Source organism: Urocitellus parryii, chromosome 8, assembly GCF_045843805.1.
Source record: "Urocitellus parryii isolate mUroPar1 chromosome 8, mUroPar1.hap1, whole genome shotgun sequence".
NCBI classification, from domain to species: Eukaryota; Metazoa; Chordata; class Mammalia; order Rodentia; family Sciuridae; genus Urocitellus; species Urocitellus parryii.
The window spans coordinates 97,894,688-98,163,910 of NC_135538.1; the positions used below are offsets into that span (position 1 = coordinate 97,894,688).

At 38.8% G+C, this 269,223-nt stretch overlaps 2 protein-coding genes and 1 non-coding gene across 3 annotated transcripts; 2 read left to right on the forward strand and 1 right to left on the reverse strand.

Moving 5' to 3' along the window:
• Positions 1-18,538: 18,538 nt before the first annotated feature.
• Lrrc1 (leucine rich repeat containing 1) lies at positions 18,539-142,668 on the reverse strand. The gene is made up of 14 exons (XM_026411234.2): positions 142,411-142,668; positions 93,985-94,102; positions 65,779-65,857; positions 61,710-61,799; positions 47,130-47,186; positions 46,787-46,850; positions 46,345-46,419; positions 43,761-43,905; positions 41,501-41,619; positions 39,295-39,378; positions 29,907-30,022; positions 23,266-23,438; positions 21,527-21,663; positions 18,539-19,974 (listed from the first exon to the last, which is right to left on the reverse strand). Exons 1-14 carry the CDS (start codon positions 142,567-142,569, stop codon positions 19,816-19,818), a joined length of 1,575 nt encoding a protein of 524 aa, XP_026267019.2. The 5' UTR covers positions 142,570-142,668; the 3' UTR covers positions 18,539-19,815.
• Positions 142,669-242,090: 99,422 nt separating this feature from the next.
• On the forward strand, positions 242,091-242,980 carry LOC113198513 (small nuclear ribonucleoprotein-associated protein B). Its single transcript, XM_026411236.2, has one exon. The coding sequence runs from the start codon at positions 242,188-242,190 to the stop codon at positions 242,881-242,883; it is 696 nt and encodes a 231-aa protein (XP_026267021.1). The 5' UTR covers positions 242,091-242,187; the 3' UTR covers positions 242,884-242,980.
• Positions 242,981-244,393: 1,413 nt separating this feature from the next.
• LOC113198520 (U6 spliceosomal RNA) lies at positions 244,394-244,500 on the forward strand. The gene has a single exon (XR_003302843.1). It is a non-coding gene; the product is annotated as a U6 spliceosomal RNA (small nuclear RNA).
• Positions 244,501-269,223: the final 24,723 nt, after the last annotated feature.

The window sequence follows — 269,223 nt, forward strand, 5'->3', positions numbered from 1 at the left end:
CCAGGACCCAGAAAAGTGCCCACTGCTAAAAAGTTTCTATTCATTATCTTGGCGATATTTACTAGTACAAGTAAGAAAAAGAAACGTAAGCTGTAAGGACTAGAAATAATGAAATCTTTCAGTTTTTGCTAATAATATGCTTATCTATATAGAAATCCAAATTAATTTATACATAAAAAGCTAAAGTTAATGAATTTAGCAAGTCTGTGGGATATAAGATCAAGGCATAAAAACTATTTGATTTTACAAGCCAGAAGAAGAAATTTAAAAGAAAAGGCAATTTAAAAGAAGATAAAACTGGGACTCTACTTGTGATAATGGAAGATAAGGTGAATTCAATTTGTGCTAACCATCCTACATAGGACAAAAGGAAATCTATCCAAACTATATCATGTTTTATAACTGAGAGGACAATGAAATGAGTCTATCTCTAGATAGTTGAAAGACAGATACAGGAATTTCATAGAGAATAAAATACCTATAATTCCTGAACATTTATCTAACTTTACTAGGTCAGAATATTATTTCACATATGTATTGTGAAATAGTCATATATGCATATGTGTGTACACACACACACACACACACACACACACATAATTTGATACTAGCAGGTTAAGAAAGATGAAAAGTCTAATAGTACCAACAGTAGTCAAAGATACACAGCAATGGGAACTGTTATTCATTGCTAGTGTAACGATGAACTGAAACTACTTAGGAAAAATGTCCCCTAGTAAAGTTGGACATGCACATACTCTTCCACTCAGAAATCCTATGCAAGGATGATAACCAAACAGAAACCCTGGTAGATGAATGGAAGGGTCATCTTCAAGAATGACCACAGGAGCATCATTCATAAAAGAAAAAACCTTGATGCCTTGGTGTCAGCCAAGAGGGGACAAACATACCAGTACTGATGTCTTCACCTCCCAGGACATCAGGCAGGCTGAGAAGGAACACTAGCCACACATATCAGTATGATGAAGCTCAAAAACATCTTATGTGTGAAAGAACAAGGTCCAAAAGAACACAGACTATAATTCCATTATTATAAAGTTCAAAATTAGGCAAAACTAAACAATGTGCTTATTAGCAATAAATGCTTGTGAGGTCGAATTAGAGAATCAAAAAATTGATAAACAAAAATTCTGGAGTGTGGACCCCTCTGGAGCATGGCACAAAGGGACATGACTAGTCAGGGCACACAGAGGAATTCACAAACATGGCAATGTTCTACTTCTTGAGCTGCAATGGTATTTATGTGGGTGCTTATCTTGCTTATATCATTATGCTTTTAAATATGCACATGAACTATTTGTGTGTATTACATATTGATTGATATAAAAACAAGTTTAGAGATAAGAAGTATGCTTTAGAAAGGGGAGATGTTGGCTGGACCGGCAGTCACCTGCTGGAAAGAGAAGTAGCCTTCCACTGCATTCTCAGAAGACGTGGGGAGGTGGTGGTCCCCTGAGGGACAAATTAGGAGCCCTTTCACAAAGCTGCTTCCCTGGCTCACTGCTATTAGGCCTCCCCTCTAAAACCAAGTCCTTGGTCCCTAAAGCCAGGCGTCCCATTTCTAATTCCATAGCAACAGGAGTACTTATTCCACACATACAGTGTTATGAAAGCAAGCCACTTTTCAAATGATCTGTGGCAAAATGAAGGTGAGGCCACAACCACTGACATCATTGTCACTCCCACACCTATGACGCCAGCAAACCTCAACTGGAATATTCCAGAATTCCAAGTTTTCTTCCACTTGACTCCTTTAAGCAGCTCAACTAATTCTGAAGACATATTTTATCCTTTATGGCATTTGGATTTCAAATCAAGACACTTTTCTCAGGAGAACCTGAAATCTAAAGCCAAACTCCTCAGGTTTTGATCTTCACCAGAACGTCTTCTGTTTCCACAGGATTCTCGATGACTGAATCAATTCCCTGATACTTTTCGCTCCCCTCTCCAAAAAGCTGCAGCGGAGGAATGGAAAATAACACATGTTCCTAATCCTGAAATATCTGAAGTGCAAAAGACAGTCAATGAAATACTATTAAAGCATGTGCAAACGTAGTTCACCAGAAAATAAAGACTTAGTTCTTAATTTCCTTGTGTTGTATTTTTTCACTTTAAAACATCCTCAATTCCCAGTTCAACTTAATTTTCAAAATCACATCATTTTGACTTTCAACTCTTTTTTCTTTAATGTTGGCAAAAATCATTGGGAATAACAAACACATCCCTGTTTTCACAAGTTAAAAATACAGGTGAGAAAAATTTGAACTGATTTACCAAATGAGCCCGATGTAGAGAAATGTCATCATAAAACAACATTATGATTTATCCTCTGCTTTCCCCAGGTTCTTGGTGATAGTGCAGGCTTTCCCTGTGGTTTTACTGGTCACTCATTTAATGCAAACATCCTCAACACAGAAATTTGAAACTCCAGGCCCCTATCACAGTCCAAGCAGGCACAGATGTACAGCGGTGCCTTCTCCCCTTGTTCCAGCAAGGCCTGGCCCCGGGCAGGACTCCAGCCCTGCAAGAAAAGGCAGAGTCAGCATCTCCCCTCTTTCACCAGCTGGCATTTGTCCTCGGCCTCTGCCAGGTTGCTCACCTGGTGTGGAACTTCCTCTCCCTCCACTGTTGAAGAGAGAGGGAGGGGAGGGAAGCTGGGAAGGAAGGAACATTCTGCCCTGGTTGGCACTATTGAAAGCTGTTCCCTGCACTCTGGGCCTGCCAATGGCAAAAGGCTGCTGTTTCTTTCCCTGGCACTTGTGTGGAATTCTTGATGATCTCCTTCATCCATGTGGACCTTCCTTGCAGTTCTCTTGACTTATACATACGCATCTCTATTCTAGCTTTTTGCTCAAAGCTTTTAGTAATCTAATCCCATCTTCAGTTTCTCTCTGCTGAGCTATATTAGTTCTTTCAAGTGGCCACCTTGGAGAAGACCTGAGATTACCCCATGCTACATCTTTAAAGTTACCTGGATGTCATCCAGTGGAAGACTCAGGACAAATTCTGAGTGCTCTAGTCCATCCCAAGAACTCTCCTTTATACCACAGCCCAGTCTATCTCCAGATGTTCAGGCTTCTCAGGAGACTGTCCATCTTCAGCCCATGCTGGCCCTATACAGTTAAAGGGCACTTCTCTATCTGTCTGGGGGCCTGTTGAAGCTCCTCTTGTAGGTCTTTAAGACACTCCTCACTCTTCTTCCCTGGGAACTTCTGGTGGGGGAAGGGTACTCACTAGCACTGCAGCTCTTTCCGCACCCTCTCCCACTCTGGCAGCTTGACATTTCATGTCTTCCACATAGGAACGACATTCAGAAGTCCTCAGTCATCTCTGTCCCACTGACTTTTCACAAATCCCACAAAATTATTACGTTCTCTCTTAAGGATCTCAGACACAAGTTTCATTTGATATCCCATCCCACCAGGTAATGAGTGAGGCAGCCAGAGCTTGGCTTGCTCAGGGCAACTGAACAGATAACATAAGAAAAGAAATGATGGAGTGAGTGTTTCTCCAAGCAGGAAGTGGAGAAACACTCACTCTTCTTTCAAAGACGAGCATGGTAGATGCCGAGGCAGAACTGAGTGGACAAGGGGTTTCCATGGTAGATACGGGGAGAAGAAACAGGTTGATTAAAGGGAGAGGGGTCAAAAAATAAAATACTTGGGAATCAACCTAACAAAAGAGGTGAAAGATTTATACAATGAAAATTACAGAACCCTAAAGAAAGACATAGAAGAAGACCTTAGAAGATGGAAAAACATACCCTGCTCATGGATAGGCAGAACTAACATCATCAAAATGGCGATATTACCAAAAGTTCTCTATAAGTTCAATGCAATGCCAATCAAAATCCCAACAGCATATCTTGTAGAAATAGATAAAAGAATCATGAAATTCATATGGAATAATAAAAGACCCAGAATAGCAAAAACAATACTAAGCAGGAAGTGTGAATCAGGTGGTATAGCGATACCAGACTTCAAACTATACTACAGAGCAATAGTAACAAAAACAGCATGGTACTGGTACCAAAACAGGCGGGTGGACCAATGGTACAGAATAGAGGACACAGTAACCAATCCACAAAACTACAACTATCTTATTTTTGATAAAGGGGCTAAAAGCATGCAATGGAGGAAGGATAGCATCTTCAACAAATGGTGCTGGGAAAACTGGAAATCCATTTGCACCAAAATGAATCTGAATCCCTATCTCTCGCCGTGCACAAAAGTTAACTCAAAATGGATCAAGGAGCTTGATATTAAATCAGAGACACGGCATCTGATAGAAGAAAAAGTTGGTTATGATCTACACGCTGTGGGATCAGGCTCCAAATTCCTCAATAGGACACCCATAGCGCTAGAGTTAACAAATAGAATCAACAAATGGGACTTACTCAAACTAAAAAGTTTTTTCTCAGCAAAAGAAACAATAAGAGAGATAAATAGGGAGCCTACATCCTGGGAACAAATCTTTACTCCACACACTTCAGATAGAGCCCTAATAACCAGAATATACAAAGAACTCAAAAAATTAGACAATAAGATAACAAATAACCCAATCAATAAATGGGCCAAGGATCTGAACAGACACTTCTCAGAGGAGGACATACAATCAATCAACAAGTACATGAAAAAATGCTCACCAACGCTAGCAGTCAGAGAAATGCAAATCAAAACTACCCTAAGATACCATCTCACTCCAGTAAGACTGGCAGCCATTAGGAAGTCAAACAACAATAAGTGCTGGAGAGGATGCGGGGAAAAGGGCACTCTTGTTCATTGCTGGTGGGACTGCAAATTGGTGCAGCCAATTTGGAAAGCAGTATGGAGATTTCTCGGAAAGCTGGGAATGGAACCACCATTTGACCCAGCTATTCCCCTTCTCGGTCTATTCCCTAAAGCCCTAACAAGAGCATGCTACAGGGACACTGCTACATCGATGTTCATAGCAGCTCAATTCACGATAGCAAGACTGTGGAACCAGCCTAGATGCCCTTCAATAGATGAATGGATAAAAAAAATGTGGCATTTATACACTATGGAGTATTACTCTGCATTAAAAAATGACAAAATTATAGAATTTGGAGGGAAATGGATGGCATTAGAGCAGATTATGCTAAGTGAAGCTAGTCAATCTTTAAAAAACAAATACCAAATGACTCCTTTGATATAAGGGGTGTAAACAAGGACAGGGTAGGGACGAAGAGCTAGAGAAGAATATTTACAGTAAACAGGGATGAGAGGTGGGAGGGAAAGGGAGTGAGAAGGGAAATTGCATGGAAATGGAAGGCGATCCTCAGGGTTATACAAAATGTCATATAAGAGGTAAGGAGGGGTAAGTCAAGAGAATACAAATGGAAGACATGATTTACAGTAGAAGGGGTAGAGAGAGAAAAGGGGAGGGGAGGGGAGGGGAGGGGAGGGGAGGGGGGATAGTAGACAATAGGACAGACAGCAGAATACATCAGACACTAGAAAGGCAATATGTCAATCAATGGAAGGGTAACTGATGTGATACAGCAATTTGTATACGGGGTAAAAGCGGGAGTTCATAATCCACTTGAATCAAACCGTGTAATATGATGTATTAAGAACTATGTAATGTTATGAACGACCAATAAAAAAATAAATAAATAAATAAATAAATAAAGGGAGAGGGGTAAAATTTCACAGCAGGTGGGATACAAAGATGGGATGAATAACAAGATTAATAAACATTGTGCCATATCTACCTAGTCTGTAGTCCTCCTTTTATCATTCCTCAATGAGGTACTGTATTCTGCTCTCTGATGTTATAATATTACTTCCTCAGTAGAGAGACAAATTTACTTATTAGTAGCAACAGAAGAGAAAGGAGCTACTCATTTATTCAAGCGTGTTCAGAGGTTGCTGTCTGCTAGACCCTGGAGGAATAGAAGCCAACAAGAAGTGGCTCTGCTTACAGGCAGTTCATTTCTTAGATGGGGGAAAACCTCAAGGGTTATCAGAGAAAGAGACCTTGGAAACAGGTTGAGATAGATAATTGAGGTGCACTAGAAGGACCATGTTGGAAAGGCTATTCTAGCCAGAGGAAGCTGCACAAACAAATCCCCTCTGAAGGTAAGTGGTGCCTGTAGCATAAACTGAAGAGGCTGGCATGGGGCAGCTGGAGCAGGGAATCCTATGCCTCCCCAGGAGGTTGCCCCCTATTACCCTTTGGGAATAGTAAACATAGAGCATTTTAATGAATGGAAACAAATGAGGCATGTATTTTGGAAAGACCCATCTGGTTGGCAGGTTAGAAGGGCACATGGGATTTTGAAACTGAAAGCAGGGACACCAGGTGATGACTGCCCGATCCTGAGTACAGTCGAGTCAGGTTCAGTTGGGTCAGTTGTGTATCTGCTTGGAGAGTTAATCTTTGATGAAGGCCACATTCATTAGGATACAGGATAACTCTGCCAAGGAAAACCAAAGTATAGTGACTTAGTAATACAGATGCTTCTGTGTGTGTCACATAATGTCGTCCACACCTGAGGATGGTTGGAGGCAGGGGTCAGTCAACAACAGCCTGGGGCCACCTCCAGACTGCCACTTGTTTTGTGAATAAAGTTTTATAGAAACATAGATATGCACATTAATTTCCCTTATGGCTACACCTGCTTTCCTTCCCTAGGGACAGAGTTGCAACAGAGACTCTATGGCCAGAAAAGTCTAAAATATTTATGTCCTGACCCTTTACTGTATAGCCAACCTGGGTCTTGGGCAAATAGATGTCTCTAAGTCTCAGAGCATCCAGGCCCCCAGGCTAGAATGTCTAGTTCCAATATATTCCTCAGGGACCTTTCACACTGGTCCAGGGAGGCCACTGCCATGGTCTCCATTTTCCAGCCAAGGAAAAGAAGCAGGAGAGAATGTTCACCCACTCTCAGCCTCAGATACCAGACACCACCTCGCCATAGAGGAGGCTGGGAAATGCGGTATCTACCCACTTGGCCGTGGTTCCAGCGGCAGTTCATCACTACCATGCTTTATCTGCTCTAAGATACATATATATTCACTTTCTGACATCTCTGAAACCAGGATTCATCTTATAGTCACTGTCAGCCTAGATTAAAATTGCATGCTTGCATCTACTTCCTCCACTAATCTAGGGGCATTCTCAACAGGATACAACTCTGAATTAAATTCTCTGCTTGAGATTTTGTTCAACTATAATTTGTATAAATTTGAGCCATAAACCAAGTAACAGCCCCTGGTTCAAGTTCTCAAGGGAAATTTCTCTCTTCCCTGTCTCCACCAATGAGGAATGTTTCCTTTCTGACCTTTTTTTTTTTTTTTTTTTTTTTTTTTTTTGTGGGTGGGGTATGTGCTTCTCCTTTCTCTTTCACTGCCCTACAGACTTCAGGTGTCTCACTTTGGGGGTTTCTTCTTCAACTCCTTATTCTTGGCAGTGTTTTTTTTTTCTGCTAGTGGTAAAATAAAACCTGGTGCATCTTGCCAAAATGGCATCTCAGATTCTATGAAATATGGTAAATGAAAAGTGAGAATGCATACCAATGGGTAGGTTGATGAGCTGTTCCAGGTGTTAAAACTTCCTTTAAGAGTTTCATAAGATTGAGAGAATAATATTCACCCAAACTCTTCTAAGGGAGAAGATTAAGTAAAGTTAAAATAAACATTTTGTGAGCTGCTATACACTTAAGTTCCTGAAGGGCATGCTTGAACCATAAACCACCTTCCAAAGTGTGTGTATGTGTGTGCGTGTGTGTGGTCTGAGTTCATTGATGAACGACTGTTGAGCCATGTGAGGTATGGAAGTGGGAGGCAGCACAGAGTTCTCCAGATTTTACAGTAGCCACAGTGCCCGTGGCCCTCCTTCCTACAGCCCCATCTTCTAAAATAATTAAACATAAATGTAAAATATCAGTTTGAATGGTCCTCAAATATTTATGCCCATGTGGCCACATATCACAGCATGGTATCGAGGGAGAAATCACAAGGGCATGAACTAGGAGATGGTGACAGGGAAGTGAGGATGAGAGCTGGGGAGGTAAAGGTGGTAGAATGGAGAGACAGGGACGGTGGGGATCTTGGTGTCTGGTTGGGATTACTCTGTGTATGGCAATGCTATAAAGTAAACAGAAGGGGTGTGCGCACGTGCACACACACACATACAGACTCTGCATTTGGGAAACTGGAAGAAAATTCAACTACTTGGGGATAGACTGTATTTGAGGTCTCTGCACCCTAAACATAATCTAGAAAATAGACCATTCGATAATTAGTTGGGAATGGATGGAGGAAAGGTGAGATCCTGGAAGCTTAGATACAAATAGCATGCCAACGTGAGTTAGCTGAAAACACTCAAAAAACTAGAAATGACTCTAAGGTCTGAGTGTGTTACTTAACACACATTGGTGTTTCCTTCTAAGAACCCTATACAATAAGCACAATCTAATGCAAATGCAGAAATGAGGTTGAGAGCCTTGAAGTAACTTGTCAAGGGCACTTGCCAAGGCCTCACAATTGTCATTGCAGTGTGTAAAAAGGAACTTGGTAAATATTGGTTGACTGATGGACACACTTCAGCCACATAATAAGGTGCTAGGTCCTGATTTGAACCTGAATCAGAGCTCTTTCCACCTGCCAGATGGCTTCACCTGGTGGACCTGTCTCTTCTGTGTGCAGTCTGTCTCCCACCCCTTACACTCTTGTGTCTCTCTTCCTGTCCTTCACTCCTCTGTCTCCCATCTTTCTTCCTTGGTTCTGCAATGTTGCCTTAACCCACATTTTCATTTATAGCTGACCCAAAACCATTTACAAGCCAACAAACCAGCACAGTAAAAAACAAACAAGATAGCAATGAAAACATCAAAAACATGAAGCATCAAAAACAAGGCAGACTTTGAACCAAATATCCATGCACTTCAAAACTCATAGAAGTTTAATTTTTCAAATAGAAAAATTACATTTAGTTAAGTTTAATATAGGAGATGTTTTCCCAGAGAGCAATATACAAAGATTGCAAACTCAGAACCTCATTAGGATGAGACTGATACTACATTGTGGTTGTGATCCTGTCTGGCTATAAAAATTTTTTGCTCATGTGTGAGGCATTATCTCTTTTCCTGCTTTTCCTTCTTGTGTGTCTTCTGAGGAGAGAAGTTTCTCAATTATGGTGGCCATGGTTGACCTTCTTCACAATGTCTTATCATAACTTCTGTTCCAAATTTTGATTTGGGGACCTATTTACTAGCATGATCTCCATTGTGTAGTAAAGGACTGCATAAGGTATGATTTTAGAATATAAAAAGCATTTTAATCCGTTAAATAGGGACAATAGGCAGCAGAATTCCTTGCAGAAATACCAGTGCTCATAAACAACCCTGTGGTTCACATGATTATGCTGAGGAGAGTGGCTATTTCTGTTTACAAGATAACTTTCGCCACAAAATGAAAATAGAAAACAGCACAAACATGTTTACTCATCTAGCCAGCTCTTTTGGTGAGGAGAAGGCCAAGGGGTGATTAAAAATCTTTAAATATTTTAATGTTTAAATATTGGAATTGTTGTGCATAAAGTCAATTTTAATTTTATGACATTGTTTGGCATGCACATAAAATGTAATTGTGTGATTTGTCAAAAATCAAAGGGATCATGCTTCTTTGAACATTTTAGCAGGATGAAAAGGATTATTTCTCTAATTCCCCAGGCATATTTCAAGCACAATGCTAAAGGCACACGTGATTTTTTAATATGATTGTAAGGAGAAGATAGAGAATGTAGGAAATCAAAGAACTATGGGATCTATCAATTATTTTCTCAAAGTAAAAAATAATAAATGAGCAAAGGCTGAGGATGTAGCTCAGTGGTAAAATGCCCCTGGGTTTAATCCCCATACCAAAATAATAGTAATAATGACAATAATAATCATGTATTGCTGTAAGCACTCCCCAGTAAGCCTCCTGCTTACAGACCTCCACCTCTCAGTCTATTTCCCAGAGACTCAACAGTAAAGCAAAATCCAAAAGTAAATAGGTTTTTAGAATAAGTTTTTAAAAGTAATCAGGAAACAATTTCCTTATTTTTTCTTCAAAGATTGTGAAGAAAATTTTTCAGAAAGTGAAAGCTGAGCACCAAGCTACCCAAGGATTTAGAAATAATGCCTGTACATTTGTTCAAACCTCAGAAGAAGGGCTGTGCCGGGAATTTAGAAAGTTCACAGGAAAGTTTATCTCAGCCATAGTACTGGAAAATCCCCAATTGCTTAGTTTGGTTGTATTCCACCTGAATGCTATAACCCGAGAAGCAGGCAGAGGTCTCCAATGTGATGTATAAATTTGGGGACATGTAGTCCAAATACATTGTCAGGTGGTAAAGAGAATGTGGATCTCTACTGAAAACACTCCCAGGTTGGGTGAAACTTATCCCTTGAATTTTTATAGGATGGGGGGGTGGGGAACACACAAGGTTCTTATTCCATAATATTATATTACCTTTCTTCCCCAGAGTGAAAAAGACATTGTGAAACTATATTTCCATTTCAAAAGTTAATTTTCATAATAGGCCTGTCAACTAGGCAAATTTCTTGTCTCTTCTGTTATCATCAACAAGCCCTGTTTACAAACCCAATCTCTCTCTCATCATTGCGCCTTCCTCACTCCAACAACACAAACACCCACTACATCTCACTTTTCCCTTCCTGCCTCCCACCTTGTCATAAGTGAATGAGGTTCCTCCATCACTTCTTACCAATTGCAAAAGATCATAAATGCTAATTGGCGAGAAGCTTCCTAGAAGGATTTGCTACCACTTCCCTTTTATTCAATTTGACTCTTCCCTCCCTCACAGTCAATAGCCAATCTTGGGGGCACAGCTAACTTGGTGGAACCAATTGAGAGTTGGACTAGAGTAGCGTGTACTTCTATGTGTGTCTCTCTACCATTACCACCCCTGATTTAATTTGTTCTGAGAGTTTTGCAAACATTAGGACCAGGGCTACCCCTGGAAGTGGTCATTGGAATCCCTAAACAAACTTGGCTGCGAGCACAAGAGCTGCAACCATGGGAAAGTCCATTCTTCTATTTATGCCTCAGTTTCCTAACCATTCAAATGTGGATAATGTCACCAGCTCACAGCATTGTGAGAATAAAACTGGATAGAGCTAGTATGTGAACTGCATACTGACACATGATAGCTCAGTAAAGAGGAGCTATTGTTTCTTTTTGACAGGTTGGTGATAAAACCAAGAGTCCTTTTGACATGAGAGAGACTCACTAACAAGTAGAGTGCAGAAAGAAAAAAAAATATCATAACCTTGCAGTAGAGACACCTGGTCCTTAGATGCTTGCAGAATGATTTGCTCTGGGCTTAGACCTATGCTGTGTCCTGGATCAGCTCAGGCCTGAGAGTTCCATACTGATGACCACTGCCCACTGACCATTACTCAGCACAGGTCTCTGGGAATTGAATCTGGTATCAACATCATCTTGCCTGCAGGAGCAGAGTGTGGAGGTTCAGGGATGGAGAGAGATTTTGTAGTGGTGCATGAAAGTTGGAAGCAGGAAGAAAAAGAACAGAATAAAAAAGGGAGATGGGTGTGGACAGACTTAAAATCAAGGCTCTTTTGCCTATTTAGGATGGGATTTAAAGATGTTTATAGAAGTAGCTGGCAATATGGGGCAAAGTGGATCATTGTTAGTGCAAGCTCTGAAAGAGAGAGAAAATCAGAGAGTGGCTGGGAGAGCTAATTGTAATGAGGAGTAAGATCTAGAGAGAACAGTGATAAAGCCTGACTTTGTTCTATAATATGAGGATAACATTCAGACAATACCTTAATGGGTTGCTTTAACCATTTTTAAAATATTGCACATCTTCCTACAGGATGCTAAGTATTTTCATACATGGCCCCTACTAGTCATGAAATAATGTTGCTCAGGCAGTCCCATAACAGTCATAGGACCCAGAAATGGTGCCAAGGGTACACTCCAGCTTCTGAATAGTCTGACAAGGGGATAGTCCCTGGTATGTGTCATAGAGTATCCTAATGTTGACAGGGTAGGCTATGCTTTTGGCAGGGTTCAAGGCACAGGCTTTCTGAGGTCAGTTGACATGGTAGCCAAGATCAGGGTGCTTAGATTTGTACCTAGCTATAATAAGCAAGCAGCATGCCCAATGCCCCCTGGTGGCAAAAGTAGCAGGTAATTTGTCTGTAAAGAGACAGTAAATATTTTAGGTTTTGAGGGCTATTGGGTCTCTGTACATTAAAACATGGGTGTGACCAAGTTCAAGGAAACTTTATTTACAAAAAAAATATAGACCAGTCAGTGGTCCACAGTCCCACAGAGCCCTGGGACTTTACTATTCTAGTAGGGGTATCGAAAAAGTTTGATGATGCTCTTGAAGCAAACTGAGGAACAGGGAAGAATATCATCTACAAAGGGACCATCCATTAAACACATACTAAAAATTCACAAATTTGAAATCATGATGTGTTAGATTATCACTACTACTCAGAATTCTTGAAAGGTAGTTTGATGATTTTTCTTTAAACAATAAAAGGGGTAACTTTTAAAACTTATCTATCAGTCCATATCAGGTACCCAATTCTGAGGATGAGATGGGGAATAATGGATTAGGGGAAAGTAAGAAAACTTGGAACAGTTGAATGAGGTGATCTGACTTTGGTTTGCTAAGGCTCCTAATGATTGTCATGTTGCACAAAGAACACAGGTAAGGTTTGGGGACCTGATTTTAGGTGTTTCCAAGTTTGAGATCCATGATTGGGAGATTTTCCCAGGTAGAGGGGCAGGTTGTGGATTTGGAGCTCTTTGGACTGATTGTCAGGCACAGACCCACAAATGAGTAAGACTTGGTTCTTGCTCACTGGGAGACTAGCATGTGAGCTAATATGCCATCAGTCAAGTCAGGAAGTGTGAATATAATCTAACCCCATCTGGCCATTAGCATCCACAACCTTTTGTGTATGCTAACAAGAGCCTAAAAGTCAGCACAAGGCTAAAAATATCAAAATGCTCTTATGCCTACATATGGAGCCACTGTGCATATGCTTCAGGGTAATAAGACCTGTTAACGAGTAAGAACCTTCTACTCTACTTGTCATCTAATTCTCTACAAAGTCTTGGTATTATTTCCACTTTGCAAATGAGTTAACCAAGGCTTGAAGAAATCAAGAAACCCCACCCTACCCCCACCCAGGTCATAGCATTAAATAGGTGCAAGTTTCATTACACTAGAGCAGTGGTTCTCTTAAGTGTATTTCCTGGAGGAGCAACAGCAGCAGCAGCAACAGCATCAACAGCTGGGAACTTGTTAGAAATGCAAATTCCTGGGCTCTACCCCAGATCTACTGAATCAGAGACTCTGGGAACAGGGCTCAGCAATCTGATGCATGCCGAAGTTTGATCATTGCTGTGCAATATTATTGTAAAAAGAGGATACTGTAACAGATGCCAAGTTCTATGTTGATGAGCCAGATAAGCTCAGCCATGCTAAGGAGCTAAAGGTAGAGACATGACAGTGTGGTCCCTCACATTGAGCAATGTAAAACACAGGTAGGAAAGGAACCACACCAGAGCTTCATATTTGTTCTTGACACTATTTTCTTCTAACAAACTACCGACTCTGTGAATTTGCTACACTTGAGGTGTGGAACAGAAGGTTAGGCAATTTGCCCAGAGTCGAATTGCCACAAATGACAAACAATGGGTTTCACTGAACGGCTTCTACATAGGTCCCAGGGCCACACCACTTTTGCCTAACAGGCATCAAAATGAAGACAGGAAGCCATTGTTGGAAGGGATTAGATGTCTCACCTGCTAGTACTTTTTCTACACTGCACACCTTCAGGTGTCCCAGGTGAGAGAAACCAGAATGGATGAGGGTTACTTAATAACTTTCAGCCTCTGCAAAATGCCTCCCCAGGTGCAACTGCCATCGTCGGTGAAAAGGAACGCAGAGCGGGGAGCATGTCAGCTCCCACAGCCATCTATGGCAATGCTCCTGACCCTCAGATGTTCCAAAATGATGGGAACCATAGACAACCCCAACCCAACAGACCCAGCCCACAGCCTGTTCTCGAAACTTCCCAAAGTTACCCCGAAACTCACCCCACCCATTATGCCTCTGGGCCAATGGGCAGGACAACATTCAGGAAGAACTTTCAATGCCTGGACAAGTAAGTGTGTTGTTTTGTTTTTCCAAGCAGTGCTGAGCAAGGTTTAAATAAACAAGCACACACACCTACAGCTGGAGGAGGGGCGGGAAACTGCAGCCAGGTGTGTGAGCAGGAACACAGGACACCGGGGACCCAGACTCCAACAAAAGTCTCCCAGGAGAGTCAATTTCCAATGAATATTTTCTTCAGGTGCTAAGTGAAGTACTGTCCCATGGGTTGCTTGGGCAACTTTTAGTAAGCTGCTTTTTTTAAAGCAGTAAAACATCCTTTATGACTTACCTTGAGAAATCACCTAAAGAGAGTGTTTGTAGACCATACTTATGTGGTATCGGGGGTGTAGGGTATCATGCTGTTACACCCTGGGACAAGCCTGCTTCTTTGCCACGGGAAGACTGCACAAGGCCTCCTCTGATACCAACAGGGCAGTAGAGCCAGTGTCAAATAAAATTATACTGCTTAGTCACACAAGTTTTCTATTTCTTTGATTAAGAGCTAATTCCTAAATTAGAGCAATCATTATTTGTCAAATATTTCACAACAATGCTTTTTTTTAAAGGAGGATTTTAAATAATAAACCATGAGTCAGTCACCTTTCTTATCCCTCCACCCCCAACTGCATGAAGGTTGATCTGCAACACTGTAGATTTCCAAATATTCATTATCTGTCTTTTCTCCAAGGGCAAGCTATTAAAGGTAGTGAGGTTAAAAAAAAAAAAAAAATCATTCCTAACTAATTAGCTCACTCTAGAGCTAACTGCTGATTTTGGGAACATGTCAAAGCTATCTGAGAACAGGTTGCTGAACTGTCACTTCAGTGGATGTTGAAAACGAATATCAGTATTTTTCTGGTCATCCACTAACCATATAAGTTATTTCCAAAGTTTCTTATGATTAACAATGCAATTTGATAAAGCAAAGAACTACTGACATTTCCATAGCTCTTACCTTGGACAACAGGATGGGGTTGGGTGGGAGGTTTGGAGGGTACGAAATCAGAGCATTTGCAAACACAACTAGACACAAATGAAGACCCAGCTCTGCATAAACTTCACTCAGGTTCATGCCAATCTCTGTCTATAACCTAGGCCTAACTCACCAGAACAATCATCACTATGATAAATATGACTCTAAATTAATTACAGGTTTGCAGTATTTTGGCTGGGTGTGGGGGGAGGGCAAAACAAAATAAAGAAGTCATTGGACAAACAGATACTGGTCAACTGAGATGTGAATTTAAATTCAAATTTTGTCATTTATTATTTGATCGTGGGCAAATTATAAATTGAGTCTTAATTTTCGCCCTTGCAAAATGGAAGTGCTACCATCTACCTCACGAGGTTGTCCTGGAAAATTGAGACTGACCATATTCAGTGAGCTGTGTGGGCACCTATAAAGTGCTCATAAATGGGGGCACTTCCTACAACCTGGGCAGCTCATTGGGGTTAGAAGTTAGATGCTGACACCTCAAAAGAGACGAGGATATTCAACCCAATCAGATTCTCGCCCAGTCAGAACTCTGACAGTCCTTGGCTAAGGGCCATGCCTGTCACAGTGACTGCTCACTCTCACAGTTTAAAATTACACCTTGGTTAACTGACAGGCACAAAAAACTCAACTCCAACTCTCCTCACAGCCTGCTGAACAGACGTAACCAGGTCAGGTTCTTCTGGTTGGCTTCCTTGGCCCATCGGCTGTCTGCTCTTAAAAGGAGAAAACACCCCAGGAAGATAGGCATATGCCCCACTCTCCAAGTCAGCGTGTGCTTTTTCTCCATGCATGACCCATGTTTTAAGTCTACTTGTCTCTCTTGATATAGAAAAGCCTCAGAGCTTTTTGCTGTCACACAGCAAGAGGTGAAAAAGGAGAAAGCTATGAAAATCTGGGGTGAAATAAAAAGACAATGAGCACCACAAACCCAAGTCTAGGAAACAGAGGACATGGAAAAGGTGGGGACATTTTGTGAAACACAGAGCCTTTTCTCAACCAGTGTATGATGGCTTCTTGGTAGAAATTAGTTCTACCTTGAGAACTAGTTATTAAGTCCAGTTAAAATGAGGAGGTTTCAGAGACCATTGCTAAACCTACCACTAAATAAGCCCAATGGACAAATTAAGATTCCTTCACACATTACATAACCCAGGGGTCTATAGATAAAAATGGTGGAGGAAAAAAGTTTTCAGGCAAAGTCTTCCTTGTCAGAAGTAGTTGTTCCTGAGAACACTGCCCACCTGATGACATACTGTTAGCTGGCTGACAGGAACCAGAGAGCTGTTAATGTGACACTGTAATAGCAAGATCTGTAATAGCAGCAGCCACCTACTTCCTGAGAGTTTGTTTTATGTATCCATTTAGTTCTCCCTCTAAACCTTTAAGAAGTATTCTGCTCCATTTTAGAGATGAAGGACCTGAGGCTAGAGAGGTCAAACAGTTTATTCCAATCTGTGTGGCAGACCGGGAGTCCAACCTATCTCCATATGCATAGGATTCCAATGGCATGCTGTGTTGACACAAAAATTTTAACTCCAAAGTGCTACTTTAAAGGGCACACTTGCTCTCTGCTCTTAAAAAAATAAAAAAAAAAATTTAAAAAAATCATTGTTCCATCATAACCTCTTACAGATGTATTTTAAAACATAATTTTGTCCCTCTAAAAAGACTCAGTGTTGATCTTCTATTGATAATTTTTGAAGGCAGGTGATGGGTAAATGAAGGTCCACTATGCAAAATTCTGTTCGTTATGTTTTGAATTTTCCATAATAAAAAGATGTTTTGTTTTGCTTAATTGGCTCTTTGGAAAGTTGGAGGAGCTAAGTCAACAATAATTGGTGAAGTGAGATTTCAACTCTCTGAGGATGTCACTGAGCTGCGATATCCCTAACCACCTTCTATTAGTAAGCAGCTCCAGTGCAGTCTCTCTTGAAAAGGTTGAGCAGCCTTACCACACACCCAGTAAGCCTGTGGCAGTGTGCCGGCCAGTTTTATAAGGATGGGCCTGGCTGTTCAGAGTCACTCTCTGACACTGAAAGAATTTCTCCCAGCAGTCACACCATCCATTAAGTGCATCTTCTCAGGCAGGTGTGGTAAATCTCATCACAGATTGCAGGAAGGGCTGCTATCTCTGGGAGGCTGGTGAAAGCAATTCCACTTCCTCCTTCCCTCACAGATAGCCAACTAGTACACTGTTAGATAGTTAGATATATTCCTCCAAACTTTTCAGGAAAAAAAAAGTCTGGCAATTAATTTGCAATTTTTTATTGTCACTCCTTTTATCATCAATGACTTCGATGATTTAATTCCATCTAGTTTCTTTTGACTGTTTTATTTGTCAAGGTGTAAATCCTTGTTAAAAAGAAGGAATAAAGGACTATGAAAAAAAAGTGGGTGAACAGATCATAGTAACTTCCTTTCCTGCTTTTACCTGTCACTCTCACAAAAACAAACTATAAAACAACAACACTCCTCCTCTTCCTAAGGGCCACACAGGAAGGGTGGTAGCTGGCAGTTTTAACACTCTCCAAGAAAAAAACAAAAACTTTTGATACTTAGCCTCAAAGGGAAAGGTATGCTGTCACATAATTCATTTTCCTTTCTTGAAAAATGCTTGGTATGTTCTCAAGTTGGGACTGTTTGGTCAGTGCTAATTTCATTGTGAAGCTTAAGTTGGTTTCAGCATACGAAGTAATGCTCTTTGCATTACAGGGCCACCCAGCATAAAAGATTAAGATGAAACACCAGGTCCCCAAATAAAGCCATTTTGCTTATCTATCATCAGCCCATGCATTAGAGGCATTGCATTTATTTAGGCCTAGACAAAATCAGAACATGCCAAAAACTTAAAACGGAGGAAAGAAAATGGGTACTCAAGGATTAGGGAGCAAAGCATAAAACCAACTAACCAAAAGCCACTTATATGTCATGTACTTTCAGGTCAATAAATAGTTTTAAAAATACATACAACCTAAAAAGCTAAGTGAACCCAGAGTAAATGTAAAAGAAGGTATCATATTTGGTTGGTTAAAAACAGGTTTTCAAGGAGTCCAGTTGGCAGATAGCTACAACCCCAAATTATGAGCCAGCACTCAGGGTAGTCCTGGGCTCTGGCCTGTGTAGAGGGAGGACATATGAAATGTGGGTCCCATCAGAGGCTACTTGAAAATGACTGGAAACATATTTAATGGATGGGAGTGCACTATCAAAGAACTCAGTTACCTGCTATCATATAAACACACAAAGTAGCAATTAATTTTAAAAAGCTATATGGACAATGTCCGGTGAATTTATTTCATGGAGAAGTTCCCCCACCCCACACCCCCCAAAAAAACATGATTTTCCCAGACACAACACAGTGACTGGCACTTTTCAATTATCTTTTATCACAGCATACAAAAAAGAAATCAACAGAAATACACCAAAATAAACCCCATACCCCTTAAATTAGCAGATTTAAAATTAAATCTTGAATCAGTATTTTGTTAGACTTTGATTTAAACTCTATTTACAAATTAAATTGCACTTGTAAAGATAGTGACATTTCTATTATGGTAGTAGTTATTTTATTGTGGTCTTATATCTGGATATAAAACTTTTAAAGCTTCTTCAACAAGAATCATACTTTCTTTTGCAGTACATAGTTTGTTTATCCACTGAATTTCTGAACTGGTTTTTTCTTTTTGTGCTTTTCTGCTCTGTTATACAAATGGCACACACCTTTGGAGTAGGCATAGTCTGACACTGCACTCATTAGAAGAGACTGGTGAAAAACTAAAGTGTAAGAAACAAAATATTAACAGTTTAATCCTTTGGTTCATCTTTTAAAAAAAAAAATCAACCAATACAATTTACAAATCATCGATACTTCATCTTTTTGGTTAAGAACAAATCCACCAGGTAGATTACTGATTAAAATGCAACACTGCTTTAAAAGTACCACGTTCCTATTCTGATCTCACTGCTCGAGGACGCCATTGTTTACAACTGGTTTGACAGGACACAGGATACAGTAAGGCACGAGTGGATGGTACGAATAAAAACAAATACTTTAGGACTGGTTTGTCTTCTGCACAAATACTAAAATATGTACCGTCTTCAGGATAAAATAACAAAAAAGAAATACATATTTTTGTTATGAAATACCTATACAATTTTTTTTTTAATTTACACCATCTGAGCTGCCAAAAAAAGCTTAAAAGAAAAAAAGTATTGATTTTTTTTCTCCCCAGACATAAAACTAGCTCTCATCAGTAGGTCCAAGAGAACTTAGGTTCAAAAGGTCCCAGCACTGTATGGAAAGGAAAAAGATAAAAATTCCCTTCCTGCTCTACCTCTTCCCCACATAAGAGAAAAACAAAGGCCAGATGTTTACAGTAGTGTATTCTACTTATTACAAACCACTGAAATTTAAAAAAAAAAACAACACAACACCAGGCTAGGAGACAGCTGGGCAATGATGGGCAGAGGAAGGAGTAAGGCACTTCCTGGGTGGGAGCAGCATCCCGGACCCTGGCCACAGGAGGCGGCAGGTGACAGCAGGTGCTGGTGAAGACACGGCTCCTCAGAAGCAGACAGGAACACCTTGACAGCAGGGAAGACACGGAGGTAAGACCTGCAGGCGAACGCTACACGGAAGTGGTCACCCGGTCGATGGCGTGATTGACCTCATTTTTGTTTGAATCCAGTCCTTTAGCAGCATTCATATCATTCCGTAAATTCTCTACTGTCTTTTTCATGTTCTTTAACTCCCCTGGGTGTGGAGTGGCTCGCCTTAGAAGTGTTCTCTAAAAACAAACAGTGGAGTAAGAATTTTGGTTTTATTCCATGACTTTTTCAAAACATGCAGCTTCAAGGTGTTAGCGTTCCAAGACAAATCTTACTAGCGTGGGTGGAAAAGCTTTCTTCAGAGTTTTATGCATTATCCACTGCTGACTGGTAGCTAATGGAAGATGAAATGCCTTCATGCAACTTATCTAGTCATGACAGAAGGGTTACTTTTAGAATAAAAACACTTAAAAAGGAGATTAGTATAAAATAAAGGTTTCTAGGAAGAGAAATTTAAAAATTTAAGATGTAATTATGGGGTATAGAGAAAGAAAGGAATAAATTCAAAAGTCCTAAGTTAAAGTCACTTTAATGTTCTATTTACACTCAAAGTAGTTCTGGCTTCCTTCAAACCTTGAGTCATGGGTGTTGAAGAAAGAGGGGAGTAAGAGAAAAGAATTTCATTTCTTACTTTGCTGCTGAGTGTGCTATTTACATGACCTACTGGTGAAAGTTCACATTTTCCTAATAAATGCTATAGCACTGGGAGTTAAGTAACAGGGTACGGATGATTTTTAAAACTGTGTATTATTTAATGTTAGATGCCCTTTGCTCATAAAACAGCATATCATTAAATGGCCTGACCTGGAGTTTCAGGAGCCATGCTAGGTTAACAAAATACTGGAAGTGCATTACAGAGACAGTGAAATAATGACACCTTAACAAGTCTTGTGGCCAGCTTTAATGAGACACTGATGCTGAAGTTGTCTGGTCATCCCTAATCCCCATTTTGCTCTCTACTACTGTAAATGCCCCAAATTCTATCTGGTGACAGCTGGAATAACAAGAACTATAGGCAAGAATTTAAAAACTGCCTTTTGTTTTGGGGGCTGCAGGTACTCCCATGATTATGAAAATCTTAATTAGTACAAGGAGTTTAAAAAGCCAAAGTCAACTGGTAGGAAGATGTCAAGAGCTACTGCAGACTCCTGCAGATGCTGGGTGTCTAAGAAATATTTCAGGTATGAAAGAAAGAAAGGGTGAGCAGTTTTTTCACACCAATTCCTGATTTCTGAATGACAACTTGTTAAGTATTCCAACTATGACCACAAGTAGTCTATAGGAGAGTCAGGTGGCCCAGTTATATAAAGGAGGAAGGGAGGTCTGGTACTAAATTATACTACAGCATAGCCACAAGCCAGAGCGGAGGAAGACACTTCACTGACCAAAAAAAAAAAAAAAAAAAGAGAGAGAGAGAGAGAGAGAGAGAGAAATCCCCATTTTGAGGAAAATTTTAAGGTTGGAAGAAGAAGAAATGATAACAAAGAAAGAAATGCATCATAAATTATTGAAACCACAACAAAACAAAACCCAAAGCTTCATGTGTCTTATTTACATTTTGTAACTTAGTACCTAGAAGTGCCTAGTTTTGTTTGCTAAAAAAAAATCCCTAAATGCTAAAGGCAAAAATCACTGTATGAAAACAAAGAAAATCCTTCTTAGGTGCCACTCTGAATCTCAGAATTATGAATTGTGAATTTCCACAAAGGCAAAGAACTTCTGTTTCCATACCGTCTCATTGTCTTCTTCATCTTTTTCATCCTCCAAAAATCGGATTGCGCTGACTCTGTTTACTGCACGCTCGTTCCAGGCTTCCTCAGAGACGTCGTTGACCAAGTTCTCCAGGGCACCACAGCGGGGCAGATTCTCTGTGGAGACAAATCTCACATCAGCATGGAAGGCTGGTTTGTGTGACTGGCAACAGCCATGTTGCAATTCTATGGCTGAATGGGCAGCATCCACCCAGAGAACCAGAGATATTACATAAGACGGGCAACCACTGTCTCAATTCCAAGTCTTCGCTGTTTCTGTTGTTGTTGTTGTTAAAAAATAAATAAATAAAAAACAACAACAAAAAAGTGCTGGGAAGGGTTGTCCCCTTCTTTTAATGATGCATAATTCTGAGATCATATAAAACACCTGCTAAATGAGTATGAATATGTTTACTATTTCATCATAAGATGTCCATAACTTCAAGAGCTCTTTTTCACAATTCTCGTCAAATTTCTCTGACAGCGATGTGGCTGTACGTGCTGGAACCTGGTTCTTTCTTTAGTGACATTCTATCACATTTCTTCTCTTAGGGTCTTGAAAGCTCACCTACCACAGCTGTGACTCACAAGGTGGTTTTGGGAACACCCTGCATGGGAACTCTGATTCTCCCAGGGTACTCCAGTTCTGTCAGACCCAGTTCTCATAAATGATTTAAAATAGCATTTTGATCCACTTTTGAGTTTCATGCAGGGTGAGAGATAGGGGTTTAATTTCATTTTGCTACATAGGGATTTCCAGTTTTCCCAGAACCATTTGTTGAAGAGGCTATCTTTTCTCCAATATATGTTTTTGGCACCTTTGTCTAGTATGAGATAGCTGTATTTATATCGGTGTGTCTCTGTGTATTCTATTCTGTTCCATTGGTATTCTTGTCAGTTTTGGTGCTAATGCCATATTATTTTTGTTACTATAGCTTTGTAGTATAGTTCAAGGTCTGGTATTATGACGACTCCTGCTTCACTCTTCTTGCTAAGGATTGCTTTGGCTACTCTGGGTTTCTTATTTCTCCAAATAAATTTCAATGATTGCTTTTTCTAATTCTATGAAGAATGTCATTGTGATTTTAATAGGAATTACATTAAATCAGGTACACTGCATGATAATCAGGTAAACCTCTCTTTCTTGGGTACTGCACAATGATGTTTGCCTAGTATTCAAGAAAGCTGAGGTATTTCCTGGAAAGTGTTTGGCAAATCAAATCAGACCTGCAAATAATAAACTTTTCTTAGATAAAATATGCAGAATAAAGTCTATTTATTAGCAAAAAATAAAATCGCATTTTGATACTAGTGTGAATATTTTTTAAAATCACATAATTTACAAAACAAAATACAATGACTCAAAATAACTCAATCCTTTAAGGATAGTGTGCCAGTGGTATTAGCTGCTAATCTTCCAAACTATCAGTTTGGATTTTAAGATCCTGCTACCCCGTTTTGGAGTATTATTTTTCAGCCTTAGCTATAATTCAAAAACCAAAATTTGCTTACAGAATTACAGACATGATAAAAACGTGTGAATAACCCCCTTTCTGCAAGGATGTAGGGGAACCTTCCCAGAGGAGCCGCACAATGACCTCTCCCAGGCTGGCTCTCAGGGCAGATCAGACAAAACAAAACCATACATGGGGATGGGAGGCCTTATGCAAAGACACCAGCTCACTCTCGCAGTCATGTGGACACTGTCCTTAAATTCACCTTGGCAAGGAGGTTCAGAAGGCAGCTGCGGAAGTAAGACACAGGTTAAAATCTTCTCTCCTGTGCTGTGGTCTGTGTCTGTCTGGAACGTGAGCAGAGGCTGGGACTGGTTGTCAGATAACCACAGGGCCTTCAATTTCAAGGCAGTCAGCGATAAAGGCAGATGCAACAACCTGATATCAAACCAAAGGAGATATCACAACCTTAACCTTTGTCAGTAAACCAGCCCTTGTCAGTAAAAGTGTGAAGAAAATAAAAAAGAGTTTCCTGAGATTGGGTTCCAAAGTATAATCAGACATTGTAAGATACTAGATGTGCTCTTCACAAAGCGATTCTTCAGTAGGGTACCACATTTCCCTTCACTGACCCCCAGCTCTCTCATGAGGACCTCTGGGCCACAGGGTAAAGCATGAGGAAATCACAAGTTAATATAAGCTCTTTTGTAATTTAGAAAGAGAGAAAGAGAATAATAAATATAATAATTAAGTAAATAATATAATAATATAAATAATAATAATTAAATAATTTAAAAATAATAAAAACTCAGTCGCATAACTGGAAGTTCTTACTACCTCTAATGTCCCAGGCCTCATTGATAGGGCTGATACGAGGCAGGAGCACCTGGCAAGTCAGAAGGAGAGGAAGGAGCTGCTGAAGTGCCAAAGAGTTTAAGTTGCAGCTAAAATAAAGATTGGGGATCATTTTTCGTTGATTATTTCGCATATTCCATTTTAAACTTGTATCTTTCAGTTTCTAGACACTGCCACTTCCTGGACTTCTAGGTGATAATTAATAGGCACACTGGACTGTTGCTGTTTCAAATGGGGTATTCCCTATGAAAGCACTTTAAATTTGTAACGTGACACCTAAAGATTAGTTTTATACTGATGTTTACACAGATTGGCTGCAACTAGTCAAATGTATTAGATAAAGATTATGGCCAGAAATCACATGTACTTAGTACTTGCAAAAACAAAACAAAACAAAACAAAACAAAAAAAAACCACTTTACTGCACTGGGTTTCAACCAGGAAGATTATTGCTCCAGGGGACATTTGGCAATATCTATCTTTGTTGTCTGAGTGGGGGGTACTAATGGTATCTTCTACTTAGAGCACAGGATAGGAAGATTGTAAATATCCTATGATGCACAGGGAAGAACTCACAACAAGACTTATCTGGCCCCAAATGTCAATGATGCCAAGAGTAAAAACATGCTTTAGTGAAAACCAAAGCCGCATACCCGTTTCACTAAAAACAATAAAACCTCTATTAATACCAGGAATGTAAGGCTTAAGAAATTTAAGGTTATACTTTATAAGATGTTTTCACTCTAAAGATGGCTCCATGTTACTAAATCACAGAAGTGAATTTATAAGAGAGATAATAGACCTATCTCAAACTTACATGGGAAATTTAACTATATCTTACCAATAAATTAATATTGCATGAGACAGTTATACCATTTTGAATTAACAAAAGTTGTAAGAAATACACTACATGTAGATATTGTATTTCAAGATTATAAAATGAATCTGAGTAAAAGGTAGATATAAACTGGTTAAGTTAGTTTAATAATTAAGTAAAAAAAAGTCACTGCATAGAGAATATTAACAACAAATATATTAACAAATTTTTTATACTAACGTGTTTTACAAAACATTTCTAATGCATTAACTTATGAGATAAGAAAATATTTCTTTTCCTTATTAATTGGTGAGGTAAAGAATAGTCCATCCCACATGCAGGTAAAGCTGCAGCACTAAGTACAGTGCTATTGTAACTTAAATGGGAAAGAGGTTCAAAGGGGGTTACACTCTCACATAAGCTACAATAACATTGAAGCTGCATTTGTCAAAGTGCCCTTGAAAAGACTATTTATTGAATGTTATAGTATTTCATTAATAAGGGTCATATTAGTTGAGAAATATGTATTTTTCAATCCTAGACTCTACCCCATACGGTGAGGGCATACCAGAGAATTGAAGACCAAGTAGATTCCCAGCTCTATTGCTCCTAACTCAAGAAGTATTTGTTCTTCAAATGGGACAGAAAGTAAAATCTCATGTGCTTACACAAAAATTATTTCTCTTTCTGCCCAAAGGCTGTGACACAGACATTCAAATGCAAGAAAGCGAAAAACATGTATTTGCCAGGAGTTGAGACAGAGTTTTTATTTTTAGGACTATTCATTATATATTTTGAAAGCATCAAGAACATAAGACTCTTTCATTTTATGGAACAAAAGGGCAGTTTCCTTTGAAAATTTTTCAATATTTCTTTTGAAACAGGAGTTAAGCTAATATCTTCCAAATGTTTAAAGTTTCAAGTTTTGATCAGAAAGCTTCTAGTTAGCATTGCTACCTTTCTTAACCATGATGACAGAAAGAAAAAAAAATCAAGACTTGTAAGCTGGCATGAAACACAGATACTCAAACAGGGTCATTATAATGCCTTAGACTAATAACTGGCTTCCCAGCTGAACGCTGAAGCAAAGGTATAAGTAAAAGGTAAAAGGAGCATCACTAACAGCTTCAAAGAACGACAAACCCAATGATAAAAGCTAAAATAAATTACTAGACTTGACAACAACGGATCAGATTAATGAGTTGTATGAAACACCAGTTTTCTCACAAATAATCCAAGTGCCAGCTTCAATATGAACATAGCTCACCAAGTGCACAACACATCCAAGCTTGTTCTCAACCCACTCACAGGCGTGAGTATTGCCAGTAATGCGAGAGCAAAGCAAGCCCGGTCCCTGCAGTCTGCACACAGGCTGTGCAGGCTGGGCCGAGCTTCGCAGTGACTCACTGTGGCCTGGGGAGAACAGACACACACTCCTCTGTTTCTCTTAGGTGAACCATCCCAGCTACAAATCAGAAAATAGATTAAAAAAAAAAATACACCCAGCTTTTCAGAGGAGTTAAAAATACATGTTTGGTTACTTGTACTTTATGTACACTATAGAATGAATAAAATCAACACAAGAAGCCACAGCTCCATTTGTACACATCTCTATTTTCTAGTTAGGATCACATCCTCCAGAAATAAAAAGCCTGTGGTTACTATTTACATCAGTGCTACAAGGACCAAAGCAAATGAATAACCACACTGTGAGCCTCTGGTCTCCAGGTATATCTGTGACTAGTCCAACCCACAGTGACCTTCCATGCCCCAGAACTACCACAGCAATTGCTTGTTCAAGCTTAGTTAATAACTAAGCAAAGACTTCTGATTAATATAATAGTTACCTATGGTTGAATGCTTCTTAGAATTCAATGTTTCATCTGTTTGTTACCCCCTTCCAGAATTTTTTTTTAGTTTTAAGCAAAGTTTTCAAAAACATTTGAGAACATAATTATTGAAAAAAAATTTAATTGATATAAGAATCTTTAAAATGAAAACCACCCTTACCCTCGAGTCTCTATCCTTCCTCTAGGGAGACTACTATTAACATTTTGGTACACTGCATAGATAAGTTTTTGTTTTGGAAAACAAGAAAGCAAAAATGAGAATGCTATATATATCATTCAACACTTGCTTTTTTGGCTCAGTATCATGGGTCTCCTTCCATGTCACTTCACATAGAAATCTCTTATTTTTAATTCCTTAGCATTCCAGAGTATGTTTATACTGTTGCATTGTCTTTCAATATTTCAATTAATTTTTTATTAGTTTATATATATGTGTGCATACACACACACATATATATACTGCACAAAATTCAAAAGTATAAACTATTTCCTTATTAACAACCACTGTTTCTAGTACTTGGTACTACCAATATTGCAAGGAAGAGCCACAAATACCCAATTCTGTATATTTGGTGGCTATTCCTATGGCGAGAGTCTAAAGGTTAAGGGTAGCTGATGATACCAGACACCTGATTCCTTACTGTCACAGAGCATTTGATATTTAGTTCCTGTTATGGTTTGGATCTGGAATGTCTTCCAAAGGCTTGTATGTTAATAGCTTGGTCCCCAATGCAGCAATGTTCAGAGGTCGGGCTTTTGGGAAGTGCCTGGATCATGAGGGCTCCAACCTCATCAGTGCATTAAAATTATTTGCATTATTTAATGCATCCATTCATTCAAATATTAAAATAATGGCATTATTGGGAGGTGGGAGAAACTATAGTTGAAGGAATGGACCCTTAAGGGTATGCTCTTGAGGACTACATCTTATCTCTGGTCCCTTCCTTTCTTTCTTTTCTTCCTTGCTGGCTGTCATGAGGTGAACAGCTTTCTTCCACCAGGCCCTTCCACCATGATGTGTGCTTCACCTCAGGCCCAAAGCATGGAGCCAGCTGACTGTGGGCTGAAACCTCTGAAACTGTGAAACAGAGTAAATTTCCCCTTCTTTAAGTTGTTCCTGTCTTGATATTTTGGCCATAGTGATGCAAAGGTGACTAATATAGTTCCCAAGTATGCGTTAGAGTCATCCTTGCTATAATTGATCCTATCAGACCTGTAAAAGAAAGTTTCTGCAAATTAGCATGTAGTTTCCCTGCTGGCATGTGCTATTTTTATATTTAAGGAAGAGGCAAAACTTCTGTTGTATTTCCTATGATTTTCTGTGGTATGACATTTCTGGAAGCCATACAGCTGACGTGGCAGCCTTTCTTTCTGGAAAGGCTTTTTAAAAATTATTATTATTAGTTTCAATACTGATACTTTTAAATAAGTAGTGATTAAATATTTTAATAGGCTTAAATTTTGGTTATGAACCTATCTGTGCATGGACTAAATGTCACACTTAAATGACTCAGATGACAGCTACGTTACTCAACTTTTTAATTGGATTTCTCCTCCCCAGCCCAAGCATTGTAAAAATTTAACTTTATTTTCTTCTGAGAACTAGAGAATGAGGCCTCCACTCATGTGAAAAACAATATTTAGAAATCAGACATCAGAACCACCTTTCTGCTCAAGAGTGAACAATGCAAATTCATGTTCACCAGTGTGGTAAGAGCTAGGGAATGTGTGAGTCACTGAGTTTCTCCTGCTGGAGGTGAGAGGTCAGGACAGAATGGCTCTGCTCCAGCTCCAAAGGCTCAACTTCAGTAGAAACTAACCTTGAGTTTCTAGCAACCACTTAATGGTTTTAAGAATTCATCAAGATGTCCTGAAAGCATTAACCTTTAAAAAGGCGAGCATCCTCTGAGGCCATAACTCACCTCCAGATCCCAGCTTATTTAGCCCTGATGTCCATGACCCATTAGCAAGAATGAAAAATGGTGGCTTGCGCCTGACCTGAGTGACCTGCTAATTAACACTTAGGAGATAGTCCTCCAAACACTCTACACACTGTTGGCATTTACTGTGTAAAATCACTGACCAGCTTTCCCTCAATGAACACATTTCCTCCTGTCTAACATCACATTCAAAAGTAATTTTTAAAGTCCTTTTGGCAATGGAGCCTGTGATATAAGACATTCTACAGTGCCAGGCTATTCTCTGTGCAAAACTACTGACATTTTCACTTAGTCATCAGTTCTCACCAGGCCATCTATTATGTGCCAGGCACTATGAAGGGACCAGTGACACAGTGACACAGAAAGCAGAGTATCTACCTTGAGGTTACTTCTAGTGTTGAGGGTGCGGGAGGGGGGAGTTAGACTCATGTAAACAGGGGATTGTCACACAGTGCTGTGAGTGCCACTGTAGGAAACTCCCTGAAAACAGATTCAAGGGAGGGCTTCCTAGAGGAAGGGAAGCTTGGAGATGAAGACTAAAGGTGGGGAGATAGAGAAGAGGACCCAGGGTTAAAGAATGCTTTATATAGGCTCAAGTAGAAGAAAGAACATATGACATTTGGAGTGCTGAAACTAGCTCAGGATGGTTGAAACAAAGTTACATTCTGCAAAGTTAAGGAATAAGTACATTCCAGAAACTGGTAAATGAGCCAGGGTTTGAGAGAAACAGTGCTGTTGTAACTTCAGGGAAAATAATTAGGGTGATTCTTAATCCAAAAAAAAAAAAAAAATTATGAAGCATTTGGACACTCTGACATTAGCTGTGGATATTCTCTCCACAAAATTATATTTACAATTTCAGGGTGTTCAGAGACACTAGCACAGCATATTTCAGAACCCTGGTTAAAAATGAGTTTGGCCAGATGTAATGGCACACCCCTATGGTTGTCTCAGCTCCTCAGGAGGCTGAGGCAGAAGAATGGCCTGAGTCCCAGCTTTCCGAGACCAGCGTGGGCAACATGGAGGGACCCTGTCTCCAACATAATAAAGACAACAACAATAAGAACTCAAAACTGATTTGAGCTCTTTATTATTATTATTTTGCAGATGAGGAAACTGAGGCCCACTCTGAATTACAAATGCTAGTTCTACACAATGTGAGGGGAAATCCTCTCAGGCCAGCACTCTTACCCTTACATTACTATACTGTTGTACTAGGAAGCATTTCTTTAGAAACGTCCACTTAAACTTTAAAACATCCCATGCTCAGATTATCCCCAACTCCACTTGGCTTAATTACTCTGGTCCCCATTTTAAGAACTTGCTGGAGCTTGGGCCATTCAACTAATCAGTACAATATTCTGTAAGACACCGCAAACGTGATCAAGACTGGGGGTATGCACACCTTCTCCTCTCAAGCAATGCAAACTTAAGACTTGCTCACCTGTTCCCTGCCACATCTAGGACATGGAGCTCTGTCGCCTGTGACACCTCTGCAGGTATTCGAGTTAGTCTATTGTCACGCACGCAGAACACAGTGAGGCTGCAGCACCCGCCAATCTACAGTGGGGAAGAAAACACATAGTTTTTTCAATTTTGTGCAGGGACAGGGAGGGTATAGTATCTTGTTTATCAAACAGAATGAAAAAGATGCATGAAAATATACCACGTAACTGTAAGCCTCACTGATGATCAAATATGATTCATTTAAATCATACGAAACATTACACATGTTCTGAATTAAATTTAGAAAATAAACTGTACCATTAAAAAACTTCACTCAGGAAAGGAAGTTATTTTCCACTGCTGATATCTAATCCAACTGCATCTGTTAAATGTATGAACCAAACTACACAAGTCCAGACAAACATTATCTGGTAATATGGGAGTTTAACAATTCTAGTTTCAAAAGTGAGTCCAGAGAGGATACTAATGCATACACATACACAGTTCAAGACCTACCCATTATGTTGACTTCAGGGTTCTTGATTCCCCAGTTTAAGAAAAAACGGGGTGGGGGAGGTCTTATGGACTATACATTAATTTCTACTATACCTCTATTAATAGCATTTGATCATTCACAAATCAATTTGGTCAATTCACTTTTCCTTGAGGAGTGTAAAACCAACAATATCTTAGCAAAAAGTAAAATTGGTAATACACACATTCATCTTCTCAGTTATGATCTGCTGATAAAGCATATAAACTGACATCTTCATCACATCATATTCTTTCTTTTTTTTAAGTAAGCACTTTGAAGGTGACTGAACTTTGTATATAGAGTCTGGTCTTCAAAACAGAGCATGAATACACTTCAATGATTCTCTTTAGCCAATAGACTGTGGTTTTACAGTCAGAAAACCTGGACCAAGAGGGTGAAAAAATAACTCAATTCCAGACACAACATTCTGCAGGACTCCATAAAGTACTACATTCTCCTGGTATTCACCATCCTGAGAGTGATGGCTAGAAAAGGCTTATGAAGGAACCCATTGATGTCTCTCCCACACATGGAAAAATACTATTCTAGGGCCTCCTACTGGAGGAGGAGCAAGAGACTTGAATCCTCAGTGATATCTGAATATATCTTCTGCCCTTTTCTATTTGTATGTGTGTTTAATATGTGTATATAATACTCCAAAAAGCAGAATGCATATTTATAAAAGTGGTGCATTGTTACCCGTATGTATAATGTTTTCATTTCTTAAGAGTTAATATAAATATTTTGAAATAATTTATTTAACCATAGTACTTAACCACAATGGATGTAAAAAGGAAAATAAACATTAAAACACTAAGGACTAACATTGTCTCTAGGCACATAGAAAGCACTCACAGAGTAGAAAGGTTATGAGATTATTCCCTTTCTTTCTCAGTATTCACATATTCACATTTTCTACCTGGTAAACCTGAAACCTGGTTTATTCGATGTCCTCTAAAATACACCTTGTATTTTTGTACTTACTGTTTTGTATATAAATGCTTTATTATTTGTCTTTTTAAATCTTACTAATCATCAACAATCAGCCCAATGTCCTCTAATCCCTCCAAAAAGTCTTTCTAGAACCCTCTGGTCTGCAATATGATAAACTGCTCTGTATATTTCTTTCCTAATTATTGTCTAACACCCTGACAGGACAAAATATCTCCTGAAGATTCTTAAGATCATCTAAGTTCCTGTTAAATCTGTAATGTTTGCATACAATCAGCTACCTGTCAAGTACAGTACCCATCCTATCTACCATGTGTAACCTGTATACCTACCAAATTTTCCATTTAGAAACATGTTTAAAAATTTACTTGCTTGTGAAGGACTATTACTTAGGGTAGCTGTTTCTCTGTGTCGCAACAGAGATAATAAAGCTCTTCTTTGTTCTAGTAAGAATCACACCAGTAGGCTCTCAAGTTTTGTAAATACAGAGCCCCAGTCAAGAAACCCAGAAGACACAGACAACTGGATCTTTCATGTGGTTTGGCATTTCTTTAGTACTTTGAGCAAGGAAATCATCAGTTTTACTCAGAGGCCCAGGAATATGATGAAGGAAAGGAACTGAAATGCTGATCCTTTGAGGACTGACATTATCAGGTTCTCCCTGATAAATTTAGATAGTACTGACAATGATCTCCTCATGGGAAGGGGTTCCCACAGGGAATCTTTTCCCAGCCCCGTGAAAGGGCATCTGCAGGAGGTCAGGTACTGCACGGGCCTGAGTGGAGGAAGGTCTTCCAGGCAAGCACTCAGCTGAGAGTGGAGATTCCTAGAGCCTGCCATCCTTGCCTAACTTTGAAGAGACAGGCCTTATCTACCCGAAGGTGGCAAAGCAAATAATATCAGTGACACATATGATCATCCCAGGGGACAACAAGACTACAGTGATTCTAGGCTGGATGTTTTGTTCGGAAGCTGTTTCCTGTCTTAGTCACCCACAAGATATCTGTTCTGGGGCCCTACAGCTAAAATATGTGAATATTTTCAATTTGTATTATGTGTATATATGCTATATAATAAAAAGAAATAATTAACTAATTAAAGTGGGCTAGAGAGGGCTCTAAAAGTTCAGGACATGCTAATATCCCTTAAGTATTTGAGGAGAAATAGTATTAACTTCCAGTGAGTGTTTATAGTTTCACACCCCCTCCAAACCCCACCTTTTCCTTTCCCACCCATGTGGGATGTCAAGGGGTGGAAAGCAATTGTGTTCAAGCTCCTCTTAGGCTCTCTGGGTTGTCAAAGCAGGCGGTGTGACCTTCTGATCTCCATTGTCTAAGGTGTTTGGAAAACAATGCCAACAAAGAGTACATGTTGTTGCAGAGTGTACTAGGGATGCCATAATAACTCTTAAAAAGCACATGCCATCTCAGGCAAACATTCACACAGAGCTGTCTTTCCAACTCAGCCAGGCAGGGATGGCACAAACCTTTGATTTTTAGAAAAGCTTATTAACTGAGGCAGGAGGATTGCAAGTTCAGGGCCAGCCTCAGCAACTTAGTGAGACCCTAAACAACTTAGTGAGACCCTGTTTCAAAACAAAAAATAAAAAGGGTTAGGGAGGTAGCTCAATGGTACAGCACCCCTGGGTTTGATTCGTATCAAAAAAAGGGAAAAAAAAAAACAGAAAAGATTATCAAGTAGTTGAAACCATAACTCATAAAAGATAAGAGCTCATTACAGATGTCAGAGGGGAATACGGTGCAGTGGGGCCAGCGGATGCTTTAAGGTCAACAGGCTAGGGGTTAGAATTCAGGCTCAGTCACATGTTTGTGGGTTTGGATATATTATTTTCATCAAAAGTAACAATAAGAATTAAATTAAATTAAATTAAACCACATGTGTAACTTTGTATCTATCATAGTACCTATCCTATTGCTGCTGCCAAATAAATGTGGTAGCTATGTTTTTCCAAGAAGTGAAAGTCCTAGATCCACATGATGAGTCCAATCAGCAGCTGGTGGCTACTCTGTTTTGAAACTGTGCTGATGTTGACCATCTCTATGCTGAGCTCACCTACAGAAGACCACCTTTATATCTCTCTGACAATACCTCTCAGTGATGTTTTGTATGAATGTCAATGAAAACTTGACATGAGTGCAGCACTGTATTATGCATATCACTCATAGGTGTTTTTGCTTTCTCTTTTGGATTCAGAAGGCAGCATTTGACAGTTCCATGGTGGTCATCAAGATAGAATGTCCATATCACTTAGGAATTCTGGGAAGCAGAGACACTATTTAAATAACTTATTACCAGTTATGTAGGCAGCTAGTATTTTTAAACTTCCCTTAACCACATAATAGCACCTTCCAAGAATACACGGGGTTGGACTTGGATTCTCTGAAAATTACAGAATGTGGCCGTTCAGCTATTTTGGGCCTCTGTTAATTCAAAATGATACTGTCCTTAACTGTCTGGCACCAATCTAATCCACCTCCGGGTCTGATTAGTGGACCCCTCAGTGAAGTTTCACAGGGTCAGCTTTTACTAAGTGTTACCTGCCCACAGGTCACAGCTGCCCAGGAAGAGGTAATGAGACCCATTCAATTCAAAGCCCAGAATTGCTTTGGCTTACATTCCACTTTGCAAATGCCTACCTTACCTGTAAAGGATTTTTTTTTTTTCTCAGTATCTTCCTTTGAATATTTGTAACAGAATTGAACCTATGTTTTATTAGGGAAAAAAAAAACTTAACAAAAACGTAAAATGCCAGTTGAATAGAATAATATGATGCATAATTTTGGAATCCCATCACCATCTGTGGTATATTATTCAAATGTTTCCTTACTTCATAAATATTTTAGAAACCATGTGGCTTTGGGATTCCCTGAATTGTCAGGCCACTGACATCAAAATATTCACTAATCATATGGCCCTCTATTTACTGATTACTATAAAGGAACTTGTGCTGGCTGGAAAATAATAACCATACACATGTAGAAAAAGCACAATAAAGCAAAATAACTCAAATCTTACCACAAAGGGAAAATCAGCACTAACATCTGAGGTGCACTCTTTCAGTATTCTTGCCACTCATTTGTGATTATACACATACACATTAACAAAATTAGGACCAACACCATGATCTTTAGCATATATGCCACCAAGAACATTTTCCCATGTCATTATGTTTCTAAAAGTATTTTCACTGATAATTATTTCCTCCTAGAGATGTATTGCAGATTACTTAACAAATCATCCATGTTCAATGTTGCTAGTTAGTTCTGCTGCTCCTTTACTATGTGATCTGGGGTAAGTTATTATCCTCTCTCATTCTTAGTTTTACAATCTGTTGGATGTTGGTAACGATTTACCTGCACTTCACAGAACTATTGTGAATATAAGACAAGAGTACGCATGAGAGCACCTGACACAAAGCCTGGCACAGGTTACCCACCCTTGTATACACTTGTCACAGTGCCTGGCCCATGAGCTGTCTGCACATGCTCAGATATCCATGGACTGTTCCTGTGTAAAATGTGACAGATATGTGAGAATCGTAGGGTATACCCATGGATATTGTCTTTAGATAAATTCCTTGAAGTGGAATTGCAAATAAGGTATGTGTATTTTTAAAGTTTTTAATATTACCAAATCTCTTCCTAAGAGATCTTAATGATTTATATTTACATGATAATATGCACATTTGAAAACATTTGGGGTTTTTTTAATCTTGAAAGTTTGATAGGCTAAAATGTTTTAATATTTTTGTGAATACCAATGAGGTTGAAAGTGTTTCATATTATGAGCCATTTCCATTTTTTCTTCTGTGAATCATCTATTTGGTTGTGGTTTTGTCTAGTTTTCTATACTGGATATATCTTTCTTAATGTTGCAAAGGACTTTCTAATTGAGTTAAGGAGAAACCTCCTCATTTGAGATGTGGTAAATGTCTTCCTGCCCCCAGGCTGTCCTTGGGAGATCAGAAATCTAACTTTCAAATAGACATATCCACCAACTGTTTCTTGTATGATTTGTTTTCTCTTTCAAGTTTAGGAATGCCTTCTCCATCTTAAAATTTGAAGGCCAACTATATTTTATTCTAATGTTAGGTTTTATATTATCTTTTATCAATAACCCATTCTAGAATGGAAATTGACTCTAAAATAATGGTAAAGTGCAGTAACAGGCAGAAAGCTATCCACAAAATGAATACTTTATCACCACAGACACCTCTGAATATCAGAATAATATTTATGGGAAATTACAGCTCGCCTGACTTACAAAAATAAAAAAAAAAAGCTTTTATGAATGATCAGCAAGTTCTATGTTCTCATTTGATTGAATGACTGAATACATGTGGTTTAGTTGGGGTCACTTCATTCTGACTGTGGAGACAGAACTGGACTCTAAACTTGTGTATATACTCTATTTCTTCTAGCCAGAAATTTTTTGTGGTCCAGATTGTTTCAAAGTAAGACGTGGCTAGGGAATATTAAGAAATCACTACTCTGGTTCTTCATATCCATGATCATACACGTACCAACTCCCTGCCTATCCATGAATCTCACTTTGTCTTAACTCTTCCACCAAAAACAGGAGTGTTTAAGGGAATCTCCCTTTCCCAGAAGCATATATACTTAAGCATCAGGATGAGAAATAAAAGATACAAGTAAGTGGTTACAAACTCAGAAGCATGCCACAGGGAGCAAATGAAGCACACCTAGCCTTTCCATCGGAGACAGTCATGCCAACAAGCTAAGATTTAGTGAAGGCAGATGAAGTGAGTGATGCCTTTCAGAATTTCTGAAGACCTTAAAGTGTAATTCACAGAAAAGCATTCTTTTGAGAAAGAATAATCTGAACAAATCTGAAAAATACATAACAATGTAAGGTTCTGGCCATGCAGTCATTTAAAAAAAAAATTGAGTATATGTCCAATACGTTACAATGAAGAACACACAAAGCAGTCAGCCAATTTGAATCTTCATGCATTTAATAAGCAAAATGGAAGTTAAAAATGCAGCTGTGGTCTGAACAATACTTACAAGGTAACAAGTTTACCTGACTTTTCTAAATTTCCAAGCAGCTAACAATTAAGAAAACAAGAGACATTCATTGATTTGCAAATGTTTACTACAAATAACAGCACAAAACACAAACAAACTCTATTATTGTGACCCACACAGTACAAACATTTTCCCCTCAATCATTTGGGAAAAACAAACGCAAATAAATGCTGCAGACTAAGGAAATGTGCCATAAAACTGACAATGTACAATACTATCAAATTAAAATTTAAAAAGACAAAATATAGGAAGAACTACGTAGCACACTAAACCAATGCCGATTAACACAATTGTGAATTCTGAGCATATACATATAAGCATTTCCATTTAGATATATGTCATGTATGCAATTTTAAGGGAAAATAATAAATTTAAGAAAAGAACCTGGTCAGGAAAATGCAGGATTTGATCAAATGATATCAAGCATGGAGGCAGAGCTAGCGGGTGCGCGCATGCACGCGCGCGCACACACACACACACACACACACACACACACACAGTCAAAGGCCTATCACACCGCACAAAGACTCATGACAAGAGGGCGCTATCCAGGCCAACGTGACACCAGGCAAGGTCAGGAGGCACTTGGTGGTTTGGCTGCTCAACCCTAATGGTCAGAGACGAGCATGCAAACCATTTCTGCTGGGCTGCCAAACGGACCCACAGCAAAATCAGAGAAAGGTGTTCAATGTGTTTTCTACTCAGGGAACTCGGTGTATGTTAAGTAGGAATGAAGGTACATTAGAAAAGATCCTGCTCCTAAAAATGAAAATGTTTTCTGCTTTATCGGGTAGTTGAAGAAAAATGTATAGACTATTCCTTTATAAAACTCTTAAATACCAGAAGACCAATCATAATTTTCCAGAAAATGGACAGAATGTGATAGCTATACAGCTTTATATTTTTACAATATTTTCACATCATGAAAAGCTATCCTAGTAAATTTAAGTGGACACAGCATCTACTGGGTATAACCCTTTAATCAAAAACACTGAGTGTCAGTTTCATTCTTTTAAAATGAAAAGACGACTCATGCTGAAATGACGGTAATAGTTCATAATAATCAGTTTCTAAAGTTCTTGTATAGAAAGTGTAGCTGTGACAGAAAGAGTCCAACGGAGGTCCAGAGAAGCTAGGGGTGGTGGTGAAACTTACCAGTAATTAACATTAAACTTCTAACAGTGTTCTCCTTCACATTTACCTTGAAAATACTCCTGAATAGCATTTACTTTCTACAAACTCAAGGCAATGTGGCCTTTCTTTCCTGAATGGAGGTCTTGACTTACCTCCAGGTCACATGGATGAAAAAGCTGGGTGGAATCTCTACTACCTGATTGCCTGTTTTTATTGGCCAAAGAGCAGTGTGGCTGGTGACTGACAGGCTCATCTCTGGAGCCTGGTTCTACCATGTCCTAGCTTTATGAGCCCTGTGAAAAAGAGCCACTGGCTTCAGCTTCCTCATTTGCAAAATGAGGATATACATCATCATGACTTCAAAAGTTGTGTGAGGATCCAGGGAGCTAACACACTTGAAAGCACCTGGGACAGTGCATGACACTGAGGAAGAAAATAACAGATCTTTTCTACTCCTGTGTGTGTGTCCGTGTGTCCAGTCCATGCCTCATCTACAAGTGCTATTCATGAAGAGTAAAATTAATGTTCAGAACATCAGCTGTGTTTTGGTTTATTGCTTAGAAACTAGAACCAAAATATTGTGATTTGCAGACTCTCAGTTGTGTCCCAATTTAGCTGAGATACAGACGTAGTCCTTTTGCTGGAGACAGTCTAATTTAGATGCCAGTGCTCATATTAAGGATGTCAGATTACAAATGTGCCACATTTATGATCAATGGCACGTATGTAATCTGTGCATTTGGCCAGGAGAAGACTAGGCACTTGGGCAGAAAACCAAAATGAGAAAAGGAAAGAAGAACCCAGGCCAAGTTTAAACACCCTCAGAAGCAGCCCTATGAAAATAGGTGAGTCTCAAGTTCTAGCTGGTTGTATGGCAGCTTTGAAATCATTCCAAGATGGTGGTTGGAAAGAAATAAAACAAAGAAATATGAAAAAATCCAGCCAGTTATTGTGTCATATAAGGAAATAACCTTTTTACGTGAAGACTCAGCAAATGGGAAATCTCACCAACCACACTTTGGTGGGTGAGAGAAAAGGTGACTTAAACTTGGTTTTAGCCTATGTGGCTAATACAAAATCAAGCTCATTCCCTAGAGAGAATTCAGATGCCTCCAAGTCCACACAGCTACTCTCCACAACGGAGGGTGATGGTCTCTCTTTTTCTGCTTGGAGAACTGACAGGGGAGGACTAGAGGGAGGGAGGTCTTAGAAACCTGGCGTTAGACTCTCCCTGGTCTTCCTCTATGTGTACACCTTTGTGAAGAGTTCACTCATCTCATCCCAGACAGGTACTTGGCTCAGTACAACTTTCTGCCCAGAAACATAAATACCCTTTTATAATCCCAGTGGCTATGGGACAGTTTTATTTCACATGAAATTTAAAATTAATAGTAAAACCCAAAGTCATATACTTCTTCTTGCCAAACTCCAAAATTACCCATTTCTGTCAAGAGTGTCGCCATTCTCTATATGTCAAACCCAAAATGTCCATCTTTCTTCCTTTCAAAATCCAACCCTCTTTAATGTTACTGGTGTTCATTCTTGGGCACAGTATCCCCCTCTCAGCTTTATGCTCACACTTTTAAAAAAATACCTGAAGTCTGTTAAACATTAAAAAATATCTTTGAAATTTTCAGTCCTTTGTGTGTCTTTATTATTTCGTTATAATCATTGTATTATTTTTTAAAAGCACATACCTCTTTTGGTAAAGAGATTAATTTATTTCTGTCTGCATTCAAGTTGCTCAACTTCTTAAGTTTTCCAATGCTCTTAGGTAAAGTCTGTTAAAATAACATTTGTATTATTAATTTACCACATTTTTAACATGCTCAGAGACAAAGAAACATTTGCAAGAACTTATAGAATATACAGCAAGAGAAGCAATAGTTCTTCCTGAATATCAGATATTTGTAATGATCACGTGAGGGAAGTAGAGTACTCTGAATTTTTGTTGATATGATAGTATGTTTCAAAGACATGAAGTCAAAGGCGAAGACATGGGAACATGCAAATTATCTGGTAAAGAGGAAATGAATGCTCTTCAACTCCAGTAAGTGAGAATTTGCACCTTTAAAATTCATCCCTGCCTTGCCTACACTTTTGAGAACCACACTGGGATGGTGGCTTTGATAACAGTCCCAGAGTGCTGGAGTAGGAAATCAGAACCCCAAGTAGATTCTGCAAAGAGGCCAGGGTATAAGGGGGTCCATGGGGACGAGTGAGCAGGCCCAGTGTGGGGATCAGAGCCCTGTGGGGAGCAGAGCCCTGCAGGAAGCAGGCCAGGTCTCTGTGAAGGCTTTCAACACTCTAATGGAATCAGGGGTGAATGTTATTGTTATTAATATTTGTAAGCCTTAAACCACCAACTAGGGCAGAGAGATTTGGTAACTTCCTCCACACCTGCCAAAGGACTGCTATTTGAGCAACCTGAGGAAGGCATTCACTGGGATCTCCCACAAGTCTGAGTCCTTATGCCTCTCCTGTTGTCTTTTTTTGCTCTTTTCATCTAAAGAGCACTACTAATTTTACTAAAAAAAGAAAAGTGCCAGGTTCAGTGGCATAGGCCCATGATCCCGCTACTCAGGAGGCTGAGGCAGGAAGATCCCAAGTTCAAGGCCAGCCTGGAGAGAGACTGTCTCAAAATAAAAATTGTTTTAAAAGGTCTGGGAATGCAGCTCAGTGGTAGATCACTTGCTTAGCATTCATGGGGCCCTGGGCTCAATCTCCAGGATTATTATTATTTACCAAAATAAATAAAAACAAACAAATGAAAAGGAGAAAAGGAAAGCAGAAAGGAGAAAAGAAGAAAGAAGATGTGAAAAGAATAGCATCAAAATGAAGATGAAGAAAAGATAAAGCAATTTCCTTTAAAAAGGAAGGAAAGAGTACTGTAGGAAAACAGACTGAAGAAAAGAATTGTGGCTACAAGACAAGTGAAGGAGGAGGGAAGGCGAGGACAAAGTGCAGCAGGAGGACTGGAGAGGCACAGGATACCATGGAAAGGGAGAGACCTGCAGCCCTGCTGGCCCACCCCCAGGTGGTGCACACTGCCTCTCCCAGGAGGGAGGTGAAGCCTGGTCCCAGCCACCTACACCTGCAGCCACCTTCTTCCCTTTTCCAAGGTAGAAACAACGGAAGCTTAACCAAAGCTCACCAGATACCATACCCTGGCTCCCCTTGAAAAGGTATTCCGCAGCCCTGATCCCACCACGCCTTTCCCTGTTCAACCACAATTTCTTCCCCTGCTCTTCCCTTTTGCTCAAAGAACTCAGGGAAAGACCAGAAGAATCGCTGATCAGCACATCCCCTGGCAGTCTGTGGCTGTCCTGGCAGAGACATCAACACACCCAGGGATACTGGCTCCCACTCCCTGCCTCTCTGGGGGCATCTTTGAGGTGTCAGTTTAGTCTCTATATTGTAAGCAATGCATCCAGGTCACATACTTTGATGGGGGAGCTAAACACCATTTTCTTTCCTTAAGCAGGCTAAAAATTGATCATCTGGTCATGCATTGCTTTGCAAATTCTTTTTTGAGATGTAACATGAGGACATAGGCATTTAATCCATTCAAATTGCAAGTAAGTGGATTCTACCCCAATAAGTCTTTAACCTAAAAAAAAGCATATATATGTGTGTGTGTGTGTGTGTGTGTATGTATGTGTGTGTGTGTATATATATATGTGTGTATATATATATATATATATATATATTTGTCTATACATACACACACACACACACACACACACATATTAGTTGTCAATGAACCTTTATTTTATTTGTTTACATGTGGTGCTGCGAATCGAACCCAGTGCCTTATAACATGTTGAGGTCCTGGGCAAGCACTCCACTACTGAGCCACCAACCCAGGCCCAGGTCTTCATCTTAACATGCAAACCTACTCACCTGGAGCCGATTTTCTGTAAGTACCAACTCCGTGAGACTTTCACAATCCCCAACTGCTTCAGGCAACTGTGTGATTCTGTTCTGATCCACCTTCAAGATTGACAGTTTCTTTAGTTTTCCTGAAAAAGGGTTATTTAAACCATTAGTTACAATTGTTTTCCTAATCATCACTTAGTATTTCCTATCTGCGGTTCTTTTATGTTTTAAACAGTGACTTACTTTTTCCTCACCCATCTTTTCACATTATGAAACTACATCGCTCTCATCTAGATCACTAAAGGTTGAGGGTTAATATAATATGCTCAGAACATCAAAAACAGCAATTAGAAACAAATCATTTTAAAAAGCACAACCTAAAAAGACCATATCAAAGCCAGAAATTTTAAAGAACAAATAGCTGGCTCTTGACACATCTTTAAGAGCAGAGTTGTTCCTGTGTAGAAAGGACCTTTTCTTACCCCAAGAATAATCTATACTAACAATAATCAAGTGTAACTTATTAAATCACCTGTGAATGAAAGTGACTGAGTGAAGATCCCTGCCAAGAAATAGTTCTACATACATAGAACAAGGCAGAATCTGAAAAGTCATATGAAGAACTGATTTTTCTACATCGGGGCACAAAGACTTGACACAATGATGATGCCATCAAAAAGAAGAATGCATCTAATTGCAGCTTCCTCAGAGATCATTCAGATTGAAAACCTAGGTCGTTCAGATTGTGGCTTGCAACTACAAGTTAGGGGACTGAGCCTGCAGAGCTGAGGTCCTTCATTATCTACCAAGAGCCATTAGCATAATGACACTTTCTCCATTAAATCAGAAAACAGCCTCTCTTCAAACACAGACATAAAAAGAGACAAAGCTGGAGAGACAGCAATGCTTACAGCAGTATCTTGCCTTGTGTGCCGCCACAGGGAAAGGAAGGAGTAATTGATTCTTAAGCTCTTTATTTAGCATAATCAATAACCTACTCACACAGCTCCTGAAAGGCTTCCCCCTCCCTTCCTATCAGGCAATGTAAATGTTCTCTGCAGGGTACCTGCACCCTAACCGAGGAGTCTCCTCAACAGGATGCCCTGGCAAGCAGGCATGCAGCCTCTTGTGGAGTACTTCTAGTGATAAGAGTATTCATTTCATCACAAAACAGCACAATCCTAACGTGACAAATACCTTTGTTTCTTTAAGGCTCTTTCTTAAATGGAGATTCACAATATTTTCATTTTGCCCATCTGAACTAGAAGATGTAATAAATCTTTGACAGACAGCCCTGCAAATGCTTGAAGTTAGCTACTCATGCCTGCTTCTTCCCATTCCAAGCAGCAGGCCATGTCCAGTTTCTATATCTGCTTTCAAATGCCATTTATAATCGTCAGTGAACATTTCTATATAGAGTCAAACTCCTAACCAATTTTCCAACCAGCTGTAACCAAAATGCAATGTCTGCATTCCTACTGAGTTGCTGTTATCAGCCAACCATTTTCACTTTGACCAAATACTAGACAGGAAGTGGTCCTCTATCACACAGTTTCTCTAACTATTGAAAATCTTTTAAAGACTTCCTTTGATGTTTTGAGTAAAAGTTAAAGACAAAATCATGACAATTCTGTGCTTAAATATAGTCCTTTTCTTTCTTCCTTTCTTTTTTTTTTTTTTTAAACAAGTTCAAAGTGGCTCTGCTGTGGTGGAACTGCCAATTCACGCCTGTTTATACCCTTTCTGTGTTTATGTCTTATACTGGACTGAGTTCCTTTATGGTAAAGGAAATGGCTGGGATGATCATTTTTAAAGGAAACAGCCTAGAATAGTTAAAAGATTGTTCTCAATGAACTAGAAATGATTCAACTCAATCACAGCACTTCTCATTTAAAATCATCTCCCTAGGTCATACATTAAGTTCCAAATAACTTTCTCATACTGGAATACTGAATTAGAAATATCTTAGTGATTGTGCAGACGCCTTAAACACCTTCTATTATTTTGGCTAATCCTTACTGGAATCATTGAAACCTGATTCGGATAAAGTAGATATGAGTCAACATTTAATACTAACAATACTTTTTTAATTGCTCTCAAACCAGGATGACAGGAATGCTTGCACAGAGAAAAAGTTCCATCTCCAAAAACAAGCAACAAGGAGACTCAAAGAAGCCACATTTCCAGCAGTGAAGAGTGAACTCCAGAAAAGAATCAGGGTGAGCTCCCAATGCTCAGCCAACAGTAGGCAGCACCTTAGCAGTTAGTCCATTTCAATACTTACCAATACCATCTGGGATTGTTTCCAATAAGTTCTGGGAAATAACTAAATCTGTTAATGAAGTCAGGCCACTGATTTCTTCAGGAAGTCTTTCCAACCTGTTTTCGGAGACATCTAAGCACAGCAGATTCTTCAGATTTCCTATTTCCTACATCAATGGCATAAAAAGAGAAGCCCATGTTTCAATCCATCAAGGTACAGAGAAACTTGTTAGTGATTTTTCACAATCAAATTCCAAAATCCTAAGGATGTATCTGTAACATACACCCACTGGGAAGGCAAGAGAAAAAGTCCTAGACCTCCTTCTGATCAATCAAAGACATGGAGCTGGGAGGGAGGCCACGCCTCTACATCGGGCAAGCCAGGAATCATTCTCACTTGAGATGAAGAGAATGGCACCAAGCGAGAACAAATTATTGCAAGATCACAGGATCACGAAAAAACGAGGGAGACTAGAATCCAATTCTCCACGTTCAGAATCAATCTCTCATAAGTAGTTTACAGTTCAGTGCTATCCCGGGATCTTCTCTGGTAAGAAACCATCTACTTAATCTCTCCTTCAGGACGGGTAGTGCTTGTTAACACAAACATCAAAGCAATTGCTCCTCAGTAAAACTGGAACACACAGACCCATCAAGATCTTTAACCTCAGTAGACGAAAAGTACATTGCTTTTAATGAAAGCAATCTATCCAGAATCAGGAACAGCATGATTCATGCTGTTTAAGAGTCACCTTCCCCTTCATTCCCAAAATGCCCATTCAGTGTCACAACTGCCTTCACAATCTGACCCTATTTCCTTACGTTACATTCCTACTCTCTTTATCCTCTTACCTTGACTGTTAGCTCTGCCTCTCGGATTCCATTTTCGACTCCTCCTTTCCAAGTCCATTCTACACACTGGTCTTAATTTCCTTCCTGAAAACATAGCTGGTCTAGTCATACAATCATACCACCCTGCTGTTCAAAAAACACCTAGTGGCTCCCTGATGTCTATGTAAGTACAAATTCCTCAATCTATATTTCACTTGGTCTGACCTATTCTTTCCAGCTTATTTCCTGCATAACATATGCCTCACCACCCTGCCCCTGTATTTCCTGTCTATAGGAAACCAGACTACATTTCTACTAATTTTAGGCCAGACCCCTGAAGTTATTCTGCTTTTCATTAATTCCCTTTAATAATGTCTTTGCATCCTTTTCATTCCATTATCAGTGAAGACAGGAAAATACTTCTGATTGAGAATATAAGATGATCAGTACTAGTTTAACACTAGTCTATGCTACAGGGAATAAAAGCATTTTTACATAACCATTTCTAACATGGGCCACTGGATCTTAAATCTCTGTAGTTAGGATATCACATCTCCCACAGCCATTTACATTCATTTGTACATAAGGACATGCTCTTCCTTTCATATCCCACAGCTGATGTTTTATCACTCTCCTGATAACACCAGGGTATTTTTTTTTCCTATCCTCTAACTCCTAAGTTAACTAGCATTCTCTCCATCGGGATTTTCCATATATTTCCTAGAGAAATTTAAGTATCAGTCAAACTCTGCCCTCTATAGTTGTTAATCTGTCTTCCCAACTGTAGCCAGAATCTCAGAAATCAACTCTACTTAGTTTCTTAGTCCATTAGTCATTAGCAACTTCAGTGCTAAACTACATGAATTAAAAATTTACTTGAGGGCTTTTTTTCTGTTGTCAAACTTATCTGCCTCGTTCTGGTATTCCCCACCCACGACAGGTCCACCATGATAGGTTTACAGAGCCAAGTGGGGAAGCACCCAAACTTCCTCAAAATACGAGCACCTACATCATAAAATCTACATTCTGACCATAAAAAAACTGGCTATATGATACATCAAGAATAAAATTCAGTAATAGCTAGAGAAGAATGAAACAACAAGAAGAAATGGCCTTTGTGGTTGAGGAGGACTTTTCTAGTTTTCTCAGTTTCTCCATCAGAAACTGGGCCTGCTTGCTGGACCCCTCTCAGAAAGGGAGCCTATCTGAGGTCCCCATATGGTTTTCACACTTGAGAGCAGTATTGAATCATGAATGCCATGATATACCAGTTAGACCATGAAGGACATTTTGGGAAAAAAAGCGAAATAAAAGCTTTTAATATTGCCTTCACACCAACTACTACAGAGCAAAATATGGTCAAATTTATTCCAAGCACTTGGCACATCACAAGGAGCAGCAGAAATGTGTAGCTCCAGTATCATGGATCCTGGTAATTTATAAATTTGCTGGGCTTAAAGTAAGTTATACAGGTAACAAGGGTGAAATAAAGTACAGACCTCACAAACTAAAGGATATATTTAGCATCATTAGAAATGGTGGGTTGAGGTTTTCAGCTTTCCTATGGCAATGCAGAATGATGAAAGCTCAATATATTTTTCCAAATGTATTTTTTCAGTCAAGTTTCTGTTTTGGTTTGTTTTTTTGTTTTGTTTTTTTGTTTTTTTGGTTTTTCTTTTTTTTTGAGATCCTTCTTGAGAAAACCTCACACAGAAGCAGGGAACACACAAGGCCTACTTCTACGTTTTGGGGTAGACACTGAAATTCCCACTTACCTGAGGTAATTCTGACAGTTGGTTTCCATCCAACCAGAGATCCTTTAAATGTAAGAGAGAGCCAATAGATTCTGGCTAAAACAAACAAACAAAAATAATGTTATGGTAACAAAGATCCCAGTCTTAGTCTTCCATTAAGGGAGCTAGAACCCTAAATCATCATATAATGACTGGGTATGATAGAGGATGCCTGTCGTCAGTTCTCTAAGATAAGGTTCTCCTCCTCCTAAAATGCCCCAGTTGTTTCCTCACAGGCCCCAACTCCCCAGTCCTGACCCTCCCTAAACCCCAATCACAATTCTGAACCCCTGAGAACTGGGTTCCCAGCCACATCCAAAAAAAACACTGGCTATGTAAGCATCCTTGTAGAACTCCCCAAGATATTTTGTGATCATAACTAAGGACAAAAACAAATTCCCATCTCTCTTTGATACAGACTTACCAAATTATATATTTCATTGTTTCCTAAATCAAGTTCCTCTAGCCTGCGCAGCTGGGTGAGAGAGCTATTTAAAAAAAAAAAAAAAAAACACAAAATAAAGTGCTTAAGAGTGGACTGAGATATGCTGAGGAAGGCAGTACTCCTCAGTCATAGTTTCCAGAAATAGCACACATTTGGATTTTATGGTAGTAGACACTGCACAGGAAGGACTATTATGAGAAGGCTGGCACCTAACTAACTTTACAAAGGACACCGGATCATTTTTTTGAAATAGTCCTTTATATATATACTTCAATTCCCCTAGTCCACACCCGCCCCCTCACCATTCTCCCCAGAGACTCACTCAGGAAGATAGGTCAGAAGATTCTCTCTCAGTTCCAGAGAAGCCAGGTTATAAAGACTAGAAAGGAACAGAAGAAAAAACTATAAGAGACATTCCTGAGATTCTTCCTACTCCCCCTTTGCCACACACACACTTAACTAATAGCAACTGTTAATAAAACCTCGTGTGTCACTTCCCGGGTAAAAATATCTATCAGCACCACCACCATGAAATCAACATCATTTCTACCTCCTAAAGGTTAACATGAGATGATAAAATTAATAAAATTGGAGTGTGTCATGACTACAAGGTACCCTCACTCAAATTTCTCACACATTTTGGTATGTGGAAATAACTTACTAAAAGATAATTACTAAAGATCGCCATTAGAGGATAACTACTCCCTGGACCAAGACAAAAGCCAAACGCAAGCCTTAAATTTCCGTATTTCGGAAAGGTACTGTTAACATAAAAACAGTTACAGCTTGAATCTCAAGGAAGAGCTCGGAGAGCTCATCTTCCAACATGGGCAGGAGACCATTCCTATTTTAAAGTACTGAGTTTTCTGAAAAACCTTTATACCTAAGGTCCCAGACTCACAGCACTGGGGAAATAACTCCTGTTTAAACACATCTGGGATAATGGAGCGATGCACCTTGCATGATGCCTGGGACTCAGGACTGACCTAATAAGTGGCAGCGATAGTGATGTTGCTTTTATCCTCACTAAATCCTAGAAATAGTGCTCTTTGCAGAAGATCCCTGTGCCTCTTAGGTGTAGCTCTGTCTGTTACAGGCGCATGGTAGAACGAGACAGATGTTTTCCCCAGACTGAGTATCTGGGTCAAATCCTGTCACGCAGTGGCAATGCTGTATCACCAGAGACCCTCACACATCAGAGTTATTTGAGCCCTGCATGACACACTGATTCAGAAGAGGAGTGATGGGTCCACTACCACAACAGGCCCCTCAGCTCTACACTACCCCAAACTCATATTTTGCTAATATCACCATAGTGACATCCATATTTGGAAGAATTTAATTTCTGAGCATACAGAAGGAATCAGTTATTATCCCAACATTTTAATCTGCCATAATCCCCCATTCTCCCCCTTCCAACAAAAAAGCAGAAATCCTGTATTCTAACAAAACTGGTTTTGTAACATCAGAAAATGTAACTCTGATTTAAATGAATGCTATACACACAAGCTTAAAACCTATTTGACAGAACATATATCCTAATGGTACTATGAAATGTAAATTCTGTATCTTCTCCAGCATTAGAAAACTGAGTAACAGATTCATCATTAAGGCCAGAACAAACACATTCTTCAAAATGCATGTTTTTAAAAAATATTTTAAGTTGTAGATGGACACGGTACCTTTTTTGTATGTGGTACTGAGAATAGAACAGAATGCTTCTTACGTGCTAGGCCAGTGCTCTACCACTGAGCTATAATCAGTATATGTTTAAAAAAAAAATACAACAAAATTCTTGCTAATAGGTCATCAAGAACTAATGCTTTTCAAATAAAATGTAGCTGGTTGACAAATCACAATTACCTAGTTCTACTTTCTCTTACCCAACTGTGCTTGTGAACAAAATAACGAGGGGAAGTGGAAGGGAAGGCGGTTGAGAGGTACTGATACCCAGTTCCCACTTCCAGAAGCTACTCTAACCCGCAAAGAATGGTGGTAAGCAACGTGTGAAGAGCAAAAGTTTTAAAATGAAGAGTTTTGTTTGCAGTATTAAATATTCATGCAACCCCTAAACAGTCTTACTGGGGGGGACAGTAAGCTCTCAGCCATAATCACATTTGTTTTTTTGAAAATCACAGGTAGGACTGTCATTTTATCTAACCAGCATTCATAACTTTCACATCTGCTTTAACAGACATCTATTGATAAAAGGAGAAAAGTCCTTCTTCACATCAAAAACTACTTGTTGGGCACCAAGAGAAGGGTTTAAAGGCAGTTTCACACAGGAAAAGGCAAAGCCACAGCTCCCACCTGGAGCAAGGCCAGAGCTCCTACCTCATCCCACACTGCCTAAGGCCTCTAGAAGGCTCTCCACTCTCTGGAACTGTTCCGCTTACATTTTTAAAACCACTTCTCAAATTTTGAGTACATGCATAAGTCACCTCCTTAACCATAAAACAACACTGTGATTTTTATCATTTTATGTTATTTTAAAAATATGACACACATTTTAAAATTATCTTTAAATTTGTCTGGAGGGCAAAAGGCATAGGCCATAGTTACTATTAACAACTAACACATATACAAAAATACTGTCGAAATGCCAACAGATCTATGACACAACTCCACACTCATCATGCTAACACTCCCCAATCATATCCTGTTAAGTACAATGATGGTGCTACCAAGACTCTTTGAGGAAAACATAGATAGAGGGGTGCTATAATCAAAGACAGCAAATTTTTGTTTGTTTGTTTTAAGATAGGGTCTCATTATGTGGCCTAAGTTGGCCTCACACTCCTGGACTTGAGCAATCTTCCTGCTTCAGGGTCCTGAGTAGCAGGGACACTGTAAGTATGCACCTCTGAACCCAGAAAAAAAGTCATATTTTTGTAACTTATAAAACCTACATTAACTCTAAAAAGAATGGTCTTCCTCAGATAATGTTTCCCATTATTTTAAAACTATTTAGAATAAAAACATTTATTTTTAGACTAACTTAGACTATATCTATAAACCCACTAATGAAAGCGATTCTAAGTCTGAGAGGCTCAAATCCTGACCTGTCCCTCACTAACAAACTGAATTTGTTTGGCCTGAGGTGCTTTATTACTGGATCTCAACGTCCCCTAAAATAAATATAATCATATCTGTTATGGAAAATAGGGATTAACTATTTTCCCTTCAAGTTCATGGAGCCAGTTTTAAACCTTATCTTCTTGTGACAGCCCTCATCCCTAAGTGTAGGCAGGTACCTTGCCAGTACTTGTGCCAAGTCAAGGTTTTCAGAAAGACTGCTACTAATCACAGAAGTCAGCTCCACCACTGAAGACCTCCTTGAAAGATGGGCCCTGAAGAAAGTGAGCTGCCACCTCTGGCCATTTCTTAACTTAGCATTCACTGTCCATAATTGGCAACCCATGAGACAAGAAGGAATAGAAAGCAAAGAAATGGCTTTGCTACAGACTCTCACCTCCTATATGAGCCCAAACCTCAGGGTATAACCTGGACAAGTCATTCTCAGTTCAGGGCACTAATGACTGATACAGAATCGGACCATGACTTCAGTTCTCATCAACGGCTCACCTTGGAAAATCTTAGACCAAAGTGCAGAACTCTACCAGCCCACTCCAGAATGTGCTTCTCCAAATTGCTGTAGCAGCCACTGACATCACACAAATGCAGAGTGGGACCACTGACACTAATATAAAAAATGTAGGATCTTCTTTCCTGCTCTTTCAGAATACAGTACTTTCAGTAGAGACTTCAGGATAGTATCTGTCCCTGTCAAGGCAACCTATTCAATTCAATTCAAGCACCCTAGATTTCTGTGCTGCTGAGAAGTATTCAGGGTTTGGGCAGATTTAACCTAATTCTGTGTACTTCAGAGCCCAGGGCTCTTAATCACTGGACCAAGAGAGACGAGGAGACTCAAACTGAGCGTGCATTTGTCCACTGTCTTAGTTAAAACCCAACATTAAGGACACATAAGAAAGCATCAGGCATTCCTAATACTTTCACAAATGTACTTAACATGCAGTAGGAGAGTTACTAGTCTTTAACAGTCCTACTATAGAAAATGATATTGGCAATTTATTGTATGATAGATATTGTTATAACTGCTTATCATAATTTTATGGATGAGAAAACTAAGGCAGAGAGGAAACTTCAGGTTTCACACCATTGCAAGTGGGCAAGCCCCTTCACCAAGGTGTCTACACTTCTAACCATGATGCTCTGCTTTCTCTCACTTTTAACTGGTGAAGTCAAAATCAGGACATATTCAAATCCACATATTCAGTAAAAAGCATTCCTTTCACCTCTATCCCCTACCAATCCACCTTCCCACCACCAAGACCATTCTCATGGGAAATGACTTTTTTAAATGTCCTTATATATTCATCCAGAGTTTTCTTTATGCAAAAACAAGCAGGCATGCATAGTCTTATTTTTTCTTCACTAGAAAGGTAGCATCCTATTTACATCTCCCACTTTGTTTTCCTCAATTAAGAGATTGGTGTGTCATTTATTATCTTGTGCACATCAGTTTTTGCAGTTGCACAGTTTCTTGCTGTCTCTATACACCTTAATTCTTTAAACCAGTTCCTTAACAATATTTTACCCTTCGATTTTAATTTCTGATAATTAACTTTATGTGCAATAACATACTCATCCTCCTCTAACAAGAAACCATGATTTTCTCTCCTCCCGCCATTCCTACTACTTCCACTGCCAAGGGAGCTGAGGGGCACGTCCTTGTAAGCTCCTAGGGAGAGAGTGACCGAAGCCCGGCCTCCAAGCACACTGTTTCACACAGTTCATAATAGCAGGCACAAACCTTATACTCTTTTGTAAGTTGGAATGTAGGCCAACTGTATTTTTAGGGTTCTATTTCAGGGACTAGATGAGTGGTTACTTTAAGGAATTTACATCTGTTCTCCGCTATGTTTGAAAAACTCCTTTTAATCCACTTGGATTCCCCCCTGCACACACATTTTGGTGACCAAAATCATTAAGATATTAAAGAGTAAAATAAATTAAGACAGACCAGGCAAACAAATGGCTGTGCACTGTAAAACCACTAAAATGAAAAAAATCTACAAACATTGATGGTTACAATGTTTGACTGTAGAAAATATTGATGGGGGACACGGGGGTTCTTACACTTTCATATTTCTATCTTTCAACAAAAAATTAGTATTGTAGAAATCTCTGGCTACAAATTTCCTATAGTAGCTTTGCTCTGGAATTCATATTGTACTGTATTTTTATAGTAATTTCTAAGTGCCCCCAAAGAGCATTAAATACGATTGTAGGTATCAAAAGATTTTCTCCTCTTAGGCGGCACTCTAACACAACATAGCCACACGGCCCACATGAAGTGGCCATGGGCTCACTGAGGTTAAGCCCACTTAAATTAAGGTCACCATTCTCCAGGGCAGCAGACACAAAACCAGACCCACACTCTAGTTCAATAAGGAAGAGAACCTGAGGCTTACTCACTTGCACTACTTCTAGAGGCAAATTTTCATAATTAAATACTTATTGATAACAACCATTTAGTGGCTGATAGCTATCCTGGGTGCTGTGCTAGTTCACCAGTTAAGTTCTTGCTCCTCTAAGAAAGCTGTTTTTTGAGCACAAAATTTAATTAAACAGGCAGTGGAAATATTTAGTCTAACTTTTTTTAATAATATGAATTTTATGAACATCTAAGAACAAGAACTGTCATAGAGAAAGTTCCACAAGGTAAAGACAAAGCAGCAAGCTCCCCAACCCAGACCCCGACCCACTTCATCTGCTCCTGCAGGGGTTGCTCATGCCCTCCAGCCTGCTCTTCCTCTGTATTAGCCAAGCACTTTGAAGACTGGCCAAGTGCAAGCAACTGGACAAATGACCTCAGCCCATTACTCACAGTTATATTTCCAATAAGAAAAACCAGGGCACCTTCCCAGGTACAGGACCATCTTTCATCAGTAGCCGGCTTCAAGTCTGCCTAAGGTCCATTTTTTTTTCATTGAGATAGAATTCACAAATTATAAAATTTACCTTTTTAAACTGTACAATTGTGTGGGTTTTAGCACTTTATTCACAAGGTATACAACATCACCACTATCTTACTACAGAAAATTTTCACCTCTCCCAAAAGAAGGTTCATACTCATTAGAAGTCATGAAAAGTCATTCCTCACCCTTTCCCTGTCCCACTCTCAGCCTCTAGCAACCACTAATCTATTTTCCATCTGTATAGTTCTGTATTCAGAACTATACAAATGGAATCAGAAAATATGTGACATTCTGTGTCTGGCTTCTTTCACTTAACATGTTTTTTCCAAGTACATCCATGTTGTAACATATAGAAATAACCCCATTCCTTTTTTTTATGGCCAAATAATATTCTACTGAATACATATACGATATTTTGTGATTCTATTTACTCACTGATGAAAATTTGAGTTGCTTCCTTTTTGGCTATGATAAATAAGGCTTCTATGAACATTTGTGAACAAGTTTTTCTATGGGAATATATTTTCAATTGTTTTAGGTATATATAACTAGGAGTGGGGCACATGGGAACTAAGTTCAACTTTTCAAAGGACTCCAATGGAGCTGCACAATTCTACATTCCCAACAACACATAAGGGTTTCAATTTCCCTAAATCCTTAGCAATCCCTGTCATTTATTTTTATTATAATCATCTTAGTGTACATGAAGTGGTATCTCATGGTGGTTTTGATTTGCATTTCCATACCACCCATTTCTGAAAAGTGAAACACACTGTGTGACATGCTTGAGTAGAAATTAACACAACTGATCTTAAAAAAAAACTTTTTATTATTAAAATACTCCTTTGGAAGACAAATTCATTTACACATTAAGGAGAGATCAAATGCTGGTATAAAGAAAAGTATCCTTCCTGACTTTCCCAATGGAATCTTCCATTTGTTTTTAGTAATAATAAATGAAAAGCCATTGTTCACTAGGCATATTGTTTTCAAGGGCATATTTAAAAAAAAAAAATCCTAGAGGAATTTTTTTAAAATCAGATAGTTTTCTTAAGCCTGTGAAAAACTGGAAAGTCTAGGACCTGCACTGGATGCCCTCCACTGTTACCTGGTATCTTCAGTGATATATAAAGTCATATATTGAATTTTACCCTAACTTTTTCTAAAAGGGTCTTAAAAGAACTTCATGAAATAAGGAAGGGCCCTGAAAGCGGGGAAGAAACTAAAGTGCTCATTGTGAAAAGCATGCAGTGAAGAAACTGTGGCATTTTTCAAGAAAGAAATCAAGGGCCAGTGCCAGCTCCACCACCCACCAGCAGTGTACACTTGGGCAGATTACTTATCTCCAGCTTACAAGGACATGGACGACGCGGGAGCTGCCGTAAGGCAGCCTATGTGCCCGGCATAGCACCTGACTCACGGCAGCCTCCAGCAACACCTCTCCCCCACTCCTCAGCTCCCTTCGTCACACACAAGCTAATACAGCTGCTCTCACTGCTCGTTGGAATTAGCTCTAAGCTTCCTGGCAGAAAAGTAAATGTGATAAATGTCAGAATTGTTATTAAAAAGGAAAAAGCTTACCATTCTTTTGGCAAGATATTTTTTTCCTAAAAATAACTTTTTCTCTCCCTAATAGCTCTTTATATCAGAAAAATAAAGCAATGTTAATAGACAATAACCATTCTTCATTAGAAGGTTTTAGAGCAACAGAAGCCATATTTTCATAGTTGTTTCTTTATAACAAATTTTAATAGAAACTGAATATACAGCTTAGGCCAGAAGAGAAGCTGTGCCGAAACAGGCCAATAGGGTCCCAGCTCAAGATTCCAGACTCTAATTTGACTGCCTACAATGCACCATAGGAAGGAAGAGGAGGGAAGGAGGCAACACTGTGAGCCTTGTCACCTGCAGGTGTTGAGGATGAGGAAATGTCAGTATGTGCAGACACAGAGAGTTGACCCACTGTTATGGTTTGGATATGAGGTGTCCCCCAAGAGCTCACGTGTGAGACAAAGCAAGAAGGTTCAGAGGAGAAATGACTGGGTTGTAAGAGTCTTAACCCAATTAGTGAATTCATCCCCTGATAGGGATTAACTGAGTGGTAACTAAAGTAGTAGGGTGTGGCTGGAGGAGGTGGGAATTAGGGTGTGACTTTGGTGTCTATATTTGTTATCTGGAAAGTGGAGACCTTTCTCTCTGCTTCCTGATCATCATGGAGAGCTGCTTCCCTCTGCCACACTCTTCCTCCATGATGTTCACCCTCACCTCAAGCCCTGAGGAATGGAGCTGGCCTTCTATGGACCTCTGAAACCGTGAGCGTCCTAATAAACTTTTCCTCCCCTAAAATTCTTCTGGTCAAGTCTTTCAGTCACAGCAGCCAAAAAGCTGACTAAAACACCGGCCAAGACCCTGCTCTATCACAGTACAAGAAGATCCAGGCACACACCACCACTAATACCTACAACCAAACAGCAATTACAAGACTACAGCTTTTACTCCTCAGTAAAAGGTAGGCCAGAGAACTTATGGGTTTGGGATCTATTTCACCTTTCCAATTGGGTAAGGTGTGACATAAGAGAGGTAGAATTTCAATCATTAACTGAGGAAAAGATTCAGCCCATTTGGAAAAGAGAAGAGGCAGGTAAAAAATTTTAAAGTTCACTTTTATGAAAAGCTTTGAAGTTTGGCTTGAGCAGAGCTTGTAAGGATCTATAGACAGCATGGTAAAAATTTCACCATGTTTGATGCTACAATAAACTACCAAGCGTTTGAAAGTGCAGTTTCCAAGTTTAACTAGAAAAACAATTGTGGCAGATTTTTTAAAGCAAGCATTACAGTCCCAACACAAAAATCTAGCAGGTTAACTGCAGAGTTGCACTGACACAACAGGAAACAAGAGACCCCCAAACCCCAACAAGACCACTGCTTCTCACTCTCCACAAGCCCTGGAGAGATATCAGAGGAACCCCTGGGGGCATGGAAAGTGGATTCTGAGAACCACTGGCACAGAACTGAGCTGACCCCCACACATTCTATTCTAGAATGGTAGTCTTCATACATTTAAGAATATACCTTCATAAACCTTACATTTATTTTTAAAACAGACAAATATATGTGCCAATATATTGTGCATACCACAAAATATACATGAAAACAAGAATTTTATTGAAGATTTAAAAAAACAAAAGAAAAAATTTTATTAAAGAGACAAACATCTTTTCATCTCTTATTAATGAGAGCAATAGGATTGAAATGCTTTATTTTAAAAATCTTTTGTTTTACATTTGGTGACAAAACAACCCATTATAAGTTATTTAACTTATATTTAACTATAAAAGATGAAAAAAGATACCTCACCAAACTACAGTAATTCAAGAAGAATGCACCATCAGCTTCATAAATCAACATACTAATTTTTAAAATTTCTTCTAATTAGGGAAATATCTATTGAGATTCAACTAGTAAGTTACCATCTTCTCTGATGTTACTTGTTCATGAACACTAATCAGAAGACACTTTTGTATTTTTTAACAAAAGGTTTAAAAATCCACTGAATGAGTTTCCCACTTATCAATGAACATTATCTGTGCTCTGAAGGACTGAGCAACATATGGATGTGCTGGAAACTACTTGCTGTTACAGAAAAGGGTCAGCGAATTTGGGATATGCTTATCCTGGTAAATGAGAAATGTGCAATTCTGCATGAAAAAGCCAGTATACCTCCATGTAATTCAAAAGATTCTATGACCCCTCCTCATCTCGTTACAAAGTGTTATACAATTCTACTATAGCCAGGCCTGAAAAGTTCAACTGAAAATTTGTCAACTTTAAAGTGATGCAAAGGTGATATGCAATTTAAAAAAAAAAAAACAATATCTTAGCAAAAGTAAAGAGTCAAATTCCATTTCTCCTAATGATGAGAAAATAAATGCTTTGAGATTTGGAAAGCTAAAAAAAAAAAAAAGGTGATATGCATTCAGTTGAATTCTGATCTTTTTCTGAGCTAGTGATAGTCACTACCATACACTTTATTAAGATGCTGGGTAGTAGCTGTGAGCTGGGACTCCTTCCTATTCAGCCATGTGATCCCGAGGTGCAACACCCAACACTGTAACTGGTACAGGGCTGCCAAACTACGATCTTCACTAGGGTTAGATGCATTAAATGCCTTTTGACTGATGACATTTCCAACTTACAATGGGTTTATGGCAATGTAATTTCCACTGTAAATTGAGAAGCATTTGTATTTTTTTTCAAACCAGACTGATGGTTACCTGTAGTGTAGCCACTAAGCGTTGTACATGACCTGCAACACTTGGCAATGCACTGAAAGCTCACCAACCAACATGGTGCTAAACCCTTTTGCTTGTGGGATATTCAATCTCCTCTCCAGAAGCTCCTCTAGACATAGCCAGCAGTCACATATGACTCAGGGACTGAGTGGATGATTCAATTCTTTGTGGATTGTTTAGATTAAAAGAAAAAAAAAATTCTTCTCACACAGCAAAGAGTGACTCATGCACTCCCCAAGCACTGAAGACAGCAACAACTTACTGCAACCTACACAGACACCCAGGGAAGCAGCAGCAAACCTACAGGGGCACCACATGATACTTTTAATTTGAGAGCAAAATAGGAATATTCAACATCTGTTGAGCTCCTTGTGGACCGTAGTTCAGTTTCAACATTAGGCAGCACTATGTTCCTCTCAAGGGTTTTTAGTGATTACTATGATGAAAAGCAAGTACTAGGTAACAAATCAACGTGGAAAGAGCAATGAGGTGGTGGTTAGGGAAGCTGAGCAGTCCACAATAGGTACTCACGTCCCAAAATAAAGAATTGGGGACACTTGAGAATAAAAGAAAAATATTTCTTCAACTTATTTATACTATTTATACTCCCCTCCACCACCAAAAAAATAGCTATAAGGTTGTTGGGACAAAAATACTTATTAAGTTTTTTGAATCTATTTACTAATTAGAACTGTTAGGTATTTCTAGGAGTACTAAGAAAAACTTACTGAGCCTCCCAGAACCAAGGTCTATGGTGATGGAAAAGTAGGGAAAAAATAGACTGGGACCAAGAGGTCAAATTTTAATTCCAGTTCTGCCATCAACTCCCAAAACCTATTCAACGTAACTGACCCTGGATAAATGAAACACGTGACAGGAGAGATGCTTGCAGAAGCCCAGCTTCAAAGCACTCGCTGAAGTCGGCTTGTCCTAGATATAGCCTATGGCCCTCTCCTCCCAGCCTGGGTGTTCTTGCCCATCCCCAGGAGGTCCAAGTCCTTGAGAAATCCATAGGTCTGCATGTTAATGCCAAGTATTGCATTAGGTGCCAGGAGGAGAAACAGAAGACCTGTCTTCATGGTTGCTCAAAAGGTCAACACTAATGTGGTTTACTCATTTGATTAAATAAGCAGGGTGAATTTTTGCAAAAATTATACTTCCTATTCTATAAAAGTAAGGATCATTCAAATGGCTATTTCATGCCCTTTTCAATTTTTTTGGAAGATTGAATAGGTGTGCCTTCTTCTTTACAAAACCACTCACTCTCTGAGAAATTGTACTGGTTATTTTAAATATTTGGTAATCAAATATGTTAAATGCTGTAAAGAAACCAGTTGAGAATCCTTTGTGAAAATGAAGAATCTCTTCCCTGAGGAAAGTTCCTAAATTTTCCCAAAAACAACATGCATATGTATAATCTGAGACTTCTTCAACAATTCCTTATTTCAACTCCTTCAGTTACTTCTTCATCATGGCCTAGGATCCCAGGGGAGCCCAGTCTTCTCAACGGGTGTTTGTTCTTTTATGTCTTTCTACTAAGTCAGTCTATACTTGGAGGACAGGTTATTACTTGAGCAGAAATCTTAAACTCAACAGGAAAAAAATCACATTTCTTACTTCAGTACCAAACACATTAATAACCAAGAAAGGAAACTCTCTATTTCTTATTTTCAAAAACTGACCTAATAAATGGCTTTTTTTTTTTCCTGGCCTGGGGTTACCAATCAGTATGTGTAATGTTCTAACAGTAAACACAAGCTGAGTAAATCTAAAAACAAAACAAACTACTCCTATTATTGACAGAAATTGTAGATACACAAAAAATTCTAAATAAGCAAGTACAGATATTAACAGAGAATATAATAAGGAATATTATCATTTTTTCTAAAATATTTATTAAACAGTTTCCATTAAAACAGTGCAGTAGAGTTTTTAATCAAACTCTGGTTTAAGAAGAACATATTTTCTCTTAAAGCATTAAATCTTTATAAAAAGACATAAAGCAAAAGGGGAGGGATAGGAATCAGGGGCTAGAAGGGATAACCACTGAGCTAGCAGCAGGCTGGGAATGAGTGGGAGGGAGCATAACAAGAGAATTGAATCTCAGAGACCTTAAGCAGTAGGAGGAGGCAGAGTCATTTAGGATGTTTAGTGGCTTCTATATTTAAGGATTTTTAAATTACAAATAAATGAAATTTTATATAATAAAATTAAAGTGTGAGTGCATGAACTCCACAGTAGAACACTGCTGTTCTTCTGCCATGGATGTTGTGCACTTGGGGTGCACTGGAGGCTTCCAACCTCTTGTCCCTCCTATGAGCAAAGGACACAATGCTTGATCAGCAAGTCAGCTGGCACAAAGTTAAAACACCAGCATGCATCTCAGAAAAACATCGACTTGCTGTCTGAAACAGGATCCCAGAGGTAAAGGAGGGGCAGAGGTGCCTGTTGAAAATGCCTGTGGACCTCTAGAGAGAGAACCTTTGCAGGACACAGTCAGAAGACTAGGCTCAACCCTCCCATTGTGGTTCTCAAAGGGCAGTTTCCATTTTGTCTTAGAACTCAGGCAAGACAGGTAAAAGGCAGGAAATCACTCCAGACAGGACTGGGACCCTTGGTCCCTGATTAAGGTCAGCCAATTGGGCTTTTATTTTAAATCGTTAAAGAAGAACCATTACATCACTACTAGGTCCTAGAGAAAAGAAGAAGGTCTGCTGAGATAATTCAACTAGTTATTTATGGGAGTGTCTAACAGCATTTACTCACCAGCACACATCCCTTCCTCAAAGGATTTGATCTTTTGCCATGCCTACCCTCCCCCACTATTTGTATACCAGCAGCGTGAAAAAGTGCCATCCCCTCAAGGACCCAGGAATTAAACCAGAGACTTTGCGCCTAATGGAAGAAAAAGTAGGCTCATATCTCCATCATGTCAGATTAGGTCCAAACTTCCTTAATAAGACTACTATAAAGCAAGAATTAATATCAAGAGTCAATAAATGGGATGGATTCAAACTAAAAAGCTTCTTCTCAGCAAAAGAAACAATCAGTGAGGTGAATAGAGAGCCTACAGAATGGGAGCAAATCTTTACCACAAGCACATCAGATAGAGTACTAATCGCTAGGATATACAAAGCACTCTAAGAACTTAAAAACAATAAAACAAGTAACCCAGTCAATAAATGGGCCAAGGAACTGAACAGACACTTCTCAGAAGAGGATATACAATCAATCAACAAACATATGAAAAAAATAAAATGTTCAACATCTCTAGCAATTAGAGAAATGCAAATCAAAACTACTCTAATTTCATCTCACTCCAGTCAGAATAGCAGCTATCAAAAATACAAACAACAATAAGTGTTGGCAAGGATGTGGGGAAAAGAAACACTCATCCATTGCTGGTGGGATTGCAAATTGGTCCAGCCAATCTGGAAAGCAGTATGGAGATTCCTTGGAAAACTTGGAATGGAACCACCATTTGACCCAGCTATCCTATTCCTCGGTCAATACCCAAAGGACTTAAAAACAGCATAGTACAGGGACATAGCCATATCAATGTTTATAGCAGCTCAATTTAATAGCTAAATTGTGGAACCAACCTAGATGCCCTTCAGTAGATGAATGGATAGGGAAACTTTGGTATATACACACACAATGGAACATTACTCAGCATTAAAAGAGAATAAACTCATGGCATTTGCAGGTAAATGGATGGAGTTGGAGAATATAATGCCAAGTGAAGTAAGTCAATCCCAAAAAACCAAAGGCCCAATGTTTTCTTTGATATGAGGATGCTGACTCTTAATGGTGATGGGGGCTGGGGATGGGGCAGGAACATGGGAGGAATGGAGGAACTTAAGATAAGGCAAAGGGGAGGGAGGGGAAGGAAGTGGACAAGGGGGTAGGAATGATGGTGGAATGAGTTAGACATCATTACTGTAAGTACATGTATGAAGATACGAATGAGGTGAAAATACTTTGTGTACAATCAGTGACTTGAAAAATTGTGCTCTATATGTGTAATATGAAATGAATTGCATTCTGCCATCGTATATAACAAATTAGAATAAATAAATAATTCGATTTTAAAAAGTGTCACCCAATCCCCACTCACTCCTGTTTTCCAAGCTTGCCATCCATCGTCACTCCCTGTTCTCAGGGCTACAATTCACAAGTGCTGTCAGACCTAGCTGCTGTTTAGGGGCACATTCTTTTAAGTTTACAGTGGAGTCCTTGGTGGGCCCTATTCCCTAATAAGGTTTAAAATTACCATCAGCAGATGATAGTTTCCAGTAGTATTCACTACCTACTAGTAAGTAAATTATTTACTTTGCTTAAGTTAACTACTGCTTTGGAATCCATTAAAGAGAGCTTCCAAACACATTAGGTTTCTTACAAGTAGCAGCATAGTTCAGAACCATTAAGATTTAGGGGCAATTGAATGAAAAAATAAGGAGGCTGGCTATGATCTTTCTTAAAGGTAATAATGAAAAATAGGTAAATGGCTTTTGAAAATAAGAGCTATAAAAGGGGAGGAGGATAGAGCTAGTGATACAGATGTCCTTTCAGTCTGATAATCACAAACTGCACATAAAAACTTACTTGCCAATATTTTCAGGCAGAGACTGTAATGAGATGTCATTTACAGAAAGACATGTTAAATTCTGTAATTCAGGAAAGCTTTCTGGCAACCTATAACAATAAAAACAACAAAAAAATGTTAATTAAAAAGAACAGCAGTATGTAATAAGCATAAATGTGATGGTGACTTCTCTGTGCTAACTGAAACAACCTCTTCAAAATTACATTGTAGGTGACATGTATACCTTGACTTTATACACACACACACACACACACACACACACACATACATACATAACACTTTCAAAGAAAAAAACAAATGTTTCTTCTACCTAATAGAAGTATAGGGGCATGACAGGATACTTATTGATAGAGTAATGCAGAAATAATTAAAGAGAACCAGATAGGCAGGTTCTAAGAATAAAGGGGGAAGTATTGTGGGACTATTGAATACTCCATAAAAAAACAAAACAACTGACAAATTGCCACAGCAGCTGAAAGTGCCTAAGAGTGAAAACACTTTATTGATTAGCAGAAAATAAAGAGAAAATTTCATCCGCCCACAAGATTACAACAAAACACAAGACAGCTGCTCAAAAATGTTTCTTCCTGTAGCTTATAATACCCAGAGCAAAGGATTACTTAGAATTGATCAGCTGACAGCCAATTGCTACTTTCTTAACTTTTTCTTTTAATTCAAAATGTCACTCACTTGAGATAATTATGTGTTTCACTATGTTCTTCTACACAAAAGCAGTTTTTTTGTATGTCCTTAAACTCTGCAGAATAGTAAGGCTTCAAAATAAAATCATTATTTAAAATTTACAAAGAAATTTTACTTTCAGTATTCCTATGGTTACCAGTATGCATGCAGGGATAAATAAAAAAGAAAAAATATCACTAAAGGCAAAAAGATCTCACTGCATCTGAAATAAAACACAATGCATACACACAAATCTGTTAGTATAGACAATAGAACCACAAGTCTGTTACTTTTTCAGCAGGGAGAAATTTCTGACTTTAATGATAGTCTCTAAACTGGAATCTTTTATTTTTCTTCTTCTAGATTCTTTTTTGGAAGGTGAGAATAAAATATGTTACAGTTTGACATTTAACATAGGTTAAGGCCTGACTACAAAATCAAATTCAGGCCCTTAGAATTAGGATATTATCTAGAATGTATATAATTATTGAATTATGTTTTTAGAAGAGTTAGCTTATTACCTATAATTTCAAAAAAAATCAACACATCTGGTTTGCCCAAGTTTTTAACCAGACAGTATATATCATTTTTTTAAAAAATTCTAAAACTAGATGAAATGTCCTTAAACATAAGCAAATGTTCTAAATGTCTGATTTGCATTTTTTACCAGCTGTTAACATTCAGAGCCAAGCTAGTATAAGGTGAGGAAGAAGCAGAGACTTAAGTCCACGGAAGCTGAAGTCTGAGCTTCCCACTCAATAGCTGCACCAACTGAAAGGCCAGCCTTCGTTTCTTTAGTCGTAATATAAGTGGGCAGAGTCAGTAACCAACAAAGGTCCCTTCAACTCACAGCATACCTGCCAAATGGAAATGGATTGCTTTAAGAAATCCACCAAATAGGAGCCCAGGATAAAATATAAGTAAAACCTCATGCAATCTTGGTGTGTTCCAGTGGAGAGCTTTGAGAATGGTGAGGTCAAATGTCAGCCAGCATTAGAGAAGAAAAGCTGAAAAAGGGACTAAGCAACTGATGGTTAAAAAAAGCTGAACAGCGCGGGCTAGGGTCATGGCTCAGTGGTCAAGCGCTTGCCTAGCATGTGTGAGGCACTGAGTTCGATTCACAGCACTACATATACAAAATAAATAAATAAAGGTCCACTAACAACTAAAAAAAAAAAAAAAAAAAAAAAGCTGAACAGCAGCACAAAGAAAATTTGCCCACTTGCCTAACCTGGATCAGTTCAACAAGCATTTATTGAGCACTTACTCCATTCCGGGAACTACAGTTGGGCTGGAAATACAGTAATAAGTTATAGAGAGAAAATAAGTAACTTTCTCAATTCAACTGGGAAGTCGTGGTCAAAAGGATAACTTAGGTGTAAATTTCAAGTGTTATGAAAAATGTACAAAAGAGCATTCTATAAAAGCTCAGAGGAGGGGGCCACGGAGAGTAAGCAGGAAAGGCTTCCTGAAGATGTGCAATGCTCAGGCTGCTTTGTAGGGAGGTGAAAGGGCTGGTTCAGTGAAGAACAGACAGTTCATTTCACAGGTGTGAAATGAAGTACCTGGGGCTACGGGTGTGGCTCAGTGGTAGTGCACTGATCTAGACAGTTTGATCTTCAGCACAAAAAGAAAGAGAATATGAAAAAAAAATGAACTAAGTAGAAGCACTTTATAATAGCACAGAGTGATATCTGACACAGGAAACAGAGGACAATAGGGTGGAGAGACAGGCTAAGCTAAAGTGCAGACAAGGAAAGGCTTGCATAGCACATCTAGAAGTGACTTATCTGACAGGGACATTGTTATGGCTTGCATGTGAGGTATATCCCAAAAGCTTATGTGTGAGTCAATAGAAGAGGGTTGGAGAAGAAATGATTGGGTTATGAGAGCCTTAACCCAATCAGTGAATTAACCCCCTGATGGGGATTAACTGAGTGGTAACTGAAAGTGGGTAGGGCATGGCTGGAGGAGGTGGGTCATGCCTTTGGGGTACATACTTTGTAGCTAGTGAGTGGAGTCTCTCTGCTTCCTGATCATCAAGTGAGTAACTTCCCCCTGCCACACACTCCTTCCCTGGAGTTCTGCCTCACCTTGAGCCCCAAGGAATAAAGCCTACTGTCTATGGACTGAGGCCTCTGAAACCATGAGCCCCCAGATAAACGTTTCCTCCTCTAAAATTGTTCCAGTTGAGTCTTTTAGTCAAAGCAATGAAAAAGCTAACTAAAACAGGGAGTTTCAGATGGTTTTTAGAAGAGAGGCAAACTGAGGGAAGACGGTGAGGAAAGAGGGTAAGTTAACCTGAGGACAGTGATGAGTTAGAGCACTTTCAGGCTACAGCTTACTGGATCACTGTTTTCCAGTTATAAATGGTAAAGGCAACTCTGTCACTGAAATTCAAAAAAGGAAAACCAGAAATATTTTAAAAACACATTTATTTCTTAAAAATAAGGATATGGCCAAAATAAAAGTAAACAGGGTATTTCTCCAGTACTCTAGACTCAAGATGTCCCAAGCAATTCTAAAATAAGTAAGGTGAATTCCAAATTCTACTTCAATCTCAAGGAAGAATACCACACTGCTAAGGCTGCTTACAGAGCTTTTGAGAAATTCTAGAGATGGACCCACCTGGCCCTGATAGAACTCTGGAATAAAATCCCGAGGGATGTCTATAGCCACATGGCACTAACTCAGTTGCCATGGCAACAAAGACACCTGGAGGCCAGCAGTCACGGACTCATGACTTATGTCAAGAGGCAGAAAGAGAGGATCTCAGCAATGCCTCCTCAGTCCTGCTGTGAAATACCAGAAGGGCAGAGCTGGAGTAAGTGGCAAAACAGCAACAGGTGGCTTTGTTTGATGGGATAAACCCAAAGAAATCCCCACAGCTATTGCTAAAGTAAGGAAATCACAGTTTTGAGGGGGGTTTATTTTTTAAAGGCGAGTTACAGGAAAATTGAGATTACAAATGTTTCATTACTGGAGGGGGGAATACAGATCTAATAAGACTTTTCCTTGGTTAACGATAGTATAAACTCTTGGAGAGGTTGGATTTCAGTTGTATCCAATATATCAGGCAGGATCAATGGGGGATGCATGAACTCTACATTTTTTCATATTTCTTCAGAAATTCTCTCCTCACTCCTATTTCATAAACTCTTATGTTCTTCCCCTTTATCCCTACAACATCTTTTCAGTGTTTGTATAGACAGTATGCTTTTCATTGTGCACTATATATAACTAAATATTTAGGTAACTCACCCATCCTTAATAAAGACAAGAATGCATATGGCACCTCCAAAATAGGTAGCCTCACAGTGTCCTCCACCTGGCTTTCAAAAACGATATCCTTAATACTACAGATAGAAGAGTAAGCAGAAAGGTTACCTAGTCAGTGGGTTTCCGCTGAAGTCGGCTATCTGCAGTGCTTTACAGAATGAGATGCTTTCTGGAATCTCAGGAATATCTGTAGGAGTAAAGAAAATTTACCACCATTGTTAATATTTTCATATTTTTCAAGATGGACCACTGTCAAAGGGAATATCCAGGGGCTGGAAGTACATCTCAGTGGCAGAGAACTTGCCTAGCATGTATAAGACCCTGGGTTCCATCTCCAAAACTGGGGTGGAGGGGGGTGGGCAGAATATCTAGAAATCGCTACCTTAATTCGAACATGGCATAGATTTATAAAGGAGTTTTGAACACTTATTCTTGCTTTCCTAATAGAAATACATTCTTAATGGAACAACATTAAAGAAAAATTATTAAAAAGAACCACCATCTGATTACCACCAAGTCCCACCTTATCACAAGTCACTGACAGCATTCGGTCCTAATTTCCATTAGAATTTTTTTCTTATGTTTTCACATGGTTTTATGAGTACAAAGTTTGCCAAAGTAGTACATTTTTAAATTAGGGATTTTCTTCTGATACAAACATAAGAACTTAAAAAATAAAGTATAAAGAAGAAAATTTAAAACAACAACACTCTTATCACCCCAAAATAATATTTTATTCTAAAGCTCTTTCAGTCCACACACACACACACACACACACACACACACACGCATGTATGTAAACAGGCTGTATTTCAAAATACTAGGTTTATTACATTTTTTAAATTTACATTATTTTTACAAACTTTTTTCCTTGATCATTCTTCAAATAGTCTTCCATTCCTAATGGCAGAAAAACACATTGCATATATTTTCAGACTTCATTTAATCAATCCCCCATTGTTGGACATTTAGGTTGTTTCCAAGTTTCTGATGTTATAATTATGCCAAATCCTGATTATTTCCTTAGGCTAAGTTCCCAGAAGTAGAATTACTATGTCCAAGGCATTAACATCTCTTCAGCACTTGATAAATATTGTTAAGTTGCTTTAGAGGGGAGACAGTCTGTACCTATTTATACCTTCATTAGCCTGTCCAAGAGTGCCCAATTCAACATCTCTCTTTTTGTTTACATTTTTTAAACGTCAATTTTGTTGGCTAAATAGTCCAGCAACACTTTATTTTATATTCCTTTTATTACTAATGAGGCTGAATATTTTTATCTTTATTGGCCACTAAATATTTGTGATTTTTAAATGACCAAAAAATGTTATTTTGAATTCCTGGTTCTCTTGGTACAAACCCTAAGATTATAGCTTTTAGGGCTTTAAAAGTTTAGTTCATAGCATTTAATTTCAAGAATACATTTACTTTGGCCATATTAACATGGAGAAGGGCAAAAATAGAAATGGTTCCCCTGGTCCCATGCTGTTTCTTCCACCAGTTTGACAAATGCAGACTGAGCCAAAACACACTTAATATTTCTAAATTGGGGGTTGGAGAGGAAAAGGAAGAAATAAAGGGAGAAATGGATGTCTTGCTCCAACAACCTTGGAGTAATCAAATGCCACGAGTTTTTATTTCAAATTTAAAAGCCTAAAACATTTGAATGTATGATGATGTTTTTCTCACAGTATTATCAGCCTTACATGGTTATGTAATAGTGGGAAAAACCCATTAAGATCCTAATTTCATAAACATGATAGGTATATAGATAGGTAAACAGATAGACAATGTTGTCCACAGCTGGGTCTGGACTGAAATTTTAAAACTCAAAGCATTTGTGGGCCCTGAGATAACAAATATAGCAGCAGCCTCTTGAGAAACATTACCTTATTTATTCCCTTCAAAAATATGTTATTTAGAGAAATGAATTACAGTAGATGGGGTAGAGAGAGAAGATGGGAGGGGAGGGGAGGGGAGGGGGGATAGTAGAGGATAGGAAAGGTAGCAGAATACAACAGTTACTAATATGGCATTATGTAAAAATGTGGATGTGTAACTGATGTGATTCTGCAATCTGTATTTGGAGTAAAAATGGGAGTTCATAACCCACTGGAATCTAATGTATGAAATATGATATGTCAAGAGCTTTGTAATGTTTTGAACAACCAATAAAAAATATGTTATTTTAACTTCCATTGTCCATAATAGGCACTAAGGTTCAAAGAGATTAAGTGATTCGCTGGTCGATACCTATTTCACTGAGAGCTGGCCACAGATGCTGAAGTCCAGCACTGCCACATTTAACAATGAACAGAAACCCTAAATGCAGGACAGGATTAGCACTGCTGCTAAGGCAAGCGAGGCAGCCACACGCTTGCCTAGGCTGAAAAGCACTGGCCAACCTGGACACTACATAAGGTCTCTCTGCCTAAAATACCTTGGGTTCCAGAGAAGAGTCTATATGAGAGAAAAGAGGTGCCCTACAAGTGCTGAGGCAGAATGTCCAGCCACACTTCAAGACACAAATTCTACAGTGGCTATTACCCTATCAAGGAAAAACAGCATCAGCTAAGGGATATCAGTGATGTAGACGTCTGTTACTCAAAGCATCAAAAGCATGAACCTTGTGTATAATATATCAAAATGCACTCTACTGTCATGTATAATTAATTAGAGCAAATTAGAAAAATAAATAAAACATGGTCACAGGAAAACAACGAAAGCATGAACCCAAAAAGATGAGCCAACCAAGGGCTATGTGAATAGCAACTCCAAGAAACTCTGGACAGGGCTGGTTTGGAATCCAAGAATCAAAGGATAATAGCAATGGTGGCCAGAGAACACAGCTGGACCAAATCCAGACAGAGGTGACCCACAGGTCTGGAATGCAGGAAGGCATTCCCTCTGTAGGCTAAAATGTACATACACCACAGCAAAGAGCAAATAGAACCAAATGCCATTTCTGATGTGCTCTGAACCAGTGACAGCAGAGGAGAAGCCCAGACACAAACTTAGGGTTGTGGTAAGGATAAAGAAGGCCAAGCAAACTAAAGAAGAGTAGCATCATTAACAGAGAGAGATGTCAAGGGTTTTTGCTGATTTTTTTTTTAAGAGAGAGAGAGAGAGAGAGAGAGAGAGAGAGAGAGAGAGAGGGAGGGAGGGAGGGAGGGAGGGTGAGTTTTTAAAATATTTATTTGTTTTTTTTTTTTTTTTTTTTTAGTTTTCGGCAGACACAACATCTTTATTTGTACGTGGTGCTGAGGATTGAACCCAGGGCTGTGTGCATGCCAGGTGAGCGTGCTACCACTTGAGCCACATCCCCAGCCCCTTTTCTGATTTTTTAAAAATTATTTAACAAAAATTTTTTATTAAACCCTGAATAGGCATCTACTGACATATAAGTAATAGAAATACTTATTATATATTTAGTATTATTATGTATTTACTAAAGTAATAATGCTTAGTGTTATTAATGAGAAATTAATTATTAATTTTCATCTAATCATTAAGGGATATAACACAATTTCTATTTGCTAATACTCAGCTCAAGCTTCTGTGAAGATAAAAAGAAAAATGTATAAAATCATACTTTATTAATTCATAACTGACCTTATTCCACATAAACCCAAGAATAAAATCATAAAATTTGATATTTACAAAATATCTCAGGTTGACTGTAAAATTAATATTTTCCTTACAAATTTCCTAAGATAACCTTTTTAATTTGGACCCACTTTAATTTAACATTCTGATTAGAATTGTTTTCAATTGGGCTGGGAATGTAACCCAGTGGTAGAGTCTTGCTTAGCCTCTGAGAGGCCCTAGATTCCATCCCCAGCACCCCAGCACCCCAGCACCATAAATAGAAGAATTGCTGTCATTTAATACTGAAAGAGTGAAAGGAAGCTCAGTAGAGTAGAGGAGGGAGAAAAGGGGAAGGGGAGAGAAGGGATTGAAATTAAATTCCATTTATATATATATATAATTTTGTCAAAATGAACCCAAATACTATGTATAATTATAATGCTATAATGAAAAAAGAAACTGTAAAATAAATTAATGAGTTTCTGCAAGTATTTAGAAAGTGATTAGAATTTCACTAACACATTTTCTTTAGTTTTTAAAGAGGAAGAAACAAGGTCAAGAAATACTAAAACCACAAATTGTTTTTTTTGAATTCAGGCAGCATTTCTTAATTGAAAAGGCAATTAACAAGTGAAAAATGTTAATGAGAAACTTTGAAATTATTATTTATAAAAATAAACCATCCTATTCTTTGTTTTACTATCATTTAATATATGTCTTATGCATATATTTAAAAATTGCACTTTTATTTGTTTCAATCTTCAGAAATACTTTATGTAATAAAAAGGCATCACTACCATTATTTTTCAAAAGAAGAATCATTGTCGATTAATAAGATTTAGTTGTATGGGGGGTTCCCCACCATCTGTAGTTTGTCAACATAACTGCTAATTACAGCCATCATACAAGACGTTCACAATTAGTCCTAAGTTCTGTTGGTGCGAAAGGTCTCCTTCAACACCACCAGGCTGACAACAATCCTAGTACCATTTGCCAGAGGACTTGTGAAACAGAATATAGTGTTCACAACAGATACTGTCACTTAAGAAGTGATTGAAAATGGCATTCCCTGCTCTTCCCAGAGGTCGTATTCTTTTCTCAGTGTTCATTTTTAACACAGCAAGCGGAGATTCTACTCCATCCCACCCCAAAAGCAGTGAACACCTAATCTTACTCTATATGCTTAAGAAACCAAGGGATTCCCATATTTATAGGATTTTCAAGATGGACCACAACCTTTTCTGAAAATCTATCACTATCTAAGGGAAACTTCTTGTGATGGAGCCTGGTGACTGAACAATATCTCAGCTTCCCCCATATATGAGAGACTTTTAGCAAGCACCCTGGGTATTTCTTTCATGGAGAAGGTGGACAGCCAGCCTAGTTGTCTATCATATTATAATAAATTCTTATGAATAAATTATTCACAGGAATTTCTTCTTATTCTATACAAATAGTCCCTTTTCTTCTTGGTTCAAGAACTACCTGACATCAGTAATTTATAATGCTAGGTTCTTTCCATTGAGAATTGCATGAATTGCAAAGTGAAACATAAGACTTAAAATATTTTTGAAGCCATTCTCTAAAGATTATATAATTCATATTCATGGCACTTGTAAATAGAAAGTTAAGAGGGACTAAAATTGTTTAAAGATGGAAAATTATTATCTCTGTCAATTAACTGTCTTTGCATAATCACAATAACATTTTAAATCTCAGGACACATCATACGGAAAGTTAGTAAGTTAAAATTTTCTTAAAAGTGAAGCAAGAGCTAAGCAAGTAGCCATCTACATTTACTGCATCAGGACTACCATCCACACAGTAAGGTGGCAAACATCATACCCATTACAAGGTGCTAATAGGGCTAGGGTCTTACAGAAAGAAAAGCAGGTCAGTTTCATTCTCCTGGTTCTAGCCTCACTGCACTTGGGGGGCTCTTTACTAAGCACTGTGATCATAAGCCAGCAGCAACAGCACCTGACTGCACACTTACTGGGTACCAGATACAGTTCTAAACACTGCTTAAATCTTCACAACGACTCCAAAGAAGACGTGTCTTCATCTCCACTGTTAAGGAAGAAAGTAAGGCACCAAAAGGGTAAGCACATTCCCCAAGTGAACGTGGCAAGCAAGTGGGAGAGCCAGGATTTACACTGAGGCTTCCTGCTCCAGAGCCCATGAGTCTCATCACGACATTATCTTGTCTCTAGAAAGACCAAGTGAAGGTCAGAGGGTGAACACCACTTGTGAGTGCCCAGGATGGTGCTACCTGGGACCTCAGCAGCTCAGCCCAAGAGACCAGCCAGGAAGCATATCTTCCAAGCTGTCTTAGGGCAGATATAAATGTTCTCTTTACCTAAATCTTTTGATTTAACAAGCCAAATTAAAATTCATTTTCAAGATACATAATAAAAATACCAAAGTGATAAAGAAGAAACTTTAACATGAAAATTCTACCCTTACTTAATTCTTTGGGATTGTTAAACTTTACAACTTCTTGTCATGACATACTCTTAAAATTAAGCATAGTATTTGATTAAGTACAAAATACTAAAATGTTTCATGATCATTTCTTACTTACTGTACTTACAAAAAAGCAATATAGTCCCTTAAAGTTTCAATTAAATCTTCCACAAATGCCCTCAAATAAAAAGATTAGGCCTCTCATAGTGCCCAATACTTCTTATTTGAACATCTGTTCAACAGTTATTGTCTATAAAAATTTATTCAATAATCCACCCATTGGATATATCATCTTCTAGGTCAGGGACAAGACCTCTTTTGTCCTCTACTGTGTTCCAACCTTTACCAGAGTATGGGCTCATATCAGGTGTTCAATGATACTACTGACTAACCCCCAGATCTGGAACAGACAGCAGATTTCCTGGCAGCATCCTCATTTGATAAAGATAATCTCCACCATTCTGGGCCTCTGCCTCCTCGTGAAAGAGATTTTGGAATCTCTGTCTCATCTACCTCACAGGTCTACTGAGTGGTAAAATGAGATCATGTATATGATAGCTTGGTAAAGTCCACAAATGTAAAGGATGAAAGAAGGGAAAAACGATAATCCCCAAGGAATGGCCCAGGTTGGTTTAAAACGTGGGTAATTTTTTTTATATCAACCAGTGGGGCCCAAGGCATACATTTTCTTACCCTCCTCTTACCCTGGGCATATACTCAGACCAGAGGGGAAAAATATCAAGAAGTCTGCCCATGTAGTAAGAGGTGAGTCTTTAAGGGTTTTGTTATAAGTATTCAATCTTAGATTAAAAAAGAGCAGGGGTTGGTGGCACAAGCCTGTAATCCCAGCCGACTGCAAGTTGAGGCAAGAGGATTGTGAGCCTCAGCAACTTATCAAGGCCCTTAGCAAGCCCCTGTCAAGAATTTAAAGACAGTACCTCAATGCCACATCAATAATGTTAAACAAAAGCAGAGACATACAAAAAAAAGATATGAGATACACAGATGATAGTACCATCACAAATACAGCTACTTCACAAACTGCCTCTTAAAGAGGTCCTCTGGACCTGGCAGAGGCAACCCTGACAGGCATCAGCAACTCCCAAGTCAGCACACGAATACCAGAGGCTGCTAACTTCCCCATCAACATTCTGTAAGTCACCTCAAGGCTCAGTCAAGAGTTTAATTACATTTACATTTTTGGTCTACAAAGAAAAAATATATTAAATGTGAGCTTCAGGTAAACTCAGCTTTCAATCAACTATAACACTGGTACCACGCATCTTCTATATTCAACAATACTAAAATGCTACGGATGGTGCAAAGTAAAACACAACATTATATAACTTGATCCTTTTTCCATTCAACACTGTCCCTTATTATCAGAGGAATTAATTAAGTAGATCAATTTTCTTGCTTGTGCACTGATTTCTCAAAATTCTATTAGCAACTTCCAGTGAGGAAATGTGCACCATTGCCACTATAGCTCCTCCTGGTCAATGCTGAGCTGATGTGCATGCTTCAGCCAGCCATCAGGGGATCAAGGGTGCACACAATGACCTTCTTTCAGCCATATAGACACTTCTTTTTTTGTTTTTTTAGGACAATATCTCTATTTTAGATACAACTTAGAAATTGCTAACTAACTCCCTATTATTGCTTAGAGAAGGCTCCAGTGAAATTAGTCACTTGACAGCTGTTGTCACTGCCATCTTAGATACAAGTGACAAGTCCTAAACATTGGTCAAACAGCAGGAGACAGACCCAGATCAGGTAAAGTGACAGGTATGACTCCAAAAAGAGGAACCATTTTCCTCCAAGTCCACCTGACTATGTTACTACAAAGCAGGACAGCTGCCATTTTTGAGGCCCTGTGAAGTACCAGGCACTGTGACTGATATTTTACATACATCATCTCTAATTCTTACAACAAATTCTGAGACAGACAGTAGCAGTCCCACTGACAGATGCAGAAGGAGGTTCAGAACATTAAATAAATTGTCCAAGGTTACCCAGCTGACACGTGAAAGAGCAGGATTTTAGAATTTCCATTCCTCTCCTGGGAAAGACTGACAAGTATCAGTTGAGATCTGCAAAGTCAGATTCAATCAGCCCCAGACATGCTGTTGGGGTTAGAGATGCCAGAGGAATGCACAAGGAGACAGGGTAACGAAGGAGAAACAAGAGATGCTGTCTGGCAGTCAGCTTATCCAGAAATGGGGGTGGATGAGCAGTATGAGGTAAGAGGAGCAAGAGGGCAGAGTGACCCGGCTGTTGCAGACAAGGAAGAGACACAGACTTCCCTGGAGACTCAGCAGGCAGAGGGGAAGAGAACTGCAGGAGCAGCCACAGAAGTCAAGAGAGCAAAGAGTGTCACCCAGAGTGTGGACCAACAGAGGGATGTGACAGGTGTGAAGGATGTGGGCTGGGCTGTTAGGAATCTGCTATCATCTTTGAGAGGATGTGAGCAGAGAGGTTTGAAGGGAAGCTAGACCTCAAAGGGTGAGGAGCCAGTGGATAAAGAGGAGGAGACATATGAGTGTAAAACAGTAGCTGCCAGATTCTAGTCTGAGACACGATTTTCATAGTTAAAAAATGAGAATAGGGAGACTGTGATAAGCTTTTCTAATCACAAAGGCAAATCTATTTATTTATTTATTTTTATTTGGACTTTCATTTAACTGGGTATTAAAACCTGACTGGCAGGTTGAAATCTGTCTTTTACTAAATGATGGTGATAGTTTTGCTGTTGTTGCCATCCTGTTGGATCCCATTAAAGGGTTTAAGACAAAATCATCATCATCATCATCATCATCATCATCATCATCATAATGTGGGCAGTTTGGCATTCTTTGTACTTAACCTCCTTCCAAAGCCAAAGATTCTGCCATCCTGTTGGATCCCATTAAAGAAATTACACTGCCCCGATTGGCTGGCACCAATTTCAAAGAGGCTGGGGCCAGATTTGTGATCAATTGTGTGAGAATTTTATAGAACTGTCTTCATTTCAGTTTAGGCTAATAGCATAAACTCTAGAGGTGACCTTGTCTAGTTAAGACGGTAATTTGATGACTGCCGTCAGTTACAGTCCAGAAGTGCTTCCCACAGCTGGATACTGAGAAGCCATTAGTGTAGACAGACACACACACCTGTAGATGGTGTGAGAGGTAAGAGAATACTACGCAGATTGAGTGTCTCTTGTCTGCAATGCTTGGGATCCAAAGTATTTATATTTTAGGAATTTTTCAGAGTTCAAAGTACTTGGCATATACGTAATGAGACCCTTTGGGGAGGGGACCCAAGTCAAAACCCAAAATGCATTTATGAATGAATTTCACCTTACACATGAAGTAGGTAATTTTATACAATATTCTTTTTATTTGATTGACACTCATCACATGAGATCAGGTATGGAATTTTTCATTGTGTAGTCATGTCAGAGTTTTATATCTTGGAGCATTTGGGATTTTCAATTTTCTAGTGAGGGATGCTCAACCTGCCTACAGAAATTCCGTCAGTGTCATTATGAAGAGAAGTGGTAGGAGGCTTTTGATGAGGATGAGCACCATTCGTTTGGACATAACATTACACTCCCTAAAGCCTGGCCCATTAGTACATGGTCTCCAGTAACATTTCCTTATAGAATCTAAGATTGTTCTGAAGTTTTTCAAATTCTAAGGCCTTTCCAACAAATCATATGATTCTTATACAAGTTCACCTGTCCCAAGTCTATCTACACATAGAGAATTCAAAAACTCTGTGAGTTCTGTATTCAGCGTTGCTCAACTACCAAGCCTTTGTGCACTGAGCCACTGGCCAGCATGGAGCTAGGAGTCAGTAATGGAGATTCTGTTTTCTTTCCCTTCTATGGATTTCATTTGCATGTCTGCTTCCTGTTCCTCACTCCACATCAAATAGCCATGTGAAGGAAAGAGGTCTGGGAGATGGAACAGACCCTTTACTCATGCCCTGGTGGCAATTCCTGTCTGTTTTGTTCTAACATGACTGGCTCCGCCCCAGCCATGCTTCCCATCAAGTGTTTCATTTACAGAAGTGCCCTAAAGCCCTTCTGCCTCTATCACCAGCCACCCTTGCAGAAAACAGAAAGCTGTTTACTTGCCTCCAACTGCATTACATGGCCAGTGCCTAGGGAAGGGGAACCCAGGAGGGGGAGACTGGACCTAATCTTGCATCTTCCTATTCTCTGTGGTTTGGAGGGACACATTTCCCAGTTTCATTACCTTCTGATTAAGAGTGCAGGTGACTGAATTTACATAAATCATATTTATATTTCTGTATGGCACAGGAATAAAATTTTATTTATATATATATATATATATATATATATATATATATATATATATATATATATTTAAAACCACTGTTCTCTTAAATCTCCAAGCTTGAGAACCTGGGGTAGAGTATTCCTTCAATAATAAGCCAGGCAATTAGGAGAAGAGAGAAGGGGGTTATCCCTAACATCCTGCGCAGGCTATAGAATCAGGATCACTTTGCATGGTTTGGGCTGGTGATGAAAAGACCACACGGACACGGAAGTACTTTTTCACAAAGCTGGGGTTACGGATGACTCTACAACCTCAAGGGTCCTCTTCCATGCTGGAAGGCAAGAAAACCCCTCTATTTATTAGGAAAAAGGCATTCAATAGAATATTCTACCCAAATAAGGCAGGGGACAATGTTTCAAAAAGGGGTTGCCCAATCCCACTGGGTAACACTCAAGTCCAGAGCTGAAGCACTTCCTTGACAAGCGAAGGTAAAGTCTACTTGCTTTACACAGCGCATGCTATGCGATGCCAGTCCAACCCCCCTTTACTCAAGGCTGAGAGTGGGTGCTTGGCTCATGGGCATGGCAGCCCCCCACAGGAAAGAGCAGCAAAGTCAAGGGAAAGTTCATTTTAATGTGTTTGGGTTTGATCCATTTATTTCAAATTTCTGAGCAGTCCGCAGAGCAGCAGACACAAGTCCTTCTCAGAAGGAGACAAGGAGGGCAGCCACACAACATGAGAACAGAACCTGGGCATGAAGACTTCAGAACCCATCTATGTGGAAGAGTCAGAAAGGAAGCCTGGGAGCAGAATGCCACGGTGCAAGGAAACCCCCTAACTTAAGAGAAAGCTCATGGATGAGATCCACAGACCCAGGAGAGGGAAATGACCAAATCCTCTGATCTTTAGGAAATGAGTTGCCACAGTATGAAACCCTTCAGGGCACAGATGCACACTGAGTCTGCTTGGCAAGGCCACATGGTAGGAGAGAAGGAGGAAGGGAGGGAGGGAGGGAGAGAGAGCGCAAGGGAGGGCTACCCTGGCACAAACCCACAGGATTCTATTATGTATAAAAAGCATGAATCAAGACCTGGCCACAGACAGAATTCATAAGTACAAGGAATAAAACAATGAGCAGTGAACAGAACAAGCATGTAAAAAGAGATGCTGACAGGCTGTAGTAAAATACTGAATGTTGTGACTTCGGATACATTCAGTACATCATATTGTTTCATTTAGATTTATTTACTACTAGGATAAAACAAGGTCCTTGTGTGCCAAACAGGCTGGCTGATTATGACAGTCTGAAGGCTGTGCTGAGGGCTGCCTGACTCAATCCTGCTTAAAAATATCTGGGATTGTCAAACAAGACTAAATATGAATGCATGATCCAACTCTGTGTTTGCTGCCACAGCTGTTCTTCTGGGTGTGCAGGGTGAAAAAAAAAAAATGTTAAAAGGAGAACTTTTTCAAATGAATCCCATTTATTTGAAGCACTACAGACTTATCCAGGAGGCAGGTGGCCCTACAAAGGTGTAATTCTAACCAGCAATTCCAGTGCACATGAAGGCTGACTGGTATGGGCTCTGCATGGTACAGGAGGGAGTAGAAGACAAAGAAGGAATGCTTTGCGAAATTTTATTTTTTACAAGTCTTGGTGCTTGTACTGGCAAAAAAAAAAAAAAAAAAAAAAAAACAACCCAGAAGGTTTTCACTTTATTCCAGCCACAATTACCAAAATAACTTTTATACCTTAGCCTCTTCTTTTATGCTGGCTTCAACACAAATGTGTTTGAAACACAAGATGCTGATACCACCCCACTGAAACACATGGTTAACCCAAGGGTGAAAAATAATTCAGAATATTAAATGTTAGGCATCGTATGTAATAATGTGAAGACAAAATAACAATAATAATAATAATTTGGCATTCTTTGTACTTAACCTCCTTCCAAAACCAAGAAAAATATATATGATTCTGATTAATGGTTACTTGCTCTTCAACAAAATAACAACCAAAAATCAAAAACAAATGTTGCATTCATCAGACACTTCATTTTTCACTCAAAATTATAGCTTATTTTAATTATTCTCATTTAATATGGACAAAATTAAAACTTATGGTATTTCTGTATCAAAATTCTTTAGGAAATGAGTCTCCCAATTGATGAAGGCTTTGATGAAGAAAGTCCAACTTCCCCAAGCACTCCCCATCGTCCTCAGACTGTAAGAATCTCTTCCTTCTCTGAGTTCCCCCAGGAACCCCTCTGGCCCAGCCTATGCCCTTGACATGAATCCTATGGTGCCAGTTTCTGTGTTACTTTTTAAAGTATTCCTTATCTCTTCTGCTGGGATAAACATCCCACTAATTCTGTTTGCCTCTTACATCTCTACACCATGCACTATGTCAGTTAACTGAGAGACTCCACTATGAGCTGAATGAGTTGTTCAGACCAAAATATATTCTCTGGGTAACAGAGAGAAAGTGAGAGGGTACAAGACTAGGAATAAACAGCTCTCCAGAAGGACAGGGCCAGATAAACTAGACAGAATGCATTCTCAACAGTTTTGGTTGGGCATGATGGCACAGGGCCATAATCCCAGCAATTTGGGAGACTGGAGTTTGAGGCCAGCCTTACCAACTTAGCAGGAACTTGTTTCAAATTAAAAAATGTAAAAGGGCTGACTGAGTGCAGTGGTAAAGTGTCCCTACGTTCAATCTCCAGTACTTCATGATGGGGGGAGAGTAGGCAATCTCACCAGTTTTTTTCTAAAGCACATCCCCAACCCATATCTAATACAACTGCTGAGTATCCCAGAGGTTGGGGACTCTCAAACTTCAGAACACAAAAAAGAAATCACCTGGCACCATGAAGAAAGGTGTGATCTAGCAGATCTAGGGCCTTGGTAAGAATCTGCATTTTAACCCAGCACTTCAGGAGGTACAGATAGAGGGAGTCATATACCAACCTCTGAAAATATTGGGACATTTAACTTTAGTGGTTTTCAGACATAGCATCTCATAATCCACTGTCACCTGCGAGTTCAAAAAGGCAATTGGGGAGGGATTTGTGCATTGTTAAAAACAAACAAACAAAAAACCTACTTCAGCCCTGGCCATTTTAGTGTGGTATCTGTACTTAAGTCCACTGTTTACTCCTATAAAGCTATTTCTGCTCTTATGCTGAAACAGATCCCACTTTTTTTTGGGGGGGGAGGGGTGAAGGGGGTACTGAGGATTGAACTCAGGGGCACTCGAACACTAAGTCACACTCTCAGCCTATTTTGTATTTTATTCAGACTTTTTTCACTTTTTACTTAGAAACAGGGTCTCACTGAGTTGTTCAACACCTCGTTTTTACTGAGACTGGCTTTGAAGTCATGTTCCTCATGCCTCAGCCTCCAGAACCACTGGGATTACAGGTGTGCGCAACCGCGCCCAGCCAGATCCCACTTTTTAAAACTGTGCTAAAGGATTGATTAGACAATCTCAAATGGGAAATAAAACAGCAGCCCACCAAGGGAAAGCTGTTTTGTTGCTTAGTTAAGGGTGGGAGAAGGAGGTCGGGGAAGAGGATGGGAAGGGGGCAGGTTTGCAACAAATTTAACTTCATTTTCCTCATTTTTAAACACAAATCATTTTTTTAATTCCTCTACCTGTAATACAAGTGCACTTTTTCAAAAGTAGCCCTTAAAAAACAGAGATTAAGGCAAAAAGAGTACAAAATACATTCTGAAAAGAACTCAAAAGCATGTTTAGTTACACAAAGGAATACAGTAGATAAAGAGCTTAAAAGCTTAAAAATTCTAAGTTGTCAACTGACAAATGGAAAGGTGAGATATTTATAATGCATTTAAATTTCTTAAAAAGAAACATTTCAAAAGTTATACAGTGAAATTGGTGTTATCCCTTCACAGTATTCATCGAATGAGGCATGCACATATATTCTTTTGGCACTGTCATTGGTTAAATGTTTCAGAGTGCCTTTTTAGGATTACAATGAGTAGTTCTCAAAAATCAATACTATGAGAAAATTTTGCAGAATTCGATGAATTATAGAAAATTCAAGACTGGGAATCATAATAAAATACATAATATGTTTCAGCTGAATCTCACCTGGAAGATGATGTACTGTGATACAACAGCTCAATTTCCATGTCCTAAAGCAATCCTTCCAAGTACCCCATCTGAATTTAAGGTGAAAATGCAAAGAGAGAGTGAAATATTTGCTTTGTGTGTGTTGGAGGGGTGGTGGTAGGGTCAGGGGTCAGGTCATTATAACAGATATATGAATTTCAAACTGGGCAAAAATTTTCTGTATGAGTTGAATCCACAATATTTTAAACTTCATGTTGACACTCAAAATGTTTAGATTTTGAAGCAATTTAGTTTTCAGAGTTTTGGACTAGGGATGATGGACATGTAGTTAGTTCAGCCATTATTTCACAACTTAGATGAAGAAAGGTCTGGTTAAAATCTTCTACAAATGGCTCTCTGCTCAAATTTAAAGTTGTGTAAATTCTCTTGGATTTAAAATGCAGACTTCTGGAATTTTACCCTGGAAATTCCGATTGCATAGTCCTTGGGTGAGCTGGAAGTATGCAATTTTAATAAGGCCTCGATGTAGGTGGTCCCATAGCCCATCTGGAGAAAAATTGCTCCAAGTAAAGGAAGATGAACCATAATCCAAAGTTTAAATTTCTAAATTTGCTCCCATTATTCCAGAAAGCCCCTTTCTCTGAGGTCTGATGGTTGTTAAGGCCTTCTGATTTGCTGACCTTGAAATATTTTGCTCCGTCTTCCCTTTCAAAGTGACAAATGTGGTTTTGCCAAAATGGTTTGAGAATCTCTGGGAGTGGACTGCATCTCGTCCCCTCTTGGCCAGGATTCTTCCTTCTGCTGTACTGTGACAGCACAGAACCTGATGTGCAAGATGCACAGTGAAAATTTCTAGACTCTACAAATTCATGTAGAAGTCCTGATGTACTTTTTCCTTAAGAACTGAAAATGCATGGTAATTGTCACACTTCCTAATTTTATGAAAGTGCAAAGCCTGTCATCTTTAATCTATGCTCTGCTAGTCATATACCAGACTCTGAATATATTGACTTTATTTACATAATCAAAAAATTCTGTACTCTTGGCTGGATAAAGTGGCTACAAGCCCTATACCCTGGTACTCAGTTCCACCTATATGGTAACTGTTCCTTCAAACTGAATACTAAGTAAAGCAATGCTCTCCACTCCTACCCAGTTTCTCTCTAAAATTACAACAGAAGGTATGGCAACGATGGTCCCAAGGGCAAGGCCTAAGAGATCATCCCCTTCACTCATTTGTTCACTAATCCAATTATTTAAGCAACAAGATTCATGTTAGGCCATGTGGTAGCAGATAGGGAGGCATAGGTGAATAAGAGAGGCACAGTGTTTGCCCACTATGGTTTCATAATACAGTTGGGTAGAGGGTTATCATAAAAATAAGCCTAATATAGAGGGACACCCCACAATGGCAACCTTAGCCACTGTGAGAAGAGTGCAGAAAAGGCAAGTGATTGACCTTGCCTTCACTCAACTGCATTGGCTTTTTATAATGACCATACAATGCTTCTCTAATTCTAAAAACTCTCAAAGTGAAATAAACTTGAAAACACCATGTAATAAATGCAGTTATTAAAGAGTCTTAGAAGGAAGAGGCATTATCTGCCTGTGGTCCACAACACTGAACATGGAATAATGGGCCTAAAATGACCAGAGCCTACCCCATCCTAACCATGTCCAATGACCAGACTCCAAAAAGAGATTACTAGTGACTGCTCACCTCACTCTTTGACTGCAGGGTCTGCCTCACTGTGGGAGCAGCCATGCCTGGATGGCTCCCTCCCATGCCAGACACTCATCAAACATGTTCATGTTATGAGCAGAATGTCAGGAAATCCCTCCATCAATTATATCATCATTAGCTGTCCAAGACACACACCACCATCATAATCACCCACGTCTCTTAGAACTGGCAGATCCAGCAGGAAACAGTGACTGTTGTTATTTCCTCCAGGAAATGGTGATTGCTGATGCTTTTCAAACCTTCCTCTGATCTCCCAAAATGTGAAGGGAAAAGCATTAAACAAGCAGCAATGTGCACTGGGAATGACTTCTGACATTGCTTTTACTGTCACAGATGACCTCTCAAATGCCTAATCCAATGGAAAGTTCTCAGTGCTCATGGATGGACCATTCTACCCCATTTTATACTGTATCCCTTCTGGATGAGGCTCTTGCAATTCTGTCCCTTCCCTGCTCCCTTCTCTCCTTTTTTCCCCCCTTTGTGTATGTGGTGTGTGTGTGGAGGGGGTTGTTTTGTTTTGTATTGGGAATTAGACCCATAGGCACTCCGCCACTGAGCTACATCCCCAGGCCTTTTTATTTTTTGAGACAGAGTCCCACTAAGTTGCTGAGGCTACTTGCTAGGACAGTGCCTCCCAAGGTTCTGTCTTTCCACAGGCTGTATCTCACATTCTCATCTACAGCACCAGCTTTATCTGCAAGCTTTAGCTCTGGCCCATGAGATGCATCACATCTAGATGCTAAACTCAGTGGTCACCACTCTGTTATCCCTTTGATTGGCCTTTTCTAGAGTACTACTCAACACCTCTGACCAATCCTCTGGCCATTTTTCCTCATTTTCTTACAAGGGCTTCCTCTTCCTCTGCTTTCCCTCAAATAGGGGTATTATGCACAATCATCTGTCTTCCCAACTCCATATCCTCTCCCTAAGAGGCTTCATTCATACTGTAGCTCCAACCATCAATGCAGATGGATGATTCTCAAAGCTGTATCTCCTGCCAAAGTCTCCCCCATGAGCCTCAAACCCTTATGTTCAGCTGCCTTCTGAACATCTCAATTTGGAATTCCAAAGGCATTTCACCCTCCACATGCCCACAAATAAACACATCTTTTCCCCTCGGATCTGCTCCTTTCTTCAGTGTCTCCCATCTCTCCCATGGTAGGACACAGGAGTTTATCTCAGAGCCAGGCTGCTCACCTGTCCTCCCCCACCACATCCAGCAAGCTTTTGGCTGGTTACCCTCATGCCTGATGTGGTGCCTTCTACTCCTCTCTTCGCCTCTCCAGTCCCTCTACCTCCACCATGGATTTCTGGCCTCCTGCATCCAGACTGTCTTTAATCAACTTCCTGCTCCTTGCTACTGACAGGAAGGTATGTGAGCTACTTCCCAGAGTGGATCCCCAGGGCCTTGAAGAAAATATTCCTTAGCCAAAACAGGCCTCTGATGATCTTGCTGCTGTCTACCTCTCTAGCTCAGTCTTTGCCATCAGTTTCAGTAGTATCATGCATTTCCTCAAAGTCATCGTGCCATTTCAAACCTTTAAACACACATTCATGCTATTTCATCTGTCCAGGGGAGCCCAACCCACACCTTGTCTCTATCTGCTGCTTGTCCCTCACAGCCTGAGTAAATGCCATCCTTCCAGGAAGTTGCCCTGCTACTCTTTCCTTCCCCAACAATGACACAGACCCTCTCCCTGAACTCCCTCAGGCATACCTCTGAGATAGGGCTTTCTATTCTGTCGTCATCAGGGCTGGACTTGATCTTTCCACTCTTCTACCCTAAATTCCTTGAGGACCACCACTAAACTGACTTGCCTCTATCTTCTAACATAGAAACCAAAGAGCTGGTGCTGGTTAAATACTTAAGAAATAAATAAAACTCATTCTAAACCAGGCATGGTGGCACACGCCAGTAATCCCAGAAGCTTGGGAAGCTGAAGCAGGAGGATCGAAAGTTCATAGCAAGCCTCAGCAAAATCAAGGTGCTAAGCAGCTCAGGGAGACCTTGTCTCTAAATAAAATACAAAATAGGGCTGGGGATGTGGCTCAGTGGTTGAGTGTTTCTGAGTTCAATAATGCCTGGTATTTAAAAAAAAAAAAAAAAAAAAAAAACCTCATTCTAAAAATCTACTCTCTTGCCTCTATGTCTCTCATCTCATTGAAGCAGACTCTGTCTAGCCAAAACATTCGCTGTTGCTTTCTTGTCCTATATTTAATAAAATATATTGCCTTTATTTAGAGCATTGCTTTGAGTTTCCTATTTGAAGCTCTAGGGAAGGACCAAACAGTTGCTGCACAGTAAAGGTTTTCTGGAGACAAGAATAAACTCAACTGGCAGTGGAGAAGAGCTCTAAAAGATGGAGGCTTCTTCTCAAAGAACACCAAAAAGCCACAATGAGGAAACCCTTTACCATACAAGACAAGAGACAAGGAAGTGGCCTTGACCTACAGGAAAAGTAGAAGTAATCTCTTCTCTAATGATCTGCATGCAAAGCTGCTGAACAGAACAAGGACCTAAAAAGGTGGGAGCTTCATAAAGCAAAGGTCCTCACTACAACAGTGATAAAGCACCTCTCTGTGGCATCTGACCGCATTTATGGTACACTTCAAACTGGCACAAACTGGTTCCTAGTCAGCTGAAGGCAGATGGGGATGTGTGCAGTGGGTCCCACGTGAGATGAGGAAGCCAGGATCACAGGTAAGTCACTCCATTCCCTCAGGTGCCTGCTGCCTTGCCCATTCACCTCAGGCCCCAGTGGTGAGAGTTCAGTCCCTGGGACTCTGGTGTCACTGGGGTTTTCTCAAAGCTCCAAGCTATCTGAAGTGCTGAAGGTGTGCCGAGTGCCTGGCACCCAGTCCTGCAGTTTCTTCTAATTTGCTCAGACACGTTGCTCATCTAAACCCTGCACTTGTCAGCCTTGCAGAATGGAAGGCCTATTCCTTAATGTTTTGCAACACCATGGAACAAAGGTTGAACAAGGTTAAATACTTCAAGACATGAACTATTAATGAGTGTAGTATTTCCACCAAGCACTTTCACAAACAAAGTATAAGTTAGATAAACAGAGACCTGATTGCTTCACAGTGTCTTAGAAAAAAACGCTGCACATCTATGCTTAGTCTGTTTCTGTCCACATTCTTTCCCCTTGTACCTCCATAACTACATGGCCCTAGGGGGTAATTGTGCCTCCCTGACTTATTTCAACACAAGAATCCTAAATCAGGTAGAGACTTCTAAACTGCTTACTCACCTCTTTCTTCTGTCTGATTGGCTTTTAATTTACCATATCCTTCTGGAAATTCCCATCCTGTGCATCATGTATCTATCCAACCTACAGCTTCCTACTGGTGTTACAGATCCATTCATATTTTCTCCAATGTGGTGGGCATCAACCAATCTATTCAGGGTCTAAGTAGAACAAAAGGTGGAAGGAGAAAGAAATTGCTCCTTTTTGCTTTCTATCTACCTGCTTGAGCTGGGACTATCAAGTTGTTTTCAACCTTTGGCCTGGAATTTGTACCACTGGCTCCCTGGTTCCCAGGTCTCAGGCTCAGACTGGAATCACATCACCAGTTTTCCTGGATTGACAGCTTATAGAGGGCAGATGTGAGACTTCTCAACCTCCATGATTATATGAGCCAATTCCTCAAAATAAATCTCTTCTCACACACATACACAAGTGCACACCCACACTCTCTCACACACACAAACATCTCTTACTGGTCTTGCTTCTCTAGCATAAAATATACGATACCAGCATTGCATTAAATGTCAGATGTGGCAGATGATCTAGTATTCACCAACAGCCAAGTTTCTCATCTTTCTCTCCTAGCTAACTGCATGTTCTAGCTCTTTTCAGTGAAGTTAGGGATATATATTGGCCAACAGAATGTGAGAGAAATAATGTACACTACTTCTTGTCATCACCCGTAAAACTCTCTCATACATAATCTCTCATTTTATCCCCTCTTATAAAGACTTTGTATCCCACAAATTGAATGAAGATGTAACACAGGCAGAAAGAAGCCTGGAATCCTGGATGACTATGTGGAGCACAGTCTTACACCATCAACTTCCCAATACTACTACTCACACACTAAACGCTAAGTTGAGTAGTAATAAAATTTCTCATTGTGTGGAGCCACTGAGGTTTTTTTTTTCTTTATCAATAGCTAATCTATTCTGACTAATGCACAAAGCTTATTAACATTTTACCTGGCAGAGCAAACAAACCCTTTGTAACACAATAGTCAGCAATCAGGTAAAAAAGAAAAATAATGCCATGGCAACTTGTACAGTTTTAGTTCTTCTTATTATGTACTGGTCCTCCTATGATTTTTTTTTTGGTGCATATTAAAATTTTCAGTGAATAACTAATAGATAAAGCACTGAGATATTTGCAATTTTAATGATATTGTTGATTCCATAAGCCTAGAACAAACATTTGAAATAAATATGTAGAAAATAATAATGGCAATCCTGCCGAGAAATTCATTTACTGATTCCCTGCACATCTGCAACTGAAATGTAAGAATTGTTAAAGATGGCCTGTTTTCAACATCCAACCAAAACTGCCCTATTCTTTCAAGTCTCTTTCAAACCAATTGCTACTGACATCTCCTGCTAACTCCAGTTACTGACATCTTTCTGTATCGTGTGCACTTAGCATTTTATTTATACCATAGTATAACAATTATTCATGTATAGTTCTTTTTATTTGTCTTTATGTTTGCCTGTAGACTTACTTTTTTAAGTGACAGAAGAAATTTAGCATAGAGCTTTATACTAAAGAGGTATTCAATAAATGTTGCTTAAAGATTGTAATAATAATAATAATAATAATAATAATAGGCTATAATTGTTAATGGTAAGCATTTAAAAAAAAAAAACATCAGAATCTAAAGTGTTTTCAAACCAAAAGGAATCCAGGATCATTTTCATTATTGGCTTTGAGTAGACACGTTAGTTAGACTGAGAACTTATTCAACACTTAAAATGTTCATTTAAAAATCAAACTATTTCTATATATAAACCCCAGGTTAAGTTCTTAGTGATGCTTCTTTCTCATCCCTACACTTTCCCTCCTCTTGGCTCCTTAGTCCCTTTCCAAGATTTGTCTTTTCTAGCTTGATGTGCAGAAAGCATAGTGTGTTTAGGGACAGAGAGTGGCACTGTCCCTAAAGGGACAGAGATGTGATCTGCCTTCAACTGCTGGAGGCGCAACACCACTTAGCTCTAGCCAGATGCACATCACATAACAGGTGACCTCAAAATCAAATCGAAGCAAGCTTTGTGGCTGCTCATTCTCATTCACTTTTAGAACTGGAAACCATCACACTGATACTTACAGAAACTGCTGAATTAAAATGGGAACAGAAACTGTCATCCACATATTTGAGTTGTTTTATTTCAGAAGAAACCACTGCAAATGTTTTATTTTAATAACAACTTGCTCAGGATAAATCTACCATTGTCGTAGAAAAATCAGGATATAACAGAACACAGTATATAAAAAGTGAATGAGTGGGTTGAGAGTAGAGGGAGGAAGATAAGAGCTTCTTAAAATAGATAAAACATTTAGAGAACCTGTGACTAAATGAAAAACTTGTTGACCTAAAAAAAAAAAATACAGTCAGGTGTTGTTTTCAGATTCAGATCTATTACAGACTTGCTAATTTAAAAGGAAGAGAGAGAGAGACACCAAACAAAAACGAAAAAGTTAGAAAATACCTACAATTTCTTCAATACAGTCACAACATTCCTGAAAACAGAATATTAACTGTATCAACAGAATGAAGAGTGACAGCAGTTTACTCTGCTTGTAGCATATGTTCTGGCCTAGCATGTGGAAGGCAGGCAACCCAGAGAGATTCTCCTACATAAGAGCAAATAAGGATAGGGGAATGGCAAGGTGGGAGGGGGGGAGAAAAGAAATGTAAGATATGCTCATCAACAGGAATCTACTTGTGGTATATAACACAATGGAATATTATTCAGATTTAAAGAATAAAATTATGGCATTTGCTGGTAAATGGATGGAGCTAGGGAATATTGTGCTAAGCAAAATAAGCCAATCCCCCAAAACTAAAGGCCAAATGTTTTTTCTTATGTGGATGTTAATTCACAATAAGGGGTGGGGCTAGGGTAGAAAAGAGTTACTTTGGATTAGGTAGAAGGGAGTGAAGGGAAGGAGACAGTAGGGGGTAGGTAGGATGGTAGAATGAATCAGACATTATTATCCCATGTACATATATGACTACACAACCAGTGTCATTCTATATCATGTACAACCAGAAGAATGAGAAATTCTACTCCATTTATGTATTATGTGTCAAAATGCATTCTACTCTCATTTATAACTAAAACAAATTTTAAAAAAGAAATCTATTTTTGAAGTTTATACTTTCTTTTGCAGTATTTGAAATGGTTTCTATACATCTTCACATTTAAAACAATGCTCCCTGAAAAATACAATTTGTAGCATAAAATGGTGACTAGAAAATATAACAGTAGTTCAGTTCCTTTCCACTTCAAAAATAATTACTATAATCTGGCATCAAAGTATGTAGTATTTCACTACTAGTGAGTAAAGGCAATAGTTTGTTTTTTCCTATGTGAACCTCTTTTCCTAACTAAAGAGAAGGTAAAATTAAGGCAGAGAGAAGGCTTATAATGGGAAAGCAGAGAGAGCAAGCTCTGGGCCAAAGACTGTCTAGCATGAGCACAGGGAAATGCTTCCCCTTTGCCTGTAACATTTTAACAGTGATGGTGACATGGAATCTCTCCTACTATAATGTATGAAGTCCAGCCACTTGGGCAATGTGCTAAAGAGAGTGTTCAACCTGGGCCCAGATTAGGCTGCAAGAAAGGAGGGAACAATGAGTTTATTGTGGCAAGTTTCAAGTCCATCTGGGTAAAAAATGCCTTCTGCTACACTTCTGATGTGGGTGTTGGTAGTTGTTACAAAGATAAAAAAAAAAAAAAAGGCAAATTGTTCATAACTAAGGAGGAGGACTTCTAGGCACACTAGATTTACTGCTTGCCAGAAAGCTTTTCTTAGTACATACTCAGAAGTAAACACAAGATTGTCTCAGCAGCCCTCATGCCTGGTTTTAGATTTCATTCAACCAGCCAAAAGCTACAGACCACAGACACTGATCAGCATCCCCAGGTTGGACACAGGACAACTACCCCCAAGCATCTAATTAAAGCTAACCTCTAGGAAAGAGCAGGAAATGGCCCTGCTGGTAGGGGTCTGCTTACCTACAGTGTGATCCTGGGACTGCCAATGATTTGTGCCAAAACTATCTTATTTTTAAGTTCTTGTAAACTCAAGTTTGCAAAATAATTAGCCAAGGTATGCATTCTCTGGCCAAGGTTTATCTAAATGCAGTGCTACTTTCCTCATAAGAGAAATAAACTCAACTTCTTTGGTATGGTACACTAATACTAATCAGTGTTTCTTTAATTTAAGCTACCTATCTTCACAATCTGTCATACTGGCCTAGCCCCCTGTATTCCTTGTTATTTGCTTCTTTCTTTAAATTGACTTTAATTTGAATAAGATTTAATTTTAAAGAAAGCAAATTGTTTTAAATCACCAACATGAACACAAAGCTATTATCACTACCAGAAATAGAAGATAAATACAACAAAAATACAATATAGTATTATAAACCTTTATGGAAGGCAACCCAAGAAGAACAGAATTAGGAAAAAAGGATAACTTTCTCACCATGATTCAACATTAAAAATTGCAGTTTTGCAGTACCACTAAAAATCATCTCTAGCTGTGCCAGTGGTATACGCCTTATACTTTAGAGAAAACTAAACTAAATGGATAATGATATAGCACTGTGATGTAAGTCAAATTACAGCATAGACTATAAAATTCAAATTACTAACCCTTAGGGCAGGAATCATGATGCATTAAGAAAGTCTGCACTAGATCCTTGGACAGTAAGATCCCACTAGCGGGTAACATCTTTTCTCAGACAAGCAGAGGTCATTTTGCTTGAATAGTAAAGAATCAGTGAGCAGAGGGAAAACACATAGAGTCTAGGCATTAAAGCACATGTATGTCCCCACAGAAAACAGCTTTCGCCCTTAATTCTAAGCCTGTAAAATTTGGTGGACAAAATTTTAACAACATATTCAGATACCAAATTCATATACTACATTCCAATCTAGTTTCTTTTTATTCCCAAATCATGGTCTGGCCACATCAAGGGCCAGCACTGAGGTCAGAACATAGGGCCCAGCCCCGGTCCTCCCTGCCAAGCTCTCTATCAGGACCTCAGAAACAACCCACATGGCAGCAGAGACCCATAGCTGCCCTCCTTCTCCCAAACTCCACTCTTCTCTTTTCTAACACAGCACATAATTTCCTTGACTTTGTGCCTGAAGTATCAGAAACCAAAGCCACAAAAGTCAGTGTCTAGAGGTCTTGGTAGTTCCCCTTGGCCCAGGAAATAAACCTGTGAAAATTTCACTCTTTCTCATTTACAGACATTTTTTAAAGAAAAAAGAAAAGAAACACAAAATATATCTTTTCTCCCTCACTTAAGCAAGGAAACATCAGGAAAGGTCTAATTCTGCTCCTGGTATCAAAGCAACCTTGGGCTTAAGTCATCTCTGGGATCTCTCCCTTTAACCAGGAATATCCTGAAGATTTCCTACCCTCTGCATGGGAAGGTGCAAGGATCCTAGAAGCAGAGCAAACATGGGCACGTAACCACAAGAAGACTGAAGGATAGTTAGTAGCAGGCTTCTGAGTTGTGGCATCCAAGATCTTGCTAACTCCTGGTGTTTGATGGCAAGCTGGTTTGATACCCATGGGTGCTTCTTAGCAAGGCAGACACTCAACACCTACTTCGGAACTATTGCTAATAAGTGTTTTAACAAAATTCTCAGGGAATCCATTGATGGATCAAGTCTGGCAAGCATTAACCCAATACATTTGAGTGATCTGATACCAAGACCCCTCCTTCCTCCTCCATGGACAAAACATTGATTTTTATTTTTAGAAAATTGGGAATTAATGAAACCTTTGAAGGTCTATCAAGAGGTGGCCAGCCAGGGGGGGGGCTGGGGTTGTGGCTCAGTGGTAGCGCGCTCTCCTACCATGCATGGGTCACTGGGTTCGATCCTTAGCACTACATAAAAATAAAATAAAGATACGGTGTCCACCTAAAACTAAAAAATAAATATTAAAAAAAAAGAGGTGGCCAGCCCTTGTTATGGCCCTACTATAACCCAGAACCCAGGGGCTGGGCAGAAAATCAGCCTCTGATCAGACAGAGGCATCTTTAATTGGGGCAACACAAAACCAGAGGTCAGAGAAGCCTCCGGACACCAGCCCTGGACCCTTACAAATGCCTGCTTTTGCACAGAGTAGGGTTGTCACGTTACTTCTCAGGCTGCAAGCTTCGTGACCTTTATGTACCAATTCAGTTGCCTTGAAAAGTAACATTAATGTGATTTTATCTGCAAATAAACAAACAAAAATAAAATAAAATGGGAAAGGAAGCAGAGTGAAATTTGACTGACCTGGAAACAGCCCAAGACTCATGTTGATTAGGGTAAATGGTGGCCTTGTTCTGCTGTCATCTGTAAGGTTTTTTGTTATTGTTATTTACAACCTCAAAGAAAGCCATACACTCTGCCACCTGCCATGCTGCCTTCCCCACCATCCCAACCAACCACCCCCACACCCACACACCCACCTTTATGCTACTGAGCCAGGTAAAGACTCTGTCAGTAAGGGAAGGGGACAGTTTGCTCCCCTCAAAATTTCCAAGAGCCTGATATGAAGGTACAAGATCTGCAGGATTCTTCACAAAACTCTAACACTTGTGACAATAAGGATTGGAAATGAGGAATTTAAAAGATGTACAGGGTAGGCATCCCAAAGAGAAGAACCACTTTTGTGTTCTAACACTGAATTCCGAGAAGCCTCACTTCTTTTTATCAATATGGTGGAAGGCAAACATGTTTGAAAAGGAAGAGCTAAGAACTGGTGAGACTACTGGCAGCTGACTAGTAACACTTCCCACAGAGCATCCCATTAGAGTTAATAACAGGACTGGGAGCTTACTCCTCTTTCTTAAGTATTTCTGGATCCCTGCTTATTTTTCCTATCTAATGCCAAATTCAAAATTGCCATTTTTATTCCTTCAGTTTTCATGATTTCAGTGATCATTTTACATAGTTGCTGCTTCCTTCTGGAGTTAACAGACAGTCGTTCTTTATAACTGAGGTCACTACTACGACAAGAGAGTCACTTCCATCAAATAGCCCGTACACAGGTACACTTCAAGACTGCCTTAGAGGTCCTTTTGGCCAGGCAAGGCCTCAAATGCCTGCCCCACCCCGACCACTCCAACTCCCATGTAAGTGCTCCCCACCAACTTTGGTGTGAAGGTTAGGGCTTTGCTTTGCACTACTTGCACTTCCCTCCCAAGGCAGCCAGCCTCATGGTGGCCCATGACATTAGCCTGAGTCCTATGGTTGACATATAAAGATAAGCTAACTGTTCCTCACTTAGAAATGTGTTGTTGGCAAATATCACATCAGGGAAAGAAACCAAAAAGTGCAGAACTAAAGAGGTCACAAGACCTTGGTGTGGAGATGCCACTATAAGCCAATTCCAAAAGAATAGGTCAGTGGGGAGGAAAGGACAGAGCACCTACATCAGAAGCTGATGTACTCTAAGACAAAGACTGTGAACCCCTAAGATGATGTCAAATGTGAGCTCAATTGCCAGTGCTTTTAGAGTGCCAGTTCCAGTCCCATCCTTTCCATCACCACCTTACCTAAGCTGATTTGGGTACCCATAACCCCACAAACCACTCTAAAATGAGCCAAAAGAAAAAAACAGGTTTGTTTTTGTTTTTCTATTTTTCCAAATACCTTCAAGGTAAGAAAAGTAAAAGTAGATACCATCACATGGCTTGGCCAGAAGATAGCTGTCAATTTATGGGATCTGATAAAAGACAGCAGTTTAAAAGCGGTTAAAAGGAGGAAAGGATCATTTTTCTTCAATGTGTTTTCAAATACTGATCATCATTGCTGCATTATAACAATGATCCACAGAAGAATATGGTATCTGAGTCCTGGGGTTTCTGTTGAAGACAAAAGATTGTTACTATACAGAAGTAAGGTTCACTGGAAAAAAAGATTACTATAGGGAAGCAAAAGCAAAAAAGGTAGTAATCTGAGAGAAATCATTATCCAGACTATATTTGGACCTATCCTGAGGGAATTTTATGAGAGTCCTTACAAGAATTGAATTCCTTCGGTAGCAAGGACAGCCAGAGCTGCCATCGGGACTTTCTCAATCCTGCATGCCCTAAGAAGTAGGCCTGGAGGCCCATGCAGGGGGCTTTAAAGCACTGACCTGGATTTCAACCAGGTATCTGTTTAAAAATAAAAAGTGTGTGGATATAAATACCTGCTGAATGTTTAATAAGAAGGAAGCAATATAATAGTGAAATCTGAAAATCAAACTAAATTCATAAATATACCACACAAAATCTGGAGGGAGCCACTGAATTTCATTATCACTAAGTCCAAGCTTTTGTAATTTGACAGAACCACCACCAGCCTAATTAGAAATAAATTAAGATAACAGAAGATGCCAGAACAGGTCTGCTCACTGCAGTTAGAACACACTAAGGCACTGAGCCAGAGCCAAGAGAAACCAACCCTCCCCAAGGGCAGACTTTCCCACCTGCAGCAGTACCCAGACATTCACCACCAACCCTCAAGGTCATGTTCAGCACAGTGAACAAGTTAGGTCAAATGACTTCCCAGCCAAAGCTTTACTCCAAGAGTCATATTGAACATACCTTGAAAAATCTGGCAGCTTAATATTATATTATGAAAAAATTTGAGGGTAAATGCTTATAACTATTAAAAATGCACAAATTTCCACAAATAACAAACATATGCATAGCTTTCTCATAACTACCAGGAAAAGCATCTCCATAACATTTATCCACCAATGTAGGCAGATAAATGTATATTAATGTATATTAAAATGTATATATAAATGTATTTTTAAAATGCCTTCAACATCTGAAGAGACAAATGGACAATCCAAATCTAAGCAGAATCTTTTCCTTACCATTTCGGGACACATCAAGTTCCACCAGCTGCATGAAGTTTGCTATTTCTGGAGGGAGCCGCTGAATTTCATTATCACTAAGTCCAAGCTTTCGTAATTTGACTAGCTGGAAAAATTGCTGAAAGACAAAATAGTTTTACATACATTTTATATGTATTTGCAGAAGAAGCTTTTTGGCAAATAGGAAATGTAACACAATGTGTCTTTTAAAACTAAGACTGTATCACTGTCAATTTCCTGATTTGGGTAGCGTACTATAGTCATGTAAAGATATTGTCATTGGCATAGATGGCAGGAAGGACCTCTCAGTAGTATTTTAACAACTCCCAATTAATCTATAACTATTTAAAAATAAAAAGATTTTAAGAATCAATGAGCAACTTAATGAGATTAACAGTCATCCCTTTTAAACTGTTTTATAGCTATGTCTTCTATATATGAAAATTGATGTTAAATCTGTAATGTTAAAAAATGCAGAAATAAGACTAAAATACATTTTAAAGTGCTTTTAAAGAAATGACTGCACACAACAAACTATAATAAATATTCCACAAATACATATAGGAGAGAAATACTTTTGATCAAAATCTAAAGTGTCTGCACTTCCATCAACCAGGACAGAATGAGCATGTGCCGTTTTTCTTCTACAACCTTTTTAAATGAACTAAAATGATACTACAGCCATTTATATAGAGACAGACATAAATATAAAACCATGTAATAATCCCATGAAGACAACTGAAAATGAGAGAGGACAAGAAGCAACAACATGCAACCAAATTCTTGAAGCTTTAAAACAGATGGGTGAATGGTAACTAACAAAAGAACTAAAATGAAGCTGAAATTTAATCCTGTGAGGTAAGAAGCCAACAAGAAATCAGATCCAGGTACCTCTGAAGAACTGCCTGAAATTTTATATTAAAAACAGTTAAACCCTCATATTCTCTTCTCTACCCTGCAGAGCCAGTCAGGAAACTGGAAACTTCCTTCCTAGAAGAATTAACTCCAAGCACAGCTTAGCAAGGCAGAGGGCAAGGATAAAGTAACCCCACTAAAACCAGGGACCCAGTCACAGTCTGATCAGTGAGATCACACCTGCTCTTTTGCCCCCAGGGAGGCCCCAGTCTTGTGCACAGACCTACCCAAACCAGTGTCTTCCAGAGAAGCTCCAGGTCAGCCTCACCCATGTACACACGCACACACACATACCTCCTCACCCCCATCTCCAGCACTTGGAACTTAAATTTAGAGACAGCCTAGATTGTCTGGGCACTTGAGAAATGGCCACGATATGCAAGAAAGAGAGTGAGTACACATACACTCCTCAGACGAAGCAAACATGACACAGGGACAGAGGAAAACTTCATCAACCCAAAAATATAATCGCCATCCTCAGAAAAATCAGATGAAGCAGCAGGAATCCATGTGAAGCATGAATTAGACATAAGTTCTTAGAAATTAAAAAATACAGTAGCATCAACAAAAGAATTTAATAAGGGAGGTTAAAAAATAAAGTTAATAAAATCTCTCAGAAGGACAATAAGAAAGGGAAATGGGAGAAAAAAGACAGAAAAACCAAAGAATCAGTTCACCACATTTACATAACATGTCGTTCAAAGAGAAAACACAGAAACTGCAAAACATGCTTCTGATTCAAAAAGGTACACCACCCAGCTAGGAAAGAAAATGAATGAAAAAAGACACAACCAGGGAATACTGTAAAATACCAGAACTCCAAAAACAAGAAGATTCTAAAAGTTCCCAAAGAAAGCAGAAATAAAGGAAAAGGCCATTAAAAAAAAAAAAAAAAACTGGAAATCAGAATGGCACTGAACTCAACAGCAATGCTGAGTGAGGCACTGCCTTCAAAACCCCAAGAAATCATTATTCCCAGCCCCAAACTGCACACCCAGCCAAGCTGTCAATCAAGTGTGAAGACAAAATAATGGCCTTGCCAGACAGTCAGTCTCGAAAAAAAAATATCTTCCCTGCATTTTTCTCAGGGATTCATCAAAACATGAACCTACATTTAAAAGAAAGAGATAAGATCCAGGAATCAAAGAATCAACAAGACAGAGAAAGACAAAAGAAATGTCCAGGACCATACCATGAAGGGAATTTTAAGATGTCAAAGGAGCCACAAGCCCTGAGAGCAACCTGTGCACACTGGAGCAAAATGTACAGGGTCCTCAAGGGAGTTTCGGAAAACACACACACACACACACACACACACACACACACACACACATTTGAGGGGTTACTTTATGTGTTTGGAAGTATCAAAAGGAGTTTTACAACAATGTCAGAACACTTACTGAAAAACTAGAAACAGGAATAAGGAAAATAAAGCAAGCAAAAAGACATGGGGGTTACTAATCCCTGGAAAAATATGAAACATAAGAAGATATAATCATTTTATTTTATACACATACACAATATGATTTGGTTACAAATACTACTTAACACAGTGATAATATTAACCATATCAATATTGATAAAACCAAGTTGTGCCAATTCTGAAAAGATGGAAAAGAACTGTAAGAGCTAAAGCCTCATCTTCCAGAAAAGGAAATCAATAGATAACTTTTAAGTGAGAAAAAAAAAAATCACACATTACCAAAATGAAGCCATATATTTTCACAAATAGGCAAGAGCTGAGTATTCTCAAAAACCACCAACAGTCAGGAGTGAGAAAACAGAAGCCTCTTGCTGCTGTTCTTCACTGTAGCACTACATAGCTTATTGGATTTTTCTAACTATTTGCATATATTACTTTGCTAAAAATAGAAATTGGATTTACAAAGGGAAAAAGTCTCTACCAGATTACAGGATACTCTAAATGTTAATTCTGAATTACATTTAGTAGGCTTCTTCTCCTTTTTATTGGTAAAAGGCATTGATATTTACATAAACATATAAGAGGGTACTACTGCCTTCTGGAAAGCAACTGGCAATATCTGTTGTAGTAATATAACTGAAAAAAATACAGCCCACATATTAATTATCTGCAAAAATGAAAAAGTACAAAACACATTTCAAATGAGGGAAATGATTAGCATGTTGTTAAATAATTCAATTAATAAAAACGACTATTATAAAGATCACGGAATTTGAAAAAGATTTACAATACAAACAAAACTAAAAAAGACCTCAAAATTTCAGATATGCTATGTATATAAGAAAACACAGGCAAAACACTTGTCTAATACAAGTAAAAAATATACTACATAAATAATTTTCTAATTATTTTGTAAATAGATATTTTAAAATAAAATGGCCTATGAATCTGAGCAAATGACTGCTACCAATTAGCTATACATAATAATGAAGAAATTGCTAAATAAATAAATAAAGGCTGATCCTTTGTATTTCTCTAATCATATAGTTGAGATCTGATTTCTTAAGAGAAGGTATTGAAATGTCTTTATGCTAGCTGTAGTAAAGCATTAGCTAACACAAAAGCCATTCAAAAGAGTCACATATTTGAATAATTGAGCTTATGCCAGTTGTTCAATGAGTCTGACAGTTTCATAATACATCAATGTGTTTACTCAAGCATGAAAAGCTCACTTTGTTTTCCAGCAAAGGCGTTATACCAAAAGTACAAAAAACATCAACAATTCCATACATTCAGGGACCATTCAGAAATAACACAAGAAATCAAGTCAATAAGGTACTTAGATCTGCAGTGAACAGGACGTTAGCTTTATGTCTGTGGAAATGAAAGTCCACAAATCCCCACAGCTGTTACGAGTCATAACAGCAAACAAATTTAAGGTTTTGCTCTGCATGTCAAAGCATCCTCAACTAGAGCCTGCCATGGCTACCACCTCACAGTCAACTTGGGAAAGCGCACCAGATGTTAAAACAACACTATCTGACTTGATCCCCAAATGAAATCAGTTACTCCTCAATTCTTACTTCATTATCCTGATGTGATCTTGATATGGTGTTCAAATACTTTAAATTACCTACTTCTAAAATCGATACGATGCCACTAAATTATGTCAAAACCTCAAATTTTCAATTTCCTCAGATAGTGGGAGAAAAAAACTCAGTAAGCCAAAAACCTTTCTGCCTTGCTTTTGAGATCAGCCAGGGCACACGAAGAACAATTCACGTAGCCATCCTGCCAGGGCGCCTCAGCACAGAGCGGTCATGTGATAGAACACACAGGCCCCATTCTTCAGCTCCACCGTGTTGATTATAGCCTGCTGACCCACTTAGAGCACGTTCTGTGCAATTATATGCAAGGAAACCCACATCGCCTTGGGTTGTTACTCTATGCCAGCCTTCTTGGGGCCACCATTATTTTTAATTGATACAGATTCTTTAATTTGGCTAAACAAAATGCTTCTTTTTCCTAATCTCTGTTTCTGACAAGATTCGTTTTCCTTCTCTTTTTGGTAGTAGCAGTAGCTCCCTTCTACTTTTTAGAAAGAGAAAAAAAAAAATCTCAGTTCCAAAAGAGTGGTGTCCTTTTTTTATTACTCTCTGGCCAAAATCTCCCGCATGTATGTTTTCCGGAATACATGTATAAGAAAGTGCTTGCCAGAATTATTCACAATTGCCCCAAACTGCAAATAATCCAAACAGCTGACAACAGTAGATCTGATACAGTATATTCTTAGAATGAAAATCTACACAGCAATGAAAATGAAAGCTGCTAGTCATAATGTGGACCTATTTCAGAGACAGTTCCCAGCAAAGACGCCAGATACAAAAGAATTATTACTATATTATTCCATTATATAATGTTGAAAAGTACCTAATCCATCTTGTTTATAGATGCACAGAGGGTGTAAAAAACTACAGAGAAAAGCTAAGAAGTAATTACTATTAAATCGGGTTAGTGTCTACCTCTGGATGTAAGGGAGTTGACTCTGATAAGGAGAAGCATGCTGTGGGCTTTTGGAGACCTGGCAATATTCAGTTTCTTAACCTGAGTGGTAGTTACAAATGCTCACTTTATAATTTGCCATAACCCAACTACATACATTTAAGCACTTTTCTATACACATGACTTTATTTCCCAATAAGGAAAAACTTTTACTGCTTTAAACTACTTACTATTAGGAAGGAAATTACCAACTAGCACTGAGGCAGCTTATTGGATTTTTCAAACTGTTTGCAAATTACTTTGCACTACTTTCAAACTATTTGCATATATTACTTATTACCATTATCATTACTTATTACTTATTATCATTTAATTCAACAGAGTGAATGATAATGAAAAGCAATGGCATTGCATCTAGAGAAGGACATGGAGGAGTAAAGTGACCATTATAACCAAACTGTAACACCAGTAATAACAATGATATAACAGTTAGCCTTTACTGCAGGATTCTTTATGCATGGCTAAGAACTTTGCAAATTGCATTCTTTAATCACCTCAAAGGTTGCAAAAATGCTACTAACTACATATAACGGCCTTTGCTGCAAAATGAGCCATCCAAACTTTCTGGCTCAACTTTTAAAAAATTGTTCTCACTAATCCTCACTGCCTCACTCATGTCTGGCAGTTGACACTACCTTTCAGCTGAAACAAACCTTTTCAACTGAAAAGTCTCTGTCCTCCTTTAAGTTGGAGGGGCCTCCTCACATGAGGTTCTCAGAGCAGTATTCAAAAAGGGTAAAGATAAAGGTTGCAAACACTGTTTGGGCCTACACCTTGACATCTGCATAATAGCACTTCTGCCACTTTCTAATGGTCAAGTCACAAAGTCAGCCCAAAATCAGGGGCAGAGAAATAAGTCTCTGCTAGTAGATGGAAGGAACTGTGGAAAGATACATTAAAAAGAGGTATGAGGTTAAAAAAAAAAATGGTAGATTAACTATTGTACCACAGAACAAAGTAGAAATCTCAGCTATTCCACTGAAGAACACATTTAAAAACTAGTTAAATTATGCTACAAAAGTCCATGGTTGATCACAGAGTGATCACTTCTCTAAAAATATAAAAGATAAAATACTGAATAAAATTTAGCTAAGATAATTTTTTATACATGAGAATGATATACACAATGAGAAAGCCCAAGAAATACCAACAGAATACTAAAAGATCCAGTTTGACTAAAGCAGAGACTTCAAATAACTATAACTCATATCCAGAATTTGAGTCAAAAAGAGTTTTAGCAAACACTAAAAAATAAAAACCATTAATTAAATAAGTATTAATAATACTTTTCTCCTTTGTGTTTTGGTGAAGAGCTGTAGGACAGGAATGACCCTGGGGGAAATCACTTGACTCCTCAGGTCTTCTGATTTCTTGTGTTAAAAAAATAAATGTCAAGTGATCAAAAGGTCCTTTTTATTCTACAAATTATAGGACTACATTTCAAAATACCTTCAATATATAACAAGAAAAATAAAAATCTTATCAGCACATAATTTAATATTAAGAATGGCATCGAAATGTATAAAATTACAGAAAGGCGATTAGCAGTTGCCTAGAAAATGGGAAATGATTGCTGATGAGTACGAAGTTTCTTTTGGGGTGGTGAAAATGTTCTAAAAAAGGCTGTGGAGAGGCTGAATAACTGTTACTATATTAAATACCATTAAATATGTGCTTCCCACAGGAAAATTGTATGGTTTGTGAATAATATCTCCATAAATACATCAAAAAATGCATAAAATTGATGAACAACAATGGAAAAGAAACCTATTTTTTAACAAAACACTAAGCTGGAGATATAGAGATATTTTTACTTAATTGAACTCCTATAATCACCAGTGAGATAAGGATGTATATCTCCAATTAACAGATAAAGAAACTGAGGTCCAGCAACATTTAGTGACTTTTTTGACACAGTACACTGATTGACTACATTCTTTTAAAAAAAAATTCAAAATATTACCATGTTAAGAGTATCACAAAGTATAAATTCTCAGGTAGCTACCTAGCTAACAAAAAAAATTGTGAAACTACTTCTAATTAGCCATATAAAATGAAGTCATCTAGGGAGAAAATCTTAAGCTAGGAAAGGAATAACTACTAAAATTATGCCAGTGCTGTGTTCTGTCTTGATTAATGAGTTGCAAAGGAAATAAAGAGCATGCTAATTAATTCTGCATGTGAGAGCACATAAGTGGCATTGCTGTCAATCAATTCAGGCAGAGTAAGTAGACATGAAAGAAATCTAGACAGATAAGCCAGTGAATCAAATTCTAAAGAAGCATGGGTGTGGAGACATAACAAATATCCAGATAAAAAGCCTTGGGCAAGAGTAAGGCTGAAAGAGACAGGGAAAGCAGAAGACAGAATCTGGTACAGGTTATAATATGAAATAGCAAAGGGGCATCTGAAGAAAAATGCCTTGGTCTAATTTTTGAAGGGAAAGGAGGAGGTATTACTGAGTATGTCCTGGATAAACTTGAAAGATAATACTTCCTATTCAACTAGGGATTAGGATATTTCAATAACACTGAACAAATTCCAGAAATACAAAATACAAAATAGAATGACAAATACTGAAAACTTTGATGGAAACCAAGAGAGCAGGGATAGTTACATTAGAGTTTAAGTCAAAAACTATAAAAAGAGATGAAAGGACATTATATAATGATGAAAAGGTAAGTTCATCAAGATTATATAACAACTGTTAAAAAAAAAAAAAAATATATATATATATATATACACATGCATGCAGTCATTATCAGAGCATCTAAGTATATAAAACAAACATTAAAGGATCTGAAGGGATAGATATAATGCAATATAATGATAGCAGGGGAGGTCAATACCCCACTTTCCACAATGAAAAGATCATCCAGACAGAAAATTAATATGGAAACATTGGACTTGAGCAATGCTTTAGACCAAGAACAGAATGTACATTGTCCTAGAATGCACATGGAATAATTCTCCAGGATAGATCACATGTTAAAGAGCAAACCAAGGCTCAGCAAATTTAAGAACTCCCAAATTATATCAAATATCTATTCTAACCATAATGGAATGAGACTAGAAGTCAGTAACAGAAGGAATTTTGGAAAATTCACAAATACATGGAAACTATCATCTTGCTGAACAACTAGGGGATCCATGAAGAAATGAAAAGGAACCTAAAAAAAACCTGAGACAAACAAAAATGGAAACACAACATACCACAATTTAAGGAAGCAGCAAAAGCAATTCTAAGAGGGAAATTCATAGCAATAAACATCTATGTAAAGGAAATAAACAAAAACTTCAAATAAATGCTTAATGTTATTATTCAAGGAAGTAAAAAAGGAAAAATGAACTAGGCCCAAAGTTAACAGAAAGAAGGAAATAATAAAGATCAAAGCAGAAATAAGTGAAATAGAGACTAGAAAAACAATAGAAAAGGTCAATGATACTAAGAGTTGGTTTTTCAAAAACAAAATGACAATCCTTTAGGTAAACTAAGGTTGATAAATGACTCCAAAGCAGAAATGAAAGAGACTTCACAACTGATACAACAAATACAAAGGATCATAAGAGACCACTATGAACAATTATACGCCAACAAACTAAATAATCTATTAGAAATGGATAAACTCCTAAACACGCGCAACCTAAAGACCAAGTCATGAGAAAACAAAAAAAAATCTGGATAGCCAATAATGAATAAAGAAACTGAACCAGAAAAAAAATAGTAATAATTTAAAAAGTCCCCCATCAAAGAAAAGTCCAGCACCTAAAGGTTTCATGGTTGAATTCTACAAACACTTTAAATAACTAATACCAATCCTTCTGAAACGCTTTCAAATAAATTAAAGAGGAAAGAATATTTATAAATTCTTTTTATAAGCAACCTTACCCTGATGCCAAAACCAGACAAGAGTATTACAAAAAAAAAGAAAGAAAGAAAATTACCCATCAATAGTCAATATCCTTGATGAATATATATGCAAAAATCCTTAATAAAAATGCCAGCAAACCAAATTCAACAATCCACTAAAAGAATCATCTACTATTATCAAATGGCATTGATCTCTGGGATACATGGATGAACATCAACATGTTTTCATGAAAAAAAATTTCAACAAATTAGGTATAAAAGGAACATACCTCAATGCAACAAAGACCATATTATCACAGACTCACAGACAACATACACAGTGGGGAAAAGGTAGAAGCTTTCCCTCAAAAGTCATGAAGATAAGCTACCCTCTCTGGCCACTTCTAGTCAACATAGTATTGGAAGCTTCTGCCAGAGCAACTAAGCAAGAGAAAAAAAAGAAAAGGCAGTCAAGGGCTGGGGTATATAGCTCAGTGATACAGCATTTTTGCCTGGCATGTTCAAGGGCCTGGGTTGGATCCCTAGCACTTCAGAGATTGGGGGAGTGGGGGCATGGAGCAGGCAGGAAAACAAAAACAAAAATAAAATAAAAGGTATCCAAATAAGAAAAGAAGTGAAACTGTCACTTTTTCCTAATGACATGCTCTTATAACAAACTCTACAGATTCCACCAAAAAAACCTGTTAGAACTAAGAAACAAATAACATAAAGTTACAGGATACAAATTCAATACATGAACAACAATATCATTTCTATAGACTAAAATGAACAATCTGAAAAAGACATCAGAAGTACAATCCCATTTACAATAGCTTAAAATAAATAACTAAAGACATGAAAGACCTGTACACTTAAAACAATAAAATGTTAATGAAAGAAATTGAAGATGATGAAAGTAAATGCAAAGAAATCCGAAGTTCATGGATTATAAGAATTCACATTATTAAAATGTTCACACTACCCAAAGTAACCTATGAATTCACTGTAATTCCTGTTAAAATTCTTTTTCACTTTCACAGAAACTTACCATAAAATGGAACCACAACAAAAAATTCAAGTAGCCAAGATAATCATAAGAATTAACACACAAAGCTGGAGAAATCACACTACCGGATTTCAATCGATATTACAAAATCTAGTAATTAAAATAGTATAGTACTTTCAAAAAAAGAAAAGAAAAAGACACATCAACCAATGGAACAAAGCAAGAGAGCCCAAAAATGAACCCACATGTGTACAGTCAATTGATTTTCACCAAAGGTGCCAGGAATATGCAATGGGAAAAATGGCAGGCTCTTCAATAAATGGAGCTGAGAAAAGTGGGTATCTACATGTAGAAGAATGAAAGACATCGGGCTCTTATCTCACATTAGACACAAAAATCAATGAAAAATTGATTAAGGACAAAATCTAAGAGCAGAAACTATAAAATTACTAGAAAAAAAAAAACAGGAGAAAAACTACACACCACAGTCTGGTAAATAATATTTTGGATTTGACCCTCAAAACACAAGCAACAAAATAAAAAAAAAAAACAGACAAATAAGATTATGTCAAACTAAAAAAGTTCTGCACAGCAAAGAATAGTATGCAGAGACAATGTACAGACTGGGAGAAAATATTTACAAGCCATGTATCCAATAAAGGGTTAATGCCCAAAATACATTGGAAGCTCAGCAACTCAACAGTTAAAAAAAAATAAAAAATAAAAAAATTTTAAAAATGGACAAGAGACCTGACCTGAACAGACTTTTCAAAAGAAGACATAAAAATGGCCAAGCAACATTAAAAAAAATGCAATATCCTAATCATTAGGAAAATGCCAATTAAAACCATGAGAGATCATCTCTTACCAGGCAGAACAACCACCATCAAAAGATGAAAGATAAGTTTTGATGGACATAGAGAGAAGGTAACCCTTGCACATAGTTGGTAGGAATGTAATTTAGTCCAGCCATTATGGAAAAGAGTATGGAGGTTCCTGAAAAACACTGAAAATAAAACTGCCACAGGATCCAGATCCACTACTGGGCATTTTTCTAAACAATTTAAAACCAGTTGATTGACTCGAAGTCTGCACACCATATTTACGGCAGCATTCTTAACAACAGCCAAGTTATGGAATCAACCAAAGTGCCTGTCAACAATTGAGGAGGTAAAGAAAATGGGGTTTATATACACAATGTCATACTATTCCACCTTATAAAAAAAAAAGGAAATTCTGTCATTTGTGGTAACATGAATGGAACTGGATACTTAGCTAAGTGAAATAAGCGAAGCACACAAAGACTGGATGTTCTCTCTATATGGGATCTAAAACAACTGAACTCATAGAAACAGTAGAACAGTGGGTGCTGAGATGGAGAGAATGAAGAGATGATGGTCAAAGGGTACAAAATCTCAGGGTGTGACACACACACACATGTCATATTGTGTAGTATATAGTGAATACAGTTAATAATAGAGTATTGTACATTTCAAAATTGCTAAGAGAATTTCAAATGTTCTCACCACAAAAAAATGTTAAGTATTAGAGGTGATGGATATGATAACTGGATTGATTTAATGATCCCACAAGGTATTCATAAATCATAAGATTACTTTGTATCCCATAAACTTATGCAATTAATTATAAACTGGCAGTTTACCATAAAAAAAGTTTGAAATACTGATTCATAAAATAGAAAATTTATATCTGTATACCATTGGAAAGGTAATAGATAATAAATATGAAATGAGATAAAAGGTTTAATTTCTCAATAAAACTAACCATTTGTTCTATAATCTGAAATTGGGAGACATTTTTCCTTGCCCATTTTTTCAGAGAATAAATGCTGCTGGGGAAACTGGATATTCACATGTAAATAAATGAAGAAGATCATAGGAAAAAAGCTTCTCTTGCTCTAGAACATAATTTTTAATAGGCTCATGTTTTCAGCAGCACAAGAAACCTTTTCTTTATGCAACAACAACAACAACCACAAAAAGACTGTCAACTCATTTCCTTACATGGCACTTCAGAGAGGTAAATTAGTTTCCCACTGAGTGCTAGCAAGTGTGTACTTCAGCATTGATAACAAAGATGCTCACATTTGTTTTGCTCAAAATAGTTCTCTAATTTTTTCTAAAGCCTGGCCTCCACCAATGTTTTCTATATTCTGGCCTCTCTCATTTGCAGTATATTTTAATACGTTCAAGGTGCTTTTGCACATTATCAAGTGTCACCATTAATGATCCTTAATAAAGATGTAAATGCCTCAAGGCTCCACACCTCCATAATTAAAATAGCCCAGAGGCAAATAAATCACTTTGCTGATCATGAAACCAAGAATGCTTTATTTACTGTACTATGATCAGAAAAGTGGACACGGTTGGTAGTGGTATTTGCAATCATTTGGAAAGAAGAAACTTTAATTAGACACAGTGACACATGCCTATAACTGAGGTAGGAGTAGTGTAAGGTAGAACAACTGCAAGTCAGAGGTCAGCCGGGCAATGTAGCAAGACCTTGTTTCATAATACAAACAAAATAAAAAGGCAGGGAATGTAGCTTCAGTGGTAGAGCACTTGCTCACTGAGACCCTGGATTCAATCCTCAGTATTGTGATTGGAGAGGAAGAGAGATTAGGACAGCATTACTTTACTGAGAACCTTGAATGAGGGGACCAGTTATTGATATTGGAAGACAAGGCTGATGGCACAGATGGAGAACTGACAGGAGCTGCACTGAGCAGGGCTGGCCAGCACAGTGAAAGGTGAACTATGATCAGGGACAAATAGATGTCCACCTCAAATACTAACAATAAAGGAATGAGTAAACACCAGATACCAAATGCAAACAATGAACTATTATAGGGCCATTAAAAATCATGTTCCTAAATAATATTTTGTAATGATAAATATATGTGTTCTAGGGTCAAGAGAAAAAAGAACACACAATTATACACAGCCCTAGTTTATTAAAAAAAAAAAAAGCAACAGGAATTTTACAAGTGTTACCTACTACTGAGAGAAAAAAAAAATTAATCCAAATGATTAAGGATCATTATACTTTTTGGTATTGATGTTTTGAATCACAGAAAACCAAAGACACTATTTATGTGTAAAAAATGATCATTGTCCCTTGACAATTTAGCCAAATATAATCAATTTTGTGCAAATAAAGGAGTTATTGCCGGGTGCAATAGTGCACACCTATAATCTCAGGGACTCAGGAGGCTGAGGCAGGAGGATTGCTAGTTCAAAGCCAACTTCAGCAACTTAGTGAGGACCTAAGCACCTTAGTGAGACTCTGTCTCAAGTAAAAAAATAAAAATAAAAAGGGCTGGGGATATGACTCAGTGATTAAACACCCCTGGGTTCAAAAGGAAGGAAGGAAGGAAGGAAGGAAGGAAGGAAGGAAGGAAGGAAGGAAGGAAGGAAGGAAGGAAGGGAGGGAGGGAGGGAGGGAGGGAGGGAAGGGAGGGAAGGAAGGAAGGAAGAAAGGAAGAAAGAAAGAAAGGAAGAAAGGAAGAAAGAAAGGAAGGAAGGAAGGAGTTACTTCAAAAAGAAGTGAAAGAGGAAGAAGAAATTGTGCTCCATTTGTGTACAATGTGTCAAAATACATTCTACTGTGATGTATGAGTAATTAGAACAGATTTTTTAATTGATTAAAAAAATGATAGCAGAATGCTTTACAATTCTTATTTCACATATATACTACAATTTTTCACATCTCTGTTTGTAATATAAAGTATGTTGACACCCAATTCGTGTCTTCATACATGTACTTTGGATAATGATGTCCATCACATTCCACCATCCTTGCTAATCCCCTGCCCCCTCCTTTCCCTCCCACCCCTCTGCCCTATCTAGAATTCATCTATTCCTCCCATGTTCCCCCTCTCTACCCCACTGTGAATCAGCCTCCTTGTATCAGAGAAAACATTTAGCATTTTGGGGGGGAGGGATTGGCTAATTTCACTTAGCATTATCTTCTCCAATGCCATCCATTTACCTGCCATGAGTTTATTCTCTTTTATTGCTGAGTAAAATTCCATTGTGTATAAATGCCACATTTTTTTAATCCACTCATCCACTGAAGAGCATCTATGTTGGCTCCACAGTTTAGCTATTGTGAATTGTGCTACTATAAACATTGATGTGGCTGTGTCCTTGTAGTATGCTGTTTTTAAGTACTTTGGCTATAGTCCGAGGAGAGGGATAGCTGGGTCAAATGGTGGTTCCATTCCCAGATTTCCAAGGAATCTTCATACTGCTTTCCATATTGGCTGCACCAATTTGCAGTCCCACCAGAAATGTATGGGTGTACCTTTTCCCCTACATCCTCGCCAACATTTATTGTTGTTTGTCTTCATAATAGCTCCCATTCTGACTGGAGTGAGATGATATCTTAGAGTAGTTTTGATTTGCATTTCTCTAATTGCTAGAGATGCTGAGCATTTTTTTCATATATTTGTTGATTGACTGTATGTCCTCTTCTGAGAAGTGTCTGTTCAGATCCTTGGCCCATTTGTTGATTGGGTTATTTGTTTTTTTGGTGCTTAGCTTTTTGAGTTCTTTATATACCCCAGAGATTAGTGCTCTATCTGATGTGTGAGGTGTAAAAAGAAGATGGAAAGATCTACCTTGCTCTTGGATAGGCATAATTAATATTATCAAAATGACCATACTACCAAAAGCACTATACAGATTTAATGCAATTCCAATAAAAATCCCAATGGCATTCCTCATAGAAATAGAAAAAGCAATCATAAAATTCATCTGGAAAAATAAGAGACCCAGAATAGCTAAAACAATCTTTGGCAGGAAGAGTGAAGCAGGTAGCATCACTATACCAGACCTTAAACTATACTACAGAGCAATAGTAACAAAAACAGCATGGTATTGGCACGAAAACAGACTGGTAGACCAATGGTACAGAATAGAGAACACAGAGATTAACCTATAAAATTACAATTATCTTATATTAGATAAAGGTGCCAAAAATATGCACTGGAGAAAAGATAGCCTCTTTAACAAATGCTGCTGGGAAAACTGGAAATCCATATGCAACAAAATAAAATTAAACCCCTATCTCTCACCATGCACAAAACTTAACTCAAAATGGATCCAGGACCAAGGAATTAAACCAGAGAGTCTGTGTCTAATAGAAGAAAAAGTAGGCCCTAATCTTCATCATGTGGCATTAGGCCCCAACTTCCTTAATAAGACTGCTATAGAGCAATAATTAAAACCAAGAATCAAAAAATGGGATGGAATCAAACTAAAAAGTTTCTTCTCAGCAAAAGAAACAATCTGTAATTAGAACAAATTTTTTAAAATTTGCTAATCATTAAAAAAAGTCAAACAAATATTCAACAAAGTTTACTGACATGGTCTTATATTTGGACATAGGATCTTCAATAAGATTGAATTTTTCACACATTGTACACATTTGCATGATTCAAATGAAATAAAACTTTTTTGAGTGGGGATTTTGTCATACATTCTGAACAATTTATCCAGACTAATGGCAATAATAAGCACTCTATGTATCATGTACCTATTTTCTGCAGAGTTTAGAATTAGAGAAGATGTTCAAACAATAGCTCTCAAATCCTAAGGACATCCAGGAGATGTGACACAAGCTACAAGGCAGTAGTAAAAATCATAACAAATGACATACAAGCTCTTATTAAAGGGTAATAAATGTCTCCAATAGCCATAACTACATCTGTTATTCTTCCTCGGGGGAAAAAAAATTAAGCCATTTGATGTTCAATCATGCCACACCAAGAGAATCAAAGATTTCTACCAGGCATCCAATGAGTGAATTCATAGAAACTGTAATAGGAAGATTCTCTCTGATTTTTTTCCCAGTAAATACAACAACCTTCAAGTGAGAACTCTGTCTTCTGAAGTGATAGGCTCAGCAAAGAAAAAAAAAATCATAAGATGAGTCCTTATCCTGCATGAATAGAATCCCTTAGGACCACCACCTAATGTATTTCATCTTCTGAAGCAAAAATTGACACCACCTCAAGCCACAATTTGATCCTTCTGGACAAGCAAGAATTGAAGAATTCAGTTATTGACATATTACCTTAAAAATTAGTCTAAATTAACAAATCGCATTCACTCCAGAACAGCCCATAATCTTCCAACAACGTTTGATGGCACTTTTAGTGCATAAAAATTATATTAAAAGGACTTTGTCTCATATTCTCAGTAATGGTGAAGCAAGCAAACTGCTGTAAACCATTATCAAAAGATCTTGAAGAATGAGGGAGGACCTGACTAACCAGTTGATACAACATATTGCAGCCAAGGATTCATCTCCTAACAAGCTGCAAAATGGATTAAGCCCTGCAATGGTAGCTATGATGTTGCCATATTTATTTTGGAAAGTTGGTTTCAAAGAATTGCCAAAGTACTTTTCCAAAAGCAAAGGGAGGGTATCATCAAGCAACAGAACATAGTAAGCACAAAAAGAACAAATAATCCAAGTATCAGATGCATACACAGGGAAGTCCCACAGAACTCCAAGCAATTTAAATATGGAGCTTGGTTCTTGCACTTACTAAGAAGCCATGAGAACTGGATTAATTGTGCAATGCTGTTTGTTCAGACTGTCAGGCCCTAACTAGATTTCAGGCACTTGGAAATACAATGATCTAATTATAATTACTATAGAATTTACCACTGGAGAAGCGCTTAACTTGCCCCAGAACATTTTCTAATATAGTCTAAATACACATGAGCTACAATATATATTACAACATTTCTATAATTACAATATAAGATTAAAATTGTGTGATTTTAGTACAAGGGTTTCTCTTTACTGATATAGGCTTGCATTCCAAGTCCTATAAGTAGCAGCCTAGTATGTTCAAAATAAATCTTCTCTTCAGTATTTAAATTTCTCACACATACTAAATTCACACTGTTTCCTAATGGTTGACCAAAACAGTTAAGTGAAAACACAAAGTGGAAAAAACTAGAGTATATTCCCTAGCAACTCACAAACAGTGATGCAAAAACAAAACATCTCATGCTGACTGCCACATTTTAGCTCCACAAACTGTACTAAATATTAAATTCTAATATTAATCCAGATGGAAGAACTATAAACACAAGGCCCAACTGAAAACTTTTTGAATTGCCCTACTGTTTAAGGAACAAGAGAAGCCATTAGTATCCAACAGATTCCACTCAGCCCCTGTTCTGCAGTTATATCTGACTAAATGCTCAGGTCTACCAAGTCAGCTTTCTTTGTGATGAGAAAAGGCAAAGCTCTCCCAGAATCACTCCATTAAAAGCTGTTCTTTTAGAAAATCTTTAAATCACTCTTACTGTTCACCAGCAGCCCAGGTAAAAGGAGAAACACTCCCTGTGTTCACTCAATACAACAAGGTACAGAAGTGCTGGGTGGTAGCCTGGGGCTACACAATGAGCCACCCCACTATCCCAGCACCTAAGGACATAGTTCTTCCGCTGTAACTAAATTCTTTAAGTTCTGTCTGTGTGCTTGCATTTGCTAACCAGCTGGTTCCTCCACATAAAAAATATATATTTAAGATTGGACGTAACACATTACCTCAAGAAGTGTCATGCAGAAATTTCTTTGTGACATGCAATCAAAAAGCATACTCAAGAAAAGGAGGATGTTGGCCTTCTATAAGATACTCCCAAACAGAATTTAAAAGTAAAGGGTGGAGACAATAGCATTCTTTCAGCTCCTGGACTTCCAGGAAACAAGCAACTGCTCCCAGGAATCCAGGCACAGGGCATGTCATGTCCTGCACAGGTCACTGGGTAATTTTCCGAGGTAGCTAAGTGGTCCCCGGAGGCTTCTCTGCTACCATTTCCCAGTCTCTTCCTCCCAGCTGAAAGTCCAAAATTTTACCCAGATTTGAATGAAATAAGGAAACAAAGCCACACATGTCATGGCTCACTAGATCTTATCATCAGCATCAATGGGGGGCTGCCCCTGTCCTGATATCACTGCCTCCTTTTCTCTCTGGAAAGCACCTCCCCCAACCTGGTATTCCAGGCCCAGAACCCATCAGACTTCTTTTAAGGAAGACAATCTCATATCCAATGATTAAAGCAATTTAAAATTCAAATGCCTCATTACTAGAAGCCTTTGAAAATCTGATTTCAAAATCTTTATGACAATAATTTTCACAAAAGCAGCTCATAACAATGAAAAACATTTCTACTTTGCCAGACACTAGGCTAGGGGTTCTGTATTCATAATTCTTTTTAATCCTTAAAAAAAAAAAAAAAAACACTGAGCTAGGCAGTTACTTTGATTTCACAAATGATTAAACTGAAGCACAGAGAGATTACACACCAGAGCCAGATTACACAGGTGTGTCAGCACCAGGATTCAGGCTCATATTCACATTCAAAGCCCACGCCTATGTGCTGTCAACAGTGGGGCAAAGAAGCAGCACTGTGGAGTCCACAGTATGTAGAGCCCCCTAATTTGCTGGCTCTCTACATCTCTGCACACAGATTGCTTAACTTTTCTAAAACCTCAGTTTCTTCATCTGTGAAAAAGGGATAGCATAGTACCTATCCCAATTCTGTGAGTGAATACTGGTGACCCAACAGTGGCTACATTTGAGAAATGCTTAGTGCTTTAGCTACAATTATTACTGTAGTGATCATACCACCACATACCCTCCTATGTTTCCAACTTTTCAAGTTGGAAGAAACTCTGATCCAATTATAATATCTTGCTGTCCTTGGAGTATACTGTCAGGATGGGGCTAAGTGCTAAATAAGAGTCATGCTGATATAATTTAAGACTTTCTTCCATTTTCAAAAGCAGAGAAGGACCACACACAAAAAGACATTATACACAGAAATCAGTAGACTGCTGGGATCAAATATTTAAAGGGACCTTAAGAAGAGATCTTAAACAATAGTCAAGTCCAGTAACCCACAGTGTACCAAGTACTCAAGCAGCTACCCAAACATGGAAAGTACATTGAAAAAAGTGTTTCAAACTAATTGAATCACCAAAACCAAAACAAAGTAAAAGTGAAAGAAAACATACATGAAAGAGCCAGAAGCATTTCAAGCGAGCTCAGTAACCTAGAGGGCAAAATCAGGCAAGACTGAGTGAAGAGCGGCACAAAAGGAGCAGAGGCAGGAGTGGAGCTGGAAGCCTGCACAGAAGAAATGGCCTTGTACACTAGGAGATGGAGACCATTCTGGTTAGCCAGCCACTCAGGTGATGGCCTACCTGGCTCAGCTCCAGAAGGGTGCTGCCCTGGGACAGGACTCCTGAGCCTGAAGAACTACCAACCAAGCCTGGGGCACTCAAGACAGCAAACAGACTCAACTAGACCTCTGGGCTCCCTTCCAATGCCAACAACCTGTAATTCTAATTACGAAAAGGAAGGAAAGCAGGTAAGACAAATTACCCATGTTTAGTTTCCTGAGCCTTTGAATTAAGAGCCTCCAACTCTCCAATGAGGTCTGTTCCCAACATGCACTTGTAGGTCAGGGTTGGAAAGCCAGAAGGCACTTCCGCATGCATAGAAACAGGACAAAGTATGATTAAGTCTTCAAGGAAGTCTATGAAAGTCTATTTGTTCCCTAATGTAAAAATGTGTCTTCATAAAACTTTCCAACGGCTGTGCGCTAGTCACAGAACAAAGTACAAACTCCTTAGCTTCACATTTGGGGCTCTCCTAATCTGGCACATTCAAACATCATTAACATTTTTGCAGGTTCTGAGAGCTTATAAAGTGCTTGCTCATGTCTCATGCCATCAAGACAACACCCCATAAGCAATCAGCTACACACTGAACTTTAGAAAGGCATCATGGCATGCAAAGCATCAGGGCCACACCTCAAGCCAGCCTCTCTGGCTGCAAGTCCAATGTCCTTCCTAACTGTGCCCTGCTGGCCTTTCTAACTTCAGGTCCCACACCCAAAGGCCTATGCACCACCAGTTCCAGCCCCAACAAATCATTTTTGTTGTCATCATTTTATTGCTCCTAACAACCCCTCTCTAGCTATCAGCATCTTGTCCTGAAATACCACCTCTCAGAAACCTTTACCAATCAATTACTGGGGCAAAACAGAGGTTGCTTCTCCAAAGCTTTGTGCCTCTCTGCTCCTTCACTAGGTGGACAAGCGCCCTGTGGTAATAAATAGTAAGCCACATTAAAAGACACACTTAACACAGTTCGACTAGTCTATAGATATACCATATATAGTGAAGTAACATGACCTTTTGGCTGTTTTTTATTAAAAATATTTACTCAAAAATGCATTTGAAGTCCCAACTCAGTACACTTGGAGTACATCTACGCTTTTTAAGCACCCCATTCCCATCCCCACAACCCTTATTCAAGGAAAATGGGGACAAAGAGCGATTTTTGTCAGAAGAGGAGAAACAAGTCAGCTAGACTTTAAGAATGACTGGGACAATTGTTAAGCACATACATTCCTGGACTCACCCATTAATGCAGAATCTCCAGGAACCAGGGCTTGATGAGAAGTAGGTCAAAGACAATGTGGACTTCATCGCTAGGAGCCTGACTACACACAGGCACTCTCAGCACAGCACACCTTAGCAAACACAAGCTTCTAATGTTATCTGAGGTGACTGCTGGGGACTCTATTCTCCTTTTTTTAGTCTCTAAGCCAGGATGGGTCATCCCTTCTTACTTCAAGCTGGCCCTGAAGGACTGGGGAGGGTCCTCTATTCTAAACATATGCCAAAATGAGGTTCTAGGTGAGAAAAAGGTGTAATCTCTTTAAAACAAGAAAATAAAATTAAAAATCCAGACCCATTTCACAGGCAGGCCCTTCCAAAGGCACAGGGAGTGGTCAGTTGGGGTGATGAGACATCCACAGGAAGGACGGTGTGTAACTTGGAGGGGATACAAAGATCATGTGCAGGCACAGTGTCAGCAGGCATCCACATTAGTACCAGGACATGCCCTGATCCATGTTCTTTCGAGAGGGCAGAGAGAATGATCATCATAGGCTAACAAGAAGGAGAGAGAGGGCAAACTGCCTGAGAATCTGTTAGGACACAGAAACTTACACAAAATAAAAAGGAAATAAAAATCAAAATTTGAAAACTCGAGTGCAGTTTAAAGATTATCTAGTTTATGGTTCTCAAAGCTGGCCAACCTCCTCTCCCCCACTGGCCTTCGTCTGCTGCATTATCAGCAGATCCCCGGGCCCCACCCTGAGAGTCTGATTCAGTAGGTCTGCAGTAGGAGTTTGTAAATAGTTCCCCAGATGACTCTGAAGAGCAGCCAAGCCTGAGAGACACAGTGCCAGCCCTGGTTTTATAGACAGGGAAGCCAGATGGTGGGAGGGCAAGGTTGAAATGAGAACTCAGTTCCCTTCTTCCCCATAGGAAGATCTTTACTCCTCAATGACAGCCATTCTGTTTCTGAATGCCAACACTGAATGACTTCTGGTTCTATTTGCAAAGTAAATAAAAAGATCTTTTGTCTGAAGTCATTATCAACTTTGCAGAGTGCACCTTCCTTGTCTATACAGCTTCAGGAATAGAAAGCACATCCATAATATTGATGAGTCCCTATTTCCACACCACACATTTCACCAATTTCCAATGTCAATATTCAAAACAGTGGCGATAGAGAGAGTTCACTGAACACCAGACGGAGCCTACTTCCAGGCTCCTTGGCCAAAGGGTGCCCAAATGGGCAAACTCCTATATGATTACATTTTTCAGATAAGGCAGCTAAATTTCAGAACCTGGTCATTTTCAAAGATTTGCTCCTTTACACAGACCCATCAAATTCCCCATCCAAAGTGCATTTCTCCCCCATTACTGTGAAGATTTAGAACCCATTATCATTAATAAATTTCAAAGGAAAATTTCATGCTCTTGCTCCATGTATGGTTTATAGGCAACAATAATAATGCACAAAACCCTGGAACAGAGTAACCAGAACAGCAAGGCTGATGAGATTCAATCATGTCCCATGAAGATTGCAGAGAATAGCAAATGGCCTATGAATATTTGAAGGCCTAACATGGTAAAAGAACTAGACTTGCTCATGACCGTTGGATTCTGCAAGTTCAAATTCCATGCACATGATTTTCCTCCCACTCAAAAGTTACCAAGATTCTTAGGTAGCAGCATGCAATACACACATCAGCCTATCATTAACTAGCACAAGTACAACATTTACAAGAAGGCAGCAAGATAATCTATAGATTATCGGGAGTCATAAGACAAAAATCAGGATATAACATGATGTCTCATCCCTTGATAAGTAAGAAGAAAAATAAAGGAAGCACTGACCAAGTCAGGTAGCATAAAACACAGCAGTACTTTTCCTGAGTACTGGAAGGAAGAAAGATTTTGCAAGACCATTATCATCAACCTGACTTTTTCCTGCTATGACATGTGTTCTTTATAAAAGAATTAATGTCCTTTGCTTCATGATTTACAAAGAACCTTTAAAAGTAAAAATATAGTTGATTTCTATCAAGATTCCCATGCCAATAGAATCTTATTTTTAAATTAAGAACCTTATTTTATTTTTAAGTTAAAACAAAAAAGGCCTCATAGGTGAGAATAGTATTATGTGAGAATGAATGGCAGGCCCACATGGAGGGCTAGGATAGACACCTCCGGCCTAGAGCAAGCCAGCACAGCTTTAACTCTGCAGTTACAGTGAGATCAGGGAGAACCGGAAAACTTGGAAAACCTGGAAAGTTTAAACTTGGGAAACACATCCAAGCACCCAAGCTCTGTATGTACACTTGTGGTGGTTGTCTGGAAGATCCAGAAGGATGGCACAGTGACAATATTTGCTCCTATAACCCTTTCCATTCACTGGAGGTCCTATACCTCAACTGGGCTCAGCCTTCCTCACTCAAGGGAATATGCTTGCAGCTCCCAAGGATACATTCATGGGTTAAATGTCTGCAAGAATTCACAGAGAATGAGTTCTTTGTCTAATCATTCTTCCCCACATTCTGAAGAAGCATATTCCACAGGGATCTAGAATGGAACAAATGGAGTGAAAGAGAATTTAGTTACAGTCAATGAGATTTCAATACTATGCTAGTGACACATGAGGTAGCCATTTGTCTGGTAACCCTGACTGAACCACAGTTAAAATGAGAACCAAAAGCATCACTCTCCACAAGACCAGTAGGAGCTGGCCTATCGCCCAACAACTACAGGAGCACTGGAAATGTGCCTTCCCTAGCAACCTTCAGTAAGACGTGCTTTCACTGCTCCAAGTCCTTACTTAAGAAGATAATAAAAACACAAACAACTTTCCTGAATCTCAAAATATTAAAGTTACCTTCCTAGGTCAGACTATAGTAACATCAATGGAATAAACCACCTCTTATATCTCCCTTGACCTCCTGTACCTCAAGGGTACATTAAAATGCACTTTCTCTGGCTTCACATGAACCTTTATTTTATTTTAAAATCCAACAATTTAAACACTGAAGATGGGATTTTAAATCACGCTCCTTGGTTTCTCCCAACATCTGAGCCTTTGCTATTGCTATGTCTCCATCTCCTCAGCAATTTTCCCTGCTCGATGCTGTGTTCTTCTCATCAAGAATCTGCACTCCTTACTAGCCACCTGACACTTTAACAGTAGATAAGCTGTTCTTACAGGGTCCAGAAATACACAGCTGGAGTTAGAACAAAGAGAAACCGTCTCTCAATGCATGACAAGTATGATAATTATATTTTCTTTTGCAAGTTTTATTTCAAAATCATCACTGACAAAGCCTAAGTACTTTTGACTAGCCCCATTAAAAAAGTGAAAGAACAGAATCTCACAACAGAGAGAGAGAGAGAGAGAGAGAGAGAGAGAGAGAGAGAGAGAGAGAAAAGGAATGAATGGGAAAAGACTAGCATTAGGAAGCAAAGCATTAATCTTCACATCTTTCCAAAGTCAATTTTACAATGTAGCCTTGAAAACATGGTCCAGAGCAGTTTCTTTAAGTGTAGTTCTGAGAATCTACAAAGAATACTACCCTGGAATAGAGTACAGAGCAAATGAATTTAGAAGAAAAAAAACAAGTGATTATTTCTTAAACAATAGTCAAGTATTCTCAGACTAAATGAGGACACAAAACAGAGGTACTGCCTCCATAAACCACAAGCACTACCACATCCCTGAGCCAGGCAATCTAGCCATGAGGCTTAAAAGGCACAGTGCTTTGGGCCCAGATGCTTTGGGGGATCCTCAAAAATGCCTTAATTTCTTTTCAAAATTAATGATAATAAATATATAATAATGAATCTAATTATGATTATACATAACTAGCACAATTATAATATATAACTTAGAATTTCATTATGAAGAAAGGGGTCCATGAAGGCAAATGCTTGTTAGGGCCCAGGAAAATCACATGTGGCTTCAGGCTTAGAGAAAAACAGGTTAGCAAGGCAAGTTGCTCACAGTTCAAGGCAGGCCAGGAGAACCCATTGGGTATTCAAATGATGTACACCATTAACACAAATGCTTTTCTGCAGTGAAAGCTGAATAAAGAATTCTGAATATTACAATAGGCATAAAGAAAAAAAGTAAGCCTTGCTTTTGATTGTTCAAAGAAAGCTTGGTGTGGGTGACAGATTCTTAAGTGCTTTTTTGCAGTAATAAAGAGAACAAGCACTGGTACCTGAAGAAAGAACAAGAGTCAACGTGTTCTTAAGGAGAACTTTCTAGGCAGTTGGCACTGTGGGATGCAAGAATAGTGGCCCATAGTGCCCCCATGATTGCTGACATTTTAGTATGTTGCCTTTCTTGTTCCCTTCATCATATCATTTTTAAAAAACTTTCAACCAGATTTTGAATTTACTACATGGTCACTTCAGTGTCTCAAAGTCAATTTTAAAAATGCTCGTTGGTAGGCTCATTATTTGCTTGTCAGAAGACTGCAGGGTATGATGCAAGGCTTCAAACTATTCAGTATTTTTACTAATGATTTTATGCCAGTGATATTGATCAGCAGTGTGCCTACCATGTGCAAAGCTTTGTGGGCTTTACGCATTCTGGCCTGGCCTGGCCTGGCCTGCCCATATCACAAGCCTACAAGATAGAGATTGTTCCATTTATACCCAGGAAACAGCATGAGGATAGAAGCTAGAAAGGTTATCTAACTTGCTGAAGGTCATACAACTAGCACACAGCAAAACAGAAGCCTAAATTTGTCTCTAGCTGCTAGTTTCTTTACATTTGATGACCCATTTACTTCTTATTCTAGGTTCCTGAAACTAATAAATTAGTTAGTATGAAAATCAGATGAAGAAAGTTCTTTTAAGGATACCTGTTGGCAAAACTGATATGCTAATCTAGTGAGATTAGACTTAGCCCCAAGAAATGTGAAGACTTGCACTTACATCCAAAAGAACTAAAATTCAGTGCAGAATCATGGAGATCTAGCCCAAAGACAACATCCATAAACAAAGCTTGGGGGTGGATTTAATTATAAGCTCAATGCGAGTCCAAGAATCATATGCCCAAACTATGTATACAGTATAAACACAAACTAGTAGTTATTTAAGCATGTATATGCTGCATTCATAAAGGCATTATTTATTAATAAATGGGTTTTTTAATTTAAAAAATGTAGGCCCACAATGAAACAGGTGGTAGTTATTTGCTCTGGCTAATAAATCTCATTTGCCACACTACATTTTAAGGACTTTGGTTAGAAATAACATTTCTATGGGATCATAAAAAGGGAAATTAAATAAATTAGGAAAGTCCTTAATTGAAGATGGTTTTATACTGAAAGGGGTGCTGTGGGTCTGGGACACAGCAGATGATGGCATACTTACATGCCCTCAACACACGTAGGACCCCTGCAGCCTCTTTCCTTTCCATCCAGCTTTACATTCCTTTGGTCTAAGAATGAAACTTTCCTACTCCTATAAAGATGTTCCAAAGAGCACTTCCTCAATCTAAGACTAAATAATTTACGATTCTGCTGATAGCAATTCAGATATTTGCCCCATGGCGTACTGTATATTCAGGTAGTAAATGTTTAGGCCCTTCTGAGAACAGATGGTAGGGAAATGACTCTCTCCTTCAAGCACTTTTCAAGTCCCATTTGAATGATATCTATCTCTTCCTCCTTCCTACCCGGCAGAAGCACAAATCCAAACAGAAATAAGATAAATACAACAGGCAACAAAGGGCTGTGTTGAGATGCAAGCCTGGAGGAGATACCCAGACACTATTTCTCCAGAACACCTTTCCATTCTTTTAAATTCTCATTTGTTATATATGACAGCAGAATGCATTACAATTCATAGTACACATATAGAGAACACTTTTTCATATCTCTGATTGTATACAAAGCTGGTGTATAAAAGCTGGTGGAACAAGATGGATATCATTACCCTAAGTACATGTATGAAGACACAAATGATGTGAATACATACCTTTCCATTTTTAACCTGCATCACTGCAGTATGCTGCCACTCAACTCATTGGACCTCAATTGTCTATCTTTTCTACAGCTCTTGGTGTTTCTTGTTTCTGATCCTTCAGAGCTTTGATCCAGGCTCTCATCATCCTCCGTCTGGGTCAGGGCTGCCACTTCTCTTGTCTCTCAGCCTGCAGAGTAGTGAACTATGCCAAATCCTCCCTGGTCCTACACCCTTAGCAACTAGAGGGTCAACATCCTTCCTGACACGGGAAACTCAAGATACATTTGTTGCACCAAAGCATTTAATCAGCTCTACATGAGTCTGTATGCTCTGCCTGGAATGACTCATACCTCAAAGATAAAAGCATGAAATGAGATTAAATGAGGATTTAAGTACCCACTCTCACATTCTAGAAGTGACAGGAAGTAGATTTGGCAAACCACTTTAATGACCTTGATGCCTATTCTGGGAAAGAATCAAGGGCATATTTAAAAGTAAAAAATAAAAAAAAAAAGAAAGAAAACTTTTAATTTAGAAAGCACTTGCTCATAACATCATACATAAACATATATTCACACACAGCCACACAGAGAGATTAAAATTGTTTGGTAAAAACAGGATGTTATACAATCTAACCTACTGCTTTCTTTTCTTACATAAAAACCTATTGAGAAATTATGACAACTAACTAATAAAACTCTATCTCACCTCTGTCAGGACTATACCACAGCCAAGGTGTGTATGCATCACAAGTTATTTGACAATTTCACTGACAGGCATTCGTCTTCTTTCCCCCAGTGGGATTTGTTTTGTTGTTGTCTGCCACCACAAAATGCACTGATAAAAATCCTTCAATATATATCCTGAAATACTGTTTCTATTTTTAAAACAGGATGCCAGAACTGGAATGGCTCTTCAGATTTGGTACATCCTGCTACCATGACTTTCAAAATGGCCATATCATTCACATGCCTGCCACAGCCCTATATCGCAAAAGTAGGTTTTTTAAAAGATAAAATGTGCTTATCTACATACAGACCATCTCGTGAAAGATATGAAATAACAAAATCATGGCTTTCCTCAGCCTTGGAAATAGGGACGGTACACCAGTGCTCACTGTACCTGCACATGCTGGCTTCCTCTTTCTCCACATCCATACATTACACATCCAAAATAGAGAACACTCTTAAAATATCTGTAGAAAATTCTTTCTAAAGTACTGACCACACGTGCATATAGCCTTGGCTTTAGATAATTAAATTACATAAAAACCCTTCAATGTACAGAATCTATGCACAGAATTTAATTTAAACTTAATAATTGTTTTTTGAATATGTACATGATGACAGAGTCTGTAGATGCACAAATTAAGGCTCCTTCCTTCAGGAGCTCAGAGTCCAGTGAAGAAAAAGACCTGCATGCCAGATGTTCACAATGCCAGGTGGCAGCCATGTGGCTGGATGAAGGATGTCCTCTGGTTCATCTACAGCCTGCAGGTTGGGTATGCAGGAGAAGCACTGGACAATCAGAACCTCTGATGAAATTAGGGGTTGAAATCTGAGGTAGGGGTTATGGGTGAGTTTCTTCTACCTTCTTAAACATTTTTCTGGATGTGTCTAGGTTTGAAAAGGGGCATCAATGTTATTTCTATAATAGAGGGGGAAAAAACTTCACCCCACCTAAACAAATGTTTTTAGCTTAAAAGATAAAGCACTAATTAAAATTCTATCTTCTTGATCTTAAATGTAGCCAATGTACTAAAATGATTTTAAGGAGAAGAGAGCTGGATTTTCAGAAGTTCAGACTGCTTCTGATAGTTCAACATATATGAAAGCACTCACATGAGATAGTGGATGAATCAGAAAGCACGGTAAACAACAGGTGTCATCCCTGTTCTCTACCCTTCCCTGTAGCCCTCGTGGGGTAACTTTCAAAGAAATGTTTAATTTAAGTGCTATAGTTTGAATCTGGGATGTCCCCAAACCCCATGTGTTAAGGGCTTGACCCCAGCCTGGCACTACTGGGAGGTGGAACCGTTAAGAGGTGGGGTCCAATGGGAGGTCTCAGGTCATTGGGACATGTCCTTGAAGAGGAGAATGGCACCCCAGCCCCTTCCTCTTCCTCTCTTTTTCTCTTGAACATTTATGAGTAGTTTTGTTCTATCACATACCACTGCCTGGATGTATAATACACTTCTCTGCCACAGGCCTGAGGGCAACTGGATCAACCAATTATGGACTGAACCTCTGAAACTGTGAGCCAAAATAAACCATTTCTCTTTATAAATTGATAATCACAGGTCTTTTCTACAGTAACAGAAAGCTGACTAACACATAAAGAATCCTGGAATGTGTGTAAAATCTTGAATAAAGAACTTTAAAACCGTTTACATATTTTGATTATAACAAAGCTGTATTCGAAGAAAGTGATTACAAATTTAGCTCTGCTTTGATTTTAGTAACCCAAAATAATCATAAAAGGCTTTTTACTGTCACCAGACACTTAGCATTTCCAGCTCGATCATTTCTTTTCCCCCGTGTGTCTTTTGCACAAGATTCAAGATCTGTTGAAAGATATACCAGGGGGATTGATTCCAATCCTAAAATGCTCCCATATACTCTGTGAGGTAACAAACACAGAACTGTTACTGTAGAGAAGTTACACCCAACATCTCTTTTGTATTCTAAGACTAAATTACCCTGAATATAATTACCAAGCCAAGAATGAAGAAACATACCAAACGATTAAAAAAAAAAGTGCCCTTTGGTACTATGCTCCCCATAATTTATATGCTAAAAATATCTAATAAATAGCCCAGGGAGTTACAGGCATTGAAGATTAAAGACTCTTTTACTTAAAAACTGCTTCTGAAACTAGAATTACATTTGACACACCTTCATGCATTTGCCAAAGAACCTATGTTATAAAAGCAAAACTTTCAATTAAAATTTTAAATGATTAGCAAGAAAAGAATGTGGAGTTATTCCACTTCAGAAGTTACAAAGGGGAGATGAAAACTAAAAGCAGCAACATTCTTGGGGACCCGTCTAACCTGCTTATATCCTGGACACAGGAAGCATTTTGTTTTGACAGAGCCATGGGCCAAAGCCAAAGTATTATTTTTCACTGCTAACATTAAAAATAAATAAAAATAAAACTTAAAAAAAAAAAACTGGCTTGTCTTCCAGGAAGATTAAGATCATGTCAGTGAAGGCAAAAAGTTTCACAGGAAGGACTCCCGAGCACAGAGAACCCTGACTTCGTGTTTGTGAACACAAGGGGATAGGAAAACTCACCTAAGTTTGCCCACGGAAAACTGATGTCTTAATTTCCCTACAGGCACAACAAAGAGGCTAACTCTCCCAGATGGAGAGTTCCTCAGCCTGGGCAAGCCAAGAGTATAAACAGTTATCCCTGCATTTCAATCACCTGAGAGGAGAGGGCTGGACCTGAGCAAGGCCTCAGGACCAGGACCTCAGGACCCATTCCACTGTGTGTGTGTATATGTGTGAGTGTGTATACGTGCACATGCAAATACATGGTTTAAGAGGCACTACAATACAGTAGAAAAGAGAACTGCAAATCTCAAGTAGCAAACTCTGAAGGGCCCAAGGTAGAATCATGACTTGGAACAACACGCTGTGCCATCTTTAACCACCAGTGTTCAAAAAACAAAATAAAAAGACCCCCATCTCAGTGTGCCTCACAAAGTACTAGACACTGGGCAACAGACACAAAAAAGCATGACATATGATCTTTACTCTCAGGTTAGTTACATACTTGTCCCTCTGACAAGCATGTTAGAATAGATAGGTAACATCTTCTGTGACAAATACAGCTGCTTTATGTATATTCACTGCACTCTTGCAATGCCTTTGATAAATCATCATTCACACTTAAAGAATTAGAAATATGAGGCCCAGAAGTGGTAACTTTGCAAGATCATATAACCAATATGGGGTGGAGGCAGGACATGAGTGGAGGTAAATTCAACCCCAAAACCCTGCACCAGTGTTTTTTATAGTATGGCCCCAGAACCATTAACAACAATACCCTGGAGCACTTGCTAAAACTAGATTCCTGGCCTCACAAACATCCTCCAATGTAATGGATCAGAATCAATGTTCATGGACTCTAGATTCCATATTTGTTAAAGAACTGCCCAGTCACTTCTGATAAAGAACCAGTACACACCACTGTGATGCGCTCTACCCCGTGACCAGAGAAAGGCAGCCCAGTTATTAATTGGACAGATATACAAGGTGTGGCCATGAACCTGACTTATATGACTGTACTATTCAATAGTCATGCTGCATAGAGCCACATGCATTTCGTCATATAGGGAGCCCCATAGCCCAAGGATTCTTCATAGAGTCTCCATAGCTCAATGGACTCAGAAAGGTGATAATACAGTTCCACAGTCTATTTTAGTATTTCTAAGACCAAGAGAAGTTTCATATTTATCTCCAAAAGACTAACTCAAGTTCTAACTATTAGGTATTTGAAAAAGAGAAATTATAACTGTTGGTCCCTGAATAAATAGAACATATTTATACAATGTAGCAAAGGATTCAACCCACCAGTACTTAACCACTGAGCCACATCCCCAGTCTTTTTTATTTTTTATTTTCAGACAGGGTCTAAGTTGCTTAGGGCCATGCTAAATGGCTGAGACTGGCCTTAAACTTGCAATCTTCCTGCCTCAGCCTCCCAGGTGGCTAGGATTACAGGCATGTGCCACTACGGCTGGCGGGCAAAGCACAGATTTTAAATCCATGCTGAAAATGTGAGTAAGTCACACAGAGTTCAAAGCAACTAACTATTCAAACATCTGTGTACTTCTTTGTTTAGAACTAACTTGGGGACAATAAGTATTGTGTCAATACTTCATGGTTATATGTCATTCTTACACAGAACTATGAAATTTTCCAATTGATCCTTATTCTTTAAACATAGTCCTTAGTCATCCCAATCATCAAATGAACCATCAAGGGTACAAAGGTTTACGAACCCCAGAAATAGATGAAGAGGTATAGGTGGCATGAGGATAATTCCCAAAAAGTTTCAATGGTATTTTTGAAATTGAAGTAAAACCCACAAAGTGATTAACTTGAGGAGCAAGGCATGCCTTTGGATATGTAAATGCCTGTTAATCTGCTAAATGAAAATGAAGTTTTACTACTGTATAATCCCAACTCAAATAGTTAAATGAGTTTAAACACTAAGCAAACAAAAGAAAATTTTACTAAATCAATATGAAAAACTGATACATTACCTTAGCCAACACTTAAGCTGAATTCTAAAAAAAAAAAAACAAATCAGAGACAGAGAAGTAAAATGAAGAAAAAGAGGGGGAAAGAAGTGGTAAGGGACAAAAATACTGTGGATAGGTAAAAGAGGAAATATGAATCAAGAAACAAACCAGGAGAGCCGGCAGGGATGCTCCACGCGCAGAAAAAGAGTAAGGGTGCAGGGGTTTCAGAAGGATGCAGGAAGTTTTTCATCACAATCTGCAGTTCCCTTGAGCCACAGGCTTCAGATTACTATCATGACCTATTAGCTCCCACTGAAAAACTAATTAGCTGCTTACTGAGTTCTTTATCTTTAAAACCTCCTCGCTGGATGGGATGACGAAAATGTAAGATGTTCCAAGACTCCAGCACCCAATTCATAAGCACCTCCCCACTTTACCTCCTCCACCATCCTAGGGTTCAGCAGGGTGTCTGTAGAATGAGGGCACAAACAGGCAGCCCACACAGCCAAACCCACCTATATACCCTTGATCCATGCAACCCACGGTGCATTTTTCAAATTGCTGAATAACTGTCGGGTTTTTAAGTGTTTTTTAAGTGCCCAACACTTAAAAATCAGGACACTTCACATAAAAATTGGTTGGGGGGATGGAGATAGAGAGAAAATGTGGAGTGAAATAGGTCCCCATTCCCACCCTGCTGTGCTGAGGCAGGTGGTGGTGCTGTCCTCTGTAGATGGGACATATGCCCTTTGGTTTGCCGTGGGTTTGTCTACAGCTAGACCTCCCATCCTACAGTTTGCCCTTTTGGCCCTGCCATGGGTATTTGATTCTGTGCCTCCCTATGGTGCTGACCCACCCAACAATCAATGTCAGCAACTCCTGGGCTTCCTTAAAGGCAGTGACCTCCACACCCCACTGCTCATCGCCATCCACCCCTGAGTCACACCCTGGAATACTGGCCTCACCCAGAACTGCTTCCTCTCTTGAATCATCAACTCCTATATCCTAGGTATGACCTCTCACATGGCCTCTCACACTCCCACTGTCTGCTGTTGGACTTCCTCTCTGATGACTTGCTCCCAGATGGAACTCCCTTCGTTCTTCAATGGCCTCATACTTCTTCTCCTACCATCCACTATTCTGTGTGTGAAATTCACCTTTCTCTATTCTAGATCTGGACAGTTAAGTACTCTAAAGATAAAAAGAAACCTTGAAGGCTAACACAGCAAGAATTCATGCAAACCCCAGCAAAGCCCAATAGCTCTCTCCCTTATCCTTCCCCTCTACCTTCCCTACCCCATTAGCACCTATGTCTAACCCCTACCTCCATCACCTTAGCAGATTACTCTACCTGGAGAAAACCGAAGCCACCAGGTTTGGCCTTTTATCTATCTCACTCATTGCTCCTCTTTCCTGGAATTCTCAGGGTGACACCCAGTCACTTAAACTAAGAATCCAACCATTATCTAGAAGCCCCCAAACACTAGAATCTCCACTTCAAATACAGTCAGTCACCAAATTCTGGTCATTTGTTTTCTCAGTATTACCCATTACCATTCCTATTCCCCTCAATTTCCATTCCTATTCCCCTCAAATCCATCCACAAGCCGCCATCAGGCTGAGCTCTCTAAATCAATATCAGATGAGATACTCTTTCACCTGTATTCCAGGCCTCCAGTAATGAAATTCCTGCTCTGGAACAACTGAGCCTCCAATGACACAGGGCTCTGCTGTGTTCCCTGCCTTTGCATGGACTGGCCTACACCTCCAGGAAGATTCTGCTGCTAGCTCCACAAGTCCAGGCCTCATCACAAACTGATCTGCTCAGGTATCTGATTTCATTGCTAAACTCAGACACCTGCGGGCAGAAACTACGCACTCACTTCTGCACTCTCAGTGCCTGATAACTCCTAGCACAAAGTAGTGCCATCACTGCACTCTGACTGCATGAGGATCAAGGCCACCTCCTGACCAAGACTGCCAAACTATGTGAAAAAAGCATAAGCCACTGGGGTCTGACAGATGTGGACTTAAGCCCAGCCTCGTCTTATCCCACCTGAATGTCCTTTGGCAAGCTCTCAGTCCCAGTTTTCCCATCTGTAAAATATGACTTTAAAAAATAATAAATAAAAGACCTCCCACATACAGTTGACGTGAGGACCAAACAAAATCTGTTAAAGTGCCTGGACGTGCATCTAGAATACTACAGGCAATGAATGAAGAGCCGCTACTAGCATTTTAAAAACAGTAACTGAGGTTTCACTCAATTCTTCGTGGAGTGAGGGCAGACATCCACTGTGTGGGCAGCGTGGGCTTCAGAAACACTTCCTGCCTTTTGGCCATTTTACTCCTCATTAACACCTCTACTAATAGGCAAGGAGAGGAAACGTCCTTCTGTCAACATGACTAATGATGTGTTATCTTTCTATGCTACTGTTGACCCTCTGCCAGCAGGACACGCTGACTCAGCCCACACCCCCGCCTCCCTCTCAGGTGGACAACAAACAAAGTTAACATGCCTAGCTGGGGCCAGGCTGAGTCTGTGCCCACACACAGATCCTCAGTGAGACAGACCTGGGCTCCAGAGAAACAAAGGCATCATTAGCACCCCAGGCACTGAAAAGGAATGGGTAGACACAGGAGAAATGTGAAACCCCTTGGGATTTATGTTTCTAAACTGCTCCACAAAATAAATAAATAAAACTCATTTTTTCGATGCAATGAACTTTTAGTATTTCTTGTGATTAAGGAACTGAATTTCCCCTTGCCTGAGACAGAGACACAAAATCAGTCCCTGATGACAAACTGGTAGAAAAGAAACAGATACAAAGGTAAGTCTCACCCTGATAAACACCATTACACATGAACCTGGAGGGGCTTGAAGATCTCAGAGATGTGGGTGGGCTAGGAGGACTTAGCAGCAAAAGTGACAATTGCAATGGAGAAGAGTAACCTGAGGACAGCAAAGGCACAGAGGCCTGAAAAACTGAGACCACAGAGTCACAGAAATGTTACAAGGTAGAAATTAAGTGTATTCGCCCTTCAACTTTTAGAATATCTATCTTGTGTTTTTTGCTGTCATAAAATTTCTCAGTAATGCAATGAGAATAAAATCTAAGGGAAAGAGCTACACATACAAGTCTTTAAAAAAAAAAAAGAATATTTTGAAACAGAAGTCATCATTCCTGCTGAAGATTCTTCCTGAGCAGATGGTCCCTGTGTTTTTTGGCAGAAAACAGAGGGTTAAATGAGAGACTACAACTACCTACTGCTCCCTGATGGGAAAGAAAGGTGTCTGCAAGAACCAAGCAGGCTCTCCGTCTGCCTGCCTTCTTCCTTCCTTCCTTCCTTCCTTCCTTCCTTCCTTCCTTCCTTCCTCCCTCCCTCCCTCCCTCCTCACAGCAGACACTGCAGAATGCCCACCTGCACCATTCCCAACCTTCCCAACCTCCTTTTCCCTGTTCCTTGCCTACCTGCATCCCACTATAGCAGGGAAAACACAAAGCCAGGAACTGTCATTCTAGCCTCTCACAGCTGGGGCTGGCCTTCTCCAACGCCATGCCTTTCCTTTTTGCCTGGGATAACACCATGCTAGCAGGGCAACAGGAGAAAGTACCAGCAGACCACACAGAAGTCATGCCAGTGACCTGGCTCGACAAGCTGCTGAACCAGCCCTAACACCACCTGCTTCAGGCTTCTTAATGTGAGATCACCACATGCCTCTATCACTGGAAGAATTGGGTGGAGATTTCTGTTATTTGCAATCTAGAGTACCGCAAACACACCCCTCTGTCTCTCTAGGGCTGAACTCTTTAATCAGGGCAAACTACCCATGAACTGAAATCACATATAAGGTACCTGATGCTTCTCTTAAGCAACATTTACCTTAGACCCAACCTGAATATTGAAATAAAATATTGTGGAATACATAAATGTTTTAAAAGGTGACACAAGTACGCCTCCCAAGTAAAAGTTCTCTTATGTGTTTACTTTGCAAAAACATCTTTGTACTAATTTTTCTTTTTAAACATAAGCCTCTAGAGTGGTAGGCCTGGAGTAAGGTTGAAGAGTAGGGTCTTGATTAACCTTGCTCCTGGTCCTGGTGCAATTTCTGTGATTTACAACAGTTACCAGAAATGTGGGGCACACAATACTTCCCCATTCTCCTCTTGCATTTTAGAATAAAGTTATGAAAAAAATAAGGTATGTAAATATTTGTAACATGCTATCATATAAGGTGGGGATGTTGTAAAATGCTTATTTTCCAATAACATTATTAGAATCCATTTGTAGCAGTACTGAAATACACACTTCCAGAAAGTACCTTAGGACCTCTTTATAATACTTACCTTTACATCAAAACTCAAAACTGCCTCATGAGCTCATCACTTGATATCACGCTTTGAGAATAGGGAAAAATTGTATAAGAGCTGAATTATGAGCAGAATTATAATAGGTACTATTATGATAACCCCAGTACTCAGGATAAGACTCCTATCATTTTCCTAGACACATGAGCTTTTACTTTAAGAATAAGTAAGAAATCAACTGTAAGTTACTTCCTGAAGATAAGAAATACAGCACAAAAGAAATGGGTGCCACTAACCTTCTTTGAAAGATTATGCTTAAATGAGCTCATTAATATTTGGTGACCTGGTTCTTAAAATGATCTTTCAGCTCAGTGCTCTTTTTCTTAATGATGCGACAGTAACCCAGGCATCATGAATGTGTCTCTGTTAGGCTTTAAAGAATAAATGCAACTCCTGGCTCACCCAGGGACTTTTGGTGTGGACAAAACTGTCTCCCTGTGTTTGACCTCAACACAGGCAGACCTAGCAGTTAGGAGCACTGGCTCTTGAGCCAGATGACATCATTTAAAATCTCAGCTTTGCAAGTTATTTGTCATCTCGTGTGTTCAGCATCCTCATCTATATGACAAAGCCATTTATGTAAAATGAGGGAACACTGGTTGTAAAGATTGAATGCATTCATCGTAGGGAGAGGTTAGAACAGATCGAAGCATACTATGCAAAAACTGTTGGCATCTCATTATCATTCTCATTACCCAGGCCTCCTCTCCTCAATTCTAGTTCTGGTTAAAACTTCCACCATGACTCAACCCAAATACCAATCAGTTTCTATACAACTGTATTTCCTTTTCCAGTCTTCCCTAATTCAGTAAATTGTCCTGCAATTTCCCAGTTGATAAAACCCAACATCTGCACCCTGAAGGTATTATCCATTATCCTTCCAAGATGCAACCCATGACTTACTGCCCAACTCCAAGTCATCACTGCACCTCCCTGGGACCTGTCTATAAAAGACTCCTCTCCTGGTCTCCCTGCTTCTTCCATTCGTCCCCAGTCTAATCTCTATCCAGCAAGACAAGTAAACGCTTTCATCTAAATGACATATCTTATGAACTTAGGATGTGCCATACTTCCCCTGATGAAGACCCATCCAACAGCCTTACCAGGGTCTCCCAGCCCCACAGATTTCTTCACCTCGATTTTGCTGACCACCAAGTATTCCAGCCACATTGGCCTTTTTCTACCCACAAACTCACCAAGTTCATTGCCAACCTCTGTCAGAACCTCTGCCGCATTCCTGCAGCTGCCTCACTCTCCTCAGGAAGGATGTCACCTCCTTGGAGAGACCTTCTCCAACTTAAATACAAGCCTCCACCTGCATCGTTCTCAACTACCTATCCCTGTTCTGTTTTCTTCACAGCTTTTGCCACAACCTGAAATTTGTTCTTGCTTATCAGGTTACTGGCTATCTCCCCTACCTAGATGAACACCCCATAAGAACAGAGAGATTCTATCGCCGTGCTAGACAGAGCAATGCCTGAAGCAGAGCCAGCACTCAATAAACATGAGCAGTGGATGAAAAGGGAAAGGAGGGCCTTTCAGATATAGGAGAGATCCTCCCCTAGTCCCCATTCCTAAACCAGCAGCCTCTGAAGCCAGACACCAACAGCCCATCAAAGAAGCCAGCCATGCAGCAGGAAAGCAGACAGGTGAAGACTCTGATCCTAGCATACTCCCTGCGAAGCCACCTCAGTCTGTGCTGATCCATACACGTTCTTAATGGTCAATCCCCAAACTACATTCCCCGAAATATAGTCTCTCAGGTATCAAATCAATTCAAAAGGGAAGTTTCAAACAACCATCTTTAAATTGCTGGAGTTTACATAATAAGGACACAAAAAAAATCCCAGCCAAATTGCCCATTTTACCTCATTTTTAAAAGCTGGGAAAATGCAACTGATAGAGAAGGAAAAAACATTCAGGGTTCAAAAATGGTTGGCATGTGTGCACATGTGTGTGTGTTAACCAAGAAAAATATGCTGATCTTTTTTTCCTTAATTGGTTCTGGGAATCAACAACTGACCACAGGAGGGTAAGTGTTTGGAACAGCTTTGCCTTATTATCAAATCCTTGATTATAATGATTAAGCCTAGACTTGTGGTTTTACTAAACCTCACAAGGCAACCTCGGAGAGTACATGCATGATGGCAGCACCACTCTCCTAAGGTTCTCCCTGGGGCAGCAAGGCATGAAGTTAGCATCCAAAAAGGCCAGAACTTAAAAGGAGCCTGGACACCACTCACACCCTCCCTTCATCATTCAGATAAGCAAGGTGGGCGAGACAAGGGCTCCAGACCAGTGTTTTCAGTTTGTCACGATGTACCCAGACATGCGAGGACTGCAGGGAGCCCAGTACTTCATGGCATAATCTCCAATCTGTCACTTACAGATGTGGTCTGAACCCATTTCTAAATCCATTCCCCAAAAGGGCCAAAAATTTCCCCATGAATGCCATTCAAATATGTATTCCATGTCTGCTTTGTATTAACCACCCTTTTAAGCAGCAGCAAAAAAATTATACAGCTTTAAGGAGCACACTCTGATGGAGGACAGAAATTACAGTCAAGAGTGATGTCAGTGGTATCCCCCAGAGACTTCAGAGGAGGGACAGGAAAGCTTCCTGGAGGAATGTTTTTTTCCTGAGCTCCCTTCAATGGGATGGGGAACAGGGATCCAGCAAAAGAGGGAAAAGCACATCACCATAGAAGCAATCATGAAACTGAAGCTCAGAAGTATGAAACAATGTATTGCAACTAAGGGCAACTAACTGCCTCTGAAACACAAGGTTTCAGTTGGAAAGGGATGGAAAGGGGAGGCAGAGCACAAGAATGTAGGCAGATTAGATCCTGCAGGTGTGGTAAGACACTGCAGCAGACACTCATCACATGCCTTAGCAAGATCACTGACCAAGTACCAAGAGCAGGCTTAAAGGAGGTAAGAATAAAGAAGTTTGGACCTGGAACACAGTTGATACCAATAACGATCAGACTGCACTGCATACTTCTGTCTGCCAAACACTATACTAAGTGCTGCACACGTATTAACAGTCTTCATACGACTTCACAAGGTTATCATTACCTTCTTTTTACAGATGAGCAAACTCAGAAACAGTAAAATCAGATACTTATCCATGTTGGCACAACTTAGAGGACATTTTCTTTTCAAGTAGGAAATGCAGGCAGGAGCAGAGACTTCAGTAGAAAAGATAGAGGGAGGGACTTCCCAGACAGCCATCACACCAACTTAATACCCAAGCTTTGGTTCCTAAACATCCTACATGTTACTGCCTTCCTGCTCCAGAAACAACCAAATCAACCTAGAGTAGCAGTGTATGCTCCATAACACACAGTTCTGTGTCACCTGGATAAAGATGACTGTCTGCAAAGCCTTCCCCACTACCAATTCCTCCAAGCCCAGATGCAGTAAAAGGTGGAATCCCAGTTCCCTACACCTTAATACAAAAAGCTTCTCCAAGCAACTCTTGGCACTTAGCTACGTGATCATTCTAGACTTCTCTCCCTGACTATAGACTGCAGAGTACTTGAAGACAAGAAATGGATGTCAGTATTCTAAGGACCTGATACAAATATCTGATCGAGACCAAAGCCTATCCAAGGACTTTTCCAGGCCAGTGAAAAACAACTACAGTCAAGGATAAAGGGAGCAGAGATACAGAGCCAGCCCACAGGTTTATTTTCCAGTGCCCACAAGATCATAGGACTTGGAATAAGGAGTCAGGGATGTCCAGCCCATATCTTCATTCTCCTTTGACATATCATTTGACCTCTTTGGTTTCCTTAGCTGTCACGTGGCTGGATCTCTACAATCTCTAAGCCTCCACTCCACTATGCTTAGTATCTATGTAGATATAGATACAGACATATACATTATATTGTATCATACATGAATTTACAATAAAATAAATACATCATACAATATATTGTATGTATTTATACATATTTTATACACTTACAAAATCTATTGGGATTTGTAAAATGCATACCATTTTATCCAGCAACTATGCTTCTTGAAATATATTTTTTAAAGAGAGAGAGAGAGAGAATTTTAATATTTTTTTTCCAGTTTTTGGCAGACACAACATCTTTGTCTGTATGTGGTGCTGAGGATCGAACCCAGGCTGCACGCATGCCAGGCATGCTGCTTGAGCCACATTCCCATCCCTTGAAATATATTTTAAAGAAATATTTGCACAGGTGTACAAAGTAATATGTACCAGAACATTTAATCCTGCATGGCTTATCACCATGAGAAAAATGGCTCATCACCAATTGAGAAACAATTTAAATACCTAGCAGTAGAACAGTTAAATAATGAACTATGCAATACAATGGAATACTCCAGCATCAGCAACAGTACCTACACTTACAAATGTGGAAGATATCCAAGATGCTGTGTTAAGTAAAAAGAGTAAGCAACAAGGCAATTTATATAGTGGGAGTCCTCTTCTGTTTTAACAATAAATACATGGTAATGAACAAAGAGAAAATAATACATTACAACACATTCTTTAAAAAGAGTATATTTTAAATGTTTTCGCCATTTAAAAAAAAATGATAAATATGTGAGCTAATGGCTAGGCTAATTAGCCGGATTTCACCATTCCCCCATGTATACATATATCAAAATATCACACCATACCTTCAAATTTATACATTTATCAATGAAAAATAATTTTTAAATAAAATAAAACTGTTAGTGGCTGATATCACTTCAAGGGAATCACGGAATTCCTTCTTTTGTTTAATTCTTTGAAGCATCTGACACATATTACTTCCATAATCAGATAAAATCAAGGTGACACCAAAGCCCAAGGTCAGGCCAGCTGCACCAATAGCATGAACCTCAAAGGTATTTATTCAGCATCTTCCAAGTCAAGTCAAACAGCCAGAGCCCAGTCACATCCTGAGAGGTTTGGAAGCCACTTTCTGGTTCTCACAGCTGCTCATCTGACTGGAGCTCTTAGCTCCCACCACATGTCAGCTGACAGCTTCTCTGGGTTATCTTTCCCCAGGAACTAGGTGTGGACTGTGGAAAGAAAGGTGATTGCAGTGGTCAGGGTAGGCAGAGTCTTCTTCATCCAACCACTCAAGCAATCAGTCAAGCATACCCTGTCATTAGGTGTAACACCTCCTCCACCCACACAAGACAAATCCATTCCTTGGGGTTCTGGGAAACAAAAATAACATAATTTCTTCCAATTGAGTCAAATTCTCTGGAATCAAGAAGTTATAGTCTAGATAAGTAAACTCTTCAAAAATAATAAGGGAAAAGTTTTTTTAAAAATCATATCTTATTTCTAGGAGTCCAAGATATTTTACACATAAACCATTAGATCTTCTAAAACACCACATGCAACAGTAATTACCATTCCTGTCCACTAAATAACACCTAAGAGAAAGTTAATGCACATCCAGAAGTTTCTTCTATGCATTTATCAAGACCCGGCTCATGATCTCATCACCCTTCATAACTATCTTATGAAGCAGAGGACAAACATTTCTAGCCCTGCATTCCATGTGATGTTCTAAAATAGGCAAACTTACCCTGCCTTCCATGAACACAGTGAGAAGCCTGAAGCACTCACTGGATCTTCATCCAAAAGAATGAGACAGAGTTCCACGGCACAGCAAGACCATGGGTAAGAGTCATCATTACTGCAAAGAAATGTTCATGCTGCTATTTCTCATATTCTTGTATAAATATCAGTGATGTATTATCCCTAAAATTTCAAGTCTATGGTAAAGGGTCCATTTTTAAGGAAATCCCAAGTACCTACTTACCACAGAGACTGCAGATTCTGGCTGAGAAGATAATGCTCCAAAAGACTGGAGTTAAGATTAGGTTAAGATGCTCCCTTCCCACTGGAAGCCCCTGGACAGGGAGGAGTGAAGACAGTGGTACAGGCTCATTTTGCTCTTTTACCACACTGAAAATACGATTCAATATTTGATAATACTAAAGAAAGTGTTATTATGCAAATAGTGATACTCTTTCTCAAAGATTTGGGCTACCTTTTTACAGACAAAAATTCTAGCAATGAGTTTACTTTCAAAGTACTCTAGAATAATAAATATTCTCCAAGTGCCAGTCTTTTAAAGCATTAGCAGAGAATGGTGAAACTAAAGTTCATGACATAGTACACACACAAGAATGCATTCATATTACTCAGAAAAACAGAACCCAAATGTCACTCTGGGTACAGTTTTATAAACTTGGTGACCACATTTATCTGAACAAAACCAAAAATAAACAGGCTCTTCCCACCCATTATGCATCAGGCTAACTATTTTTCCCCCAAGCCAATGCCTACATACAAAGCTTGCCATGTTTTAATAGAATGCAGACACATCCCACAATCAAGGAAACATGCCTACAAAAGGAGGAGAATGCCTTATATTTGGTGTCCTACAAGTATCAATGAAGCACCTCAGTGGGTCAGCCCAGAAGGAACTAGATGGAGTGCAGCGGTTCCCAGTAGAGAAATCCCTCTGATTAGTCATCTCCCCAGACAACTCCTCCCATAGGTACTCCATCCTATCCTCTAGCCTGGACACCTACAAATTCTCCAGACTGGTCTCCCAACACTATCCTCTTCTCTGCCCCAAAACTGTGCTTCTGAACAAAAATTAAGCTGTATTGAACCTCTGTTTATCTTGCATGAGCCTCCCCTGCCTTCAGGACAGAGCTCACCTCCTCAACAAAATCAACAAGGTCCCCTTCCTGCTCTGGCTCCAGGCTGTTCTCTGGTTTGCTCCCTCCACTCAGACACCACTCAGTCACTGTACCTGGAAATGATCAGTTTAGACAACACTCTTTTTCTCTTTTTCCAGTGTAATTTGAATTTGACCACCAATAAAGTCTTCTCTGAGCTCCCCAGAGAGAGTGAAACTCCTCCAAACTGTCAGCTTCCGCAGAAGGTCCCTCAGGAGAGAGCTAACTTTGTAAGCCTCCTCACTCCCAAGTGGGCTCCCAGGTGTGCAGTACAGCATAGAGATGAATGCATACAAGCAGAGGGAGTAACCTTGACCCAAGTCTCTTAAATAAATTACTTAAATCTCAGTTTCATTTGAAACTATAATGGCTAGAATGGGTTGTTATGCAGTTTAAGAGAAATGGTTTATGTAAAGCACTTAATACATTGGGTGGAACTCAGTAAAATCTCCATAGGTGGTGCCTATTATAATTATGTCACAGATACCCAGTAAATGTTTCATGATCAAAGAGACTCTAATCTCCACTAACCTGGAACAAATTATAACTTCTCTACCTTAGTTTTCTCATCTCTAAGTGTAGAGAGTGAAAAGAGGTATCGGGGAAGAATGAGAGGGTTAGACCAACACAGAAAGCAATCAAAAAGCAATTACTACACTAGGTGGTAATAACAGGATATCTGAAAATGAAACTATTTCCCTAACCTGAGAAATCTGTGGATCAGCAAGCACTATAAAAAGAAAATCCCTTTGGATCCCTTTTCTCCTAAGCAATGACTTAAGTATCTTTATTTTTCTTAAAAGTTGACTTTTTAAAAAATAATTGACTCATTGTTTTTATTATGCTATTTAAGTAAGCCCAAACATAAAACTGGGAGATATGTCTTCCTGTGCTTTAGTTTTTATAAAACTATAAAGTGAAACAATTTTCAAAATCTGATAAAAGCCAATAAGACTCTGACATCACAATGATGTGATCTTGCAGACACTGCAGGGCTGCTCACAGTGTATTCCACACCGTGCTCACAAGGCACAGGCTTCTTACATTTACATTCTGAGCATCTACACTACCACGGACCCTGACTCCTCTGGCTCCCCAACACTTTTTTCTAACAAAGTGCCATGATATCTTTGCTCACTGAACTTCTAATCATCGTCTGACCCTAACACATCATTTCTGTAAAATGCCTTATTTGTTGTTCCCTCATTAACTACAATTAAAGGAGTGTTCAATGAAGCATAAGCAATAAAATCATATGGCACTAATCATTCATAAGCTCAATATAAATGCTACAGAATTGGTGATTTTTTAAAAAAATATTAAGTTTTTATGTTCTCTTGTTAAAGAGAACATAAAAACTTAATTCTGGTTTGAAAACGCCTTAAACACCCAGGAAAATATTTTTAAACTTCAGTTTAAGAAACACTGTTTTGTAATAAAATGGCCTTGCCACAGTATTCAGGAAGATTTTAGACATGTTAGATCTGTGTTGCTATTTTAAGTAGTATATACACATGATCTTTTTAATTCTCAGAATAACACTATAGGGTAAGTACTACTCTAACACCTGAGGAAACCAGAGCTGGACGACAATACTCAAGAGATGGAATACTGTCCTCAACTATCTGAATCCAAACCTGTGCTCTCTATTCTTTAAGACAAATCCTAAAGAGCCTTGGCCAAAGGTGACCAGCAATGGACAATACAAATCCAGGGAAAACCAACCAGGTAGGAGAAGAAAGACGGCATTTTGAAGGAAGAAACAATAGGTCTTGTTAACAGGATGGATGAAAAGAAAGAAGGATCAAAAATAAATCCATGGACTTTTGAGACGGAAAGAATGGCTGTCCCACCCCTCAGACATGGAACAGCTCAAAAGAGATGCCAGTTCTGAAGATAAGATCTAAACTGAAACATAGCTGGGTTAAGACAAAAGGAACTTCTTCCAAGTGGGGATGGGTATCCCCTTAACAGATTTCAGCTGGAGATGTTGCACTTGAAATCACATTCATAGAAGAATATGTTAACAGTGCATAAAAATTATTTCAAAGGCTGCCAAAGGTGTCCTGCACAGAACAGGGGATGAATAAAGACTCAACAAAGGCTCCCAGGTTCTGAAAAAAGATTTTTGTCATTATTAGTTTCAACTGACCAAGTCAGACCAAAAGAAAAGGAATTATCATGGCTTAAGAAACAGGGGCATCCTACTGATAACGACATGTGAGGTCTCATCATGCAACAAGGATTTGAGCTCACAACGCACCAGGTACTTCCCTGGGTTCAGCAATGAGCATCCCTGCCTTTGCAAGGCTTGTGTTCTACTTGGGGAGACAGACAAGCAACCAGTAAATAACTAACTACATAGTATGAACTTAGGTAATGATAAGTGCCCAAGATCGAGGAAAAAATAAAGCAAGATATGAGAAAGAATGACTACAGGGAGCAGATATTTGAGATAATGTTATCTGACAATCTACAAAAGATCAACTGAACACTAAGGGGGTTAACAGATGAAACTCAATTTTTCAAGCTGGGAAGTCTTGAATACATTCACTCAAAGTATTTGCTGCCTACTATACTAAGCACTGTAACAGTGCTAAAGAGATCACAGTAAAGCACACATATTTGGAGATATTTGAGAAATGATGAACACCGAGGAAAAAACAATGGCATCTGAAATGTGGGGACACACAGAGGAAGCCAAGATCCCATAGCACAAAACAAACAAAAGAACTTCCCCACATGGATGGCCTTCACATGGAAGTCACTTCCACCTTGAACACTCTGACTATATAAGAAAAGGATAGATGCTGGAGTAGAGATATGCTTAATGCAAGGGAAAGAAGCAGAAGAGGAAGATTTCTACAAGACCCAGGAACACTCACTCAACAAATATATAACTGCTTATTGATTAAGACCTACTAGGTGCCAAAAGGGTGAGCAAAATCATGCAGGCACTTCAAAGAGGTTAAAGTGACATCATCCCTGTTAGAACAGATCTCAAAAGGATTCCACAGCAGGGAGTAGAGAGGAGGGGAGCAGCAGATGGATGGGAAAGGATGGTGAGATAACAGGTGGCAAGCTAAGAACACAGCTTCTGAGGCATCCTCTGGTACAGATAAGTTGGGCCTTAGGTGAGTGACCATCACATCTGCTGAGTGTGGTGTGATGAACTCTGGTGCCCTCCCCACCCCACACTCACCACATCTGGAACCAAAGTAATCTGCCTCACCACAAGGCTGTGAACAACACATAGGAATCACAGCTCCTTTAAGCTCTATATTCCCAATAACTAGCGAATCATCCTTAATAAATGTTTGTTTGACAAGACCAAGTTTTAATGAGGTGAGTATGAAAGGGGGCACTGAATAATTGAAGATTTGATATGTGTGAGAAACAGAACAGGGTAGATTCCTGCTAGGTGCCCAAAGCAGCTGTAGTTGGTACACACCTGAATGAATGAGGGCAGAGAATGCACCTAACCAGCTGGATAGCTCTGAGAAAGTCACTTCAATTCTGAGTCTCAATTTGTAAAATGTAGATGTTGAAGCAAATGAGAGGCTGTAGGCCTTTTAGTGGAGAGAAGGTATCTGTCATTATCTTGAAACCTTTTGTCAGGGTAGGGGGTGCAGGCTTCCCCTTTGGCTGTGTTTCCAAATTACATAGAGAGGAATACACACCTGGAAAGGCCGCCACACAAGGATCATTGAGGTTTATCAGCAAAAGAGCAACTGTGTGGCAAGTTGAGAAGACAGGAGTTTCAAGTAGAAAGCAGGAACAACAGTGAGCAGAAGCCATGAGTTATACAGATCTCAGAGGTGAAGCAATGGAAGAAAAGATTGTGAATAGAACAAATATCTGCTTTCAAGGTGGCTGTTCATTTCTTGTAAGTACACATCCAAGTACCTATGGTGAAATAAGTCAGGGAGAAACAGATCTTACATGACCTCAAAACTTACTAACTTTGGAGCTTTAAGAGCAATAATCACCAATAAGCAAGACCACCTCTAGCCTTTGAAATATTTACTATATTTACAGAGTGCCATTAGACTTTATTTTGAGCTTCTGAGTTTCCATTTCTATGATCAGTAGAAATACCTGACATTTCCAAAACCTATAATTTCCATGCCAAGCTAAATTCTCCAACATTACAGGAAAACCTACAAATTAGGCAGAAGGGAATAAAAAAGCAACTCAGTCAAAAGAAATCTTCCCGTTCTACGACAGAAAGCAACCACCAAGAAGGGCAAGGACTGCAAGGTTTCTAGTTGAGTAACTTTTCACTCAATCTTTAATAACTTAATTCTGAAGACCTAGAAATGTATTACATTACATATTCCACATTTCAATGCCTAAAAATATATAATTTAAAGCAGTGAGTGTGTCGCTTCAGTCACATTTAAGGAAGCTAAAATCCAGACAAAACCATGTATTTGAAAATGCCTGCAAAATAATAAATGCCTGAGAGAACTGGATGGCTTTTCTGCTTCTAAGCTAAATAAAGCCTGGGGGCTTTGCAAAGATCCTGGTGAGGTTAATCTCTGTGATTACACAGAGCAAACCATCCAATCAATCCCACACAAACCAAGGAAAGTTCATCCAAGAAGAATAACAACGCATGAAATGCTGAGAAAGACACCGTTCTGATTTTTCAAAAGACTATCAGCGCTGGAGAACATATCAGGTCATTTTAATGAGCCAGAACATTTACCAGGGTTTCTGTAACAATGACGCGGTTTGTGTTTAACCAAAAGACCAAGCAAGATAACTTGAGTTTCGACGCTGAGGCCTCCAGGTCCTCTCCCCGCCTCCCAGCAGTCTCCCTACTTCCTGCACACCTTTGGATTGGCACACAAGGACTTCCTGCACACACCTGAATTAGGGATATCTTCCTCCTTAGAAGTTTCCCAAGCTGAATTCCCCAGGCAAACCCTAGGACTAACAGTTTGCAGTTCCCTGACCCTTCAATAAAGAAAAAGAAAAAAAAAAATCTGCATAGGCCTTGAAAGTTCGGCCGCGAAGGAGTGATTAATTTACGTAAACATCTCTGAAGAGGTTAACACATTACTGAAAGGTCAGAAGTAAGCAGGCTGAACGCGGTTGCTCTGGGAAAGACAGCTGCCAGGCTGATCCACCAGCGGGGTCTCTGATGACGTTCACCGCAGCGCCTAACACGCAACAGGTCCATGCAGGCAAGGCCCAAGTGGCTGGCATCTGGGTATCTGGGCACCTGTGCCCAGTTCCCCAGACCCGTCTTTCCTCCTGCCCCCTACCTCGCTGCGCTGCCAGGGCCACAGCAAACTGGCCAAGCTACAGCTCTTCAGAGCACAGCCCATCCGCGATAAGGCCTGGAGCACATTCCCGCTAAGATGCCGAGATAGTGCGAGATAGTGCAGTTCACTCGCGCGCTGCCCAGGTCCCAAGGTATTCAGGGACCTGCTCGGCGAAAGGGGAGATGAGCCCCGGATGGGGAAACAAAGTGAAGGGAACGTCCCCCGGGGGCGGGATGCGGCTCGGTTGCCTCCAGCTGGGAACATTCCGAGCCACCTGGTCTTCACCTGCCAGGGCACAAGTACCTGGTGTTAGTACCTAGACATGCAACTAAGCTACTTACTAGCCCAGAACGTTTCTCCAATCGTACAAGCTCTAGTGACTACTCGGAAGAAATCAAGTACCTTTGTATAAAATGTAAAAGAACTTTTACTGGGAAGGATGGAGTTAGAGAAGCAAGGGAAGAAAGAAGCAGGTGAATACAGGAAGAAGTGTTACCTGCTGGACCTGCCGGCCGGCCGGGATCTAAAAGGTGGGAAAGACAGGGGAGAAAGGAAAAGAGGAGTGGGAAAGGACTGGGCACGCTTCTCGGAGACCGGGGAGCAGGTAAGGCCGGCCACTCACCTCGGGCAGCTCGCGGAGCTGGTTAGCGTCCAGCAGAAGCTCTTCCAGGCTACGAGCATAGCGGTAGATTTCCTCAGGGACGTAGACGAGAGAGCAGTGGCGCTTGTCGATGGTCTCCACATGACGGTTGCACCGCCACAGGGGGATGCAGTGGAACATCGCCGCCCCCGCCGGAGCCGGGTCCCGAGCCGCGGAGCCCCGGGCTCTGAGCCCGCTCAGCCCGGGGGCCCCGCTCCGCGCCGCCCGCTGCAGGCTCCGCGCTCGTAGTTGGCCCCAGGCTCACTCGCTCCTTGCGCAGGGCTTCGTGGTCCAAAACGCTCAAAGGAACCTAGGGCGGGATTCCTCCCGCGTCCTCGCGCCCCCGCCCGCCAGCCGGCTAATCCCCTCCCACCCTCCTGCCGGCGCTGCTGCTGCCGCGGGAAGCTTCCTACTCGCTGCCGCCGCGCGTTCTGAGCATGCGCGCCGCTGGGCGCCCGCCGAGGGCGTTTCCCAGCCGCCCGAGGGATGCTCCGCTCCGGGTTTTCCTGCAGACCTGGTTCTGGAGAGGGTCGAGAAACCTGCTGGCGGGCGGCTCACCGTCCCCCAACTCCGGCTCAGGCTGGGAGAGCATCGAACCTTTGGAGGAATCCAGATTCTGAAGGGGCTTGAGGCGGAGACGAGGCGGAGAAGTGGCGGCCTGACGGGAGCAGAACAACTTTTGATTTTTAGTAGTACTTAACACGCTCTCCTCTCTCCCCTTCCCCAAAACAACTTTCTCTTCCGGGGTCATGCAGGACCGCCCCGAAGCGTACCTTGCGCGCTGTGGGCGCCAGGAGCTACGCGATTTGAGGTTTTGAGGTGTCTGCACCGCCCTCGCTCCTTCTTTCTTGGCCACTTGTGTGCTAGCTGATCGCGGTAGCCCCAGAAGTGTGAGCGGGCGCTCCAAGCCAAGCCTTGCGCCCCCGGCCCCTGCTGTGCCTCTACTCCGCGGGCACCGTCTGTAGGCTTTGTAACCTTGGAGCGCATCTTCAGTAATCATTGTTCTTCTACATAGTCATAGAAAACTGTCCTCTTCATACCAACAAAAACATAGGAATCTAAGAGTCTGCAAGATTCTCCTGGACGCGGCTGCACCGGGCCAGGAACCCAAGTAGAGAGCGAGCTGGCAAAGGTGCGTTTTTTGAGCCGGTTCCAACCCCGCCAGATGTTAGCCTCTGGCGACTAACCCCAGCTGATGCGGAGCGGAGAACTTTGGAAAAGGGGCAGGTTGGGGATGCCAGGTGGTTTTTAGCCTATCTGCAGCAACATTCTGTTCCTTACCAAAGGTAGATTGCAACCCAAAGAGCAGCAAGGGAGGGCCTGGGAGGCCGGCTATTTAGTGATAAAGACCTCGCCCCTCGCCCAGACTCATTTCCTTGTAGCATGGCCAGAACCCTGATTTGCCCCTCTTCTATAGTTTTGCACCACAATTCCCATCTGGATTAACCAAACTTGCTCCTTCACAAAGTGTTGCCGGTCAGGCCTAGGCCAAGTACATTCATAGGTTGTTTTCTAGGTGTCATATCTGACTCCCCAACAGGCGGCCCACCCAGATTTCCCCCTCCCTAGCCTCTGCATCCTACACCTTCCCGTTCAAGTGTATTCAAAATCCAGGTTCCACCTGTGGCCTCTGCCACAACACCACTCTAGCTCTACCAAAGTCACTCCTGCCCCCAAGCTGCCACAGTTAAAATCTGGAGCCAGGGAGTTTTAACTTTCTGCAGAAGGCTGAAAGCTGAGCTTGTTCAATGGCCAGGGCAAAGTTTTGTCTGAAACTTATTTCTGCACAGACTCTCCAGTCAGTTCCAATTGTGCACAAGATAGGTTCCCTGATGAAGTGGCAAAGGGAACATATAATTATTTAAACTCTACTAGAAGGCTTGTTTCTACCTAGAGTGAGGAGTCTTTCCAATTTACTTCTACCCCAGCACTGTCATTTTAGCTATCATTTCAGTCTTCTCCTGTTTGGATTCTCCTGTTTGGATTCTGACATTCTCAAGTAAGACTACCTGGACTTTGAATCTCTATACCTACTCTATACCTACTTCATTTTTGCATTCTAAAAGGTGTATAAAGCCCATTTTCTGCCACCATTTATGAATAACTGTAATTCCTGACACAGACATCTGGAAAGAAAAACAAGTTACTACCTCTGCAAAGTTTTCCAACTGCTTTTTAAAATATTAAAGAAGGTTGACCTCTTCCAGTTTAATCTAAGGCTGATTGTCAGAGATAGTCACATTGAATTATTTTACTAAACAAAGGTATTTTAAAGACACACTGGTCTTTTAAAAACTCAAATCCCAATAAGCATTCCCTATGTGCCATGATGCTTACTCTTTCTTTTTTGATTATAATTATGTTTTTATCACCTTAAATCCCAAAGACTGTGACCTCTTGAACAGCATATACTCTATCACGTGTTTTGTAGATCCTGAAAGCTACCACAGTGCTATTTGCACAATATTTAGTTGCCAGATTTTTGTTGAATTGACTCTGGGCAGTCAGGGAAAGAATTTGACTTTCTTTGTTTCCAAGGATCTGCCAAGAATTGGAAAAAGCATAGTTGGAGAGAATGATACCAACACCTTTTCAACTACAAAAATAGGGAACCAATTAACTCTATTCCCCTGCAGAGTTTGGGGGTTTTCCTCTTGATACAATTTCTAACTTCTTTCCCCATATACAAATGAGTTTGACTCAAAGAAAAATAAGATTATAAATCAATGTCTTCTTAGAATAATTTGATTTCTTCCTTTTCACTGTGAACCATTTTTCATAACTTTTATAGTCGTTTGAACTCTGGTTTAACTGCTACCTAAGAACTTAGAAGAATTGGACAGGTTGCTTAAATTTGTAAATGTCAGTTTCATCATTTCTCAGTTGAGGAAAATGGACCATGGGATTGTTATGAGGATAAAATGAGATGGTGTATGTCAAACACACATCAGTTTAATCAACAAATATTCATTACGCACTATATTAGCTGGCATTCAGGATGGTCCTCAACAATCCCCACCTCCTGGTTGATCTCTGTAACTAACTTCTAGCTTTTTCTCTCTTTGCTCACTCATTTTGAGGAACCACATGGAGCAGCCCAACAAAGAGTTCCACCTGGAAAAGAATTGAAAACTACTGACAACAACTACCAAGGAACCAAGGCTTCTTGCAAGTAGCCCTGGCAGTAGGACTTGGAAACCAATCCTTCTGCCCCAAGCAAGCTTTCAAGTGACTACAGCACCAGCTGATAGCTTGACTGAAGAACCTTGACCCAGGACCACTCAGCTAAGCTGCTCCCCAATCTTAATGCTCAGAAACCGTATAAGACAATAAATGTTTGTTGCTTTAAGTTGCTAAGATTTCAAATAATTTACTGCACAACAACAAATAGCTAATAAATGTACATTTTAAGCCTCCAGCACTGTGCTAAATACAGAAAGAACAAGACGTCTTACCATCATGAAGCTTATACTCTAAAGTTAGGAGAGTGATAAATGCTCAATTAATGGTTTGTTGTTGTTTTGTCACTAATATTTTCTAGCATAATATTATTCATTTTGTTTTAAAATAAAAGTCCAAAGTGGTAGCTGGTAAGAGTGGGTACAATATGAATTTGAGGTTTGGTCATGTGAATTTTAAAGTGAGATACTGTCACTTATCCACTAAAATTAGGAAGGAAGGAAAGAAAGAAAGAAGGGAGGGAGAGAAGAAGGAAGGGAAGAAGGACAATCCCAAGTGTTACTGAAAATATGGAGTACCTGGAATTCATGCATCATGGGGCAAATGTTAAGTGGTAAAAACACTATGTAAAATAATTTGAAGTTTCATATGAGCATATACCTACCCTAACTATCTAGACATTCTATTCTTAAGTATTTCCACAGACAAAAATGAAAGCATATGTCCAAATAACAGTTGTTTACAAATGTTGATAGCAGTTTTATTTACATTAGCCAAAAGCTATGGAAAAAAATCCAAATAGTCCTCAATAGATAAGTAAATATTATTTAAAATGTAACATATTGAAACAATGGAATAAAACTCTAAATAAACTATTAAGATGTGAAACAATGTGGATGAATCTCAAGAACAACATGAGGAACAAAAGACACCAGACACAAAAAAGTACATACTGTATTATTATGACATTTATATAAAATTCTAGAAAATGAAAACTAATATAAAATGCCAACCTAGATCAACAGATACATCATCTGACTTTGGGGAGGGAATGTAAGGGCACAATCTTTGGCAAGTGTCATGAGGGAACTTTTTGAATATTAAATATCTTGATGGGGTAGTAGTTACATGGGTATATACACTTATTAAATTTATAAAATTTCATACTTAGAGTGGGAACCTTTTATTATATAAAATTAAAAATGGATAAAATTAGTTTTTTAAAAATTAGCAAATACTATTCAGGTAAATACTATACAGGTAAATATATCCAATAGGCAGTTGTAAATTACATCTAAGGCTAAGGGTCATGTTGTGGTAGTTGGTTAGCAAATATTTGTTGAGTGTCTGTTACCTGCCAGGCACTGGGTTACTTTGCTGGGATAACAAAAAGAAATAAGACAGCTTCTAGTCTAACTAGAAGAAAGGTAGTTATTAAAGGGAATTACAACAGTCATATGATAGTGGGATATAACTTTTTCTCTAATCTAGAAGATCTATAAAGAAGCTAACCTCTTTGTCCTATAATGCATCATTCAAGTGACCCTCTGAGTTATTTATATATAGACCAAATAGCAAATTAGATTTTATGCAAAAGCCAGACATTGGGAAGAGAGCTCAATTTGTATAAGGATATCAGAGCCCTCTTGGAAGGGAAGCACTCAGACCTCAATCCATGCTTCCCTAAATTTGAATTTAACGATATTTTCTAGAGATTGTATATCTCCGTTGTAAGGAAAGGCTACATTCAAACCATTCAAGAAACCTGAGGGCCTACAAAACTCTATGACTGTTAGTTTAGAATTCAATAATGTTTATAATCAGAACCAAAGTCACTATACTACAATCTCTCAAATTTCCTATTACCATTTAAATTGAAGTTATATTCTCCTTCCATTTTTTTATTAAACTGCTTAGCCCATTTATGTTTAATGTAATTATAAAATGATTAAATTTAAATCTGCTACTTTATTGTTTCCTGTTTCTACAAACTGATTTACATTCCTCTGTTCCTGCTTTCCTGTATTTTGAGTAAATAAATATATTTTATAATTTCATTTTGTTTTTTTTTTTTACTAATGATAGTGGTTGCTTTTTGTTAATGTAATATTTAATTAAATTTTTACAGTCTACTTAGGGTAAGTATACCAATTCATGTAAAACATAAGACCCTTGCAATTATTTATAAATATGTAACAACCCCATAATTATGTATAATTATAATGTGCTAATACAATTTTTAAAAAAAACTTAGCATCTGCCACTGAATCCATCTTTTGCAAGGCCTCTGCCTCAGCTTCACAGTCTCCTTCTCCAATAAAACAGGATCATTTGCCAACTCCCTGTTACCATTTGTATTCAGATTATATGTTATAAGCCCCACAACAAAATTTCAAATTTTTCTTTTACCAGTCATACGTGTTTTAAAGAGATAACGGGAGAAACATATTTTATATTTACTCATATGCTTATAATTTCCAGTGCTTTTTATTCCTGCCTGGTATCATTTCACTTTACCTTTTGGTAAAGGTCTGTTGAAAGCAGATTCTCTTGGTTCTCTTTAATCTAAAATGTCTTTTTTTTTTCACCTTGATTCTTTAAAGGTGTTCTCTGTAAATATACAATTCTGGTTGACAGTTTCATTTTTTTTTCTTCTAGCACTCTAAAAATTATCTACTGATTTCTATTGTTTTTTTAATGACAGCAATAATCCAAAGTGGAGCTATGTATTGCATCATTTTCTGTTTTTGAAATGTTCTCTTTACTTTTTAGCAATTTTGTATTTGTATGTCTATACTTATGTTAATTGGGTTTACTGAGCTTCTTGAATGATCTTTCATCAGATTTAGGATATTTTTCACCATTACTTCACATATTTTCGCTCACTCTCTCTTTTTGACACTCCCATTTTAAAAGATTATATATTTTTATATTATTGTACATATATCTGAGGTTCTGTTGTCTTCCTCCAATACTTTTTCTCCCTGTTCTCAAGATTGGATAATTTATATTTGTCTAGCTTCAAGTTCACTGGTTCTTTCTTCTGTCATCTTCAAACTGTATAAAACCCACATGTGGTATCATTTTAGTGTAGCTTTTAGTTTTAAATTTTTCATTTCATTCTCTTTTTTTTATAGGTTGTTTCTATGTTAAGACTTCTTGTGTGTTCATTCATTAAGAATCCACATCTTCTTCAACTTAAAGTGGGGTTACATCTCAATAAATCCATCATAAGTTGAAAATGAATTTAATATTTAACCCACTAAATATCACACAGCACATAGCAACATAGTGCACTGTAGGTTATTATTTATTTACCCTCATGATCACGTGGCTGAGTAGGAACTCCAGCTTACCACCACCTGCCCAGCATTATATGAGTATCACACTCAATAACATTAGTCCAGGAAAATATCAATATTCAAAGTACAATTTCTCCCAAATTTGTATCGCTTTCATAATATCATAAAGTTGAACAATTGTAAAGTTGATCCATCACAATTCATAGACCATCTGTTTCTTTACATACTTGATATAGTTATAATACCTGCTTTAAACTCTTGTAAGCTAATACCAACACCTGGGCCAGGTCAGGTTCACATTCCCTCAACTGCTTTTTTTTTTTCAACTGTAAGTCACATTTTTCCATCTCTTTATATGCTTATAATTTTGAATTGTGTCCTGTCTATTATAAAGGATAGAATCTCTGAATTCTGTTACATTCCTTGAAAGAGTATTTTTGTTGTTTTGATTAGTATGTTTGTTTTAACAGGCCGTTAGTTTGGATGAAATAAAATTCAAATTCTTATGTTCATTGTGGTTAATGGCAGCAATCACACTAAACTTTATATTCAATTATTTTATTCTTAATTAGGCTCCTTAATAGCTGAGCTATACACACATAATTTATGGATCAGGCAGGGATTTGGACAGTTTATTTGCAGACTTTAGAGTTTCTGTTCTCATTCAATAACTGTTAGATCTTTTCCCTCTTGTTCTCCAGCTGGTCACCCCAGCTCTGATTTATGATACTGCAAACCAGTTAGACTGGTTTACAGATGAGTTTTAGCTGATCTAGTGGAGACTAATGTGTATGCTTGGAAAAGTCATAGAATCAGGAAAATCACCCTTCTTCCAAGTACAAACTCCCCTTCAGTTTCTACTCAGTTTAGTTACTCTCCAGTACCTGGAGATAGTTGATTTTTATATTTTGTCCAGAATTATAATTGTTACCTGTAGGTCTTATAGGAACTTTTCAGTTGTTACTGCAAGAAGAAAAAACTATCCCTTGAATTTTTGTTTCCAAGTACTAGGGCCTTGTGCCTGCAAAGCATATGCTCTACCCCTGAGCCACATCCCCAGCCCTGTCTCTTGACTTTTATAAATTATAATCATTTATTTATTTAGCTTCACAGACTATCACAGCATAAGGATAATCCAAAATTTTGTATTACAATAATTTTAATATATTCCTCAACTCAGAGACATTACAAATGAGCAATTTGCGTTTCATATGTTCTTCTATTTTTTCAATCTCCTAATAAATGTGCTAATGATGAGTCAAATATTGAAAAACATTTTGTCTTGATGGAAATGGGCCAAGCAGTATCTGTTGTGTGGGGTGGTGTAAAGAACTCCTTATTCTGTGTTAAATTTTTCATCTGCCACTACTAATGATAAGCTCTTGGGTGAGTTATATTTAACTCCAATATTTATTTTCTTTATTTTTACAAAAAAAAAGATGAACTAAGCTACACTCAGAGGGCTATTGAGAAGATTGTAGGTTAATATAATAGAAAAAGCTGTCTGTATAAAGAACGCTAAACAACAGGCATTAATCATTGTCAATACTCCTTGCTCACTTATAGCCAAAAGAAAGCATTCCATGGAAGTACTTTGTTTGGGTTAACAACATGTACATTATAGGATCAGTAAATATAAGATGTAAAGTATTTCAATAGAAAAGAGATTACATTAAAGAAGTTCAATCAAAACTAGCACCTGAAGGTACCAGGGAACAAAACTAACCAAATTCTATGGTTAAATTGTGTGCATGTAGGAATAAGTAACAATGAATCCCATATTGTATATAATTATATTGCACCAATAAATAATCTTTTAAAAAAACCTAGCACTTGTCACTGAATCCATCTTTTGCAAGGCCTCTCTCTGCCTCAGCTTCAGTCTCCTTCTCTAATATATATATGAGGCACACAAATAGCCTTCCCTAGGTTGCAGCAATGCTGTCTGTACAACACTTTACAATTTCAAAGAACAGGTTAGCAGGCATCACCTCACTTGATCAAATATATTGTTTACTCATTTAAACAAATGCAGATGCCTTATTTATTTTCCACCTTTATCTACAAAAGGTTTAAGAAAAAATCATATAGATAAGTCTCTTGTATCTCTCTTACTTTATAGTTATAGTTCCTATGTTATAAATTCAATCAATGTAGGCACTCTTTGCAATGATGTCCAGGATATGCTGCACAATGTTAAAGAAAAAGCTACCAATGAGTACAACTGCCCTTTCTAATGAGAGGTGCCTTTCAAATAATTCAAAGACCATTACTAATAAAAATATTTTCACCACTTAACTAAAATAAGCTTTAAAATGGCATATTTCTCCAGACCAATTTATACCACTCATAAAGGTTTTGCAAACTTGACTGCTTGACCAGAGAATAAGATATCCTTTAGACCTGGGAGGCTTAAAATGTCATGAAGTTATTATAAGTCAAAGCTTTTGTAAAGTAAAGAAAAAAAAACTTTTTAACTTCCAGGCTGATGATTAAAAAAATATTTTTAATTGTTTAAGAATATCCAATAGTTCATTTTTCATTTCCCAATTATATTAATAATGGAATAATAAAGGTTATATTTGAAATACAATATTTAGGTTTATGCAATTATATAAAATTTACATTATTTATATTTTTTTATTTATATTTATTCAAATGTATTTATTCAGACTCTCCAGAGGTCCCTTCAACTCTAATTTATTCATACTATTTTCCATTACTACATCAACTAACAAATCTTTATCTCTCATATTTTTTCTGCAAAATATAAAGGAGAAATATTTTCAAAGAATAACAATTTATTGCCAAATTTTAATTTTCCTAATATATGAGTAGCTTATTAACAAATACATTCATTTAATTAATTCTACTAATACCTTAAAAGAGGTAAAAAAAATAGTTTGGGTGGAAATATCAGCATCTGATATAATTATTAACCTGTCTTTGGGACAAGCTGAATCAATTTATAGAAAAGTCACTGTATAGATATGTTTTGCTTTAAGAAAATCAAGCATGACTTTACCTAATCATACACCAAATTTCACTGGGGATATAATTCCTGCTCTCCTAGGATATGCTGCTTTGCCGAAAGAATTTACTGAAAGGCTTCAATGGACTATTGTTATAATGCAACTGAAACTGAAGTTCATTTACCATAGTTTCACACAATTTTGTAAGTACATATCTAATGCACAAAGCCAGCATAATAAATGCATTAGCCTTGAATATATTATGTTGTTTGTGAATAGTTGAACCAACAAACACTTGTAAAGACAATATTGAAAAATTCTAAGCCAAGCAGAATATGAACTCACAATGGACAGTTTTAATTTTTCTCAGAATGCTGTGTAACAAAAATTTGCAGAAATTCACATTAAAGGTACAATTTGCTAAAACCCACATACACATAGAATATGGAAGTTTCTCTTGAAAAGCTAGTCTCAGATTTTCAAGGATCTTAAGAGATACAGAAAATAAGCCTTCATATTAATAATAGAAAGTCTGTGTAAAGAACGCTAAACAACAGGCATTAATCATTGTCAATACAATGATTGTAAGTATAAGTAAAAATAAACCAATTTATAAATAAAAATAAACCAATTCTCTTCTGAAATAAAAAGTAATATTATTAATAAAAGCCCCTGAATAAGAAATTGAGTGAGTCTCAGTCTTGGCTTTCAACAAAATATCACTGGACTTCAAAGGATTCACCTCTTCACTGCTTAGTTTCCCACCTCCATAGCAAGTGGGTATGAAGTCCTCAACAGCTCTGAAAGGACTGTGATTCATCATCTTCAAAATACTCAGGTAAGCCGGGCATGGTGGTACATTCTTGTAATCCTAGAGAGGCTGAAGCAAGAGCGTTACAAGTTCAAAGGCAACTTTAGCAATTTATCAAAAGCCCTAGGCAAGCTAGCAAGATCTTGTCTCAAAATAATAAATAAAAGAGGTCTGGGATGTGGTTCAGGGGTTAAGTGCCTCTTGGTTCAATCTGGTACCAAAAAGAAAAAAAAATTCAACTAGGAATATTTTAATACAAATAAATGGCAGAAAGTGTACCATAAGTAAATCATCCTGTCAGGTTTTCAGTTTTGTAAACATTCTCTTTCACAATTCACAATCAATATGCCTCAGTCTTTCCTTATCACTTTTCCTTTTCCACTTCCCAAATTGTCATCATCAATCCTATTTACCACCTGTCCATAGCCCCTTTTCTTCCTTTTCTACATATTCATTTGGCTCCTCATCTCTTTTTACTTTACTGAAAAAGTAGAATTTGTTAGGAATGAGAGGCAATTCTAGACAACCCATAATTAAATAATGTCTCTAATGAAATAGATTTTGAATAATCCATAGAAATGAAAGAACTCACAATGTCACACTTCCACTGTTGGATCTACTACCTGTTTAACTTCCAAGAAGGTAAAATTTATATAAAATACATGTATTGATATTTATACAATAAAATGTTAGTATTTATAATATATAACATATATAAAATTTTACTTTCAATATCATACATACTTTAGTATTTTATTTTAAACTTTATTGGATACAAATATCAATTTGGATCCATTTCCTTCCCTCTTGGGAAGCTAATGCAACAACAGAGTGCCATAACTGAAGGCAGCCAGGAGGAAAAGGGGCGAGAAGACAAGTCACAGGCAGGGAGGACACTCCTCTCTGGGGGGTAGTGGGGTGTAGAGTTCACTGTGACTTTCTTGGGAATAATAAACAAGTTGCCCTCCAAGCATGGACTAGGAGGGGTATCTTTACTTCCCCCACAACTACCTACCTGATCTCTGATGCTCTCTTGGAAGGAAGCTGGGGCAGGTGTGCCTCTATGGACCAAAGTAAAGGAAGTAGAAAATGTACCAAGGAGACAGCCAAAGGGACAATGCTTTTTAAAGAAACAAATTCAATCAGAGGAAAAGTATGGCCATGCATGGAATGTAAATGGAAAGGTACAGATGGTGTGTTAACTTGTAAGACTATGCAAAAGACCTCAGTACTATCACTATTATTGCTATTATTTTGTGGGTTGTGTTGAAGCTCTATTGCTGGTTCAGTCCATTATCCAGCAAGGTAATGCTGATGTTCCCAGAGCGTCTAAATCCCTTTTGAAAAAGCAAAGTTGACTTTTCCAATAAGAGCAATGAAGTGAGATAGAATGGGTTACAACCGCCAGCTGGCTCCATAAGACTATTTAAACCATGAGGAATAGATAAACTCTAATATGGTGCCCAAGGGTCTCTTAGTATTCATGCTTTTGTGTTATTCCCTCCCTTCAGTGTTTGTTGGACTTATTCACTTGTTTCTAATGAATAAAATACAGCCAAAGGATGTCTCCCAAGACTAGATTGTAAGTCCAGCTCTCATTTTGAGTATTCCCTCTCCTTTGAATTGCTTACTCTAGGGGAAGCCAGCTGTCATGTCCCAAGACAGCCCAATGGAGAGGCGAGATGAGCAGGCTTAGAAGCAGATCTCCTACACATGTCGACTGTCACATCACTGAGCTTGGAGGAAGATGTAGAGCCTTGAGATGACTCTAGCTCCAGCTGACATCTTGATTGTAACCTCACAAGAGACAACCCCAAACCACTGAGCTAAGTTGTTCTTAGATCCCTGGCCCACAGAAAATTTGAGACGATAAATATTTGCTGTTTTAAGCTGCTAATTTTGGGGTGAATTGCTAGAGCAGTAGTAGATAACTAATGCAGATCATAACAGATAACAAATAAGAGTGATATGCTACATAAGGTGCAGTGGAAAGTCAGAGTCAAGGTGGGCAGGAGAGGGGTAAAGAGAAGAGTGCTCACTGAGCAGCTATGCTGTGCAAGGCAAGATATCAGACCCCTTGCAGACATAGCTGAGGTTATTCCCACCACCCTGCAACACTGGCATCATTATCCTCATGCTGCACACGAGGAGCTCAAGGTTCAGATCTCATGATCTTCCCAGCATTACAAAGCTAGTCAATAACAGAGGACAGATTCTGAACTTTGGTCTATCTAAATCTGAATTCCTGCTTCTACTTCAACCCTAATTGCAATGAAAAGAGAGAACAAATGCTTTGTAGCACTAGAAAAGAGAGAAAATGTACCCGGCTGAACATTTCAGACACATGCCTAACATATTATGTGATAAGAAATCAAGTGGTGTACGAGCAGAGCGCTGTGGGAGTGTGAAGACAACAACATCTCATTCTGCTTGTAGTGTGGGAGGGGATGCGGGAACCTCCACAGAGAGGATTCTCCTAGAAATTATTAGCACAGCCTCTCTTCTACTCCTGAGAGAGCTTGAGCTCTGGAATCAGATTGACATGAATTCAGACCAGTTACTGGTTCTGTGACCTGGAAAAGTTACTTCTTGTTGTCACAGTTTCCTTATCTGAACTTATTAAATTAAGCAATGCTTGGCAGAGAGAGGTATACAGCAAGCATTCAGTAGATGTTCATAATTCATAATAATATTGTTATTATTTTGTCTTCAAAACTGACTATTTCTTTATAAATGTGTAGTACTGCCTTTCACATTCATCAGCCAGACTGATATTTTTAGGGGAGAAAAAAAACCCTGCATAATTGGGTAAGAATTGAGAGAAGAAAAAGCAGATAGAGACTATGAAAAAAAAAAGGAAAAGAGGGTAAAAGCAAACCTATGTGTTTGTGAGATAAATATATGTGAGAGAAATGAACAGCTGGAGGCAGGGACAGGGAGGGAGTCTGGCATGTGGACCCTCTGTGGGGAGCAAAGACTATGCATTTTATGCATGATAATGCTGTCAAGAACAATGTCAGGCCCACAGCCATTCCATGAACTCACTCTCTTATTCAGCAAACACTAACTGCTATCTACAGTGCCCTAGCTTGCTTCCCGAGGGTGGCATTGCAGAGCTTATGTTCTAACAAGGCAAGACAACACAAAATGTACAAAAAAAACCCCACATACATTAAGTCAAACACACTTAAACTTTGATAACTCCTAGGAGAACATTAAAGTAGGAAAATGGGCCAGAAGTAGGAGGGTGGTGTGCTGCTCTAGGTGCTGAAAGTCCCAGTTGATGCTGAAGATGACAGCAGCACAATCCCTTCAGGGCCCTTCCCTGCCCAGAGCCTGCAGCATCCCCATGTGCCAAATAGAGGGAGAAGAAAAGAATGGGAAAACCAGACATTTGTTTCAAAATTGATGATCAATAAACCTGTAAAGTGTAAAGGCTTTGATTTCTTTTGCAGACAGTTTAACAGTGCAAAATAATCATTCATAATGAAGAGAATGGTTGACTCACCTAATCAGAATTCCAAACATGCCCTTCTTCCCCTGTATTGATTTGTAGTCTCCCTGTATTGTTTGCAGGTTGAGACTGCAGGGAGGCAAGTCGGGAGGGAGTCTAGGCTGCATGTGCATGATCTTGAGAGGGAGTGCCCCCATAAATTTCCACTCCAAGTATCTCACTTATCTTACCTTAGTCTCAACCCTGATTGGTAGTTGGTTGGCTCTTTGATTAAGTTTTGTTTTTTCATTGTAACGATGTTTTCCCCAAAGATACATGCTTATTATTTTTAAAATGTTGATCAATAAAAAGAAACTAAAAAGTAGAAATTTACCACCCAATTCCTACCATCCAGAAATAGCCTGCATTCGCAATAGTCAAACACCATCACAGACTTCTCTCACTGCATGCCTGGGGGCAAAAAGTGGATGAATATGTAAGCAATGTAGATAGAGAAACATGTTTGAAAGAAATTATAAAGGTAGGATACACTACACAAAATTTTTAAGAAAAAAAATGAAAGATTTATTTAAATTTAACTAAAAAGAGAGAAATTTTAAACATCATTGAAACTTGAATAAATATTTCTTTACCCAAAAGATATTCATTCTTAAAGACCCTTCTAAAAATAAAGAAAGATGGTTATCAAAATTATTCAAGTTTAGAGAATGTCAAGGAGAATAGAGGGGGAGGCTGTATTTTTCAAATTTAGTGCTGATCTTCTCTAACTAGAAAGGATGAGGTTATTAGCACATTTACCCTTCTCTCAGACTTTTGATTTTTTTGTTGTTGTTTAATCTCATTCTGAAACCATACTTGGTCTAGTAGCCTAGAGTTAATTCTGTGATTGGCTCATGCTGGCCTCCCTGTTTCTGGCCTTATCCTTCTAGAGAGAAATTAGGTTTTCAGTATGCTATGGTCTGAGTATACGTGCCCTCCTTCCCCAAATTCATATGTTGAAATTATAACCTCTAAGTTGATGGTATTAATAAGTAGGACATTTGGGGAGTGACTAGGTCATGAGCCCTTATTAATGGGTTCAGTGCCAGTAAAAAAGAGGCCCCAGAAAACTGTCTTGTTCCCATCTTTTAATCATTTTTCCTTGTGACGCCACAAGGAAGTCCCCATCCATGAAGAATAGGCTCTCAGGAGACACAAAATCTTAAACTACATTGATTTTGGACTTCCCAGCCTCCACTACTGTAAGCAATTTCTATTGTTTATAGATTATCCAGCTTTAGTTATTTTGTAATAGCAATCTGAAGAGACGAAGACACACTGCTTCAACTTAAAATATGAATGATATAACAACATTTCGGGAATAGAAAAAAAACAGGATAAATGGGGAAAAATGTGTAAAATAATGACAGCATAACAGATTCCACAGACCCACTGATCTGCAAAGCTGCTAAAAATTATACGTCAAAAATTTTAAACCTCTGAAAATTGTCCTAAGATCATACAGCAAATGAAGAAACATGTATTTGATAAAATCTACTAAAACACCATAAGAACAGTGAGAATCTATGTTATGTAGATTAAGGCCTATTCTATCCTCTTCCAGCTCAGTGAGAAGAAGCTCTGCCTCAGATGCTTTCAACCAACCATGGAGTTTCTCTCTCTGGCAAGGTCCCAGGCAGAGATCCCTACTCCCAGAATGGGAGACGTTACTTTTCAATTCATTCCTGAGGCCAGTATTAAGCTCATACCAAAACCAGATAAAGATCACAGAAGAAAACTATAGATAAATATCTCTTATAAATATGATTGCAAAATGTTAAATAAATAGCAAATCTATAAAAATGCACATAAAAGCAACATAAACATACTAAAAGAATTTTATATAAAAAACAATGTTAAAGAATTATATATATCTATAAAAGCAAATGTGAAAAGAACTATACTCAAGAGAGACTTGCTCCATGAATGTGAGGCTTCTTTAATATCTGCAAATCAATTAATGTACATATCAGTTGAACAAAACCCACAGGATCATCTCAATAGACACAGGAAGTGCATTTGCAAAATGCAACACTTTCCTGAGTTATATGTTGAGTCAAGAGCCCAGACCTCCTGAACTTCATTTGCTGTGTTCTAATAATAATGCACATAGCAGATGGCACTTACCATGTGTCAAGCTCTCAGAGAACTACCTTACATATAGCAGTTAGTTTTTACAATAATAACAGAAGTACTAGTACTAGCACACCAACTTTGTAGATGGAGATACTAAGGCACAGAACAAGCATCATGAGTGCAATCTCTGGGTGAACTTTTTAAACATAATGACTTTTACTCTCCCATAAATGAAAATCCTGTTAGCTTATTGGAATTTTCTGCCTTGAAAAATTGCCAGTCTCTATCTCTTGGATTGAGATTCCACATAAGGAGTACAAGGAGCTGACAGTTGTTCCATAACCATTCTTTGCAATATTTTTACTGACTTTCAGAGAAATATGTTAGAAATAACACAGGTTGCAGTTTTTATAATCAAGGCCTTAGGTGAGGCCTTAAGATAGATATAAAAGAGAACTTCCTCAACCAGACATAGGACATGGATGAAAACCACACATCAAACATCATTCTTAATTGGGGAAAGAATGAATGCTTTGCCTTTACAATTAGGGGAAAACCAAGATGATCCACTCCCACTACATTGCACTTTTATAGCCAGGGAAATTAGGCAATAAAAGAAATATAAGATATCCATATCAAAAAGGAAGAAATGAAATAATCTCTACTCATAGATGACATCATCTTGTGAACAGATAATCCTATGGAATTAAAACTAAGAAATGAGTCAAGCAAGGTTGCAGGATACAAAATAGATATTTAAAATCCAATCACTATTCCTACATCATTGCAAAAAAAAAATTAAATTATACCTAACACTGGAGCAACACCTTCTAAACATTAAAGGACATGGTTTCTCAACCCTAGTCTGCATTCAGGTATGGAGATAACGTAAAGACACTTTTTACATGCAAAGAAATTGTCTTATGAAGTTTCCAGAAAATATGCTGTACAAAACAAAATCATACACCACAAAAGTAAAGCACAAGAATTTAGGAGGTACTCAAAGGACATCCCCCAAAAGCAGACCTAGAGATGGACAGGTTGGAGCAGCACTAGAGTCGTGCAAGAGTCTCATTGGAATAAAGAACAGTACCAAATAAATGTGGTGGTGCTTTTGAAAAAAAATCATGTGAATTTTAAAAAATCAACAAATTTCATTTTGTTTCCAAATAATCATAGGGAAAATATTTAAGAAAGAAAGGAAAGATGCTTGTAAAGATGAGAAGAAACTAAAAGGCATATAAGAAAGAGGATAACGATAGGTTAATATCCTATCGTTATTCTCTTTCTTATATGCCTTTTAGTTTCTTATATGGCTTTTAGTTTCTTATATGCCTTTTACATTTACATGCAACTATTCTTCATTAATTTAGCTAAAAATTATGATGTAATGTTGAAGGATAGAGAGATAAGATGGAAGTAACAGAATAAAATCCTCATCTCTCTTAGAAAAAGGTAAATTTTCTCAAATTGATAAACTGAGAAATATGTAAGCACATTGTTTAGAACTATGACAATACTTATCAAAAGAAAGAAAGGGAAAGAAGAAAAAAAGAAAGAGAAAAAAAACACAAAGTTCGAAAGTGACCAATTATTGGAGATAGGGATTAACGAAGACTAGGACTGGAACTTTTATTAGAAAGTATTTCATTAGAAACTTTTATATTATTTGACATATATTTTCAGAAAGTGAATATGTTTTTATAAAAAATTTCATTAATATAGAAGAAAGGAAAACAATATGAAAAACAATAATCAAATGTACAAGGATCTATAGCATTTCGGTAAGCAGAAATACACGAATAACGAGTTCTCTAATTTGGGGCAAGTAAAAGGTTAGTTTGTTGTTATTTCATGATCATTAATTTGTTGGAGACCTGACCGATGTTCTGGAGCTATCCTTATGATCTTATTTTTATTTGTTTCCCTGTCTTTAGTATACCTATAAAAAGGAAGTTTGGGTAATGCTTGCTAAAATCTATATGTATCCCTCTAGAACTTGTATGTTGAAACTTAATCATCAATGTGATAGTGTTAAGAGGTAGGGCCTTTAGGAGGTGATTGTAGGTCTTGCCCTCATTGACAGGCTTCATGGCCTTTTAAAGAAGGTGTCAGTGAGCTGTCAGTCCCTTTTGGCCTTCCATTTCTGCTGCTGTGTGAGGACATAGCATTGGGGCCCTAGGGAGGATGCAGCAATGGGGCCTTATATTGGAAGTGGATGCATAGGTACCACATAAGTACTTTGTTCTCTGACAAACTTTCACCTATCATTTTAATGAATGATAGAATTAGCAATTCTACCACCATAGCCATATTCTACCATGATCCTTGCCTTTGTAGTTCAGTGGGAACTACAAAATTTATACTTTTTTAAAAGTCCTATATTCCTCCTAAATTTGTTGGTTGGCCTTCTGTGGAAGAGAGGTTTTTTTTCATTTTCTAGGAATGTAATAAGACCACTAAATTTTAAAATCTTCAGCTTCTACTAACTATTGGTATCTTCTCCAGAGTTGCTCCTCTATAATTTTGAAGAATTTTGCATTGCACAGCTCTTGGGGGTGGGAAGTGTGCCCTTGACACAGTAGTCATTGTATACTTATATAAAATATAAAAACAGGGAAGGAATCACTGTATTAACTTATACCAAGTCATATTTAGGTTAGTGGCAATATGCACCCCCATATCTGAATGCTTACCCTGGAACCTTCAAAATCAGCATCTGTAAACAATTCCAGCAGCTGGTCTATTTCCCAGGGGATGCTTCTTTCCCAAACTCTGTCCCACCAGACACTTTTCCCTGTTCTTAATATCTTACCAACAACTCTTTCACATCTATTGGAGAAGCACTGAGGCAATCCTAGAAACAATTAGGGGTATTCTTTTGGTGTTAAGAAAGAAAGGGTAGGTGCACGTCGTTCACTGACACTAAGGTCCTTGATGTTTCATGGACTGTGTACCAGAATCTTGTCTCTTTTCTCCTAAGCAGGAGTAAATGGAATCCACCATCAATTCCTTTATCTCCCTATGTTTCTAACAGACTGTATCTCTGCAATGCTGCACATTTTGCAATATAAGTATAAGGAAACAAGAGAAATTGCAAGGCCTCTCACTCAGAAACATTTGCACATCGAGTCAAGGGTTCTTGTTGAAAACAGTCCACATCTAGTGGAGTGGAGCAAAGTGTTCTCTTCTGGGCTCATTAGACATCTGCAAGGTCACTCTATTCCTGGCTTACGTAGAGGTACTGTCTGCTTAAAAGCTGTCATATGTATCTCTCCTTTGTGCTCTGTGTTAGAGCAATTCACAGTGATGGAAATTTTTCAGTTCTTTCTCTCCCCCTCTTTACCAGGGAACCCGTTGGCAATTACAGCTTTCACTTGACAAGATCCTTTTGACACAGCAGGCTGAAGGCAGTTGCCCCCAGGAGGGTTCAGCTGTTTTAGGAACAGGGTGACAGTTTTCTACATCTATTTCCCCTGGCTACCACTTTTGTTGTTAAAACTTTTCCAGGACCTTTGGGGGTGGTTATTTCTTCTTGTACCATCCTGACAATTTTCTTTTCTCACGATGGGTTCTAGCACATATAATTAAGCTCCGCGCTCCAAAATAGACAGGAGTGGTGATTACATTACCATCAGCTGAATGCCACCATTCCTACAAAATTCAGAGAACTCCTATGTGTTGCCTTTCATTTTTATTTGTTTTAAACAAGAACTCAGTCCATACATACCATGAAGCATTTCAGTTTAGGAACTAGAAGATAGGTTTGAGCCACCCTACCTGACTCTCTAAATCAAGGGCTTTCAAGCTCAATTCTATTAACATTTTGGATGGATAACACTTTGTTGGGATTGGGGGTCCTGTGCATCGTAGGATGTTTAATAGCATCCCTGTCTCTGCTTACCTGATGCCAGGAACATGCCCCTCTCCCCCACAAGCCGTGAAATAAAAAATATCTCCAGATACCCCCAAATATTGTCTCGGGGGTGAAAATTGATCCTCAATGAAAAATCATTGCTCAAATTGATAAAGTAGTGATATGGGTTGTACTCAACTTGTAGTAAACACTTTATTGTTTGATTCTTTTCCTTAAAAAGTCTCACAAAGCCTCTGCCTTACATAAACGCATAATAGAAATCAACGTTTTAATCTAACTTATTTATCTAAAGAGTTATCCAAAGTGATTTCTAAAGAGTTTAGCCAACTGAAGCAGGAATAGGGAGGGGAATGCTCTTATTCAGTGCAATAGACTAAACAATGCCAATTTATCCACAGTGCATGACTTTAAAATGCTAGAAACAAATTAAGGAAAAAATAAGAACTTGTGTCATTATGCCACATTATTCCCCTTCTGTTGATTTGTTTTGAAGAGTAAAATATTTTTTTGAAACTTTAGCAATTCTACTACCAGTAAGACTAGGTTATTTCAAAGGTTCCCTCTAAAATGATTACTCCAGGGCCTAAGATACTTAGACAGAGATGAAGTTTGATAGGATTTTTCAGGTAATCTCAACATGACTTCTCATTTATAGCTGGGGACACTAACATCCCTTGTGGTAAAGCAGTTGAGCCACGGACATAGAATGGCTTGATCAGGAACGGTCTCCTGAGCCCTGATCACTGACTTTGCCTAACATGGTATCTGCTTCAGAAATCCAGTGAACAGCAACAAAGCCCCAGACTTTTTGAAGGGTGAAGTTCTTGCCAAAGAGGATAATTTGAGAAAGGAAATGTCATATAATATCCTTGTTATCTTACAATTTGGCTCGGGCTTGTGCTGGTTTCACTCTTGTAGAGCAGTTTTATTTATATATGAGCCTGCTATTGATGTCATCATGTGTCTAGCAAGTGACTGGGACACAGCCAGCATTCAATAAATATCAGACAGACAAATACTGGGTTACCAGTGCAGACACTAAAAGATGGAGGGGGAGGAGGGGGAGGGTAGGGAGAGGGAGGAGGAGCTTCTAAACACCAAAGGAGAATTCACAGAGAATAGTTCTGATTTCTCTCACTCTAACAGGCAATACAGGTTTAGGAGCCAGAAGCTTCTCTTGTTTTATCAAAGATTTAAGGAATGAAGAGAAACTTCCAAGGGTGTGTCTCTGGATGGAAGTTAGTTTTGGAGCTCTTCAAAGGTGTAGGTTAATCTTTAATCCAGAACCCTTAGGAATTCTGGAGTTACTTTTTCTTTTTGTTTTTTCATTTTAAAGATGAGACCATTGGATATTAAATGTCTGTAGCAGGTAGAGGCATCGCAATACCTTATCTCAAATTATGCTAAAGAGCTATAATCACAAAACCAGCATGGTATTGGCAAGAAAATAGATACAAAGACCCATGAAACAGAATAGAAGACAGAGAGAAAAATCAACATTTATACAGTCATCTGATCCTTGACTAAGATGCCAAAGCATAAGTTGGAGAAAAGATAGCCCCTTTAACAAGTAGTGCTGGGAAAACTGGATAATCATATGCAGAAGAATGAAACTAGATTCCTACCTCTCACCCTACACAAAGATCAATCAAAGTAAATCAAAGACCTAGAAACAGTTAAACCGCTAGAAGAAAACATAGGGGAAACCCTCTAACACACTGACATAGGCACTGACTTCTTTAATAATTCCCCTAAATTTCAAGAAATAAAACCAAAAAAAATCAACAAGTAGGATAGCATTGAATTAAAAAGTTTCTGCACAGCAAGGAAACAATTAAGAGAAAGACTACAGAATGGAAGAAAATCCTTGCCAGCTACTCTTCTGTTGAGTGATTAATAATTAGAATACATCAAAAACTCAAAATAATAATAGCAAATAAACTAACTCATTATTCACTAAGTGGGTGACATATCTAAAGAGATATTTCTCAAAAGGAGAAATCCAATATATGAACAAATGTACTACATTCTTAGCAATCAGGGAAATGTAAATCAAAACTTCACTGAGATTTCATCTCACCCCAATCAGAATGTCGATCATCAAGAACATAAATAACAATAATTGCTGATGAGGATGTAGGAGGAAATGAACACTTATACATTGTTGGTGGGACTGCAAATTAGTACAACCACTTTGGAAAGCAGTTTGGAGATTCCTTAAAAAGATTAGAAAAGGACCAACCAAGTGACCCAGCTCTCCAACTCCTTTATTTATTCAAAAGGTATTAAAATCAGCATGCTATAGTGATATATGTATACCAATGTTTATAGCAGCACGATCCACAATAGCCCAAAGTTATGGATGTCTATAAATAATGGATAAAGAAATGTGCTCTATATATACACAATGGCATTCTACTCACCCATAAAGAATAAAATCATGGCATTTGCTGGTAACTGGATGGAACTGGAGAACATCATGCTAAGTGAAATAATCCAGACTCAAAAAGTCAAGAATTGAATGTTTTCTTGGAAACTATAGAGAAAAAATAAATAATAAAGGGGATCTTATGAAAATATAAGAGAGAACAACAGAGCAAGAGCAGAGGGACCACGGATGAGGAAACAGGACAGGCAAAGGGAAGCACTGGGGAATAAAGTTGACCAACTTGTGCCATGTGAATGTATGAATATATCACAAAGTATCCCAACTTTATATATAATTATCATGCACCAATTTAAAAAGTAAATAGAAGGAAGACCAACAGTGTGGAAGAAGGAGATCAGGAGAGAGAGGAGGTGGGGAAAGAGGATATTACTGGGGGTTCAAATGGAGAAAACTATTATATGCATTTATAATATGTAAAAATGAAACTCACTAATATGTATAAGTACATGCACTAAAAATAATAATTAAAAATATTTGAATAAAAAGGTCTGTAACAGGGCTTCTCTAACTCTAGTGTGCGTAGGAAGCTCCTGAGGATCTTGCTAAAAGTCAGATTCTGATCCAGTACATCTGGAGCAAGGCCTGCATTTACAAAAGGCTCCCTAGAGATGCTGATGCTGTTGGTCGATGGTGGTAGGATGCATAATCAACTCAGAACCGAGTGTGGTTGACAATTACAATGCAATACAATAAAGCAAATGGCTACCTACTCGTCCCCCCCCCCATTTCTTCATGAGCAGTAAGTACTAAGGGGGTATTAAAATTTTACTCATTTTTGTAATAAAAATTATTGGGAGTCAAATTTTTATATACATAATAAATATAAACCAGGAAGTACTCTTGAACTCACAGTGTTTCAAACAAATAAAGATAAAATACATGTATAAAGAGCAAGATTTTAAAGCAGAAGATAAGTTTGTTTGATTGCAAACAAAATTCTAAGATTTCAAATAAGGGAGGCAGTTTTACATGGGAATCACCTGGGATTCCAAGGTTTTGAATCAGATTGACCCAGGTACCCTCAGCTGTACCATTTCATAACAACATGATCTGGGGCTAGTCACAAAGCATCTCCAAGCCTTAACCTCCTCACCTGTACCAAGGAGGCAAAACAGCCCATGCTTTATAAGATAAGCACTAAATGAGTCAACATCTGAACCCAGCATGTAGGTACTTTGTAAATATTATCTAATATTGCTATTACCACTATTGTTGTTACTTTGATAGAAGGGCCATTTGACTTGCACTAGGAAAAAGTGTATGCTACTTAGGTAGAAGGAAGAAGGAAGCAGCATAAACAAAGTAGAGATCTGTGACTTTGGCAGGCAGAATAGTAGTTTGGAAGGAGAGAACCCAAAGTCAGAGCTTGAGGAACTCTCAAATTCACACAATATGGTAGAAATGAGACACAGTGAAGTTTCTGAGCAGGTGTGTGGCTAATGTGATATTCCTTCTAGATGAACTGGTAAGCTGCTTTTTATTTCATAGTCAATCCATTCATGATCTTCTCTTTCCCTTCAATTTTAAGGATGCTTACTAATCCTGACCATTCCCTTTGCTTCTAGCTCTGTGTGTCTAAGTGCTGTGAGGCTGTGCTAATTTTCTTCGCCTTTTTGAAATGTTTCTCTAGTACAGGAATCCCAACCCGTGGTGAGTTCTTCCTTTCTTAATCCATCGACATCTATCTTCTGCAGTAGAATTGATGTTTTCTTCTTTAAATGTTTGATAGAATTCGCTAGAAAAGCATCTAGAATGACATGCTGGGAGCCCAAGGCCTTAGTCTAAGGACAGCCCTTTCTTTCACTGAAGAAAAAACAGAAGCCTAGTAAAAAGAGAAACACCCTTTATCTTTGAACTATGGAAGCCCAGTGGGGTCTTTAGACTATTTTATGACACCATTTTCAGTCAAATTCTGGAGCTTTTCATAGACAGGAAAGGATGAGTGTTGGCTTACACCCCACTATATCATGTTTGGCACTTTTTTCTCTGATGAAGTTACTTTATTGTAAAATAGAAAAGGCTAGCAAAACATGTCCTCTTGGGCTGGTTAAATCCTGAGCTGATAATTAGTGCAAATCCACAGGAATATTTTATGAGACCTTTTAATGAACTACAGACTGATCTAGCTCAGGAAGCCTCGCTTCCTTCTTTTAACTATGCCACCTTAACAAGGGACCTTGTGGAGCAGGCAATGGTGTCACTGCAAGCTTGTTTCAAGAAAGGCACAATTGTAGACAAGAAGTATGAGTAACAGAGCTCCCTGCCTCCTTCCGTTGTAAGCCCAAATAGCTGCAGTGCAGGTTTAGACCCAAGAGCTTTAGAAATTCCCCCAGTTCAGGAGAACAGGGCTCTTCACGATTGGATATAGTTTGCTGACTCCAGCAGAATTCAATAATTCCTTCCAAAGATGTGGACTGTGCTATTAGCATGTATTCTTTACTGTCCTGCATTTTCTTCCCTGATTCTCAAATTTGCATTTTTTTGCTTCTGCTCTCTATGTCTCTGAAGGGCTTCCCTTGACACATCCCATTGCACATAAGATGGCCAAAGTAATAAAGCTGTTAGTTATAAATAGTAGGAATTTTTTTTCTGTTGTATAAGTACAACTAGCTCATTATAGAACATTTATAATGTTGAAAGAGTATTTTAAAATATGTCTATACATTTCCATTGCTCGGAGATAAATCAATTTGATCTTCTCTCCAGTGGAATTTGTAATTATGACATAAGTGATTGGAAGTGGGACAGAGTCATAGACACAGTCATAGAGCAGAGACAGACAAAGAACCAAAATGTCAGCAGAGCCCAGAAAAGAGATCAATAACTCTCACAGCTGAAGAAATTTAGACCCTTTATATAGAAGTGTGGTCTGAAGAACAGCAACATCGTCAGCACCCTGAGCTTGCACAGACTCTCAAGTCAAATCCCAGACTGAGGGAACCAGAATCCGCAGGTGATATTCATGCTAAAGTTTGGTATTCGCTGCTCTAGATCATCCAGAATCCACAGCTGGGTTGAATCTTTAGAAACATTCCTTCTGCCTTTGTGAGGCCTGATGGTATGCTGGGTCTTCCTGTATTTCATGAGTTCTGGTACAAGTTCAAGGAGTTAATCAGTGGAAGAGCCAGGATTTAAACAGGAGTCCATCTAGTTAACTAGGATGTTGTATTTCTAGTCCTGCTCTCCAGTACCATGCTATATTTTCCTTTTAAGCCTTCCATTAGATAGCTAATAAGATGTTATCATTGTTTTCATATGGACCTTACATATTTTAATAAATTTTTCATTATTTGTTCATTTTTAAGCAGCAGGTTTTCACGCTACTTTGAACTATTCTTTGTTTTTTACAATATTTAGTTATATAGTTATAGTATTATTTATATAGTTATACTATAAATTTTATGTTTTCTAGAAAATTCATTTATTTTAACTGTGCTTGATTTTGGCCTTTTTTATAGTAGAAAAATATGAACTAAGTCCCAGAGAAACTACAGAAAATAGGTATAAGGTATCTGAGTTAAAATCTCAGATGCTCCCTAATTTGGGAGGAAGACTCAAGGCTTAGATCAAGTTTTCTACCATAACTTTGCTAAGCACTTTTGTATGTTACAAACAATGACAGTAGCTATTAGGTTCATGGTTTCTAAACCCTACTGTATACTATAATTTTCTTGGAGCTTATAAAAATCCCCATGTTCTGCTCAAGTTGAACCTTTACCAATTAAATCAGCATTTCTGATGGTGGGTGTCTTATATCAGGGGTTTATAAAGGTTCTCAGGTGATTCCAATGTGCAACACAGTACGGGGATGATGTGCTAAGTCATACATTCCTTAATGTAACAGCTGATAAGCTTCTGGTGTACCTGTTAGATAAACCTGGATTTGCCAACATTAGGTTTCTCTGCTTAAAGTGAGGCATATTTAAAGTACTCGATACTGATAGCAATTATTATTTCTTTCTCTGTGTAAAAAAATTGAGAGTTTGGGGGGATCCATTCCCAACTTATAAATTAGAATATGCAATAGTTAAGATCCCTGGTTAATTCTCTCTCATATTGAGATGTTAGATGCACTCATCTGTCTCCTTCTCTAGGATATAACTCCCAGAAGGCCTAGACTAGACTAGAACCATCCTTGTTCACCAAATAGTGCCTTGCAGACTGAGTGAGCTTAGAAACTGTTAATTTTTAAGTTGGGTCTACACTAGAGTGTGCTTCTGATTCAATGTCAAAAAACCTGGATGTAAAGGACATTCTTAGTAACAAAGAAAAGATAAATGTTCCCTTAATTGTTATTAGAGTGCACAGGCCTATCACGGGCTCTTTTGAGAACCTAATGAAAGATAGGATCATTTTTCTATCCTTAAAAATTCTGCATACAGCTGGACATGGAGGACATTACATGCTTGTAATGACAGCTGCTTACGAGGCTGAGGCTGTAAGATTGCAAGTTCAAGGCCAACCTGGGCAAATTAATGATACCCTGTCTCAAAATAAAATAAAAAGGGCTGGAGATGTAGCTCAGTGGTAGAACGCTTGCCTAGCATGTGCAAGGCCTAAGGTTCAACCTCTAGTACTGAAAAACAAATCTGCATACAGAATTATGGGGTTCAGAGATCTTTGGAAGTCCCCATGTAGATTTCCTCCTTGTATCCAAGGCTAGAGCAGTTGCTGAAATCTTGAGGTATATAAGCAAATTTCCTTCATCTTCAGAATTAAGAGAGGGCAGAGTGGGATTTTTTTTTTTTAAGAACTAAGGAGAATTTAATTAAAAGGCTAAACTGAAAATAGTTTTACAAGGACATGGCAAAGGTATTTATTTGAGCCTTCACGTGTGACTCTTAGGAAAGTGTTTTGACCAGCACTTTGGTTTTCTTCTTTCTGAGTACTTTTTAAACCTTAAATAAATCTATGAACTAGAATGACTGTGCATAGAGAATCATGCATATTAGCACAAATACTCAGACCCAATCTAAAATAGATCAAGCAATCTGAATAGAAAAAAAAAAAAGAAGTGGAAAAGTTTGCTTGCAGAGGCTCCACACCCAGGAAATTAGTTCTATTATTGAGACAGAAAGCAGAAAGAACAAAAAACGTGTTGTCAAGTGCTGCTGCCTTAATACATGTGCCTGGAAGTGAGATTAGAAAAGCCTTCCAGATTGGGTTGGGCACACAAATCCAATTTAAGAAAGACTGGTAGTAAATACATTTTCTACAATTTTGCTGTCTACCAATGTGAATCATAATCTATTTTAATGCCCACTTAGTATGTGGGCATTAAACTTATGTATTTATTTATATCTTATTTCATGCAAGATATGAAGTGAAGTGGATTCTGTGGATACATGTGCCAAAGAATAAAACTAAATTTCAAATTAAAAAAGGGAAGAAAATAAGCCAGATAAAAATAAATGGAAAATGAAATTAAACTGAGAGCAAAAACTGCATGCTATAAGTTTTGTGTATCTGGGATATGACAGCCATTAGTTGCTAAGATACAAGGACTATTAATTGAGCTATACGTTTTATATCAAAACAATGAGTGTATTCACAATTTCCTAAAATAAAAACAGGCCTATTGTTCCTGTAACTGAAATTAGAGAGAAAATGCCTCCTGCATTGTTTTAAAGAGGATCACCACGTTAAAAAATTGGAAAACATCCTTAATTTCTGTACAGCCACAGCTTCATAAGATTATGGCATCACAAGTCAAAACTACGCTGAGGGAACTAGGATTGTAGGTCAGTGGTAGAGCACATGCCTACCACATGTGTGAGGCATTGGGTTCAATCCTCAGCACCACATTAAAATAAATAAACAAAAATAAAGGTATTAAAAAAACCCACTACACTGAGATTTCATCTCACTCCAGTCAGAATGGGCAGTTATCAAGAATACAAACAATAATAAATGCTGGAGAGGATGTGGAGAAAAAGGGACACTTTTATGCTATTGGTGGGATTGTAAATCAATACAACCACTATGGAAATTAATATGGAGCTTCCTCCAAAGACTAGGAATGGAACCACTGTAGGCCCCAGCTATACCACTCCTCAGTATTTATCCTAAAGAATTAAAGTCATTATACTACAGTGACACACGCATATCCATGTTTTCAGTAGCACAATTCACAATAGCCAAACTATGGAACCAGCCTAGGTGTCCATCAATCAATGAATAGATAAAGAAAATGTGATATATATGCACAATGGAATTTTATTCAGTCACCAAGAAAAACAAAATTATGTCATTTTTAGGCATATGGATGGAACTTGAGAACATTATATTAAGCAAAACAATCCAAACTCTGAAGGTCAAGCAAGGGTTGTATGTTATCTCTCATAGGTGGAACCTAGAGAGGAAAAAGAAAAGAAAGGTAGGGGGGGTGGGAATCTCATGAAAATCAACTGGAGATGGATAGAGTGGAGAAAAGGGACCAGCGGGAGGAACAAAGGAAGGGAAAGGGGAAAAGCAAGCAAAAGATATTGGCCAAATTATATTGCTACATATGAGTATATAACAACAAATCCCACCATTATATACAATTATAATGCACCAATAAAAATATGGATTAAATAAATAAATAAACGATGGCATCAAGTTCCTGAGCATAAATTTCAAGGAAAAGCAGACAGGATCCATGTTTATTTTGCCCACTGTGAACGGTATCTGAACTGCCACAACACTCTTTCTCTACCCTGTCTCTTGAAGGGAAAGGTTCTGTGTGCTCTGCAGTAAAAGGAGGTCTATAGCTGTCTCAGAAAGTCCTGCCTCAGCTGAGGCCTTGATGACAAGACTTGCAACCTTGTGTTCTTTCCAACATATTTCTCTGAAAGTCAGCAAAAAATTGCAAAGAGTAGTCATGGAGCAACTGTCAGCTTCTTGCCTACTCCTTATGTGGAACCCTAATCTAAAAAACAGAGACTGGCAATGTTTCAAGGCAGAAAATTCTAATAAGCTAACAGGGCTATTATTTTGGGGAGAATAAAAGGCATTATGTTTAACAAGTTCACCCAGAGACTACACTCATGTTGCTCTCTGTGCCTCAGTATCCTCATCTGCAAAGTCGGTGTGGTAGTGCTAGTACTTCTGTCACAGAATTATTATAAATGCTAACTGAATTGCTATATGTAAGGCAGTTCTCTGAGGGCTTGACACATAGTAAGTACCATATGCTATGTGCATTATTATTAGAACGTAGCAAATGAGATGGACTTGGCTCTAAAGAGATCTGGGCTGTGGGCTCAACACAGCTGGGGGAAGTGAGATTTGGGGGCAACCTTAGGAGTTGATTCTTTTCTATTTTTCTCACTCAATTCACACCTGAGATGAACAGTCCTAGTAGCTGCCTTTAATATCAAAATTAAATGGACAAATTCCTGTGTTCTCTCATCGATCTATTTTACGCCAGCATTTTCTGAGTGAATGGCATATCTGTAATGAGATTTTATTTTTCCCCAAATATGTTATTTAGTGAATAAACAGTAGGTGAAAAGGAAATGAGAGGCAAAGGTAAAGAAGGACAGAAAGATAGGGGACAGTGGGAACAAAAGGGCAGGCCTAAGAACTTTAAGAAAATCTGGTCAGCAAGTTTCAAAATGTTGTTGCAGGATTAAAAAGAAAAAATGTGGAAGTTGGTAGGGCTGGGAGTATATCTCAGTGGTTAGCATGTGTGAGACCCTGGGTTTAATACTCTGCACCATTTTAGGAAAAAAAAAGTGGCTATCACTCAGCAGTAGGATCAATTTTATGTTCTTTTCTCTGCTTTTTTGTATTTACCACGTTATCTACAATGAACACACATTGTTTTTATAATGAGAAAAAAATGAAGTGTTTTTTTTAAATTAATAAAATGTGTCACTGGAAAACTCTAAATACAATATGTTCACAAAGGAAGGAATTCAAATGAATAATAAGTGAATATAAACAAGAACAGAAAAACTATGATGGGGTGAAATCTTATGCTTATTCACTCAGAAAAGACCACCAAGAATTTGAGATATATACAAAGCTTTGGCATCAAAACAACTTTCTCAGAGTTTTCTAAGTTCTGAGTGGTTAATGTTGCTTGGAAAGTAGAGAGTTTCATCATATGGATACAGTTAAGTCAGGGGGTGGGGTAAAAACCCCAAACCATTAAGAGGCCACCTTCCATTCTAAGAGCCCATGTGAGGACTTGACCGCCTGTGTTGAGTCCCCTGGGAGATTTTACTAGAGTGAGTCAGGGGGCCAGGGCCAATGAGCACCTCCACATGGGTATTGCAGAGTGACCAGCATCCCACCAGGGTAGAGTCCTGTTCATGAGGTGTGAGTATCCTAGGAAATTAAAAATCTGAAATAATTAGTAAGAAATAGAGACAGAGACAGAAATTAGATATAAAAAGTGGAGCACCTGGTGGGTCTTCCAGTCCTGATAAGAGCTGGAACTGAACAACTGAAAAAGGGCCCTCATTCTTTATTTAAGGGGGAGTACATCAAAGGCAGGGATAAAGTTTCAGTGGGAGGAGTCTTGCTTGCTTGGTGCTTGCTTGGTGCTTGCTTCATGCTTGCTTCTCAGTGTGGCAGGGCTCTTAACAGTAAACAGGTTGACTGGCATTTGGGCAAGCCATACCCATCTCCCAGAGGCTCTGTGGCTCCAGCAGGTCACCCCATCTCCTGTCTCCAATGTTGTGCTGAACTTGTGATGGAGCTAGGTAGGAAGCCACATGCACCAGGCTTTCTCAAACCAGCAGGATTGCTGCTGGAAGTTCCCAATACCAGGCTTTCCTACCTACTGGCTTCAACATCGTTTTAGTTCAATGCACAGTTCACAGATGGTTTCCTGCACATGGGAATCTTAGATGCCACATACTGGGATCTGACTTTGAAGATTGGGCTTTCCCCTACAACAAAGCCACCTTGTCCCAAAATGTTGCATGATGATATATTTTTTAATATTTATTTTTTAGTTGTAGTTGGACCCAATACCTTTATTTTATTTATTTATTTTTATGCGGTGCTGAGGATCGAACCCAGCGCCTTGCACATGCTACTGTTGAGCCATAACCCCAGACCCATATGATATTTTTTTGAACCCCCAAACCTGTATTTCCAATATACTATGATCATTTAATAGGATTCCAAGGGTTTATTTGTGTTTCAAAGATAATCTGCATTCTTTTTCTCATTTAAATCTCTCAGAAAGGAGCATTGAAACATTTCTCTCAACTTCTGAGGAGGGGTATTAAAATTTCTCACTGTGATTTAGAATTTGCCAAATCTCTTTCTGGGGCATGATTTTTTTTTTCCTTCTCTTTATAAATATTTTTCACGTTACTGTTGCTGGGTACACATAAGTACATGTTTGTTAGAGTTTCTTGGATTATTCCTCTTATGATAAATAATATTACTCTTTATCCCTTGTCTTAATGCTAACATTTTACTTGGAAGGTCCAAGCCCAGGGTGGGCCAGGTATGTAAAAAAGGAAGTGAGATAAGGAAAAATGTAACACCACACAAGCAATTAAGCTTTCCTGCTGCTGCTCAGAAAGCATAGTACTTTGCTGAACACTGATCTCTTCTCTAGTATTAGAGACCATCTTCAGAGGGGGTGGAAGAAAGGAAAGATGGAGAACTTATTTGCCTGACTCTCCCTTCTCTCTCACTCTTGATTGAGTTTCATCCCTCTGCGACCTAATTCCTCCTTGTTCTGATGTTGTATTATCCTACCATCCACTCTAGGGAGCCAGCTCCAATGCTCTGAAATGTGGTCATTCATCCAAATCCAGAATGGAGTGGGGCTCAGGTGTGTGGGTGAGGCACCAATCAAGAAATGCAAGAAGGTTGAGAAAAGCTGATACGGTAGACAAGGATTGTGTCTGGTATGTCCCTAATAACTTAGGTTCTCATAATACCCTGAAGTCAATTCAGTCAAAACTGGCAACCCAAGAGAAAGACTGACAAACTCAAAAATCAACTAATTAATAAATATGTCAGGATCACTTACCATATTCAAGTTACCATGCCAGGTACTATGAGGGAGAACCACTGGCAAGTTATGATTCTGGGCCTCATGAGAGACAGAGAGTCTCTGAAGAAAAAGTTTGGATTTAGACAGATTTGAAATTTAATTTCTGCTGTACTCCTTATGCTTTGTGAATCTGAACAAAATATTTAACTTTCTAATCCTTAGTTTTCTGGGGATAATAATAGTGCTTACTTTGCAGGATTCTTACAAAATTGAAATAAAATAATTTCAAAATAGCCAGTACATTTGATTGATGCTGAATGTTATTTTCCTCTCAGGAGCTGAATCCAGGGCAAACCAGATAACTTTGCAAATAGCCATTACAGACAGGCAAAGGACAGACAAAGAACCACGAAGCAGAGAAAGAAAAGGATAGTTCTAGCTGAGGAGGCTCAGAGAACTCTTCTAGGTCTACTCTAAACAACTCCTTTTCTTTTCCTGATGCATGGTCAGCCCTTAGAAAAAATTTAAGGTGGTAAGTTTGGGTTTTGGCATCATTCTTTGCGTAACCCTCTTCTACCTGATGTTACCTCTGTCCTTTGTGTTCTCCTGTGGCTTTAAGCTCACCTGTATTCCCTGACCAGGAGGAGTAGGCAGAGTGGGCCACACATCCCCACCCAACTCCCTGGCTTTAGAGGAGCTGAGATTTGCTAGAAAGCAAACTGACTATATATTCTAATCATGTGACTGCTGGCCTTTACCCTACTTCTGCCTAACTGAAGCTTCTTTCACACAGAAAATTCTCTGGTCAGAATCTTTTTCCATGGGAACATGCACATTGAGATGGCTCTTCCAGTTTTTCTGGTTTTTGAGGGTCTGTCTTATGGATGCTTAGACCTACGGGCTCTTGAAGCTGCAAGACTTGCCTCAGCAACTTTCCTGAAGAAACTCTGGTCAGCTGAAAAACAAAGTCACCTTGGAAAATTGTGAGGAGTCACAGGACAGGGAATGTTTGGAAACCACATCAGAGCTAGTGTCTATACTGCCTCCTGTACCCTTTTGCAACATAAAAATTCCTTTCCAGCTTTTATTCCTTTCTAAGCACTTTCCTCTTTTTTTTTGCATATTGAGCACAGTATTTACATATCAATTTTTTTATTAAGAAAAGGCCTACAGCATAGCAAAGATTTTATTTTCCTGTTTGAAAAAAAATTATATTATTCATGCAAGAAACATGTGAAAACAAACTTCTTATTTAATCAGATAAAAGGGGAGAGGCTTATCACACACTGTGACACATTTCTTGAATTAGTCACTTCTATTTTCCCAACTCGCCTGTGTATTTCTCCACAGCAAGTATAATATGAAATATCCCCTCTCTTACTGTTCTGTTCATCCAATATTTTGACAAGTCTGTTATCAAAATATAGAAAAAATAGAGAAAGCTAAAAGGCAAGTGGCACAAATCATAGAGGACACTTTGAGTTCAATTTAGCAGGGCCTTCAGGAAATGCTGCAGCCATTGGATAAGTGACCCTAATGTTCTGCCTTTTAATGGCAGGGCAGACCTGGGGAAGAGAACAGGTGACATAGAAGAACAATGGTTGACACTGGGGCATGATGTTGGCTAAACTGCTCACTAACTGCGGGATGTGACCAAGTTACTTCATCTGGTGTGGTCTCCATTTCCTCACCTTTAAAATGCCAGTGACAACACTTTCCTTATGAAATCAACAATAAATGAGATCATTTGACTCATAAAACATTGGAAACCTTTTTGCCAGACATTGCTCTCAGCCTCAAGGATAGAGATTTGAACAAGATAAAATTCCTGCTCTCCAGTAGTGCAATCCAGTGAGAAACTCAAACGAGTAAGTCAATGTATTGTGATTACAGAATTATACTCAATAGTGGTTCTCAAGATGTACAATTATATCAGAATTCATAGGGAGCTTTTGAAATTACATACAGCCACCCCCAGGAGTGGGATGCAAGACCCTTAATAATTCATTTCTTAAAACTGCTGCTACTTTTACTTAGCAAAGGAAGACATATAGTTTGCCAGTTCTCTGCCATTCTCAGGAAGAGAAACTCCTATGTAAACCCATCCTACCCCAGTTCTCCAGGACCTTTACTTCATGTAATATCCTTGTACAAAGTAAGTCACCACCTAAAGTTTAAATTCCTCCTCCTTGCTAATGATACGGAATTCTATATCTGGCTAGCTGATATAGAATTTCCATTTTGGAGCTTAGCAGAGCAATGGTAAACAATCATTAACTGATGGACAGTTATCTCTTAGATGAGCTACATCAACATTTTATTGGCATAAAAGCAATAGTAAACTCAAGGCTAAACTCCCCTCTGCTGCTTGACCAGTCCTTCCCATGTTCCCATTGTAGGGATGGACATACAATTTGCCATGATAACTATCTTGAACTCATCCTAGATTACTTCCATCTTTTAAATCATTTTCAAATCAGCCACCAAATGTTCTAAGTGTGATCTTTGAAATACATACCATAATATATATCCCCACTCTTTTACCATTGTCCTCATCCAAATTAAGATCAGCAATAGATTTTTCTGTTATAATGACCTTCTTATCTACATTGAAATGTTATTCTTTCTAAATTATCATATTCCTTCTCCACAGGTAAATCTAATGATGTCATTCCCAGTAAGATTCTCCCAGTGGTTTCCCCTCCCTCCTCTTAACCCCAGTGCTTAGAGCTGTGTCTTAACCTTTATGCTGGGATTCTGGGTTAGGGGGAAGGACTGATGTGTGCTAGGAGAAAAGAACATATAAAGAGCAAATTATAGAAGAGATTATCCCTCAGTGAAGTAATTTACAGTCTAGTTTGGAAGGTATTAGAAGAACCAAGTAGCATAAAAGGGATTCAATAGGTTATTCAATGGTTTCTTTTTGAATACCTGTGATATGTCAGGTACCAGGTTGGTTGATATAGGTTACAATGATTAAAATACGTGGTTCCTGCACTTGAGAACATTACAACATAATGAGTTTGGGGCCATTATACATGTATAAAATATTGATAGATATAGTGCTATAACAGTTTAAGCCATGACTTGAAGTAGGGACTGGATAGGCTATGGTGAAATGTAGGAGGAGATAAGGAATCCAAAGCATGATTTATGGGAAATGGAAGGCAGTTCCCTGTCGCAGGATTGTAGGGTACTCAGTAGAAGATAATGGAGATGAATGAGAGTGAAACATTCATCATGCATCCATCCATTTACTCATTCACATGTTCTTCAACAAATATCCATCAAATATTCTTTCTGGAGTCTACTATTATAGTTCATTCAGCTCCAGAAGTCATGTCTGGGTTGTGGCTTAAGTAAAGACCTTAAAAATTGCCTGTGAGAAGTTAAAGATTCTAATTGAAGTCACCGTTTTGCTTCTCTCTCCCTAACTTCCACTTCCAGTCCTTACAACGTGACTTAAAACTCCTAAGTATGACTCAGAAGGCTGAGGCAGGAGGATTCAAGTTTAAAGCCAAACTCAGCAACTGAGTGAGGCCCTGAGCAACTTAATAAGACCCTGTCTCAAATGAAAAATAAAAAGAGCTGAGAATGCGACTCAGTGGTTAAGCACCTCAGGTTCAATTTTCAGTACCAAAAACAAACTCCTGGTATTCCAGCCATAGATTTAGAGATGTCATTTCTTTTATTATAATTTATTTAAAGGATAAATTATCCTTTAGTTATATTTAATTTAAAATTAAATTATATTTCAATTTAAAGGATAATTTATCCTTTAAATAAATTATAATAAAAGAAAAAGTGCATTTAAAGGGAAAGAAAGTTTCAACAGTTACATCTATCCTTTTTCTACCATAAATATTTAGGACAGGAAGCCTCGTGGTTTAAGTCACATTCAGCATGTAGTTTTCACATTTTAAACTATCAGTGTTCAATCATTACTTCTGTGTTGGCAGCCTTTTATTTTGTATATGTGAGTTTCTCCCTATTAAGAAGCCTCTCGTTTGAAAGAACTCTTATGGCAATGACTATAATTACAATCCAAGGCTGAGCTGGAAAATGTGGTGATGTGACAGCTTTTGTGATAGGAAGGGTGGAGAAAGAATGAAAGCTTATAATTTTCTCTGAGGTGTCTTGAAGTCTGACAGCAGCCCTGCCCTTATGATGTACAGTGACCTGAAGTTTCAGGAGAGAATAAACCAGAAAGACACCCAAGTTGCTGCTATAGGGACCAATAGTCAACAAGCAGGAGAGATTCAGCACAATGCCGAATTCTGTATGACTTCTTTAAAAGGAATAGTCTAGAACAGTATTTCCCAACATTTTGAAATATGAGGGCCTCTTGTTGATGTCAAAACTTTTCATTCCTCACTTGAGTTGAATTGTTCTTTTCATATTCATTATTTGAGGAAACACATATTAACAACAAGCAACTTCAAATTTGTTATCACTTTGAAATAAATTGTTTCATTAATCACAATAGCATTTATAGATGCCTGAAAAAAACAAAACATACATGTTTGGGAAATATGAATTATTCAATCTATCAACAAATCTTGGCCCCTTATGTGTTTGATGACATTTTTAGCAGCTCAAAAATTTGTGATGTCCTCCTCCCCTTTACCTGTCCTCACCACCAGGTCACAGACTTGGAATATTCATTTGTTTGATCTTCTTTTCATAAATGATATATACTATGTCCTGGGCATTCTGCTAGGAGGCATAGGTACAAAGTAAAATAACACCTGATGCTTGTCCTCAAGGAACTTTAGTCCAGATGTGCCGATGTCTTGTGGGGGCACCAGAATCAGGAGGCACCACAGCTTTGTAGGTTCAAACAGCAATTCTTTATTCCTGATCTCACACCAGCCTCCACACACGTTCAGGGGCAATTCCAATATGTCCGATTCCAAATCCTACTCCACGAGGCTTTTTTCAAATCCCATTTGAATCTCACGAGAACTCAACGGGAACAAGCAGCAGGAACATCCTAATCCCAGCAGCAATAATCTTCAACCTCAACTTCCCTAAAACTCCTATTGTCACGCCCTAAACCCAAGGATGGAGATACTTCCTGCAGGAATACACCCTAATCCTGGATCCACCCTGGTGATTGAGCAGGGTCACCTTTCTCAAACACACAAGCAAGGTCGCAGCAAATTTCCAAGGCAAGTCCATTTAACATGGGGTACACTGGCAAGGATTATGATGTGTCATACCTACTTGGTAATGGCCCTCAGCACAGATGTATAAATATTTATCAGTACTGTGGGCACAAAGGAGGATGGGGAAGAATGGTTGGAAAAGCTTTCATCTAGGAGGTATATCGGTTGCCTATTGCCACCACAGTGCTATGCAATAAATCACTCAAAAACAGTAACTTAAAACAATAATCCTCTGGTGCATGGTCTATAAATCAACAACCAGTCTATTGGGCTGTACTTGATTCCAGGCTTTGATCTCCAGTCTCTAAGATGAAGATTGGAACCAGATCTGCTCCATGTGGCTTTTATCCTCCCTGGACCAGAGTATGTCGTCCAATGGAGTATGTGGGTCATTAAAGAGAAGAGTGACCAATAGTGCAAAAATAGTTCAAGTCTCTGCTCTTGTTCCATTCACTAAAATTGCATTGGTCAAACAAGTACAGCCAAGCCCAAAGTCAAGGAACAGGGAATTCCTGTGACCTACCATTAGGCCACGTTTAGGTGTGGATGCTCTGAAAGAGAAGTGAAGAATTGGGGCCAAAAATTTAACTTACAACAGGAGAGAAACCTTGATCTATATATTGTGAGATGATTATGAATTTATTAGGTGAAATCTAAGCATTTGCCCTAAGAGGAATGTTCTGGGAGATAGAAGTTTGGACTGTTCTAGGTGATCTATGCTCAGTATCTATCATGGAATAAGCCCACTTAGGCATGACATGGCTAGATAGATCTAGAGGACATTTAATGAATGGCCTCATCCTGATGATTGTAGGTCCAGATTGACTGTGCAGAGGCCATTTTGACACAAGGTCTCTGTTGTGATAACAGTGACATTTTAAAAAAGGAACTAAGTGCTGTCTTCTGCACTTATCCATCCTCCATGCTGGTATCTTCAGGGTACTGAGGGTGTGGCTTGAACTAGTTTCCTATTATCATAAACAAATAACTACAATTTTAGTGGCTTGAAAACAAAACCAACCTATTATTTTGTAGTTCTGAGGATTAAAAACCTGAAATGAGTGCTAGTTACTAAAATCAAACTGACAGTATGGCTGTATTCCTTCTGGAAACTCTAGGAAAGAATCTGTCTCCTTGCCTGCTCCAGCTTCTAGTCGGCAACGATATTGCTTGGTGCTGGTCCTTTCCTCCATCTTCAAAGCCAATAACGTAACATCTTCAAATCTTCCTCTGAATCTGAATTCCACCTCTTTCTACACTGAAGGGACCCTGTGGTTATACTGGATCTGCAGATAATCAGAGATGATCTCCTAATTTTAAGAAGAGCTGGTTAGCAAATTTAATCCCTCCTTGATATATAACATATTCATAATTGCTCGGGATTAGAATGTGAACATTTTAAGACACCATTAGTATGCCTACCATAAAGTTCTTGGGAGAAACAGTTACCAATGCTTTATATTAATATTATCCTTTATAAAATACCAAGTACTCTCATGTTTTTATGCTCTCACTTCTGTAAGTAGGGGACCTTTCTTTGGGTGAATGCACTGAAACCTAGATATGCTAAATGGCAGTATAGTCTAGAACGTTCACTGCTGATCCTTCAACTGCCTCAGAATACTCCACAGGTATCGAATTTGGTTCCTATCTCACTCTATTGCTATTATTTGTTACATGTATGTCTCATTACCCCAAGGCAGACATGGAGTTCTTTTGTGTTGTGTGCCTTAACAGTCAAAGAACGTAAATGAAATAACACTTATTAGCCAGTCATTTTGTTCATCGTGTATCAGGAACTCTGAGGGTGGCTTATAACTTTTTCTTCCCCATACTTTCAAGCAAATAAACTTCAACCCAAGGTCACAACACATAGCATAGAACAAGGCTGGAGTTCATACCAAGGCCTGCCGGACTTCATCACTGGTACTCTTTTCCCTGCTTCTCATGGACCAGAAGAGCCCTCCACTGGTGTTTGAAGAAGAGGTAGTGTCAACTATGTGCATTTAAATGTCTAGCTTTCAGGCTCGTGGAAACAGGGAACAGTGATCAGACACTATACCATTGGTTTCTGTTTGTTCATTTGTTTCTGAGTGACATGTGCCCTTCCCAATGGAGATGTTTGATATTAGTTCTAGTTCTACCAACAATAAGTCTGTGCTTTGGTCAACTCATTGCCTCTCTGAGTTAGTTCCTTTTACAATGAAGAAGTTGGAGTAGTGATCTCCAAGTTCCCTCCTGTAACTTGAGTCCTTCTTATATTTATACACGTTAGCACATGAAGGGTTCAGTTTGGGATACCAGTTACTGTGTTCACAAGGAAAAGTTTCTTCCATTATCCCTACTGATGGAAGAACTTATTACCCCCAGAACTTTGAAACCAGAAGTAAATGATTAAATTTATTTCTCTAAAACTACATGTATTCTGCCCAAATAAACAATGGCATAAAAATAAAATTATTTTAATATTTCAAATATGTAGTGAATTTCCTTGAACTATTTTCTTGTCTCTGTGAAGGGAAGGTACTCGGATAGAACCCAGGGACTTTCACATGCTAGGCAAGTGCTCCATCACTGAGTTCCATGCCCAGCCCCAACTCACTGTCCTTTTAAACTAAAAATTATGAAACCACTCAAGTGTATTTTTAAAATAAAAAATAATGTGTTACCTGATACTCAGATTTAATGAATATTTGCATTATGCAACATGACAATTTTTATAGAAATAAAACATTACAGTAAAATCGTGTTTTCCTAATCTCATATTCTTTTTCATACTTCCCAGAGGAAAATTACTTTCCTAAAGTTGGTGTTCAGTCTTCTGTTCCTTAATTTAAGACATTTATTTATATCTATAAGACCTACATATAATAGTTTGAGTATTTTTAAACATATAAATGGCATCATTATAAAGATCCATTCAACATGTTTTTTCACCCAATGTTTTGAGTTAAAGATTTATTCATGTTAATAATGGAGTCTAGTTTGCTCTTTTTAATTACTGTCTTGTATTTTATTGTATGACCATGACATCTATTTTCCTCTATGACAGCTAATTTAAATTTATGTTTAATATTTAAAATAATGCTGCAGTGAGCAGTTTTCCTTAAAGACAACTCTTTGTTCCTGTGAACTGGAGTTACTGACAAAAGTGCTTCTCAAAATATGAACACAGGCTGTAACTGATTATACATAACTAGGTAAGTACAGAAAGTCAGAACATCGTGACCTCGTATTATTAATTCAACTGAGTGCTTTTGTGTCTATTGAATTTAATAATAAGGAATATTGTCTTTTAAAGTTTTGTTTTATTAATTCACTTTTATTATATTTTGCAAAAAATACTGATCCTTCACAGATTGGAAAACTTTTTTAGAAAACTTGATTTTTCAGTATAGACAATTTGAGACTTCTTGCTTTCTATCTCGCAGTGAAATTTCTGAGTTGCCATATAGGTGTATTTTAGCTCTAGAAGTTATTAACAAACAGCACTCCAGACCGGCCAAGTCAATTTTCAATCTGCAATGTGTAAGTTTTCTTTTTCCCACAGTACTATCTATCAGACTTTTGAATTTTTCTCAATATGATATCTGCAAAATAATATTCCATTTGAATTAGCATTTCTCTGATTAATAGTGAAAATGAGCATCTATTTATGTACTTATTGGGGTCCCAGTTGTCTGGATTTAACAAGGTAAATTTCTCAGTTTGAAAGTGTAGGAAAATTTTGTCTTTAAAAATCTAGCCATAAGAGTAAAATATTATAACTGGTGTAACTGGTTTTGAAAAGAAAAAGCCCAAGAACAGCTAGTTTTGACTTGCTGAAGGACAGGAAAAGCTAGTTGTAGTAAATTAATGCATAGGCAGGTATTTCAGCATATACTTGTCTTTCCTGGTATTTTGGGTTATGGACAGTCTCTCAGTCATCACCACGGAGACACTTTGGTGGAGCAATTTTCCCTGAGAATTTTGCACTTGTTATCCAGTTCTGATTTATCTGATGATTTCCTGTGCTAATGAGATCAAGGACACATACTGAGGGCTGAGAATGCCTCTGCGAGCTTCACTGTTTTGCATGATCTGACATCTCATTCATTCAGCCTTTGGCGATAGATGAAAGAGATCCCTACACAGGTGTGTGGAATTGGACATGTCTACCCAGGCCCCCTCTTCCAATCTATCCTACAGTCAGCCTGAGAGATTAAAATGCACATCAGAACCTGCTTCCATTTTTAAAACCTCTCAATATCTTCCAAAAGCATATGAAAACTAGAAATAGTTGGCATGGACTTTCCTCTCTCATTTCATTTCGCCCTCTCTTCCCCCCAGCCTATCATATAAAATTGCCGGGAGAGCCTCCATTTATGGCACTGTTCCACATACTCATTCTTTCTTCAGGATGTCTTCTTTCCAGGATACCTCTATTGGCACTTGTTGGTTGGTGTGCTTCTCCTTAATCATAACCTAACTATTAACCCAGGAGAACTCATTATTCCCCTTCATATGCTCTGCTAAAATTAAAATTTTAAACGTTTCCTCATTTATAAATTTTATTCAAGGTGCCTAGCTCAGTGAACTATACAAAAAGAACCACTAATTTATGCAACATTCTGGCCAGTTGTGCTTTATTATTATTATTGTTATTATTATTAATTATTATTTGGTATTTTTAATGACTGTAACCTTATAGTATGCACTTTTGTGTTTGGTTTATTTTTCTTAACGTTGCGTTTATGAGGTTTACACGTTGTTGTTTATAGTCTAATATATTTTCACTGCTGTGTAGTATCTTATTTATGAGTACACCACAAGCGTTGTTTTCTATTTTTAAAATGCAGGTCAACACTAGTGTTATGTTCACTTTGGGACATTATGAATAATGCTGCCATGAACATTCATGCACTGACCTTTTGGGGTGTGTGTGTGTGTGTGTGTGTGTGTGGTGGATATATACATAAAAATGGAATTGCTGGGTCATGAGGTTTGTAAATCTCAAATTTAGTAGATACTGAGAGTTTCCCAAAGTGGTTGTACAATTTATACTACCACCAATAACTTTGTTTATAATTCACTTTTTTAAATTTTAGCTCTCCTTTTGATTATGCAATGGTATCACTTTGTAATTATAATATGCATTTATCTGATAACTGATAGAGTTAAGCATTTTTTTTCATATAGCATATGTTCATTGACCTTTTAGATATGTATTTTTTGAAGTGCCTGTATACATCTTTTCCCCATTTTTTTCTATTAGGCTATGTGGGTCTTACTAATTTCTCAGGAGTTCTTTATACTTGAATCCAATTTGTCAGCATTTTCCAGAAAGACCACAAAATCATACAAAATAAATTTTATTTTAAGCCACTCCCATTTGGGGAGTTTATTAAAGAGCAATAGACAAGTGAGGCAGAAAAATAAAAAGCTTTCATCTAAAGGAGCTTACTTATCATTTGATATATTGGAAAGCCAAAACATTTTTAAAAGAATTATATTAGCTTGGACTGAAGGAGACTGAGACAGTTCCAAAAGAAAAGGGGCCTGTGGGTCTTCAAATTTCTCAAAGGAAGAAGTGGGTTAAGGCAGTTTCTCAGTTATAAACATGGGTCATTTCTAATGAAAAATGGAGATGTTGCAGGGGAAAGGAAAAAGAGCCCCAAGGGTGGAACCAAGAGCCATGGAGAACCCTTCCCAATAATAAGGCTGGAAACATGTGCCCAGTGGATATTATTTTATTATAAATACATATTAATTTTACAAATGAATGAGTTTTATTGTGATGTTTCCATACAAGCTTATATGACTTATTGATTACGTTCATCCTCCCTTGTACCTGCACTTGCCCTCCTCAGTCACCCTCCCCCATCACCTCTTTGGCCCCTTTCTACTCCCTAATAGTCCTTCTTCTACTTTCAGGTCATTTTTCAAAAGTTTCCACATATGAGTGAAAACATAAAATATTTTCCCTTCTTTTGTCTGGCTTATTTTGCTTAATATGATGTCCTTCACTTTCATCCCAGTGGATTTCAGAATTGCTATGGAGCAGTGATTGCTTTTTATCTCCTGCTCCTTCCTTTTTAATGAAAGTGTTTACTTTATTTATCCTATCCCTATCTTATGAATTCATGTTGAAAATATATATATATATGTGTGAATGCCAGGGGCTAGAGGGGAGATAACTTACCTTTTTAATTCACAATCTGCACAATTTGGTATCTGCACCCAAGGAATCATACCCAATGAGTTGTACTGGAAAGAACCCATCTGAAGAGCCCATCTGAATTTGAGCATGATTATATGAAAGTAGATTGGATTTTGTACTGATTCTTTGAATGAGGTTTTGAGAGTCTAGAAGGAAATAAGTATAAGTGTCACACTTTTGAAGAACGTAGATCATCAAAGACCAGAATGTGGAATGTATAGCTAATCTCCAAAAATGGCTCACAATAAACCACACCTTTTGGTACTCATACTCTTATAAACTTCTCCCATGGTAAATCCAGATTTATTTTGTGATTTGCTTTAACTATTAGAATGTGGTGGTAATTTTTTATCAGTGCTGGGCACGAACCTTAAGAAAGCCAGACAGCTTCTAATTGTGTACTTCAGATCTGCCATGTAAGAAGTCCATAAAAGAAACCTTTCCATATCTTCTCTCTCTCTCTCTCTCTCTCTCTCTCTCTCTCTCTCTCTCTCTCTCTCTCTCTCTTGGAAAGACTATACAGAGAGGGGAAAGTGTTGAACTATCTGAAAGGAGAGAGAAACCCAGTCGTCACTGCATCATTGCTGAGCCCAGCCTCACAGATGTACCTACTGTGGTATGGGACAGTGAGTGAGATCACTTTGGAAATCCCTGCTTCATCTAACAACAGCAGCTGCATGTTTGACTCCAAGTGAGAGAAGCAGACCTGTCCATCTGAGTTCCAGTAAACCCACAGAATCATGAGCAATGATGAAATTATCTCTGTGTGGACAGTTTTCTTCCAGATGATCCACAGGGTTCTCATTTGCAATAAAAGCAACAACCAGACCAGCAGAGGAAAGGTCCAGTTGAGCCTGAAATCCATAGAAACATGAGAAATGATAGGGTTATTGCTTATTTAAGCTACTACTTTTTGAGTGGTAACAAAACCCAACATACTTGTAATATTAATCTATTTTATGAACATGGTATATCCCTTCATTTAGTTAGATCTTCTTCAGTTTCTCCCAAGAATGATTTGTAGTTTTCTGTGCAGATGTCTTGCATGTTAGTTTCTGATTCATTTTTAGACAGTTAACTTCTGTATATTGTTGATAAATGGTATTATGTTTAAATTTTATTTCATTTTTTCTGCTTATCATTAGTGTATAGAAACTCAATTATATATGGAAACTAAATACATGACTTTGGTGGAATGTTTTTAATTTTTCTTTTTATGGTGTTGGGAATCAAATCCATAGCCTTGCACATGCTAGGACAGCAATCTACTGCTGAAGTACATCCCAGTCTTTCAATTTTTAACTACAAAGTAAGGTGTTTCTTATGGGTTTTTCTAGATATTTTTTGTGAATGCAAGTATTTATTGTTACAAAGGGATGTTGAATTTTATCAAAAACTTTTTCTGCATCCGTAAAGATGGTCACTTTTTCTCTTTTGCTCTATTACTGGTGTGAATTATACTAATGTTTTAATTTAAAACTAATCTTCTACATCTAAAACAAACCCAGTTTTGTCGTGATGTATTATTCTGTTTATCTATCACTGGAATTGACTCATACATTTCGAACTTTTGCATACATGCTCATGTGACAAAGTGGCTTGTTATTTCTTTTCTTTCACATTCTTGTCAGGCTTGCAATATCAAGTTATGTTAGTCTTATAACATTAGTGTGAAATTGTTTCTCTTTCTATTCTCTGGAAAAGTTTGTGTCACGTTGATGTTTTCTTCTTTAAATGTTTGATAGAATTCACTAGAAAAGCATCTCAAATGGGAAAGATTGCAATTACAGGCTCAATTCCTTTAATAAATATAAGACTACTCAAATCCTCCTATTTCTTACAGAGTCTACTTTGGCATATTGGAATTCTCTTTGAATTTGTCCATTTTATCTAAATATCCAAAATTCTTATCATAAAGTTATTCATATAGACATCTCAGAATTTTTAAAATGACTCTTTTTTCAGTTCTGTAATTGCTTATTTGGACACTCTCTTCCCACCCCACCTTGGTAAGACCATCAGGTGGGTTTTTATTTATTTTTTTATTTTAAGTCTTAAAATAGAGCTTTTGGATTTGTTAAAACTTGTTGTATATTTATTTTCATTAATTTTTCATTTTCTTCTTTATAATTTGCCTTATCTACTTTCTTTGAGTTAAAATTTGCTATTCTTTTTCTTACTTCTTGAAATAGATAAGTCATTCATTTTCAGTATCTTTTTTAAAATTCTCTGACAGAGTTTTTAAGCCTATAAATTTCCTTTCACATGTAGGTTGGCAGTAGCCAAGTTTGACAATCACATTTTTAGCATATTAAATTTATAATATCCTCTAATTTTATTGATTTTTTGTTTGATTCACTGAGATTTTTAGTAGCATGTTATTAATTTCTAATAATATGGGGTTTGATATTGACATTTTTGTTATTTATTACTGGCTTAATTATATGTGGTCAGAAAAAAATCTGTATTATTTTATGTCTTTGATGTTTGTTAAGATTTTCTTTATGGTCAAGCATATAATCCATATTTTGATAAATTCAATATGTACTTGTAAAAGTTGGAATCTGCCATTGTTGGGCACACATTTCAACATGCATATATTAATTAAGTCAAATTTGTTAATCATGATGCTAAAATCCTCATATTTTTGCTCTTTTTTGTCTCTTCATTCTGTTTATATAATTTACTGAAAAAGGTATGTTAAAATTTCTCATTAAGTGGCTGGAGATATAGTTCAATTGGTAGAGTGCTTGCCTCACATGCACAAAGCCCTGGGTTCAATCCCCAGAACCAAAAAAAAAAAAAAAAGGAAAGAAAGAAAGAAATCCTCATTACTATTTTTAGTGTCTATTTCTTCTTTTAATTCCAAAAATGTTATTTTCATATTTTGATGTTATGTTCATAGTGCACACAAAAACTAGAATTGTTATATCTTCCAGGTAGATTATCCTCTTTATTTTTGCCTTTACTTTGAAGAAATTTACATAAGCATTCTATTAACATGTATTCTATCCACTTATATATAAAATTCCACCCTTTCCTGTTTTGGTTGTCTTCTCCCTTCGGTCTCAATTACTTGTCCCATGTCTCCTTTCTGTCAGTCTGAAAGGGAACAACCTGTCTCTCAGTGGCAGCCCTATCCAGTCTTGGTCACACATGACATTGAAAAGCTATAGTGATTGGATTCCAAAGAACCACTATTATGATCTGAATGTTCATGTCCCTCCAAACTCATGTTGGAATCTGAACCTTCAAGGTGATGGTATTAAGACAAGGGACCACTGAGAAGTGATTAACTTCCTAAAGGGGATTAGTGCCCTTTTAAAAAAAAGGACCTAGAGTGTTTTCTTTACTTTCCCCATGTGATGCTGTTGTGAGAAGGCACTAAGAGGTGGGAAGAAGGCTCACTGCAGACACAGAATCTGCTGGTGACCTGATCATAGGCTTCCCAGTCTCCAAAATGGTGAGGAAATAAATCTCCATTATTTATAAGCCACCCAGGATAAGATTTTTTTGTTATGACAAAGTGAACAGACTAAGATAACCATTCCCATAGTGCAGCCTAAGTACCTAGGTGTGGGGTCATCACAAAGAGTGTGGACAAATGCAGGGATAATTGGTCTTGAGCACTCACGTAGCTCAATTTTTGTTCTTTAAGAGCTGAATATTATCTCTTAGATCCTATTGGCCTCCTTAAGATTTGATACATGCTCAGCACACTCCTGCCTTGGGTTTTTCCATTTTTCTATTCCCCCTTCCCTGGAACACTCTACTCGGTGACATCAAGGCTTGCATCAGAGATGATGTAAAGCACATGGATGAACACTGAGACACAGTGGTCATTGCAAAAGGATGGAAGGAATATCATATGCTGAAATATAAAGAAGCTCCATGGAGAGTGGTTAGGATTCACCTAGAGAAAAATTGATTCAAATGGGGATTGAAGAAGAGCATCTTATGGCCAGGTAAACAAAGGCATGGAGCTGTTAAGGTGAGGGCTTCTCTAGGCATGTTACAGTGAGTCCAGAGTCCAAGTTGAACATGGTGAGTGGTAGGCAATTGGATTAGGAGAACAAGTAGAATCAAAAAATAAAAGGCTGTGGAAACTAAACAAAAGATTTTGAACTTTGCATCAAGCCTCCTCCACCAAAACTCTTGACCTGCTTCCTTACTAGAGTATGAGATTCCCAAGGACATACCCAGAATGATGCTCTTGTGTAATGGGTGAGCAACATTTCATTTAATTATGGTGAGGCACTCAGCAGTGAGACTGTCTGGGTTCAAATCCTTCCTTTACTTCCAGGACTTTGGAAAGGTATTGAATTTCTCTACACTTCAATCTCCTTAATTATAAGAAGGGCTAACAGAGGTATTCAACTTGCTGGGTAGTTGGGAGGACTAGGCAAAATAAAAAACATTTTGTATATAATTTATCACCTAGTAAATAGTAACTACTACTAACTTATAAGAATCCTTATTTTCATAATATTTCCCCTGATTAAAGAGTCAGAATCTTCCTCAAGGGAGAAAACTTATATGTAGTGGCACTGAATTTACCAAGTAGTCCAATTTAGTAATTATACAACCTCTCACTCTCCCCAGTTTCTTTGTGATAGATGTGGTCTTTTTTGTGTGTGAAATCAAATAGCAATGTGGCAATGGCTGAGAGATTTATCTCCATGAGATCTAAGACAATAAGTAAGGAAAAGACAATTGGGGGATCTTATATTCCTGACCATTATTTTGCTTCCAAGTGATATTTTTCCTTTTGGAGTTTTTTCCCCTCCTCATATGCTTATGATTCTGTAACATCTTGATTTTCTGACTTATAAGTGTTGTAGGCAACTAACACGGAACTGAGATGTTGCCTGGAAGTAAAGAGTCTTAACTAGGACGAGTGAAACAAAACCCCAAATGTGATATAGATGTACTAGAAAGCTCTTAGAACTGGGGTTGGGTTCTAACTTGCCCTTAAGAATGCACTGACAAGAGTTGGATGAGAGGGCAGGAGGATGACAGCGATAACACAACACCATTATTGAGAAAAGTCACTTGACAAATCCTAATTTTGCAAAGAGCTGCTCTATTTGTGGCATTAAAATTAGATTAAGACAGCGCCCTGGAAAACATAACTATGCTAGGATTCTCCTCCCACTGAATGTTTTCCATGTCTGAGCTTAATGTTTTCAAGATTCATCTCTATTTTCAGTTGCTTTCCAAATGATTAATGAAAATAACTCCATCTAATGTGATTAATGTCTCAGAAATATATCCCATCCTAGAATTCACAGGCAATATGAATTCCAAAAGAAAGGCCTTCAATACAATAATGTAAATAAAAAGAAATATGTCTAAGTATAAAAATTGAAAAATTTCTTTTAGTACTGAATTCAGTAATGAACCTTGGTCAATGAATGCTTATTTTAAAAGAAAGCATACACAGCAACTTTCCTACTAATGGTAGGAAATTACATGGCTACTTAAAATATTAAGTCAATGCAAATTAAGGTGCAAATGTTGGTGGTGTTCACTTAGAACAGAAATGGTCATTTTACTTTAATGTGTATATTTTATTTCTAACCTATTATCAGTAATTATTTTCCATTGCAATACCATGGACAAATCAGTTCTCTTTTTGGATTTAATGTCATCCATAAAAGAAGGAAAGTATTACTATATGCCTCACAAGATTCTCATGAAAATAAAATAAAATAAAATAAACTATAATTTAAAATAATTGAAAAAAAATTTAAGACATCATACAAATACTTTTATGTGTATATATTTGCTGTTAACTTGGAGCAAAGCTACCTACTATGCAGAACAAAAATGTATGGAAATTTTACAATTAAGGCTAGAGATGTTTCTAGCAACATATCAAACACTTTCTTTTTTTTTCTAAAACCATAAGAACAAATATTTCATTACACCAAAACATAATTAGTGATTATTCAAGTGAGCACAGACAGAATTACATAGAAACAACAGGTGCAAAACTCACAGACTCACGAACTGCAAAGGCTCAGGATTTAGATGGAGCAAGAGGTCCAAAATACCCCAGAAGCAGGTGTTCTAGGTATTCCTGTGGCTCATGTGGGCACTTAGAAGCATTTGATGTGGTAGATGATGACTTGCTTAAGGACAAGGCAGAATAAGACAGCTGACAAGAGGATCAGTGGAATGCGAAGGGCTGGAAATTAGAGAATAGACACGGTATGAGCTGAGCCTTGTGGGGCCAACTCTAGCAAAGTTGGTGTCTGTGCTCCCAGGACCCTCTCTGTCTTCTCTGACTTCTTGCTCAGGTTCCCTACATTCTCCACCCTCTGGATTGCAGACTCTCTTTCAGCCCAGGAACAACTCTCTGCTTTTTTCATAGCTGCCTCTTTCCCATTGTTAGGATTCAGCTCAACAAGTACTTCTTCATGGAATCTGCTCCCTCTCAGTGTGTCCTGTGGACCCATCTAAGTTTCCCTGCAACCTTTATCACTATCTACAACTTTGTTATTTAATCATTTGCTTATAGTTCACTGTGTATTGCAGAAGGTGAGATTTGTAAGAGAAGGCACTGAATCCCTAGGAGTTTCTGAGACATAAACATACATCAAATAACTGATGAATGAATGAATGAATGAATACATCAATCCCCAAGGCCCCTTCACTTGTACAATTTTCTACTTGATTATATCTTGTCTTAAAATGCATTACTGGGTCCTATATTTACTCAAGTCACCTGTTGTCAATTTTCACATTAGTAGTGTTTTAACCATAACTAATTCTCTTTAGCATATTAATCAACTAAGATGGCCACCCTTTCACATAACAAAATGATTGAACCTAGTTAAAAATCCCTTTGTGGTTTTTTCCTTAAAAGTTTATGGAGAGAGGCCCATTTATCTCTATTTTTTGCTATTATATTTTATTTTTTACTAGAGGATTATAATTCTGCATAAAAGTTGGGTTCATTTTGACAAAATTATACATGTATGGAATTTGATCTATTCCATTTCAGTCTCCAGTCCCTGCTCTTTTCCTACCCTCTTCCCTCCCCCTCTTCTCTTTTCTATATTCTATTGATTTTTCCTTTCACTCTTTTATTTATCTATTTTTGTTGCTGCTTTGTTACATATACATAAAGGTGGAATTCACTGTGATATATTTATACATACACATAGCATGATTTCATTAAATTCATTCCACATTTCTTCCCCTTTCCTGTCCCTCCTTCCTCCCACTTGATCTTCTTCTTTTACTACACTGATCTTCTTCCCTATATCTTTATAATATCCAATCCCCACCCCATTTTCCCCCTTATTTTGCTTTAGCTTCTATATATGAGAGAAAATATTTGATCCTTGGTTTTCTGAGTCTGATGTATGATGTTCCTCAATTTCAGCCATTTACTGGAAAATGCCATAATTTCATTCTTATTTATGACTGTGTAAAACTCCATTGTGTATATATACCACATTTTCTTAATCCATTCTTTTACTGACAGGCATCTGGGATGGTTCCATAATTTGGCGATTGTGAATGGTGCTGTTTCAAATATTGATGTGCCTGTACCACTATTGTATGCTGACTTTAGATATTTTGGATAAATACCCAGGAGTGAGATAGCTGGGTCATATGGTAGTACCATTCCTAGTTTTTTTGAAAAATCTCCATACTAATTTCCAGAATAGCTGTATTAATTTGCAGTCTAACCAACAATGTGTGAGTGTATCTTTTCCTCACCAGCATTTATTATTATTTGTATTCTTGATCATGTAATCCTGGCCAGAATGGGATAAAATCTTAATATAATTTTGATTTATATTTCCCTTATTACTAGAGATGTTGAACATTTTTTAAATGTAATTATTGGCCATTTGTGTTCCTTCTTTTGAAAATTTCTATTTAGTTATTTTGCCCATTTATTGATTGGGTTATTTGGTTTGGGGTGTTAAGTTTTTTATATATTCTGGATACCAATTCCCCGTCAGAGGAGTAGCTAGCAAAGATCTTCTCCCATTCTGTAAGCAGGGATGCCCATTTTAAACAATATAGAAAATTATAGAGTGCCTGATTATAAAATACCTAGAAATACTGGGTAAATTATACCAAACATTCTTTTAAATGCAGAGTTAAGTTTACAAGATAGTATAAGAAATGTTCCAGAGATAAAACTGAGAAGGCAACTGAAAATCACAACAGTACAAAGTCTATCTTGGAAGGAACCAGAAGATGGGATGAAGGAACCAGCTCAATAGTTCCGGGGTCCAGGTGAAAATGCACACATGGAGACAGCAGATGAGGCCCAGGTTCCACGGAAGGCTTGGAATTGAAACAGAGACTCCTGCAGGGGACTCAGGAAAGATTTTATTTCCAATGAATGAGAGGTCCTTCAATGAATCTCCCTACTGATAGGGAGATGAAAAGTAGGAAAAGGCAGTTTGTTTATTTCATTTGGGGTTCTGAGTGAAGAAAAAAAAAGATTCCCATGAAAATTCATGTTTAAGATCTACCCTCCCATGGAGGGTCTTATGGCTCAAACTCCCAGTGTGAATGATTCACATAGAAGCAGATCCCAATTTTCTTAACCCAGGGGCATCTGACAGAGTCAAATATAAAGCCTTTGTAAAGGATCACATCCTCAGTCTAGGCCTCATAACATCCTCACAGATAAAGACTTGCTGGATGTAAATTCACAATCTAAATTTATAAAACATTCAAGTTACCATGAGCAACAGTCAGCAGACACCACAAACAGCATGATTAAGTGCCTCAGAATTGCAGGCAAGTCAGACACTGACGAAAAATAGATATGATTATTTAAAAATGATTAAAGACGTAAAATTAAAAAAAATAAACAGGAGAAAAATAAAACTGCAAAGATGACTAAAAATAAATAAAATGAGTGCACATGAAAAACACATTCATTGAAACTGAAAACTCCAGAGACAGATTAGAAAGAACAAAGCGAGAATTAGCAAACAGGAAGATGGATCTGAATGTGGTTCCCAAAGAGATTAAGAGATGAAAAATATGAGAAGATGAAAAGACATCAAGGATGAGGATGATATCTAATAAAGATGCCAAAAGGAAAATTTAGGAAAAAAAAATGGGAAAGAGTCAATATTTGAAAAATTTTTTTTAAATGACTGAAAATTTTCTAATATTTTTGAAACATACAAATCAGGGTCAGAAAGTTCAAAAACTCCTAATCAAGATAAATAAGGATAAACCCATTTCTTAACATATGTAGTGAAACAGCAGAATAAGTCTCAGATCTCAACACACAAGTCAGATTCACCCAAAATAGACAATAAGGACATAGGTCCAAGAAACACTGTAAGTCAGAAGACAGTGCACTGATCTCTTCAAGGTACTGAGAGAAGAGAGTTGGCCTAAATTCTAGGTGCACCTAAACTATCATTAAAATAATAATGATAATCAAGAGTGCACTCCTAATAGGCTCTACTAATGGATGCGAGTCAGGAAAAACAAAATTGAACTCAGAAGAAAGAAGATACAAAAACATACAGTACGCCAAGAAGTCAGTAAAATGTAGATGATGCTAAAAGTGACTTGATTATATGAAACAACACCATAAAAAAAAAAACACATGACAAAATAAAATGGAATTAAAACAAGATGAAGATTATTGGCTTAAAATTTCTAAAGGCTTTCTATTATTTGGAAGGCAGATAAAGATATTTGTTAATTCAAGACTTTGAAAGTCACAGGTGCGTGATCCAACTATAAGTATTATCATTAACAGAAATAAAATATATAACTCTCAAACCAATAAAGTACTCTCAAAAAGCTGTGATCTGATGCAACTGACCAGGTATTCCACAGCTTCACTGCTGAAGTCCTATCTGCTTTGAGAAAGGTCTTCCCAACCTCCTGTCAGAGATTCTGTCCTTCCTGCTCTTTGGTATCTTGGACAAATTGTCTTTAGGGCACATTGTAATGGCCCATTTCTTGGGTTCATTTCTTCATCCTTGTATCCCAGTGCCTGACACGTTCATGTTTATCAAATGACCGCATGTGGTATCCTCATACAGCTATCAAGTGGCAGATAAAGAAAGGAAAATGAGATCCTTGCAGCTCAGGATCTTTTTAAACCGATTTAAACAAATTGTATTGTATCTGAACTCTATCCGAAAATGGTTGTTTCATTTCATGAAAACAAGAGCTGCTTGATTAAAGCAATAAGTAATCATTCTGAGATCAAAAGTAAATGAAGACAAAAAAAATGTCATCTAGGCAAATAGCTGATAATTTTCCTTTGGAAGTTTCTGTACTGAATAAGCAGAGAAAGAAAAGGAAGCCAAGGGGGGGGGGGTTGGAGGGGGGAGAATGGTGGGAGGGAGCTAGAAGATGAAGGAAGATGGCAAAGGCTGACTCTTCAGATTTTCAGCATCAAAACCCCACATTTTAAAATGGGAGCTGCCAGTTGAGCGTGGTGGCACATATCTGTAGTCTCAGCAACTTGGGACTCTGAAGCGAGAGGATCACAAGTTTAAAGCCAGCCTCAGCCATTTAATGAGGCCCTAAGCAACTTAGGGAGACCTTGTCTCAAAATAAAAAGGATGTAGTTCAATGGTAAAGCACTCCTAGGCTCAATCCCCAGTACCAGTAAGTAAATTAATTAATTAAATAAAACGGCAGCTCGGCCACATTCGACCTTCCTTCCGTGATCTCATGCCAGATTACATAATAGGCAGGAAACAGATCTTTGGAGATTTTTTTTTTTGAACAGTACCAGAGGACTGAATTCTCCCAGACCCAAAGCTCTGTTATCCATGTGGGATTTTCTCCAGTCATTTCTTGTCAGTACAGAGCCAAGAGAAGCATACAGAAAAAGAAAATAATCCCGAAGTCAGCTTTCCTTGAGATGATGCTAAAGAGAAGTACAGAAGGAGGACAACTCTGGACAGGAGGGAAAGGCAGGGCCTGGGGGTGGGTGTGGTCTGGGTTCATTTTTGTACCTTCTGCTGTCAGTCATGTGGTTCCTGGGTAAGTGCCTTTGACAAATGAATTGGAGTTCTTAAATACAGCCTATTTCATCCACCCAGATAATCCTTTCTCTCCTTTACCTGCCTCCCACGTAAAGAAACAACAGAAAGGAAACATGACTAAAAGAATTCAGTCTCTCTCTCTCTCTCTCTCTCTCTCTCTCTCTCTCTCTCTCTCTCTCTCTGTGTGTGTGTGTGTGTGTGTGCGCGCGCGCGCACGTGCAATATGTTATTGAGAATGAGCTGAGGAACTCAGGCAGAGGAACACATAACATTTCCACTACACCACAGAGACGGAGATTAATCTTCTACTCCAGCCCTCCATGCTGCAATTCAGAGTACAGTTCGTTCTCTCTCTCTCTCTCTCTCTCTCTCTCTCTCTCTCTCTCTCTCTCTTTCTTTTCTTTTTTTCCTTTCCTTTTTTTTTTTTTTTTTCATTCTCTTTTGACTCTGCTTCACAGGATCATGAAGTTTTACCTGGAATGGATTTCATATCTGTCATAACATCTTCATCTCTGTGGGCCTGGGAAACCAGGGGAAGCTACAGATTCCCAAGGAGATTTCGCCCCTCCCCCGCTCCCCACAATTAGCATTTCCGTCAAAGACTTAACTCTGAAAAAAGAAAGCACAATGTGGACCAGAGTCCTGACTTCAGCCTCTTTTGACTCTAGCTCTCCAGGCTTCTGAATAGTCAATTGTGATCTAGCACTGAAAATTAGAGTTTTCTCCCTTAAGCCTTGCTGCTATTTGTACTTGCTCAAAGCGCATGGCCCTCCACTTTCATCTGTGAATACTTGCGTACTTCCAGGGACTTTGGCTGTACATATTTGCTGGGAAAAATCTCTATTTTCTCACAAATGGGTTTGAGGTGAGAAGAATGCAGTAAGTACACTTTTCATCAGGCTGAATTAGAAGTATAGAAAGCCATCATCATGGCCCGAGTGAACTATAAAAAGCCCCTTTTGAAATGTTACCTGGGAATTGCTGTAAGTCTTCCTTGACAACAGACACTTGGCATTAGTGAATCAACCACTGTGTTAATTAGAACTCAGACTCATAGACTAGCCTTGGCTCATAGAATGAACACTGTTTTCCTTTGACCTAATTACAAGATGTTCTTAAACATCGTCATTTTATAAAAGACACCATGACTACAAATTGCTTTGTGAACCACATTGTTGGGATTCAAAATGTGCTGCAAATTTGAAGAAGGCGTTTGTAATTTGCCAATAAAAATGCAGCCCATGGGGAACAGTGCTGTTCTCAGGAATGGGAGTAGTCTTTGTAAATATTATGTTCTCTTCCCCTAGTATTCCTCGCCTTCCACACATCCCTGGGTCTTTAAAATAATTATAATAATAATGTGAGATCAGAATCAGAATGCCCTTTTATCTTACCAACAGATTGTGGATGGTATGGCCCATTAAGTGCTAGCTTCAGGGATATTTTAGGTTAAGTGTCACTTCTTGCCCTAAGGCCCAACAACAACTTTCTATTGTCATGATTGATTTAAAGATAAATTAATATATAAATCAAATAACAAATGAAAAATTGCTATGCCACCACCACTATCAACAACAAAACTTAGAAGCAAAAATAATTTTCTTTAACTCAATGGGACTTGATTAATATACCTTAGAGAGCAATGCAGGTGAAACTTATTTGACTACATCAGATCATTATTATAAAGCTTATTTGAATGTTTACCCTGAAGGGCTACCATGTCTGGAGCCTTACAGAGCCCTGATTTGCTCAGGTTCCCTGATACCATATGGGAAAATATCTAGGGTATCAAAAAATAAAACATTCCAAGTGGCCTATGTGATGCTGCCAGACCCCTGCCAAGATTGAGTTGTGAGAACTCTGTCTTTAAACACACAACCCACCTCTGGAGAAATGTTTCTGCTGAATATGACTGTAGATCATCTTATTAAAAAACAGCAAAAGAAAGCTGCAATAATAAGTAGGTAGGCAAGACACAGGTTACTAAACAGACTGTCATCCCATTAGTATTAATTCCCAGTTTAAAAGTGTGCTACAACGTGTCCACCACTAGAGGGCGGAGCAGACCACGTTAGTTTTTAAGAGCCTTTCCAAGCTGAAAGATGGGCTAAATTCTGAATAAAGGTGCACTTACAAGCCTCTCCACATCTTAACATCATCCCTCTGTGTGAATCACAGAGGGAGCAGAGGGATGAGAGGGTGGGCAAGCATGCATTGAAACAGTGTTTCCCTTGGGAGAAAAGATTCATGCTTTTGATAATTTTCCTGTATTAAAATATTTTAATCCTTTCCATATTATGCCAGAGACTGTGCTTGGCTCTGGGGATACAAACACAAGTAGCAGTTAGTTATTTTCCTTTATAGACTTACAGTCTGGGTGGAGAGGCAGAAAAGTAAATTAATTAGGAGACTATGATATCTAAATACAATACGAACACAGAGGACTAACTAGAACTGTGGTTGGAGCAAGGAGAAAATATTTTTCTACAGATCCAAAGGCAGAGTTATTTCTCTACAGGTCCAATGACCGAGAGTTCTGGAGGCGTGAAGACCAACTCAGAAATCACTGGGTAAAGAAGACAAAGTAGAAAGAAACTGCTTTTTGAAGCAAGTGCTTTCAGTAAAACTACATATATGATGGGGTGGGGTGGGGGAACCCAAATGCAAAATAAGAAAAAAAAAAAAAAACAATAGCTAACACTAACAAACTATCATTTTTTAACTATAAACTTTTCTAGATTTCACAATATTTGGGACAAAAACAACTTAGGAAGAAAATAACAACACAACTACATTGGCCTGGAATAAACCATCTGCATCTCATTCCAATTGCAGGCACACAAGTAGCCCTAAGAAGGCTGCAGGCCAGTATGGGCCCAAAAAATGATGAGGACTGATGGATGGGGTGTTCTCCTCACAGGACTCATGTTGGAACATGTCCCAGTTCACCAATATGTCTACCTAACCTACCAGGTGTACCTGGAGTACGCTAATGTGGTGTTTTTCAATCCTAGCTATACTTTTAAATCACTTGGGAAGCTTCTAAGAAACATAAATGTCCAGCTCTGCCCCAGCGTCACTGTTTTAGTTTAGTCTTTAAATTATTTTAAAGTGCAGTCTGGGTGAGATCTACTGAGATTTCATAAAGGAAACATGAAGTTTCAGGTAAGAATACAGTCAACAGCATTTTCTTTTCTTAGCACTGAAAAGAATTGAACTTTCTATTTCTATGTAACTTTTCCTTGCACTGAAACACCTGGGATGATTTGAGGTGAAATCTGTTATCACAAAAACAATAATGTGAAAATAAAATGAATAGAGGGTAGAAAATTTTGCAAAAAAAAAAAAAAATATATATATATATAACTTCTTTTCACCCAAGTCACCTTTAATTTTCTAAAGAGTCTCCTTCCACAGGGCATCTGAAAGTTCCTTCTGTCCTCTATTTCCCCCCTTCTGGCAAACTCTCTTTCCTTTTTGGAGTCCCAACTTCATCTCTGAGCTATAGAGATAGATTTACTGTCATCTGAAGCTCCCGCATGGTTTCTTTGTGGACTTTGAATGACAGTCCCTATTCTTTGTGTATTCTCATGAAGTACATGTGATGACGTGAGGATTAGCAATTTTGAATTCTTCATCTTAGAGCATCTACAGACTGACAGCCCCCTTTTTTTGCCACCATTTACTTCTCCTCATTATCATGTTATCATACTTGGTAATGTTTCTTGCTCTTTTCGAATAATACTCTTCATCAAGAGAGGGTGATGGAAGGATGGAGAAATAGAAGGAGGAGCAGGGGTGGCCCTGCCTCCCCTCTGGATAGTTTGCAGACTTTCCTCCAGTGTGCGGAACTGGAGGGAGCCTGACACCAAAGAGGATGGATCCCATAATGGCTGCTCCAGCAGCAGAATTTCCTACATTTCTTGGGCATTTTGACTCAAACTAGAGTCAGAGGAAGCTGCCGTCAAAACAAACAAACAAAAAACGATCCTCTTCTGACCAGAAAGCTGGACAAAACAAGAACTCTAATAAGAACTCTATAGACAAGGGAGAAGGATTGAGAAATTGAGGGTGGAGCAGGATTCATCCTGTGGCTGGAAGGCCGAGGAGACACCGCAATGGCACCTTTGTCCCACTAGAGGGCAGGAAAGAGCAGCGGAACAAGCCCAGGATTTCAGCGGCTCTAGGAGTCCCTGAATAGTTGTTAATCATTGAGTAAAGTAAGTCTGCAGCAAGTTGGGCACGGTGGAACATGCCTGTGATCCTAGCGGCTCGGGAGGCTAAACCAGGAGGATTGTGAGTTCAGAGCCAGCCTCAGCAACTTAGTGAGGCCCTGAGCAACTCAGCAAGACCATGTCTCCAAATAAAATATCTAGAAAGGTAGAAAGGGCTGAGGATGTGATTCACTGGTTAGGACCCTGGGTTCAACAATCCCTGGTACCAAAAAAAAAAAAAAAAAAAAAAAAAAGTACCCAGCAAGAACGACTGCTTTAGAATTTTACCAAAAGAGTAGAGGACACTAAAGGTTAAAGGTGACATTTTCTTTTAACAATTTTGAGTAATGAGACTTTCCTTCAGTGAATATGTCAGTAGGCTCCTGTAGAGATGAGAAAGCATTGGAGGTTGTTGGAAATGGTGATTTATCTGGGTAGAGACATGGTCCACTTCAGTGGATAAAAAGTTAACTGCCCCAGGACTCCCTTGGCCTTCCTACATCTCACAAAACACTTCTGATAGCTCCCTATGCTTTCCTGATTTCATGAAGCCAAGTCTAAGGGAAACCTAGATAGGGATTTGGTTCACCGGAGAACTGGCTCAAGAAACCAACAACATATGGACCACACAGACAGCATCTCCAGGAGGGTAATAACAATATTTAGCCTCCATCATTTCTAGAAAGGCTTTTAGGGAGCATATGTCTATTATTTGTATTTCAAAACACTGGTATTTCTACCAGGCTTTATTATCCATTTCTCTTTACTGGACATGGAGCCTCATAAGAGAGAATCAAGAGCAAGAAAAAGAGAGTTTTAACTTTCAAAGAATTTCCACAGGTCCTGGAGAAGCTGGGAAGTATTTCATCTGGGGTCTCAATGGAAACAGATGACACACCCAAGTTAGGATCACTCCAGGAAGGTTTACGTGCTGATACTTGGGCAAAGTGTGAGAGAGCTGGATGAGATAGTATGGAAAGTAGTGTGGAGCTTTAGCAACAGAGCTGCTATGACCCCGCTGCTAGGGCCAAGAGAAGGAGAGAACCCCAAAGGAAAGAGTCTTGGAGAGAAGACCAACTTGTGAGGAAGTGACCTCAGGTTGTAACCTGCACCTGGTGATTGCCGCGTTGGGGACAGGAGTAGACTGATGACTTACTGTCTTCCCTCCCTCCAGATTCCTCCTTGGTTCCTGGGATCTGCATTCACTGAGGCAAAGGAGTTGGTTGATAGTCTCCTTTCAGGTCAGACTTCCAAAAGAGATATCAACCTGGATATAATCCTGCTCACCTGAATATTATTCCTATGGTGTGTGCAGAGGCACCTGGGAATGCTGCAGGTCAGCTTGGTCAGTCCTTAGAGAAAGAGGTGGGCTAATGTGTGGTCCACAGAGATGGTTTCCTCATGGGAATCAGGTGTGTAAATATCTATCTTGTCTCTGATTGCTCTTAGAAGTTTGCTAATATGAAATTTAATTAGATGTGCTTTGGTGAGGATTTCTTTTTATTTATTTTTAGTTGGGGCCCCGAGTCTTCTGAATCCATGGAATATCACATTGTGTTACATATTACATTGCTTTTGGAAGATTCTCAGCTAATATCCTTTCCTAGTCCCCTTCCTCTCCTTCTGGAACTTCAGTGTTAGATCTCCTTGTTTTATTTTTTAACTTTTCTGTGATTTTTTTTCTACTGACTTTGTCTCTCTACTACAGTCTATGTCATTTCTTCAAATAACTTCCAATACACCAATACTCTCTTTGCCTGCATCCAAACTCTTGTTAAATTTATTCTGTGACCATTATTTTCAGTTTTGAGGAAGGTGGTACACAATATGCTTCCTTTTAAATCTATCTAGTCAGTTGATAGTCTTCCTTATTCATAATCCTGTTTTCATAATTTCCTTCTTCAAACATCTAAATCATTTATATTCTGTAAACACTAACTTCAAATCTGAAATCTTTGTAGGCCAGTGTCCTCAGCAGGTTTTCTCAGCTAACTCTTACTTTAGGGACTTGTTCCCTTTTAAAAATATGTCTTAATAATTATTCAGGGTTGGGACTGGGGCTCAGCAATAGTGCACTTGCCTGGCATGTATGAGATACTGGGCTCTATTCTCAGCACCACATATAAAACAAAATAATGGTCTATCAACAACTAAAAATTTTTTTAAAAAAATAATAATTATTATTCAACTGTGTGAGCTTATATTTCTTGTAACTTTACCTCTGGAGATGATTTAAAGGCTGGATTGTAGTTGGTTTCTCCAAAGAGGACTTGTGTTTTCATTGGCCAGGAATAAAAGGGGTGGAGGCCTACAGGCCTGGTAGTGTTTTACATTCCTGGCGTGGGATTTGGGGGACCCTTGCAGGCAGTGTGAATTAGAGCTCCAAATTAGTTTGGATGCTGGCTCTCATTTGACATTTTAAGAGAGGTGGGTTTTTTTTGTTTTGTTTTGTTTACCATTTAACTTAAAGAAGAGGTCAAGACCAGCAAGGTTCTTTACTTTCCATGTTTGTGGGCCAGCCCTTTGGAATCCTAGCTTAAATAGGCCTTACAAGGTTCCTGGCCCTTGCCCTGCCTTCTTTGTGGCCCTTCATCCCTGGCTGTTAGGAAAATCTGCATCTCAGCCAATGTAGAGATGTCCTTGGAGTAGACAAGGATGACATTGGGCTGATTCCTCTGTGGTTGTATTTTGTACGAGGCCTGTGGGCATGGCCTTTGAGGATTCACCTTATGCCCTTACCACCTTTAACCATCTGTTCTTAAAAATTTAGGGTCGCAGAGATAGTTTTAGGATATATTTTATGCAGTATTCCCCAAAAACTCTTAATCTGAAATAAGAGATCTAGAGTAGTAGCTTTTCACAAAGTACCTTGTGCCAATACTGTATGTCCAAGTCATTTATTTAGTCCTCAAGACAATTCTTCAGGAAGGGATGATTGAACACTCCAGGTTTCTGTGAGAGACTAAACTGCCCAGGGTTGACAGAGTCATCAGTTGATGAAGCCACTTTGTCTGATGGCCAAATCCCTGCTTTTATTCACCATAAACACAGCTGTCATGATTGCTGTCTTCAGGGTTTAGAGACTGTCTGCTAAACATGAACAGTTCTCTTCTTCACTAAGTGTTCACCAAGTTCTTTTTTTAAAGACCAAAGTTAAACTTAAGAAAGCATGTATCAGTCAGAGTTCAGACAGGAAAACCGAGTTGTTCTACATTTTCCAGGGATGTGAGTTTAATGCTGAAATCAGAGCTTACAGAAGGTGAGAGGAGCTGGGCAGAGAGATGGGGGTTCCAAAAAAGTCCCTAACCACCTCGGGGTGCAGCACAGCTGAGGAGGTGGGAGCTGTGAGAAGCTGTGCGCATGAGCCCCTGAGGTGGGACCACCAAGGGAGAGCTCATGGAGAGGTCTGTGGGAATTTCTACCACTATGGAAACTCCCACTACTGTGGGCTCCAGCCATGCACCAGTTGGTGACTGGGGATTACTGTTGGTGGGTCAGACTACAAGGTGGGAGACAAACTTTACAAAGAGCAGAGGTCAGGCAGGTCAAGCTTGGCCCACCAGCCCCTATGTGTCTGTAGGTCACTGTGTCTTAGTACCAAGAGTAACAGCCTCTCCTCACATCTGCCTTTCTTCAAACTGCAGATATCTCCAACCCAGAACCACAGGGAAAAGAGGATCCTGGGAAACACAGTCTCTGGCCTTAGGAGAGGCAGTGCCGTCTGCCTACCGTCAATCCAGCACAGCGCTCTAAGATGACTACAACAAATGACCCTTTGAATATCAGGTTTTTAAAAATTGTAGTACTGCCTTTCAAATTAAAAAAAAAAATCAATGAATGCAGTATCTTGTAATGTGTTTGGTTTTATTGTCTGCAAAAAGTTTTAACTTAAAATTTGATACAGCTTTTGGATTTGGACTTGGTATTTGTCAAGAGTCTGATAGTCTTTAGAGTGTAAGACAATCCCGTTGTCCAAGAAAAACTGAGGAAGTACATATTAGAAGAAATCTTTATACCTCCATTTGCAGACTCAAAGAAGTTCTCATTCTGATAACCCTTAAATGAATTATAGTTCCTTGTGACTAGATCTAGATCCAGGGCTCTTCAAGTTACAAGCATTGTGGGCAGATTTTCTCATTGTTCTTATATATCATTTCCTTTCTTGTTTTGTTATGAGTGCTCCCAATAATTTAGTCTTCATAGAAGCAGGTTCTGAAATGATAAATAGTAAGTACTTTCCTAAATACTTGGGTCAAAATTCCTACTTGAATGAAGTCATCTTAGCTACTGTATGTATCCCGAATTGTACACGACTCATAAATCTGTGTCTGGTTGATCATTAAGAACTGACCTATCATGTTGGAAAGGCAGGACAAAGCAGTAAAGATGAAGACTAAGTCTCAGGTGTTTTCTTACTATTTTGCAGCTTGAAAAAAAAAATATCAGGTCTAAGTAGACTCCTAATTATCATCTCATTGACATTTCTGGATGTATTTCTCTATTTTCTAAATTCAGTTCTCTGTTGCTGAGAAATTTTTGAATGTATTTCAGATTTACTTTTCAATGAGGAGGACTCATTTTAAAACCAAAGCATCAGGTCCACTATTAGGATGAATGGCTGATATCTGAGCAGTGGAGCTCCAGCAGGTCCTTTCTCCACAGAAACTTGAGCACAGCGACCTCTAGTGGACACAATGGAGCCACAAAGTCCAAACTTGAGGAGGCCATTCATTGAATGGAAGGTCTTTGTTTCCATCTGTAGTTGTCAGATTCTCCCCAAAATTCATAACTGAGGCAATACAAAAAAAGTGGACCCTCTTCTCCAATCTCTTTTCTTCATATTAATCAAGAAATTTCACTGAGGGAAATTTTCCTATGTTGCTGGCTTCCATCCTGCCATATACCCTATAAACAGGCACACTAAGTGATTACTGCTCTTACATACTGTCCTACCCTTGTATGATTTTTTTTTCTGCAGACATAAGTGAATACTAATATAGGTTACCATTTTCTGTTTTTTTAATGCAAAAGGCAACATACTATACAAAATAAATCATACTATAATATGCAAATGTTTTGTGCTTTGTTACAATATATTTTGTAGATCTTTTCATATCAGCACATAAAAATCATTCTCACCTATTTATAAAAGCTGTATATTATACCCTTCTTTGGGAATACTATAATTTCTACTGATTCCCTTACTGATGTGTAATGTTTTTCCCCAATCTTTTTCTACTGAAAAACGCTGTAATGACTAATGTTGCATATAGACAATTTCATGTGTACAGTATGCCTGTAGGAATATAAACCTCTCAAATTGTAATTTGTAGGTCAAAAATTGCCGCAGTCTGGCTGGGCACAAATCAGGAGCCACTCAAGCAGGAACAAACTTTATTTCCGAACTCCCACAGCATTCCACGCACACTCCCCCGGGAACTCTCCCCGAACGCCAGCCAACCACGCGGCTCCTTCAGGAACACACCACACCAACCGGAACTCCCTCCCCTGGGCTGCACGCGCATTCACTCTCAGAACCCCGCGAGAACTCAACGGGAATTCCAAAGTAGCGGGCACCCTGGCACGAGGCAGCAAGAGCCGCCCTATTACTGGTGTAAAGGTCTAATATACAATTGAATCAATCCAGCATCATCTTAATGGCTCGCATCTCAACCATTACTTCTGGCAAAATGCCAGGGGCCATTCCGACTCGGCTGTGGCTCTCAACAAAAAATAATTCTGTAATTTGATAAATACCTCCAAATTTCCCTCCATATGTGTTTTCTTCACCTTTAAAAAAGTAGCTTTACTTCTCTTAAGTATACTGCTCAATGGCTTTCACTAAAACCACTCTGTATGTAATAAAGAATACATTTTGATATTTGACCCCATGTTCTTGGCATAAAGTTGGGAATTTGGAGTTTCCTATGTGACAGGAGTGACCTCTGTTATTCATCATAAACCCTCTTTACCTGAGTTTGATGGCAGAACACCTAGTTAGCTTCAGGATGGGAGCTGGTCACCAGAAAAGCCAACCACATTATCAGAGGGTTGGAACTTTCAACCCTGATGTTGGGAGAGAGACTAGAGATAAAATTCAGTCATGTGACCAGTGGTTTAATCAGTCGTGTCTACATAATGGAATCCGTATAAAACCCCTGTATCATGGAAGTCAGCATCTTGGTAGGTGAGAAATACATCAGTTGTGCTGAAAGAGTGTCACATTCCAAAAGGGCATAGCAGATGTATCTGCCCCCACCCCTTTCCTTGCCTTATCCTCCTTTCCCATTTGGCTGTTCCTGAGTAGTAGCCTTTAATATAAAACTATAATTGTAAGTATAGCACTTTCAGTGAGTTCTGTAAGTCTAATGAATTACGGAATCTGAATGGGCTGTGGGAACCCCTAAATTTGTAGTTGGCTAGGCAGAAGTTTGGGTAGCACAGGGATACCTAAGACTTGTGACTATTGTCAGAAGTGGAAACTGTCTTGTGGCACTGCATCCTTAGCATGTGGGATCTGTGCTCACTCCAGACAGTGAAATAACAGAATTGAGCATTTTGGTAGAGAATTGGTGATGTCAGAGCACATATGCTATATCATAATCCAGTATAAGGGATCTTTGTAGGGTATGAACACTGGAAGGAAACCATGGAACACAGACTGCTATAGGGAGAGAGACTCCTGAAGAAGGCTGGGCATGACAATATAGGTTATTTTAGCCCAGTATCTGTTACTGTAACAAAATACCAGAGGTTGAGTCCTTGATTTAAAAAAAAAAAAAAGAAGTTTATTTTGCTCAGAGTTTTGGAGACTGAAATTTCAAGATGGGGCAGCCCTACCTATATCGACTCTCATGAGGACTTTATGGCAGATAGCATCACAGTGGTAGGAGTATGCGTGGAAGAGATTACATGCCGAGACAGGAAGCTAGAGAGATTCAGGGGCCAGACTCTTTTTATATCAGCTCTCTCTCTCTCTCTCTCTCTCTCTTGAGAGCTAACTCACTCCATGAGACCAGCCTTAATCCCTTCCTAATGCAATGCCCCTATGACCTAATGACCTTTCAGTAGGCCCCACCTTTTACAAGTTCTTTCACCTCAGCAATATGGCCAGGGGACCAAGCTTCCTACACAGTAACCCTTAGGAGAAACACTCAACCACATCCGAACCATTGCAAAGGTCAGCTAACTATTTGGCCTGCAGTCCTGAAACTGACAGGAAACCACTGAGAGTTTTCAGTGTGTGAGTGCTTCAGACGTGACTGACTTAAGGTTCCTCCAAGGTTCCTGGATTGCCACCTGTGAGGTCTGCTACAAGGCCCCACAGAAAGGCTGGAGGCACTTTCACAATTAGAAATATTCTTCATTGACATTTAAAAGATCTGTATATGTTTATTGTGATTATGGATGAATCATTATTTATTTCTGCCATCTTATTTTGTTATTTCTGTTGATTATACTTTTCTTTTGTTTCTCTTTTTCTCTGCTGTCTTTTGGATTTTCTTTTTTTACCTTGCATTTTATAGGTGAAAAACACACTATCTTTATTCTTTAAGTACTTACTTTCACATTTTTTTATGTAATTTAATGAAGGTCTAAGTAAAACAAAACATACTGATTTTCTTCCCCAAATGCTTTAAGTCCAATAACTCTCTCACAGTTGACATATTATTGTTGTCCAGTATTTTGGCTCTATATTTTTAATTGGAAATTCCAGCTTCTGAAATTCTATAAAGACCAAGAACTATATTTTGGTGTATGTGTGTGTTGGGGAGCGGTTCTGCTAAGTCTGAATCATGAATCTTGTTTCTTGAAATATTTGGTAATCTTTATTATAAGCTCATAGTTTGACAACCTACAGGGCATTTCTTTGCAAAGAGGATGTCCATGCATACTGAGTTGTCACTCTGTTGGGATCATCCTCATTTTTAGATTTGGAGTGTCCCTTACTGAGTGAGTGATGTGAATTGGAATCCCAGATCCCTGAAAGAAATCATACATGTAGCTAGGGTAATGATGTCCATCTCATTCCACCATCTTTCCTACCCCCATGACCTCTCCCCACCCTCCCTTTCAAAGATCCTCCATTCTTCCCATGCCCCCACCCCATCATAGATCAGCATCCACTAATCAGAGAAAACATTCAGCCTTTAGTTTTTTAGGATTGGCTTATTTTACTTAGCATAATATTCTCCAACTCCATCCATTTACCTGAAAAGGCCATAATTTTACTCTCTTTTAATGCTGAATAATATTCCATTGTGTATATATATATGCCACAGTTTCTTTATCCATTCATCTATAGATGGTTGGTTCCACAGTTTAGCTATTATGAATACAGCTGCTATGAACATTGGTATTGGTTATGTCACTATAGTATGCTGATTTTAAGTCCTTTGGGTATAGACCAAGGAGTGGGATAGCTGGGTCAAATCCTGGTTCCATTACAAGTTTTCTGAGGAATCTCCACACTGCTTTCCAAAGTGGTTGCAACAATTTTCAGTCCCACAAGCAATATATGAGTGTACCTTTTCCCCCACATCTTCACTTATTATTGCTTGTATTCTTGATAACTGCCATTCTGACTGGAGTGAGATGAAATCTTAGAGTAGTTTTCATCTGCATTTCTCTAATGACTAAAGATGTTGAACACTTTTTCATATATTTGTTGATCTCTTGTATATCTTCTTCTGAGAAGTGCCTGTTCAGTCCCTTAGCCCATTTATTGATTGGGTTGTTTGTTTTTTTGTTATTAAGTCTTTTGAGTTCTTTATATTCCCTGGAGATTTGTGCTCTATCTAATGTGTGTGTAGTAAAAATTTGCTCCTATACTGTAGGCTCTCTCTTCACCTCAATCACTGTTTCCTTTTCTGATAAGAAGCTTTTTAGTTTGAATCCATCCCACTTACTGATTCTTGATTTTATTTGTTTTGCTTTAGGAGTCTTGTTAAGGAAGTCAAGACCTAATACGATATGATGGAGATTAGGGCTTACTTTTTCTTCTATTTATGTGCAGGGTCTCTGGTCTAATTCCTAAGTCCTTGATCCACTTTGAGTTTTGTGCATGATGAGAGATAGAGGTTTAATTTCATTTTGCTACATATGAATTTCTAGTTTTTCCAGCACCATTTGTTGAAGAGGCTGTCCTTTCTCCAATGTATGTTTTTGGCACCTTTGTCTAATATGAGATAACTGTATTCATGTGGGTTGGTCTCTGTGTCTTCTCTTCTGTACCATTGTCTACCAGTCTGTTTTGGTGCCAATACAATGCTGTTTTTGTTACTGTTTCTCTGTAGTATAGTTTAAGATGTGGTATTGTGATGTCTCCTGCTTCACTTTTCTTCCTAAGGATTGGTTTGGCTATTCTGAGCCTCTTATTTTTCCAAATGAATTTCATGATTGCTTTTTCTAGTTCTATGAAGAATGTCATTGGGATTTTAATAGGAATTACATTAAATATGCATAACAGTTTTGGTAGTATGGCCATTTTGACAATATTAACTCTGCCTATCTAAGAGCATGGGAGATCTTTCCATCTTCTAAGGTCTTCTTCAATTTCCTTATGTAGTGTTCTGTAGTTTTCATTGTAGAAGACTTTCACCTCTTTTGTTGATTCCCATATTTTATTTTATTTTTTTGAGGCTATTGTGAATGGGGTAGTTTTCCTAATTTCTCTTTCAGTGGATTAATCACTTATGTATAGAAATGCATTTGATTTATGGGTATCAATTTTAAATCCTGTTACTTTGCTGAATTTCATTTATTAGTTCTATAAGATTTTTGGTAGAATTTTTTGGATCTTCTAAATATAGAATCATGTCATTGGAAAATAGTGATCATTTGATTTCTTCTTTTCCTATTCATTTCCCTTTAATTTCTTTTGTCTGTCTGATTGCTCTAACTAGAGTTTCAAGGACTATGTTGAATAGAAGTGGTAAAAGAGGGCATCCCTATCTTGTGCCAGTTTTTATAGAGAGAATGCTTCCAATTTTTCTCCATTTAGAATGACCTAGGGCTTATCATATATAGCTTTTACAATGTTGAGGTATATTCCTACTATCCCCAGTTTTTCTAGTGTTTTGAACATGAAGAGGTGCTGTATTTTGTTAAATGCTTTTTCTGCATCTATCAAAATAATCATATGATTCTTGTCTTTAAGTCTGTTGATGTGATGTATTACATTTATTAGTTTTCCATATGTTAAACCAAACTTGCATCACTGGGATTAAAACCCACTTGATTGTGGTACACTATCTTTTTAATAAGTTTTTGTATGCAATTGACCAGGATTTTACTGAGAATTTTTGCATCTATGTTCATCAGGGGTATTGGTCTGAAGTTTGTTTTCTTTGATATGTCTTTGTCCTGTTTGGGTGTTAAGGTGATGCTAGCCTCATAGAATGAGTTTGGAAGGGTTCCCTCCTTTTCTATTTCATGGAATAATTTGAGGAGTGTTGGTGTTAGTTCTTCTTGGAAGGTCTTATAGAACTCGGCTAAGAATCCATCTGGTCCTGGGCTTTTCTTGGTTGGCAAGCTTTTGATAGTGTTTTCTATTTCCTTGTTTGAAATTGATCTGTTTAAATTGTGTCTATCCTCCTGATTCAGTTTGGGTAGATCATATGTCTCTAGAAATCTGTCAATGTTTTTGATATTTTTCTATTTTATTGGAGTATAAATTTTCAAAATAGTTTCTAATTATTTTCTGTATTTCAATAGTGTCCATCATGATATTTCCTTTTTCATCATGAATTTTAGTAATTTGTTTTCTCTCTCCTTTCCTTTGCTAGTGAAGCTAAGTGTTTATCAATTTTATTTATTTTTTCAAAGAATCAACTTCTCATTTTCTCAATTTTTTCTGTTTCAATTTCATTGATTTCAGCTCTGATTTTACTTATTTCCTGTTTTCTACTACTTTTGATGTTGATTTGTTCTTCTTTTCCTAGGGCTTTGAGATGTATGGTTAGGTCATTTATTTGATAACTTTTTATTCATTTAATGAATGAGCTCAATACAATGAACTTTCCTTTTAGCATTGCCTTTATAGAGTCCCAGAGATTTTGATATGCTGTATCAGTGTTCTCATTTACCTCTAAGAATGTTTTATGTTCTCCCTGATGTCTTCTGCTATCCATACTCATTTAATATCGTATTATTTAGTCTCTAGGTATTGGAGTAGCCTCTATTTTTTATTTTATCATTGATTTCTGATTTAACTCCATTACGATCTGATAGGAATACAAGGTAGTATCTCTATTTTTTTGTATTTGCTGAAAGTTGCTTTGGGACATGATATATGATCTATTTTAGAGAAGGATCCCTGTGCTGCTGAGAAGAAGGTGTATTCACTTGATAATGGATGAAATACTCTATATATCTGTTAAGTCTACATGGTTGATTGTGTATTTAGTTCTATAGTTTCTTTGTTTAGTTTTTGTTTGTAAGATCTATCCAGTGGTGAGAGAGGTGTGTTAAAGTCACCCAGTATTATTGTGTTGGGATCTATTTGATTCTTGAATCTGAAAAGGGTTTGTTTGATATTCATAGATGCTCCATTGTTTGGGGCATAAATATTTATGATTGTTATGTCTTGTTGATGTATGGTTCCCTTAAACAGTATGAAATGTTCTTTATTTCTTCTGACTACCTTTGGTTTGAAGTCCACTCCATTTGATATTTGGTGGATATTTGCTTGTTTACGTGGCCCATGTGAGTGGTATGTTTTTTCTCATCCTTTTACTTTCAGTCTATGGATGTCTTTTCCTATGAGATTAGTCTCTTGAAGGTAGTGTATTGTTGGATATTTTTAAAATCCAATCTGCCAGTCTATTTGTTTTAATTGATGTATTTAGGCCATTGACTATCAGGGTTATTATTGAAATATGATTTGTATTCCTGGACATTTTGGTTTATTTTTGGTTTTTAACTTGAGTCGGTTTCTCCTTTGATTGGATTTTCTTTTATGTAGTTCCTCCCTTTGCTGATTTTCATTGTTATTTTTCATTTTCTCCTCATGGAATATTTTGCTTAGAATATTCTGTAGTGCAGACTTTCTCATTGTAAATTCTCTTAATTTTTGTTTACTATGGAAGGTTTTTATTTTGTCATCAAATCTGAAGTTTAATTTTGCTGGATATAAAATTCTTGGTTGGCATCAATTTTTTTTTTTTCACAGCTTGGTATATATTCTGCCAGGATGTCCTAGCTTTGATGGTCTCAGTTGAGGAATCTGCTGAGATACAAATTGGTCTGCCCCTATATGTAATCTGAAACTTTCTCTTGTGGCTTTTAAAATTCTACCCTTATGCTAGGCATTTTCATTATAATGTGCCTTGGTGTGGATCTGTTTAATCTTTGGTGTCCTGTAAGCCTTTAGTATTTGATTTTCCAATTCATTCTTCATATTTGGAAAATTTTCTGATATCATCTCATTGAAGAGATTGTGCATTCCTTTGGTTTATATCTCTGTGCCTTCCTCTATCCCAGTAACTGTTAAATCTGGTCTTTTCATGTTGTCCTATAATTCTTGGATGTTAGGTTCATGGTTTCTCACCCTCTTCACTGTGTGATCAACATTATTTTCAAGATTATATATTTTGTCTTCATTGCCCGAGGTTTTGTCTTCCAAGTGATCTAGTCTGTTGTTGATGCTTTCGGATGAATTTTTTGTTTAGTTTATTGTTTCCTTTATTTCAAGGATTTCTGGTTTTGTTTTATTTTGTTTTGATTTTTTCAGAGTCTCTCTCTCTTTCTTGAAGTAATCTTTAGCTACTTGTATTCCCTCTCTTATTTCTTTGTTGGAGTGGTCAATTGTTGCCTGTATTTGACCTCTTAATTCATTCTTTGCTTCGCATATCATTTTAATTATGTACATTCTAAACTCCTTCTCTGGCATTTCACCTACTGTGCTGTCAATGGAATCTATCATTGTATCACCTTGGTTTGTTTTGGGCAATTTCTTCCCTTGTTTCTTCATATTGTCCATGTGTCTTCCTCTCTAGCAGTGTGGATTCAAGGTATTAAAGTTTCTACCTTATCATCTTATGGTGTCCCTGCAGGTCACCAATACCTTGCCTGCAGGAAGCTGGATGATGGTCTTGTAGATCCTGGCTGTCGTCACTAGATGGAAGCCAGTGGCAAAAGTCACCGCATGCATTCGTAGATGGGGTGCAGCTCCTACCATGCGAATATGATTGCTCTGCTCCTCCTTCCACAGGGTGGTTTGTGGTCACTCTGTTCCTCCTTCCCTGCAGTGGGCTGCCCTTTTATTTTGAGACAGGTTCTTGCTAAGTTGCTCAGGTCCTCACTAAGTTGCTGAGGCTGGCCTTGAACTGGAGATCTCCCTGCCTCAACTTCCCAAGTCACTGGAATTACAGGCATACATCACCACACCAATTAGGATATTTTGTTCTGCCAAGCTGCCAAGGAGACTTATGCAGTCAGGATTTCTAAGATAGAAAAATTACCAAACTGAGCCGAGAGTGAGAATTTGGGGACGAATGCATTTTATAGTATTCCTCCAGAGCTGTGCCAATGGAATCTGCTATTGATTGTGTCGGTTATCAGTGTCGAGTCCTGCTCCCTCACATGTTGAAGTATAACACTAGAGAAACACAGTGAGGCAAGCATATACAGCAGGGTTTGTTTAAAAAGGGGTAACACAGACTTCTCCTGGGAGGTGGAAGGGGGCTATAGCTGGTATCCTCAGAAGCGAGGGTGTTCTGCTTTTTTTTTTCTAGGCTTCCCTTGTTCTCCTGCTCTCTTCCCCTTATCTCTCTCCTTCCTGCGGTAGGTACATGACTAGGTCCAGGAGATGCTCAGGTGGGATGAACAAAAGGTGAGAAGCAGATAGACAGAGGGAAGGGCCAGATGAGCAGCCCAGAACACATTAATTAACTTTTACAACTCCCTATGGAGAGGGACAATTCCTAGAACAAGTTACCTTAGCAACAGGTTGGAGCAAGGGCAGTTTATCTTGATAAGAGTGGAGAAAGGGCTCTGAAGGCTTTTCAGTCCTTCAAGGGACAATCTTCAACTTCCTAACCTCCTTGATCTGACCTGACTGGATTTAGCAATGTAAACTAACTGCCTGTCTAATTCTGGCTTCACTGTCATTTTTGGTACAAAGCAATCACACTGAAGATCACATATGAGCCAATGCAACTTCTACATTTTGCTGATGATTTTTCCATTTTCAGACATTGTCCGAGAGAATCCATGTGCAGGAAACATGCACTCCAGCACAACCAACCAGCTTTGCATTGGTTCCAAGGATGTTTTCTGAAAGTTATCCTTTGTGTGAATGTTTTCAGTGAGGTGGCATTTCCAGAACACCTGGCCCTCTCATCCTCTGTCCTTCTGGTTTTTCTTGCCTGCTTTGCACTCAGACTTCTGTTTGCTGGGAGATCTTGGCCCAGGAGATAATACTGTGAGGTTGCATCAGCTCAGAGGGAAGCATTTGAACAAGTGGTCTTAAAAGAATCACAGACCCAAAGCAAAGATGATAAGGAAAACTGAAGAACAAATGGACCAACACCCTTTCTCTGAACAGGGAAGAGTAAAATGACATGTCTAGTGTTTGGAACTGAATCTCACAGATTGCAGCACAACATCACGCTTCACCACAGTCATGGCAAATCACATGAGACATTGTATGGGGATTTTCTCCTGTGTTGAGCAGAAGCTAAGGTCAGTATCAAATGAAACACTCGCTTCATAAATTAGTTGAAGCAATGGCAAACAGGGAGGCTATATAGGGAGGCTCCAGCAAAACCACAAGACTCTACTACCATCACTGGAGTCTGGATTGAGCCCACCCCACTCAATGCACACTGGTGCTCATCTTAATCCCTATGTCTATAAGGAGCAAATCATCATCTCTGCATCAGGTGACACACCTGAATCTTTCCTTGTAAGATAAGTTTTTTTGTGAATGAATTGCTATGGCTTTAACAATAATTTACTTCTTTAAAACTGTTAACTATTTTCTCTATTCCAATTGTCAGTCTTCTTGTGTTGAAAACCACAAGATGGCAGTCACCTTTTATTTTGATTAGCATAATACAGACCCTGTTTGATAGTAGAAATCCTGATTTTAAATGGTATTACCAAAATCCAAGCAGTTAGGCATGTTGAACTTTCAGGATAATAAATAAAACTCTAGGCAGGAGAGATTTATTGTGAAAACAAATATCCCCTCTCCCAATGCCCCACCAAATTTCCCTTTGTCTTAAACTTAGTGACATGTCAGAGCACCCATTGTTCCCAATGAAAATGTCACCTTAAACAGACAGAAAAGAATCTTTTGCACTTGTGTGGCACGTTACAATTAAAACTACTTCTATACCTAAAAAGGTAATGAATCATAAAGTAGTCTCCCTTTTCCCGAGTCATTCAGAGTCCTGGAGAACACAGGCTGACACCCAGAAACAAGCTATGATGCCACATTCACCTGCATCACCCCTGGGGTGATGAGCTGCTGTCACCATAGGCCTGGTGTTGCCATAGAGATGGCGGAACACCAGAGACAGGTGATGCCATCAGCCCCAGGAAGCCAGATGGGACTGGCCATCCCCTGGGGTTGACACACTGACCAGGGCAGACACAAAAGATGCTCTCAGTGCACAGGGGCCTCGAGAGGTGAACAGGCTCCTGGGGAAACCATGTACATCCCAGCAAGTGTTCCGTCCTCCCAGGAGACATCTGGACTTCTGGTAAAATCTAGAAACAGCTGAAGCTCAACCTAGACAGCACTTAAATCAAAACCTTAACTTCTTTCTTTCTCGACAGTATTCAAAAACCACACACACACACACACACACACACACACACACACACCCTTTCATTGTACAACTATCAGTTCCAGAATGCAAACGCATAGAAGCTTCAGCTGTGGGGCTGGTTATTTTTCACTTGCTTCTCCTTCTCCGCCCTCCTCTGCCTTGCTCTGCGCCTGCAGAAGCTGACTTCTAAGGGTTACATTAGCTCGACTTCTTTGCCTTTTGGCTTCTTAGTTGAGTTTGGCCAAAGGAAGCATCAAAAGGAGATCAGTAGGTGGGAAGAGAAAGAGGAAGAGGTATGTATTCACTCCACTTCCTCACAGCCTCGCCTGGCTTTCACAGTGACACAGTTCAGTGGCAGAGCTCTAGGCCGGCAGCCCCTCTCCCAAAATTTAGTTAACACTGTTATCCCCCTTTATGCCTTAAGGAGCAGGAACACAAAGGCTTCTTTCTAGCTGTGCCTGTTGTGTCCGCTTCTGTTGCTGGCTCCCTTAACTCCCCACTCCATCCCCATCTGCTTCAGTACATTCTTCTCAGTTAAACCCTTGGAGGGTGTCCTCTTTCCTTCCTGGCACCTAACCCTTCCCACAGAGTCCTGAAAGCCTGATGGTCATATGTTCATTGCTACGTAGGCATTCCTGCTTCTTTGCTTAATAGCTCTAAATGACCAACAGCCTCTTTATTCAGTTCTAAACAAAGCAAACTTCAAAAAATAACTCATTCTTGAATATGATAGAATTTGTTGAAAAGTACAAGACTATGGGAAGTGGTTTTTTCACACACCACACAATCAACAACTTAAACAGTTCACATTAGATGCACGTAGCCTAGTGTTTTAGAGTCTAGATTCAGGAATGGACCGTGTGGACCAAACCTCAGCTCCACCACTTCAGAGCTACTATGTGATCTTATGTCAAATTACCTATTTTCTCTGAACCTCAATTACCTCTCTCTCACTTTCTCCCTCCATCCATCCTATCCATTTCCATCTTTCCTTCCTTCTTTCTTTCTACTACTATTGGTTTAAATGTGTCCCCCAAGGGTTTGAATGTGTCCCACCAGCAGGCCTTCACCAGAAGCTTAATTGATGGAGATGCCCACTCTTGGACTTTAAGCCTCCAAAATTTTGTGTGAAATAAGCTTCTTCCCTTTATAAAGCATCCAGCCTCTGGGATTTTGTTACAGCAATGGAACACAAACTGACCTACCTTTCCTCCCCAAATCTTTTTTGTAAATTGGGGTGGTCATAGCTCTTAGCTCCTAGGGTTGTTGTGAGGATAGAACAAGTTAATGTACATAAAATTCTTCTTAGAGTCCTGCCTGTAATAGGTTACTGATTAGCTATGATCTATCATATATTATCAGTTATTAAGCATTCTCCACATAGTTCTTCCCAGTTGGCTTCTTGGTTTCCATCAGGCTCTTTATCAATTGAGCATCCTCATTTTGCCAGCTTTCTCAGACTTATTTCCTTCTTCTCACTTGTTTTCTCTTGGACAGCCCCTCGGGTCGGGGAAGGGCAGAAATACTTTTTGCCACAGCTCTGTCTGTATAAACCATCTGAATCATTCAAAATCAGTGTGTCCAGCCCATATTGGCTGCCCAAGCTCATGCAGTTTCTTAAAGGAAATACTGTACTGGACAGCATAGATGATCCATGATCCAAGCCTCCCTCCCAGAACTGGGGTCTAAGGTGGAGGGCCCCAGAAGACTCTAGGCACAAAACCCTCTGTGCTTCTCCGAGCCTCCGGTCAACTCCACATGTGGGTGATGGGAGTGAAAGGGTAAGAGAGGACCCCGAGAGGGGAACTGGAGACCAGGACTCACAGAAGCCGGACACTTCATGCAGTCTGGCCTGAAGGTACCCCACCCAGAAGTTTCTGCCACTCCATTGGTCCTAAGCATCGGAGAGTGACTTAAAAGGTGTTGATAAAATCACTAAGCTCAGGAGTCCTCTGAGGCACAGGATTAGCACCGACCTCACCCATTTCCTTGGGGTTTCCCCAGAGTTTTCTGTTCCTGTAAAGCAGAAATGTGGTATGCTGCAGTCCCCCTTCTCCTGTCACGACAGATCCACCAATCAGGCTAGTACATGGATGATGCCTTGTGTCATTTAGGAGACCAAATCTGATTATAAAGCTCTTACAAGAACAAAACTTCAGTCAAAGATAAATTAGGAAAAATAAGAAGATAAAAATTACCCTTAATTTTACTACCAAGAGTTATTGCCTAGCAACATTTAAGCATGCAGAACACGGTTCAGCTTAGATAAATAGAGCTAGATCAAAATGTACATCTGGACATTTTGTATAGCAACATGTTTGTAGTACATAAAACAGGGTAACCAGGTTAAAAAAAAATTAGACAAACAACAAATTATTTTTAATGTAAGCATGTGTTATGCGATATTTATATATTTATGCTAAAAATATGTTGCTTGTCTGAAATTCAGATTTAATTAGGCCTTCATTGCCAAATCTGACAGCTAAAGTATATTGTTAAGTGAAAAAAGCAAGTTGCCATCGGTGATGCTTAGAATGATGCTTTTTATGTAAAGAAGAAGTTTCTATACTTAAAGACGTACACATGCACAAATCTCATAGATGCAAACACTAGAAGGATATATGTACACAGAATTAGCACCCCTTGATGTCAGAGACAGACAGGAGGAGAGCTTTTACTTTTTATTTTACACACTTCTATGTTACTCACATTTTCAAATATGAGAATATTTGGGAACAAAGTATTTAAAAAAATGACCCTAATGTAAGTGAAAATACCTAACAAAGTGAAGAATAAAAAGATAAAACTCTACATACAATATCATTACATCTGCAATTATTAAAAAAAAACCCTATGTAAAAACATACACTAAAAAATTAGTGGTTCTAGACAGGGTGCTAAGGGGTTTCCACATAGACTGTTAGTCCAGTCAAGCGGCAGTATTTAACTCTGCTGTTGATTTGCTAACCACTCATTTAGATCTTCCCAATGACCCGGCGGGGGGGGGGGGGGGGGGGGTGTGGTCCTGGAAGTCCAGAGAAAAGACTGGAACTCCCCGATAGGCATATGACTGTGAGCTCACAGATGAAGTCCAGGGTGGCATTGTGCATTGGTCTAGTGTTCAATTTGTACTGTGGTGACACTGAGGGTCCCTGACAGCCATATATTCTAAGAAGAGTTGGAAAACTTGAAGACCCCCAACATCATTTTAAAGGACTGTGGTTTTATTCTGAGAACTTTTAATATTGTGTTCCTAAGATCCTGAGAACTTTGCTATACATAGGAATCAGCATGTAAAACATTAGATTGTATTTAATATTGGCAATCTTACACATTTAACCTAATCTCTATAGGTGACACATAGCCATGAACTTGACCAATTGAACTTTCCTTTAAAAAAAAAAAAATCACTCCCGAACCTCTTCAAACTTTACATGCTTTTTGTGCCACTTGAAAACATACTTTCATTTTTGAATCCTCCAACCTCTTGCACCTCAAAATAGTCTATCAGGCAAACCACTTGTTCTCTTTGATTCTATTTTTAGAATAGCTTTCCTTTGGACAGGGCCAGTAGAGCAGCTGCAAGAGGTGATGTTTGTTCATCTGTGACCAAAAAAAAAAAGAGGCTTTGCATATGAAAGACACCCTCTCTGAGTTCCTCCAAATTCAGATCTCAGCAGACGTACAGTAGCAAATAATAAATTATACACATAGATAATACTTACTATTTTTGTATGCTATTTCTTACTCTAGGTAGAGCTTAAATTTGTAAAGGATTTTTATCCCATCCTGCCAACCACCCAATGAAGTAAGTTGCTAGGAAAACAAACAAGAACAGCAAGAAATGGTTACCAGTAGTTTAAATGACATTAAAAATGTGAAGTTTCGTTTATTCATTTACTCGTTTCCTAGTCATAGGCTCCGTGGAATAAATTAAAATATCAGATAAATGGAAACTCAGGGGAAAGAAGGCCTGTACTGCCCTTAGTGGGCATTTGGTAATCCAACCCACCCCTCCCTCCTGCTAGTGGTAGCCACAGCCGGCTGTCTATCTGTAATCTAACCACAAAATCCACCTTCCTTCTAAGTACTGTCCCCAATGGGTTTCTGAGATGAGGTACAGAAGTACAGGGCAAGACTAGAGCAAGAAAGACAGGTAGTCACTGGCTTGCTTCATAAGAGAGAAAACGTTTGGTCCCAATTCAAAGTCCACAGTTAAGCTGTTTCTTAGCCCTTAATTAAATTCCTTAAAGAAACTGTATTTCTGCCCAGAGCATAACTCAGGCATGAAGAATCTGGCTCTGTAATGTGGGCTTAAATTCTGTTAAATTATATATACTTTAGATTCATGAATGGCCTTAAGGCAGTTGTCAAAATGATGAACTCTCCCGGATATGTCCTCACCATTTATGATAGTATTTGGATCTTGCTTCCTACATAAATTTGAGCCATAAAAGGCAGAGACCCAGTCTTAAATTCTTGGCATTTCTCAAATAGTACCAGGCTGCAGTGAAAGTTCAATACATCTTGGCTGAGTTTATTGCTAAGTCTTCATTGTTAATTCATCATGATGCGTGCTAATGTTAAGAGGGAATCAAAGACATCAGCGTCAAGAACGCATTCTAGTTACTCTGGCTGGCTGCAGAGTGAAAATTCCCTTTTACACTTGCCCTTCACTTTCCCCTCCCCCAGAGCCTGCCATCTGTTCTGGAATATCATCATTCATGTGGGGTTACCCCCAGTGAACCTTTTTAGACAATGTTTTGTCATGAACTATAAGTAGCAATGATCCAGAAGAGAAATTAAAGATGAATTATGATCTGATCTCCCCATCCCCCTACCTGAGTAGTACTGAAATGTTTAGTCATATTGCTGAAGAACCCCGTAAATGCTTATTTAATAGCGTCACCTAAGTAAATCCATAATGCCAGCTTTCATCCCTCTTTCAGCCACCTTATGGTCCTCACTCACCAACAAAACCCTCACGTCACTCATGAAATGTGTATTAAGCAGTTTCTATGGGAAAACAATGGTGGAAGGACACGGGATGAGTAAACATGGACATTTCCCCACAGAACTTACAAAACATCATGGGAAATAAAACACGTAATTATAATACAAGCAGGAAGTGATGAAGTACCCAGAAAAAGATACACATATGCTAATATGGGTGTTCTCTTAACAGGTCAATTCTTCACATTTGGGAGTAGAGGAGGGAATGCCTTGGAGATATCTGTTGCCTTAAGCGACAGGTAAGACTTTATTATGTAGCAGAAGCATGTAGATGGGGAAGTACATTAATATGGTCAGACAATAGTGAGTAATCTGGTGTCATCAACATGAGGACATAGCAGGAGGAACAAAAGAAGGTAAAATTTAGACTCCGGTCAAATCAGGAGACAGATCCTATTCAATTACAGGATATAATTTTTTTCCATGGATTTTTGTGCATAGTAGTACCATAGAGTTGCATTTAAAGACGTTTGAACCAATGTGTAAACTGACCTCCAAGGTCTCCCCATATAGAGAGCAAGGTAGCCTACGGAGGCCATCTGGGGCACTGAACAAAACGGAGAAGGGTAAAGTGACATCTGCCAAAGCACATGAAAGTTATTCAGCACAGTAGATATTGCAACCCAGTTTAACAACAGGCAAACTGAGGCATAGAGAGATTTAAGACATCAAAGCCTGTGTAATTGTCACGAGTCAGGATTGGAACTCAGGTTGTTGCTATCAAATCTTATTAGCCTCAGCATCACTGCAGAAATGTTGATGTTCCTTTTAACAACACCCAGTCTATGGTGTTTTGTTATAGCAGTCCAATTCTCATGGCATTTACTCCATTTCGGCAACCAATCTTCAGGTCACAGTGGCAGAGAATTGAGAATGTTGGAGAATATTACTGTAAAAATAACTCTGTGGGCCCTGGAATAAATAGAGAAATAAGAGCACAAAAAATAATAGCATTTTGGCAAGTGCTGATCAGTGCTAAAACCCTGTAGTTTACATGGGTCTTCTCAATTGTCACAGCAGCTCAATGAAGTAAATGCAGTCATGATTACCTACTAATGATGGTAGGTAACCATTCATCCTTTTTGCTGAGTCTGTTTGCTTCTGTCACATTGGCCTCCACAAACTCTCCCCATGACCTCTCCACCAGGACAATATTATTAGGCCCCAACACTTCCTCATCCATACCCCTAGTATTTGCCTTCTTCCTCTCGTACCTGGAAACTGGCAATTCTGATACCTTATTTTTGGCTAGCAACAGAATGATTAGGTTGCTTGTAGCCAGAAGTTCAAAGGAAGACTTAAGACAGGTCTCTCTTTCTTCAATAAGAACATATTTCTTTCAGTAGATCAAAATTTTCTTTTAATTTGGAAATATTTTTCTCTTATAACACCTCTCTATTGTGCCCAGGGATCTTTGGTGTTGTTTGGGATATATAGTGAGCGAGGCATGGCTCTTAGTTCCTTATCTTCTAGATGTTATCCACAGCTCTCAAGGAAGCCAGATGATTGAGCCTTGCCTTTCCACTGGCATTAAATAGTGTGATTCTTGGTAGAAATGAAGGTGCTATGGTCTGAATGTTTGTGTCTCCCCCAAACTCATACGTTGAAATCCTAAACTCCATTTAATTCCCATTTAATCCCCATCAATAAACTGATGGGATGATACCATTATCATCTCCAGTTCACAGGTAAGGAAACAGAGGCAGAGATGTTATTTATCTCATTTCTTAGTTAGGTAAATGCTGGAAGCTGGCAGAACCTGTGCTCTTGATTATTAGGTGGAGTTAGGGTGCACTTATGAGCCCTGTTAAGTCCTGTGATGCTGACAATTAAATGGTTGTATCTACTGTGGTATAACAGTTGGTAACTAGTTCTTGGTAACATTACAAAATGTTTAGATACACATTTAAATTACTTTCAAAAGCCAGATGTTAAACCTGAGGCTTATAATCTGGCTTCCCAGGGCCACCATCTCCTATGAGGCCCATTTCATGACCCATGTCACTTGCTAGCAAAAGCGGCAGTGTTCATCCTGCTGCAAAACAGTTACCCAGACAAGCTGTGATTTGTGACTGCCAAGTGGACCTTTAAATAACAAGATCTCCCGGAGACATTTGGTTTGATTGGATTCATTTACTTTTACATTCTTCACAAATGGCCTTATCATACTTGGAATCGACTAAGATATTGATCAAACTGACAATGATTTATTTGTAGTGAGGAGTAAGGGCATCAAGCCACAGCTCCCAAGGAAGCCAGATGATTGAGCCTTACCTTTCCATTGGCATTAAATAGTGTGGTTCTTGGTCGAAATGAAGGTGCTGTGGTCTGAATGTTTGTGTCTCCCCCAAACTCATATGTTGAAATCCTAACCTCCAAGGTGACAGAGTTAAGAGGTGGGGCCTTTGGAGACTTGATCAGGTTATGAGGGATTAGACCTCTTCTAAAGCAGACCCAAGGAGGCCTGTTCATCTCTTCTACCAGGTGAGGACACAAGGAGAAGGCACCATTTCTGGGAACCAGGTCACCAGACATAAAATCAGCTAGCTCCTTAACCTTGAACTTCCCAGTCTCCAGAGCTACGTGAAATAAATTTCTGTCATTTATAAGCCACCCAGTCTATGGTGTTTTGTTATAGCAGCCAAAAAAGGACTAAGGCACAAAAAGATGTACACTTTCCTGACAAAAATTGTGTGATTACAATATTTAGCTATTAGGCAGAAATATACCTATTTAGATAAATAAGTTGATTTGCATAATAAGAAAGAAAAATTAAATTGAATTACTTTGGGGAGTGAAAAAAAAAGAAGTAACAACTTCCCATGTGTGAAATTCTCTTTGTGCAGTCTAAATGACTCTATTTTAGTACCCTTTCCTGATATTTCCTTAGCATGAGTTCCCGGCAGTGGAACTGTTATGCCAAAGCACTTGGAGGTTTATAATGCGCATTGCCAAGCTGTCCACCAGAATGTCATCCCCAGCATTTCCTAAGAGCACTGGTTTCCTACACTCTCACCCTCATTGGTATTATCCAGATATTTTTAAATATTACTACTGAGAAATGTGCTTAAGTTCTGCTTAGTCTGTTTTTCTTTACCCTTGGATTTATGTTGCTCAAATTCTGGCCCTGCCTGCTTCTCTGACCTCACTTCCCATTCTGTCTCATCCGGCTCTCAGATCACAGGTCTCCTCGAATTTCCTCAACATCTCCTCTCATCACATGCAGATGAGCCTTGGGTTAACAGTGGGGTCACATCTTAATAAACTCATTCTTAGTTAAAGTAGTCTAAGTAAAAAATGCAATTAATACAACTAACCTACCCACTGTTGTAACTTAACAACACAGTACACTGTGGACTCTCTGTTTCCCCTCTTGATCCAGTGACTGACCGGGAATTGACCTGGATGCACTGACAGCATTACCAGAGAGAATCTTACTGCTTTTCACCAACCAGGGAAAAGATCAAAAATCAAAATATGGTTTCTACTGAATGTGTAAAGTCAAAAAATCAGAAGTGGAATCATTACGAGTTGGGACCATCTGTCATCTATAATCATTACACATGCTGCTCCCTCTTTCTGGAACCTCTCCCTGGGCTCTGCCTGGTGGACTCCTGCTTGCCCATCAGCTCTCTGCTTAACCACCCCTTCCTCAGGAATTCAGCCTGCTTCCTCCATAAAGTTCCCTTAAACCACCTCTCCCATTAAACTGTAATCTACTGTGATTCTCTCCTCAAGATACTGTGTCCATGACTAAATTGCAGCTCTATCAACATCAGGACCACATGTATTTTTTGTTACTATTATATTTTCATCCTAAACATACCTATGACAAAGGAGACCCCCACCCCAAATATTATTTGAATAAATGAAATCATTAATATGATGGAAAAAGGAAATAGAACTTGCCTTCACATTGTTCATAGACCCAGAGTAAGAAAAAGGGCAAAAATAAGACCATGTAATATATATATTACAATATAAATATACCAAGGCAGGCACAGCAAAGAGAAGAGGCCAAGTGCTGAACTTTACCTGGAGTAGTCTAGTAAGCTGTTAGAGGTAAGGTCATCAGAGCTGGGACCTGAAAGGTAAGATCCTAACAGAGAGTCAGTTGCACTGGGTGAGCACTTGAGGCAAGGAGAAGAACAGTGGGGACACGGCATTGGAGAATACAGAATGCACAGGAATGGAGAGGAATTTTCCATGGTTGGAGCACAAGGGTACAGGAAAATAATAGCTCTGCAGAGGTGACAGAAGCCAGATCTCCCAAGGACCTGCCAGGCTAGAGGTCAGGTTGCTTAAACTTGGTTATGTAGTTTACACAGGGCAGAGAAGACTCCAGTAGACTGCATTTTTAAAGAATACTTTTGAAAACCAGAAAATGTACTGGGGTAGAAGGGCACTCAGATCGCAGGCGTAGAGATGGTGAAGAGAATGTTGAAACTATCCAGGAGATAGATTAATGCTATTAACCCAGATAGAGAAGCCAGTGAGGATGGACAGCAAGAGACTGAGACAGGATCAACCATATAATTTGAGGGGCCCAGTGCAGAATGAGAATGCATAACCCCTTATACAAAGAGGAAAATGCCATGAAACTACAGAGAAGGCTTTTTTTTTCTTTCTCAATTTCTTTCAACTTGTCATGGTGGATTTTTTTTTTTTAACATTTCATTCAATGTTTAATGCCTTTCTCAGTAATGAAAGTTAAATTCTACATTTTTAACATGAGTTTAACCCCTTGGGAATATGCCACATGAAACTTAAACTGTGCAAATACCATTTTAAAATACAAATGTTAGAGGTTTCAACTCATGTAGACTCTCCAAAATGGCACAATTTGTATCTCATGGCTCATCCTGGAGGGTGCCGGGAATCCGTCAGAAGAGACAAATACAGGTTGGACTCAGGAAGGTTTGAAAAAAGGCAAAAAGCTCCTCCACGCATGAGGACAGCCAATAGTGAACTCCTGAGCATCAAGACATTCATAGGGCAAGCACAGACCCCCATAGGTGCTCATCTCGTGAAGTTTTCTTGGTTCTGATGAATGCTGTATTGTAAGGAAGTCAAAATATGCAGGTCCTCTCTCCACATTCTACAGCCCTGAGCTATCAGACAGATAACTAACTCATAACAATATTATAAATCATGTGAGGATGCACCAGCCATGGGATGGGGTAGTTGGGAAGCTTGCTCCTACCAAGAGCCCACTTCTAGCTGCTCACTTACCAGACACACATCTGAGACAGCACTGGCAGCCATCAGGGGCTGCACCAATATGCCACAGGGCTCTGGTGCCTGAATCTTCCCCCCAGGTCTGTACTCAGGTCTCTGAGCAGGAAGGAAAAAGCTGGACACACTGGGCACTGGGAAGCTCCATGGGGGCCAGCCCAGACTTGTGCATATGCTCCATTATCTCAATTTAAAGATAAAATTATTAAGACTTTCAAGATAACTTCTGAGCTTTAAACCCCAAGTAGGGAGACTTGCTGATGCCCATGAACCTGATCCTAAACAGAGATGAGGGAAATTTAAGAGGTCATAATGACAAAATGATGGGCTTCATTGTGTATGTATAGGTTTTGTGAGAGGCATGAGGTCTATAAAGAAAGAGAGGAATACACGTCAATTAGCAGTTTTCTGTCTTGAGTGAAAGTAGATGGTGATAACACCTGCAGAGAGAAGAGGGGATGTTTCTATGTTTGATTCTCCAAGTTTGGCATTCTCCACTCACTTCTTCTCCCCGTGGATTTCCATTGTCAACAGACAGTTCTTTTTCAAACAAAAATCAACAATTCCTGAATAATGTGCAAGATTTGGGCATGTGAAAATTTCCATGGAAATCTCTTGTTCCAGACTGAAACCTGAGTAATAAAACAATTAAGTCAAACTATTACTTAACTTACCACCAACATTAAAATTTAGGGGAAATTGTCAAAGCTTTTAAAAGGCAAAAAAAAAAAATACTGACTTCTGTAATTTCTTTTTTCCCCCCAACACAGATAATAGGCCCAGTGTTTGGAGCACAGTAAGGAGTTGGCTGAAAACAAAACTCCTGCTACCATATTAAACATGGAGACGTGAAATCACAATGATTTAAGGTAAAAGTTTCCTGGAACTTTCTGTATTTTTAAAATAGGCATCCAAAATATGAAAGTAAAAGTATCATTCATTTATTCATTCAACAAATACTTTTTCTGGGAATCTATCGTGCAGAAGAGAACAAATGAAACAAACTGTTTTAGAGAAAGAATATTATAATGATGGGAGAATTTTTAAAAAATAATAAAATTATTGTAATCTCTTGAATACATTTTTCCTTGCCCTTGCTCTGGAATCAGTCATTTCTCCAAGGAATCCTTGTTCCTTTTAGTAGAATTTACACTCCTATTGCTAAGGCAGTGTTACTGCTCCTCGGTTCTCAGTAAGCAGAGATCCATCTATTTACCTGTACATAGAAGCATGCATGCACGCACACACATGTGTATGCGTACACACGCATGCACATACACACACACACACACACACACACACAAACACCCACACATACACACTTTACATCAACACCAATTCCATGAGGTTCATTCTGTGTTTTGACCTTTCCATAAATATAACCCTCCTCATAGATAATAGGAAACCTGGCACATATTATTCTTTTTTAAAATTATAATTATTAATACATATTAATTATACTGATTAATGGAATTCACTGTGGTTTCTGTACCTTCTATTATGTTTTAGATGTGAGGTGTCCCCCAACAGTTAATGTGTAAGACAATGCAGGAAGGTTTAGGGATGAAATGATTGGGTTATGAGAGCCTTGACCTAATCAGTGCATTAACCCCTTGATAGGAATTAAGTGGGTGGTAACTAAGGGCAGGTAGTGTGAGGCTGGAGGAGGTGGGTCATTGGAGGTGTGCCTTTGGAGTTTATATTTTGTTCTTGGTGAAGGAGCTGTCTCCGATTCCTGGTGCCCTGTCCCCAGCTGCTTTCCTTTGCCATACATTTTCTCCTGATTTTCTGCCTCCTCTCCGGCCTTTGAGGAATAAAGCCGGCCATCTATGGATTGTGACCTCTGAAACTGTTAGCGCCAAAATATACTTTTCCTCCTTAAAATTGTTGCTGTCAGGTCTTTTGATTACAGCCGTGAGAAAGCTGACTGAACACATGCACATATCCTTCATTGATCACTTCCACCCCCTTCCTTCTGCCCTCTCTCCTTCTTGCCTCCAGCCCTCTTCACAGTCCCTAATAGTCTCTCGTCTAATTTCAGACCATTTTTTTCTTTTTTTGGTTTCCACATATGAAAGAAAACATGTGATACTTGTCTTTCTGTGTCTGGCTAACTTTGCTTAACATGGTATCTTTCAGATCCTGAAAATGACAGAATTTCATTCTTTTTTATGACTGAACACTACTTTTGACGTGCTTGTCTAATCAATTCCCCCCTTGATAAGCAGGTTCTTACTGATGCTGCTCCCCTTCCCTACCACACAAACTCCCTTTACCTCACCCACAAGTGCCACATTCCCTGGCCACTGGTGGGTGAAACTCCCCTCACTCCACAGCCCTGCCTGCTCACACTGGGCCAGGCTGCTCATGATCATGGTTGCCTCTTCCTCTACCTGAAATGATTGCCAGCTCATACTGCCCCAGTGTGGACAAACCTCCTTTACCTTGCTTGGGCTGTGAACCCAATAACAGCCACCCCTCCCACACACCACACACACACACACACACACACACACACACACACACACACGGGCAGCCTTCTCTTGGCTTCTGAGTCAACAATCTTGTCTATATAGTCAAATAGGCAATAGAAGTCTAGAACAAAGGCCAGCAAGCTAATCTGGTGCATGCATTATTGAGGGAAACAGAGCAGGAGAAGAAAGGTGTGCATGAGGTGGAGCAGCTCTTCCTGCCACAGCACCATTGTTTACTCTTTAATTTTTCTCCTTTCCAGATTATTAAAGACATTCATCTTCTATTAATTGAGCTAAAATCTAACAGCAGTGATCATTGGCAGTGATCATTGGCAACCAAGCCAAAGTTAAAGGAAGTTCTATTGTATTCCAAAAATTTTTTTCCGCCGAAAATAAGCCACATTTTTTAGGATCTTGTGTTGCTTATTTTTCAGAAAATTCCTCTTGGGTCAGGTTGACCTGCAAAGAAAGCCAGAACTATTTCAGTGGGCCTCTTACAAAGATTCTTGTTTGCTTTTTTTGTTGTTATTGTTCATTTATTAGTCTGAAACACACCCACAGCTCATTACTTAAGGAGAATAAGTTAAAACTTACCAAAGTAGACTAATGGATAGAACCCCCAGAAAGGAGTAATCTTCTCACCTTCCCAAAGTCCTTTAACTTAAATAAGGTTTCTCCTTTAATTAATTAAATGCTACCCTTTAGGGTATGGAGGTGTACCTTAGTGGTATTTAGTGGTCTTGCCTATCATGCTCAGGGCCCTAGGTTCAAACCCAGCAACACACACACACACACACACACACACACACCATCTATCGCTTTGATTCCTCTTATTACTCACTCTTGATGTTAACAAGAACTAGACCCCTTACCCCTGACTTTTTCTATTGACCTTACTCTCTGACCTAATCCTGGATTTTCTTCCTAACTCCATGATAAGTTCTGGAATTCTATCCCCAAAGATCACAGATGACTTTTTCTAAACTATTTGATAATCTTCACAATCCAGAGATAATCTGTTATAGTCTGGAGCCCATGTGAAGGAAAAGAACAGAGAATGTGTGGGCCAGCTGTGGTACAGGCAATGATGTGCAGCACTAACATGCAAGCCCACTTCTCTCCCCACCACTGCCTGAGGCACCTACTGCCTGAAGAGTGTTTATATGCCCTGGGCACTGGTGGGTGAAACTCTCCTTATTATCCCTGAGCATGACTTTGGGAGAAAAAGAGAATGACCTAGATTTAGAAGCCTCTTCTGTTCACTACCAAACCATAATTTAAGTTCATTTTATAGATCTGGTATAACCCAGGCATCAACCCAAATTCTGAGGGTTTATGTTAGGAGACTGGCCCTGAATTGAATCCAACTCCATGAAAAGTTTGTATTTGTCCAGTTAAAAAGCAAATGGGAGTGTCTGTGTGCAGAGCATGCCCCTGGGCCTGCCACAGCACCTCCTACCTCTCTTGGCCCACAGCAGCCCACCATGCACTTCCTACACACACTGCTGCTGTTTCAGTCAGCTTTTTGCCACCATGACCAAATGACTGGACAAGAACAATTTTAGAAGAGGAAAAGTTTATTTGGGCTCATGGTTTCAGAGGTCACAGTCCTCAGATAACCAACTCCATTCCTCGAGGCCTGAGGGGAGGCAGAAGATCATGGTAGAAGTGTGTGGCAGAGGAAATAAATTCAGGACATGGCTACCAGGAAGCAGAGAGAGATCCTCACCAGGGACACAATATATACCCCAAAGTCACGTCCTCAATGACCCACCTCCTCCATACCCTACCTGCCTCTAGTTACCATCCAGTTAATCCCTATTAGGGGGGTTAATGCACTGATTAGTTCAAGGCTCTCATAACCCAATCACTTCAACTGTAAACTTCTTGCATTGCCTCACACACGGGTTTTGGGGGACACCTCACATGTAAACCATAACAGGTGTTGTGAACTCTCTTGTTTGGAGCCCACTGGATTGGACACATTCCTTTCACAGCTCTTCTTCTTCATATACACAGTTTCCTTCATTTGTCATTGTGGACATTGTACTCATCCCTGTTGTTTTAAGAGACCTTGTGATATTTTCTTCTCAGCCTTTCCTTTGACCTTTCACCATACATTCCTTTTTACTGTTTATTCAGCCATAAAATCCAATTGCTTTTGTACAGAGGGTGCCCGAATCATGAGATCTGGCTTTATTCTGAACTCTGTCCCTGATGAGCTAAATGACACTGGGCAAATCACCTTGGGACAGCAGCCTCAACTTCTGCATCCCAAAGTGAAAGGATCAGAGTAGAGGATCTCAGCTTCCTATGGTTTTCTTTCTTTTTTGACCATCCATATAAAAGAAAATGGCAGAAATAAAGCAATATCCATTTCATTCACTCAACAATTATTAGTTAACAAGTGAGTAGGTGCTGGGGATACAGAGGCAAACAGGGCAGACAAGGTCACTGATTCCTTTAGAGGAAGACAGACAATCAGCAAATAAACCAAGAACATCAGGTTGTGATCAATGCTATGCAGGGAGCAAAGCAAGGTCACTTAATGGAGAGTGACCGAAGAGTGACCAAGCAGGCCATGGAGGGCATCTCTTAGGAGATGACACGTAAGCCCTGGACTCAGAGGGAAGAAGCAGAAGAACTTTCCAGGCTGAGGAAACAGAAAGTGCAAAGGCCATAAGGCATGTTTGAGGAAAATAAAGCCGGCCAGTACCTCTGGAGCATACAAGGCAAGGAGGTAGACGGTACAAGAACTGGTGAGAGGAGGCAAGGGCCAGATATGAAGGGATTTGTGGACCCTGATGATAGGAATCCACTGGAGAGTCATAAGCAGAAAAAGGTCCTGGGACCACCTAAGTGGGGTGAGTGCAAGCAAGGAGACCAGTTAAGAGCTACTGGAGTCGTCTGGGCAGTGGAGATGGAGAATGTAGGCCAATTTGGTTACATTTTAGAGACCTGGAAGGACTTTCTAAATGGTTATAAGAGTGGGCAGTGGCGGGTAGGGGTACATCCTCACTCTTGGGATTTAGGAACTGAATGAATGCTGGTGTTACTTTGCCAATATTAACTAACACTCAGGTCACCATGAAATGAAATAGCCTTTCCATTTTTTTTCTTTTTTAAAAAAAAAATTTTTGTAGTTGTAGATGGACAGAATGCCTTACTTTTTATTTGTTTATTTTTATGTGGTGCTAGGATGGATCCCAGTGCCTCACACATGGTGAGGCAAGTGTCGGCCGCTGAGCTACAGCCCCAGCCCTCCAATATTTTTTCTTCTATGTTCCTGCTCATCTCATGAGATGGCTTTATTCTTCCACCTGGCGTATATTTATTGATTGTCTACCATATTTCAGGCACAATTTTAAAGTTATATAGCTATTTGGTCAACTTTAGTATGGTTGTTCTAAATAGATCAAGATAGAGCCTAGTTAATCAGTAATCTAAGCTGCTGATGTAATGAAAGCTTTTTTTAGCATTGGCAGGTCATTTGCAACAAATAAGGATGCCTTAGCTCAGTGCCAGCTGTGAGCAAACAATAATATGCTACAAATTCATAAGAGTTATTCAGGATGACTCTTTGTCAAATTCCATCTGACTGAACAGGTCAACTCTCTCAGCTGAAAGTTTCATTTGTTAGGAAAGGCTCAGATTCAAGCCCTCTTCAAGACTCTGACATGGTATCTACTAGTAGAGGTATACTCAGTCTGATTGGGTCCTTAGAACTGATTGCCTCATTGCTGCTTCTGTAGAGTACAAATCTGAAATATGCTTCAGTATGGTGTTCTTAGCTATGCACATTTGGACCTGAGATCACCACTATTAAGCCTCCATTCATATGAAGTTATGCTAAGAAATTACAGGAGACCCTTTATAACAAAGGCAAAAGAAAAGTGATGTCTGTTTAACTGGCTTGAATTAAGGAATCTCTGCCACAAATATTGGCCCTAAGTAAAGAATTGCTAACAAATATTGGCCCTAAAATTCACAAATTTGGTTGTTTTATTCCACACACAAACCCTCCTGAATTTATTCAACTGTGTGTATGTGTGTACAATGTCTTTGGATTATTATTATTTTAGGATTCTTTAGATACAAGTGTGTAGTCATTCACTGATATTAGCTCATGTTCAAATGGCAAAAGTCTCATTTAGATTATGAATATATTTAGCTGTCATTTGCAGACATTTCAGCTCCTTTTCACTACAGCAAGAAAGGAAGTCTAAATTCATGTTCAAATTTTATTCCCAGCATTAGTCCTCTTGTGTGATTTCAGGAAAGTCATCTACTTTTCATGGCCTGAATGGTTTTCAAACACTTCCTCACATTCCCAGATCTCATCCTTCAAAATTCCCAGTGATATCTATTATACCAGAGGAATAGGATATCAAGTTAATGATTTTTTCCAGTGTAGGGAATTCTTCGAAGGCTCCAAGAGGAGGAAAAAAAATCACCACTGCATTCTTTGTCCAGCAGCTGGGGTCAGAAACAGGATTGATAGAGGAGGTTTAGGAAACTGGTCTCCTGCTGCCAACTCACCTACCCCTAACCCAGTCATTATAAGAAAACCATCAGGCAGCAGAGAAGAAGGTGGCTCCTTGCCCCAAACACCACATAGGAAATGAAGTCTTGTTTCTTTCTTTCAGTAGATCTATCCTGGCTGAACAGAAGAAAAGAGAACTGAGATGATGGGGCTGAGAGAGAGCAACAGAGAAGTGCTGCACCCTGATCATTTGGCCAGGCAGAGTACAGAAGCATCCCTTGAACGGAAGTTCACTAGGATTGATTGTTTTCAAGAGAGGAATACCATTCACTGGGCAAGAGGATCCCAGGAGCAAGGGGCTTCTGCCCAGAGTACTTTTCAGCGTGACTCCTTCTTGTCATCCATACTCAGTTCAAACATCATCCCAGGGAGGCCTTTACCCTCTGTATCTCATGTTCAGAGCAGTTTTGGATTCATTCAGTTTGGATGCGAGAAAGAAGAGAAGGGAGGAGGAGGGTGGGATGGAGTAGAGCTGGAAAACACACCACAGCTGTTAATTTTATTACAATGCATGTAGTTCTGGATCATCTCAAAACAAATAATAAAAAAACTGAACTAGAATGCACACAAATATTAGGATATTGGACTTCCTCTAGGATGTCTAGGAAGTAAGAGGAAAGAGTGAGTAGGATAAAGGAAACATGTGTTGATATTTTAATTAAATGGTCCAAATAACTTAAATTCTGAAATGGAAAGGAAGATTAGACAGTTTGTACATAGAGCATCTCTATACCCAACCCCAGTGGTTTGTATATGAGAAGGAGAAAATGATATTTTCTGGTGAAGAATTTTTCTTGTTACCAAGAAACTAAAATTACCTTTATCAAGATAAATACTTTGTTTTTTCAGTGCCAGGGACCAAACCCAGGTCCCGCACATACTAGGCAAGTGCTCTACCACTGAGTTACAACTCCAGTCATACTTCTTAAAGTTTTGTATTCTGTTCAAACAAGTGAAGCACCTTAGATTCTCCCTTCTGACTCTGTTAAGAACCCTCTAGGGTTGAAATTTACATTTTGAAGGTAAGTGCAACCTTTCAGGTAACCATGCTAACTAATAATTTTAATGTTTGGTATCAAATGCAACTTTTTGTGCTATAAAACTTTGTTCCTGGAAAACTGGGGTGCTGATCTCTAGCCTGCATTAGGAAAGACAGCCGCTGATCAGCTCTCTTTGTGTACACAAATACAAGTTTGCTTTAATTTGATTAAAAAAAGAACTGACAAAACTCACTTACAAAAACTTTTAGAAACTCCATCATCTCTCAGTCATATACACACAGCTTTATATATGTGCTGGTGGTTTGCTAGTTTTTGGTACCAAGTCACTGCCATCATGTTGACACCTGAGTCCCTAGAGGATGTTCACAATCATTAATCATGAAATCATTAACATTTATATGGACAAATCAGAATAGTCTGGATACCACTTCAAGTGTTTTGAATTGGAGTCAGGAAGACAAGCCATACTCAATATGTATGTATGTGTATGGAGGAACTGTATGTATTATGTATTTGCAGAAATAAATTTTATATGTGTGTACAAATATAGATTTGGAAATAATGCACACTCGAATGTTCAGATTTGGATTTTCCAAATGGATTTTGTGGTATGGGCCACTATGACATTTACTTTACATAATGACTTTCCACGAGTAAGGCACACATTAATCTTTTTAAATTCATTAATATTTTCCCCATATATTCTTTTGTGCAGACTAAAAAGTAATCATCAATGCTTGTATGATAGAGTAGGATTTAGTCAGTGGCATGAGAGTCTTGGAGAAGGTTTGAAGCTGGACTGTTGATGATGCCTTGCTAAGTTTTTCAGTGACTGGTATATTTTCGTTTGGGCCTTCTTAACACACCTTGAGAACATAGGTTCTATTCATAGTGTGACATATTCAGGTGGACTCTTAATTTTGGTCTTGATATTTAAATTTATTTACAATGCAGGTAAACCAAAAGGGTGTGAATGGTACCTGTGTAATTAATTTATTTAAAATATATTCAGAGGGCTGGAGCTGGAGCTCAGTGGTATTTTGCCTAGCATGCCCAGGGTTCAATCCCCTCTGAAAATCAATCAATCAATCAATCAGTCAATCAATCACACCTGTGCAAGCTTAGACTCCACCAGGTCTCAAAAGCATTAATCTCATTGCAGATGAATGTGGACAATGCTTGACATTAATCTCTTGTCACTGCTGTTTTTGCTGTTAGTTGCATGATAGCCAGGAGGGTATTTTGTATAATTCAAATAACTGATTTGCTTGCCGACCATGTTAAACAAATGCATAGTGCAATCCCTATCAGTCATGGCCTTAGTTAAAATCCTCACCCACCCGTGCTTCCTTATCCTCTTTGCTGTTTGTTTTCCTGCATAGAGTTGATCACCATCTAATACATAGTTTATATTTTTATTACTTATTTTCCTCTTTCCTGCATTGTCTCCAGGAGAACAGATGACTTTGCCCATCTTATTTGCTGCTTCCTCTGGACCTAGGATAGTTTCTGGCATGTAGTAGCAGAGATAACCAACAAATAATTATTGAATTCATGATAGAAAGAATGAAATTGGGCTGGGTTATGGCTCAGCAGTAGAGCACTTGTGTAGCATGTGTGAGGCCCTGGGTTTGATCCTCAGCACCACATAAAATAAAATAAAGATATTAAAAATAAAGAATGAAATTGGAGCTTTAATAGTAGAGACATGTTCAAAACCCATCTACCCCCACCTACTGGTTGTGACCTAACAAGTTAGTATTTTTATGTTGGAACTTTTTTTTCTGATCACAAAATAATATATGCTTACTATAAAATATTCAGATAAAATGTAAAATATAGAAAACAGTAAAAACAAACAAACAATTATCCCAGGCACCCAAAATTGTTAACATTTTCAGTACATAGTCTCTGACTTCTTTTTTTTAATTTCTTTATTTTTTCTTTTTAGTCAAATATGACAGTAATGTATATTGTAACATATTTATACAAAGATAGAATACATCTTATTATAATTAGGATCCCAGTCCTCTTGTACATGATGTGGAGATTCACTGTGGTATATTCATATATGTACATAGGAAAGTTAAGTCAGATCATTCACTGTCTTTCCTATGCCCATTCCCCCTCCTTCCCTTCATTTCCCTTTGTCTAATCCAATGAAGAAAACATTCAAATTTTGATTTTTGGAGGTTTGGTTTATTTTGCTCAGCAAATAGTCTCCAGATCCATCCATTTACCTGCAAAAGTCATGAAATAATTTTTATGGCTGAATAATATTCCATTGTGTGTGTGTGACATTTTGTTTATTATTCATCTGTTGAAGGGCACCTAGGTTGGTCCCATAGCTTTGCTTTTGTGAACTAAGCTGCTATAAACATTGATATGGCTGTGTCACTCTAATATGCTGATTTTAAGTCCTTTTGGTACATTCCGAGGAGGGGATAACTGGATCAAATGGTGGTTCCATTACAAGTTTTCTGAAAAATCTCCATACTGCAACCAATCTTGAAAGTCCCATAAGCAATATATTAGTGTACCTTTTTTTCCCACATCCTCACCAATGTTTATTGTTACTTGTATTGTAGATTGTGGCCATTGTGACTGGAGTGAGATATAATCTCAGTGCAGTGTTAATTTGCATTCTCTAACTGCTAGAGATGTTGAACATTTTTTCATATAGTTTTTGACCATTTGTATTTCTTCTTTGGTGAAGTGCCTGTTTAGTTCTTTTGCCCGTTTACTTATTGGATTATTTATTGTTTTGCTGTTTAGTTTTGAGCTTTTTATACATCCCAGAGATTGATGCATAGCCTCTAACTTCTGAGCTTAGTTTCCATATGTGAAAAACCAAGGTTATAGCACTAAATTTGCAGAATTTATGTGGAGATTAGAGATAATATATAGAAAATGACTTTCCCTAGGTGCTCAAAAAATTAGATAGTTGTTGTAATTTATCTATATCTAAGACAAGGATATATTTATTTATAGATCCATTGGAAATACTCTACATATCTGAGGCAAATTCAAAAGCCTATAGCTCAATTTTCAGAAGTTTATAGGAATTAGTACTATTGAAAACAGTTCTTATTAGAGATTATCCTAAGAGTTAATTCTAAGGCTGTTCGTAATACTACAATTGGAGAGAGGGCTCCTGTTCTTTCCTTAAGAGAGGAATACATATGGAAAATTTTAAAAGCTATCTTTTTAAGGCATTTACTATATACCAGGCTTTGTGTTGAGTATTACTTTCAGATATCTTCTTATTTAGTCCACACAATCATCATGTGCAACAGTTACTATTATTATCCCCATTTTGCAGATTAAAGAGCTCACAGAGTTACGTTATGACTTGTCCAGGTCATAGGGGTTGGTAAGAAAAACAAAACGCAAGCTCTGGATTGGACCACAAACTCCTCATTCATTGAGCATTTAAGAATAATATTTAGTGTGAATGTGTTGAAGGGTGAGGATCCACATGCAATCTGGAAGCATGCAAGATAGGAATAATAGTCATGAGCCTTCTGTTCCACTACTATAAATTTATGGAAGATTAATCAGTCAGTTGACTCACATTAATATGAATCAGGACAGTAAGCACTGATAGCTATTAGGTAATCTAATAGAAATAACAGTTTGTCTGATTCGAAAGTTCACTTTCAGATCTTGATCTCATAATGACTTCACCAAGATCCAGGACACCATTAAGGCCATGAGGGACCCAGGCACCATCTCAACTACAGTGACAGAGAAATCAGGAAAGAAGATTGGAACGTGAGTAGTATGGTCAAGGAAATGTTTTATGCAGTAATTTGAACTAAATTCCTGACATGTCAAGTAGCCCTTAGTAGCTAATGATTCCTAGTAGGCCCTTTGGCTGCTCATGCCACGGTCATGTTAATGGCTACTATGATTAGCACTGGAGCACTCCAGAACCACTCCCACTGTGTCTTCCTCCTCCTCTCAACTCTAGCCTTCCTCCACCCTCTGAACTCTATCCTATTTATTGCCTCCTGTTTTACCAAGAATCTTATTTCTAATGTCAGCTCAGGACTCTTCTATTCTTCATGACTTAGCTTGAATGCTTGCTATCATTATTCTTGACCTTGGATTCTACCTCATTGTACATTAATCCGGACTTTGGATTCCTTTTTGACAGTGCACCCCTGGAAGGAAGAACTATTCTTGAAAGAAACCAAAGGACTTTGGTTTTAGAATGACTCGGTCTGTATGCTCCATTACTCACTATCCTTGCGGGCTTGACTAAATCCTGAGAACCAATTCTTTTTCCTGTGAAAATTGGGGAAATACCTCTTATTCTGAAGGCTTTTGAGACTAAATGTCATAATAAATGGGCAAGGGTCTATGGCAATGATGGGACATTTTAGGCTTTGAGTAGGAATAACTTTCTCTATCAGAACTACTTTTAGGGTTTGCATATGTGGTGTCTCCAAAAAGCTCATGTGTGGGAAAATGCAAGAATAGTTCACAGCTGAAATGACCAACTTATGAGGGCCTTAACCTAATCAATGGATTAATTCACTGATGTGGATTAACTGGGTGATAATTCTAGGCACATAGATTGTGGCTTGAAGAAGTGTGTGTACCTCTAGATCCAGTGGGAAGACAAAGGCAACTTTTTGAAGAGAAGTGTTGAAAGAGTACAGTCTGGCTGAGGCCTTAACATGTGTGCATGCAGCCTTCCTGAGCCTTTTGAACAGAGAGGTGATATGTGGGCCTTGATTCATAATGTGCTTTCGGGATGCATATTTTGTCATTGGTGAGCATTCTGGCTTTCATGTCCTGAGCTGCCTTCCTCCACCAAGGCCTTCTGCCATGATGTGGGCATTACCGCAGGCCCAGAGCACCAGAGTTGGCCATCTATAGACTGAGCTTCTGACCTGTGAGCCAAAATAGCCTTTTATCAATTAAATTGTTTTTGTCGGGTCTTTTGTTCACAGTGATGAAGAAGCTGACTAGAAGCTGTCCACATGAACTGCTAGACCAGGGGTCAACACACTCCTTCTCTAAAGAACCAGAGAGTAAATATTTTAGTCTTTGTAGGCCCATACAGACTTGGTCATAAATAATCATTATCTGTGTCTCATTAAGTATGTAAATTTGGACCAGGGTTGTACATGAGTATTGCAATCAAATTGTGTCTTTCTGTATCTCCTATAAACTTTATGTGCAAATACAAAACAGAAAGTTTCTTTGTACCTCATTGTGTTTAACCTACAGGAAAATTTAGGCTGCTCTAAAAGGGTATAAACTTTCCTCAAATCTGTCCAGCTTTATGGTCTCAGAAGTGAGCCACTAGTATCTCTACTTTTCTATTAGATGTAGTCACAGAATACATCTTCTTGGTTGCATCATAGGGGAAAGCTACTCTAGGCATGAATTCTGGTCAGAAAAATTATCAGACAATAGTTCAGCATGTACAAAAAAGCATGCAAGATAGGAATTATAATTTGTACATGCTGTTCAAAGTACAGCACATCCATATGTTTTGTAAGATTTATTAAAAAAAAAACTTCTCTGAAGAAAATATATCACCAACTGGTATAACTTGACTTTTCACTTTCAAAGAGCCTGTACCTATAAGTCTGTTTGCACAATGCCTTCTGTGGCACAGCTAAAATACACCCCTAGCTGAGGTCAATAGCAACTATCAAAAGCATCTTCTTTCTTCTTTTATATGGCCAAGAAAAAAGCAATGACATAGGGTCATAAAATGAAAAGAGGCAGTGCTATCGACTTTTAATGGCAACACTCACCATGAACCCACTGAGTGCCATTCATCCTTTAAAAGAACCCTTCAGGGAAAATCACCCCTATTTTATAATTAAACATACTAGAACTCAAAGGGTTTAGACCTTCTGCCCAAGTTCATCTAAATGGCAGTTGATCAAGCTGGATTTAATCTCCTGAATTTCCCAGCTATGAGTGATCATGCTCCTTATACCACACCAAGATGCTCCTTGCAAAGATTATTTTTAGATTATGTTCAAAATCTACGTGAAAATTATGCCATTTGAATGTGAGCTAACCTCAGTGAATGATTTTGTACCTTTTTATCTAAAGAATCCTAAAATGATAATCCTAAGAGATTATGTGTGTGTGTATATGTGTATTATATATATATATATATATATATATATATATATATATATAGAGAGAGAGAGAGAGAGAGAGAGAGAGAGAGAGAGAGAGCTCATCTAGAAGTAAAACCACCTTTAGATCCTTGCAAGAGGGGCCCAGTTTCCAACATTTACCTCTTCTAGCCATATCCAATTCACAGGGTTGGAATTCCGAGTGCCAAAGGGGCATGCCCACATGTAGTCCAAAAGACTCCCCCTATAATTATGCTCCAAGTTGCCCAGGATCATGGAAATGAATGCTCAAAATGGGGCCTGGTTGGTCTCATCCTTTCAAAATGAAGCTTGCCACAAGTGTGTGTACCTCTAGATCCAGTGGGAAGACAAAGGCAACTTTTTGAAGAGGAGTGTTGAAAGAGATAGGACAGTCTGGCTGAGGCCTTAACATGTGTGCATGCAGCCTTCCTGAGCCTTTTGAACAGAGAGGTGATATGTGGGCCTTGATTCATACTTGTGTCCTGCCCGTGTCTGAGGCAGTTGTGACCACGGTAATTAGAATGTATATAAGCAGAGCAGTGAGATCACCTTTGCTAAGGTGAATGAGTAAAGAATTGATAGAATGAAGAACAATTCATATAGGTAACAAAATGACAAAGTAAGGAAATCAAATTTAAAGTAATAAAGAAACAGTAGCAAATCAATCCATCTAAACCCAAACCACATACATACTTTTGTAAACAAGAGCCAAGTGAAAAAAGTATTTTTTTGAAAATCTTCTTAGGAAATCTCCTTTACATGGATCATGTTCTATTCGGCCTTTTAAAAGGAACTATGCGATGGCAGGAATCTGGTTGTTGGCGGGTGCCTAGGCCTCTGCAGAGGCGAATCCGGCGGGAATCGGAGCCATCAGAACCGCCACCATGACTGTGGGCAAGAGCAGCAAGATGCTGCAGCACATCGACTACAGGATGAGATGCATCCTGCAAGATGGCCGGATCTTCATTGGCACCTTCAAGGCTTTTGACAAGCATATGAATTTGATCCTCTGTGATTGTGATGAGTTCAGGAAGATCAATCCAAAGAACTCCAAACAAGCAGAAAGGGAAGAGAAGCGAGTCCTTGGTCTGGTGCTGCTTCGAGGGGAGAACCTGGTCTCCATGACAGTAGAAGGACCCCCTCCCAAAGATACTGGCATTGCTCCAGTGCCACTTGCTGGAGCTGCTGGGGGCCCAGGAATTGGCAGGGCTGCTGGCAGAGGAATCCCAGCTGGTGTTCCTATGCCCCAGGCTCCTGCAGGTCTTGCTGGACCAGTCCGTGGGGTTGGTGGGCCATCCCAACAGGTAATGACCCCACAAGGAAGAGGCACTGTTGCAGCTGCTGCTGCTGCTGCCACTGCCAGTATTGCAGGAGCTCCAACCCAGTACCCACCAGGCCATGGGGGTCCTCCACCACCTATGGGCCAAGGGGCACCCCCTCCAGGCATGATGGGCCCACCTCCTGGTATGAGGCCTCCTATGGGTCCCCCAATGGGGATTCCCCCTGGACGAGGGACCCCGATGGGCATGCCCCCTCCAGGAATGCTGCCCCCTCCCCCAGGGATGCGCGGCCTTCTTTGACCCTTGGCCACAGAGTTATGGAAGTAGCTCCACAGAGGCGTGGGCCCGATTCCCCAGGGCCACATTACCACAGACCTGTTTGTTTGTTATGCTGTTGCTCGCGCGGAGTCTCACAGGATTGTCTGGTTTCCCTTACAGGGCCCCCTCCCCCGGGAATGCGCCCACCAAGGCCCTAGACTCATCTTGGTCCTCCTCAGCTCCTTGCCTGTTTCCTGTAAGGCTGTACATAGTCCTTTTATTTTCCTTGTGGCCTATGAGACTGGTTTATAATAAACTCTCAAGAGAATATTGTAAATGCACCTGATGTATCCATTTGTAAGCATCCTTTGATATATTGGGTGCTTAATAATTAGAGTCAAAAGGGTTGCCTTGGAAAAATTAGCCCTAATCTTAGTTGCTTCCCTGTAAAATACTTTACTACACCATTGCATATGATATACAATAGTCCCATAATAAGAGATTTGCAAAATTGGACCATATGAAACATTTTCTCTCATCAAAACTCAAAAAACTTCAGCTTCTTGAAATAAGCATTCATATGCTGTTGGTAAAAAAATAAATAAATAAATAAATAATAAAAGGAACTATAAACCCTTAGCACTTTCTGCTTCACCTTGGCTGTAAGAGTGATTCCAGCAGAGGCCAGAAATGGAAAAGCTGAGTGTGCAGTGATGTCAGCAGCCACGTTAGGCCTGAGGAGCAAGGGCTCCATTACACTGGACTATAATTGGTTGGTAAAAATGCCAGCAAGCCAGGCCTGCTTCAAAAGAAGGGACCAGATTGAGCTCACTAACTCAGTAGCAGAAGTCACATTAGCATTTCTGCATATTAGTGAGACACACACAGCTTCTTATAAAACATACAAACAGACCCCCGGGCAAAACAGTTTTATATATTGAGTGTGTTTATTACTTTAAAAAGTACAAGCAGTTAAGTATGCTTTCTGATTACAATTATGTAGAAGAAACCATGCAAATAAGATGAAAACTGATATAAATCAAATGACAAAATAGTTGTCATTGGTTGTTGGCTATTTTTTTCCCAGGAAGCATTTTAAATCCAGAAGTAATGACGGCCTGTTGGGTGAGTGATGCTGAAAATGGTGCATAGATGCAAAAGAAACAAGGTAAAAGCTCTACTTCAATTCATAAGTAAAATGCATATTTTACATATTAGTTAATTATCAGATGGATTAATGAATATCAGATCTATTCAAGCAGCAGATAGAAAAAAACAGCAATAATCCATTTTATGATCTTGGGATGAGGAAGTAAAACTCACATGTCATGAAAACAATTGACAGACTTGAATACATAAAAATGAAACACTTCTGCAAACAAATTTAAAAATGAAAAGTAGGCTGGGAGGGAAATATCTGCAGCATATATAATAGGCAATGGATTAATTTTAAAAAATAAGCAAACAAATAACTAATGGAGCAAAAGGATATAGACAGGCAATTGTAAAAGAAGAAATACTGAAGTCTCATACATCAAAAGATAGTCACCTCGTGCTCACTTCAGCAGCACATATACTAAAATCGGAATGATACAGAATAGATTAGCATGGCCCTTGCGCAAGGATGACACACAAATTCATGAAGCATTACATATTTTTAAATGGGTCTATATGTGTACTATGAATTGAAATGCATTCTACTGTCATGTATAACAATTAGAATAAATAAATTTTTTTAAAAAGCAAATAAATAAATAAACATGATGATTTTTGTTGTTCCATTAACAACAACAACAAAAAAAGATAATTATCCTCACCCATTCATTATGCCACACAAATTAAAACATCATTGAGGACAATTTGGAATACACTGGGTAGATTAATATTGAAAAAATTGATAAAACCCAGTTGTTTCAAGGTGGGGGGGAGAGGCATCTTTATCTGTAATGGTAGAGTATACTTTGGTGAACCTGTTGGGGGGCAATTTGAGAAGAGCTTTTAAAAAAAACTCAGCAATTCCCACCTCGATCTGTTCTATAGAATGACTTGTGAATAGGCACATTAAGCATTATCTGTAAAACTGAAAAAAATTAGAGTTAACTTGATATCAACCCAAGAAATAGATGAATTATGGTTTCACTCTGCTATGAAGTACAATGCAGTGTCCTTATGGATGAACTAAGATGAGCTATATTATGGTGGCATGGACTCACTAGGAAGTAGCTTGTGGCACATCATTGTCACATGAGGGCAGATAGGAAATAGCTTCGTTTTATTTTATTTTTCAAAAAACTCTTCACACATGTTAAAGGGGAGGAATTCTACTTTTTATTTTATAAACATGTTCATTGGTTCAAATTTTATTACTATTTTATTTTGAAAACACTTTCAGAAGTAGTGAAAACTAAGTCTATATCAATTCACTTCTCTGACCTTCTTGACTTCACTAAGGCCCAAGCTCTACTCTGTTAACAAAAGATGGCTGGAGAGCTTTTGAAAATAGTTCCATTTCCACACAGTCTAGTCAGAATCTCAGGGATCTCGAGGCATAGTCTGCAGACCAGCAGCAGCAAAACATCTGGGAGCATGTTGGAAATGTAGACCCTCTAGTCCCTTCCTGACCACTATCTCAAAGTATGCATTTAAATACTATAGCCCTTCCTTATCCATATTTCACTTTCTGTGGTTTCAGTTACCTGGGTTCAACAGTGGTCTGAAAATATTAAACAGAAAGTTCCAGAAGTAAACAATTCCTAAGTTTTAAATTGCATGCTGTTCTGAGAAGCATGGTGAAATCTCATACCATCTCACTCCATCTGCCCAGGTCGTGAATCATTTCTTTTTCCAGTGTGTCCACTCTGTATGTGCAACCTGCCCATTTGTCACTTAGGAATTGGTGGTTATCAGATTGACTGTTGCAGTATCGCTGTGCTTATATTCAAGTACTCTTTTATTTTATTATTATAAAAATACTAAGAAGGCACCAGGGCATAAAATATGGAAGGACAAATTATCTCTGGTACTATGTGTCAACATTGTAGGGCATGCAGGAAAAAAAAATCATGGCATATATAGGATTCAGTACAGTCTGCTGGTTCAGGCACCCCATGGTGGCCTTGGAACATATTTCCTGAGGATAAGGGGGTACTGCTATAATGTCTCCCAGGTGACTTTTTGCATATAAGCAATTGAGAAGTACTGGTTATCCATTTATTGCCTGTTTCACCTAGAGTAAGTTATTTAATTTCTGTAAATCCCAGTTTCCTCAACTGTAAAAGGGAAATAATAGACTTGAAGCTAAATGAGCTCATGTCTATAAAGACACCTGCCTGGTCATTGTAGGTACTCCATCAATGGTGGCTTTTATGATGGTGGCTACCTCAAACTGTACACCTATTTTGAAAACTGGAACCTCAGTTGCTGAACATCCATTTACCAATTCACTAGATAATCCTGTATGCTCCGTTCCCTGTAAGATATACAGTTGGATGCTCAGGAGACTCAGAAAGCTCACTATAAGTGATCTATTTTCCAGTGCACCATGTGCTTCTGCTCCTGCAAGTTCAGATGCGTGTTTGCTTCCATTCTGTGAGGTATGCTCCCTGCTGTGTATGCCGATAGTACTTGTTACCAAATTATATAACCTAATTAAATATTATGTAAACCAATGAAATATCTGTATAAAGTGGTCTTTCTCTGAAACATTACATTGAATGTTTTCAAAAGACCTGATAAATCCAAATTTATAAAAAAATGTGTGTGGATGAGACAACTGGAGAAGACAAAAGAAATCATATACATTGGTAATAATATTTATTCAGCTTGCTTTTAAAGTTTCTTAAAATTTTCAATACAATGCATGGAAACCAAAATGAGAATTTATAGTTTTATGAGTGAACTTTAAAAAGATCTGTTTATCTGTATTCACACAAAAGGCTTTGGCTCTACATCAGAAGATTGGGGATGAATATATATTTATATGCTTCGAATTAAGATGTTTCACGTATGGATAAGCATCTCTTTTTAAGATTTTTCATATGATCTGGTTATTAAAAGTTCAGAGTGCAATAGGGTACCAACAAGAAACTTGTCATCTCCTCCCAATCTCTCCTCCTTGACATAGTGCTTATATACAGTCTCAAGCAGCTCTTCCAGCCACAAGTTTGTGTTAAATGTCCTGTGGTCACCTATGGTCTTAGGGGATGTCTTATTTTCGTAATTAAAATGCTCAGCTTAGTTTAATAATCAAATTCCAAAATTTTTTCCTATTCCATGGCTGAGGCCCCATCCAGGCCAGAATTCTGGGGCTGGGGTCTTGGGAGACAAGGGACATTTAAACATGGTGGGGAAGCAAAGATAAAGGAGTGAGGTGCCCCTTGGCCAGACCTCCGTGTTTGGCCTCTGGGTCCCCCAGGGATAGTACCCCCCCACCCTTGGAAGCCAGTTGTGTCTGCTGAGTCATACAAGGTGAGCTGAGAAGGCAGACCACATGGGGACAAGAAGGCGGTGAGGTTGGTGGTGTGGACAACCTTCCAAAGACTGAGGGTGTGGGAGCCTGCAGGCAGCTGATCTGGCCTGCTGAGTGGGAATTGCCATGCTTGGCCACCCCCAGGGTGGTCCACACAGGCTTCCTGAGTTCTTATCACATAGGAAGAATACTTTTCTGACACTAGGTGCTTTTATATTCATCTCAAAAACACAATTCTTCACTCAGGACGTGGCAGGTATTTCTGTGTTGTCTTCCAGAGCGGGTGGTCCTGCTTCTTTTATCCAGCCAGTTTCCCTATTGAGACATTGAGGCCTTTCTACACATTACCTCCATGGTTTGGAATGGAAGACTGCTTTTCTTTTGTTCTACCTTTCAGAATCAACACAGAAAGAAGCCCTAAGGTGCAATTATCCTGCAGACTTCTACAGGAAGAAAAATCAACTGATATGAGTCTTCTGCTGCAATTTGCTTAATTGTCAAGAAATTATATTTGCAAGCTAAAGGCTGGTGTTTAATTTGAAACAGGTGCTTAGGTTGTGCTTTTTGAGAATTCTTTGCCTTTTGCTCCAAACAAGAAGAATAAATAAATGGCAAGTATGAATGACTTCAGTAATTTAAAAAAAATTTTCTTCTAGTTTCGGCCACATTTGAGACTGCAGCAGTAAATTCCAAATATCTACTGATTTGAAAAGAAAAAGATGTTAAAAAGTTACATGTGGGCTTAGGATGTGTTTTACGTGATAGCACATGCGCGTGGCACTGGGTTCGATCCTCAGCAGGACATAAAAATAAAATAAAGATGTTGTGTCCACCTAAAACTAAAATAAATATTAAAAAATTCTCTCTCTCTCTCTCTCTCTCTCTCTTAAAAAAATAAGTTACATGTATCTCTATATCCTGGTTCATCATGTGACATAGATTTACTGTACAGAAACAAAGGTCCAGTTTTGCAGTTAACCCTTTGACGTAATAAAGAAGCATAAAAACAAGATCTCAAGATGGTTTCATATCTGAATAAACCTAAAGAGATTCTGTACAAATACATATTTTTACTTGGGTAAATCCACATTTTTTTTTTATGAAAGAAGGAGTTTTCTCTTGGAGAAAGAAGCTATTGTTGACTTTTTCAAAAGTCTTGGGACATTTTCTATTCTAAAATTTTTTAGAAGAACCAGATGGTGTAGCAGCTAACCCTGTGAATGCATGCTTACATTTAGTTAAAAGTAAGCAACACAGTTTGAGTCCAGTGATAGAACCCTCTTCACCTCCCTAAGATCAGAAGCTGCTGTATTACAGTTTTATTCGTCTTGTTTTGTGCAGTCAAATAACACATTAGACTTAGTTTTCCACATGGCCAAAGCTGGAAGAAAAGTAGCATGAGTAGTTTTTCAGTTAAGAAAGTGTCATGGGCCCTACAGTGTGATCTGCCTTCAACTTTGGACATAGAGGAATGGAAGAAAAAGATAAGAAGTTTCTGTATAACTCCTTTCTCCCAAGAAAAAGAAACCAAAATGTCTTACATAGCACCATCTGAGTTTTTTGGAATTTTACGTTACATAGTTCCATTTTTTATAAAGTCATAAGTAACTTTTCTTTCAACCCAGATGGGTGCTTGGATTTATTTTTCTAGGTGGTAGGTATAATGTCAAACTGAAAAGACTGGGACTCAGGTAGATTTCCCCATTTAGAATTGGACTTTCTCATCAGCAAATAGGACTTTCTCAGCAGTAATGTTTCCAATCCTGTGGGTGTGTTATTGTTGATACAGTAGAAATTCAGGTTCTGAAAAAAAAAGCCTCAAATAAGAAAAATAGTTTCAATAAGAAGTGTGGATCTTGTGTTTGCTTCATTATAGATTGAAAGGAAATTTAGTGTTTGAAAAGAAACTCAGGAAATATGGATCTTACATTTTCCCCCTTTAACAGTTATATGATGAACAAACTAGTGAAAACTTGTCTTTGCTTCCAAATAAAGAGGGCCATTGTAAAAAACAAAAACAAAAAAACATGGTATGTGTCTCTTCCAATGCCTTCTCTCACTAGCTACCTCTCCAACCCCTTCAGGGTTGGGCCCAGAGCACCTGTCTTCCATGCATGGCATAGTCTATATTCAATCATCAACTTTCTAGTTTGAGTAAATCTCTGTCAGGGCCTCTTGGGGGCACACAGTTAGGCAATTCCCTTATCCTGGTCCCATAGTTGGTGAAAGCCCAGCTTGTTCCTAGTGGCCCACCACTGCCACTTTTCTCTTTGCTGTTTAGCAATTGCAGCCTAAGCCACAATAGCTCACCTCTTAAGAGAGTCAGACACCCAGGGTTTCCAAATACAGTTGGAGCTAAATGAATGCAAATGGCTTATTTATGTGAGTGGTTCCTCCTAGAGTTGTTCAATGTACAACCTGAACAGCCATACTCAGAATTCAGGCACTAGTCCATGGAATTGCAGAGGACACAGATCAAACTCCTCAAGTAACTCCCACATAATCTTTCTCACATGGATTAAGAAGAGTGGAAGCATAACTCTCTCCTTACCCAAAGAAAGAAGAAATGCCACACCTCTCCAAAGGCTCTAACCACAGAAATTCTTTCCTTTTGATCTTTTTAGCCTCTTCTTACCTCCTTGGCTCCATCTTTAGTCTTCTGAAAGGTTCACAAATACAGTCTTTTTGATTGACCTGATTTGCATAAGGTATCTTGGATTAAGAGTTTTAAGTTTTTTACCCTAAACACAACAGGACAGAAACTCTTCCTATTAAAACTTCAAGAGACTTGTAGTATTAATTGGCTAACCGTGGACCAAGTTGCTGCTGTACATGGAAATACTACATAAAAAGGAGGAGCCAACAGAAAGGAGTCGGCCATCCAGAGATCTTTTACACAGAAGCTGTTTCCCATGAGTACGATTGAGATTATCCTTAAAAGATGTACGTCTGAGTAGGTAGATACAGGGGTAACAGGAAGATGCTGTTAGATTGGAAATGGACTTTGGCCAGAGTCATTCAGAATACATTGCCGATGTTTGTTAACACAGTTTGGAAAACATTAAAAAGGCATGAGATGGGAGAGTCTTAGCTTCTCTAACTGCAGTACAATTTTAAGTCACTGTTTTTGAGATACCAGGCCAGCCCACAGTGCAGTGGTACATAATCATAGTGATTCGGGAGGCTGAGGCAGGAGGATTGAAGTTCAAGACCAGCCCCAGCAACTTAGTAAAGCCCTAAGCAATTTAGCAAGACTTGTCTCAAAATTTAAAAAAATAAAATGAAAAGGTTGGGGATGTAGCTCAGTGGTAAATCACTCCTGGGTTCAATGACCAGTACCAAAAAGGAAGAAAAGGAAGGAAGGAAGGAAGGAAGGAAGGAAGGAAGGAAGGAAGGAAGGAAGGAAGGAAGGAAGGAAGGAAGGAAGGGGTTGGTCTGTCAGGCCAAATATTTTCTAATTGTTCCACATAATACCTTTAAACTCTACCAGAGATCATGACCCTTTGCCACTGAGGATGGGGCAAGAGCCATCCTTCAGTCTTAGAAATTCTCCGTTCTCTTGTTCTAGACATCTCTTTACTATTGGAATCTGTCTCTCTAACTCACAAGCCTACCTCTTTTGGTGATTGTACCATAATTTTCAAAAAGTGTTTGTCTACTTATAAAATGAATAGTAATCTTCTTTGTTCAAAGAGTGCAAAGAAGGATGACCTTTTACCTGCTGAGGTATTATTTTTGCAAATCCTCTACTGGAGGAGGCTTCAACTCTGTTGCTTCACTGCTCTAGTTTTGGGCTTTACCAACTATCAATTTCTTTACATGTTTCACACTGATTATTGATTTAAAATATCAATAGATAAAGTTATTGGCACTGTTGAGCTCTTTACAAATGACCACAGAAATCCTTTTGATCTTATTAGCCTCTTCTCACCTCCTTTTCTCTTACATTTAAATGATACTTTGTCACATAGCTACAGTTAACAGCAAGAAAAGTCGGTAAAGGGAGGTTTCTGTTGGAGGTAGTGTGTGCCCAGCTAAAAAGTGACAAAAAAGGAAAATAGATATTAAGGTAACTAGCAGCCTTGGCCACAATCCAGTTTCTCCATGTTTGTCCCTCTTCTTATCCAAACCCCCAAATTTTCTGGAGCAAAAGTTTTTTTTTTTTTTTTTTCATTCAAAAAATCATCACCCCTACAACCTAGTGGAAAAAACTAGGAGTCCCAAAGCCTCTGTTACCATCACTGCTTTGGTGACAGCCATTTAATGCCACCATTGAGCACAGCCTGCTTACACCTGCTTATACGTGCCTGAGCCCAAGCCAGGAGGGGCTTAATCTGCAATCCACACTCACCACTCAGCCATGGCTCCCAAGCAGTGTACCACGCTTCTGTGGCTGGATCCCTTTTGTCTCACCCCCATTTCCCACACTATTCCAGAATAGCCTCCCCCTTGAGTGAGTTCAGAATAGCAGTAGACCACTTCTACCCTCCTGCTGTGCTCTTCTGGGGACCCTTGTTTTCCTTTCCAGTTAGCTTTCTATGTTAGGAATTCCAAGGTCAGCATCGCAAGAAGTGAATTTTCTCCAACTCCTTCAAACTGCAGTGAAACTATGGTCATCTAGGATGGCCATGCCTTGCCAGTGCTCAGAGGGCCATAGAGTAGGAGCTGCAGACGCCACCAGTGCCTAACCCAGTGCCTGTGTGCTTTTGTTTTGTTACTATGGTCAAGGTTTTAAAAATATATATATTTTCAACATTTAAATATTAGGATATTTTACATGAAAAGCTAAATTTCCTATTTGACTTGAAATCATAATATAGAAATTAGAATCTTTCTCTACATTCTGGACCTGAATTCCTGCAGGACAGGAGACAATTAAAACAGGTGTATCTCTCCTCTGTGATAACAAAACACGTTTGAAGGGAAACTGAAATTGTAGAGCAGAGTCCAGTGTTAAGATAAACCATGCAAATAAGATAGGTAAACTTAAATAACTTCAAGATTATCATGGAAGTAAAGCCACACTCTTACTTTTTTCTTACTGAGGACTCCCAGACTCCCAATAATGCAATGCAGATCCCTCCCCACCGCACTGAATGGAATCCTCATGGTCACCTGGAGAAATTCTCAGAATCTTTCTGGATCATCATCTCCTGTGCTGGCACTTCACTAGCTTCCTCAGACCCATTCCCCATGGTCTCGTTTTCTGATTATGTAGTTATTGTTCATTTATCTCCACAATTGGACTGCAAAGTATCTGAAGGGAAAAGATTAATTTTCAGTGTGTTCCCAGTATCAGAGCCATAATAGCTGATTAATGCTTATTTAATATCATTCTTCAGATCTCACATTAAAATTACATTCTCTGAAGAAACCCCCTGACCCATCTGCCTTTATCAAAAGGCCTACTATGCCTCTCAAAATATGAAAGATTTCTCATTTGTAACATCATAATGGTGGTTAATAGTTTTGCAATAGTTATTTGATTATCATTACCTTCTCTACCTGATCCCTCAGTCTGGAACTATATCTTCCTATCCTCCTTATTCACTCACTCCTCGGCCTAGTACAGTTAGTGTCAGGTAGCTACTCTCAATGGTTGGATGACCCAGTGCCTGTGTGTAGGCCATCTCCTGTGCATCACTATGAACCCTCTTGGCCCCACCTCCCACTCCAGAAACTACCTCAGCAGCCAGTTGTGTGCGAACTTCCCCCACTTTTTGCAGGTATAATCTCTCAGGACCCCACGTGACCCTAAGCCATGTAACTTCCCCTTCCCGTCCTTGTGCTTCTCTAGCCAGAGATCCAGCATCCTTTAAGAACCCACTTGACATGCAAACATACATAGTCAGACTGCAGGGTGTTAAGGCCTGAGAAGCCACCCCTGGCCTCTGGGGACAGCTATGAGATGTACTTCAGAAAGCTTCTCAGGAGGTCCCAGAGATGGAGCACAGTAACTTCCCACAGTGGTCAACTCCATGATGCATCTTTTGTACCCCATGTTTCTTTTTTAGTTCCTGGACTTTCACTCCTGCTCCCTGGGAACACTTCCCAATTGGATTACCTGTCTCAGGCTCTTCTTTTAAGGAAATTCAGATCAAACCATGATGCGGTAGTTTTTTTGTGGAATGAAGGAGAGAATAAATAAACTATTAACTATTCTGGATACAGAAGAATAATTGGATCACCAAAATGATCATAAATTATTATTTGCATTTGGGTAGCTCCTTAAGAATATAATTACTTCCAATAGGAAGAAGGAAGAAAGATTTTACCAAAAACAAACTTCTAAAAGAACTCACTTAAGCTGGGGGTATAGGTCACTGCTAGAGCACTTGCCTAGCACTAATAAAGCCACAGGTTTGATCCCCAGCACAAAAAAAAAAAAAAAAAAAAAGCAAAGCGGAACAAAATAACTGACATGAAAAAGCAAAGAGAACAGTGGTTGCCAAGGGTTGGGATGAGGGAACAATGAGTTGTTTTTTTTTTTTTTATTGGGTACAGAGTTTCATTTGGAGAAGATGAAAACATTCTGGAGATGGATGGTGATGACGGTTACACAAGGATGTGAATGCTGTTAATGCCACTGAACTATGCACTTAAAGATGTATATTTTACCACTAAAAGATTATGATATGATTATAATCAGAAAAAACACAGTAGACAGGAATAACTACTGGCAGGAAATAAATGTCAATGTTGATAATACCTGTGATACAGAGGTGGAATTTTGTAATATATGCTTTCTAGCTACCAAACCTTCCATCATTGTTTAACTATATTACTGACCTAAAAGAAGTGATGATAATGCTAATATTAAACTCTGACCACAAAAAATCTTTATTAACTGCACTGCTTGTCTTTAATAATGTTAACCTAATGATGATATTGGAAAATTTTGTTTTATACTATTCAATTTCTCATAATTAGGACTTTATATTAACAGGAGATAGAAGTTAGACCGTAACCAATGTTTGGCTTGTTTTTATGAAGGATATGTTTATAACATGTATTAGACTTTATATAAAATGTGAACAATAAAGAAAGTAGTACAAAAGCTATTTATGAAAATAAGGTTGAGCCCCAATAATTATTTCCTTAGCTCCTTCTCGCCTCCTATTTTAATACATGTGATTGCCATGTATTTTTATTATCATTGATTCTGTTAACATGAGCATTCCTCTTTTAAGTTTACAGTTAGTCAGCCTTCCATCACTATAACAAATACCTGAGATAAATCACCTTAATTAGAGAAAACAGGATTTTTTTTTTTTTTGCTACAATTTTAGAGGTTTCAGTCCATGGTTGGTGGTATCTGTGGCTTTTGAGCATGTAGAAAGGGAAAAACATTATGGCAGGGAGTGTGTGATTGAACTAAGCTGCTAACCTTATGTTGACCAGGAAGCAAAGAGGGATAAGAAGGGGTCAGGGTCCCTTCAAGGGCACTCCCCAAATGACCTAATTTCCACTAGTCCCTAACTCCTAAGTTTCTATTAGCTCCCAATAGAGCCACAGGTTGGGACCAAACCTTCAACACACAGGCCTTTGTGGGACATTCAAGATTAGAGGCCAACACTTTCTTCCTTCACTATTGTTGATTTAACTAAGTCTATTCCCAATATGTCCCTAATTTAATGATCAGTGTATAATATCCTATGAAACATTCTACTGAATCCCACTATAAGACAGAATTCTGGAATTCTGACCTAATTTCATCACAGCCACAATTTCTGTGTTCTTGAGTGAGTTGTTTTACTTTGCTTCTGACTGACTTTTCAGAAATAATAAGACAAAATAGCAAAGTTCAAAATCCCCTAGAATTCCTAATACACATTGCAAGGTTATTCAATAGAACACTATATCATAGGATAGTCCCATTAAAAAAAGATTTTATGGTCAAATGTGTGTGTGTGTGTGTGTGTGTGTGTGTGTGTGGTGTATGTGTAAGAAAACTGCATATTTATTCATCTTTTAGGGATCATCAATACGTAATAGCATTTTAAATGTTCTGAGAATTCTTTCACTTTAAAAAATGTGATTTATCTTGGTTGGTAAAAATATATATAACAATAACTGAGTGCTGAGAGGATGCAAGATGGCGATCTAGAGGGAGTCTGCATTCCTTGTCACTCCCTGACTCAGGATTCAATCAGAGGAAACACTGTTTCTCTGCAAGGTAGCCTTGCTGCCCACTGATCTACTGCTCTTTACCCCCCATTTGTGCACAGCTGTCTACCAGCAGATCGCTCACCTTTTGAGCACAGATTGCTTGCTGACTGTTGCCTATCATTTGCCATTTGCCCATTCGCCCACCTCTTGCCTGCCCATTGCCCACCATTTGCCTGCAGACCTTCCACAGACCACCAGCAGATCAGCCCCTGCCTGCTGCCCCCTGCTGCCTGAAGTCCACTGTCATAGTACCTGCAGATTTGGTTACATGTGGCCACCACTATCTTGGGACACCTGCCAGGGCTTGCAGGTTTACTGCCACCATCTCATGGTGTGGCCACCTCAGTCTGGGGATACCACCCAGGGCTTGGAGATATATTGTCAGGGTACCTACACGTCTGGTTGCACCTGAATCTTTCTGCTAGGTGTACTAGTGGCCACCATCTGGCTGATTCTTGCAGAGTTGCTTCTTTGTGTGAGTGCATCCCTTGTGGTCTCTCTGCAGGTTGAAATAGCTTGGAGATCTTGGGACTGCAGCAAGGCAGAGCCTGGGGAATCTGAAGCCCAAGTCTGTTGGATTGTACCTGGGTTTGTGTGCACCAGTCTGGGTTTAGCAAGCTTGTGGCAAGCCAGAGACTAGGGGCAGTTGTGGGGAACTGGGGGCAGGTGGGGGCAGGTTGGACAAAGTGGGAAAAAATGGGCTCTCCACAGTCAGGGAATTCTGAAGTGCACAGGGAGAGAAGGGGCCAGCTGTAATGGGTGGAAAGACTGGGAAAGCTTGTGAGAGCATCTTCCTATCAGCTGACCCACCCAACTGGTTCAGCACCTAACAGACTGGAGCTTCCATCAAACTTCAGACAATCCCACCTATCTGAGGAGAAGGGAAGCTGAGAAAATTTTTGAAAGCCAACTGAAGCTATTGTTCAATTTTCCACTGAGACTTTCCTTTTTATTTTTTTTCTTTTGCCCTCTCTCTCGTATCTCTACCATCTTTAAATCCAAGTATTTTTCATGCATCAATTTATTGAGAAATGGGACATCTGAATAGTATATCACAGTTTTTTTGTGTATCCTTATACTTTCACTCTTTTTTAAATCTGTATATACTTTTTCTCTCACCTATCTATCTCCCTGGATTATCCTTCTCAATTCTCTCATACCAACAGCCAACCTCTATTAATTACTCCCTCACTTTACTATAAATTTTTACCTCTATCTTTTCTCCTTCTCCCTCATAAACCCCACAAATTACCCTACTTCTATTCCCTTGTTGTCTATCATTAGAAATGGTAAAACCTTTTACAAACTTACTGTTTATATGTAGACAATAATTGAACACATCATTCTGTCTATTGTAACAAAATTGTAGATGCTTTAACAGGAGCTATTTGGTTTAAAGGTGTATATTGTTTTCATTGGGTGCTGTTAATATTGGTCTCCCCCTTAAAGGTGAGGTACTAGAAGCCTTCAGGGACACTATAAGGCTTCAGGATAGAAACTATTCTGCCTCAGATCCATACTGCTAGATGGGAAGACACATAAACAACCAGAAAAAAAATGGGAACAAAACGCCTCAAACAAACCAAGATGCCCCAACAATAGAATCCATAGACAACACAGTATAAGAAATTTCAGTGAAGGAGTTTAGAAGTTACCTAGTTAGGTGATTTTCAAAATAAAGGATGGTATCAAAGAGAAAATACAGAAAGTGAAAAATCACTTCAATAAAGAGGCAGAGGTTATAAAAAGGAACCAAGCAGAAATCCTCAAAATGAAAGAAACAATAAACCAAATTAAAATTTCAATGGAAAGTATCACCAACTGACTAGACCACTTAGAAGACAGAACCTTGGACAATGAAGACACAATATATACTTATGAAAATAAAGTCAACTGCACAGAGAAGATGGTAAGAAACCATGAACAGAACTTCCAAGAAATGTGGGATAAATATGAAAAGATCAAATTTAAGATTTATCAGAATAGACGAAGGTGTGGAGATACAAAACAAAGGAATGGACAATCTTTTCAAAGACATAATATTCCAAATCTAAAGAATGAAATGGAAAATCAACTACAAAAAGCTTACAGGACAAAATGAATGTGCAAAATTACAACAGTCCCACACCAAGGCCCATTATAATAAGAATGAATAACATACAGAATAAGGATAGAATTTTAAAGGCTTCAAGAAAAAAAAAATCAAATTACATATAGGGGGAAACCAATTCGGATTTCAGCTGATTTCTCAACCCAGACCTTCAACACAAGGAGGTCTTGGAATAATATATATCACTCTAAAAGAAAATGGATGCCAATCAAGAATTTTATATCCAGCAAAAATAAGCTTCAGATTTGAAGATGAAATAAAAACTTTCCATGATAAACAAAGTTAAAAGAATTCACAACTAAAAAGCCTGCACTATTGAACATTCTCAGAAAAATATTCCATGAGGAGGAAATGAAAAAAACAAACTGAAAACCTGCAAATGGAGGAGCTACATTAAAGGAAAGGTCAATCAAAGGAGAAACTAAGTAAAGTTACAAACCAAAATGACCGGGAATACAAATCATATCTCAATGATAACCCTGAATATTAATGGCCCAAACGAATCAATCATAAGACACAAACTTGGGGTTGGGATTGTGGCTCACCTGTAGATCGCTTGACTAGCACGGGCGGGACCCAGGTTCGATCCTCAGCACCACATAAAAATAAAAAAATAAAAATAAAAGATGTTGTGTCCACCGAAAACTAAAAATAAATATTTAAAATTTCTCTCTCTCTCTCTCTCTCTCTCTCTCTCTCTCTCTCTCTCAGAAAAAAAAAAAAAAAGACAGACTTGCAGATTGGATTTAAAAAAAAAAAAAGACCCAACAATATGTTACCTTCAAGAGACTCATCTCTTAGGAAAAGATATCCACAGACTGAAGGTGAAAGGTTGGGAAAAAAACATATCACTCACATGGACTACATAAACAAGCATGGGTTTCCATCCTCATATCAGACAAAGTGAACTTCAAACCAATGTTAGTCAGAAGGGATAAGGTAGGACATTTCATACTGCTTAAGGGAATCATACATCAACAGAACATAACAATTGTAAGTATTTATGCCCAAAACAATGGAGCATCTATACACATCAAACAAATCCTTCTCAATTTCAAGAATCAAATAATACTGGGTGACTTTAACAAATCTCTCTCACCACTGCATAGATCTTACAAATAAAAACTAAACAAAGAAACTATAGAACTCAATAATACAATCAATGATGTAGACTTAACAGATATATAGAGAGTATTTCATCCATCATCAAGTGATTACAACTTCTTCTCAGCAGCACATGGATCTTTCTCTAAAATAGACCATGTTATTGTAGCTTTGTTCTCAAAAGTGATAGAAAGTAAAGTATCATAATGTTTTTACATCCAAACCTGTCCAATTACCAACTAGGAAAAAAAAATGTTTAAAATGCCTTAGCCATGAGGTTTCTGCTCAGAACTTCTGTTTCCCTAGCTCCTTCAGAACCTCAGCAGAGACTTACATTGAAATGCAAATGGAAGCTCAGTAGGAGACCAGTCTCAGACCCTAAGGAAAAAAAAGTAAAAGAGTCTTTTATCTGAACTTATATTAGACTAAACCAAAATTACATTGTATGGTGCTTTAATGATTACCAGCTGGTCATTTTTGTAAGACTTTTGTTTTTTCTTAAATTCCATATTTTTTTGAGCTCATGATTTTGGTCCTATGCACTTAGGTTAATGTTTTTTCTGATCAATTCTGAATTTTATTCAAGTATGGAGTTTTTAAACATTTGTAACATTGGTATATAGATTGACCTGTAAAAAGTTACAAGGTCTTTACTTTTATATGTGTGAACACTGTGTATTGTGTTGTTGTCCATAAATGTGTGTGCCCATGTGTCATGTACATGATATAAAAATTGGCAGATATATAAGAAATGCTCATAATTTAAAAAAAATGGATCCTGATACCTCTAATTCACATGATTTAGAATGGTTTAAATTAAAATGGTTAAAAAGAAAAAAAAATAGGCCATGTTATGCCACAAAGCAACTCTTAGCAAATACAAAAAATAGAGATACTACCCTGCATTCTATCAGATCAAATGGAATGAAATTAGAAATCAATGATAAAATAAAAAATAGAAGCTACTACAATACCTGGAGACTAAATAATATGCTATTGAATGCACAATGGATAGCAGAAGACAATAGGGAGGAGATAAAAAAAATTCTTAAAGGAAAATGAGAACACTGATACAACATATCAAAATCTCTGGCGCACTATCAAGGCAGTGCTAAGAGGAAAGTTCATTGCATTGAGCTCATTCATTAAAAGAATAAAAAAAGTCAACAAATAAATGACCTAACACTACATCTCAAAGCCTTAGAAAAAGAAGAACAAATCAACACCAAAAGTAGTAGAAGACAGGAAATAATTAAAGTCAGAGCTGAAATCAATGAAATTGAAAGAAAAAAAAAAAAACCCAAAACTGAAAAAATTGACAAAACGAAGTTAGTTCTTTGAAAAAATAAAGTTGATGAACCCTTAGTCATACTAGCAAAGAGAAGGAGAGAGAAAACTCAAATTACTAAAATTTGTGGTGAAAAAAGAAATATCATGACAGACACTCTTGAAATACAGAAGATAATTAGTAACTATTTTGAAAATTTATACTCCAAAAAATAGAAAATCTCAAAAACATCAACAAATTCCTAAAGATATATGATCTAGGCAAACTGAATCAGGAGGCTATACACAATTTAAACAGATCTATGAATAGAAGATACCATCAAAAATCTACCAATCTAGAAAAGCCCAGGACCAGACAGATTCTCAGCTGAGTTCTACAAGACATTCAAAAAAGAACTAACACCAACACTCCTCAAATTATTCCATGAAGTAGAAAAGGAGGGAACCCTTCCAAACTCATTCTATAAGGCTAGTATCACCAAAACCAAACAAAGACACATCAAGGAAAGAAAACTTAGACCAATATTCCTAAAAATTCTCAATAAAATTCTGGCAGATAACATATAAAAACTTATTTAAAAGATAGTGCATCGTGATCAAGTGGCACTCATCCCAGGGATGTAAGATTGGTTTTGTAAAGGTAAAATTTCTAAGCTGATTCTAAGCCGTAAAGCCTGGGTTAAAGTGTAAAAGACCGGCATTGTAAAGTTTCTAAACTTCAAGGCCTGGGTTAAAAAGTGAAGGACCAGGTATTGTTAAAATCCTCTGTTAGGACAATACCCGAACTGCCCAGTAAATATTTCCACTGACTCCCTGGTTGTCTAATAACCTGGGACTCTGTGTAGTTTGTCACGTAGTTATTTAGGCCCTAAAACCAATCAGTTTGAATGTGTACCCTGCTTAGGAGTGACCAATCACCCCTGCTCAATCTGTTCCCGCCAATGAATGTACTAATCATGTTTCAGAGTTGTTGTTCAATTTTCCTGCGCCTCATGATGATTTGTTCTGATGTATGCAAAGCCCCCCGCCCTCCCCGAAAAGTGTACTTAAGTTCTGCTTGACCTCTGCTCTGGGCTCTGGGCCACTCTCCCTTCCTGAGTGAGCCTTGAGCCTCAGCATGCTGAATCAATAAATCCCCTTCTGTCAATTGCATGAAGCCAGTCTCTTGTGGTCTCTTCCTCCGATGCTTCGCCGGACCCTTACAGTTTAACATATAGAAATCAATAAATGTAATACATCACATCAACAGACTTAAAGACAAGAATCATATGATTATTTTGATAGATGCAGAAAAAGCATTTGACTAAATACAGCACCTCGTCATGTTCAAAACACTAGAAAAACTGGGGATAATAGGAATACATCTCAACATTGTAAAAGCTATCTATGCTAAGTCCAAGGCCAGCATCATTCTAAATGGAGAATAATTGAAAGCATTCCCTCTAAAAACTGGAACAAGACAGAGGTGCCCTCTTTCACCACTTCTATTCAACATAGTCATTGAAAGTCTAGGTAGAATCAGACAGATGAAAGAAATTAAAGGGATATAAATAAGAAAAGAAGAAATCAAACAAGCACTATTTGCCAATGACATGATTCTATATTTAGAGAATCCAAAAAATTCCACCAGAAAATTTTAGAACTAATAAGTGAAATTCAGCAAAGAAGCAGGATATAAAATTAACACTCATAAATCAAATGCATTTCTATACATAAGTGATGAATCTACTGAAAGAGAAACTAGGAAAACTACTCCATTCACAATAGCCTCAAAAAAAAAAAAAAAAAAACTTGGGAATCAATCTAACAAAAGAGGTGAAAGACCTCTACAATAAAAACTACAGAACACTAAATAAAGAAATTGAAGAAGTCCTTAGAAGATGGAAAGATTTCCCATGCTCTTGGATAGGTAGAATTAATTAATATTGTCAAAATGGCCATACTACCAAAACTGTTATACAGATTTAATGCAATTCCTAGTAAAATCCCAATAACATTCTTCATAGAACTAGAAAAAGCCAAAATGAAATTCATTTGGAAAAATAAGAGACCCAGAGTAGCAAAGCAATCCTTAGCAAGAAAAGTGAAGCAGGAAGCATAGTAACAAAATGGCATGGTATAGATACCAAAATAGACATATAGACCAATGGTACAAAACAGAAGACCCAGAGACAAACCCACATAAATACGGTTATCTCATACAAGACAAAGGCACCAAGACCATACATTGGAGAAAAGATACCTTATGCAACAAATGGTGCTGGGAAAACTAGAAATCCATATGTAGCAAAATGAAATTAAAACCTCTATCTCTAACCTACACAAAAATAAGAGACCCTGCATCTAATAGAAGAAAAAGTAGGCCCAAATCTTCATCATGTAGGATTAGGTTGGTTGTGGTGGTCTTTGGATATCGGTTCTTTGATTTGGGTTTGTTGTTTTGTCTTGTTTATGTTTTTGATTTAGATTTGTTGTTTTGGTTTGTTTGTTTGTTTTGTTGTGTTTTTTAAGCTAGCATCCTTAGGTGGTGTTCCTGCATAGGATATATAGCCAGAGTAGTGAGACTAGTGTAGTGTTGCTGGGGCCCACCTCCTGCAAGAAGGAAATCTTGAGGGACCAGTATGAAGTCTTGAGGGACATTGGGCATGGCGGGTTGGCCAGATAAAACTAGCTCACCATTGCCCCATGGGGGCAGAGGTGGCAGTGAAAGTCCTGCCGAAGACAGTGCAGAACCTCATGGTCCTCTCCGAACCAGATATGAGGAGCCTGGAGCATCCCAATGTGATTCAGTTATTTCAGGTTGTTGAGACCCACAGAAATATCCACCTGGTGATGGAGCACACAGTTGGGGGCAACAATTGGACCACGTCTTGCAGGGTGGCATGCAGGAGAAGGAGGCCCACAGACTTTTCCTGCAGATAGTATGTGCTGTGAGCTACCACCATGACAAGGGCATTGTGCACTGAGACCTGAAGCCAGAGAAGATAATACTGGATGCTAGAGGCCACTTCAAATTTTGGCTTCAGTACCATGGTCATGCCTGGGCAGAAACTTCACAAGTTTTGGGACACTCTCTCACACTTTGCCCATGAAATTATCCTGAGGCAAACATTTGAGGGGCTCCCAGTGGACATCTGGAGGCTGGATGTCATTCTGTATTTTATGTTGACAGGGAGGCACACATTTATGGGACCCACCACTAAGGAGATGCTAAGGAAGATGGTGCTTGGAACCTACCATGTCCCTCCCTGTGTTTCTGTGACAGCACAAATACTCACCCACCAAATAATGACCCTGGACCCCAGGAAGTGGTCCACAGCCAAGCAGATCTTTCAACACCCATGGCTGACACAGGTTGAGCAGTATTTACCCCATGATTATGGTGAGGCCCTTCCCAAACACCCAGACCCTGAAATACTGACAGCAATGTTCGATATGGGTTAGGATCTACACAAGACCTGGGTGTCCCTGACCAAGAGAAAGTTCAAGGTTGCCATGGCTATCCACCTTATATTAGAGCACCAGAAAAGCCAGGGAGCAGGATGCATGTTCCAGGAGAAGCCTGTGCATCCAAAGGTTAAGCCTCGCCCACTCCCCTTGGATCTTTCCAATTCCCCTGTCCTCTCAAAGAGGACTTCAAGTGAGCCTGCCCTTTACCCCTTCCCCTTGCCCTGTGAACCTCCGCTGTTTGGGGAGGCCCAACAGTCAGGGCAGAAGCACATCAGAAGGGCCAGCTGTTGAGAGCCACAGTTTAGTTGGAATGATGCCTGGCATTTTGCTAGAGGGAATGGTTGAAAGGTGACCCTGCTCCTGGATTAGGGAGTCTCAGGGATTAGGGCGGATCCTGGGGGGGGGAATAGGGCGGCTGGGGGATTAGGGTGGATCCTATTGGGATTAGGGCGGATCCTGCTGCCTCCTTGGGCGCCCACTACTTTGAAGTTCCCGTTGAGTTCTGGGGGTTCTGAGGGAGCCAGGTGGAGGGAGTATGTTCCCGGGAAGTGTGTGTAGAGTGCCGGTGAGAGTTTGGGAATAAAGGCTGATGTTTGAACCTACAAGGCTGTGTGGCGTGGCGGCTTGGTTATTTTGTGCCCAGCCAGACTTCGGCAGCCAGCCATTTCTGCTACCCACCTGCAAGGACCCCCACACCTGACTTAGCCTCCCAGACCTACTCTGGGCAACCCCATGCCAATGGAAAGTTCTGGAAGCGGGTGACTGGGAGGATTGCTACCTGTGTCCAGCAACTGTGCTGTTGCATGCCATGTGTCACCAGTAAGTTGACTCCAATGTAAGAGGGCAGAAACCTGCTAGCTTCATAGAGTGTGGCTCCAATGAAGGGATGAGGTGACCAGACTAAACCAGTGCACAGCCAGAGAACCTGTGCTCTATGGATCCTGACACCTTGTGTGGGCATCCATCAGTGAACTCTGAAACGCTACAGGAGCAACATGTGCCAACTACCTCAGGCTCCTCTGCCTGGGTTTTAGCTGAGAGCACTTCTACATCCACCTGGACGTCAGGGGTCTCCTCTGCCCCCACCTGCAGAAGATATCAGAGACTGTTCTCCCTGGGACACTGTCCCTGCCCTGCTCCTCTGTCCTTTCTCCCATTCTTCTGAGATGTTTCTTAATAAATTTGTTTCAGGAAAAAAAAACTGATTGCTAAAACTTTTCTTTTTCCAGATATTCTAGTATTTCATCTAATACCAATTTTAACATCCCTTGGAATGAAGCTTCTATAGAAAATACTTTGGATTTTACATAAATAAAAGTTGCTAATTCAAAGAAGGAAAACAAAGAGGGAAGAAAATCTTGGTGGAGTGGAGGACTCCCTGCCCCTGCAAGGACAGAAGTGGTGAGGTGAGGAGACTGCCTACTGAGGTGTTTGAGTGTGACCTTGTACCCAAGAGTCACTTTTATTAAGTTGCTTCTAATTTCATAATGGCATGGCAATAAGAAAATATACCTTCATGTGAAGCTCCTCATGAAACTCAGCTGCCTTCATGATAGTCAGAAATGGGTAAAACCTTCCACGGCAAAAATGGGTGGAAGATGGAAACTGAAAAGAGACAAGTGCCCTATCAAAAGCAAGTAGTTGCCACCTCACTTTAGTTGCTGTTTTCACGCAGATAAGCAAGTCCAGTACCACAAGATTCTATGATATGTGAGAATTTAAAAATTTATGCTTTGATGAAAAACTTCTTTATTTTTTAATATTAGCTCACTGTAAAGACCAAACAAAACATTCATATAGGCCAAATTTGGCCCACTGGGCAGAAGTTTTGAGTCCTCTTGTGTTCTTAATGGGTATCCCTACCTAAATGATCTAAGACAGAAGAATTCTGGATTCCTATGCACATTTTAATTAGTTTGCCTCCATTCTGGTTAACCAGTTATCTCTTACTGTGCCTGTCTTCTGACCTGCTTAGCAACCAACTTGACTAGAGTATGTACAATAGAGTTAAAATGCATTAAGTGAGAACATGAAGGGACCACCTATGTAAAAACAGCATAGATTTCAGAATTAAAAACTTATGATATCTATTTTAACAGCCAAGGTTTATTTTTTGAATATCATACTCTTTCTCAACTGCTTTCCAGAAAGTACAGAGTCATTATGTTGCCTGAAAGAACTCAGAGACAGATTATCAAGGCTTCACAACTTTTAATAAATTCTTCCATTCAAAAAATGATTTTTGCTGTATAAAAACTATTTTAAGACAACATATACTTGATCCCAACTTGGATAACCTAAAGCCTCTATGGTTTTAAGATTTTGATTTGGGGCCTTCTTTAAATTTAAAAAAAAAGAGCAAGAATATGAAAAATGATTACTAAACCTTCATAAAAAAAAGCACCGCATGCCTGTTTTTGGTTTCTATAAATCTTTAATGATGATATAGTTCTTGGTGATGGTAAAGCAAAACATAAATATTTTAATGGAGTCAAAGCTCAAACTATAGTTAAGTGGGTGGAAACCAAGAGTATGAAGGCAACCATTGGGTGAGGCCATCCCTTATCTAGGACCATGAGTAAAGGAACTTTGTAGTTATTAACTGTGTTTCTAAAGTGATTTGACAATATAATTAAGGGTCCTGTTTAATCTTGTGTGGATCTTGTTTTATTTCCAGAGCAAGGGAGTCATTAATGTAAGCAAATGGATCATCACTATAGTGGCAGACTTTCTTAAGGACTGACCATATACAAGGCACCATGGTGTGAGTACAGAGATACAAAACAAACAAAAATACAAACGAACAAAACACACCACAAGGACCTTGTCTCTCTGCAGCTCATAGGCCAAGGAGGAGATAACATATTGTCACAATGTGGTAAGTGCCAGGAGAGTCAGCAGTACCCCTGGTGTTAAAAAAACAGAGACAAAGGCACCTAACACAGGTGCCTGGGAGGGGGGCAGGGGAGGAGAAGCCAGGCAAGCAGAGAAGGAGTCTCAGGAGAAATAGGCAAACAGTGTAAAAGATACACTATAACTTGTTAGTAGATAAATTTATATCATTTTACCTCAACATTGCCTGTGAGCCAGTCTTTGACCTTTATAAAGCCAAGCACTATGCCAAGAAAGCAAGTTCTCTGAATAATAGGCTTCTGCATTTTAAAAAGGCTGACTTGTCAATGAGCATCTTCAAATTTCAAGTGTAGATTTATTACTTGATACCTACAAGCAAATTTGATTTACTACTATCATCATTAGAGAATCATATTCTGTGTTTTGAAAACCATGCCATACTATTAGAAGAACTTGCAATAAAGTATTTTCACTTTGCAAGTGTATCTTCATACCAAAAGTACTGCTGCCTTCAAAATGTCACAACAGAGCATGTGATTTGCAAGTGCCCACTTACATCAAGAACCTCTTAACTCTATCAAGTACAGCCCAAATTTGGTTGGCACTTTAAAATGCTGTTGAAAGACTGTATGAATCACTGAATTAGCTGCAGTTTCCATGAAAGTTTTTACTTCGTTGATTGGCTTCATGCCTATTTTCTCAAATTAAGAGTTTGATGGGACTTTTGAACACACTGTGTTGTTGGCTGGACTTATCTTACCCAATGTTTCCATTTTAAAGCCTATATGTATGCTTCAAATAATAAAGCACACCCCTTTGTTTCACCTGAAAAGGCTATGGTTCAGGCCAATTATCTGAACACTCTTGGGACACAGACTCTCCCATCTTTTCTCTTCCCATTTGTTCTGGGGAGGCACCAACAGCTCCTCTTTCAAGCAGAGATTACTTCTACTGCATTAAAGATGAGAAACTGCATTTACTGCCTCATGTGACCAATCCCTGAGCCAGCGTGTCTTAGTGAAGACAAATAGATGAATACTGGCATAACTCACAGGTCGGCTGAGTTCTCCAAAACTTTTTGATATTTAAAATAAAATTGGCTTGACCTTTCTAAATTATAGGCATTGGAAGTTATGGTGCCTTTGCCAGGATTTCAGGAGATTGCACAGGACCGTAGGCTTGTGACTGTCACAACCTTGTTGAACTCCCCATTCCTGCTCTACCATGGCTCCTCATCATGTCTACTCTGTACTAACCTGGGTGACTTCTCATCCATATCTCTGAAAACACCCACCCACACCACCCACAGCATTTATGTATAGCAAACTCTACTGAAGCATTTGTGCCACGGAGAGAATTTACAGCACAGAAATGCAGACAGCTGAAAATGGATCCTTAGGCCCTTTAGCATGCAGCCATCAGAAATTCCTCACTAGTCTTTTTGTCCCCACAGACTACAACTTCATGTCAGGTCTCCCTCACGACTCCCATCATCTCTATATCTCCCTGTTTTTCAGGTTGTCTCCTGTTGGCTTCTCTCCCTCAGTTCTCCTGCAATTTATTAGGCAGAGCAGCTAAGCTCAAGTTAGCCAACTGAGCAATTAAGGAGAAAAAGAGTCTTTTGACAGAGTCTTGGGCAGTCACAGGATCACTGCTAGATAAAGAGAGCACTACGGTACAAAAAGGGAGGAGCAAAGAAGGCTCAGTCAGAACCAAAGCCAGAAGCTCTGAAGAACACAGGTCGCCCTATAGAACAATGGAAGCCATAGCTTGATGTCCCAAAGCCTCTGACTCTTGACCCAAATGGCACCACTAACCTCAATGCCAATTTTTTCCTGCAAACTGGATGTTGTTGATACTCAGCCAGTGCAACCTCCGTATGCCAGAACAGCTTCCTCTCTGCACACTTCTTTGTATCATTAGACCCCAATTTCTACTCTGGAGTGCAGACATCTAATCAGCTTAGTCCATATCTTTTGACTATCCATGTCAAAGCTGCAAAAACCCTGCCAAATTAAGCATCTGGGTTTTTGGCTTCCATGGTAAAAGACAAACTCTACTTCCCATTCAACCTCATACAGTGGAAAAATCCACAGTCATAAGAAAGGGGTTCCAGTAGGGTTAGCTGGAATTAAAAACTTATCTCCTTCACTTGACCACTGCCTGTTTGGCTCCTGGCCTTGCTGACTTTTTGATGACTTTGTACAATCAATTGGACATGGTCTTTGCAAAAAAGGGCCATCTTCTATGTCAACTTCCAAGAATATAAAAACTGGCAGTTCCATTCTCCTAACTTTTCCTTCTTTTTGCCTGAAATGAAATGGCATGTTTAGGTAACACAAATTTTAGAAACACAATAGCACATGCTCAAACCCCTTTCTCAGGGCACTGTTCAAAGTGAGAAGTTATTTATTTTCTATCTGCAATTTAAAGGGCAACTTTAAGATAATCTCTGTCCCTGAAGTTCAGTTTTTATTTTGAACGGTTTCTAGTATATCCTGATATCAGAGAAGAGGAATGGAAGGGAATGGAAGCTCTGCCGACTTCCAAAGGCTGAACCTTCCTTCTGGGTTTGCTTGACACCTGCACTGTCATCATGTGTCAAGACAGTTCTTGTCATGACAATTTCTTGTTATGTCAAGACAGTTCAAGTGCCTATTGGGCACTATTAAAATAGGGCAAATCCAACTTTCACACTTGAAATATGCTGAAAGCATAACAGACCAGATTTTAAAGACTTAGTACTTCCTCTGAGTGTAAAATCATTAATTTTTATGTTGATTACATTTGAAATAATAATATAAATGTATTGGGTTTAATAAAACATTTCATTAAAATAAATGTTAATGATTCATTTTTACTTCTTTTAATGTAACCCCTATGTAATTTAGAATCATACATGACTTCCATAATGTTTATATTATGCTATTTGACACACTAA

What these genes read in the sequence shown, in the direction of transcription:
- LOC113198513 (XM_026411236.2), top strand. Translation starts at nt 242,188, where the DNA reads ATGACTGTGGGCAAGAGCAGCAAGATGCTGCAGCACATCGACTACAGG.
- Lrrc1 (XM_026411234.2), bottom strand. Translation starts at nt 142,569, where the DNA reads ATGTTCCACTGCATCCCCCTGTGGCGGTGCAACCGTCATGTGGAGACC. An exon ending in CTGCCTGAAAATATTGGCAA is followed by an intron (nt 47,187 to 61,709) that starts GTAAGTTTTTAT and finishes GTTCCTTTCTAG; the next exon opens with TCTTTATAACCTGGCTTCTC. An exon ending in TAATCTCTTTACCAAAAGAG is followed by an intron (nt 30,023 to 39,294) that starts GTATGTGCTTTT and finishes TCCCCACTGTAG; the next exon opens with ATTGGCGGGTGCTGCAGCCT.